This window comes from Lynx rufus, unplaced genomic scaffold (genome assembly GCF_022079265.1).
Source record: "Lynx rufus isolate CCGP_SWC_20201006 ecotype Redwood Valley unplaced genomic scaffold, mLynRuf1.p SCAF_6, whole genome shotgun sequence".
Taxonomy (NCBI): Eukaryota; Metazoa; Chordata; class Mammalia; order Carnivora; family Felidae; genus Lynx; species Lynx rufus.
The window spans coordinates 39,850,436-40,077,024 of record NW_025814878.1 but is presented as its reverse complement, the minus strand read 5'-3'; the positions used below and the strand labels follow the sequence as shown (position 1 = coordinate 40,077,024).

Sequence of the window (226,589 nt, the reverse complement as noted above, 5' to 3'; positions counted from 1 at the left end):
CCCAGCATGATGGTCTCCAAGCAATTGGAGAGCTTACATGGTGACTCAGAGATTTTGTGCAAGTGCTCCAGTGCTAAGCTGCGTTGTCTTTTATGATTCAGCTTTAGAAATCATAGTTACCTTTGCTGCATTTTATTGGTTGCCAGAGAGTCATAAAACTGCCCAGAATCGAGGAGAAGGAAATAGGTCCCACCTCTTGATGTGAAAATAGCGAGATTTGAGAAGAACATATAGAATGGAAGAGATTGTTGCACTACCTTTGGAAAATACAATCGGCCACCAAATGGGCAGTCATCATTTGCATCGTTCTAAAAGGCAGACATTTTATTATTTTTTAAAGTAATCTCTACTCCCAACATGGGTTCAAACTCATGACCCCGAGATCAAGAGTCACATACTCTATCCACTAAGCCAGCAAGATACCCCTGAAAGGCAGAAATTTTAGTTACCACAGTTTAGTTAAATAATACCAGTCCTCACACAATACAATCCAAACTTTAGTTAGGATAATATATTAACTGTGAGGAATTTCATTAGGTACAAACTTCTCTGCTATTTCTTTATTAGAATGAGTTTTACAATTCATTAGCAACAGCATTGATTTGATATGATCAAATATACCTGAGTTCTAAAATTATATTCATTGAAAATATAGAGTGTACATTCTGAAACTCAATTGTACTCCATCAGTATCATATAACTCCAGAGAAATGAAATTTTACAGTCATCAAAAGGAGTTCCAAACAATGACCTGTTAGACTACCAGACTGAAGAGGGGCCACACCAATATTCAAGGTCTTAAGAATTTGCCCTTGAATTCTTATTCATGACCTACCTCTGCCATCATCCCTTACTCCTTATCAGGCCCGCTAGAACCTGGTCATTGTCTACCATGGCACATAAGCTGAAACATGAAAATGGCCCAAAGATATATACTGGTTATCACCAGGGCAATAACTGTTTCTCTGGGGGGATATTTGATGGCATGGTGGGGGGCGTGGGGTGGGGAGAAGGACGTCAGGGTCTGTCTTGTAAGTTCCTTGCACCCAGTGCATCTCATCTTTATGCCTCAGGGAAGGGATGATGCTACAGAATGAAAGAAGGAAAATATTAAACAATTAGCTTTTGAGTTTCAAGAACCAAGGTCCCAGCCTAGAGGAATGGAAACTTTTTAAAAAAGACACAGTTCAGTTTCTAGTCTGCAATTTCATTTTACTACATTATTATGAAATTAAAATTTCATTTTAGCCTGGGACCTCGGTGGTTGAAATGCAAAAGTGAGCTATTTGACATTCTTGTTCTCTGCGTTCCTCCCCTGAGGCTTGAAAATGGAAATGGGATCAATCAGTGCCTGCCTTTTGCTTCCTATAATGAAAGATAAAATCACAATGCAAAGGCTTAATTTGGGGTCTGGGTTGTTTTTGTTGTTTGGGGGGGGTTGTTTGTTTTGTTTTGTTTTTTGTCTCTTTTCAAACTTTTATTCACCTCTAGGTGCTCAAGGGATTTCATTACCATTGCTGTTATTGCTACTATTGTGGTTCAGAGCCTATACCCTGCTGCTGCCATTCTGGAGCTTTTTCAGAAGCCATAAATTCAAAAAGGCTGTTTTTTTAAGTGGTCACTCCTTCTTTGTATGAGTTATTGAACAGTCATTAAAAACCAGCCCAGAATTCTGCAGGTACAGTTAACCCCGGGACAGCATGAGAGTTAGGGGCACCGGGAGCCCTCGACAGTCAAAAAATCTGCACGTAACTTTTACCTCCCCCAAAACGTAGTCCCTAATAGCCTACTGCTGACCAGAAACCTCACTGAGAACATAAATAGTTGATTAGCATGTATTTTGTATGTTATAGCTATCATACACTGTATTTTTACTACAAATTAAGAAAAGAAACTAGAGAAAAGAAAATCTGAAAAATCAGCGTAATAAAGAGTTTTTAATGGTTGAAGGAAACCCGTGCCATAATGTTAGGTAGAAAGAAGTACATAAATCTCTATTATGTATTCTAAGACTGTCTCAGTTATGAAAAACAAAAAGAAAAAATGGGTAGAGATATACCAAAACATGTTTCTCTGGGTGGTGGTGGTGGTGGTGGTGGGTGTGTGTGTGTGTGTGTGTGTGTGTGTGTGTTTTAAGAAAACCTTCTGTTTCTTGATATTTTCTCCATTTCCCGTATTGTCTATGAGCCACACACTACAATAAGCGTGTCATACATCCATTGCAGTCTTCAGACACATTTCACAGCACCCTCCCTCATCTGCTCCCCTGACTCCCTGTGTCCATGGCCCCCACCCCCTCTCAGGTGAACTTCCAAACAGCTGACTCACTTGTGTCGCCAGGTTGGGCTCTCAATCCTATCATCGGCTAGAATTTAAGGCACCCTCCTCATTCCATAGATGAGGGCTGCACAGAATCAATTTTGGCTGGATTTCTCCCTTTAAGCTTGTGATTCACTTGCCATTTATTGAGCTTCTGCTCAGAGTCGGGGGTTCCATAAACTTCGGATAGACATCTGCAGGTTAGTATCTTCACAAATAATGTGCTCCTTGACCCCTGGTTCCTGCCACGCACTAGCTGCTGGCTGGACATCCTCCATCACCTCCACTAGCCTCCACGGCTCACTTTTGTGTTCAGAGTGCTGACACCCCTAAGGTTTGTCCTGACCCTGCTGCCTATAGACGAAGGACATCCCCCCACCACTCCTTCCAGGCACCCAGTGCCTTCTTAACCCTTGTTCGCAAGAAAAGTATTGCTTTTTATTTAATTCCCTCAAATACTTGCATTTTTGAGCCTTTTAATCTGATCGTAGGCTAAAAGACATTAGGTCTTCATGGAAGATATTTTCAGTGGTTCAGACCAGATATTGGATGACAGTTTAAACATTTTACCCAAATCCAACCCTGGAGTGAAATGCTTTGGTAATAAAGAGGTTTTCAAATGCAAAGTCAGGCTCCTAAAATTTTCCTCTGCTCCCAGCCTCCAGAGGTAGAGAAGCCAGAGTCTATGGAGGGTTTTCACAGTTCCCCACCCTCAAGAGTGCTGCAACCTTTGTTCTCAATGAAGTTTCTCCATCCCCTGAGGTGCTGAAGCCCAGGGATCCCTTATCACACAGCATCACCAATGACCCTGCACATGGTCCCCCACACCCCGCACTGCCACCATCCTCTTGGGCTAGAATTGCTGCCGTTTCAAACCCTTACCCCAGGCAGGAAATACAGGACTGAGAAAAGAAAACAACTGCCCAAGGACAGATGGTGGGCGGAGGTCAGGAAAGCACCCACGCAGATCAGATCGCAGATCGCAAATCTCCAAGGCAGGGAACTGACAGGAGATGGAGGTAAGGGAGGGAGGCGGAGACTTTGACCCATGAGAGCCAAGCCCCAGGACTTGCTTCTTCTAATGCAGTCACACATTTTAAGAAACGTCTGATCATAGTTGTAATTATTAAGTGACATGAGAAAAACTCCAACAGTGGCCTTATTCCAGATACTGAGAAAATAATAAAGGGGGAGGAAAAAAAGAAACCCTACTACTAATTAAATCACTTATATTACTGACCATTTATGACTAAGTAGTCAGAGCACAAAACCAAATAGTTTTGAATACCAACTTCAGACTTAAAAATGTCCTCCTTGGGGGCGCCTGGGTGGCTTAGTCGTTTAAGCGTCCAACTTTGGCTCCAGTCATGATCTCGCAGTTTGTGGGTTCGAGCCCCGTGTCAGGCTCTGTGCTGACAGCTCAGAGCCTGGAGCCTGCTTCAGGATTCTGTCTCTCTCTCTCTCTCTCTCTCTCTCTCTGAAAAATAAAATAAAACATTAAAAAAATTGTTTTTAAATGTCCTCCCAAGAGTACATCAAAGTTCACCTAGGAAAGAGAAGAATGGGAATCTTTAAGATTTCCTTGCTTCAAAAATTATTGCAGTGGTAAAGAGAGGCTCTTGGTACAGCAGGAAATGGAGAGTTTATGAGGTGGTAGACACGGTATTAGGTTCCAGTGCACTTTATTTCTCTTTCCCCACCACAGGTCTCTAGAGCCAAAGCCCACACCTTTTCTATCTTCTGGAACTAGTACAGTAGTTAGAACATGGACTCCCATGTATGCCTACATCCAAACCTGGCTCCACCTGTGAGCTCAGTGACCTTGGCAGTTACTTCACTTCTGTCCTCATCCGGAAAGGCAGACAACAGATTCAATCTCAAAGTTTTAGTACCTGCCACGTGGTAAGTTCTTAATAAATTTCTTCCTGTTTAAGAATTTTGTCACCTGATGGGGCGCCTGGGTGGCGCAGTCGGTTGAGCATCCGACTTCAACCAGGTCACGATCTCGCGGGCCGTGAGCTCGAGCCCCACATCAGGCTCTGGGCTGATGGCTCGGAGCCTGGAGCCTGTTTCCGATTCTGTGTCTCCCTCTCTCTCTGCCCCTCCCCCGTTCATGCTCTGTCTCTCTCTGTCCCAAAAATAAATAAACGTTGAAAAAAAATTTTTTTTAAAAATAAAAATTAAAAAAAAAAAAGAATTTTGTCACCTGAGATACTCTGGTTGGTCCAGTTGAAATGGTCATAATGATTTGTTAAATGAATACTCGACAGTTATTGAGTACTTACTATTTGCCAAAGAATCTGCAAGGCACTGTGAAGACAACAGTAAACCAAACAGATCAAAATCCTTGCCCTTATTTGGATAGGGGCCAGAGAAGGACAAAACAGATGTACACAGGTAAAACGTGTGCACAGTTGTTATATGGTAATAAATTCTAAAGAGAAAAAGGACAGGTTTGCAGGAATAGAGGGCTAAGTTTGCAGGTTGCTAGTTTAGATATTATAGCATTATGTAAACTCTCCATAAGTTTGTTTATTATGAAGTGAGATATAAATTTGTTATTTTAATTGGAATGGTGAACTAGCCTTTACTAATATAAAATGGGTTACCTGCTCACAAATTATGAACGTTTGCACATTGTTTTCTTTAGCTATTTATATAACTCAAAAGGTTTCTCAATCTCCTCAACTACTTTCAAAGAGAGTACTTTGACCACTTACAAGTAAAGATTACAGCTGAGAGCCAAGTGCTTTCTTTCAGAAGCTCTCACGGCTACTAAAATGATATAGGCAGTTTAAACTCAGGGAGGATGAAGAAACAGGAAACCATGACTTCAGATTTAGTTCTTCATTAAATCACCTGATCTGCATTTGCAAATATTGCACAAGTCTGTCAGACAAAGTTTCCAATTGTATCCTTTGCTACAAAGAAGTTTTACAATGCAAAATGATTGCAAACCCCTTCTAAAAGGGGGGTTTATAATAACACAACTTACATTTAAAATAATTAATATTTATTGGGGCGCCTGGGTGGCTCAGTCGGTTAAGCATCTGACTTCAGCTCAGGTCACGATCTCACAGTTTGTGAGTTTGAACCCTGCATCGTGCTCTGCACTCAGTGTGGAGCCTGCTTGGGATTCTCTCTCTCTCTCCCTGGCTCTCTGCTCCTCCCCCCACCTGCACTCTTTTTCTCTCTCTCTCAAAATAAATAAATAGACTTTAAAAAAATAAACAAAATAATTCATATTTATATAAATTGCTGTTATCTGTAAATCATTATGTTTATATTCTTAATTCTTATATTTAAATTGTTGAATTTTGGGGCGCCTGGGTGGCGCAGTTGGTTAAGCGTCCGACTTCAGCCAGGTCACGATCTCGCGGTCCGGGAGTTCGAGCCCCGCGTCAGGCTCTGGGCTGACGGCTCAGAGCCTGGAGCATGTTTCCGATTCTGTGTCTCCCTCTCTCTCTGCCCCTCTCCCGTTCATGCTCTGTCTCTCTCTGTCCCAAAAATAAATAAACGTTGATTTCTTTAAAAATAAATAAATAAATAAATAAATTGTTGAATTTTGAGTTGAATTGTTGAATTGTTTAATTATTACTAAAATGTAATTTATGATATATTATTTTTAACTCAATAATATAATACAATATACTCAAATATTATTAAATATATTAAATAGTACAATTTAGTATTACTAAAAATATATTTCACAACATAATTTAGACCACCACGTTCCCAAGATCTCCATGCCCTGTGTTTTTTAATCTTCTCCCTGGGAGAACCCTGATAGCAAAGCAGAATTAATGAGTTAAGTGGGGGATAATGGCCATCACTGGACTTAAGCTTTGAGTTTTGAGCTTCTTATGAGCTCAAATTTTCTTTGTATCTCCAATTTTGGTTTTAAAATTCATGTCAAATTATCATTTTACTCCATAACATGTTTTAATATAAATAGCAGTGAAAATTTGAGGGAACACTGGACCTACTTAGTTGCAGATTTCTTCAAGCGAGATCATATTTGTGTTAAGACATTTTCAGTTTTCAGTTTCTTATTCTGATTCTTAGCCAAGAGCTTCTAAATTGATACAGTGTAATAAAAGTCAGAATGTAAACTGATAACAGATAATATGAAACCCTCGCTCCACTCACATCTTGCAGGTGATACAGAAATGTTTGTGGGTGATGACTATGGGTATCAAACGGGAAAAGTTTTGATGTCAAAAATTCACAGTAAGAACTCAATATTTTCCCTGGTAGTTTGTTCTACCCACATGGGAAGGATGGGTCCTAATTAAGCCTCAGGAGCACAGGGCTGTTATTTACTAGTAAGATTTGTCCCAGATATTAAACATTCTTATCCAACCACAGTGCACCATATTCAGCCAAGATGGCTGTGTGTTCTAATATTACAGGTAGTGTGATTGCACAAAGCAGAAGAGCTCCTGTAGTCATTATTGTGCTTTTCCAGTTGCTTTTATATCTGCCTTGAATTCTCACTGAAATAGTCACTCCAAAACCCTGGCCCAGATGTTTTCAGGGTTCTGCTCAAGAGCCCAGCAATCCACTCCAAGCGATTTATTTCAAGCGTGTCACAAAAGAACTGTGATGTCTTCCTTATGCAACCTCCATTCCGAATCTCTACTTCCATCTGTTCCTCTGGAAACTGAATAGTCAGAGTTGCTCAGAGGAACCAGAAAGCCAGTAAATGAATCTCAAGTGACCCAGCTGGGAGGGCTGTGGTAAGAAAGCTGCCTCCCTGTTCACCAGGACAAGTGCTGCCCTGGTCAGGAGCGGACAGTCTGCCTGGAGGAACAGGTGCACAGCTTCTCTACTCCCGACATGTGGGTCGCCAGATGCCAGTTCAGACTTCAGACACTTCAGTCTGTTCAGATCTTATTGCAGCACTTGGAAATGTGGACAAGACAGTCTGCTGAAAACTAATTCTATACCAATACGCGGTGTAAAACTCTGTTGCTCCCCTGCTTACGCCACTTTGGTGCCTTCCCATTTCCCTTAGGATTGTTAAATTAATTGAATAAGAAAGCCATTAGACTGAAGTGGCTCTAAGGCTTTAGTTGCTTAAATAAGCAAACCAAAACCAAAGCCTGGAAATGCCTCAAGTTTAAGAAACTGAAACCTAGGAGCAACCAGTCACGAACGAATGACCGGCTAGTCTTTTCCCAAATAAGGCAACTGTTTAATCAGATAATTTCCTTGCTTTGCTCCTACACCTTCTCTACATAAGGACTTTCCCTAACTCCTGTTGGCAGAGTGCTCCTACCCGCTTCCAGCTCAGCACGGCCTGATTAGAATCTATATATACTCCAATAAACTCTTAAAATTGTTGATATGCCTCAGTTTACCTTTTGAGAGTTCCAGGTTTAAAGTCCCTAAAATGTACATGTTAGCAAAGATCTCCTCAGTCTACCTGCTCAGCTTTTCTCCCTCTGCTTTCCTTCTCCTACCTCACCCTCCAAGTAGCCAGAACTCCTTCTGGTTTCTTCTCTTTCCCTTGGGCCTTCCCTCATCAGTCTTCACTGCCCAGGAGACCCATACCTGTCTCCATCGGACTTATTCTACCCATCCTTCCATATCACTTTCCCAGGGGCACCTTCACTGACCCCTGAGACTAGGTTTGATTTCTTCATTGAACAGGACTGTGGCTCCTTGTATGTTTTTGGTTTATTTTTGGTTTGGTTTTGTTTTTGTGGGGTTTTCTTCTTCTTCTTCTTTTTTTTTTTTTTTTTTTTTTTTTGCTTAGAGTCGACACACATGTAGTTATTTGTTGACTGATTACTCTTTATTTGTATAAAGGTTGTATTCCATAGTATATTATAAATCCCTTGAGGGTAGGAGAGTTTTGTTTTGTTTTGCTTTGTTTTGTTTTGTTTTTTCACTGCTGATTCCTTGAACAATTTTAACCATAGGTTCAACCATGTGGAATGGCTAATATTTGAATATTTTGACCTTAAAAAAATACCAGTTTCAGATGCTTCAATCTAGTACCTGTTCAATAAATATTTATTTAAAACTGTGTCAAAAAGGCATCCATGTGAGGGGCACCTGGATGACTCAGTCGATTAAGCATCCCACTCTTAATTTTGGCTCAGGTGATGATCTCACAGTTTGTGGGACTGAGCTCCACATCAGGCTCTGTGCTGACAGTGAGAAGCCTGCTTGGGATTCTCTCTCTCCCTCTCTCTCTGCCCCTTCCCCTTCAAAAATAAGTAAATAAACTTAAAAAGACTTTTTAAAGTCATTCATGTGGTTTTTAGGCTGTGTGTGTGTGTGTGTGTGTGTGTGTGTGTGTGACAGAGACAGAGATGAGAGAGAGAGAGAGATCAGCTATTAGTATAACTGTTACTAGAAGAATCTTTTAAGTACCACTATTTTTTAAAAATTTCATTGGGTTTTACAGAGATTTTTCAAAGATAAATATAATAACAAATTCCAAAAATGGGTCCTATTTGAAATACAATTTCAGCAGTTTCCCTCTGCCGCTTTGATCTTAGGTCAATTTTCTATTTACCTAAATTTTCCCCTTCCGTGAGATCGAACTCCCAACAGTCATCACTTGAGCTCCCTGGAGCCTCGTAGGTGAGTTCTGTGTGATTTCCTCCTGACCTGTGGAAGACGACCCAGGACCAGATGGAGATTTTTCACTGCCCTCCCCAACTCCCATGCTGAGCCTCAGGACAGATGGTAGGGCCAGAAGCCCTACTTCATTGTCCCCTCCTGAAATTGAACTGTTTAAATCCGTGACTGGTTCTCCCACACGGGAGCTCCCCTCCAGAAACGCCTTATAAATCCCCGTAACATTTATAACTCTCCAGAATGCCTCTGGTTCAAGCACAACAACAAAAAATTAGTGGCACAGTAACACCAAGTCTAAGGCATCTGAGTTAAAGTCACTCTAAGGCATTTTTTAAAATATTCAGTTTTATTCCCCTCATAAATTCACCACCTCAGAGACTCTGGATAAGGGGAATTTTGAGGGAAGAAATCATTGAGGAGAATGAAAAAAGGCAGTAACAGGGGACATGACAAATACTGCATAGAAGCCTGTCCCCCAGCCCAAAGGCCCATCGTTGTAAATTAAACGGTTTGTTCATCTCAAGTAAGCATTCAAGAGCTTACTCTTGCCAGCTCTGTGATAGTCGGTGCTTTAGAGGCACTGGCTCCCTGCCTTATGAATAAATCTTCCTGAAGGAGCTGCTTCCTTCTGCTTACAATAATTTGTTCTTCCTTCATCTTTGTTTTCTTGTAAACAGCCACTAGTGTTATTTTATGATTCATACCACTATCTTTTGCCTTATATTTAAAATGAGATTGTTTCTCTCAGGAGCTACTCCTCCAGGAACTCTTTCTCACAGAAAGTTTGGGATGAACAGCTGTCTTCAGTGACAATCTACTGATTTGAACTTTTTATTTTTATTTTTGTTTATTTTGAGAGAGAGCACAAGCAGGGAAGGGGCAGAGAGGAAGAGAGAGAATCCCAAGCAGGCTCCGCACTGTTAGCGCAAAGCCCGATGTGGGGCTTGAACTCACGAACTGCAAGATCATGACCTGAGATGAAATCAAGAGTTGGGCCCTTAAATGGGGCGCCTGGGTGGCTCAGTCCGTTAAGCGTCTGACTTCAGCTCAGGTCATGATCTCACGGTTCGTGAGTTCTAGCCCCACATCGGGCTCTGTGCTGACAGCTCGGAGCCTGGAGCCTGCTTCAGATTCTGTCTCCCTCTCTCTCTGCCCCTCCCCTGCTTATGCTCTCTCTGTCTTTCACAGATACATAAACATTAAAAAAAAATTTTTTTTAAGAGTTGGGCACTTAACTGACTGAGCCACCCAGGCGCCCACTGATTTGAATTTCTGATGAATGGCAACTCTGAGGAGCTTATCAACATACTCAGACCACAGCCATCCACCCCCTTAAAGGACAAAAGCCCTGTGTGGCCTGAAAGGGGAGGCTTTCCTGCTTTCCCCAAGACTCAGCACTTGGTTGCACCTGGGGTGACAACAACAGTAGGAAAGGTAGGATGCTCGTAAAAAACAGCCGTGAGAATCCCGCCTCAGGAGGCCAACCACCTCACCCAACACCCACACTTCTTTACTCCTCACAGCTCAACTTGGTGAACATGTTGTATCTGATGCTAAATCTCCAAATTTCCACACAGGTAAAGGTTGCATCTGAAATTGATGGCTTCTTTACTCTCTTAAACCATTTAAAAGTTAATCGATTCCATAGTTTATAGACCTGAAAGGAGTTAATCATGGAAACTTACATATAAATTGGGTTTTCGTGTTTCCAAACCACTCATCATACTTTTTGCCAACAGTCTACTGCAGTAGAGCCCTGACACCAAGGATCTATTTACTTTTTTCAAAAAACAGCTTTACTGAAATATGATTCACCTACCATGCAACTCGCCCATTTAAAGTGTGCTATTGAATGGCTTTTAGTATATTTACAGAACTGTGCTATCATTACCACTATCTAATCTGAGAACATTTTCTTATCCAAAAAAGAAACTCCTATCTTTTTTCCCTTCATTCTCCCTGCCTCCAGCCCCCAGCAACCACTGATCTACCTTCTATTTCTTTTTTAAATTTTTTTTTTCAACGTTTATTTATTTTTGGGACAGAGAGAGACAGAGCATGAACGGGGGAGGGGCAGAGAGAGAGGGAGACACAGGATCAGAAACAGGCTCCAGGCTCTGAGCCATCAGCCCAGAGCCCGACGCGGGGCTCGAACTCACGGACCGCGAGATCGTGACCTGGCTGAAGTCGGACGCTTAACCGACTGCGCCACCCAGGCGCCCCTACCTTCTATTTCTATGGATTTGCCTAGTCTGAATATTTCATATAAATGGAAATAATACATGTGGCTTTTTGTGACCGTTTTTATTGACTTAGAATCCTGTCTTCAAGGTTTATCCATTTTGTAGCATGTATCGGTAGTTCATTACTTTTATTGCTGAGTAATATTCCATTGTATGAATATAACACATTCATTTATCCACTCAGCAGTTGACAGACTTTTGGATTGCTTCCACTTTGGGGCAATTGTGAATAATGCTTCTCAAGACATTGGCCCTATTTACTTTTAATTCATCAGACTCTCCTTTTACCCTAAAGAGGGCACTGTGAACTCCCATAATTCTGTGACAAATTGCTAGAAACAAAGAAGACTGCAATCCTTAGGCAAGACAGCAATCTGTGTGTCATACTTAGTGTGATCCATTCTTCCTGGGTTCTCTAGAACTTTCCCAGTTTTAGTGCTGAATGTACTGTGACCTGGGAAAACTTTTAGTCACAAGCAAACCAGGACAGTTGGTCTTCCTAGACTGGAACTTAGTCAGAAGGCAATTCTAGAAAAGCCCATCTTTGAGTTTTATGGTTTCTGGTGAAGGTATAGTTATATTTTTAAAAACTGGCTCATGCAGTATCTATCTCTTTACAGAGTTTCATTTTAGTGAGAAACAATTATTGTTTTATTGCCTACATAATAAACAATGTCTGAAATTTCACATATATTAATTTTAAGCTTAAAGCATACATATATTATGTATTAAGTTTAAAGCATATATGAAGCACATTTATATACATTATATATAATGCATTATATATAATGCAGGATGTGTGTGTGTGTGTGTGTGTGTGTGTGTGTGTGTGTAGGCATATGATATTTTTAAGACTTTGTGTTTTGGAGCCATTTTAGGTTCACAGCAAAATTAAGAGGAAGGTACAGAGATTTCTCATATACCGTCTGCCCGCACACATGTATTGCCTCCCACATTATCAAAATCCCCCACCAGAGCGGTACATTTGTTACAATGCTTAAGCCCTGCCTATGTTTTAGATGGAGTACTAATTATGAAGACCTCCCTAAAAGCTGAAAAGTCTCATGTCCACAGGGTGGCAGTGTGACACCCATAAACCCAAATAGAATTGGAGTAAAAGCTGTGTTCATAAAACCTAATCTTTGGTTGGAACTATGTAGTTTGATAGGAAAATGAGTAAGTCCAACCAACTACTTGTGAGATCTATGGCTTTAGTTTATACTGGTAAACAGCCTCACATGGTTTAACCATCGATGTCTCCAAACCATAAGTTTAAGATAAAAAAATGCAAATTCAATCAAATAGTTCAAAGGCTATTGATTCCAGCATTCTTTAAAGTTTTTTAATTGCAGCTGAAAGAATTATAGAATATGAGCCTTAGAAATCACAAGATTCAATGTTTTATGCATTTTTCCACTGAAAAATTGAACAGTCACATTTTCAGATATTATGCCTATGGTATTTTTCATGGAATGTAACTTTACCCCTTTTCCTCCTCTTCAGCAAGGTATTTAAAATTCAGGTGAGTGATAGGAATGTAATAAGGATAATATCAAATCTCCTTTTTAAGTCAGTCATTCACTAGCTTCAATACTTGATTTTTAGAAATAAATTACTTTAACATGCTCTACACCCAATCTGGACACATGAGTGTCTTAAAATTCTTAAACTGAGAAAGTGTGATTCTAGTACAACCTTTCACTGAATGCTGAACTTGTCTTCTAGAATGTTCTTAACGGTTACCTATCTGGGAAATAGCCAACTTGCATTGGCTTCATTAGCAAAATCCCACTGTTTACAGGCCTGATATTCATAAATTATATGTGTTTCTGCATTCACATTAAAAAAGGAAAATGAAGAAAAGGTATAATTTTTCCTACACAAAACAACAGACTTGGAATTTGGAAACTGTCTTATTTATTCACATCAGTAAAGGTAAGGGTACAGGGAAGTGTGGGCTAGTTTCTTTTACATGAAAATAAAGGACACTTTCTTCTTCATGAAAATATTGAAATTGCTGAGAAAAACAGCTTTCCTGTTACAGGTTCTAACTGGCACATTAGGCCAGTGTTCACCTTCTTCTGTTAATAAGGAGGCACTATAGACTCAACAGCTGAGTAAAGATAAATTAGCAAAGGAGGAAAAAAGAAAATGCAGTCTCCATATGAATCTAGTGACATATATACATAGTTTCTTCTTTTTTGATGTCAGGTCACAATATCTATGGAACAAAAAACAGTCTGATCTCCAAGTGCTATTCATGCTGGAATCTGTCTTTTTCTAGGAGTCTTTGGTCCTAATCTTAGTTGTTTGTCTTCTGTCTGTCCATGTTGACTCAGCCATTTATCATGGTATTGCTGAAGTTCAAATATGTAGACAGTAAGACTCTAATCTAAGAGAGAATAAGATAGCATATGTTTAAATTCTTATCCTGTTCTATGAACTTTTGTTTTGAGATTCTAAATGCCCACTTCTACGACTTATCTAAACACAACCACTGAATAATTGTAATTAGATTGAACAGTCATTTTTGTTTGTTTGTAATATTATTTTTAGTATTAACAAGTGCCCTCCAGGACTGCAATCCACTTGTTGCAGAGGATCTTTGAGACATAAAATGTATACCTCGGATGTGAAAAGTGCTTTCCTGAAAAAATAAATGTATTGTCTGCACTAAATGGTATATTCTCTACATCGTATTGCCTGATGCATGCGAAGTGATGGATTGCTATTTAGTTGGCCCAATTACTCTCTCTTCTACAAGAGGCCAGGAACTTCCTTCTTACAGAGTTCATTTCCCAATAGATCCTGAAGTTTATATAGTAACTTCCTGTTTGATAGACTAGGAGGTACAAGCACTCTTCTGATATGAATGATGCTTTGGAGAGCTATGTCTTTGAAGTTTCTTACAGGGATGGTTGCCCACCTTCATAACAGATTTCAAAGGCCCATTAAGACACTTTGCCTGCTAAGATAATTTGGTTGCTCTGAAATGCAAAGCCAGCCTTCTGAGCTCATGTGGGTTTGTCCCCAGGAACCCTCCCTGGCATTGCCTGTTCCCACCACTAAGAATCTGTGTTGCATTTAGAGAGACCCTGGATGTCAAACTAGAATTGCCTGAAGGTGTCGGTCATAATAGCTACCACTTATTGAATTCTTTATTAACAAGGCTAACCTTCTAATCCTCCAAGCACTGAAAAGCAGATATTACCCACAGGTGCAGATGAAGAAATTGAGACTTGGAGACTCAGTAACCTACCCAGTGCAGAATGTGGATTGACCCAATCCTAATTCTCCTGTAGCACATGGCTGTCCTGGGACTCCTCACACCAGGGATGATGGCCACTTATATCTCTACCCCAAAAGGCAGCATGCTAGAGTGACATAGGTCCTACCTCCCAAGGTGGAGTAGCCTCAGCCCTGAAATACTAAGACAGAACGCTCGCCCTCCATTAAAATAAAATCATTGGGGATTTTTTGTTGTTGTTTTAAGGTATCTGGGTTTCACTTATTTACCTTTTTATGGTGGTAACATAAAATTTACCATCTTAACTGCTTGTAAATGAACAGTGCAGTAGTGTTATCTGTTGTGCAACAGACCTCTAGCATTTTTTCATCTTGCAGAACTGAAACTCTATACCCATTAAACAACAACTTCCCTTTCCTTTTCTGCCCCAACCCCTGGCAGCCACCATTCCACTTTCTGTTTCTAAGAATTTGACTACTTTAGATACCCCATATAATAGAATCATACAGTATTTGTCTTTTTGTAGCTGGCTTATTTCACTTAGCATAATGTCCTCAAGGTCCATCTATGTTGTGATATATGATAGGATTTTCTTCTTTTTAAAGGCTGAATAATATTCCATTGTATGATTATCCCACATTTTCTTTTTTTTTAATTGAGATATAATTGACATATAACATGGTATTTAATTGACATCACAAGGTGTACACAACATGTTGATTTGATACATTTATGCTTTCCATCATATGTATGGATTTCCATCATAGTGTTAGCTAACATCTCTATCATGTCACATTTTCTTTATCTAGTCATCTGTCGATGGACATTTAGGTTTCTTCCACCTCTTGGCTGTTGGGAATAATGCTGCCACGAACACGGGTGTGCAACTATCTCTTCAAGATCCTGTTTTCAATTCTTTTGGATACGTACTCAGAAGTGGGATTGCTGGATCACACGGTAATTCTGTTTTTTTATTTTCTGAAGAAACTCCATACTGCTTATGGAGCAGTGGCTCCACCATTTTTGCATTTCTATCAACAGGGCACAAGGATTCCAATTTCTCCACATCCTCACCCAAACTTGTTATTCTCTGTTGTTGTTGTTCTTTTTTTTTTTTATTTTTTTTAACGTTTATTTATTTTTGAGACAGAGAGAGACAGAGCATGAACGGGGGAGGGGCAGAGAGAGAGGGAGGCACAGAATCAGAAGCAGGCTCCAGGCTCTGAGCCATCCGCCCAGAGCCCGACGCGGGGCTCGAACCCACGGACCGTGAGACCATGACCTGAACCGAAGTCGGACGCTTAACCGACTGAGCCACCCAGGCGCCCCTGTTGTTGTTCTTTATAGTAGCCACATTATTTTTTCTTATGGATATGCATGACTCATCCTTTTCTAACTCTGCCCTATTTCAAGGCTCTTTCTACTTTATTCATTTCTATGTTGTTGTTCGAATTTTTATAAATCTATTGCTTTTATATTTTTAAGGCAGCAAAGATACTTTTTTAAAAAAACGTGTTGCAAGAAGTTTGGCCAAAACCAACTTAAAGTGGTGTTTGTTAGTTTTAAGTATAATATATGTCACCAAATACTGAGAGAAGTGATGGCGTTGAATTGTGGATTTTCTGAACAGTCTGGACGTAAGGGATCAGAGTGTGGTCCAGATATCCCTCCCACCATCATCCATCTTCTCTATATCCAATCAAGTAAGGTAACCATTGTTAGTAAGGCAGGCATTGGAATGCCAAATGAAAATTAGAGTGGCTTCCTTTGTGAAGCAGACAAATACATTCATTAATTGAAGGTAAATAAAAATATTGTGACGTAAAAAGTGAAATAGTGGAATGTGAGAGAGAGTTCCCACAGAATGAGGGCCATTCTTGGAGAAGCAAGTGTGGTCAACATACTAGTGCTGGTCATGTGTTCTGGCAGTAAGTGCCTAAGCCCTACCCACACCAGCTCCTCACTGATCCTGACACCAGGGTGATTCAGGCATAGGATGAGCCCCAAGCCTGTTGTACAAATTATTTAAAAATAAGAACAGATAGGGGCACCTGGGTGGCTCAGTCGGTTGAGCGGCTGACTTCGGCTCAGGTCATGATCTTGCGGTCCGTGAGTTCGAGCCCCGCGTCGGGCTCTGTGCTGACAGCTCAGAGCCTGGAGCCTGCTTCTGATTCTGTGCCTCCCTCTCTCTCTGCCCCTCCCCCGTTCATGCTCTGTCTCTCTCTGTCTCAAAAATAAATAAACGTTAAAAAAAATTTTTTTTAAATAAATTAAAAAAATAATAAAAATAAGACCAGATAAAAGTTGAGTAACGTAGTTTTTAGAATTCTAAGATGGCCCCATGTCAAATCAACTTATGTCAAACTATCATATGCCCCTGCCACCAACAGGCTCTGTGACTTTGACCAAGTGACTTTAACCTCTCTATACTACTTCCTGTTCCAAAAATGGGGAGGTTGGAATGGATAACTGTGCATTTTCTTCTAGAACTAATGTTCTGGGATTTTAAAGTGTCCTTTCAAAATGTCCATGGGCTCTCAAGATTACTGACAGGATCAGCCTCAAAAGGATCATGAGCACAATACTATCCAGGGTAAGAACACTCCATTCAAGATACCACTCCCCGCCATCTCATAGTATCCACTCCCGGTTTCTCACCCCACATCTCTGCACCACCTCTCTCCTCTGCCCATCCTTCCCCTCACTCCACACTTGAATCAAATAAAAAGGATTGTTACATATGAATTTATCTTGACTCATGAAAATTGACTATTCACCTTAGAACAGAATGCCATTAGCACTTAGCAGTGTTTGCAAAAACTGAGAAAAGCTCTCTATACCTCTGCACATATTTTTACCTCATTGACGTATATTAATAGTCACGAACACCTTATAACTGTATCACACTTTGGAATTGCAGAGGCTCTCATGTGCAGTATCTCACTTAATATTCCTGAATAAGCTTGACAGGTAGGTTTCATTGTATCTCTATTGTCGATGAGAAATACAGCATTGAAAAATAGAGCAGACTGATCAAGAACTCATAGTAATTGGCAGATTCAGACCTATTTAATCAAGATCTTCCAGGGTGGGGTATACATTTCTACCTCTTATTTTAGTTCCTGAGACAATTCTCTTCAGGCCTATATAAATCCATTTTTTTGACCTTTTTTTTTTTTTTTTTTTTTTTTTAGAAACAGTACCCAAAAATCCACTCGAAGAATTTTAACTAGAATGTTGATGTTTAGCTTTATGGGGATGCCATTGATGTTTTATGTGATTTTTTTTTTTGTCTGTTATTTAATTCCCTCACAAGGTCATCTCCAGAGAAGGTGTTCAAAAAGTATGTTTTGAGAAGATGGTAGATGGAAAGATGGATAGATGGATGAATGGTTGGATGCTGTAACAAAACAACAACTGAGTGAGTGAATGAATTAATGAATGAACTTAGAACCATTTGTCTTTTTGATTGTTGATGAGAAAATATAACATCCTTGTTAGAACCATTTATTTATCGGGGCGCCTGGGTGGCTCAGTCGGTTGAGCGGCTGACTTCGGCTCAGGTCATGATCTTGCGGTCAGTGAGTTCGAGCCCCGTGTCGGGGTCTGTGCTGACAGCTCAGAGCCTGGAGCCTGTTTCAGATTCTGTGTCTCCCTCTCTCTGCCCCTCCCCCGTTCATGCTCTGTCTCTCTCTGTCTCAAAAATAAATAAACGTTAAAAAAAATTAAAAAAAAAAGAACCATTTATTTATCGATTCATTTAATGAGCACTTTCATCATTTATTTAGTATTTTCTCACTTCAATTAAGCATTGATAATTAGAAATGGAAAATTGAAAACTACTGTCCTACTTATATGTACCCATCCCCATTTGATATGCCAAGAATTTTGGTTACAAATCAACAGAGATCGATTATCTACCTCGTTAATCCACTGGAAAGTATAATATGTCAAACTGTTGAGGTTTTGTTATCTATCCAGGACAAAAAGAACTAACCATCCCCAAAGCTTTTCTTACTTGGACAAAAGCAGCTATTGCTTTCGTCAAAGTTTAAATAACCAGAACCTATACTAGCTCACGCTTTTCCTACACATTAAAGAAGTCAACAAGTAGCTTATCTTAGAATTATTAAAAGTAAAAGCCTTCAGGTAGCGCAAAAGTAAGTTTTAACTGGGTGTATAACAATTTTGCACAAAGCTGGATTGAGCCAGTGAGAGTGTGGGAACTGAGAAAAACAGGCCTAACCAGCTCTTCTTGTACAAAAAAATGGGATCCAAAATGATTCAAGTCTAACACTATAAAATGATTCCTCAAAGTCTTGTTCATAACTTTACACATGTTACATCAAATTTATCTACATTTAGAAAGTTTACCTATCAGGTGGTCAATAGAGTCATGATATAATAATCATACTTAAATAGCAACGTTCCTGTGGCAAAATGAAGGCTCAATTTTGGAAGTTCTGAAGGAGTCCAAAAATGTCACCATGGTTATCTGGTGAGGAAAAGAAATTAAAAAGACAGAAAACATTCTGTCTTATGCTTCTGAAATGTTTTATCTTTTTATAATAATCGCATATTGCATTTTAAGCAGAAAAAAATAATCTAAAATTTTGTTTATGTTTGGCTTCTGGAGTGACAAATCACTCCCAGAAGATTTCTAGTCTATACTATAAAGATGACTATTCATATTCATATCAATTCCTTCTACTTCAGTGTGCAGAAAGACGTGAGCATCTCAGCTGATATCAGAGCACAGACGCTACAAGATGTATGTTTTTACCACACTAGAAATATTACTGCCAGCCAAAGATTCATAAAGCCACAGTTTCCTCAAACTGGAGCTGTAGAAATTAAAAGTCATTATCATTCTAAGTTGCGAAGAAATTCTGGGAACCTAGCTATATGTGTAATACAAATTTATTACAGATTACTATTTCACTGTGTTTCTGACCAAAGTCTGCAATTACATACTACAAAACACACACACTGCAAATTCCCAACATTCTGTCAGGCAATAGAGTATTCAAAATAATGGCTTGAGTTGAAGACACTTCTTTGTTTGAAGCACTTAACCTGTTTAACTAGTTTTAGAAAAGACCTTGGAACTCATAATAATAACTTGGGTTTATTGCTTAGATAACTGCAGAGAGGAATAAGGTGCACATTTTTAAAGAGTACAAGAAATAGACTTTGTAAATATACTAATTATTTTTAAATAGTAATATCAAATCATAACTCATTTATTGAACAACACTGGAGAATTGGGTGTGGCACATTAGTGATTTTTTTAAACGGCTGCGGTTAACCATTTTAAATGTTTTTTTTATTTTTAATGACAACCTATTAAAATTGCATCAGATATGTTCTCACCTAGTTGAACAGAATATATGGAGCAGATATCACCTTTGTCCCGAGATTCAGGGACATCAGTCATTGCAGTGCATGAGGCACTTCACAATTACTAAGGTATTTATATGCTACCTCCTTTGCGATCTGTTTTTCCCAGCATGCCTGCAGCCCCCTTTCCATTTTTTTCTAAAATACCACACCCTAGGAACTTAGTAATAATTGAAAGTAACCAGTGAGACCTGATAAGCAAGCTTGCTTAATCTGTACCCTTCATTTTACACACAAACCGCAGTCAAAAGGCTCTGATAGGAAACTCTGATAATGACTTCATTCCACTCTGATGGTTTACTTTTACTCCTCAAGTCAGTATGCTACTCTGCTAAAGTCCAGTCTGTACCTTGATCTAGGCAAGTAATATAGAAGGAAAATTGGTTGCCAAATAATAAAAACAACACAGTCCAGGCTATTTGTGCATCTGTGACAGCTGCAGCCACTTAGAGTGACCTCAATAAATTGTACCCCTCTCCCCTACCCGGTTTTAAACAATTTGAGTAATAAAGTAAACATGGAACCATTACCAGTAGACCTTGGTTGGAAGTGTGAGACCTAACTGGGTCTACTAACTAAACGACAGTATTAGGAATATTTTCCCACTTGAACCTTGACAGCCCTGAACCTGAGCAGACCTTTGGGATAAGGGCTCCCTCCTAAGAAAAAAGGAAAGTGCTGAGCTGCGCATTCCTTAATGTGTTTTTGTTTTTTTAATTTACCAGTTCCACTAAGTTGATGCTTACAGCTCTCAATTTCATGTACCACCAGCCTTCTATTACTTCCTCATCTCGGCTTCTTTAGTTACCTCAGGTATTAGAAGATTGAACTCTGTACTACTCATTCCAAGGCATAATCTCATCAATGTCAAGAGTTTATACAAAGCCCCTTTTTGCTTATTTATTTACACACTACCCCTGTTTTCTTTCCCACCCCAGGCAATAACACAAATGTAGTTTATAGTTTTCTTGAGTTTGTATACAACGTTGTAGAAAATATTGTTGTTGGAGTGTATATTTTAAAACTTTATATAAATGTGTATACTCATGGTCCCATTCTATAACTTACTTTTCTTACTCAATATCATGTTTGTAAGATCTGTCTGTGCTATTATATGTAGCATTATAGGTAGTATTATTATATTACTATTATATAATACATATATATTACATATATAATACATTATATACTATTATATGTAGTATTGTATGAACTTGATGTATATCAACTTCATCACTTCCAAATGTTGCACAGTGCTCCAAGATGTGCAACCATCACATTCCACTTCTCATTCCCCCAAGTGATGGACATTCTGATTCCTCTACATCCTCATGCATATCCATTATGGTCCTGGAGGGATCATTGAGCTGTGAGTACCTAATTTGGTTGAGCACAGCCAAATCATTGTCTGGTTGGTTGTACCAATCTACATTCCCTCTAGCAACACAAGAGGGCTCATGTTACCCAAAATTCCCACCAAATTTTATATTATTTTTCTATTTTTGCCGTTATCACGGGTATAAACTGGTATCTCATTGATTTAAAATTCACATTTCTCTCCAATCACTAATAAGTTTGGACAGCTCTTTATATACGTGTTAGCCATTAAGGCTTCTGTAAGTAGTATGTCATATCCTTTGCTCATCTTCTGTACATTCCCTGGAATTTTCTGAATGATTTGTAAACATGAATGTATTCCAAATGTTGGTTCCTTGTCTGTTTAGTTTAGTAAACTAACAGTTTAGTCTGTTTAGTAGTTGCAAATATCTTCCTTTAGTCCTTCATCTACCTCTACATTTTGTTCAGTATGTCCTTTGCAAAATAGAAATCTTTCTCTTTTTTTTCAATCAAATTCTTAAATCATTTTGCCTCATGGTTGTCCTTTTGTTCTCTCTGACATCTAAATGAACCCATACTTCTTCTTATGACAGTTTAGGGGAAGCTGCTCACAGGTATTGTTTCCCACACAATCAAGTTGAAAAGATTCATATGACCTATTTTATCTATATAAAAAGATCACATTTTGCTTCCAATCAAAGTTGTTTTGTTTTAGTACTGGGTGGTGTGGGCCAACAGATTTATTAACAATATAAATTGAACAAAAACATTCCTCTAATCCTACAGTGAATATAAACCAAATTCTCTGGGCAGTAGACTAGTAAATGGGAAGAGAGGAAGTGGGATGTCTAGAACTGTCCAAAAACTCACACATCAAGCCACCCCTAAATCAAGCCTAAGCCCAAATCTTGAATGTGAGGGTCCAAACTGATTTAGTCTATACATTGACATGGAAGTCACAAGGTCTTTTACTGTGGACCTGCTTTATTGTGGACTTTTGGCACAGTTTATATCCTCAATAGCTTTTTTTTTTTTATTTCACTTTTTGAGATAGTTGTGGATTCACATACAGTTGTAAGGAAAAATACAGAGAGATCTGGTATACTCTTTTCCCAGCATTCCCTAATGGTAACAACTTGTACAACTACAGTGTAATATCACAATAAGTATATTAACTTTGATTCTATGTATGTATGTCAGTGTGTTCTCCATTTCTATAATTTTGTCATTTCAAGAATGTTATATTAATGAAATCATACAACATGTGACCTTTTGAGCTTGCATTTTTTCACTTAGAATAATCTGCAATGAATATGGAGATCCATCCCAGTTGTTGTGTATATCAATAGTCTCTTCCCTTTTCTTGCTGAGCAATATTTCATGGTACAGAAGTAGACTGTTTAACCATTCATTCACTGCAAGACACCTTTAGTTTTTGACTATTATAAATCAAGCTAGTATAAGCATTTGTGTATGGGTTTTCGTGTGGTCATAAGTCTTCATTTCTCTGGGAAATGTGATTAGTAAGTTGCATAGTGGTTGTATATTTAGTACATTAAGAAATTTGCAAATGATTTTCCAGAGTGGCCATACCACATCCCACCAGGAATGTATGGGGGATTCAGTTCTTCTATTTCCTCACCTGTGTTTGATGTTGTCACTATTTTTATTTTAGCTATTCTGATAGGCGTGTACTGAAAGCTCATAGTTTTAACTTGCATTTCCCTTATAGCTAATGATGTTGAATATCTTCTCATGTGCTTATTTATTATCCAAATATTGTGCTTGGTGAACGTCTCTTCATGTCTTTCTCATTTTCTAATTGGAGTGTTTGGGTTTTATACTTTTTTTTTTAGTTTATTTATTTATTTTGAGGGGGGAGGGGCAGAGAGAGAGAGGGAGAGAGAATTCCAAGTAGTCTCCGCACTGTCAGATGCGGGGCTTGAACCCCGAACCGTGAGATCATAACCTGAGCTAAAGTCAAGAGTTGGATGCTTTTTTAAAATTTTTTTTTTTGTTTATTTTTGGGAGACAGAGCATGAGTGGGGGAAGAACAGAGAGAAAGGGAGACACAGAATCCAAAGCAGGCTCCAGGCTCGGAGCTGTCAGCCCAGAGCCGGACACAGGGCTCGAATGCAAGAACTGCAAGATCATGACCCGAGCCGAAGTCGGACACTTAACCAACTGAGCCACCCTGGGTTTTATACTGTTAAATATTAAGAGTTCTTTATTCATTCTAGATACTAGTCCTTTGTCAGATGCGTGGTTTGCAAATATGTTCTTCTACTCTGTAACATATGTTTTCATTCTCTTAGCTGTTTTTTTACCCCCAGAACAAAAGGTTTTAATTTTAAAGTAGTTTAACTTATCAGGTTTTCCTTTTATAGATTGTGCTTTTAGTGCCAAGTATAAGAACTTTCTACCTAGCCCTACATTCAATAGGTTTTCTCTTTTATTTTTTCCTAAGGCTTCATAGTTTTTATGTTTGATATTTAAGACCATGATCCATTTTGAGTTAATTTTTAATTTTCGTATAAGATGTAAAACTTGGATTTAGGTTCTCTTTTTTTCCTGTGGATGTTTAGTTGCCCCAGCACATCATCTGTTGGATTCTCCACTTATTTAGATCCCCTTTTTGATTTCGTTTATCAGTGTTTTTGTAATTTTCAGCATACAGGTCATATACATGTTTTAATAGATTTACCCCATGTATTTCATTTTTTAGCAACTGTAAATTGTATTTTACTTTATTTTTAATTTTTTTAACATTTATTTATTTTTGAGAGACAGACAGAGCATGAGCAGGGGAGGGGCGGAGAGAGAGGGAGACAGAACCTGAAGCAGGCTCCAGGCTCTGAGCTGTCAGCACAGAGCCCAATACAGGGCTTGAACTCACAAACCACAAGATCATGACCTGAGCCGAAGTTGGACACTTAACTGATTGAGCTACCCAGGCACCCCAATGGAATTTTATTTTTAATTTTGACATCCACATTCACTGCTAGTATATAGAAACACAACTGATTTTTGTATGTTTATATTGCATTCTGCAATCTCGCTAAGCTTGCTATGTTGTAAAAGTTTTGGTAGATTTCTTGGGACTTTCTATATAGACAGTCATATCATCTGCAAACAAAAACAGTTTTAATTCTTCCTTTCTGATCTGTATGTCCTTTATTTCCTTTTTTTTGAGGGGACGTTTCCTTATTGAATTGACTATAATTTTCAGCATTATGTTGAATAAAAATGGAAGAGCAGGGAGAGCAGACATTCTTACCTGTTTCCAATGTCAGTGGGAGAGCATCAGGGTTTCACATTAACTATGATGTTAGCTGTAGGTTTTTACTAGATGTTCTTTATAAAGTTGAGGAACTTTCTATTTCTATTTTCCAGTTGTTTTCATGAATGACTGCTGAATTTTGCCAAGTGTTTTCTCTGCATCAATTAATGGATAGTATGTAATTCAAAGTCTTACTGTTAATGAGGAAGAGAGTTGAGTATGTTCCAGTTTTCAGGGTATATATACCTCAGGAATAAAGCCAACTGGGTTTACCTTCAAGAAGGGACAGAAAACATTGGCCTGAGAAAGTGGAGGTGATGTTGTTGTTTTTCAATAGCCCCTCTGCTATGGACTGACAAATAGGGACAGGGTAGAAAGGGTAGAAACTGTTTAGCTAATATTTTAACCAAAGTCTGCGAAACCTGTATTCTTCAAGATTTCATTTGGCACGTTTGAGAAGGCAGCAGAGTGGCTAAGAGCAGGAAGGGGGCGAGGAGGGGAAAGACGAGACAGCCTGGTGTCAGACTGCCAGGCTCTCTATGGGAGTTCTGCTAACAAAGTAGCAAGTCTTTTGGATTCCTTTTAACCTGCCTCTCAATCTCCTCATTCTATGTTCTCTATTCAAATAAAAATTCCATTAACTAAGAGAATTGTTGTCTAAATAAAGACTTCAGAATCAAACCCATAAAAGCCTCTCTGTGTACTTAGAAATTTCTGTGCTAAGAAAAGATTACTCAACTTCTTAATTTCAAGATTTTTATCTTTCTTTTTTCCAACCTATGATCATCTCCATGTGGTCTGGAATCATGATTTTTTTTTTAAGTCATATGACATAAACATTCAGATCTTTTGGGGAAAATGGAAAACATCCTCTTTGAAAAGGCAAAGTCTGTCTCTTAAACAAGCTGAAATTCTATCCTTCACTTGTTTAACTAAATGAAGACCTTTTCTTGAGATGAAGCCCATGAAGTAGGAGATAAAAGGCTGTAGAAAAGAAAAGCAGATTCTAGTTTTTAATAGTAGTCTCATTTCCTACTCATCATTAGGACTTTTTATTTTAAATTTCACTGAGTTTCTGCATTCAAGATGTTTATTAGGATACAAATTAGTAGGTTTGTATGGAATTTACAAACCCTGTTTGGAGACAGAGCTGAGGGGATCTTAGGGATGGCCAGCCACCTCGGTCAATGTCTTCCTGCTCCAACACTTATCCTGTTGCTTAAGAGAAATGCATCTCCTGCTTAAATGGACTGGTGACTGCAATGGTCTTTGTTTTCTTCAAAATATAAAGTCAAATGATGTGTAGGGATGTGGGGGAAGGAACAAAGATAAAAATCAGTACCTAATCTCTTAGCAGAAGCTGAGATAAATGGCCCAGGCTTTTGGATGGAGAGCCCTCATTTTTCCCAAGCTTCATGATTTCCCTCACTGTCAGCACAGGTGAGGTGTTTGTGGATGCTCTACTCCATCCACAGCAGATGTCTGTTTTATGAAACCCTCAGCCCTCAGGTATATGAGAATCACATGGGCAGCCCAAGGGATGGGATCAATTCTCCTTTAAAGTTTTTATGTTTTCAGCTTCCAAGAATGCTTTCCAGAGATCCCAAGGGATCACCTCCACTTTCCCAGTGGCTTACATTAACATCAAGACAGTATCCTGGATGTCTAAGCAGGAAGTATCACAGACTGTCTGGTCCTCTGAGCTCCATTTTTCAACTAGGTCTTACCGTTGGGCTCTCTTCTGCCTGCCAAGTCAGTTTAGGGAGAATCCTCCACCATATTGGATCACCTTGGATCTTCCTCACCCTTGAAACTTGATCAAGTTTCTCATCCTCCACCTTTAATGTAGGAGTCCTTGACCTGTCTTAACCCTGTTAAGTGAGTTTAGCAAGAATCCCCCTATTCTTGATGTCTCCTCTTAATAATTTTCCATCTATGCCCCCCTTACTCTGTTCATTGGCTGGAAATCCCAGGATGTCTATTCAGAGTTAAGCCTGATCTCTCTTCCCTCTTGCCATAGTCTTGACCCCTGTTGCATTATTCCCATAGAAAGTCTTCCTTACTGAGTGTCAGAATATATATATTTTTTTACTTTAATAGGGATGAGGAATGGGAATGATCCCGCACTCCTACTTGTTGCCTTCACACATGAGAACCACTAAAATAATCAGCCTTGTTTTTCTTCCATGTTCATCTAATAACCTCTGCTGGTTTCTACCTTCCTAAGTTGTTTTAAAGCTGAAGAAAATATCCCTCACCATTTTATAGTTCTCAGTGTCAATAAATTGACATTGATGCTGTCTTATATAATTCCTGTGATTAATTATAGAGCAGTATCCCAAGTTCAAACAAATTGACAAAAATCAACTTTCTGGAGCTGCAAAAGGGAGGACCAGAATGTGAGATCTGACCACAGTGAGCTACAACATTTAAGAATCCATGCTAGATCTTAGATGACACAGCTACCTACTGAACACCAGCAACCAAAAGTCAATAGGGAGTTAGAGATGAGGAAAGAACGTGTGTGATGCAAACTATCTGGGCTGTTGCGTTCAGAATTTAATCTTCCTTCTCCCTCAATGCCTACACCTAAGACTCACCTTTTCTAATGTCTATCTTTCAGATCTACCAATGGCTTTATCCTGACCTGGAGATCTTACTAAAATGCAGATTCTGCTCAGAGGTCTAGGCAGAGGTGTGGACAGGAGTCTGCATTTCTAAAAAGCTCACGGGTGTTTTGATGCTGCTGGTCCAGTGGTCCCCTGCCCCTTTGAGCACAAAAGGCAGGTGCCATCATCCCTAGGCTTGGAGTATTGCCACAAACTCCTAATTGGTCTCTCTGCCTCTTTCCAATCCATTCCCCGCCCCAGAGCCAGTGTGCTCTTCCAAAAATCAAATCTGAACAAGTTCCTCCACTTTCCTTGCTTCCCATTGCCCTGGGCACCCTCAGATCCACCCCTGCCTCCTGCCACAACTTCAGGCGCCTACTCCTGTCTCACGCTCACTGTTCCAGCCACAATGAATTCGGCTCAGTTCCTATGAGCACCCTATGATCTCTATCTCCGAGCTTTCTCAAAAATTCTTCTCATTTGACAAACAATATTTCCCTTCTAATTCCCATCTTCACTCCTCCCAACTCTTCCAGGCTTTTGAAACCCCAGCTATATACCTTTCCTTCCTTGGTGATTCTCTAACACTCTGGACTTTTCCCATCATTGTACTTATGAGCCCATGTAATTACTTTTCTCAAGTTTCTACCATTGGATTATGAATGGAGAGAGAGAAGCACCTGTATTTGTTTTCATTGTATCTCCATCAGATTGTTTTGCATACAGAAAAGTTCAAAATGTATTTCTAGGGTTGAATTTATTGAATAACTGAAAAAGAGGGAGCATTCAGGAAGTAGAAGCCTACTTGGGTTTCAAATTTATATCCCATTTGGTCTTCTTCATAGATCACAACAGGGTTACCAAATGTTAAGGATACAATTCATGAGGTTGTCAAATTGAAGCACAATCTAAAGCTTTCTAAATACTTTAGAATAATAGGCTTGCAGTTCTGTTTAAGTTCTGTCTTACCTAAGCAATACAGAATACATATTATGTATGCAAAACAAGGCATCTCTGACCAGCTAGCTGCCCCCTATTTTTACAGAAGAGCTAGCAAATGTAAACATAAACTGCAGTAAGATATGCAAAATATGGAAAGACTGGATGGTAAATGAGGAGACAGGTTAAATGTGGAGTTGCTCTGTGAGAAACCCTTCCAGAGAGGTTTCACATGATAAGCAGTTCTTTCATCTTAATATGTGAGATGCTATAAGTGGATCCTAATAATTATAATTTCAATAGAATCTCAAACTTTAAGTTCTGAGATTCCATGATGCATTATTTAAAAAATCATAGTGGGATCTTCTCAAGAGTAAAACAGACACACATGCTGAACATGAAAGTCTATATGATTGAAGTAGATCAATTTGGTAAGGTCTATGTATTTCATTATATACAAAACTATAATTGACTATCTGCTGTATTTTCATAGTTTTCTTTCATTATGCTTTGCTTTTATTTTTTCAAGAAAAGCATGGCATAATGAAAGCCCTAGGATCTAGTTGGCCTTCTTGTTCGGTCATTGTTACCAGATCCTAAACCTGGCCTCTGATCTGGCTCAGGATTCTGTTGTAGAATAGATTAATTCATTCCCATGAAAGTATTACCTGAGATGGAAAAGGTCACCTCTGGGAGCCCACCTGGCTCACCCTGTGAATTCCTCACTTGTAAACAATACTCTCATTGTCTTCATTCATTGCTCACAGATCCTCACCTGTTGGAGGGCAGCAGCAGCTGCCCCAACTCACTTCCTTAGAAGGAATGAAGAGAAAAAAAAAAACAGGGAAAGCTGGAGTTAGGGAGTAATTCAATGTTTTAAAGTATCCTTTATGTTTATTGTGTGAGAATATTCAATATTTTCATGGGTGTGAATTTACTTTTAAATATATATTTTTTAATATTTATTTTGAGAGAGAGAGAGAGAGCACAGGAGCAGGGAAGGGGCACAGAGAGGGAGGGAGAGAATCCCAAGCAGGCTCCCTGCTGTCAGCAAGGAGACCCACGCGGTGGGAGTGGGAGCTGGATCTCACAAATGTGAGATTATAACCTGAGCCAAGATCCAGAGCCCCTTGCTTAACTGACTGAGCCACCAAGGTACCCCTGAATTTACTTTTAATACAAATGTGATAAACCTATTTATTGAGTACTTCTTACATGCTAGAACTGTATATACATACTTTATTTCCTCACTGTGACAGCCAGGACAATTACATATTCTATTCCCCCAAAAAAGTGAGGCCCAGAGAGGATCAATCCTAGTCAGTGGCTGATCCGGGATTCAGGCTTGGATCAGCCTCCTTTCTAAAGTCCAAGCTCTTTCCCGTAGGCTCTGCCGTCTTTGAGAAAGCAAAGCCCAAAGACAAACTCATTGGAAATTTCAACAGGGTTTTTCCCTGGTTAAAAAATAATGACAGACGAAAAAATGAATGCATGTGTAAACAGAGTCTATCCGGGTATCCAAAGAGCATGCGGCTGGCGAATATTGGACCTCAGCGGGGACTAGCAGATGTTAACTATGGCTGCGTGTTACCTAGGAAAACTGCAGGGTGCAGCAGTGGAGGAAGCACGGGAGACCTGCAAGCAGGCTGAAGGTATCACAGTCTTTAAATTATGTATTTAATCTGTCCACGTTCATTTGCACTGCCGCTTCCCCATTCAACTACTCGGTAATAGCCTTGTAAATCTCCACTCTTCATGCTTGCCCTCCCCCAGCCCCGCCCCAGCCCTTCTCCACACCCCCGGAGAATCAGTTCGCGCGTCCGAACCTTCCGTGGCTGCTCTCTAGTCCGAGGGTCAAGTTAAACAGCCTTTACGTGGCCTTCCAGGCCCTCCACGTTCTGGCCCCTGCTGCGTGCGCGGGCTTCCACCTCTTGCCATGTAACCACCTGTGCACCCTGCTCCAGACACCCTGGCCTTTTCCTGCCTCAGTTCCTTCGCACTCTGCGGCTGTCTTCCAGTCCCCCGCCCTCTGCTTTCCCAAATCCCACTCAGTCTCAGTTTAGAAGCCACTTTTTAAGTGAGGCCTCTCCTGGCTGATTGCTCCCCCGCGGTCTCTTCACCCGCCATCTAATTAGATCTTACTGAATGTGCTCCCCAAGTAGTCTTCATGTTACCTATTGCAATTTGCATTATACACTTGCCTGATTATTTTTAACGTCTGCAAGTGTCACAAGGGTTTATTTAGCACTGTGCCTGCCTGCCACACTGCTGGAACTTAATAACTTTTGAATGAATGAATGAATGGAGGGACTTGAATTACATTTTAATTGTCACCATCATCAACCTATCAAACAACATTTCGAGTTCTCCAGTGCTGCTCTCCTGGCTTGCCCGCCCCCGTGGGGTTGGCAAAGCCCTGGTGGAGAGCAGCCTTTCTGACGCACCCACCGCGCGCTCCGGAACTCTGGGGAGGACCTAGGCACAGCGGGGCTCAGGGCAGGTCCTCAGGCCAGGTGTCCCTCTGTCTCCCAGGTTCACGTGCATTGGGGGAAGAGCGGCGGAAGAAAAGGGGAGAGTGAAGCGAGGAGCGCCGGGTACCTACTGGAGACCGCGGGCCGAGTCTGGTGCGCCTCCCGCCTCTCGGCCAGCAGCCGCCAGGGAGCTCGACTTCCTCCTTTGGGGGCCGGCGCGCGGGGCTGGGCTGGGCTGGGCGGGGCGGGCGACGCCCCCGCCGGGCTGGGCTCCCAGCCGCCCCAATGGGATTCAGTGCGGGGCCGCGGCTGCGCCCAGTCCCGGCGGCGCGCTCGGCCGCGGAGGAGGCGGCCCGGCCGGGGCAGCGGAGCCTCTGCGCCCGCCTAGGGGAGGCCGAGCGAGCCAGGCTGGCGCCCGGGGGGGCCATGGTGGCGGGCGCCCGCGGTCTCCTGGCCCTCCTGCTTGTGGTCTCCGCCCCGCTCCGGCTGCAGGCGGGCGAGCTGGGTGAGTGGAGCGCGGCCGGCGGGGGTGGGCCGGGCCGGGCCGGGCCTGGAGGGACCCGGCGCGGGAGGAAGTGGGGTCTCCGCCTGCACCCCGAGGAGTCCTGCCCTTTCTGGCCGACGGCGGCTCGAGTATAAAATAAGTTACGGAATTTCGGATCGTTCCCCCACCCAACTCCTTCCTTCTCCGCTCAACGAGAGAAGCAACTCGACGTCTGCCCGCGTTCGCTCTTCTTGCCCTGAAGCCGGGCTCACTCGGCTCCCAGACTTCCTGACTCCGCCGGCCCCGGGAGAAGTGACATGGCCCCGAGGTGGCGACCCCGGCTGCCACAGGGGAGAGTCGTGTGTGGGGACGCTGCGCCCAAGCCTCCCTTGACAAGGCTGCCGAGTTGCTGGGCGGCCGGGGCCCTCCGTGCGCGGCTGCGATCCTAGCGGGTGCGTTCGCGGCTTGTAGGAACCGGGGGCAGATGTTTCCCCGGGGTTGTGGCCAGGGGGCCGGCGGGCCGCCCTGCCGCTCCTCACTCGTGTGCCGCCTGCGCCCCAAGTTGGAGTCCTGTGGCTCCTTCTTGGGTGTTTGAGCGAGTCGACTCCCGACCAGGCTGCTCTTTCTGTGGACCTGGTCCTTGGTTTCAGGTTGGACGTAATTAATTAATCCACAGCCCAGTTTGCCTCTGCGCATCCACCTGATTAAAGCAGTAAGCCGTTTCACCAGCCCTAGACAAATCCTTGTTAATTAGTTCTTTCCTGATAGGGCAGCTTTCTGCGGCTTTTCAGTTCATGTTTCTTTCCTTCCCTACTTCTGCCCCTATACAACCGAGGTTATTGAATAGCACTAACCATCTAGAATATTTTGACAGCTCTCCCACCCCCACCCGTGTTTTCTAATGAAGCAAGTTTCACTGCTAAACCAAAATGCTGGCTTTTTTTTTTTCCCCCACTGAACCACATATCCATTCCCAGTCTGAAGCATGGCTACTTAAGATGTTACTGGTGGTTCCTAAGTTTGCTTACATACCAATTTATTTGTTTCAAAGCTGAAGTTTAGACAAAATATGCCTTGGCACTAATAGAATGCTATGCATGTCCTAAAAATTTAATAAATATGTACGCTTTGGGGGCACCTGGGTGCCTTAGTCAGCTAAGGGTTGGACTTTGGCTCAGGTCATGATCTCACAGTCGGTGGGTTCCAGACCCAAGTCTGGTTCTGTGCTGACAGCTCTGAGCCTGGAGCCTGCTTCAGATTCTGTGTCTCCCTCTCTCTGCCCCACCCACTCTCACACTCTGTCTCTCAAAAATGAATAAACGTTATAAAAAATTTAAAAAACATGTATGCTTTTATTGAATATGTAGGATTTTGATCACAGGTATTTTAAGCACTTAAAAAATGTTTCTCATCACTGTTTGAAGATGCAGTTTTCTCTTTTTAAGTTTATTTATTTCTGAGAGAGAGAGGGTAAGAGTGGGAGAGGGATAGAGAGAGAGAAAGAGAGAAAGAGAATCCCAAGCAGGCTCCACCCAGCAGGGAGCTGGATCCTGGGCTTGATCTTACCAACCATGAGATCGTGTCCTGAGCCAAAATCAAGAGTCAGGTGCTGAACCAACAGAGCCACCCAGGTGCTTCCCGAAGATGCAACTTTAATACTGCAGGTCTGTGAATCCCTGTGACACTGTGTCCCTGTACTAATCTGGCCAAAACTGCCATCCATCTTTACAAAGAAGTTTCAGATGTGCAAGATCATCCAGGCTGGTGAACAGGTGCTTGGTAGAGCAGTTCTCAGGGAACAAGTGTGATTGCTTAGATTTTTTATTGAGCTTCAAATTTGAGATTTTATAGCAGTTGACTGGTGGAAGATGATGTTATTCGAGTTTCCATGAAACATCCTATATGTTTAGGATGCTAAAAGAACCAGTAAAAGCCATAAGTATTCAATCACACAAAAAAAGCAAAACTTAGATTTGGGATATTTACTGAAAAAAAAAAATCTCCTAGGAACTCTGGTTCTGATACCGCTTGAATGAAGCAATAATCAGTGATTTTTTTTTTTAATATTTCTCACATCTGTGATGTTCCCAATTAGCCCTGGGTCACCTGTTTGGCAAGTGTCCCTAAGTTTAAGCAGGCACACCCATTTGGTCTTGAGATACGCTACTGGCTGTGGTTGGATGGTGGTCATAGGTGTTATTAGCCATCTTCATGTTTACAAGAGGGCAGCCCTGGCATAACGGTCTGTTTTTGATGAGAAGAGGACCGTTTATTCCATTTTACCTTCATTATTCTTGGAGTCAGCCTAGTCTGGTGCTTCTCCGGTCCCAACCTGCCTGATCAGGACTGTCTCAGGAAGCTTTGTAAAGCCCCAGCTCCGGATTGTGAATCAGAATCGCCCATGGGGTGGGGCCTGGGAATAGGCACTTAAAAAAAAATTCCCCCAGGTAATTCTGATTCAAATCAGCTTTGAGATGGCGGAAACATTTTATAATGTAAGGATTATGATAAATGGCTACCATCTGTGTCATGGACAATTTAATATTACACTTTCATTCATTGTGTTCTGTTTCAGGAAATGAATGTGATACTTTAATCTGAATATTTATAAGCCTAGTCAGTGAAATTATTCCAGTTTTTTATGTCAGAGTCTGGAGAAGCTATACTGGTTCCTTTGTAGGGCTGACGCTTGCCTATCTGGTGCTTTTGCTTTATTTATTTATTTGTTTGTTTGTTTATTTATTTATTCATTTATTTATGGCCACCTCTTCTAGTGTTTATAGCCTGCCAGGCCCCAGACAGTAGGACTTGATGAGCAGGATTTGGTCTGACGTCTGCTGCTTCTTCTGCCCTGCTCCTCTGGACCTAGTTAACTAAATTGAGATATTTATACAGATTGTTTCACATGGTTTTTGAACTTCATAACACCACATATAAGTTAATCTTTAGTATTGATTCAATTACTATAAATCTGTAGGCTTGGACTTAAGTCTACCTTTATTATAAGTTTTGAGAATAAAATACCCTAATTCATGTGAGGATTTTGTGCTAACTAAACATCCCTGATTCTCCCTTCCCCAAAATATTTGGAGATGTGTATGAAAGATTTCCTCTTTGTGATTGAAGTGTTAGTGAAGAGTAAAAATAAGCAGTCAGTGTCTAAGGAAACTTGTAAGTATAGAACTGGATACTTAAAAATTGCCTTAAAAGTTCTGCCCAACTCTTATTTGTTACTATTGGAAGGTCTGTTCTTAAGTCATCACTTGTGTATATTTGGTTAGAGATGTGACAGCAGATCTCTGATGTTCTAGGTGAGTGGCTTCTTAAAAGGTAAGCACAAGTTTATTTGGGTAGCTTCTGTATCAGTGTTTGCACCCACCCCAGACTTTCCATCATCTCTAAGGTCTGGGGTTCTGTCTGCCCTTTAGTCTGTAAGTTCTTGAGGGAGTGACTGGGATTGTCGTCATCATCCTGGCACCTGACAGAGGTGCTCAGTAAATGTTTCTTGGGTTGAACTGAACAATCTCTTCATGTTTAGGAGATTATCTTCAAATTGTTTCCTAATTAGTAGAAACTAAGTAATAAAGAATCTACTGAAGTTCTTTATGAAGGTTCATCTGGTGCTTCCATTAATTAATTTGGTTAGCAAGCCCAGCCCCTTGGAATGCTTTATGTCTGTATGTAAGGATGCCTTTTTTTAAAAAAATGTTTATTTATTTATTTTTGAGAGAAAGAGAGCACAAGCACAGGTTGGGGGTGGGGGGCAGAGAGAGAGGGAGACAGAATCTAAAGCAGAGAATCTGAAGCAGGCTCCAGGCTCTGAGCTGTCAGCACAGAGCCTGATGTGGGACTCAAACCCACAAATCATGAGATCATGAGCTGAGCCAAAGTTGGATACTTAACCAACTGAGCCACCCAAATGCCCTGTCAGCTGGGTGGCAAGGATGCCTTTTTTTTTTTTTTTTTAAATTTTTTTTTCAACGTTTTTATTTATTTTTGGGACAGAGAGAGACAGAGCATGAACGGGGGAGGGGCAGAGAGAGAGGGAGACACAGAATCCGAAACAGGCTCCAGGCTCCAGGCTCCGAGCCATCAGCCCAGAGCCTGACGCGGGGCTCAAACTCACGGACCGCGAGATCGTGACCTGGCTGAAGTCGGACGCTTAACCGACTGCGCCACCCAGGCGCCCCAAGGATGCCTTTTAAATGAAAGAACATCAGAAAGAAGAGAACATTCGAGCAGAACATGGACGGTGCCTTTTGGCTACAGTAGATGTAATTTGTACCACTCAGAAACATTAAGTTGCACCATATAGTTCAGAAAGGAAGTTGTGTTAAAGGATTCATTAAACCAAAGGATGCTATTATGATTTGAACTCTGAATAGTGTCCTGAACTGTATTTATTAACTTTTTATTTTATGAGTTGAACTCCTTAAACTTGTGGTACTGAAACAGACTTGAAAATCACATACAAAACATAACTTGGAAATAGGCTAGACATCTGACATTTATAAGGAATTATGTTTTTATTTTTAAGACGCATGGGAAAGTGAAATTAACTGCACCATATATCAAAGGTTTTAGTCATGTTAAGGCAGAAAGAACAAAACAAAACCAAAATAGCTTGTTCAGGGAAATATGGAAATATTTCCTGTAAAGTTTTGGACTTACTGCTATGTGTGTCCTATAGCATAAAGTCTACCCTATACATATTAGAGTAACAAATTTTGTGTTTTTTAAGGAGATAATAACATAACCTCTCCGGAGTTGCACTTAGCACATGGTAAAAGCTCAATGAATGTCAGCTATCTTACTTTTCATTTCTGTTTATTACTACTAATTTGAAAAATATGGGGTCCCTTTGTTCTGCCTCCCCCACTGCTTCTAGGACCTCCTTTTCTTCCATGCTCCCCCATACTCCCAGCCATACTGGATTTCTTGCCATTTTTCAAAGATAGCAGACATTCTTCTGCCTTAGAGCCTTTGCACATGTTGCCTAGAATAGGCCTGCCCCAAATATCTACATCACTCCCTCCCCCTTCAGTCTTTGTTCAGATGTTACTTTCTCAGGGAGAATGTCCCTAATCACCTGTAACCCTCCTGCCATCCCCCAGGACTCCTTCTCCCCACCTTCCCTGCTTTCATTTTTCTAGGGAGCACTACCATCTTCCAACAGAATATATCATTTACCCTTTTATTTAATTTGTCTGACTTCCCCCTAGAAGAATGTCAGGTTTGGGAGGAACTTTGTGCTTTGAACAGTGGCCACCATATGATGGGACTCAGGAGGGGATGTGTGCTCCGTGGGGGGGGGGGGGGGGAACGCAGTAGAAACACAGTTCCTGCCTTGTTGTTAAAGACTCAAAGCTGTGACTCTAGCTGAGACTCAAAACCAGAACAAGACAAAGTAATAAAATTCTATGTCTAGTCCCATTGTTATTTATAGACAAAAAGTCTGAAATATGGGTTTAAAATAGAAGAATTCATTCTGGTATATTTGAAGTTTGGCTTTGAGGATAAACCCATAAATATCACCAGACCTTCAGATTTTTTTTTTCTTTAGTATATGGCGTAATCTTGTCTTTTTGCAACTGAAGAGTCATGTTGATGTCATTTTCCAGATGTTCTCTGCTTTGTATATACATAAAAAAATAGTTGTTTGCCGTGGGGGTAGGGGAGTGGGAGAGACTTAATTGTTGGGAAAAACCCACATGGCGATTTCTAGCCCAATGTAGAAATAAATTTTAACTGTGAGCTCTAGTATGCTGAATCCAGACCAACTGTCAAACTTGCCTTTCAGTTGGATTGAAGAGAGTTTATTTTTGTTTTTTGGTTTTGTTGTTGTTGTTTGTTTTTTGTTTTGGCCAGGGGTAAGGGGGAAGGGAGGATAATAGGGGAGAGTAGAGATGAAAGGAGCTTTTTATAGTCTCCACCAGCACCTGGTACAGTTCCTGGTAGAGAAAGGGTTCCAGATAACTATTTCCTACGTCGGCGCATGAATGGTGTGGCTGAGGTTTGAGAGAATGAAGTGAATGGTGATATTCACTAAGTTGTTGTAAACAGAATTGCATACATGACTATCGTGATGACTTAGGAAACACTCTGAACGTATTCAAGAAAATAATTAAATTCAACTCTGAAAAGGTTTGAGAATATTTGAGACTCCTTTACAGGCAGCACTAGGAAAGCTTCCATGAGTTAGGCAATGGCAGTCTTAAGAATATTGCAGCAGGTGGTATTGGAGTAGGTGAGTCGGAGGTCCCCAAGATCTCCAGATGCTTATACATTGAGGGCATCGGGGGCCTATTTCACCTTGAAAATCACTGGGACAGTGTTTAGACATTTGTGACATTATCACTGTATTAAACCACATTGTCATGTATGCCTTGAGTGTTTACTGCCATTTCAACTTGATCTATTAATCTAGCCTTTGTGAACTCTCTCTCTGGGAGCTTTTATGCTGTGTGAAATTGTACCTAATATGTGCAGAAATGTCTTGTGTCTTATGTGTGGTAATTTTAGCTTAGATGGATTTTTTTTGTAAGAAAAGCTGCAAAGAATAACCTTGAAACAAGGTATTAGCTAAGTGGTTTTATTTTACCCCATTTCTCCCTTTTTATAAAGCTACACTGGAGCTTCACCCCCCCAAAAAAAAACCCACAAAAAACAAAATCAAAAACAAAAAAATTTCTCTTAGGATGGGACTTTCTTTCCTGACTGCTTTCCCAAACATATTCCCCAATGCTTACAAGGCACAACAGTTGTGGAATAAAGCAGGGTGTCGATAAATAATATTGTACCGACATACTGTAATCCTGCAAGGAAACTGTTGCACAGAGAACCAGTAAGGACAGGTTTTTGGCACACACACACACACACACACAAATACAAATATATATCCCCACAACCAATGTACATATGCACACACACATTTATATACTATCTACTTTTTTTTTTTTTTTACTAAATATTGGGTAATAAAATTTCATCTCTAAATATGTGTAAGGTGTAAAGAACAACAATAAAACTAATAAATACCTGGGTACTTATTCTACTACCTAGTCTGTACGTGCTTTTATATTCTGCTTCTTTCTCAACTTCACATTTTATTAAAAGCTTTCACCATACTGTTTGGGGAAAAAATTCTAAGTTTATATTTATATTTAGAATTAGCCTTCAGGGAAACCAAAAACTCATTTTCAAGTCCTTTATTGCTACTGAGGAATATCTAATGGGAAAATGGAATTTTTGTTTTGTCCAATCGGCTATGGGTCTTGTCCAGATTTTTGTCTTTTGTGTGTTTCAAATAACCCTTCCTTGCTTTTGGAGTCAGAAGAAATTTGCCCGTACTATATTTGAGAAAATTATTACTCTGAATGTAGTAAGTATCAGAAAGGTAAGATTTCTTGGTCCTTCCTGGATGAAATTCTTAATTCATACTTAAAGGACTCAACTTTGTCAATGATTAGACTATTTGGAGTTTATCTTTACTGATAACCACATTTGTTTTATATGGTTTTATATTCATTTTCCAACTCAAATTACAACCACTATTATGGCCTTTTAATTCAGTGGCCAACATATTTACATTTTACAGGAAGGGAAAAGAACAGTCTCTCTTTCATCACAAAATTAAAATCCTTGGAAATTAGTACTAATCTAGTTCCATTTCATGATTAAGTCTGTTTAGTGGATATGCCTAAAAGTTATGTATGAATTATTTTTTAAAGAGCACTCTTATTCTTGAAAAAAAGGAAAGAAAACTGTATTTCGCTATTCTGTCAAAGTACAAGGCCAATGGATATTAAAAATTAAGAGGTACAGTAAATTTGAATTACTAGTGCGTAAAACTTCCTACAGGAAATGTAGGTAAAATCTCTGTGAGACTCACTTAATTTTTAAATGGCTGAATGGATTTAATTCAGCCTTCTTATGGCTTTTCACAAAAGTAAGCTTGCCTCATATTGAAATATGGTTGATTTCAGCCCAAAAGAAGAAACTTTTGAGAGTTAATAGTCCATAGGACCACTGAAACATGAGAGCTGTTTATTGAATTGCTCCCATTCTGAGGAGTTTAGAACAGAGGCTGCTTATTTTGAGAATTACATGGACCATGATTTGCCTTTTTTTCCCCCTGAAAAAGCCCTTGCTTTGCCAAGAGACTAAAATTGAAGATAGCCTCCAGATAGAGAAATGCCCCAGTATCTACTGTTGCTCCTAGCTCCCTAGGGTCTAAAAATCTATGAAACCTTGCCTTGTGGGTAGGAAATTCTTTTCTCTTTCTGTTTTTCATCTTCTTACCCCCCCCCCCCGCCCTTTTCATCCTCTTTGCTACAGTTGCTGTGCTGTATTACTAAGATCTTAACAGAAAAACTTCCCCTCCCTGAGGTATTTGACATCTGTTAAAGACCAAATGGCATTTCTCTCCCAAATATTTCATTTGCGTTTCTAAATAGTCTCTTATATTACTACAGTGCACTGAACACCCCTAAAAATATTGATGGTGCTGTCTTAATATCATCTAATAGTCAAGTCCTATTCACATTTACCCAGTTGATCTAAACATGCCTTTTTACTGCTGCTTTATACGAAGAAAGATCCAAATGAGGTCCACACGTTACAGTTAGTTATTCTATCTCTTAAGTCACTTTTTAGGTACCAGTGACCACTACACACATGTGTTTTGTTTTCCTGCAAGGAAATCAGGTTCAGCTATTTTGTGACACAGATCAATCTTAAATTAGACCAACTGGCTTCTGAGTTTTGTGTTTTTTACTTGGTGCGCTAGCCACTGTAATTCTCTATAACCTTGAAATTAGACCTAAAGACTTGATTAGATTAATGCTAAGTGTTTTTGGTGAAAGTACCACAAAGGTGTCATGTGCTGCTGGTTGTGTCTCAAGATGCATACATTATTATTGTTATTATTGTCCCACTTTCTATCATGCTAAAAATGATCAGTGACTTCAGGAAGTGACAGCTTGATCCCTCCATTGTGAAGCTGCCTTTTTACTTTATGACCTGTAAATAGTCTGTGGAATGATAGTTTCTTACTCAGTAAAATTACTCTTCCCCATCAACATTTCATTTGGTGGTGTAAGCATCCATCGATCATTGCTTTTCCATGTAGATTTTTTTATGTCAATAAAAATGTAAAACCCTACCTTCATAGGTATGTTGATTTATCAAGTGGTTTTTGCATCTAATTGAATCCCAACAGTTCTGAGAGCTATGAAAGAAAGGAACTGAGATCAGAAAGATTGAATCATTTACCCCAGGCACACTCACTTTTTTTAAAAAATTTTTTTTAATTTTTATTCAGCTTTTGAGAGACAGAGAGAGACAGAGTGAGAACGGGGGAAGGACAGAGAGAGAGGGAGACACAGAATCCAAAGCAGGCTTCAGGCTCCAAGCTGTTAGAGCCCAACACGGGGCTTGAACTCACAAATGATGAGATCATGACTTGAGCCAAAGTCGGATGCCTGACCGACCGACTGAGCCACCCAGGCTTCCCGAGACACACTCACTTTGAGTGTCCATAATGGGATACAGGTGCATGTCCTACAATCCTAGATACCTTAGGATGGTCTCCTGTCCTTCATCTTCTAGGAAAGCTCTTGTCCTGGGGAGATCAAGTTAAGTCTTAGAGAAACACATTTTCAGGAAGCTATTTATGCAATAAATCTTTAACAGTCTTTGGTTTCTCTTAGAGGTGATCACATTTGCTCCAGAAATATTAAGACTTTTTCAAGTCTCAATTAGTAGTTAACCATGTGTTTTTATTGCATTGTGATAAAGTCTGTGGTACAAGATGTGGAATGTACAAAGGCAGTATACTTTTTGGGGACTGTGCAATGTGATATGAGCTTATAAAGTTTATTTTTTCCTCCATCAACTCTTAATGTTTCATACTTCAGTAGATGCATGATAAGATACCATTTCTTTCCTAACTGAGATTTGCTATTTTCTGGTCAGTAAACATTGATTGCTTTTTACTTCTATATGGTACATATGTGTACGTTCCTAGAAAATTTCTCATCCTATTTCTTTGTGTATTTTCTACCATATGCTCAAATAATTTCTTTAAAAAAAATTTTTTAATGTTTATTTTTGAGAGAGAGACAGACAGAGACAGAGACAGAGAGCAAGCAGGGAAGGTGGCAAAGAGAGAGGGAGACATAGAATCAGAAGCAGGCACCAAGCTCTGAGCTGTCAGCACAGAACCTGACATGGGACTCAAACTCTCAGATTGTGAGGTCATGACCTGAGCTGAAGTTGGTCTCTTAACAGACTGAACCACCCAGTTACCCCTAAATAATTTCTAAATTGACACTTTTTTCCAGGTGTCAGAAATGTCACCCTGGCTTAAATGTAGATCCTGAAATTTCTTATTGCCTGTTCTAGACTTATAAATGAAATCATGAAAATAAGTGTCAAAGAGTTAAGAATATAGACTTGTTCCAATTTTAGGAATAGATATTAAAATAAAACCATATAAAACTGGTATCTCAAGAATTTTTCATTTTTGAAAAGGTTCACTGCAAGATCCCTATCTATTTTTTTAAAATTTTTTAACATTTATTTTTGAGAGATAGAGTGTGAGTGGGGGAGGGGCAGAGAGAGAGGGAGACACAAAATCCGAAGCAGTCTCCAGGCTCCGAGCTGTCAGCACAGAACCAGACGTGGGGCTCAAACCCACCAACTGTGTGATCCTGACCTAAGCCAAAGTCTGATGCTTAACTGACTGAGCCATCCAGGAACCCCTGGTCCCTATCTATTAATAGGAATTAATTAATAAGGGCTCTTTAAGTCTCTTGCTATTCAGAGTATATCTTTCAGGCATCATTACCAAGAACCTTTTGAACACACAGAATTTCCAGGCCCTGCCTATTACCCAGATCCCAAGATGACTGGTGTGCCCACAGAAGGTTAAGAAGCAGCACTTTGATCCACTGAAAACTTCATTTACAGAGCATCTTTTAGGAGCCACCTTCGTGCTAAGAAAAGTGAACAACCTTTGTTAGAGGTAAAATAGTCACCTCTCATTAGACTGTCCCTTAATAGTGTAGTAAAAAGTACTTGCTTAAATAATTAAAGAGAGAGGGTGATAGAGTTTCTCATAAGTTTTACAAGAATCCCTGAATTAAACATGGCTACTTTCCTCACGTTAATTTTGAGACAAGAAGAGTAAGACTATAAAAAAATAATGTGGATTTTAATACTAATGGTGCTGCTCAGCAGTCATGTGAGCATGGGCAAGTCTTAAGTCTGTCTGCCTCAGTTTCCTCACCTCCACATTGGGTGACTTTAGCAGCTGCAGCCTTAAAGCGCAGGGACTGAGGTCCGTGGTTTCTGGAATTCAGGAGAGGTTCAGGTGCCAGCTCAGCCACCTGGGCCAAGTTACCCGGCTTCTCAGAGCCTCATGTTCTTCACACATAGAACAGGGGCCATAACAAGAGGGATGTGGGATGGAAAAGGGGTGTTGGGGTCTTCAGTTGTTCTCTATTGGAAATGGCCTATCTTACAAGCTATGGGGTATATTCTTGGATGTTTGAGATATTACTTTCTATATGTCTGTATGTGTATGTATGAAATGTTTCACAATTTTAAAAAGGGAACTAATATTTATTATTGGTAAAATACGCTTATAAGAAGATTCAGTAACATAAAGTCCCTTAGAATACTCTATCTGCCACCTTTTATAATAAATGTTTAGTAAATGCCAGGTGTTATTAGCATTTTCACAATATTATGGAGATTTTTTTTTAACTATTCCAATAACATTTTGGTTCTTGCTGAGTTTTTGAAAAATGTATCTGAAAAAGTGACAACGTGTGTGTGTGTGTGTGTGTGTGTGTGTGTGTGTGTGTGAGAGAGAGAGAGAGAGAGAGAGAGAGAGATGTTTATAGTTTTAACAAACTGAGATTAACTTTATCCACACTTGGTATACTGGATTTTTTTTTTTTTTTTACTCCAGAGAGAAAAGTCAATGTCCATTTACGCTTTATCTGAATATTGGCGGTGTGTATATTTAACATGGAACCAAGGTTAGAAAATATAGCGCATGGTAGAAACAGGAAAGATTTCCCGCGTTTATCTTCACCCCCAGCAATTGCAACTTGGACATTACATCAACATCCTGACATTATTGGTAAAGGTCAGCAGCTGCTTTTCTCTAACTTCCTTATCCTAAGCATCTATTCAACAGAGATAAAATAGTTGTCTTAGACTTGTTTTGCTGTACAAACAAGTTTTTTCCCCTTTTTATCTCTGAAATTAAGCAACTTCTCTTAAAGAATGCATCCAATTTGTTCCAAATTTCCCCCACAGCACTTGTGAGTTCACAACAGTGGGAAAATTCTTCCTTTTGAATTATCAGATTCACATAGTATAATTTCAGTATCGTTCTTTAAAGTCTCAAGGCCAGAATCCACTTCTGTGCATCTCAGCCTTGATCCCAGAAGCCCCATCATGGAATCCCAGGGTGCATCCCATTTTTGAGAGCCTAGCCCAGGAGTTGGCCGGCCATGTGCCCTATGGAACACTACATCAGGAGACACCCACTGAGGAAGGGGTTCCCTGAGAATATTCCAACCTGTGTCTGCTGTGAGAACGTCACTGTGCATTCTAAGGGCTGTGAGAGGGCCTGTGGCAAAGAAAAAGGTAAAATTCTACTGGTAAAATTTATCTTGCAGATCTTTTTTGGAGATGAAGACTTGACCTCCTTTTAAGTTTCCCAAGGACTCAAAAGCATACAGTGCCCACATTGGGAGATGCTGTCCTAGCAGTCAGTGGGGCCCTGGATACATAATGGGGCAGGGAGCATTCTAATTAAAGCTTCTGACAGACTCTCTAACCCTTAACACAGGCTCATTCATCTTTACCATGCCCAGTTGTGGTCAGGCTCTTTTTTAATGTTTGTTTATTTATTTAAAGAGGAAGAGAAAGAATCCAAAGCAGGCTCCACGCTCAGTGTAGAGCCTGACATGGGGCTTGATCTCATGACTGTGAGATCATAACCTGAGCTGAAATCAAGAGTCGGACACTTAATTGACTAAGCCACCCAGGCACATGTGTGGTTAGGCTTTTTAAAGATGAGGAAAATTGATACACAAAAAAATGGTAATTTCTTAAGATCATGGAGCCAGTGAGTGAGGGAACTTGGACAAAGTCAGTGAACCCAAAGCAATATTCTTGCTACTTTAATATGTGTGGTAGTTTTAAATAAAAATATGGCAGTTAAAATATTTTGAATTCTTACTCTATGCTAGCCTTTATGCTTAATACTTTACTACCATTATCTCACTTAATGCTCATGATAACCCTGTGTGTTGAGGGAGGGGGACGATATCATTGTCTCTGTGATGATGAATTGTAGCTCTTTAAGAGAGGTAAAGGGACTTATCTAAGGTCAAACAGCCAGTACTGGGCAGGAGCCCAGTGTCCTAACCATTGTCATCTGTCACCTCTTAAGTGTATGGAAATACTTTATGAAATTAGAAAAGCAATAGGTGTGCAAGCCCTCTTCCCCCACACCCACACCCACATCCCTTCTGTGATCTTTAACTTTTCCTTGGGAATCACAGAACAGGAGAGTGACCAAGAACTATGCAGTTCTTGCAGTTCTATGTGGTTTTACTTATAGCACATTAATGGATAGCACTAAATTAGGTTTTGAGATTTTTTTTTTTTTTTTTACTGTTAGGTATGCTTCTTATGTGAACATTTAAAATGTTTGATGCCCTTGCACCCTGATGGAAACAGCCTCACATTATGTAAGGAGTCTTGGATAGGACCTCTTGAAATGACTCGTTTCATTTTCATGCATTCAAATTGATTTATTTTAAGTGGTTCTTTCAGCTGATAGGAAACACCGTCTTGGGAGTTTACATGGAGAGACTTTTTGACAATAAGTACCTTGTGTTTCCTTTTATTTTACTGCCAAATGTCTTTCATCTGCTGAGGCAAAAGTATCATCTTCTTTAGATCATTAGTCCTATCATTAGCTTCCATTATTGTACTTGGTGGCAATAAGGTCTAAAGAGATCCTAAAACCGTTTTGCAGAACTCGGTCCTATGCTTCTAATCTATAGCTGTGTCTTCTATCAGCATAGTATTATCCATTTTCCTTTCAAGAAAACGAAAAATTTTGAATAATTGAAGTTACCATCACAACTTCATTCTTACTAGCTTTATTCTCACATAACCACTTAGACCCTTCTGCTCTTATTTTTCCATTCCAGGCAACACACAACATAAAAAAGTTAAACACAGCTGAAAAGAGCAAAATTTATGAGAGAGTATGGCTGACAATGAAATTAGTAATACCTTGGGAAATCTGTTCACATTGCCATCAGACAAAGAACTGTAATAATTGCAAACTCCCCTTTGTGGTTGAAAAGATTGTAGTCATCAAGAACTCACTTGATCTTAGACATGGGAAAAGATGTTCTCACACCCACACACAGGTGATTGTATATGGGTTGAGACCTGTTATAACTTGAATATTAGAAGAGCAATGATACAACAGGAATGAAATCATGTTTCTAGAAATGGTTTCACTCTTGTGATATTTTAGAGCACTATTTCTCAAATTGCAGGTGGTGACCCATTACTAGGCAATAAAATTAATTCAGTTGACACAACCAGCATGCTTTCAATTTAAAAAAATGAAGTGGAATAGGAAAATCATAATGCATTACATACGCTAAAAAGAATTGTAACGTTAGACTTCTGTTTGTTTCTACGTGTGTGTATGTGTGCTTACTTAGATTGTAATGAAAAATCTTTTTTTTTTTTTTAATGTTTATTCATTCTTGAGAGAGAGAGTGACAGAGACAGAGACAGACAGAGCACAAGTGAGGGAGGGGCAGAGAGAGAGGGAGACACAGAATCCAAAGCAGATTCCAGGCTCTGAGCTGTCAGCACAGAGCCTGATGCGGGGCTTCAACTCACAAACTGTGAGATCATGACCTGAGCCGAAGTTGGATGCCCAACCGACTGAGCCCCCTGGGTACCCCAAAAAATCTATGTTCTAACTATGGGTCATAAATTTTTTAAAATGTTTGAGGTCTGTTGTTTTCTTGTATGGATTAGTTAATAATTAATCTTAAAGGAATTATTGCGTTATGTATTTTATGTCATCCAATTTTCCACAAGTGCAATTCAGTTGAAAGTTTTCTTCTGAAGCCTAATTCTTGCTTTGTAGTATTACAGAACTTAGTTCATACTAGGTATGTCTTAATTTCACTTTTCTGTTAGTGGAACGTGATTTCTTATCAAAGGGAAATAGTCTTTTAAGGAAGTTATTGTTTTCCTTTCTTAGTGGGTGGAATTAGAGTAGACTAAATAAACAGTTGACGCGTGTAGACAAGCATCTGGGATTTGTTTTAAGCTTATTTAGAAAATACCCTGTATATCCATATTTCCGGAACAGCTGATATTAAAAGCATAGAGACATATGCATTCATTTCAGGCATTTGGAGAATAGATATTGAGCCCATACCTCTGGGAGCTGTCACTATACTCTTAGGAATTACTTGTTAGCACACCCCTCTCCTCTTGCCTGTGAGCTCCTTCAAGTGAGATCTGCATTATTCTAAATTCCTAGCTGTTGAGTGAGTTTTTAATGACAGTCTGTGCGTATTGGTTTAAAGAGACTTCTTTCAGTCTGTACCTTAAGGCTAATGCTAAAAGTAGCTTATGTTACAGAGAATATTAGGTAAATTTGGTATTTTTCATTATACTATTTTTCTGATATCTACATTATGCTTTCATATTGTAGAGAATTTAGAAAATAAATATATCAATAAAATGAAAATCACTTGTAATCCTACATCGTAACACTTCAAACGTTTTCCCTTTATATCTATTAGTACACTATATCCCGTTTTTAAGTTAAAGAGAATTCTAAACCATGACTTTAACTTTTCCTTATTACCACATGGCTTGGAGATATAGTTTGACCATCCTTTTCTAATTTAGATTGTTTCCAAATGTTCACAAATAAAATACTTAAATTTTGTGTAGAGGTCACTTGGGGATCTATAAACTACTGAGTACTTAGCAGCTTTTTCCAAAATCTCAACTTCATCCAGTTTTGTTTTTTAAGTTGTTTTGAGAAGGGGTTTGATCAGTCTCACAAGTCGGCTATGGCTCCAAGCAAACCCCAGGATTTAGGCCCATCATGGAGTGACCACTCTTCAAATATTCTGCAGAGGAGAGGAGGAAATGACGGATAGTTTAGTCATCATGTGCTTTGGCCATTAAATTACAGTTCAAAGGAAGAAAAAGATAAACACTGGGTGGTAGCCACTTTTGAAGACTAGACAAGTTCCCTGTGGCAAAGCTTCCTCCTTCCCCTTTATTTCCATGCTCCCCCCCGCCTTTGATGTTAGGTAGGTGACACTTGAACCTAGCGGTCTCACCCCACACTCCTGTATCACGGTGGCTCACTACCCATCAGGCCTCCCAACACCATATGGAGCTTAATCCTCAAAACCAAGGTGATATTTTTTCCCCTAAAGACTGACCTTCATTTCTTTTCATTTCAGTTTTTTTTTTTAAACTGAACCCTCCTCCATAGCAGCCATCAACCTTCCCCCATCTCTTTTTTCTTATCTTGCTTCTTCCCTTTTTTTACTCGAGTATTTTAAGGCAAATCCCAGACTTCATGTTATCATGCCATTTCAACCCAAATATGTCAGTAGGCTTCCCTAAAAAAAGACATTTCTAACACAGCCTCAACATCATTATCACACCTAATAAAATGAATAATACTTTCCTGATATCAGTACCCCACTTACCTTCTTGAAACAGTTTTATAAGGTTGGTTTTTCAAATCAGGATCCAAATGAGATTCACTTGGTTGCTGTGGTTCTTCAGTTTCCTTTAGTTTAAAACAAATACATTCTTTTATGCCTCTTTATACAATTCATTGTTGAAGAAACTAGGTCAGTTGCACTAGCATATTCCAGCCTAGATTTGGCTAATGGCTTCCTTACGGTGTCAATAAACTTGTGCATTTCCTGTAGCCTGGAAGTTAGGTGTAAAGGCTTGATGAGATTTGGAGTCAATTATGGATTCACGTTTTGCTTTTTGGCAAGAGTGCTTCATAGGTGTTGGTGCATAGAGCACATTTTATCCAACCTGGAGACACCTAGTATCTGATTGCCTCACTTGTAGTCATGCTGGGATCCATCAGTGAGTTTAGATGGTAACACATCTGGCACTTAAATTTTGAAGTTCTTCCTCAACTTTCTACCCAATGGTTTTCCATCTGTTTATGACTTGCAGGAGTCAGCTTTCTCTCATTAGGGAACTGTTCATTTTAATAGGAGGGTGTCATCAAAGTATCCAAAGGAAGGTCTGATAGGGCAGCAGTTCAGATGTTTTTTAAAGATTAAGCATAAGTATTTGTTACAAAATCAAAGACAAAAATGTTTTTTAAAATCCTAGAGTCATTGCTAAATCACCTGGGAATTGCAGTCTGGGATCCACCATCAGTAAAGTAGCCTTAAGGAAAGTCAGTATGCATTGTGTTTCCTCATCTGTGTTTCCCGCCCCGCCCCAGACATAACACCCCATGCTCCTTAGACAAATATGAGGAAGATGGGTAATGAATTTGTTACAGAAAGATTTTCAAATAAAAGTGGCCTCCTTTATTGGTTGGCATTCCATATATACTTTTTCAATGTAAATTTGTATATTTTATTTAAGCATAGTTTAAATGGGAGAAACATACAGAATAACAAAATCCAAATAGTGTAGAAATGTATAAAGTAGAAAATGAAAGCCCCCTCATTTTTACCCTTGTCAACCAAAATTAACTACACTGACAGATTTTTTTTCAATTTTTTTAATGAAACTTTTTCTGAGATAACTGTAGATTATATACAATTGCAAGAAATAACACAGAGAAATGTCCTGTACCCTTTACCTAGTTACCCTCAATGATAACATCTTGCAAATCACAACCAGGAAATTGACATTGACACACAAGAAATGGAACAAAGACTGATAGATTTTTAAATAATTTTTGTTGTCTTCCCTGTCAGTGATTCTTAACTACAGTCAGGTGATGAGTTAAACTACCAGAGTGTTAGGATGAGGTCATGGGAATATTGCTTCTCTATTGTTGATTATTTGCATGAATCTGCCTTATACAATCCATGATATGGTAGCCATTTTCTCTCCCTACCAGTTCTCTATTCTCCCCTTTGGCATATTTCTAGTGCTTTTTTCCTCCAGCTTTATTGAGATATAATTGATATATGACATTGTGTTAGTTCAAATCTACAATGTGTTGATTTGACACACTTCCATATTGCAAAATTATTACCACGACAATGTTAGCTAACCCCTCCATCCCCTCACAAAATTACCATTTCTTTTTTTGTGGTGAGAACATTTAAGATCTACTCTCTCATCCACTTTCAAGTATGTATTACAGTATTATTCTATCTAGTTTTCTTAATCACACTATGGGAGGACAATAGGGTGAAAATTCCTAATGTAGTTAATACCCTGGGATAAATGTATTATATTAGTGTTTGCCACAGAAAACTCTAGAAATAGTCTCTGTCCATAGGCAGAGGTGAAATTACAACTTCTAATGACAGCTTGCTTTTTAACGAATTAGGACTCAGCAGCTCCTTTCAGGGTTGGGTTTTTTTTTTTTTTTCTTTTTTTTTTTTTGGCAGAACAAAGACTCCTAGAGTTTCATTCTGATAGTTAATGGAAAAGAGAAATTTTTCCAAGGAGGCACAGATCCCCCAGGCAGAATAACGAGGGAGTGTTGGAGACAAACCTGCTCACTTTCTGCCCCGTATCACCCGGTAAAATTAGCTTCCTCTTGGGCTTTAGAGTGAAACTGATTGGTAAGAAGTGTAATTACAGGGTTGGATAAACGTGATACCCTGGGATTTTCCTTTGTCATGACATGTCACTTAAAATCAAGAATACAATAATGATATGAAAGTTGATTCACATATAATTACCCTTCATTTTATATTTTTTAGTTGTGTTTTCCAAAAGAGTTCGCTTTTTCTTTTCTTATTAAAGCAGAGAATTTCATAGTAATAAAAGGCATTGACATGTTTGACCAGGTGAACTCTTGGCGGCATAGAGGGGGTTAGTTATGTGTATATTTGTATGCATGATTTTTTGTACACTAGCTTCCCTAGTGTTGCCCTAGCAGCATGCTCAAAATCATTGCCTCCCAAGGTGGGACGTGTTCTAGAAATGAGCAGTCAGGGTCTGGTGGGGAGCTAGGGCACCTGTCTCCTTTAAAGGGGCAGCCACTGTGTCACTAGCCCCATAAGAATGCCTGCTGGCATGATTGCCATGTCTTTCCAGTTTTCAAGAGAAACTGTAAATTGGATTTTTAAACTGATTTTGTATGTTTATTTTTGAGAGACAGAGCGCCAGTGGGGGAAGCACAGAGAGAGAGAGTGCGGGGGGGGGGGGGGTTGGGGGGGGTGGGGAGAGGGACAGAGAATCCCAAGCAGGCTCTGAGCTGACAGTAGAGAGCCGGACACGGGGCTTGAACTCCCAAACCACAAGATCGTGACCTGAGCTGAACTTGAACGCTTACCCGACTAAGCCCCCCAGGCTCCCCAAAATTGGATTTTTTAAACCAAAGCCTTTACAAGCAGGCAAATAATTCAATTTTAAATCAAAGCCCTGTTCACTATGTGCTTCTGCACCACATGCTTCACTCTAGTATAATTTTCATTTAATTTTTAACTATTTTCTGCTCACTGCCAGAGATGTCAAGAAACAGAGCTGTCACCTCAGCCTTAACCAGACTTACAACGTCTGCCCCCAAACCTGCTCGCTCGCACTCGCGCTCTCTCTCTCTCTCTCTCTCTCTCTCTCTCTCTCTCTCGGCTTCTCTTTCTATTTATATTAGCCTCAGTGTTCCAGTCATTTCTAGACTCAGAATCTCAGTGGTTTGTTGTTGTTTTTTTTCTCCCTCCTCTTGTCTTTCCTACTATAAGTAGCCAAAACCCAAGGCCAGTCGTTTTTTTTTTTTCTTGTGAATATCTGTTTTTCTTTCCCTTCCCTTTCTAGCTGCCCCATTCCTAGCCTTTGTCCTGCTCCTCTGATCCAGATTCTCTTTACATCCTAATTCCTGTAGCATTGCCAAACCAGACTATCTTTTTTCCAAATACTTCTTTCATTATCTCCTTTCTCAAAAACTTGTATGGGTCTCTATCATCTTCCAGATAAATTGCACAGCTTCTCCCTAGGTGCCCAGGTTTCATAGTAGTTTATCTTAGTGTCCACCTGTGTTTCTGCTGGTTTTCTCTGACCCATCGCTTGGTAAGGTTAATTCTTCTCTCCCCATCCATCCGCCTGTCTGGGGCCCTGGGAATTTTGTGGCAGTTTCTGGATTATGGGTGGATCTTCTCCTTAGACTTGTCTGCTGATAATGGAGTAGATTCTGGAGTTCTGTGCCTCCCCCTCCCCCCCCCTTTTTTTTTTTTTAACTAAGCCTCCATTATCATTTAGGCTGGGAGCCTCAGGGTCAGAAGAGAGTGGGATAAAGGAAGGCCCCACCCAGGCCAATCCTCCTCTAGCTCAGGAAGAGGCTAGAGGAGGAAGAAGGCTGCTCAAGTTGGGGCTTCTCTGTGGGAGACTTTGGGATGCAGAGGCCTCTCATTTTATTATTACTCTGAGAATTCCTTCTTCAGTTAATTTCTGCTTTCTCTCCCTCCAGCTAAGGGCAGAAATTCTTGCTTTTATGTGAAGCCAAACTAACCACAGGAATTTTGCAATTTGAATGCAATGTATGCTAATTTACCTTGCAACCCACCCAATTGTGCATGCACTTAGATATCTGAGTGAATGATTTAGTCATTTTCATCTACTGGAGCAACGAGTTGGTCAATTGATGTTTTTTCCTACTCAGAAAAGTCTTAAGAAAATTTATTTTAGTGAAGTGTGATAATTCACTGAAATCGATTCTCTCCTACCTTCCTCAGCACTTTAAGTTCCAGATATGGCACATAGCACCTAGTATTACATTAGTTGAACATGTGACCGTCTCCCGTTTTGCTCTTAGTTCTGCGAAGCTGCCCTTGCTGCTTTTTTTGTGTCTCTGACAATACCAGGTCTAGTTACGTGGCAAGCGCTCAATGCACTAGACCCTCGACAATCTCTAATGACACATCCTGGGTCTATCAGGAACCTTCACATCTGTGACTGCCATTAACTGAGATACGAATGTCAAATGGCTGCTAGCCTCCTACAGGTTCTCACTCTCCTCTCAGCCTGGGTCTCAGATTCTACCAGCAGCATGTGGAGCACATTTTCTTGTGTAGCAGTATGATGACCCTCTAAAGCGAGTCAGATTATTTTCTCCATCACAAACTATTGCGTGGCGTTGCCACAAATGGCAAATGTGTGAGTGTCAAGGGCCTACTGTGCAAGTTTCAGTGGGTAGATAAATAGATGGTTAGAAAAAGTAGTGTGATTAAATGATGTGTTTGCCAAGGGCTTTCCATTCTAGTATCGGAAACATTTTGATCAATATTCAGAAGATTAAACTGGGAAACCAGATGAAATGCCCTGAAATAGTAAATAATTTCTTCTTCTTCCTCTTCTTCTTCTTCTTCTTTTTTTTTTTTTTTAGCTTTTCTCTCTCTGCAAAGAAGGAATAAATACATGACTTGGAGATTGTACTAGACTCTCTCAATGCTCAATAAGAATTAATTTCACTTCTTTCATTCTTTTTTTTCTTTACCAGGTGATGGCTGTGGGCACATAGTGACCTATCAGGACAGCGGCACAATGACGTCTAAGAATTATCCAGGGACTTACCCCAATCACACTGTTTGTGAAAAGACTATCAGAGTACCAAAAGGGAAGAGACTGATTCTGAGGTTAGGAGATTTGGATATTGAATCCCAGACCTGTGCCTCTGACTACCTTCTCTTCACCACCAATTCCGATCAGTATGGTAAGAAAAGATATCTAGGTTTCTGTGAGTATGAAATGATTTGAAACTTGAGAGGGAGGGCAAATTGTGTGTTCATTAGTATTATAGCCTGGGAAGATTAGAAGAGAAGCTTGCTTTTTGTAAATTCTTAGCGTAGCTCATATGGATACACTTGCTTTGTAAGTTGCAACAAAGACATCTAAGGAGATTTAGTGTTAGCCTTACATGTATTCCAGGAGCTTTGTTTGCATTTATATCTTGCTGGGAAGAGAATTGGAGATGTATGGGATTTGGCTAAAACATCTACAAGTCATTCATTCATGTGGCAAATATTTATTGAACAGTAATGGGGTATTCACGAACTCTGTGGGATATAGCAGTGAAAAAACAAAGTTCCTCCTTTCATGGAGCTTGCATTGCCGGGGAGGGGAGGTGGAAAATCAAATGCATCTATAATATGAGAGGTAGGGAGAAAGAAAAATAAGAATAAGAGGGGAGCCTGGGTGGCTCAGTCAATTGAGCATCCAACTCTTGGTTTTGGCTCGGGTCATGATCTCATAGTTCATGAGTTCAAGCCTGGCATCGGGCTTGGTACTTACAACACAGAGCCTGCTTGGGATGCTTGCTCTCCCTCTCTCTCTCTGCCCCTCCCCTGCTCATTCTCCATCTCTCCCTCAAATAAACTTAAAAAAAAATTTTTTTTTAAAGAAAAATAAGAGTAAGAAAAATAAGCCATCCTAAGGTGATACAGGGCCTGTTTTTGAGTGGGTTTCTACTACTTCACAAGGGACGGTCAGGAAGATTTCTCCAGTAAGAGAACATTTGACCAGAGACCCAAGTGACTCGAGGGAATGGACTGTGCATGTCTGAGGTCAGAGTTTTCAAGGTAACGGAACAGCAAAAGCAAAGGACAGTTTTCAAAATAATCTTTTGAACTAAGCTTTTTTTGTGCTTTGTGGTGTGCAGTTAGTACATTGGAGTCTGCAGTCACTGTAACAGTGACCCTGTGATCCTGAGCCCAAGGAAACTGTGGATTTAGACAATTCAAAAACAAAGACAGAATCTTATGTACAGGGTCTATTGAGGTTAGAGGTTTTCTGAAATTCCCTATGCATACAACTCCAAAAATGATGCAAGTTTTGTCTACCTACTAGCTCTACAGGCAACGTCTCAAACACACACAACTTTCAATGTTGTATTTACCTTTGCACACAGATGTGTTTCCTCTCTCCTGGTCCCTCCTCCCAGCGTGGAGGCCCAGACTAGCCTGGAGACCATTCAGATATGTGTGTGTTTATCTAACCCCCATGGGGGGAAGAAAAATCCAAGATTTTTGTATCCCTGGGAATATTATGTCTATTTTAATGATGACTGAATTGCTCTGACCGAGTAAAGATAGTTGATTTCATATGATTGGTTGCAACTTTTTAACTCCACAGTTTGATTCAAATGGGAAAAATGAGAATTCCAGGGTTGCTTAAGGCCCCTGGGAACACTTACTGGTGACCAAATGTGTATTATTTTTTGGAAGCACTCTTCAGGGAAACCCTCATTAGCCAGGAAATTTCATTCACATTCAGAGGAGAGGGTGGAGTGTCAGAGCTCTCCTGTAAAATGTGAGGCAAAGCACTGCAGGGCCAGAATCGGCTTTTCCACCCTGGTGTCTCCAGGGGAACATCTACTTTCTTGAAAGGTGAGCAGTTAATTCCACCTGCTCACAGAGCAGCAGAGTAGTCCTCTGTTGTTTTGGGGCTCTCTCAAATCAGAGGCGAGGTGAGAAGAACTAGAAAGGGGAGCAAATCATTCCGGAGCAGGATTGGAGAGTGGAAGTGGCTTTCCCACACTGTGACTTTACTTCATCATCTCCTATGTGTATTTGCAAATATACAGAAAGGAGGAAAAGCATGGGATTAACTACATATTAGGAGGTAGATTCCCAGGTGCTCATGGTCAGCTTCTGGGCACCGACCTCTACATTTCTAGACTCTTGAATTTTCAAGACTTAGACCCTTCACTAGGAAATGAGTAATGGCTTACAATTCACCTGTAGCAGTAAAGCCAAGTAAATAAAATTTTCTCTTTATATTTTATTATATATGGTTAGGTTTATCTTTTTTTTTAAATTTTTTTTAACGTTTTATTTATTTTTGAGACAGGGAGAGACAGAGCATGAACAGGGGAGGGTCAGAGAGAGGGAGACAAAGAATCTGAAACAGGCTCCAGGCTCTGAGCTGTCAGCACAGAGCCCGACGCAGGGCTTGAACTCACAGACCACGAGATCATGACCTGAGCCGAAGTCGACCGCTTAACTGACTGAGCCACCCAGGCGCCCCTAGGTTTATCTTTTAAAAACAGAATATATGCTCATTGTGGAAATAAGCATATTCAGTGTCTGTTGTGTGCCAGGCACATGCTTGACCCTTACATAGGTTTTCTAGAACGCTTACATCCACCTTGGAGGTAAATGTTATTTTCTTACCTCCTTTCTACAAGTAGGGAAACTGAAGCACAATGAGTTGGGGTTTTTTGTTGGATTTTTGTTTTCTGTTTTTGACTAACATGCCAAAAATCACACAGCTCAGTAAGGGATGAGAGGAGGATTTATATCGATGTCTTTGTGGCTCTAAGACCTCTGTTTCCAGATGTCTGCTTCTCTGTCCCAGGACCACCCCTCAGAGAAAACCACAACAAAGTCTCAGCCCAGTATTACATCATACAGCAGTTTTGTCTAACATGCAGGTGTAGTTAATGTTTTTGGCTAGGGATTTTTTTTTAATCTTTATTTATTTTTGAGAAAGAGAGACAGAATATAAATGGGAGAGGAGCAGAGAGAGAGGGAGACAGAATCCGAAGCAGGCTCCAGGCTCCAAGCTGTCAGCACAGAGCCCGATGCAAGGCTCGAACTCATGAACCACGAGATCATGACCTGAGCCAAAGTTGGAGGCTTAACTGACTGAGCCACCCAGGCGCCCAAATTGGCTAGGGATGTTCTTAAGATGAAACATTTAAAGATGCTCAGTATTTTTCTTCTGTGGCTACTTTAGAGATTTCCTGATCGGTCGTGCTAAGGCAAACCCAGTAGACAAGGATTACAGAAATCAGCAATAAAAGAAATACCTGGAAAGAAAATTAGGATATTTCAGTCCTGTAAGAATATTTTTTTAAAAATTAAATGCTTAGGGCACTCTCAACAATAGCCAAATTATGGAAAGAGCCTAAATGTCCATCAACTGATGAATGGATAAAGAAATTGTGGTTTATATACACAATGGAGTACTACGTGGCAATGAGAAAGAATGAAATATGGCCCTTTGTAGCAACGTGGATGGAACTGGAGAGTGTGATGCTAAGTGAAATAAGCCATACAGAGAAAGACAGATACCATATGGTTTCACTCTTAAGTGGATCCTGAGAAACTTAACAGAAACCCATGGGGGAGGGGAAGGGAAAAAAAAAAGAGGTTAGAGTGGGAGAGAGCCAAAGCATAAGAGACTCTTAAAAACTGAGAACAAACTGAGGGTTGATGGGGGGTGGGAGGGAGAGGAAGGTGGGTGATGGGTATTGAGGAGGGCACCTTTTGGGATGAGCACTGGGTGTTGTATGGAAACCATTTTGAGAATAAATTTCATATATTAAAAAAAAATTAAATGCTTAGGGCCACATATAGAAAGTGTAGACATGCATATGCTGTATGTGTTGTGTGTATGTTTGTATCTTTTGTAGTTTTGAAAAGCATTCCGAGAGGAGCCACTGACTCCTATCTATGTGCTTATAATATTGAATCCAGTGACGTGAATGTAGTAGATCGACTCAGTGAATCAATGATTTTTTTAAAAGTGAATCAACAAGTTCAATGATAAGGAACCAGTTCACTAAGACATTTTACAGTTAGTTGGCATATTAAACACATATTTGTTTAAAAGACTATTAATATGGGAAGATGCTTATGATATACTATTAGGTAAAACATGAATATACACTAATATATCAATTGGGAAAAAAAAAACCTTTGCATCAACTAAGACAACATAACTTCAGGAGAATCTTTTTTTTCTTAAGTTTATTTCTTACGTTTATTATTATGTCTGAGAGAGACAGAGTGTGAGCAGGGTAGGGGCTGAGAGAGTGGGAGACAAAGAATCTGAAGCAGGCTCCAGGCTCCAAGCTGTCAGCACAGAGCCTGACACGGGCCTTGAACTCACGAACCGCAAGATCATGACCTGAGGTGAAGTCAGACACTTAACCGACTGAGCCACCCAGGCACCCCAAAAACTTCTGAAGAATCTTAAAGTGACACTTTAGAAGTTTTAACTATCAGTATTGTTATATCTTCTCTCCACTTTCTGTTTTTTCTTTAACAATCAGATGTTGATATGTTAATAAACAATAGATTTCCTTTGACCAAAAATACTAACTAGACCAATATTTTAACTTAGTTAAAATAGTCCCCTGGCCAGTTTGAACTTCCCTAAGGAGTGCAGGCATCTGCAAAGGAGGAGGAAGGAGGAGGAGGGAGGGACAAGTGCTTTGTCATCCTGTGTCCAGCTGGGGGTGGGCATTCCTGTGGGGCTGTTGCCCAGGTCCCTGGGAGAGCGGGAGGTTACTCTGCAGCCAGTGTAGCTACAGGACCTGGCATGACCATGGAGGGAGAGCCCTAGTAGTGCAGGGTCTCCAGGATCCATAACACTTGTCTGGGCTGGTGGTGATGGCACAAAGTGCCTGCCCAAGGGCAGCAGTGGAGAATGTATGTTCTGGAATACCTCTTTGAAATCCCCATATATGACAGCTCTAACAATTACATGCGTGACTGAAATAGCTGAGTAGTTTTAGTTTATCCAACTCAGTTTTTTTCATTAACCAATGAATTGTTAAAACCCATGCCAAGAGATTTTAAGGCTCAACACTATCAGAATTTTGAATGTGGAGTTAATGTTTTGAAAAAGAATAATGTTTTCTGGCATTAGTGTTAGTAAGCTTTGCCAAGAATGGAAGTACTTGGAATGCCGATTGCATTAACAATTGTGAGTATGCTGAAGTTCTGCACTTTTAATTATGATGCAGTTCATTTTTAATAGTTCATCCCCATGCCAATTTTGTTTTAAATGTTTGGTTCATATACTTTGGGCACTTTTGTAATCCACACTCATGGTAGTAAAATGCATGTAAACAAGTGTAAACCACACCAACTATCACAGTAATCAGGCAAAACATGCACTTGATCTCATTGCTTTTAAAAGGCCTAATAGAGACAAGGTGGGATTATTCTTCTTCTGTTTGTCACATATTATAATTATAGTTGATATTTCAGGTTCAATATCAGTTAGAAGAATTCCATATGTATTTATCACTGAGTTAAGACACTGATTATTCCTTTCAAAATACCCTTGAAACAGCCAGGATGCAGCAAAATTGACAAAGTAAAGGTATATCAACCTTTTTTTGGGAAAACAAATTTTAAGGGCAAAATAAGTTTTTAAAGATATCTTTATTTTTTTATTTTTATTTTTTTAAAAGATATCTTTAAATACAAGTTTTGCTTTTAAACTTACAAAACATTTGGATCTAAAATATATATACACTGACTTTCAAGATCATGTGTGCTAATATCCTGACCACGCCCCCGCCCCCCCCCCCCAAAAGTAACAAGTATAGTTTGCTTAGTAGAGGTTGTTTTCACTCTAACTGTGGAAATTCTGGGTTTCTGTTCAAGAGACCAAAGAAACTGAGACTACCTTCCAAAGAAACACGAACGTCTCATGAACATCTCTTTTCTGTTCCAGGATTCAGCTAGGGTCACAAAGCATTCAGTTATCATGACTCCTCCATCTGCTTTAATCTGGGAAAGTTCCTCAGTCTTACTTTGTCCCTTGTCCAGTTTTGAAGAGTTCCAGCTATTTATTCTGTAGAATGTTGATTTGGGTTGGTTTGTTGTTCCTTCATGATTAAAGTCAGATTATGCATTTTTGGCAAATATAACATTATACCTTTTTAAAGTGATCTTTGAGGGGCACCTGGGTGGCTCATTCGGTATGAGTGCCCAACTTCAGCTCAGGTCAGGATCTCCCAGTTGGAGAATTCGAGCCCCGCATCGCGTGGGGTCTGCTTCAGAATCTGTCTTCCTCTCTCTCTGCCCTTCCCTCACTCGCTCTCTCAAAAATAAATAAACATTTTTAAAAAACTGAAATAAAATGATCTTTGAAAGGCCTGTTTGCAAAAACTTCCAGCATTAGAAATTGTGAGGTCATGTGTTCCCCCCCTCCCCAGGAATGCAAACTAAGACTGCATTGTTTTCTTTGTTTCTTTTCACAGCTCTTTGTCAGGTGGGCTCTTTTTGGCATTCAAGACTACATTCATTTAAGTATTTCTAGTGTCTTCCCAAAACAATTCGATTCCTTGTTGTTCAAAGAGGTCAGTGTACTAGGAGACTTTGAAAAACACAAATCTAAGGTGGCACCTTTTCAGAGGAAACTCATCTTATATTTGGGCACATAAGACCACAGAACCTTCACTGAGGTAGCCAACACTACTCTAGGGTTGAACAGGTTCACTTTTAAGCCTGGATTTGAAGATTAAAACAGAGAGTCTATTTAAATAATATATCTTAAAATTTAGGATTGTTTCATAGTACAGTTCAGAGTGCTGGTTTGGTACTGATTCTCCATCTCTGGCCTTTTATATTCACAATGTAAAAAATTAATAGAGGTTAATTATATAAAACATTAAAATATCTTGAACTTTGGGAAAACGTAGATGCTGCTTCAGATACTGTGTTATACCAAAATACCTACATTTAAAGTATGAAATATCTAACTTTTATTTATGACACTAAAGAGGGAGGGCTGTGAATGCATACTAAAGGTCATTATTCTCAACTTTAAAACTCTTTATGACTCATCCGATGGCTAAGTTCCATTTCCCGTCTTGCTGACCAGAAAGGACCTGGAGATTTGAATTCACTCAAGAGTTTTGTTTCTGCTGCCACTGCCCTCAGGGACCCCAGAGAAATTGTCATTTCTGTTTTCCTGATGTTTCAGGAAGATTGACTGGGTCCCAATTTCCCTTGAAACTTGGCCTTCCCTGGATGTGTGAAGTTTAGGGTTGTTCCTGGACAATGGACTTGCTGGAAGAATCTGGGTGGAAACCAGATAGTGGCTCCTCAGGATCTCAAATGACCTTGCTCTGATGGAATCTCATAGGCTTCCCCACCCGGGTCACTGTGGATCAATAAATCCAGGCTGGCCTTCAGCATTGATTGAGATTAAGGCTGTCATTTCTGCCTAGATTTCTCACTTGTGCTGAAGAGTGTGGACTCTGGAATTAGACTGCCTGCCTTCACATTCCTGCCATACTGCTTATTTTTTAATTGCTTAACCTTGAGCAAGTTATGTAGTCTTTCTCTGTCTCTATCCCCCATGTTTAAAATGGGCAAAACAGTACTATCTAGCTGTATATGGGTAATCGAGGCACATATGTATAACTTAAACGAATGAGGCCTGGCACACAGGAAGCACTCAGCACGTGTGAGCCATCATCCTCATCGCTCCCACTGGTCCACCCTCAGCACCCTGAATACTCCCCTTCCACCCAGTAGAGGCTGAGCTGCCGCACCCTACCCTCCTGGTGCATTCCTGGTCAAATCATTTTGCCCAAAGCATTCCAAGCACGTGACAAGGGTTCCCCAAGCCGGAAACAGCTCCCTCTACAGATTTTCTCCATCCAGCCTTGTGAGATGAACCAAGAACACATATTCTGCAAGCCCACAGTTGGTTGTGTTTCTGTTTGGCTTTTTTATTCTCACTGTCAGGCTACATCTTTGTATCTGTTTCTTGTGGAAAGAGCCTCCCCATGTTTCCCTCTCTCCTTTCACCAGCCTCTCTTCCCTCCAGGCTAGCCAAGGCTATCTTGTTGAATAGAATTATAATTTCTTTCTTTCCATATTTTGAAAGTTATTAATTGTATCCCCTTGGTTACAGAAACTTGTCAGGGTGGCATTCAAGGCTCACTCACTCTCTTCCCCACCTTCATTTCCAGCTCATTTCTGGGTCTCCCCATGTCTGTGTCTTTTCCACATCACATTGTACACATCACATTGTACAACTTTATGCCATTGTACATTTGTTGACGGTGTTTCTACTATGGGTCTCCTTTCCTTCCCTTGTGTTTCCCACCCCTTCTAACACACACATACACACATGCGCATGCATACGAACTAAATCCAATGCGATTTACCCTACAGCCTTCTCTGATGTCCAATAGCCCCGCTTACTCTCTCTCTGAGGCTTGTGTTGATTTTCTAAGCCTTTACTAGAGCACGAATCTCAGATTGAGATCATTATGTTAGCTTCTTTACACAAGGTACAGGGTTCCTTGAGCAAGAAATTGCATTTTATTCTTTTTTTTTTTTTTTCAGTAGCCCTGATACTTAGCATAGTCTTGGAATTGCTGATGCTTATTGAACATTTAATGAATCTGACTGCATGTAGCTTGGTTTTGGCAAACATATATTTAAAAATCTGGATTTTTACAAAAGCTCTGCAAATATCCCCTCTGCATTTTCAAAAAGACTTGATTAACATAAAATTTTAGGACTCTGCTTATTATATAGAAACGACCATAAAGTACTGTAGAAGGTGCTTACACGTGAGCATTCAGTTATATGCTGTACCCTGGGCTTAGTTCTTTAGAGTCACTATCCCCTTTCACTGTCATGATGGCCCTAAGGACAGGGCCTATTATTAATATCCACAGTTAAGAAAACTGAAGCTCAAAGACCTCAAGTAACTCCCTTATCACTCTACTAGATCTGGGTGGGATTCAAGTCTGGGCATCTGATTACAGAGACTCCACTCTTAAACCCTGTAGTGTCCCAATTCTGCATGACAAAAACCATCCGATCCAGTGGTTTGTGTAGAAGAAAACCTGAGCTGTAGTTTTGTCATTTGCTGGAAGAGATGGAAGCTTCTCCGGGCCTCCCCATAGAGGTATCCTGAGGAGAAGTTCTGAGAAATCACTCACATACATAGTACCAGTATAAAGTTAAGGTTTAAACGAAAATGCTTCCTAGTCAGCATGCTTAAGGAGGCATTGTGGTTAGAGGTAGAAAGAAACCAGCTTACCACAGGAGCCTCACGGTAAATTCGTTAAATCAGTTGTGGTCTGCTAAATGATTTGCGATATAGAAAAACTCGGAACCCCAAGAATTGTTCTCTTACATTTCCAGCACTTACACCTCCACTCCCAATATTTTTTTTAACCGTTGTCCGTGATCTAGAAGTACAGTGATGGGAAGCCAACTGGTAAAATTTATATTACACTAGGAACAAGAGAAAAGGGAAAAGTGGGAAATGATACTAAGTGTTTTCATTCCTAACTGCAACACAACTTCTATGATAATTTTTAGAAAGATACACATCTGGCATACTGCATTATACCCTGTCTGTTGATTTTTTAAAAATCCTAAATAGGGAGAAAGCACAAGATTAGTAACTTCTTTTTTATAAATGGTTTATGTCTCCCAGCCATATTATGAAGCATGCAAAACTCTTACAACTTTTAAAAATAAAACAAAAGGCTTCGAAGAAATTTCTAGCTTGTGCGAAGTTGTTTTGGGCCTCAGAAGTCTATTTTGTTCTGATTGGGTCTGCGTTTTGGACATTCTTGAGAAAGACTACTTTTTGTTTATTTGTTTTTTTATTTTGTTTTGTCTTTTATGCCATGATAGAATTCAAAAAGAAACTTATTAAGAAAGGTTATATTGAGGTACCTTCCACACAAGGTACCTCATTGACATAACTGTAAGCCTCAGAGAGAAAAAGCTATGGGCCTCCTCCTCCTTTTCCCCAGATCCTTCTTCCCTGGAGACACTGTGATGAGTTTCTGTAACTGCCATCTTTTGTTGGGAGAGAGGGAATGGCCTAGGTGGGTTGTGAGCCCTGGTGTTCCAGCATCTCTTGACCTGCATCTCATAGCCCCAAGGAAAGCTGCACCTTTGTCTTGGAATCTGCCTGGTTCATTTATCATCTGTCACTGATTTTTGTCTGGGAACCAGAGACCAAAACTCTCCAGGGATACGTATCCACTTACATTCTTACGTGACTATGGTTTTAATAGCATAGTCCAGGAATATCCTTTTTTATGCTAATTTCTCTCCTTTTCAAAGAAAATGGCCCTGAAAATTCTGTAATTTTGTACGATGACCCTACTGCAATTGGCAGGCGAGGACAACCGTGCCATCTGACTGCACTGAAAAAGCAAACGGAAAACAGTCGCAAGTGTGAAGGCGTTTGCAGCTTCAGCATTTCTAGAGATTGCTTTATCAGCACGGCTCCGAGCACAAATCCGGGCGCTCCAGCTACCACCTTCCTGGCAGCCAGCAGCGTGTGATGTGGCTGGCTCCTCCCGTGACACTCCCTTGGAAGGGTCACTTCGACTCATCAGCATGTTCTTATCTGTCATGAGAAATTAAATGTGTGTTTCAGAGGGTGTTCATCAGGTTAATGAAAGTTTTCAGGAGGTTGTTTTGTTGTTGCTTAATTTGATTTATGACAGAGCTCTCAGGAGTTAGGTTTCTCTTTGGTCTCTGTTTTTGTATGGTTATGGGTGGGCAGGCGTCTTTTTTTTTTTTTTTTAATGGCATACCCACCATTTTTAAAACACACCCTTTCACAGAGGAAACAAAAGCTTAGTTTCATCAGTTTCAAAGTGAAATGCATATGCCCACCCAAAATGGCTTGGAGCAGTTATCAACCACACTATTATTGCCTTGTAATGTAGAGTCCCAGACAGTCCTCAGAGAATGTAGCAGTAGCATAAATTGTAGTACAGAACAGATTGTCAGATTGCCAGACAAGCAAGAGGATTCTGGGCTTGGCTCGGGGCAGTTTATTCTTCCTTGTAGGACAGTTTTCTTTTATTCACACGAGGAAAGATAAAGGGTTTCCCTCTCAGCTGCTCATGGAACAGTAGCTCCAGACAAGGGATGTGTTGAGAGGAACTGGCCTACTGTGCTCAATGAAGGCAGCTCCTACGGTTCCTGGCCTTTTATCCTTTTGTCCAAGGAATCAGCCCATTGTCTGCCAGGTCTTGGTCTCCTGTCTGGTGCCAGATGCCACGGTGCTATTCCGTTTGGTGTCACTGATAGCCCTTCCCACCATCCAGGGCTACCAATTCGGTTTCACAAAAGGGAGAGGTGTTTATCTTTCCTGATTTGTCTGCCTACTTGATGAACTAACTGCTTTTCTGCTGTGCCCCAGTCTGGCGGGAACTGGGGATGGCGAAGTAAGAAATCTGCTTCGCCGACAAGGTCAAAGGTGAGGGAGAGTGGGAGCTACCAAGTCCAAGGGCTGCAAAGCACACAGCACCGCCGCTTGTGAAGCAAACGCCCGTGCAGAACTGTGAGTCCTATGTGGAGGTCTGCTCATGTTCTTAAGACCCCCTCAAGAAAGACTAGTTCAGTCTGTGAACTGAGACAGGTTTACCAGTCCAGGAACACTGCCCAGGACAGAGACCATAACCATGGACAGAGTCACCACGCTTTCATTTGGGTTTCCATTGGAATTGTCTTTGTGAATGTCTAAGTATAGGCGTAGACCCTTTTTAAAAGTCGGGATGGACACCACTAACAGTGGCATATATTGTCTGGCCAGCTGAGGGTGGAGACAGGCTTTTTCATAAGAAAAGGTATAATCCTCCACAGAGTTTGGCTGAGAACTGAAAACATTGCTTGGCACAAACTGGTAGGACCCTTCAGTGCTTTCCCATTATTTTTCCCTCTCACAGCCAGTCACATTTTTTCTGTTTTCATCTCTTTCCCCTTTTAACTCTAGGAATGCAGTTGTTAACTTTCATTCTGTGAAAGGGAATCTATCTGTCAGGACTTCAGACAGGAAATAATGTGGATGTTTTGCCATAGGCAGTACCACCGTCAGCATTCTACTTCCAGCCTCCACAGGGGACTGAAGCTGCCTTCTGCTGTTGTGAGGGTTGTGCTGTGATGAACCCATCAAAATAACTTCTAATGCTGCGTTGATAGAGGGAGGGTCCATTCCATCCCCTGTAGGGCTTAGTTGCATTTTTGCAATCCGTTCGTAAGAAGAGGAGAAGGTCTGGAGCCTGGGGGGCACAGGTGATTAAAGGAATGTATCTGTTTACATTTTATCTTTGAACTTCTCCCAACTCACATTCCTATCATGACTTTGGGAGGATACAACCGAATTAGAGTTTTACTGTATTTATGTGGTTTTTTGGTGTAGGAAATGATATACATTGCCCGACAACTTAGCATGATGATATACGCTCTTGTCTCTTCTCTGTAAAATATATGCAGTGTTGCAACCGTTACTTTCAACTGTTCCATAAAAATCTGAAAAAAAAAAATCCAGTTGTTGAGGCAAGAGAAAGGACATCCTGCCATTTGCAACTACATGGATGGACCAGGAGCACATTATGCTAAGTGGGATAAATCAGACAGAGAAAGACAAGTACTATAAGATATTGCTTATCTATGGAATCTAAAAAAGCCAAGCTCATAAAAACAGAGTAAAATGGCATGGGTACCAGAGGATGGGGATGGGGTGGGGTGGATAAGCCAGATGTTATTTATGGGTACAAGCTTGTAACAAGTAGTAAATAAACCCTAATCTAATTCACAGTATAGTGAATATAGGCAACAGTATTGAATTAAAGTTGACCCTTGAGCAATGCAGGTTTGAATTATGCAGATCACTTACATATGAGTTGTTTTTTTAATACGGTACTGTAAATGTGTTTTCATGATTTTCTTAATACTTTCTTTTCTTTAGCTTTATTATAAAATATAGTATGTAATACATATAAAATATGTGTTCATTGGCTCTTTATATTATTGGTAAGGCTTCTGATCAACAGTAGGCTATTAGTATGAAAATTTAAAAAAACAGGCTATTAGTAATCAACTTTTTGGAGACTCAAAAGGTACACACAGGTTTTCAGCTGCACAGGGGTTGGCACCCCTAACCACCACATTGTTCAAGGGTCCACTGTATAATCAAACTTTCTAAGAGACTAATAATTCCAGTTATGTAACATGGAAGTGCTAATTATCTTTCCAGTGACAATCACATTAAAGTACATAAATATATCAAATGAATACATAGTATACTTTAGATTTACAGTGTTATATATCAAATATATTTCAACTAAAAAGAATTCAAACAAATTCTCATTGATGATCAATTTAGACTTGCTTACCTCACTGTTTTTATTAGGACTTATTGGAATGCTATAGAAATTTGAGAGATCAATATCATCACCATTTGGAGAGGAGGATATACGTTCTTATTTTGTATTGGAAAAGATAAGTTTGGTTAGAAAAATATTCTCATTTATGAGTAGCAAGAAGTTACTAGTTATTTCATTTTTATTAGATTTGCAAAGCAAGTCTCTTCACTCATCTGCACAAAAAAGGAATTTCAAGTATATGTGAACTAAGAATGAGTTGCAAAAGTGAAGTACAGTAACCTGACTCACTTTAATTTTGAAAAAATGTTCATCCTTCAACTTTATTATACAAAAATGGATTTAGTGTAAATTGCTTATCTACCATGCTGTGAGCACTATTAAAGTTCATAAACATCTATATATTTATTACACGAATGATTTTCTTTCCTCCCTTGCTTTTCCACATTTCTTTTCCTGACCTTTTCATGATATTTTTTTTTTTCAACGTTTATTTATTTTTGGGACAGAGAGAGACAGAGCATGAATGGGGGAGGGGCAGAGAGCGAGGGAGACACAGAACTGGAAACAGGCTCCAGGCTGTGAGCCATCAGCCCAGAGCCTGACGCGGGGCTCGAACTCCCGGACCGCGAGATTGTGACCTGGCTGAAGTCGGACGCTTAACCGACTGTGCCACCCAGGCGCCCCTTCATGATATTTTAAAATGCCAGGATTAGGGGTGCCTGGGTGGCTCAGACAGTTAAGCCCCAGACTTTGGCTCAGGTCATGATCTCATGGTTCATGGGTTGGAACCCTGTGTCAGACTCTGTGCTGACAGCTCAGAGCCTGGAGCCTGCTTGGGATTCTGTTTCTCCCTCTCTCTCTCTGCCCCTCCCCTGCTCACACTCGCTCTCGTGCATATTCTCTCTCTCTCTCTCTCTCTCTCTCTCTCTCTCTCTCTCTCAAAAATAAACATTAAAAAATATTTTTAATGCCAGGATTAAATCTTTTATGCATCTTTATAATCAGGTGTGGCTTTTAAAAACTGTTGCAAATAAAAGAACATTTAGGGGGCGCCTGGGTGGCTCGGTTGGGCAGCTGATTTCGGCTCAGGTCATGATCTCACAGCTCGTGAGTTCAAGCCCCGCGTCAGGCTCTGTGCTGACAGCTCAGAGCCTGGAGCCTGCTTCAGATTCTGTGTCTCCCTCTCTCTCTACTCCTCCCACGCTCACGCTCTGTCTCTCTTTCTCTCAAAAATAAATAAACATTAAAAAAAATAAAAGAACATTTAGCTTCATTTCAATTCTAACAATATTTGGAAGGCCACCACGTGCCAGGTATTGTACAAGCTGCTGGATAGAAAAAGTGATGGATAGAAAAGTTTCTAACTCCATGGGGTGTAGTCTAAAAGGAAAACAAGCATTGTTTATTTGTTTTAATAGATTTATTTATTTAACTACTCACTACTAACTATGAAGTACTTCTATAGCCCTCATGCGAGGTACTGTTCTAAGCAGTTTGCTAGTATTAACTCATGTAAGTAATTATATATGATGATTGTCTCTAAGTAATCTTTTTCTATTTGGATTTCACTCTCATTCAATAATAGGGAATAACAGAGATTCGAGGCACAAAGGTAAACACATAGCATTTCTCTTTTATTATGTTACATCTTCTGAAGCTGAAACCTGGAAGGACAGTGGAGAAATCTGGTCCCTTATGGCATGAGAGGAGTGCCTAGTTGGGTTCATGATCCTCTCCTGGACCTTTTTCTTTCCTTCTTCCTCCTTCCTTACCTGATGTTGGCACTGCTGTCTCTTGCCTATTACCTGATGTTGCTGTTGACTCTTCCCATCCTGTTTTATTTCGTTAATGAAGAATACCTGTTGTCAAAATTGGCTTTTGCTAATCCCTATTTTCTTAGGATTATTATGTCTTGCATACGTGACTTAAAATTTTTTTATGTTTATTTATTTTTGAGACCGAGAGAGACAGAGCATGGGTGGGGGAGGGGCAGAGAGAGAGGGAGACACAGAATATGAAGCAGGCTCCGGGTATCAGGCTCCGAGCTGTCAGCACAGAGCCCGATGCAGGGCTCGAACCACGAGCTGTGAGATCATGACTTGAGCTGAAGTCGGTCGTTTCACTGACTCTGCCACTCGGGTGCCCCAACATACATGACTTTTAAGATGACCGTTTACAAGCTAAACTTGAACTTGAGTAGCCTTAGGAAGATCTGTTTTTCTTGTTCAGTTCAAAATCTAATTTTGTCCTTTGAGAGTTCATTGAGCTTCCTATTGCTTTTCAAGCAACTCAATCTAGAAAACAGTGTGTTATATTCTAATTGCATAACTTATACTATGGTATTTCAAAAGCCTTTAGAGATTCCTCTGCCTTTTTATAAACTTCATTTTGTAAATCAAAATAAATTATATGGGTTAACCAGAAGGTACTGTAAGAGAGAGATAAATGTATAAATTGCATGAAAACAAGATTGTTACCACGCATTGGCAGTCTTTTAGTTCTGGAACCTCCTTTTAGCTCTGGAACCTCCTTGGAAAAAAATTTGTGAGTTTCTTTGAGCAAATTTAGGAGGTCCCTAGAATATCACTTTTATGATAACATTTTCTTCACTACCTAATGTGTTTAACATTTGTTAGTCGTCTTTTACAAAAACTAGAACCTATCTCTTGGGTTGTTCACAATTGACTGGATCTAGCCTATTGCTTATCTGGAGTTAGCCACTTCCCCCCTTGGCTTGTCAGTACAATCAAGTCCACATTCAGGCACTAATCAGCAGTTCCACTATTAAGCAAAACTTCAGTTGGGTAAAGATTACCATCTTATATATGTGTTGTCTGCTAAATTTCACCTTTAAGGAAAGAAATATGCCCATTCTTTGTGCTGGCCTAAATTTTGAATGTGCCAAAAGTGTGCTTTGTTTTTAGGACCATATTGTGGAAGTATGCCTGTTCCCAAAGAACTCCTACTGAACACAAACGAAGTCACTGTTCGCTTTGAGAGTGGATCCCACATTTCCGGGCGGGGATTTTTGCTGACCTATGCCAGCAGTGACCATCCAGGTATAGCAAAAGAATCAACACAAATCTGTAAACGTGTTTCTGTCTTTGAATTCCTCTTGCTACTTATAACCGTCTCTGGATAGAATTGTGACCTCAGGTACCGAGTATGTGTAGGAAGAGTAGAATGTTATGTCCTTGTAAGCAGTTAGATCTGAACTCAGAATACATGTATCAAGCTTGTTAGATTGATCAGCTGACCTATATGAGAAAGGGTTGATCTCGTTTTCCTAGAAACCTTGGATGGTACATTTTCAGGTCTATTTTAAGGTCTGGCTGCTAAGGTCTGCCTATTCTCTGGAGCCCTCCACCAACCCTTCTTAGCTTAGGGGACAAACCATTTAGCCAGCGTCACCTTTGCCCTCTGCCCCACCCTCATTCACATATACCAGTGCACCAGCATAGAAGAGGCATGTGAGTGTGAGTCACATGTGGAATCACTGTCACAGTGTGCCTTAACCATGGAGCTGATACTTGAGCAGGAGAGAAGGGAGCGTGAATACTGACAAGGGAGGAAAGCATGGCCTCCTGTCCAGGCCTCTCGTGCCCCGGAGTGATGACTGTGCAGTGCACTCCACGTCTGCCCAGGGTCACAGACGTGCCCAGAGTTTCTGCGCTCAGTCCCGTCTGGCCAGAAATGCTCTGGGAAGGGGGTGCACCATTCATTTCCCTCTCAGCCAATCAAATCTGGCCAATCCCAGCATGGCTAGTGTTCACCATATGTTGTTCCCTAAGAACTATTGAAAATATTAAGGAAAGAAAGAACTATTGCAGCAAGTGTGGAATATTGTGGAAACTATACTAGGTTGAACTAAATGCATCAAAATCCACAGTACCTTAACATCTCTGTTGCTGAGTGTCCATTCAATTCTATACTCCAAAAGAAAAGAACATCCTCTTTTTAAGTCCTTGGTCCTGACTGATCAAAGTGAAAAGGTTGTATTCTCAGTAAACATGCGGTTCCATGGTCACTCAGATGCCACTAGCTAAATTGCTAAATTAAAATGTTCCCGAATCTTCTCTGTGAACTAAGTCAGGCTTTTGAAATTGTTTTCCTCCTGCCAAGAGAGGTTATGCACATGATCTTTGTAGGCATTTGGTAGACAGTAATGAGTCAACGTTGGTTTTTCTGTTTGAAATAGTTTCTGTTATCATCCATTGGTCAGTTGCTGAAAAACCATCGTTTGTGGTAGAAAAGAGAAATGGAGGAGACTGATTAAATCCTGAAGATAGTGTTCTCAGTGTTGATTTATTTTTAAATGGAAAAAATTCAGATAATAACTAGATAGTGGATAAACACTTTTTAAAAGTTTTTATTTAAAATTATTAAATTCTTTTATTTAAAATTCTTTCAAGTTCTTTATTATTTTTTTTTTTTAGCATGAGTGTCCTAACTTCCATTCAGGCTTCTAATTGCAATTACCTTTATTTACGACAGATTTAATAACATGTTTGGAACGAGCTAACCATTATTTGAAGCCAGAATACAGGTAAGTACAGTGTCCTAGCTGTGCTGCAGTCATATGTTGCTGAACATTTTGTTTTCCTTCACATTAAACCAGATAAAGTACCTTATTTGTATTTAATTTTTTTACAGCATTTATGTTCTTTTTTTTTTTTTAATTTATTTATTTTGAGAGAGAGAGAGCGAGCACATGCAAGTGAGCAGAGTAGGGGCAGAGAGAGGGGGAGAGAGAGAATACCAAGTAGACTTCACACTGTCAGTGTAGACCGCAGCACGGGGCTCAGTCTCACAAATTGTGAGATCATGACCTGAGCCGAAGTCAGGAATCCCATGCTCAACCTACTGAGGCACCCAAGCACCCATACAGTGTTAATATTCTAACTAATGAGGAATACTTGAAATGATTTCTTATATAGCAGAGTCAGCAGACCTTTTGTCCAGGGCCAGATAGTAAATATTTTCAATTGTGCAGGTCGTCCAGTCTCTTTTGCATCCATTTATAGTTTCTGTTGTTGCTGTAATGCAAAAGCAGTCATAGACAATATGTAAACAAATGTGTAAATAAAACTTTATTTACAAAAAGAAGCAGCAGCACAGATTTGGCCCATGAGCCACAGTTTGCTGACTCCTGAGCTCTACTTTGATACCAATGAGCATAATGGAGCCCAGAGTGTGTATTTTTTTTAACCCAGCCAGCATTTGCAAGTAACTTTTAGAATTTCTTCACTTTCAGAGGGAGCTGATCTTGTCTTTCCCACAGAGGAGAAACCTACTGAGAATAGGAGATGAAATATTTGATCCTAGCTTTACTTTAACTAGAAAATTACTCAATCTCTTTGATGTACCTTTCCTCATCTATATAATAAGAGTCTAGAGCAGGATTTCTCAGCCTTGGCACTATGGTGTTTTGGGTTAGGCGATTCTTTGTTTGGAGAGCTGTTCTGTACATTGTTGGATATTTACCAGTATCCCTGGCCTCTACCCTGTCCGTTCCAGTTGTGATAACAAAAATGTTTCTAGACATTGCCAGAGGTCTTCCAGGGTGGGCAAAATTCACTCCCTGTTGAGAACCAGTGTTCTAGAGAGGATTGTCAACAACACTAACTCCAGCTATAACTCCTTTGAGTGCTTTGTTAATGCCAGTCATAGCTCCCTGGCCTTTGCGTATATAACTCATGTGACTGTTCCAGCATCCCTGCGAGGTAGGTTCTGTGAGATCCTGCAAATAGAGGCACAAACTAGTGAAGTAGCTTGCCCAGGGAGGCCCAAGGGTCTATGGTCCTGACCATCTTAGACATTCTAATAAATAAAATTATTTTATATGCAGAATCAGTTCTAGTGTTACCTATTATTAAGTCTAGTAGAGAAACAAAAATGAAAATGGTCAATAATTTAAATAATTAGAAAACAAAATTGAAAAAAACCAGTAATTAATTACAGCTGCCCTGTAAGGTTGCCATTCATTCAATATAAACACATGCCAACATTCTCTGAGATCTTTCCAGCTGTACCTATAGAGTCCCAGTGGTGAGAGGGCCTGTAGGCATCAATGTTCATTTCCTGTCCTACAGAAAAGAATACATTCAGGCCTACAGAGTGATGTTATGGTGCCAGATCATCTAGGCTGTAACTCAGTTGTTTTGTAGTATTTAAAGATGAGGTACGGTGATATACACATCCACACTCCCTCACCTATAATCGTGAAATGTAGAAAGCTTTGAAAGTCAAAAGGTTTTTGTAACTCATTTGGTGGCAGTACCTGATTAGTGTGACCTTAAATTCATTTGACAGCAAAACTGAACTAAATTAACGAGTCTATTCAGTCTTTGTGTTGGACTTAATATGACTATTCATGTATTTGATACAGAGATATTAATGTTTTTGATTAATGTATGCAGCCATAAGATGAATCTAATGTGTAACCTGACTACGCTGACAACGCTATATTATATAATTAAAATTTGCTGAGAGTAGAACTTAAATGTTCTCACCAAAAATATACATATTACATATATTTTAAATGTTTATATATTTAGATATTACAATATGCGAGGTGATGGATATGCTAATTTACTAGTTGGGGAACATAAATCATCACGATATACACTTGAAATGCCTTACAGTTTCTTAATTATACCACAATGAATTACTTCCAATTGCAAAAGTAATCTGTAACTAATGTAGACCGTCATTGTCCAATACTAGCCATGTGTGAATATTAAGCACTTAGGCTGTGGCTAGTCCAAATTTAGATGTGCTATCAGTATCAAATAAACAGCATAATTCCCTCTTGCATGTTCTATAGAGGAGAAATATGTTTAAGTGTAATTTATACTTTTTAGTTTAATTATGATTCAATAAAATACAAATTCTTTATTTTATTTTTCCAGTAAATTCTGCCCGGCTGGTTGTAGAGACATAGCAGGAGACATTTCTGGGAATCTGGTGGATGGATACAGAGATGTAAGTACCTGACAGTAATTATAGGGCATGGTGGAAATTAAAAAGTACTTATTGCTCTGCCTAAATGCATCCTGAAGTAAAGTCAAATAAGATCTCAAACCCCATAGATAAATGTGCAAGTTTCTATTTTCTGAAAATAAATGAAATAATAAGTATAAAAACCAAGGTTATTCATGCATTCATTCCTGTTTTTCCATGCATTTCCACTTAAGCATGCTGTAAATGAAATGGTAGACAAAGCCCTTTTCAACCCTAAGAGTATAATTCCATCTATTTTCTTTATTTTAATGCTCCAGCTGATTCATATAGCATAGCCAAGGACATGAACATTCACATCACAGGATAACAACATTGTGTCTGGGAGCAATGAAGCCATCTGCCCTGCACTTACATAGTATTCCTTCCTTCCTCACACCCCAGTTTCTTATGCAGAATGAGACTCTCTGGTTACACACATTGTTCCCAGAGAAAAATAAATTCACAAGACATTTTCCCTAAAGTATATGTCCTGTCTCCATATACACAGTCCTTTATTTCTTATTATTTGCAGATCTCTATCCTGGAAATTTGATATCTGATTTTTGAATATTAACATTGCTATTTAAAATAGTTTCATTCAGGAGCACCTGGGTGGTTCAGTCGGTTAAGAATCCAACTCTTGGTTTCGGCTCAGGTCATGATCTCACAGTTTGTGAGATCGAGCTCTGCACCCGGCTCTGTGCTGTCAGCACAGAATAGAAATGCTGACAGCACAGAGCCTGCTTGAGATTCTCTTTCTCTCTCTCTGTCTCTCTGCCCGTCCTTCTCTCTCTCTCTCTCTCTCTCTCCCTCCCTCCCTCCCTCCCTCAAAAATAAATAAATATTAAAAAAATAAAATAGTTGAGTTTACAGCATCTGGGAATTGGCTTGAGTTATGAAATGTGAAAATCTGTGTAGTGTTGGAACTTTCCTGAGAGTTACTGACATGTGTCTTCAAGCATGGAAAAAACCATACATGTTCCAGGTGATTGATAATTTTATCTCTAGCAGGGGAAAAACAAACTTGGCTTTAATTTTTGCTTTTAGTATATCCTGATTCTGGAAGCAGCAGATTATGCTCTTTGTTTTCCTTTATTGTGTAGTGTCTTTATTTACAAGATTGGCATAGGATATTCATTTGGCCTATAAATTGTTTGAATCTTAAAATGTTTTACAATACCTCGATTTAAGATATACTTGGTACAGGCTATTTCTTTTTTTTTTTTTTTCAATATATGAAATTTATTGTCAGATTGGTTTCCATACAACACCCAGTGCTCATCCCAAAAGGTGCCCTCCTCAATACCCATCACCCACCCTCCCCTCCCTCCCATCCCCCACCAACCTTCAGTTTGTTCTCAGTTTTTAACAGTCTCTTATGCTTTGGCTCTCTCCCCCTCTAACCTTTTTTTTTTTTTTCCTTCTCCTCCCCCATGGGTTTCTGTTAAGTTTCTCAAGATCCACATAAGAGTGAAACCATATGGTATCTGTCTTTCTCTGTATGGCTTATTTCACTTAGCATCACACTCTCCAGTTCCATCCACGTTGCTACAAAAGGCCATATTTCATTCTTTCTCCTTGCCATGTAGTATTCCATTGTGTATATAAACCACAATTTCTTTATCCATTCATCAGTTGATGGACATTTAGGCTCTTTCCACAATTTGGCTATTGTTGAGAGTGCTGCTATAAACATTGGGGTACAAGTGCCCCTATGCATCAGTGCTCCTGTATCCCTTGGGTAAATTCCTAGCAGTGCTATTGTTGGGTCATAGGGTAGGTCTATTTTTAATTTTCTGAGGAACCTCCACACTGCTTTCCAGAGCGGCTGCACCAATTTGCATTCCCACCAACAGCACAAGAGGGTTCCCGTTTCTCCACATCCTCTCCAGCATCTATAGTCTCCTGATTTGTTCATTTTGGCCACTCTGACTGGCGTGAGGTGATATCTGAGTGTGGTTTTGATTTGTATTTCCCTGATAAGGAGCGACGCTGAACATCTTTTCATGTGCCTGTTGGCCATCTGGATGTCTTCTTTAGAGAAGTGTCTATTCATGTTTTCTACCCATTTCTTCACTGGGTTATTTGTTTTTCAGGTGTGGAGTTTGGTGAGCTCTTTATAGATTTTGGATACTAGCCCTTTGTCCGATATGTCATTTGCAAATATCTCTTCCCATTCCGTTGGTTGCCTTTTAGTTTTGTTGGTTGTTTCCTTTGCTGTGCAGAAGCTTTTTATCTTCATAAGGTTCCAGTAATTCATTTTTGCTTTTAATTCTCTTGCCTTTGGGGATGTGTCGAGTAAGAGATTGCTACAGCTGAGGTCAGAGAGGTCTTTTCCTGCTTTCTCATCTAGGGTTTTGATGGTTTCCTGTCTCACATTCAGGTCCTTTATCCATTTTGAATTTATTTTTGTGAATGGTGTGAGAAAGTGATCTAGTTTCAACCTTCTGCATGTTGCTGTCCAGCTCTCCCAGCACCATTTGTTAAAGAGACTGTCTTTTTCCCATTGGATGTTCTTTCCTGCTTTGTCAAAGATGAGTTGGCCATACGTTTGTGGGTCTAGTTCTGAGGTTTCTATTCTATTCCATTGGTCTATGTGTCTGTTTTTGTGCCAATACCATGCTGTCTTGATGATGACAGCTTTGTAGTAGAGGCTAAAGTCTGGGATTGTGATGCCTCCTGCTTTGGTCTTCTTCTTCAAAATTCCTTTGGCTATTCGGGGCCTTTTGTGGTTCCACATGAATTTTAGGATTGCTTGTTCTAGTTTCGAGAAGAATGCTGGTGCAATTTTGATTGGGATTGCATTGAATGTGTAGATAGCTTTGGGTAGTATTGACATTTTGACAATATTTATTCTTCCAATCCATGAGCAGGGAATGTCTTTCCATTTCTTTATATCTTCTTCAACTACCTTCATAAGGTTTCTATAGTTTTCAGCATACAGATCTTTTACATCTTTGGTTAGATTTATTCCTAGGTATTTTATGCTTCTTGGTGCAATTGTGAACGGGATCAGTTTCTTTATTTGTCTTTCTGTTGCTTCATTGTTAGTGTATAAGAATGCAACTGATTTCTGTACATTGATTTTGTATCCTGCAACTTTGCTGAATTCATGTATCAGTTCTAGCAGACTTTTGGCGGAGTCTATCGGATTTTCCATGTATAATATCATGTCATCTGCAAAAAGCGAAAGCTTGACTTCATCTTTGTCAATTTTGATGCCTTTGATTTCCTTTTGTTGTCTGATTGCTGATGCTAGAACTTCCAATACTATGTTAAACAACAGCGGTGAGAGTGGACATCCCTGTCGTGTTCCTGATCTCAGGGAAAAAGCTCTCAGTTTTTCCCCATTGAGGATGATGTTAGCTGTGGGCTTTTCATAAATGGCTTTTATGATGTGTAAGTATGTTCCTTCTATCCCGACTTTCTCAAAGGTTTTTATTAAGAAACGGTGCTGGATTTTGTCAAAGGCCTTTTCTGCATCGATTGACAGGATCATATGGTTCTTCTCTTTTTTTTTTTATTAATGTGATGTATCACGTTGATTGATTTGCGAATGTTGAACCAGCCCTGCATCCCAGGAATGAATCCCACTTGATCATGGTGAATAATTCTTTTTATATGCTGTTGAATTCGATTTGCTAGTATCTTATTGAGAATTTTTGCATCCATATTCATCAGGGTTATTGGCCTGTAGTTCTCTTTTTCTACTGGGTCTCTGTCTGGTTTAGGAATCAAAGTAATACTGGCTTCATAGAATGAGTCTGGAAGTTTTCCTTCCCTTTCTATTTCTTGGAATAGCTTGAGAGGGTAGGTATAGGTATTATCTCTGCTTTAAATGTCTGGTAGAACTCCCCTGGGAAGCCATCTGGTCCTGGACTCTTATTTGTTGGTTGGGAGATTTTTGAAAACCGATTCAATTTCTTCGCTGGTTATGGGTCTGTTCAAGCTTTCTCTTTCCTCCTGATTGAGTTTTGGAAGAGTGTGGGTGTTTAGGAATTTGTCCATTTCTTCCAGGTTGTCCAATTTGTTGGCATATAATTTTTCATAGTATTCCCTGATAATTGTTTGTATCTCTGAGGGATTGGTTGTAATAATTCCATTTTCATTCATGATTTTATCTATTTGGGTCATCTCCCTTTTCTTTTTGAGAAGCCTGGCTAGAGGTTTGTCAATTTTGTTTATTTTTTCAAAAAACCAACTCTTGGTTTCGTTGATCTGCTCTACAGTTTTTTTAGATTCTATATTGTTTATTTCTGCTCTGATCGTTCTTATTTCTCCTCTTCTGCTGGGTTTAGGCTGCCTTTGCTGTTCTGCTTCTATTTCCTTTAGGTGTGCTGTTAGATTTTGTATTTGGGATTTTTCTTGTTTCTTGAGATAGGCCTGGATTGCGATGTATTTTCCTCTCAGAACTGCCTTCGCTGCATCCCAAAGTGTCTGGATTGTTGTATTTTCATTTTCGTTTGTTTCCATATATTTTTTAATTTCTTCTCTAATTGCCTGGTTGACCCACTCATTCTTTAGTAGGGTGTTCTTTAACCTCCATGCTTTTGGAGGTTTTCCAGACTTTTTCCTGTGGTTGATTTCAAGCTTCATAGCATTGTGGTCTGAAAGTATGCATGGTATAATTTCAATTCTTGTAAACTTATGAAGGGCTGTTTTGTGACGGCACAGGCTATTTCTAAATGACTTCAGGAGATTGAGAGAAACAAACAGTCGAAGTGTAGTGTTTCCCTCAGGAATAAAGAGTTTATTTGTTATTTTAACATCCCATGCAAGAAACTTCAGAATTATGTGCAGTAAGAGAGATAGCATCACTTACTTTCTTATTTTAGTTATCTTTCTCCTCTTGACAGAGTTCTGTTTTTTAGTATAACAGGTAAATGGTTTCCTATCGATCTGAGTACGCCAACTGTAGGTGCTTGCACACAGGTGGCCTATTTGACTCTGTAGCTAGTTTCATATCATTTGCTTTTAGGATGACTTCATCTGGAGGGAAAATTTATATTTTGAAAACTCTTCAAAGAAGTCTTACCAGTGCCTTTTTGGTATATGTTGATCTCGTGGGTGTATTCCATATCTGTTGCTACATAACAATATTACTACCAATTTAAAAGATTAAAACAACACATGTGTTACCTCTCGTGTTCTCTGGGTTAGGCGTTTGGGCACAACTTAGCAGAGTTCTCTGCTTCAGGATCTCACAGGGGTGCATCCAAGCTGTCAGCTGGGGCTGCATTTCATCTGAGGCTCAACTTGGCTTCAAAGCTCACATGGTGTGGGCCGCATTCAGTTACACATGGATTGTTGAACAGAAGACCTCAGTTTCTTCTTCCTGGATTTTGGCTGGAGGCTCTCCTCAGCTCCTTGCCATTCGGGCCTATCTGACATCACTGCTTTCTTCTTCAAAGCCACCCAGGGAGAATTTCCCAACAAAGGAGTCTCCTAGTAAGACAGGTTACAACCTTGTGTAATGTTATCATGGGAGTAGCATCCTACCACTTTTGCTATTGTTCTCTTAATTAGAAGAAGGCCACAGCTCCCACCTAAACCCAGAGGGATTATGCAGTGGGGGAATGCCAGGAGGCAGAGATCCTGGAGGTTATCATAGAGTCTGTCCTCCGTGGTGCCTTCATCTTAGGGAATGTGTTCAGTTGTAGCAAGTTCTTCCTAGAAGAGTCTTTGCAAAACCGAAGCATATTTTGTAGGCCAGGACAACAGAATCTGTAAAACAAGTTACAAGAGAAACTGTTGAAGAAACAGGTTCTCTGCGTCAGAAAAGAAGTATGTTGTCTTAAAGAACAATTACAGAAAAGGAACTGGTTCATTCTATGTTGTTCCCGAAGGCAGAACTAGGGTCAGAGGGTGAAAGTTATAGAGTACCCAGTTTTAGTTACATGTAAGGAATAATTGAGCAGTGCAAAATGGAGTCGGGTATCTCAAGAAATGGTGAGCCCTAGTCCCAGGAAGTGTCAGGTGTAGGCGTTAAACCATTTGTCAGACATGGCCTATATATGTGTAGGAAGGTGCTGTGGGGCGGAGAAAGTGACAGTCTGTCAGGAAGTATCAGCGGAGAACTTTAAAGGTCTTTTTGAATTCTTAAGGTTCTGTGAATCTGTCTCCTTCACTGATGAATTAAGGCATCTGTATTGGTATATGCTTACCACGCTAGCTAAGTAGGATGAGCTTCTCTTTGAGATCTGCCTTACCCAGAAACCAGAAATAAAAAAGCCCTAGAATAGTTTCTCTCTTGGCACCTTCTCCCAAGTCTGCTGACTGTACCATCTGCTTTTAAGACATCACTTAATAACTTGTTTCAGTAAATTCTCCATACCCCCAGAATATTCAAGAAAGACTGTAGAATAATAGAAGACAGTATATGTAGTGCACCCCTGGTTTAGGAGAAGGGGAGAAACCAGGCCTTTGTACACACCCACAAAAAGCCATTACACAGGGAAATACATTATAAAAGCGTGTGATTGTTTCCAGGTGATAGCAAGCAGTGTGAGTGATTTTTTTCATATTTTCCAACATTTCTAAAATGAATTCAAATAACTTGCAAAGAAAATGTTGCCGGGGTGCATGGGTGGCTCAGTTGGTTAAGCGTCTTACTTGGACTCAGGTCATGATCTCGTGTTTCATGTGTTCAAGCCCCACATTCGGCTCTGTGCTGACAGCTGACAGCCTGGAGCCTGCTTTGAATTCTGTGTCTTCCCCTCTCCCTCTGCCCCTCCCCTGCTCGTGTTCTGTCTCTCTCAAAAATATATAAACGTTAAAAAAAATAATAAGAAAATGTTGCCAATATGGTAATTACGAAGACTGTACCAACATAGGAACAATTCATAGGATAGACTGTGGAACATATATATTTAACATTTTACTATCATTTTAAAACATGAGCTTTATTCATGTTTTATTAAATTCAATATGAAGCGTTTACTTTTTTTAAAGTTTTCTTTATTTTGAGAGAGAGAAAGAGCATGAGCGGGGGGGGACAAAGAGAGAGAAAGAGTGGGGGGAGAGAGAGAGGGAGAGAGGGAGGGAGCAAGAAAGGGAGAGAGAGAGGAAGGGAGAGACAGAGAGAGAGAAAGAATCCCAAGCCCCAAGGCAGGGCTCAAACTCATAAACCATGAAATCATGTCCTGAGTCAAAATCAAGAGTTGGACGCATAACTGACTGAGCCACCAAGCACCCCTGAAGTGTTTACTTTTATATTAAATTTTATTTTAATACTTTGTCAATACTTTCCAGTACAAGATGACTTTTCCTAAAGGAAGACATAAGAAAATACTCCCAATTCTGGCATGATTTGATAATCACTTTGAAAGTTGATGTAGTCTTGACATTGTCTTGAGACTGTACACTCACAAGCTCTCTCTCTCTCTCTCTCAAAATAAATAAACATTTTAAAAAAAGGTTGATGTAGTCTTCATGCTGATCTGTTTAGCCATGTTTTACGGTTTAGTGAACTTTAGAAATGTTCAATACCATCACCTGCAATTTTGTGAGCCATGTAGGTGTTCTCAGATGTCTGAGAAAATGTAAATGAAAAATTAGGTTTAAATTATTCTGTTTGAGTTGAAGCCAGTTCACCATTTAACATAGGCTAGTGATGTGACTTTCCCATATTTACATTTCAGTGAGGCTTAGACCTTGAAAATTGCTGGAAAATCAAAGTATAAATTTCCTCTTCCAAAGGAAATTTATAAAAATCAAGTTCAGTGAAAGTAAAAATTTAAAATCAACACCCAAAAGCCCCAATTTAAGTAAACATTTATTTAAGTTGATTGAGTGAGCGAGGAATTTTGTTTTTCTTAAAGAAAATAATCCTGTGATAATTTTATAAAAATGTAACAGCCAGATTTGGTGGTTATTCTCCTGGAGTTGTATCCTGTGGCCTGCATTGAATATCATGGAAAAATGTGAGCTGTAGTTGAATAAATTCCATAAAATGGGTATATACTGCTGGGGTCCCTCAACGCTGATTACTATGAAAAATGGGAATGTATGTTGGCCAATGATGCTGGTAGGTTCTATTGCTAATTGACCTGTGAACCTGTTCTCTTGTAACCAAGGAGTCCTTGGGACATGCCAAGTCCAGTGAGAGCTCTCCACTAGGCAGGGCTCTGGGGATAAAGACTACCCCATCCACAGAACAAATTCCAAGGAACAAACTCCAAATGATCTCAGGGACAGTGGGATTATCTACCCAGTAGACCACTGAACCAATTGCTTTTCATCTTGGGGCTGAGAGACCCAGGCAGGCCGGCAGGGACGTCATAGTAGGTACATAGGGTGCCTATTAGAATCACAAGGTAATAGACCATTAGAAAAGATACTAGACATCATGCAGTCCAGGTTTTTCATCGTACACAGGAATTGGGGAGCTGGATCCACAGCAGTGACATGACTTATGCACACCCAGTAGAGTTAGACACAAAGCCAAGACAGTGAGCTAAATTGCCAAATTTAAATTCAAGGCTTTTCTGTTATAACTGGCTTGCTCCATTTTGTACTCCAAGAATCTACAACAATGATAACAAACCTTTTTAAAGAAGGAACATTCAGAAAAAATAAAAACACAAGCTACCTATTTAATTTAAAGATCACTATTTTGGGGGCACCTTGTTGACTCAGCTCGTTGAACATCTGACTCTTGATTTGGGCTCAGGTCATGATCCCAGGGTGGTAGGATCAAGCCCTTCATTGGGCTCTGTGCTAAGAGTGGAGCCTGCTTCAGATTCTCTCTGTCCTTCTGCCTGTCCCCAGCTCGCACTCACTCCCTCTCTCTAAAAATTAATAAATAAAATAGGGGCTCCTGGGTGGCTCAGTCAGTTGAGCGTCTGACTCTTGATTTTGGCTCAGGTCATGATCTCACAGTTCCTGAATTTGAGCCCCGCATCAGGCTCTGTGCTGACAGTGTGGAGCCTGCTTAGGATTCTCTCTCCATCTCTGCCCCTCCTGCGCTCGCTCGCTCTCTCTCTCTCTCTCTCTCTCTCTCTCTCAAATAAACTTAAAAAGAATAAAAACAAAATAAAATAAAACACTGTCTTTTTCTCATCTTCTAGTATTTCTGTTTTTCTCCAAAATCAAGGAGGGTAATAACCACATCTGTCTTTCAACATTCTCTTCTTTCTTCTCTGTCAGGAACTGTCCTTCTCTTTTGTTTCTGAGAGCCATTATTGTAAGACTGACTCATTGTCCCAAATCTAACCTAGTTTGGGAAATATGCACTCTCTAAATTAAAGATCACAGAAGTTCTCAATTTTATTGCAACCACAATTATTATAAAATATTGTTGGTCTCCTTGGTCCCCCAGATATTGTAACCAAAATCCAAGAAATTTTTTCCACTGACAATAAAGTAACAATGTTGTCAACACAAAGAGAAATTCCCAAGTCCGGTTATCAAGACATAATTTCATGAGCTGCTCTTCCCATGTTGGCATTAGCCATCATGGAGAAGTGGGGCATTGCTAAAGATGATTTGGAAAATGATGTTTCTCAGCCCCTCAGTCCTGGGCTCACTGCCTAACCACCCTCCCAGGCAGGTCTGTGCCCATGGGGACCTAAGGGCCTGGGCACCCCATGGAAAAGTTTCAGTCCTTCCTCCAGCCCCACTTCTAATGTGCCAGTGCCAATCCCAAGACCACCTGCTAATCAGCCAGTCAGGTGGTCCTGCTCAGTCTGTCACTCCAGGCAGCAGACTTGGAGGCCTGGGCAGGTGCCAGCTGTCTGACCCTCCCAGAGGAGACTCAGGAAATGAGGTGGAGGCTGTGGCCCCTGGGTTGCTCATCGTCATTGCCCTAAGACCTTTATGAAGTCTTTTGTTCCATTTCATATTCTGTTCTGTTTTTAATGCCTTGTTCAGTCTCTAAATCAATTGTAAAACGAAGCTATGGTATGGAAGATTCACCTTCTCAAAGGATCCTTAGTATGTGTATCTGCTAAAGCAGATGTAAAAAACTGATTAGTTATTTCTATTTCTGTTTGAAAAGCCACCCCCAAATTGAGTGGCTTAAAATAACAACCGTTTTATTTGCTGATGAGTTTGAGGGTCAGCATTTGGGCTAGTCAGTTCTTAATCTCCCTTTGCCTAGAATAGCCCCTGTAATCATGTGGGGGGATCATCTGGGGGCAGAGTGTCGAAGGTGGCCACGGTGACATGTGTGGCAGTTGGTTGTGCCGTGTTCTCTGCAGCAGAACAAACAAGCTACCTGGCCCAGTGCAGTCAGTAGGAGGTGCCTACACAAGGGCATGACCATGGGGAGGCGTTTGTTATTCACTGGGGGGTCACCACTACTAAATTACCTACTTCCTCTCTAGTGGATGGGTTCCCAAGTTAGCATAAAATTGGTGACTCTGATGTCATTTTGAGAACATGGCCCAGTCAACTGCTACACATGTCACACGTGTCATAGTAATGCAATAATTTTCCCCTCTTCTTTTTGTTTAATAAGGTACAGTGTAGCAATGTCATGGGTCAACTAGGGATCCTGACCACGTGTTATAACAAAATGGAAAACTCCCACCATGTTTTTAATGTGTTTTTGAGTAGCTGTGAGTGATGATGTTGCTGTATTTCAGACCTCTGTATTGTGCAAAGCCGCCATCCATGCTGGAATAATTGCAGATGAGTTGGGAGGTCAGATCAGCGTGCTTCAGCTCAAAGGGATAAGTCGATATGAAGGAATCCTTGCCAATGGTGTGCTTTCAAAAGAGTAAGTACTTTGTTTTCTGTTTTGAGTGGAACGTAACCCCAAAAGCATAATTTATCAGCTCACAGTTTTGAAAGGACAGTGGGTGTATGATACCAAGGGTTTGTCAGCTGGGAAGAATGTGTGTGAATGCTTAAAGCAGCATTTATGGTGTGTTTGTAGAAGATAAATGCAGCAATATAAGAGCTCACTGGTTATGCTGACAAGTAAATTAAAATTAAAATGGCACACATCTGAAGTTCTAGGGCAGAGGAGTGTTTCTACTCTCAGGTGCTTTAGTAGGAGAGAACAAAGCCTGTTCCTTTTCAGTTTTTCCAGTTGTAAATTACCTGTTATCTCCAATGTTACCAAAGGTACTGAAGGAGACAGAGAACTGAAATAAGCCCCCATAGAACCACCAAGCTCCCCTGAAAGATCCTTGGAGAGAAGCTCTTAGTGATGAGTAATAGTTGGGAAGTGAAGGAAGATTGTTAATTAGCATTAACCTCTCTGTTCGCTGTTATCCTCTGCTTTTAGCTTTATGAGAAAAAAGTATGTCAGTTGTTCAATTGTTTAAACATTCAACCTGGGCTTTTAATGCGTTTGGGTTTCTTCAGCTTCTGGAGTGGAAAACAAGAGCTAAATATAAGCCCCCCTTGTGGTCCAGGTGTCCACGCATTGAAACAGGCAGCTTGGAGTGGGCCAGAGGGAGGCTTTCCTCGGGTGGATGCCTTATGAGAGAAAGTGATCCTCAAGCCACGTGTTTATCTCTTGCTTCCTCCCTCCCTGTCTGCCTCAGAAATGTCTTCCTGCTACCATGACCCTGTGTTTTTGGGACAGGTTGTCACATAGTCTTGGGCTCAAGGATATGGCACAGGACAGAGACTGCAGACATTTCAGGATCCAAAAGTAGGGAAAAGTAGGTTAGGGCCTGTATTGTCTACCCCTCCCTAGTGTGTATGCGGATCCCCCCCGGCCCTGTCCCGCCATTTTGGTGTGGTTCCTGCTTGTGTGAAGAAAGAACATGATCATCATACTTCCCTCTTCTGTTCTCCCAGTGGATGTAGACCATTTCATCTGGTTAAAAACATAAGGGGGTAGATAGCTTCCCTAGTTAGCATAAATATAGTACCTCTGATGTCATGTTGAAAAAGTTATGCAATAATTTTTTCCCTTCCCCTCCTACTTTTTATTTACATGTATTCTAGCTTAGTTTAGCAATCTTGTGCTTCACATAGGGATTCTGACCACAAGTTTTAGTATTATTTTTATAGGAAAAAGTATCTTAAGTTCCAAAGAACCAATCAATGAACTCACAAGTAAACTTAGACTAAAACTCACTTCTGGATTGAAGCGTTGGCCTAAGCTCACAAGGGAGGGGATTTAGAAGCAGTGACTGAAGTTGGTTAGGTCACCTTCATGAAGGAAGCAAACCTTGGGTTTGGTGGAAGGCAGGAACAAAGCATCTGGGGACCTGGGAGCAGAGCCAAGGCCCAGGGAGGGACACCAGAGGAGTTGTGGTGGTCAGCTCACCATGCTCATGTCCAGGGCCCTGGCTGGTGGGTGGCTGAGGAGAAAAGGCAGAGCCCTCACTGGTAATTCCGAGTCGGGGATGCAGGTGGGGGTAACCAGAAAGGGTGTTCGGTCCAAGTCTTTCACAGGCAATGCAAGTGACGCTGTATGCAATCTGTAAAAGGCAGTTATCCTCACACTCTGATGTGCAGGTTCACCGCAGTGTTTGTGCTCTCTGCTTGCTATGGATAAGACTTCCCTCTACTTTCCCTCTGGATAGGACTTGTAACTTTGACAGGCTCCGAAGTGTTCTTTTTATATTGTTTGAACATTCAGAGGCAAATTACCCCCAAATTTGTGCCACAGTTTAAGATCTAAAAGCTTAGTAACAGAGTGCCTTTAGAAACTAAAATCCTGGGGCGCCTGGGTGGCGCAGTCGGTTAAGCGTCCGGCTTCAGCCAGGTCACGATCTCATGGTCCGTGAGTTCGAGCCCCGCGTCAGGCTCTGAGCTGATGGCTCAGAGCCTGGAGCCTGTTTCCGATTCTGTGTCTCCCTCTCTCTCTGCCCCTCGCCCGTTCATGCTCTGTCTCTCTCTGTCCCAAAAATAAATAAACGTTGAAAAAAAAAAAATTAAAGAAAAAAAAAAGAAACTAAAATCCTTAAATAAATAAAATATATATACGTGTGTCATAAATTCATTTTTATGTATGCACACACATGTATTTTATACATGCATATATGTACACACACATGTACTATATGTAAATAAAAGTATATATGCATGTAGTGTGTGTGTGTGTATACACACACACACACACACACACACATCTTTTTTCACTTATGTATTTGCCTCAGACTTTTTGGAACATAAATATTATACCTGATTTATAGTAAAAGTGATGCTTATGCAATTACATGAAGACCTGAGAAATCTCCTGGTGATTCTAGTCCAAGAACATCCCATGGGGTAGCCATGGCATCTCGCCATTGGATCATCACCACCATTTGTCCTACACTTGACTCTCAGAAAGGACACCCTCTCCTACAGTTCCTCAAGCTCCCCCTTCACTATGTTGTACAACTCTTTTTCAAACCCAACCTTCTATTGCTTGCATGTTGACTTTTTCAAGGCCTTCCACAATATGTTGACTCCTCTGGGCTCCAAGTCATTCCCCAAAAGGTTCAGGTTAAACAGGTTTTAATGCTTTTGAGAACAGAGGAGAGATACTGGCAGCAAGCAGGCGTCAGGTTGCGTGTCTCCAACCCGAGTATGTTCAATGCACAATTTGGATGCTTTAGGACCTCACACAGGTGTTTCACTCCATCCTCCTGAACATCATTGCCCCCGATATCCAATATTTCACGTTATGATTGTGCTTGAGGGCATTAGCAAGCTCCTGACAGCCCTCCACTGTGAAAGAACAATCTGGCAAATCCAGGTTCTGGAGGCTGCAGTCTGGACAACCCAGGGCCTTACACAGAAACTTCACTCCCTCATCTCTCAGGTTATTCCTCCTCAGGTTCAGGTGGGTCAATCTCGTGTTCTCAAGGAGCAATCTGACAGGTACTGCAACTGGGTACACCGAGCTGGCAGCACCAGAGCACCAATCTCTCCAAGGCACACAGTAAGCACAGTGATCAAAAACCAGCATGATCTTGACCCTTGAGGATCTGTTTCTGTTGACATTTTTTATGGTTTGATGCTACTTCAGGAAGGTATCAGGCTGTGGCCCACATTTGTTGGGCGCTACATCTCCAAATCGGAGTGAAGAATTAACCTCTGGTGTTAAATCTGCTTTTTGGACTCTCTTGCCTATGTTTGTATACATTGCAGTGCTTCCTTTGTAGAAGAATAGGACTGCAAAAAGTTTCACTGTACTACCAGGGTTTTATTTTACTGTTGAAAAAAAATTATTTAAACTGTTGCACAAAAGTAGACATGTTCTGAGTTACTTCTGGGCTGAATACAGATGAAGTCGCTTTATGGTCATCTGAAATTAAACGTTGATGCAAAGATCAGAGTACGGAAATCAAAACCATTAATGGCTTAGGAAGAGTTTCGTTCCGCATTCCATGTAGTTATTGGAACACATTGTCCGATTTTTGTTTTGGTGCGAATAGATAGAAAGTCCAGAATTATATCAAGGTCCCTTCTTTCTAGCTCTGATTTTGCTTTGACTTTTGGTAGTGAGCAGAGAAGAGTCCACCACATGCGAATACATCTCCTCCACTCATTTCGATTCCCAAATCTTCAGGGAGCAGTTGTTTTCATCTGCGCTGTTTTGCTGTTGGGGAACCACTGTACATGTGGTCATTGAACTTCTGTTCCCACACATGATTGTTTGGTGTTCAGGAAAAAACACAGAAGGAAGCAGTACAGCTGAGGAAGGAGTCCCTAAAGTAAATATCTAAGGTTCTTCTGGGATTCATCCGGGTCAGGTCACTTCCTTGATTTGAGGAGACCAGAATGGAATCAGGAAGAGAAGCTGACCTCATACAGAGGGCGAAGGCTCAGACCATCAGCGGGGAAGGCTTTTCTTTCAGTTTGCATCGGACTGTTCTCGATTGCTTCTCTAGTTCTCTGGGAAGGCTGGCAGTACTTGTAATCTGATGGAATTCGTGCACCCTGATGTGTGACTGCCTCAGAACTCCAGCCTCCTGGGGTGTTTTCATTTTTAAAAGAGGAGGCTCATTTACCAGTAGAATTCTCTAAGTGATTGTGTTTAGTTAGTTTACTAGAGTGAAATGGAAAAGCATAGTCCAGCTGGTAATGGAGAAAAGCCAGGCAGAGGGCTGTTAGGAGCAGCGCCTCCCCTGGCGGCATCTTCCTGGGGTTAACTCCAGTTATCCTTCTTTCCATAACTTCCCTTTTTCGGCAACGGCGAAATAAATATTTTAGTGTCTTATGACAGTGGGAGTGAGTTTAGGTCCTCTGGGTTGCCGCAGCGTTTTGTGCACTTCTTTGGGTAAAATTTCAAGTGTAATACTTAGTGCAGGAACATTATAAAAAAAAAAGGAAAAAATCAAACAGAGGCTCTAAATACATTAATAAAACTTTAAATTGTGAATTGCAACAATGTGCATCTTTTTTTCAAAGTTAGAAGAGCTGGATTTTCACCCAGGCTTGGCCACCCACTGAATTCAGGCAAGTCCTGCGACCCCAGTGGGTCTGCATTTTCATGTCAGAAATGATCGGTGCCTGCATTATATTCAGGATATCGCAGAACCTTTACGTGGAATAGCAGGGCTGTGAAGTCTGCTTGAGAGTGGACAAAGAATGTGAAAGAAAAAGTCCATTCCAGGGAATTTGACTACCTGCTACTTCTAATCAACAACAGCAACCAAGCTTTGATGGAAAGATTCTTATACTCGTGTCCAGTCTGGGTTTTCTGTGGATTTCACAGTTCAGTGGTCTCTCTGTCCATTGTTGCCACATATAATGCAGACTTAAACATTTAAAATTATAAGCAGTACTCTCAGATTGTAAAATAATTGAACACAAAAGTGACATCTATCTCTGTGTTTATCTCTAGTATCTAATATAATACTATGCACATAAGATTAATCTTGAGAACTCTAGATTTTCTATTTATTCTATGTATTTTTACACTGCCAGGTTGGTAAGGGATTTATAGAGGGTAAATATGGTCTCAGGCCTTCGGAATCCCTTCTCCACTGAAGGAGAGAAGTGCGGAGCGAGGTTGATGTGATAAGTTTGCCTGTGTGAATAATACAAGCTGTGAAAGCGCTAGAGTCCACAGGCCCAGGGATGAATGCCAGATCAGCGGTGACGCCCAGGCCAGGGCCAGCTCAGTGAGATGCTATGAGTTTTCTCCAGCTGTACCTTGTCATCCGGACGCAGGAGCTGGTTCACGGCTTGGCCTTAGTTGCTACAGTAGGTAGGAGTGTGACTGGAGAGAGAATGAGCTGAGGCTGTCCCCAGAGCAGCAGTGCTGGGGCAGAAGCCGTGGTCATTTTTCTAAAAGTGGCCAGTCTTCTTCATGTCTCTCAGTGATCCTTGATGATCGACAACAATTGGGATGCTTTAAGGTGACTACTGAAGCAAAGGGAATATTCAGGGCAGTCATTCCTTCTGCTTCCGTTGCTGGGTATCAGTTAGTTGGGATTTCAGGCTGCTCCTAAGACGGTGTATGTGCACTTTCCTTCCCAACACAATGTGGCATGATGGAATCCACACAAGATTTTGATCCAACAGCAGTGACTCAGAGTCCTGGCCACTTGTCACCTGGGTGACTTGAGGAAAGTTGCTCACCTTCAGTGGGCCTGAGTTCTTGATCTAGAAAACACCAGTGACAAAGATAATAACAGCCTTGCTGGGGTGCTGTGAGGATCACATGAAGCGAGGGGAGGCTCTGAACCCTGTGCTTGGTGCTGTGTCCAGTCATTAAGATCCAAGTAAGCAACTCACCTCCTCATGTTTGTGTTTATTATTTCAGTGGTTCCCTGTCAGACAAGCGATTTCTCTTTACCTCCGATGGTAAGGATCACATTTTCCTTAAGAATTTGATATTTTAGGGGCGCCGGGGTGGCTCAGTCGGTGGCTAAGTGTCTGACTTGATTTCCACTCAGGTTGTGATCTCATGGTCATGAGATCAAGCCCTGCCATCAGGCTCCACGCTCAGTGTGGAGCCTGCTTGGGATTCTTTCTCTCTCCCTCTGTCTCTGCCCCTCCCCTGCTCTCAATCTGTCTCTCTCTTTTTCTTTCTCTTTCAAAATAAATAAATACACATTAAAAAAGAGAATTTGTGGGGCACCTGGGTGGCTTAGTCAGTTAGGCATCCAACTCTGTCTCAGGTCATGATCTCTCGGTTTGTAAGTTCGAGCCCCACATCAGGTGAGCTCGAGCCCTGCTTCGGCCTCCCCACTCTCTCTCCCTCTCTCTCTGCCCCTTATGGGATTCTCTCTCTCTCTCTCTCTTTCTCTCTCTCTCTCTCTCTCTGCCCCTTGCTCACTTATGCGCTCTCTCAAAAACTAAAAATAAATAATAAAAAAAAAGAATTTGATATTTTAAAATCTTCAGTCCTAGTTTATTCTTCCATACCCCTCCAGTGATGTAGTTTAAAGGATTTTCTTCTTCTTTTTCCACAGGTCAGGCAGCACCAAGTATGCTGTGACTTAAAAATACCCAATATTAAAAATACAAAATAGTTCAATTATCATTAAGCAGAAAATATTTTTCTTTATAATCTAAGCTATCTCAAACTTTTGCCAGAAAAGAATGAAAATTTGAAATGATACTTATTTTAAGATAAATTCCTTCATGTTAGATTTTAACAGAAAATCCTTTTGAATATTACAGTTTAATTTGTGGGTTTTTTTGAATAAAGTGATTAAACAGAAGTATGTAAAATAAAGGCTTTTTAGTCCCTCTGTCATGAAATATAGTCTACGTAAATATTCTCTCAGCATAAAGGAAAGTATTTCAAGGAGAACAGTCTGCATCTGTCTTCTTTGTCCAGGGAGAGGAGTGTGGCCTTTATTTGCTAATGTCCATGTTGCCTTTACAACACATATCACTTTGCTGAAATGAGGGTGAATTTAGAAGTTTAGAAAGGAAAAGCTGTGGTGGGAACAAGGATGTCATTCGTAGGGGAAGTGACTTCAGTGAAGTCCATTAAAAAAAGAAGCAGCAATCATTTCAAGATACTGCAGTACAAATGAATCAAATGAGAGTCTGAGTCATTAAAATACTAGTAATTAAACAGTCGATTTGATATCAGAATGGTAATAAATCAACTGAATAATTCTAGGCGAGGTCAAGTACTACTTTTTTTTTTTTTTGCTTTCATTTCGTGTTTATATCTAAAGGACTTTTTCTGGCTTTTTTTTTTTTTTTTTTAAGGTTGCAGCAGATCATTGAGTTTGGAGCCTGATACGCAAATCAGAACTACTTGGCAGTGGGTCAGTGAGATGGGAGAACAGCTCCATTGGTCCCCTGGCCAAGCCCAGCTTCAGGACCAAGACCTATCATGGGCTTCGGGGGACAGCAGCAAGAACCGCAAACAGCGAGAATGGCTGGAGACCGATTTGGGAGAGAAAAAGAAAATAACAGGTGATGACACAGTGCAGTTTTACAAATGCAAAATGACTTGCTGTTCAGATTATGTTTTTGAGTTACATAGGTGCCGCTCTCTCTTTCTCAAAGTACTCTGTCTTTTCTAAAAGTAACTACCAAACCTTCTCATTGTCTCAATGGGCAGATTGTAAGTATGGATATGCGGAGTAGAAAGCCCACACAGCAGGGTGCCTGGGTAGCTCAGTCGGTTAAGTGTCTGACTCTTGATTTTGGCTCAGGTCATGATCCCAGGGTCATGGGATCGAGCCCCACTTAGGGCTCTGCACTGATAGCACGTAGTCTGCTTGAGATTCTCCCTCTCTCTCTCTGCCCTTCCCCCACTCATACTCTCTCTCACTCAGAAATAAATAAACTAAAAAAAACCCACACTGCAATGAGGAAACCTTTGTATGGTATATTGTCAGTGTGGAAACACTCATGTGTGATCAGGTTTCTAAATGCAAATAAGGAAATTTGGCTTGTAAAATGATTTGAGATTTCAAGTGAGAAAAGGAAAGGAAACCTAAGATTATAATCCATGCTATATATATTTTAAAAACTAACCTGTCAATAATATTTTCTTACCAGGAATTATGACCACAGGATCCACACAGTCGAATTTCAACTTTTATGTTAAGAGTTTTGTGATGAAGTTCAAAAACAGCAACTCCAAGTGGAGGACCTATAAAGGAATTGCAAATAATAAAGAGAAGGTAAGAGAAACTTTGGAGGAAAGAACTGAGTAGGAGAGCAGGTCTCTAGCTATTCTTATCACTGCGTTTCCAGAAAGCAGATTTGCAGCACCACCTTAGGTAATTCAGCCTTGGTTGGCAAAACCTTGTAAATTCACTCTCAAGTATGTCTACAAAACTACAACAGACATAGAATCCTGGCTTTGGTGTCATATATCCAGGTATGAGTGGGTGGAGAAAGACCTAGGAACTAACTAATAGCATCTTCAGGTGAAAGTTCTTTGTTTCCACAGGTGTTTCAGGGCAACTCTAATTTTCGGGATCCAGTGAGGAATAATTTTATCCCTCCCATCGTGGCCAGATACGTGCGGGTTGTCCCCCAGACATGGCACCAGAGGATCGCCTTGAACGTGGAGCTCTTTGGTTGCCAGATTACACAAGGTAGGACTCAGGGCAAGTCAGCGAGTTATTTGATTCTGATCGTGCCCTTTCACAAATTGTTGTTACTAATGTGGTTTTTCCAATATCTCCTCTACCTCAGATAATGATTCATTGGTGTGGCGCAAAACAAGTCCAAATACTGTTAGTTCAACTAAAAGAGAAGATGAGATCATCACAAGCTCCATCCCCTCAGAAGAAATCCCCACAGGTAGAGCAGTTTGCTGTTTCGTGCTTTCCTAAGGAGTATGACCGGACTCCATGTGATATTACAGTGACTTCAACGAAAACTTTTCTCTGTCATATCAATGTCTGGAGTCAGATGGTTCAGAGGTAGCTGGATATGTGTTAAAGGATGTATATCTGCAACTATTAATCACAATATTGTAAGTAGAAAAAGTAGCACCCTTCAAACACTGGGTGAATGTTTATGGAAAAATAATAGCACATGCATGAATTAGAATACCCTGGGGCGCCTGGGTGGCTCAGTCGGTTAAGCGTCCGGCTTCAGCTCAGGTCACGATCTCACAGTCCGTGAGTTCGAGCCCCGCGTCGGGCTCTGGGCTGATGGCTCAGAGCCTGGAGCCTGCTTCCGATTCTGTGTCTCCCTCTCTCTCTGCCCCTCCCCCGTTCATGCTCTGTCTCTCTCTGTCTCAAAAATAAATAAACGTTAAAAAAAAAATTAAAAAAAAAAAAGAATACCCTGCAGCCATGAAAAAGAAATGTGTTTGTAATATAGGAAGCTCTCGGAGATGTACTGACAAACTTAAAAAAATAAGCAAGGTATAGGACAGTCTGTATAGCCTACCATGTGTGTAAAAAATGAGGAATAAAGAATGAATATATATGTATAATCATTCCGGCATCTCCAGAAGAATGTCGAGAAATATAATTTGGCTTTCTCTAGAGAAGGAACAGAGGTAGGAGGGAGGCTTTTTTATACTTTTCGAAGTTTGAACATGTAAATGTATCGTCAGTTCAAGCAATAAACATTAAAAGTACATTTACTTTTTCAGAATATAAAATAATATACATATTAATTTTATAAAATTCAGTAAGATTAGAGATAAATAAGAAAATAAAAAGCCATAAATCAGCATTTGTAGATAATCACCATATCCCACTATATCCAGTCAACTATATTTATGTAAATCACCTTGAGGAAAACCTGTAATTTGTTCTGTAGCAAGTATTTTTCACTTCACATTGTATTATGATGATCTTCCAAGGTTATTAAATCGTTGCAAAACACAATTGTTAATATCTTTATAGTATTTTCTCATATGGCTATACCATCATTTAGTTAACCATTCCCCTATTGTTGGATGTTTAAATTGTTAGATATTTCCCAAATTTCCACTCTTGTAAATAACGCCAGTGTTAGTCACATAACTTTTGTTCCTTTCGAAGGTCCTTATCTCCCCCTTTCACAAACTGCATATTTCCACTCCCGATCATCCCGTTGTTTTCTTCACAGGGATCAAAGATAAAGAAGGGTGAAGAACAAATCTTTCTCCTTTAGTTTGCCTAGTTTCTACAAACTTGGGGCCTGCTTTAGCGGCCGTTCAAGTGATTTCCTTTTTTAAAGTAGGAAGACACAGTGTTCTGTGCGGCAAAGTGGAAATGCTGTTTGAGGTCATCAGGCTGCATTTCCTCTCAGTCCACAGCTCCAAAGCCCTGGTAACGGGAAGCATGGGGCTTCTCTTCCCTTCCCCCTCCCCAGCTGCTGTTATTGTGCAAGTGCAAACGTGCCCACCATCTGGGGGAGACTGGGTACTTGAGCTCCACCCTGTGCTTAAGTCCTTCACCTCTCTGAGTAGCTCCTGTAAACCTTCCCCCTCAATTCTGATTTGGGAGTCTAATATCGTCCAAAGAACAAGCTTAGAGTAAGTGTTAATCCCTGAGGACCATCAAAAATCGCCTTTTGGAGAAAAAAAAAATTTTATTTTCTTTAACTTTAGCCATGATTTTATTTATTTATTTTTTAAATGTTATCTATTTTGAGAGTGGGAGAGGGAGAGAGAAAAATTCCCAAACAGGCTCTGCGCTTGTCAGCACAGAGCCCGATGCAGGCAGGGCTCCATCTCATGAACCGTGAGATCACAACCTGAGCTGAAATCAAGAGTAGATGCTTAACCGACTGAGCCACCCAGGCACCCCTTTAGCCAGGATTTGGAAATCCTCTCTTTTTGCTGTCTGACATCAGTAAATGCCTAGCACATATTCATTTTCCCCATGTATTAAACTGTGGAAGACTTTTCAAATCAGTGTTCAGTTTTAGATTGAGCAATTTGGTTGCACTTCCTTTCTGTTGTAATGTGTGGCTTTTCCCCCTTCTCAGGAATAAATGTCACAACTGTTGTTATTCCACTGGTGCTCCTGGCTCTGCTGGTTGCTGGAATGGGAATCTTTGCCGCCCTTAGAAAGTATGTGACTTGACATTTTTAAATTTCTCCTCTAATCATGCAACTAATTACAAAACCAAAATGTTTGCTTTTCAGATGCTCATGCATAGAAAAGCAGCATTACTTCGGCCAAGATAAAATGCTAATTTATGTGTTAAAAACAAGTTGTGTAGAGGTAGAAAGTATCAAGTATTATTTTATAAACAGTACTCCTCACTTAGAAACCTTTTCAAGTAGGATTTTTTTGTTTCTGTAGGAGGAAGAAGAAAGGAAATCCATATGGATCAGCTCAGGCCCAGAAAACAGGTTGGTTGACAGAAAACTCCACAGTTTTATTCTGTCTTGAGAAGGGACAGGGTCTGCTGATTAAAATTATGTGGCTCACACTTACGTCGTCAAAAAATGAAGATATGCAGCCTTTAAGTTAGCAAGTCTAAAAGGAATGGAATATTGTGGCCTATCTCTTTATTTTAATGGAGAGTTCTCATGGCCAGTGACCTTTACTTTTGTTCAGTATTATCCCATCACAACATTCTTTTTTTTTTTTTTTTTGGCCACCGGAGTTTAAGCCACCACACTGCTTGTCATCCGGGAGAAGTTATAAAAGCCGCATCTGTGAACTGAACTTTGTCCGGTACTGCTCTGCATCTCCAGGCTTCCACTGTATTTTCCACTCTGGGAGAGCGAAGGAAGAACCGGGCAGGGTTCACGTTCAGGTTTCAGAGAATCCTCAGGACACAGGGTACCCCAAGCAATGAGTCAGCTGTAGTCCAGAGAGGGCAGCAGGGCAGGACCCCTCAGAATCTCAGGGGCAGCTTGGGACCCCACCTGCACAGGGTCTCAGCAGCCAGCTGTGTTGACTCCTCTGAGACATGAATGCTGTATCTGTGTAGATTACGGAAAACCATGCCCAGGTGGTGTAACAGAGGCATAATCTGGGACCTGCCCTGGTGGCAACCCAGATACAAGTGGAAAACACGGATGGAACAGTGTTTGCTGTTGTCCTAACAACCTCAGCATGCTGTTTCCCTACACATAATCTGGGAGCCATGCCACGCACTCATCACGGTCAGCCGGCAAAAGGCGGCCTGAAGTCCAGCCCATCGAGGAACACGTCAGAGACTATGTGCGTTACCCTTCTGAGATACATGTTGGTTTCGTGTTATCTTTATTCCAGACTGTTGGAAGCAGATCAAGTATCCCTTTGCCAGACACCAGTCGGCTGAGTTTACCATCAGCTATGATAATGAAAAGGAGGTGACACAAAAGTTAGATCTCATCACAAGTGATATGGCAGGTACGTGTCAGGCCTCTGTGACGGTGTTATGAGGCAGCAAGTGCTGCCCATGGGAGTGAGGAGACCAGGAGGGAAATATGACTAAAACCTGGTGTGGAGATGGGGCCCAAGGAATCAGCAATGTGTATGGTCCTCTCTTTCCTCTGCAAAGTGTTACAAATGAACACTGAGAGAGCTACAGCATAGCTATAGCAATGGCCCTGAGGGACCACGAAAATCTGGAAGCCCTTAAATAATCTGTTGCTAAGATTTTGGTTAAGGCACTAAGGAAGGGAGACTGGAAAGATGAATTAAGCCCAGTTCCTGCCCTTGAGAAAAGAGGAGACAGGAGATGAAAGAACCTGTCCAGTGTTTGAATGACCTCTGTGTTCCTGATAAGCCATCGCTGAGGGTCAGGCTTCTCAAACTGTGGAGAGGGATCCATTTTTTGCCTTTGAAAAAATTATTATTTCTAATCTGTCAGAAACCACTGCTTTTGTAAAATACAATGCAGTTGACCCTTGAACAACAAGGGGTTAAAGATGCCCACCCCCTGCACAAAAATCCATGTATAACTTGACTCCCCCAAAGCTTAACTACTAACAGCCTATTGCTGACCAAAACAACCTACTGTTGCCTCCACCCTTACCAGTAACATAAACAGTGGGTCGACACACATTTTGCATGTGATTTGCATTATATATTGTATTCTTACAATAAAGTAAGTTAGAGAAAATGTTACTAAGAAAATCCTAAGGAAGAGGGCCACTTGGGTAGCTCAGTCAGTTGAGTGTCTGACTCTTGATTTCAGCTCAGGTCATGATCTCCCGATTCATGGGATCCAGCCATGAGTTGGGCTCTGTGCTGACAGCACGGAGCCTGCTTGGGATTCTCTATCTCCCTCTCTCTCTTTCTGCCCCTCTCCTGCCTGCATGCATACGTGCACATGCTCTCTTTCACTCTCTCTCAACATAAAGAAAAAGAAAATCACAGGAAAGAGAAAAATATGTTTCCAGTACTATATACTATATTGAAAAAAACTCACCTATAAGTGGACACACACCGTTCCACCCCTTTGTTTAAGGGTCAGTTGTATAAAGTAGAAGTAATGAATGACATTTTATTTTTTATTTAAAAAAAATTTTTTTTAACGTTTATTTATTTTTTGAGACAGAGAGAGACAGAGCATGAATGGGGGAGGGGCAGAGAGAGGGAGACACAGAATCGGAAGCAGGCTCCAGGCTCTGAGCCATCAGCCCAGAGCCTGATGCGGGGCTCGAACTCACGGACCGCGAGATCGTGACCTGAGCTGAAGTCGGACGCTTAACTGACTGAGCCACCCAGGCGCCCCAGTAATGACATTTTAAAAAAGACATACAAAATACAAAGCTCTAATTCTTTTATTAGATTTAACAGACATAAGTATACTCTCTCAAGCTGCTGGGAGTTGCTAAACACTTGCTCTCAATTTGTGTGCTTGTCTTTTTGCAGACCTGTCTCGGTTCTCAGATACATAGGCATCTGCAGACCACACTCTGGGTCGCCCCGCTTAGCTTCTCGTGACCCAGAGTGCATTCTGAGGACCAGAAGCATCAGGGAACTTGCTAGAAGTGTGGGCTTTCAGGCCATGCCCCAGGCCTACTGACCCAGAAGTTCATGAATATATCAAAGTCCGAAAGCTACCAGTGGAAAGGTTGCTTGAGCTGCTGCAGAACAAAGAGCATCTCTCCACCCAAAATCCATCCTCTTAATTCCTTTCCTGCTGACAGTCTAGTGCTGCCTTGCAGACAAAACAGGGGAGAAAAGGCCCCCATGTCTATCCTTTTCTTCCTTTCTTTTTTCTTTAGCTTCTGGTGCAGCGTGCCCTCCTTCCCCACTGTGTGGTCCTTCTCCAACACCTTGACTGTGTAAGGCCCCCCTAGGGTCTTGCTCTTGCCCTCACTCAGCCACAGTCTCTCTCCTCAGTAGCTGCACCCACCCTGCTCCAGAGCTCCCAATAGAGAGCCCTTCTTTGCACTTTTGTCAGCTAAGCCCAGACTTCCCTCCCTGTCCGGGAGAAGTAATTCTCACCTGCTAGACACCTCTGCCTGTCAGTGTCACCAGTTCCTCAGTGTGTCCAAAATTGAACCTGTTGTTCCTAACCCTCCCCAAGAACGCTCCATATGTTTCCTCTCCCAAGTGGCTTCCGGACTGTGAATCCCAGGCTTCTGGGCTTAACATCCGGGAAGGGGCCTTGGTTCCTCTCTAGCCTCATGACTGACATCGTTGGTAATAACTTTCTCTGATTCCTGTCTCCAAAGTGTGACCTTTCCAAGGCTGCTGCCAGACCCCTAGTGTGTGACTGCTTGATTTTGTTTGTTTCTCATTTTTCAATCTTTACTTTTTTTTTTTTTTTAAGTTTATTGGGGAGGGGTGGACTGGGGAGGGACAGAGAGAGGTAGAGAGAATCGCAAGCAGGCCCAGGGCTGTCCACACAGAACCCCACTGGAGGGCTCTATCTCTCCAAAGATGAGATCATGACCAGAGCAGAAATCAAGAGTCGAAGCTACACCCACTGAGCCACCCAGGCGCCCCTCTTTCCAGGTTATTTAATCACTGGTGCCTTTTCTCACAGCAACCACCCCCCCCCTCCAAAATTTGGCATTTCAAGGGCCAGTTTAAGAGCTCCAGGAGGTATTTCCCCTCTCATTCCCTAGGTGTGAGGAAGTGTAATCTCTGTCTTCTCCGGGTTCTAGTGACCCACCGAGGCTTCCTAAAGCAGCAGTATGGTTGCGCAAGTCCGTGTGTGTGCCATGTACGCCTTTCCCATTCTCGGGCTTTCTCATCCTGCCTGCTACCGGTTAGGCGCTCAGCCGAGTTGGTTCCGCAGAGCACCTCCCTCTGCAAACAACCGGCTTGCCCTCGCATCCGTGTGACACACACGATGTGTCTCCTGCGCTTTTGATTGCAGATTACCAGCCTCCGCTCATGATTGGCACCGGGACGGTGGCGAGGAAGGGCTCCACCTTCCGTCCGATGGACACCGAGGAGGAGACCCCGCCTAGCGCCGAAGCCTGCGGCCACTACGACCGCCCCCTGCTGGCCGGCCGTCACGAGTATGCCCTGCCCTTGACCAACCCCGAGCCCGAGTACGCCACGCCCATCGTAGAGCGGCACGCGGCGCGCGCGCACACCTTCTCCGGCTACAGGGTGCCCGGGCCCCGGCCGGCGCACACGCAGTCGCTGTCTTCCGGCGGCGCGCCCTACCAGAGGCCGCCTCACCCCGCGCCCGCAGCCGCACGCCCGGGCTACGATCGGCCCACGGCCGGCGGCCAGGCCGCGGACCGCGCCCACCCCGACTACCAGGAGCCGCGGGCAAAGCCAGCCGCCAGCGCCGCCTACGCGGCCCCCAGAGACTGCCTCCGACCCCTCAGCCCCACGGCCATGACCGCTCTTTTGTGAGCACACTGTGAAAGCAACCTGCTGCGGTACCGAGCGGCGGGCTGTGTGCGGCCCTGGAAGAGGGGAGATGTTCAAGTGCGCGTGTGTGAGCGTGTGTGTGTGTGTGTGTGTGTGTGTGTGTGTGTGTGATTTCATAGGATCCTGCGGTGGAGTCCGAGGGACCACCTCTCCTACTGTTTACAAAGTGGTGCATCTGGTGTTGTTCTGACCCTTAGGGCAGGGGTCTGTTGGTTTTTGTTGGGCTAGAAAAATGAAAATTTCCAGATAGCATTTTCATTTCTCTGTGATATTGAGCTGCTTTGGTATAAAATGTGCAATCTGTACAGAGTTGTATTTAACATGAATTAAAGTAACTTAAGTTCGCTTTATCAGAGTTTTAGTTCTGCACAGTGGTTAAGTGGGAGAATGCAGCTGTTGCGAAATCGTATATAATAGTATGTTCACTTTTTAAGTATATTTTATCCGATACTGTGTTAGCAGCAGGTCTGTTTAAACTTAATCTTGTTATTGTGGCTCATTTCCTCTCCTTTGGTAACTAGAACTAAAAGCATTGCTAACATTCTTCCGGAAGGAATGAAATTACTTGAAGCACGAGAAGCGCACCAGGGTGGTGGTTAGCAATTAGGATTGTAGATTAAAACGGAACACAACACAGCCACCTCAGCAGCTGCCTGTTCCTTAGACTCCACTTCAGATGGGACTTGTGGAGGCCAGTAGGGGGCGCTCGGAGCAGGAGGTCTCTGTGGCCCCCAGGGGCCTCCCTGCCCAAGTGGGACAAAGGCCAGGTCCCACTTTGCCTCTTCCTCACCTCAGGCCTAGCAGATACTGTGCAGCTTTCACGTGCAAATCCACCTCTTGAAACTCTGCAAAGCCAAGTGCTGAGACTTAACAGCAACCAAAACTGCTCTCCCCACAAACTGAACGAAGGCAGCACAGCCATTGTAGTCTGAATTACTGTGACAGATGCTTTTGTACCTCAGGTCGAAAATATGGCTGAGGTCAGATGCCCACACTTTTCATGACTTTCTTTAGAAGTAGCACATTGTACTCTGAAGCACAAAGTTATTTAAAGTGTGGTCTTACGAAAGTGACAAAGGCAAAATCCGCGTCGAGCTTTTCTACTGAGATGGTTGGGAAGTGAACTGATTTTGTAAGAAACCATGTTTCCCTTGAGTGTGTGTCTCTAATTCCAGATTAGTCCGGACCTCAGCTGTACCTCATGTTCAGTGCTTTTTGTCTGTTTGCTTTGGGTTCCCTGGGGCAGGGGGGGGAGTTGACCTCTTTTGCCAAAGAGGAAAGTGTGTGCTTAACAAAATGTGGACCAAAAAAATCCTTGACCTAAAAAACGTATTATGATCCTATTTGTATGACTATGACTCTCTGTGAAAGTATAAATATTAAAATAGTGAGGGTGCTGGAAGTTCACGGCAGACTTTTCGGTTATTTTAGGGGATAAACCGTTTACTTTGTGGAGTTTACATGGTTTTATATGCATACTAAGTGTAAAAATAAACTATGCCAAATCACAGAGCCCTGCCCCTTATTGGTGTCCTGCCTGCCAGGCTATTGAAGGCATTTGAGGCTCAGCCTCCACAAAAGAGCAAGTGGTACGGTGGAAAGAGGCTGGGTTTGGAGTCAGGTAGATCTCGGTTCCAGACCCTGATCTGCCACGATAGCGGAGTTATTTTGGAAATAAGTGAAGCCCCACCAAACCAGCAGAGTCTGTTCAAGCTTGCTATAGGAGGGGAGTTGGCCACCATCACTTGCCTTTTTGGCCGAGAGAGACTGAAAGGCAGCAGAGGGGGGTGCAAAGCTTTATCATGGAAAAGAAAGGAGGGCTTTAAGTGATTGGAGGCTGATGACCTAGGGAAGCTGTTGGATGGATTAACTAGATCATTGGTTAGGGATGCGTATTTGGCTTTCTCGGGTTGGCCCTAAGTTGGGAATGGGGACAGAAATTATGGAGGCTGTCAGCTATTAATCAAATCTTAGTGATCCGGGGTTGATGTAGGCATTATTGCTTGGCTTCCTGGATTGTTAACTAGAAATAGCGGTCTGACCTCCTACAAGTCTGACTTAACAGCAAGACTGGCTTTCTGGGCTGGTTACTGTGGATAAAATGGATTGCTTTTCTGCACTTAACGGCTGTGGGTTGTGAATCAGAGTTCAGTTTTTATTTACCCATTTGTATATTCAGTCTGTTCCGTATAACCCTTGGCTTCAGTTTCCCCGTGTGTAAAAATATTAATGCAGGGCACCTGGGTGGCTCAGTCAGTTACGTGTCTGACTTCGGCTCAGGTCATGATTTCACGGTTATGAGTTTGAGCCCTGCATTGGGCTCTTCACCGACAGTGTGGAGCCTGCTTGGGATTCTCTCTCTCTCTCTCTCTCTCTCTCTCTCTCTCTCTCTCTCAAATATATAAAACAAATGTTAATGAAGACTTAACAAGTAAGAATTAATTGGGACAACATTTATCAAAGTGTTTGTTCTACATGTAGGCCATTTTTCTAATCCAGGCTCTCAGCGGGCTGCATATAGCCTTCTAACATTAAAATATTAGTCCATAAGAATAGAAGTCTTTACATTTTCCTCCCTCACACTTCTTCCCTGTACTCGTGATCTAATCACAACAGAAAGAGAACGGGACTTTGTTTTGGGACAGCACTTCCTCCGGGTGGCCTCACTGTGTAGACCGGGTGGGTTGAGTGGAAAGGTCTGATAAAAACCCTACACTGCCCACCTTAAACTAGAGGATAAGAGGAGGAAAATAGTATGCCTTTCTTTTTCAGTGTTTTGCAACATTGGCACATGTGATAAGGTGAGAATGAGATCATTCTAATTGTCTGGTGTCTTCTATGTTATCAAATCCTATTGGGAGGCAAAGATTGCATTCTATCTTGTACAGTTGTGGCTGCAACACATCTCCAACAAACAAGATGACACAGACCACAGAAGCTGCTGAAACTTTCCTCTGGGCTTTATTACGATCGAAACTTTCATTAATATTTATAATCAGCCTAGAAAACCTCTAGACAGAACATGAGAGATTGTTCTGTGTTTATTACATTTGCTCTCAAATCTTAGAAAATGCAATCACAATTAGAGACACAACTGTAGACACCATGAATAGCCTTTCGTAAGTATATCGCTGTAAGGCCTTCTATAAATACATCAGTAGCCCAAGTGTAGGCACCACGTTGGCCTCACTTTTCTCAAAACGCCTCACTTTCATTCATTCATGCACCAAACAGTTCCCAGGATTCACCCTGTACTTACTTGAAAGAGCGTGTACTCGAGACAGCATACCTAAGCTCGCTGCAACCTTGGGACAATGGAGTGCGCTAATGGGAAACTAGGATTGAATACAATCCTGCTAGTGGTCTTCGCCCCAAACAGCCCAGCCCAGCCCCTCACCCAGCGCTCTCCCTGCACCCACACTACTGTGCGCACCGCCAGCCCCAGATCTCTCCTCTCCCACTCTACAGGTCTCTTTCCCAGCTTCCCGGTTCTACAAATAAATTCCCCTAGCGGCTTTAAAGATGTCTGCTCTGTTTCTTGGTATTCTGCGGTCTTAACGACTATGTGTTCAACTGTGAATCCATTTGTATTCACGTTACTTGGGACTCCTGCGTCTTGAATCCTAGGATTCGTCTTTCTCAACCATGACAAATTCTCAGCTATCCTGTTTGCCTCTGCTGTTTTCTTTTCTCACTCCTGGAACTCCTATTGGATTCATTGGACCTTTTCATCCCATCCCCCCAGGTCTCTTAGCCCCTCTTTTCCGTCTCTTTATCTTCTGTGCTGCGTTCTGGGTCAGTTCCTGAGGTACAATATGGCATAGTGGTTGGGTGCACAGACTTGGGATTGCCTGGACAAGGAGCCATAGTCTCTCGGTGCCTGTTTCCATGCTTGTTATGTGGGGAGAAAATACTATTCACCTGCCCATGCCTGCTGTGAAGATTAAACGAAGCTTCTCAAGCATCGCGTGGCCCACATGAAACACTGTGTAAGATTCCACGTTATATTCCAGTTTACTAATTCCTTCTCGTGCTATCTAATCTGCTTCATTTAGCCATTGCGGTTTTAATTTCAATTTTTAAAAAATTTCTATGTTGATTTTTTTTCAAATATGCCTTTTTTTTTTTAAACACTTGCAGTATTTTCTTGGGCTTTGATTCCTTCGTTTAATCATTTGAAACATAGTAATTTCATATCCTTTCTGATTGTCTTGTTTCCTTCATCTCTGAGTAAGAGCCACAGATTTATAAGGCTCGGTCAGTGCCGTGCAGAACTTTCGTAATGAAGGAAACATTCTCTGAGTCGTTCAGCGTGGTTCTCGTTAACTACACATGGCCATCGAGCACTTGAATGTGGCTGGACTGAGTGAGGAAGACATTTTTGGTTTCCTTGAACTTCAGTTTACTTGAATGTAAATAGCCGCATGTGGCTACCGGCTGCTGTATTGGACAGGACACGTCTGTGACGTGCACCCCCCCCCCATCATGTTGCCACCCGTCAGACCTTATCTCCTACTTCTTTGTTCGCCCCACTCCAGCCACACAGGCCTCTTAGCTGTCACTGGAACATACCAGGGACACACCAGTCCTGAAACCTTTGCATGTGCTGCTCTCTCTTCCTGGAAAGCTCTTCCCCCAGATATCTGCATGCACTCATTTCCTGCTAGTCTGCACTCAGACATAATCTTCATGGGGTCCTCTTCCCGCCCCCCCCGCCGTGTAAAAACTAGAGTTCTCCCCCGCACAGTTCCTATCTCCCTTCCTGCTTTACTTTTCTTCCGAACATTTATCGCTGTCTAACACAGTGCACATTTGTGTTTATTGTTCTCAGTCTCCTGTACCAGGTGACATCCCGTGAGGGACGGGAGTTTTGTTTTGTTCCCTGCACGTCCCCAGCACCTAGAACAGTGCTCGATAAATATTTGCTCAATGAACGAATGAGCAGAATTCTTGAGGCTCTGTCCTGTTGTTCCTACCGACTCTTGTTCATGATGGTTTCTGTCTTTGGTTTCACGTTTCTTCTTGTGACCCTTCCCATAGCAGGGCTTTTTTCTCCTTGTGAAAAACCTCATGATACTGTCCTGGCTGGGTGGTTTTGTATCTCTGGCAGGTACACCGGGTGGGGTTGCCAGATAAAATACAGGATATCCAGGTAAATTTGAATTTCAGAGAAACAACAAACAATTTTTCAGTGTATGTTCTGTGTAATATTTGGGGCATATCTATACTAAAAATTATTCATGTCCTGTACTTAAAAAAAATTTTTTTTAACGTTTATTTTTGAGAAAGAAAGAGTGCGGGCAGGAGAGGGGCAGAGAGAGGAGACACAGAATCCGAAGCAGGCTCCAGGCTCCAGCCCCCTATGCGGGGCTCGAACCCAGGAACCGTGAGCTTATAACCTGAGCCAAAGTCGGACGCTTAACCGACTGAGCCACCCAGGTGCCCCACGTGTCCTGTATTCTTATTTGCTAAATCTGCCAACACTAACACCAGGAATATCAACCCTGCACCAGTTTTTAGTTTAACTTTTGGGTTGGTGGTTCCTAGACTGTGCCGAAAACTTAGACCCAAACCTGTGTGAGGCACAGGCCCTGGGTTTTAGTCTCTCAGAGTAGACTTCCTTGTCCTCCAGGGCCATTCATCCTTTGTTGTCTGTTTTATTGGGCAGATTTTTTTAGGTTCACCCTTTTACTGTTCCAACTCCTGTCATGCCTAACCCCAAATCTTGTCTGCTATCCCTTCAAGGAGGTTAAATAGCACCTGACTGACCAAAAACCTCCCACCATCCGGGGATGTCCAGAGCCTCTACTCCAGTGTTTGTCACTCTGTTTTAAAGTTTCTTCTCTGAGTAATTCCCTTCTTTCTTTTCCTTTTCTCCTTTTCCTTTTTTTCCCTTCCTTCCTTCCTTCCTTCCTTCCTTCCTTCCTTCCTTTCTTCCTTCCAGGTTTATTTATTTTGAGAGAGAGAGAAAAAGCATGAGTGGGGGAGGGGCAGAAACAGAGAGAGAGAGAGAGAGAGAGAGAGAGAGAATCCCCAGCAGGCTCTGCACTGTCAGCTCAGAACCCAGTGTGGGGCTCGAACTCAGGCACCGTGAGATCATGACCTGTGCGGAAATCAAGAGTTGGCCGCTTAACCAACCCAGCCATCCAAGGCAGTGTCCCCTTATTTTTAAAAATTAGCTGGGCCTTCTAGAGAATTTTGGTTTTCTTTTCTCTAACATCCCTAGGAACTTACAGACAGGTTTTCATCTCATCTTGCTTGGAAGGATGCCTCCCCAACAGGTAGGGAATACCATGTTTATTTCAAACAGTACAGGATTTAGAACTCAGGTCTAACCTGGGATTTAATCTTTTTAACCACATGATTTCAAGTGCATTTTTGGTGCTCAGTTGAACAAGAAGCCCATTACTGAGGTGGCTGTAATGCTATGGTGGCCTACATATGCAAACCAAAGTCTAAACCTGTAAGTGTCCCAGGGTTTCAAAATCAAATGCTAAGGACAACCGGTGACGAGCAGCCAACTAAGATTTAAGCTACAGCCAATGAAATAATGTCCTTTCTTTGCTCCCACACGTCCTCTTGGTCTTTCCCCTGGTTTCTTTGGTGGAGCGCTCCTAAGCACTCCTGGTTTGGCACCTCCCCGACCAGAAGCTAGAAATGATCAAACTTAAAATTTTTAGTAGGCCCCAGTTCATCTCTTAACATTTGTGATTTCTGAACCCACTTCTTAATCCCAAAGTAGAAATGATGACACAAGGCCTGCCGAGAAGACTAATTTATGTCGGTCTTTTGCGTACAGCAGGTGATCAATACCTATTAACTCCTTTCTCCCCACCCAATTTGAAGCCTAAATGCCCTCCGACACCATTTCCCTTAGAGTCCTTTTCAAGTGGAGGTCACCTTGTCTCCTCAACAGTTGGCTGCACTCGCTGTGGCCAGGGGGCATTACATGCCTTCCTCCGACACCCACTTCCCATCCATTCACCCTCTCTCTCCGGCGTGCAAAATGCTCTCCCTTTGTGACACCCATGCCCCCCAGCTCTGCCACCTTCTTCCCTCCCCCGCCCCCACTGTGGCATCTAATATCTTCCAAACGGGGTGCCGCATATACTGAGGACTTTTGCCTCGCTCACGGTCTTCCCCGCTCCTTCCCTGTAGTCACACTGAGAGGTCAGTGTCCAGCATGGTCACTTGCATGGCTTTCTGACGTCTCCTCTAGGAACCTCCACTCCATTGAAACTACCTCCACACATGTCCACACTCTTGTTGTCGGATCTGAACTCTTACTAATTCTGTCTGCCCCAAACCTCCTATTCTTCGGATTCCTCACCTTTCCTCCTACTTATTCATGGACCTCATGAAGATATTGGATGCCCAGATATCATTTGCCTCTGGTGGTTAAACTTTTTTTTAATATTTATTTTTTTTATTAAATTTTTTTTTTCAACGTTTCTTTATTTTGGGGACAGAGAGAGACAGAGCATGAACGGGGGAGGGGCAGAGAGAGAGGGAGACACAGAATCGGAAACAAGCTCCAGGCTCTGAGCCATCAGCCCAGAGCCTGACGCGGGGCTCGAACTCCCGGACCGCGAGATCGTGACCTGGCTGAAGTCGGACGCTTAACCGACTGTGCCACCCAGGCGCCCCTAATATTTATTTTTGAGAGAGAGAGAGAGAGCATAAGTAGGGGAGGGGCAGAGAGAAAGGGAGACAGAGGATCCAAAGTGGGCTCTGTGCTGACAGCAGAGAGCCCAGCCTGATGAGGGGCTCGAACTCACAAACTTGAGATTGTGACCTGAGCCAAAGTCAGACGCTCAACTGACTGAGCCACCCAGGCGCCCCTGGTTGTTAAACTTGTTAAGTTGCATTTCCTTTCCATCCATCACTTGAACTGTTCTGTCTTAGCATTTTCACTCTGTTGTCTTCCCAGAAACCTTAATCCTTCAGGACCCCTTGACATACCATCCCCACATGTCCACAGCAGCAGGAAAACATTCACACTGACTCTTACCAACTCCTAGTTTCCTCAACCTTATCCAACTGATCTTTGATCTGCTTCTTTTCCCATCCCCCTCAGCAACTGTTCCAAAGCAGCGCCACTCTCCGCACCTTCCCCTTACTGAGGCCTCGCCACGCTCCTTCACCTAGTGGCCATTAAAATCTGATCCTGTAACTGCCTCTCCATCCCTCTTCCCACAGAAAACTGCATCCAATCCAGTCCTTTTCTTCTCCCCTCCGTGTCCACGGGAAAGGCGTTCAAAACCTTCACCGGTGACCTAATCCCCATTGCCTTCTCCCTCACCTCAGACTTTGCTCCAGTTATCTATCCCCCTTTCCCTTGTCTTCATCTCCCTCTCAACCAATGACTTCCTCTTGGCCTATAAACTTGTTCAAATCTCTCTCAAGTGGAAAGCATTCTCCCTTAACATCCCAAGCCCATTTCATTACCTGTCCCCTTTCTTCCCAGAATGATCTCTTTGACTTAGAATTTCCATGTGTCTCAGCTTCATTCATTCTTCATCTGATGTAATCGTTGGTCACACACGGTTATACACTGGTTATATGTCCAAAACGTAGTAATCTTGTCCATTTGTCCAAGGCTTCTTTTGCATCCCTTCGGGGCATTTGAAATGGTTCTCATGTAAGTACTGCACACTTTTTGTTTAAATTATGTTCAGGTCATTTTTGTTGTTGTTACCATCGTGAATGGTAGCACGCCCCTCCTTTTATAGATCGAGGACCAATATGGCTTTAGTGGGGAAAAGTATGAATTCTGGAACTGGACTGTCTGCGTTCAAATTCTGCTGTAGTTATGTGACCAAGAAAGCATTATTTTACCTGTCTCTGACTCCATATCCTTATTTCTAAATGGAGATAGTAATAGAATATACCCCCATGGAGTTGTGAAGATTACACTGGTTCATACACGTAAAACCCTGAAAACAGTGCCTGACCCATAGTAGGCACCATGTTGGTATTAGCTATTGTATATATATGGGTATTTTTTTATTAAAAATATCTTAAATTATTAAATTCTTTTTCTTCCTCTGATATTTTTTAACATTAAAAAAATTTTTTTCATAGTGCGAGCAGGGGAGAGGGGCAGAGAGACAGAGAGAGAGAGAGAGAGAGAGAGAATCTCAAGCAGGCTCCATGCTCAGCACAAAGCCCGACACAGGGCTCCATCCCATGACCCTGGGATCGTGACCTGAGCCGAAATCAAGAGTCAGATGCTCAACCGACTGAGCCACCCAGGTGTCCCATGATTTCTGCTTATATTCTCCTTTACTAAATTTCCTTGTTTCCAGTAGTATTTAGCTGATGCTCTTTGATTTTTTGGGAATGTGATCACATCTGCCAATAGGGTTATTGCAGCCTCCTTTACAACATGACATGTACACTTAGTTCCATTGGCAATACCTCCCCTACCACGATATAATGCTTCTAGTATCTCCCTACTCGGTATGATGCTGGCTTAGGGGTAGTAATAGATGATGTTGAGGTGTATATTAAAAATGCATCCATTCATTCCTTTTTTTCCTCACCAAGAATTCATGTTGGATTTATATCAATGACTTTTCGGCATCTATGGAATTGGATGCAAATGATTTTCTTGCCTAGAATCCCTTTCTAGATGCAGCCATGATTAATTTTATCATTGGATGTCCTACATAGTTATGGCATGTGTGTCTATGCTGAATTCACATCGGTAACATATTATTTAAGATTTTTACATGAATGTTCTTTTGAGAGATGGGTCTTCTCATTTTCTTTGTATCAAGCTTTATCGGGTTTTATTAGCTTGACAAAAACAATTTCATTTTCTTCTTTTAGGTTCTTCTCTTGCTAGGCACTGAAATTATCTACTCTTCAAACATTTGGTAGCATTGCCCCATGAAACCATACATTTGTGGTACTGAGGGGAGGCAAGCACTGACAATTTTTTCCACGGAGATCTGTTTAGATTTTAAAACTTTGGTTTTGGAGAATGATAAATCACACTATCTTAGAAAAATTTTCAAATTTGTTCATGTAGAATTGAACAAAATAGTTTTTTATTATCTTTTCATTTTCCGCTTTTGTTATGGTGATTTCTCCCTTCCTATTTTGCACATTTGCCTTTACTGTCTTTTTTCATTATTTAGCCAGCAGTTCACCTATTTGTCTTTTTCCCTGGAAAATTCGTTTTTGATTTTTTTTTTTAGTTCTATTTTTCTGCTTTCAGAAGCAGACAACTCATTTGTTACAGCCCTAGGCAGATGTAAAAATGCCCTTAACAATGGTGAGAATGACACAAATTGTCACAAATACCCTGTTGCCACCTTGCTCCCTAGAGATGGTGGGAACCCTGTGCAGAAGAGCAAAGAGCGGGGGAGGAAATGCTGGAGTCTGAAGGGTCTGTGGCTCTGCTGTGTAATGTGAGGATTTCCTGCATTCTAACAGCCACTCAACTGCAGAAAAGCTATTTCTAGTGAAATTCAAATCCAGTTCAACCATCACTCTTAAAAATCAAAACTGAATCAACCCTAGGCTCCATCAAACCTTGCACCATTTTTAAAAAATAGAAATAGGGGCCCCTGGGTGGCTCAGTCAGTTAAGCATCTGACTTTGGCTCAGGTCACGATCTCCATGAGTTCAAACCCCACATCCAGCTCTCTGCTGTCTGCACACAGCCTGCTTTGGATCCTTTGTCTCCTCTCTCACTGTCTTCCCCTCTCCTGCTCATGTTCTCTCTCAAAAACAAACATTTTTTAAAAAGAAGAAATAATTATTGGGGGAGAAAGACTGAAAAGCCAACAATTTTACCTGTATTTCCCTTTCTCCCTTTCAACGTGGCCTATTAAATTAGAATCAAGAGAGGGGGTTGCCTCTGACCCTTACTAGCTATATAACCCTGCACAAATAATATAACTTCTCTAGTTCTCACTTTATTCATCCTCCCGAGAGTATTTTATTTGGCAATCTTCATAAAGCCTTCCAGCTCTAATAGGCAGTAGAATATCACATTTGGAATCTGCTGCCCCCTGCTGGCATTTTGACAAATTGCAGCCTTTACCGTTCCAAGGCATAGAATCCCAAGTTTGTGTCTATGTAGTTTACACTTCGTGGATCTAATTTTCTTTCTTACAGTTCCATTCATTCATCTCCCAATTTATAAGCCAGAAGTCTTTTACAATCACATAGTGTCTTAACTTGAACTTTAAAACAATCTTGTTACTTTTGCTGTTCAAATCTTCCTTCCTTCCTGAATTCTTTGGAAGTTTTGTTGCAACCTCCCACTGCTGTGATGGCTTTTTAGAATTTTCTAGTGGTTGTTAATTTTTGTTTTACATATTTTGAGGCATTTTTAAATTTGTATATACAAGTTGGAATTATTTTAACTTTGTACTGAGAGTTGATTCTTTAAGAATTTAAGTAGATTTCTCTATCACTGATAATGCTTTTTGTTCCCTTGAAGCCTATTTTCTCTGATATGAATAATTATCTAAACTGGCCTCTGGAATATATGCCCAGTGTTATCTTCTTGATCATTTCACTTTCAAATGTTCCATATCCTTACGTTTTAGGTGTGGATTCTTTTTTTCAATTTGAATTCTTTTAACAGGAGTTTGGTCTTTGATCAAGCAGTCTCAAAACCCAACCCCAGTAGCACATCCTTGGCACCTGCCAGTATATGCGAGCTAATTCTACACTTTTGATTTCTAGTCTCTTTTCTCCCTTACCAGACCCAGCACATCCACAGCCAGGCTATGCTAGGATTTAAGCCTGTTACTGGCCAAGCAGCCAAGAGAGTAACAGTTATGGTCTGAGGGGGAGGGGGCACTTAGAGGGGCCCACAGCACTAAGCATGGAACTACACTCGCAACTATATTACAAAGAACACCAAGCAAAATCAGCAAAGGGAAAAGGCATATGAACAAAGTCCAGAGGAAAACAGGAACAGGCTCCAAGAATCTCCTTCCAGTTAAGTCACGCAGGATGAGCTTAATTCTCCAGCAGTGACGTGTCCATTAGGGAAGCTTACCTGAACCTGGGCATGGAGTCCAGGGTTTTTATTTGGCTCAGTTACATAGGCACTCTGCCTAGCATGTATCAAAATTCCAGATTCCCAGAAGGAAAGCTGGTGTTCAACCTAAGTCTTATTGTTTGTATAAAGGTTTCGGGCACAGTTCTTACCAGTTACGGAATGGGGGTGAAAGCAGGGGGGGGTACACTCCTGAAATCCAAATTGCTGGACACTTGCCAAAGGTGAACTTTGCAGGTAGGCCTTTCTAAGGATAACAGGTTCAGGCACACCATCTAAGAAATACTTAGTAACTGAGCCATGACCTCATGCCAAGGACTATATGTAGCCCCACTTACCCAGCAGGAGGTCATTCTCTTCACCCTCTGGGTGGGAGATGAGCCAGTTCCTAATCTATTAGCCTATTTCCTCAGATCTCACTCCTGGTCCACTTGTGTTAGCTGGGGTCCTCCAAGAAGCAGACACCAAGACCAAGAAGGGGTCCACGGTGTAACAGATTAGGGGCAACGCTGGTGAGGAAAACTAGAACAGAAGCTGGGTTTAGGGGGAAGCTGGAAGCAACTAGACTCTGATGCAGTTATGAGCTCAACTGAATGAAAGGAAGGAAGGAAGGAAGGTTGGGTGAAAGCAATTCAGGGGCACCTGGGTGGCTCAGTTGGTTAAGCATCCAACTTCGGCTCAGGTCATGGTCTTGCGGTTTGTTGAGTTCGAGTCCCGCATAGGGCTCCGTGCTGACAGCTCAGAGCCTGGAGCCTGCTTCAGATTCTGGGTCTCCCCCCTCTCTGCCCCTACCCTGCTCATGCTCTGTCTCAAAAATAAATAAACATTAAAAAAACTTTTTAAAAAAAAGCATTTCAGATGATCATGTAATTCCACAGGAGTCTGGCAAGACCATCAGGGAGTCCTCAAGCCAAAGTCAAGGGCTCATGATACCCGCGTCATGGCAGCAGCTGGAGAAGCGGGAGTCTCGGTGTTAAGGCAGGACTGGATTTCAGAGCCCAGCAGCTCTGGGCTCCGCGGGGCGGCCTGGAGTCGCTATGCTCCTCTTGCTGGAGATCCAGGAGACACATTCTCCTGGCTGCCACCACGGGGCTACAGCTCTCCAAATACACCTGAAAAAGATTTATCATCAAATATTTAGCACCAACAGCACATGGTAACTAGCAACACTTTCAGTTTAAAAAAAAAAGCTGTAAAACCACCTAGAATAGAACACTGGTTAAGAATGAAAAGGTAAATAATCTTTTACCTTTCATAAACTAAACATGCTATGCAGATGAATTCTGGGGAAAAGACTTCCAAACTGCTTAGTGAACTGGGAGTTTAAGCTGACAGACAGCATATCGTATTAGAACTAAATCAAGGTTAGTCAACGACAAAAAATACGTATTTCCAAATGTTCATAACTCAAGTAATTTTCCGAAATATGATTTGTATTCATTAACACTTAGAGGAAAATATCATTTGTAAGTTTATCTTCCTGATTGACCTCAAAAACCCTTTAGCAAAGAAAAGGTATTTTACCCCCAGTTCTTAGGCTGACTGTAAGCGACCACATGTAAAACTTCTGACACAAGGAAACGGAATAATGTTTCCAGATGTTTCTAAAGGTTATTTTACACATAATTTGGGAACTTCCAAACCTGTAGGCTCAGGTGATAAAATGGAAGGCTGTCCTTTTACATGATGTATCTACCTCTTACATGGTGTATCTAAGAGGATTGGTTTTCTAGTTTGTTTCAATGTTATCCTCTGAGATAACACTGACTATCAAGATTTGCAACACAAAACTAACCCCAGGAGGCTGGAGTATTTGCCATCTGCTAAGTTTCAACAAAACACTGGTCCCACAGTTGCTCTGACAGATCTGACAGATCCTTCCAACCAACATGTTTTTAACTAAGCCAGAGTAAACAGTTCCTAAGATCAAACAGTTAACTACTACAAAAAGAAAAAAGAAAAAAAAACCATTTCAATATAGTAACTGGGTTTCATCCTTTACATGGACTTTAGGACCTCTTGGTGCAAATGACAGAAGCTACTAGAAGTAAAGAAACCAAAATACTGAATGTGAAAGAAACTTAAAACATTTATTTTTTTAAAAATGAGATCAACACATTTTAATGTAGAAGATGCCATCTTTATTTACAGGCTAATAAAAAAATATTAAACTCAACTTAACTAGATATAATACATTTGTCATAAATCCTATAGATCTGAGGCCAACCGTAAGTGGAAGACTGAACAGGTGGAATAGTGGATTACATAATAAAGATGTCAAATAATGTGCGGCTTACACACGAATCAATATATTTTGTTTTTAACAGGAAAACAAAGTAAGTCCACCGTGTGGGGAATAAAACCAGCACCAGGCACAAGCTGTGTTACCTTCTGACAACTATTCAGTTATAATTACCAAGACTCACAACATTTTCACCTCTCTTAAACCTGCTTTAACAAGCCTCAAGACCCAAATGGTTTTGCTCCATCACATTCACAACAGATACCACCGAAGAGAATTTTAGAGGCGAAAGTGTAAATACATATACGCACATACACACAAGCCTCACGTTCTGTCGAACATTTTTTCTCAGCTATTCCGCTTGTGAATTTGTATATTTTTCTTTTTCCTTTTAACTGTAATGGCTTTGCAACAGTTCTTTTCTGTTTGGTTTTGCCCTAGAAACTTGAGTGTTAGAGATTTCTTCCCTATAAATGTGAAAATATAAAAACCGCTTCTCATTAGTTTATAATTCTTAGCTCACCCCCCAGAGACCATATATTCTAAAATGAACTTTTAACTGGGTACTTTCTAAACACCTGCCAGGAAGCACACGGTAGCATCTGAGCAACAGGGCTCTCACGTAGACTTTGCAAACCAAGATGAAGCAGGAATGAAAAGGGACGGACTTGTGCAATTTTAAACTAACGGGGAAAATTTTCATTCTGCTCTTCAATCCTTGAAAGGAGTTTATGTCATAACCACCCCATAGGATTCCTATTAAGCAGCGTCTAAGTAGAAATGCCAATTGAAGGTTCTTAGAAAAACTCTTTGTGGACTTTCTAGATTGTTCTTGAAAATCAAAAGGTTTCAGCTAATATTTCCTAAGGATTCTACCTAGTGGATAAAGGATATTCTCCAAAAAAAATGCCATGGTCATCCCATCCCAGGCTGCATTAAAAAAAAATAAGAATATGGTTTTGAGTCACAACAAAAATGTTTTCAGATACGCTACAATGGAATTTTTTTTGGCTAAATGAATATACCGGCTGAAATCTAGTTTGCAGATCCCATGTCAGTCCCGGGGTATGTGTTTGGTACAGGGGGAAATGCATAAGGGAAAAACTCTTTTCTTCTTTTAAGAGGCCTAGCCTGTCAGGAACAAACAATAACATATAGCTTGCTTATTTGGTTGTACAATTAAATACTAGCTTCCGCTTGGAGGCAACGTTACACTATAAGGTATTTTAATATCAGTAACAATATACACTAGGAAGTGCATTTCTATTATAAACTAACATGGTGATATACAGATGAACAAAACCACCCAAAACAAACCATAAAGGAGCAATAGTTAAAACATCAAATTTATAAATAGCAAAACCACCAAATAAAGTATATACATTGTAAAGATTTACCTATGAACAAATATATAGTGCATCTAGGAAAGAAAAAAAATGTGTTTTACATCACATAACATCTGACTATTAGACATGAAGGTACTGATAATACTCTAAAGCCTGCAGGCTTTCCTCCACTTAATATTCCCTTAAACATACATCCTTTAAAACCGTGATATTGGCAAAACTATCACCTCTTTAAATGCAATGTTTTCACTTTCCCCAGCAAGGTACAGTGTGGCCTCCAAGAGCAGTTAACTAAGAGAACAGGCCCTCCATGCTTAATCCTGGGATAAGAGAAACAAATCTGTAGTTTGCATATGAGAGCACTTCAGTCAAACACTGAGATGAAAAGCCAACCAAAACAATTCCGGTATTGAAATGTCTTCGCCTTATCTTGCCCACCAGTGCCTTGGCTTTTTAGATGACTGGCAAATTAGTTACTCTGAGAGAAAACTGCTGTTTGAATGAAATGCATTTCACTGACAAATAAATTTGAGCTTTTACTGCCAGAAAAATGTATCTGTAAGTGCCAAGACTATCACAACAAGACAAACTTTATGAACAACTCAAAATGTAGAAAACTGTCTTTCGTGGATTCCAGAAAAAAAAAATCTGACTCTAAACATTAATAATGTAATGCTCCAATACCATGCACACAGATCAACATAATTGAGAACAGATATTTTATACTCATCTGCATTTCTTTTAAAAACCAGGAGAAGTACAATGTACGATAACTTTTCAGGAAGTATTTCTAGTGCAGCATTGATTGATAAAGGATTGCTTAAAGAAAACTATTTTGTACTGCATTGAATAAAGCTGAAAGGCAAACTCATTACAATAAATGATCATTAAGAACTGATTTAGATATCAGGATGCACAATAAATTAAATAAAAAAACTAAAACCATTCTTCTAGTTTAAAAAAAAATTAAGTCAAGCCTACATTTCTGCAATTCATTGAGTTAAGTTCTGTCCTCTGAAATACCACACTTAACATTCTGGAATATATAATATGGATCCATTTATTCTTGTACTTAAAGGCTATTTCTTATAAATTCCGGTTAGCATGGTCCTTCTACTAACTAGAAAAGGAGCCAAATAAAACAGTAGTGCTTCATTTGGTACTTAAGAGCCTAGTAATATCCCTTTGGGAAACACATGCTTTGGTGCTTTACAATTTTAGGAAAATCAAAATCGCTTTACATGCAATAGCTAATTATGGTATACCACAGAAAACAGGAGTTTTATGCATTTAGAATTGTTCACATGAAGCCCTGAGGTACCCGCCTTTCATTTAGGCTACAAGCCTCCCTTGATCTTGTATAGTCTCTGTCACCGTCTTCCCTAGTGCCCCAAACTCAGAAGAGTCTGATTAAGAATCTTGTCTGGAGAGACAGTCAATTTAGTAAGATTTTTTGTGATACAGACTGTGCAGATCGTCTAGTTTAGAAGCACTGTCTTCTACAGGAGGTTCACTTGAAGTTCCTAGATCTCCGTTTTCATGTCCATCAGTTACTGCCTTCTTATTAAATCCTGAAAGAAAGAGGAAAAAAAAAAGATAGAAACTTTCTATCTAATCTGAAAGAAGTCTTACAATTTTACTGAGCAAAAACAAAGGAGTACCCACTATAACTAGTAATAGTAATGAGGTAAATAATGGGGCCTAAATTAATCAAGTTAGCAATTTCTGACAGAGGAATTCTTCTTACACCAGATATCAAACACTGTACAGATTTTTCATATTATTTATTGGACCTATCAAAAAATTATATAAAATGTCCTACCAGAATTTCTGTGAAACTTGGAACTGATACAAACAATCGTAAAATTCAGTTAATTCCACTTATACAAATATACATTGAACAGTAAATTATATGTTTCTTTTACATTTTGCTTTCAGATTATTTAACTACAGTGCACTAAGGCACAGGCTAGCCTACTGCTAAAAATCTAGGTTGTTGTCAAGACAATGTCCAGATAACATTTAAAACAAATTTTGGTAAATCTAAAAAATACATACTCGGCTTGCAAATAAATCAGTTGATTATGTCATCTACTTAGTGAGCTATGAAGTCTGGACATGTGCTAAACAGTAACCAATGGATATATTTTGTGGTTTGAGTCCGTTAATAGTAATATATCATAAGAGCATACATTTTAGTTATATGAGTCACACTTTCAGTGGTCTGCAATTCACACAGGTGACAGAGAAGTCTTTTAGCCTCAGCTGCAAAAAAGGGAGGGGCAAAGCCTTCTAATCCCGACAGATAGTAGAAAGGATAAAAGACAATGAAATCATAGGGAAAGCAGACCAACAGTGTAAAGTTTTGACATATTGCCACAATAGTTTTGATCAAGACGCACGGGGAGAACACAACTGCTACTGCTGTGTACACGTAGAGAATTCACAAGATCCAGGCTTATCAGAAGGGCATCCGTTCATCAGTTCACTACAGAACTCTATACCAGACGTTCTCAATTTTTTTTTTGGTGTTAGGATGCCTTTCCACTCTTAATAGGTACTGAGGGCTCCAAAGACTTTTGTTCATGTGGTTTATTAATGTTATGTGGGTTAATGGCGTTTACCATATTAGTAATTAAAACTGAGAAATCTAAAAAAATTATTACTTTGTTAAAAATGAAAATAAGCCCAACAAATGTTAACATGAACAGCATTTGCCTTAGGGAAAATAACTCCATTTTCTAAAAATTCAGTCAGAAGAGGAGCATAATTTTCAATTCTACAAATATCGTTGAAGTGTGGCTTTCTAGAAGCTGGATTTTCTTATTTGCCTCTGTTCCATCTGTAACAAGTATATAAAAAGTTCATCCTCACACAGATATATAGCTGGAAGAGAAGACTAGGTTTGGTTTTTTTTAATGTTTATTTTTGAAAGAGAGAGACAGAGCATGAGTGGGGGAGGGACAGAGAGAGGGGGAGACACAATGCGAAGCAGGTTCCAGGCTCTGAGCCCAACGCAGAACTCAAACCCACAAACTGCGAGATCATGACCTGAGCCGAAGTCGGACGCTTAACCAACTAAGCCACACAGGCACCTGGAGAAGACTAGTTTTAATAGCCCTTTCAGATAACTGTCAATATTCTTTGATATTATACCAAATTTGACACCATAGACTTGAAACCATATCAGTAAAGTGTCCACATTCTGTTACATCAAAATCCATTGGTCTATCTTGCAATTTGAATGGCTTTTACCCATGCAGGATTTTGTAACATCATACACTGGTCATTTGAGAAATATTAGATCACTGAGTCATGTAGCAATTCCAAAGGCTGACGAATTTCATTTCACTATATCAAAAAAAAATCACATTTAGTAACATTACCACCAATCTTACTTTATAAGTTAAGCACTGGAAAGCTATCAAGCTTATGGTGGGGTGATGCATGTTTTACAAAATTCTAATTGTCACTTGAAAGCTGACATTTTATCATTGGCAATAAATACTGTCAGCTGTTTTCCCTGAAGTGATGGACTCGCTTTGTTCCTTTGAAAGAAAATGGCTGCCAAATAGCCTGAACAACCATAATTTATCATTCTTCAAGTAAAAAATCATCTTCCATGAAATAAATGGCTACTTCAGCTAGCTACTTAATCACTAAGTGCTCTTCTTTGAGACCAGCATCCTAGTTCAGCATGCAGACTCGGTGCTTTATGCATCCTTCCCATCTTGTAACACATGGTATTAAAAAAGACACGTACTCAAGGGTCAAGATTTAATAAAATGAACAGCTAATTTTACGATTTCATGAAACTGTCACTGTCTTTTTTTTTTTTCTTACTCAGAGTAGATGGCAAGGAAGAAAACGATTCCTATAGTAGAACCACTGCCTTGATTCGTACTAAGGCAAAAGTAGCTTTACTCCCATTGCTTTTGCACCATCAGTGCAAATATCGACTCAAAAAACCCACAAATAATGTTTTAGCATTATTATTAACAGTTTTTATCTCACGAATCCCCTAGAAGGGTCTCGGGGACCCCCAGAGATCCATGGATCACAGTTTAAGAACCACTGCTCTACGTAAAAGAAAGGTTAGAATTTTTCTTTAAAATATGTGTAAATAATAGCAAAGGAATTAACCCAAAAATCCTCAAGATCACATGTCTGGATTCTAATAACAATCACCACAGTCTAATAACATATTCATATTTAGTCTATAAATCACTGTATTATGAGAGAAGAATCTGCATTAAGACAGCAAGATGACACTAAGATAAATCTATTCTAAAAGGCATATTGGTTTTTACTTCAGTCCCGAAAACTTGAATTTTTTTTATTTTTCCAGGATCTCATGTAGTTCAGTAACTGGTAATATACTTGCCTTAAAGTCCAAAAAGAATCCAGAAGAACTTCTACGTAAATAAAATTTTGGCATAGTGACCAGTGTACAATAAAACTATAAGCAAAGTTTCTGTTTGCTTACAGTTTTCTGTTCATTCTGTTCATTCATTCATTCTGTTAATGATGGCTTCCCCATCATTAAAACAGTGTTACCAAAGAAATCTAAAATCTGTATTTTAAAAGTTTATTAATAATAGGGATGCCTGAGTGGCTCAGTCGGTTAAGTGTCCGACTTTGGCTCAGGTCATGATCTCATGAACCGTAGGTTCAAGCCCCACATCGGGCTCTGTGCTGAAAGCTCGGAGCCTGGAGCCTGCTGCGGATTCTGTGTCTCCTTCTCTCTCTCTCTGCTCCTTTCCCACTTGTGCTCTCTCTCTCTTTCAAAAATAAACATTTAAAAACTTATTTTACTAACAATAAATATATTAAAAATAACTTTTAGAGTAATTTTTACCTTGCAACACTTTGATTTCCCCGCTTGTGTCCTTGCAACTAGCACCAGGATTACTACCTCCCTCTAACTCATCAAGGTACAAACGGTAGCGATGTCCACTCTCATCTTCGTACTCTACATTTTCATCATCAGAATCCACTTCAGGAGCCACATAAACTACTTCAAATTCAATCTCTCCTCTCTAAAATGAGGAAAGAAAATGAGGAAGTTATTTTAATTGTACTCAAAAAGGATTTCCAAATTCCTTGGGGTAATAGGCATGACGAGAGAGTTCAGATGTAGCCCCCTTTCAAGACAACAAATAATGAAATTCTAGACTCTCAAGAGGTGGAAGAGAACACAGAGGTCATCACGTCCAGACCAACCCCGTGAATCCTAAGTAATTTCCTTTTAATATTACAGTAGCTCTTTTTACTGATGACAGTATTTTTGCTAACAGATCTAAACTAAAAAAAGGATGCTGAACTACTCAACTTACAAAATTCTGGAACAAATATTCACTTGAATAGTCATTTTGTCATATTGTACTTTACACAGCAATTTGGCAAATCCATCTAAGTAGGCAGATAGTAAAGTTGCAGTTAAGGGCATCACACAAACTCTTCCTTGACTAATTCAAGAAACCTTTACATGACGATTTCCTGGTTGTTACTGAACAGGTCTTGAACCTTTTCTTAACTTTCACTGAGTACCACAGTGTTAAGGTAATCTGGTCACTAATAATAGTAATTATCATATTTATTATACGAAACTATATCCTTCAATCTTCAGAATAACCCTATTGTAGTGTAGTCTCTTTTACATGAATGAGAAACCTGAGTGAGTCTGGAAAGAGCAGATAATTCTCCCAATATGATGAACAAGTAAAACAAAAAATAGAAATTTGACTCCAAAGTCCTTGCTTTTTCTACTAGACTAAATGTGTAATATCTGTACCCCTATTCTTGAATAAAACCTTGCATATGAGAAAAAGTTACAGATTATTTTATGTTTAAAAAACATTCCAAGTCATTTAGTAAGAGACTATAACCACTATACACAAGTCTGGTATTTGCAACTCTGAAAATTATGTCCTGCCTTTGCTCCAAAGAAAGTATGTCATTTTTTACTGCCACTCACTAAGTCAGTCTCTTTGGTTCTCCTCTTGAGGTTATGCTTCAGAATTTTAAAATGTGCTTGGCATTTCCTTAAAAGTTTATGACTGCCTGTCTGTATTTCCTTTATCACAGCTGCCATTCGTCTCACTCTTACACTACTGGATATAGCCAAGTTTGGTTAAGAAAACACTAACAAAGAGGATAGGGCTGCATTCTTAGATCTCTCTTAGCAGATAAGCTTTAAAAATATCATTTTCGGAGGATAGATGGGTAATTCAGTGGTCTTCAGTAAAGTTCTAGATTAAAGAATTAGGTCTGTGCATAATAGTCATGAAAATGGGTTCTAGGCTTAATATGAGGAAGAGCTTTCTAAAAATCAGCAATATACAGCAACAGAATGGACTACTTTATCATCAATAGGTCCCCCTCTAATGTAAATGTTCGATTAGTGATATCGTAGAAATTTACACCACATGTATGGTTGGACCAAACAAGCTATAAATTCACTTTCAACTTTCAGATTCAATTCCATACTGATGACCCAACAAAAATCTCAATGTACTGTCAACACCTAATTTCTTCAACTCTATTCTTGAAGGAAAAAACAGAACAACAACAACAACAACAACCACCCACCTTAAGTTAACCTGGTAACAAATATGACTTGTGGATATGAATCCAAAGTCTACAATTTATCTGCTCTGCAACCTTAAGCAAATTATTTAAACCCTAAGAACCTTAGTTTACTCATTTTAAATAAGAGGGATAGGCTAAATGATTTCTAAGGACTCTTTCAGTTCTAACATTTATGACTGTGAAACCAATCTATGTCTAGCATATTGTTTTTTCTATAATACCTTCTATTTGTATAGTGTTTTTTAGTCATTAATGATGTTTTGCTTCCTAAGTACCAGGTCCTGTTCCGAGCATCCTAAATGAATCAACATACTTAATCCTGACAGTTCTCAGATAAGGACACTGCAGCAGGGGACTTAACAAACTTGCTAGAAGTTACACAACTGTGGAAAAAGGCAAATAAAATCTTTTTATTCAGTAAATCTGGATGAATGTGTTCTATAAAAGGCCCAAAGCAAAGGAACCTAGTATCCATATATGAACACTTTTATGACTGGAGAAGCCTCCTAGGTAAGTACAAAATATTCAATAGATTCAAAAGGAACCAATCGATAGATCCAATTTTCATTACATAAAGGGAACTTACCTGCTGGGAAAGAATGGTTACAGCTTCTTTATGCTTTGTGTCCCTTAGGTTAACTCCATTAACAGCCAGAATAGCATCTCCAACATGTAGCCCTCCACATCTATCAGCAGGTTGCCCTGGGTGGATCTCAGAAATGAGGATTGGAACACCATGTTCTTTCCCACCCTGACCAAAAAAAAAAAAAAAGTGGGGGGGGGGGAGGTGAAGGGCAGTCAATTAGTTTACTCTTTGTATAGTCACATACCATTCTAACAATAAAATATCTTCTTAAAAATGCATTTCAATAAGTATCTATACTGTATAAATGCTGAGTGAAATATTACTTGCTACTTAGGTAAAGGTAAATATATTATTACAAGTATCAAAAAGTTTTCTCTGAATAAAACAGCAACATGCATGTGGTTTCTTAAACACATTCCAAAGCCAAAATATTGGCTAAACTCTTTTAAACATAAATAAAAATATTCTATGTATTAATATTCCACAAGCACTGTTAGATTTTATCAACTCTACATCACTATGAATGGTAAGACATACCATTATTTTATGTACTACAAAAATCATTCTAAGAGTGTAATCTCAATTTCAGAGATACTAAAATGTGAAAAAATATGCAACAAAGAATTGATGAAATGCAGTTATTTGGTGCCTTTCACTTTCTAGCTTGTATCCTAATTATTTGTGTGTGTATGTATATATATGTATCATATTTGTATATATGTGTATTACTTCTCCTAAAATTTATGCTCTTTGAGGGCAGTGCATTCAAAAAGGTAGGTAGGTAATCAATAAATCCTTAACAGATAAACTTGTTATTATAAAAATAATTTCTACATTAAGCAATACCAAAAAGCAAATGAACTTATATAGTTCTAAGTGTCTAAGTATTATACAGTGTCTAAGTATTACCAAATCAAAGATAGTTGTAAAGCCATCTTATCCATTCATCTGGAACAAAGCACTAAACAACAGCAAATGACTCCAAATATATTACTTTTTCCTAACAGGTTGCTCTCAGAAATGTTGCCCAAGGTAAATGTTTGTAAAGGCATCAGATTTAGAAAGGATATTTGGACCCAAGAGCCAGTGAAATCTGACAGCAAAGAAATGAGACAAGAGAAAGATAACACATACACTCCAGAGAAAAGAACAATACAGTATGGAGCCATTTAACACAGAAGAAAGCAGATCCATTCCCAAAGGCTACCAGAGGCAATAATAGGATATTGTATAGAACTATGACCCAAGGCACAATGAAAATGTTAAATTATACTGAAAAAAGTAATAATTTTACTAAAGTAGTACTTAATGGTCATTAGGAAGATTTACATACAAAAAAAAAAAAAAGTTTACACAAAAGTGTTGGTGCCCAGGGGGATAAACTTATTTACTTAGAGAATATATCCAGAACGGTTTGTTTCCCAAGGATGTCCAACACAGAAGCATGATTAGACTACATAACTATAGAAAAGGAGACTGGAAGCACTACTTCTTACTGTAATTGAAATGCCAAGGCCTTCATGATCTTCCTTAAGGAGGAGAACTTTTCTAATTGGACCAACGCCTTGGCTTTTCTTTAAAGAGTCTTGATCCTTATTAGGGGAAAAAAAGAAGAAAAATTAGTACTACTTAAAAGATATATCAAATAGAATAAACCCATGCTATATAAGTTGCTTTTAGAAATCTTTATTAGTTTCTTGGAATGGATACACAGTAAAGTGTTAAGAAATTAATTACTAGGTAAAATGGAAAAATGAAAACAGTTGTTCTGTTAATATAGTGAAATGTATAGATGATTTTCTCACTCTTAGGGTAATTTTTTTATACTGCTCATCTTTTAAATTGTAGGACATTACAAAGGAAACTATTGCCAGGAATGAACTGATGAGCACATATCTTCAAGAAATAAAAGTTGATAAAATGTTTATTTTCATTAGAAAAATATCATAAAGATCTACAACCATTTTAACTAACTTGTAGAACTGAAAAACAAATTCCTAATTGGTTCACTAATTACTTTTCCATTCTGCTGAGCTCTGGAGTCTACTTCTTAAATAAAGGACTTTACTCCATTAATAATTCTTTCTCTGGTACCTTTATTCTTTCCTTTCTGTTAAGCTCCAGCCCTGTTCTGCATATAAACAAATTCTAAGCCTTTTCCAGCTTTAAAATACTATCCACGTAAAAACATAAAACAAAACAAAATAAAAACATTTCAATCACCTATTATTTTTATTATCTTCCCTCCATCTTTCCTTAACCTTCACACGAAGTCAAACCTAACTATATCTACTTCCTTACTATTCCAGTCACTGTAATTAGGGTTTTGCCCCCACCTGCTCCATTAATTAAAACTGTCTTCTCTACAGTCACTGGCAACCAACATGGCTATATCTAATGCACACTTTTTAGTTACTACCCTTCTTAAACCTTGCACAAAGTTGATACTGTTCATCACCCTACCTCCTTGGAACCCTCTTTTCCTTGGTTTCTATTATAGTACTTTCCCAGATGGCTTATATCTGACAGGTCCATCTCAGAATCCTCCCTTTAAATGATCCATTTCTTTCCCTCACTCCATAAAAGTTTCTTTCCATCCTTGGCCTCCTATTCTTTTTCTTTTCTTGTCTTTTCTTTCTTTTTCCAATATATTTTAAGTTTATTTATTTATTTTGAGAGAGAGTGGGAAGGGCAGAGAGAGAGGGAGAGGGAGAGAATCCCAAGCAGGCTCTGCACTGTCAGTGAGGAACCCTATATGTGGGGCTCGAGCTCATGAACTGTGAGATCATGACCTGAGCCGAAATCAAGAGTCGGGCGCTTAACCGAATGAGCCACCTGAGAACCCCTATTCTTTTTATTTTCCACACATTTCCCTGGGTTAATCAATTCCATTGTTTTGATTATAACAGATAGATGATTTCCCTCATATTTCTTCAACTCAGACTTCTCCTAAATTCCAGAGTCATATATCCAATGGGACACATTTTGTTTGACCCAATGGGACCTCAAACACTACATGCTAAAACAAATCTCATCGTATTTCCCCCCAAATCTTCCTTTCTTCTGTTTGCTTTATAAACGAATGCCATCATCTCACTGAACTGCCCACACCAAATACCTAGACTACTCTTCCTTCTCATTCACCTACTTAACCAAAAGCAGTTAATCACCAAGTCCTCTTGATGCTATTTCTCTTAAACCTGTCCTTCCTCTCAAATACACTTCCTCTTTGTCCATCACTCTCTCCTCAGCTTACTAAAGTATCTTCCTAACGTATCTTCTCGACTCTAATTAGGCCCTCTCCCGGTATATCCTCTTCACTATACCAAAGTAATTTGTCAAAATAATGTTAAATCTTCAGTCTACCATTTTATTAAAAAATCCCATGTTTATCAGATTAAAGTTCATAAGCCTTTATTTAGCATAAAATAATTTTTGTCATTTGGCCACTGCCTAGAAGTTAATGGTCCCCAATGTCTGACATTGTAATTCTCACTCTTTGCCCACTAAGTTCACGTACATATCAATTCTTCTTATGATAATCTTTGCAGAGGCAACAAATACTTTAACTGTTTAAGGCCATGCTTTATCTGGTATGAAGATATGCAAGCCATTGGGTAGGAGTCAGACATGCATAAATTTTATTATGGTAAGGCTTTTATTATCAGGCAGCTGTAGTAATGAAATTTAATAAAGATTTATCCAGATAGAAAAGCTCTTGTACAATGGTAGCTACAGAAACAGACGATTGGACACAGATCTCAAATTCCACCTTAATTCAAGACCAAACAGGTGTAAATGTTAGTTCAAAAACTACAGTTAAATCTAGTTACCAAAAACTATTTTATAAACTACCCCCAAAATACTTGCCAATTTATTAATACGACCACAAGTTCTCTGCTAAGCTTGAAAAACAAACTTAAACATGCCTAATTATGATCCAGGAAAACTCTGAAATATGAGCCAAAGTAAAAGTAATATATATTTGCTAGCAACAGTTAAGTTTTCAGAAACATCACTTTTAGGGCATTTCAGGATAAGTCAGAAAAGAACTACATGTATCTGCTCTAAATAAGTTTAATTCCGCTTTTACTTTTTAAGTAATGGTTTTAAATACTACTAGAATAAAAAAAAAAATGGAAAGGATTTCTGACTAAAGAAAAGAAGAGGCTAAGTAAGAAACAGGAACAGAGCAAACATACGTGGCCTGGAGGAGCTTGCATTGGTCGTTTCAGGTCATTACGTCCTCTACAGGCTCTGATCACAGTTTTGTGACGATGCAAATGTATTTCGGCTTCCAACTGGTTCCAAAGCTTATCATGAGCTGGTCCCTTCATATCTCGTCCTAGTAATTGTATTTGTTGGACCCTTTATATTGGGAAAAGAGTTAATTCAGTTAGTTTTTCATTATTATAATTTTTATTACAGAGAGAATTCACAAGAATTACTGAATGCAAGTAGCTTTTACATATACCTAAGTTAGTATTAAAACTACTATTCAGGAACCTCCTGATGGCTTTCAGATTTGTAAAATATGAAAACTCTGAAAAGAACAGATGTCTTCAAGGGAAAACCAGTTTTAAAAACAAAGAATGAATGAAACCTTTTCTAATCACATACTTCATTCAAATGCATTAAAAAACAACTTTTGAGACTAATGTCAGCGAACATGTTTCATGTCTTGCGTGCAGTCAGGGCAGGGCAATAAAATCAGATACTACTGACTACTAGTCTTCACATGAAACTAACCGTACAAAAACATTTCTTTTAATGATAGCTTCTTTTTACAAAATGATTATTTTAAATATGGTAAAAGTTACTAGAAAATCTTCACTTCAACATGACAGAAATTATTTTTATTTGCTCCACATCAGTTCTTAACATGATATCAAAACAAGGAGTAAAAAATTATTTACCAACAATAATAAATCACCAAAGTTTGTGAGTAGTTATTTGTAAAAAAATTAATGCAAGCAGAACTGTTTTATTATAATAAAATCACTGCCATTCAAACATGTTTTAAAGGGTCAAGAAAGACTGGGTTTCAACGATCACAGAAAAAATTTCTTATGGAAGTCATGCTGTATATGTGAACATCATCTTTTATGGTTTCAAGGCACGAAATGGCTGAAAAGTGCAGATCTGGAGTTATTAGCATTTCATAGTAAGTTTCTATCAAGCGTGTGTGTGCACATGTAAACCAGAAATATTTACGTAGTACAGCGAAATAAATCTGCAATATATAATGCTATGAATATTAAGTTAACAGTAAGCTATAACAAACTGTAAAATAAGTCTTAAGGTAAAGATTAATGTTTCATTTATCACAAGAGGTTAAGAGTCAACCTCATTAAATACCCAATTCGTTACCTAAGAATACAAGGGTACACGTTTTTTACACACCTTCCTGCCAGTTCCTTATCTAAGTACTTGGCAGCCAGTCTTGCCCCATAAACTTCAGCCTGGAGAACAGCTATATGTCTACGAAGGGCTTCATTCTCTTTTCTCAACAACTTCACTTCAGCTTCAAGTTGAGCTTCTTTCATTTTTTCTTTTTTGTTTGCTTCAAGCTCTCTCTCCTAATTAAAAAATAAAAAAACCAGCACAATGTAATGAAAACACATTTAAGGCTTTTTAACAACAGACCAATTTCCTCAGAATACATAAAAGCGCACAATCTACAATACCAACAATGAAAGCATATGAGAGAAGTTACCACTTTGTTTCTGTAAAATGGAACAAAGATTTGGACACAGTTCTTTTTAACTAGTACCAGAAGGTACTGGGACCACTTCCACATAAGATAATTGCATGCCTTGGAGTACTTTGACACTGAGGATACTAAGAGAGTTAGTCTTCTCTAAGCTAATGTCATCATATACTAATAGGAGTGGTTTCAATGAATAATTGAATCTGCTCTCTATTTACTTTCTAAGAATGATGCAAGAACCTAGACTAAAATAAAAATAGTCACACTGGTGGTTGTACCCAAACATTTATTTAACTTTAATGCAACAATTCTATAAACAAGTCAAAATCCTTCAGCGGTGGAATAGATTCCACAGCTAATTTACTACAAGAGGACTACAAGAAAGTTGCACTGCTTAAATTAGAACACATATTCTAATTTTTTAAAGAACATTTGACGGAAAAAAATAATAAATAAAGAACATTTGGTGGTCATGGAAAAATGCTGGTAACAACTGCATTGAAACATACGTTAAAAAATTTCTCTACAGGGGCGCCTGGGTGGCGCAGTCGGTTAAGCGTCCGACTTCAGCCAGGTCACGATCTCACGGTCTGTGAGTTCGAGCCCCGCGTCAGGCTCTGGGCTGATGGCTCGGAGCCTGGAGCCTGTTTCCGATTCTGTGTCTCCCTCTCTCTCTGCCCCTCCCCCGTTCATGCTCTGTCTCTCTCTGTCCCAAAAATAAATAAACGTTGAAAAAAAAAAAAATTAAAAAAAAAAAAAATTTCTCTACATAAGCATATGTATGGTACAGATTATCACTGAATTGGGGGATCTGACTCATCTATTTGTCCATATGTTAAAGTGAATGAAGAACTGTTTGCTGAGGAAAACAGGGCCCCACTTGCTTATTATGAGGTAGGATGGACATCCATTTTTAGCTCTCATAAAAGGATACCATCGTATGCTCCACTTGGTAGACAGCCCATATACATGAATTACAAGTGTTAGCCAGAGTATAAAACCTCAAGATCTTTGCCATCAAATTTTTATCACAAGCTCACATGTGAGAAATAATGTTCAATTTACCTTAAAATGATATAAAGTACAGTATGTCTATTCCTATAAATCAGGAGTTACTAATGTAAATGCCTTCAGGACCCAAACACAAAACAGGCTGATACAAAACAAAGTAGAATGGAAAACAGAAGGTACAAAATCTAAAGGCAGTCAAGTTCAAGTACACACACAAACTCTGTAGCCAAACAAAACTCTTCTGAGAGTTTAATAATGGCCCTGATAGATATTTTAAGTGTTACTTTTGGATCAAGAAAACTATCCAAACACTGTAAACTTCCATTTATTTATCCTAAGTAGAAGTGTTTTTACTGCCTTACAGAACTGTTTTTACCAACTCACTGATTCACAGAATCAGTGACAATGTGGCTATATTTGTTGACGAGCTGTGAAGACACTGTTTACTATGTCTCCTTTGTGAGACTTAAAAATCTAGGGGCATCTGGGCGGTTCAGTCAGTTAAGCATCTGACTCTTGATTTCAGCTCAGGTCACGATCTCACGGTTATGACATCAAGCCTCACGTCGGGCTCTTCGAGGAGTACAGAGCCCCTCCCCATGCACGCGTGCACTCTCACTCTCTCTCTCTCTCTGAAAATAAACTTAAAAAAAATCTTATTAAAAAAAATCTACCTCAGCACCAGAAAGATTTTTATCTTGAGCAAATGGCAAGTGATAGTTCCTACTGTATGGGTACTGATTATTGTAATTATTTCCCTTTTTATTCTGGATATTAAGAAGCTGAGAAATAAATTCTAAAAACTTTTAACAACTCATGGAATATATTTTGGTACTAATTTAACTGTCTGCTTTGGTCAACTGGTCTGACAATAGTATATCAATAAATGATATAAACATCACTATATGATATATTCAAATACAAGGCTGTGAGTACCACAAACTTAAAACACAAAAACATAATATACAAGCTAAAATGAGTAACTACCAAATGTTGGATATACTTATCACGTCTTTGATTAAAAATATTTGTTATTATTATAAACAGAAGAAAATTAATTAGCAGCCTTTTTCAGCTTCTGTAAAAAAAAAATGTAACCATTAAAACCTAACTTCCAGATACTGTTTTTAAAGAATTTGAATAATCTAGAATCTTCCTTTTATAACAACTTTGGAATTACTAAAATTGCAATTTATTTCAGAACCTATTTCCTAAAAGGCAAGTATCAATTCCAAAAAACCCCCCAAAGTTTGGATAACATGAACAAAAATCTTTTTTATGACATTTACTGGGGTTAATGCTGTTTGTGTCAGAAAAAGAGTTCTTAGAAGACCAGGTATTCTTTGGTTTATGGGCTAAATAAACTTTACGTTAAGAATTACCTACTTAACAATTACTTCAATGAGCTATTTACATAATATTTATTGAATCTGAGAAACACATATTAAGCCACCACTTTGTCTTCACAATTCAAACACCTAATGAATCTGGCAAACTCTTAGGCCTAAAAATAACATTTGCAAGCATGAAAAGGACAAAGAAAACTGAAGTTAATCACTTTTAGATTTAAAAAAAAAAAAAATTTTTAGTTAGCCTGTTTATTATTAGGTAACAACCAAGAAACTCATGTTGTATTTAGATAGTCAAACACTGTATTTTGAAAAGAAATAAAACCATAAGATAAATTGGAGGCTGATTAGATTGGAAGAGTGGGAAAAATATTAAGAACTTACATATTGTTATTTTCTAAAATAAATTTTGATAAGGAGTTTCAAAATTCAGTTGTTTCAAAGGCCACACAATTATTCCAAGACTACTAAAAGGTTATGGCACATGCAGTAGATGAGTAAGAAACCAACATGCACATTCTTTTCCTGGGGATAAACTCAAATAGAAGAGGAAAAAGCTATTTCCACTTAATGTATCTTTGAAATATTCAAGTGAGGAAACCAACCGCTCTTTTGAATTAGAGGTTTGAGCAAGTTACAAGGCTCAGGAGTTGTCAAACATTGATGGGCTCTGCAAATAATGGTTATAAAATTACAAACAAAAGAAAAATCTTTAACAACATGTAGCGAAAAAGAACAAAGGGCCACCAACTGAACTCTTCAGGTACTGGCACATGAAAAAATCACCATCATGACCATCGTTTTCAAATACAAAGTGACAACACGCAATATGCAAATAAGACACTAAGAACACTTCAGCATGACATATTAAAGCAAAACAGAAACGGGACACTTACCAGCTCCTCCACAGAGGGGACAGACTTAAGATATAAGAAAAAAGTTTCATAATTAGAAAAATGTCAAACAAATGAATTTATCTAGCGGTATAATCATTATAAGGAAAATTCCCATATGTTGAATATCATTTGGATGAAGTTTCATTAGAACAAATATATTTGCAAATCTATAAGTAATAGTAACTATATAGCATTAAAATTTTTTGTTTTACCAAAATTAGTCAACTCAACTAGTTCAGTGCCTTTTGACTATAGCACCCTGATTAAGATCTAATGTTAACACTTCAATTCTTTTCTACTGAAAATGTACATTGTTGCTCAATGTTAATATCAAACATCCCAAAGAAGCAGTTACAAATCTAAGTCACTTCAGTTAAACAAAACAAGACTACCAACTTAGATCCATAGAATTTCTGAATTGTAAAGGTTTAAGGAGCATGTAAACATTCATTTAAATAAATTCTAACCCATCAGTATTAGAAACTAATCAACCAATCAAATGGAATTAACTGAAAACAGGGAAAACTTAAAAATGTATTACTATCATCATCCCATTTCACCTCTCCCAAGCTGTACCTGTCTTACTGCTGTGTCCCCTGTGGTCAACAAAGTGGCACATAGTGCACACTTAATACATGAGAGATTAAGCCGACATGAGACTTAAAAAATTTTTTCTATTTAAATAACCTATATTATGAAGGCAAAGGTGAATTATGGAAAATTTATGTAATGAGTATTATACAAACATTACAAAATGTTTAGTGACAGGAAAAGTGCTTCTATGAAGAGCAACAGAAAAAATGTGCCACTGGTTGGCACCCAATTCCATTTTCCCCTTCATCCTTATTAACAGAACTCCAGTTTTACTGGAGGTGGTCATGTGACCAAATAAGAGGCCGAAATGCAAGTCCCAATAGCCAACGAGATGGCTAAACTGATTGGCAAAAATCGTTGAGGAGGGTTTCATGAAGAGTTCCTTAAAGAAGGCTAATGCAGCCTGGAAGCATCCTTTTGCCCTTTTCTTAGATTCTTCCTTCTTCCTGCCTGGAATAAAGAAATCCTAAAGATGGAAACTATGAGCTAAAAATGGCAGAACACAAGAATAAAAAGAACCTGGACACCCAGTCTCTGTAGAGCTATTATATCAGCTCTAGACTACCTATCTCGGGGCTTGAGAGAAAACAGTTTGTACTATTCAAGAATAATCCTAGTGTTACTTGGATTTCTGTTATATGCAGCTGAACTTAATCCTAACTGATCCAACAGGGGAAAAAAATGTTTACGTGTTATAATCACAAATATCTTTTAAATGTATGTACACAGAGATTTTCAAAGAAGAAAACAAAATCCTATTCTAAGTATCAGTTGCTTACTGATGTTATCACTTATCACCCCCAGGTGATGAGACAGTGGATGATCACGAAGATCTTTACATCTCCTGTGTTTTCTGAATTTCCCACCATGAGCACATATTACCTTTTATAGTCAAAAGCCTCATTAAAAACTGTGCTCTTTGCCCTCTAAAATATATGTAAGTATATGTTACCTTCTAAACTACTTACCAGTTTTGCCTTAATGGTACCAGAGTCAACACTCTGGCCAGTTTGAGCATGAAGCTGCAGCTGAATAGAGTGCAACTGTAAAAGCTGATCGTGGACTTCTTTCTCCAGCACGACTTTTTCTGCCTGGGTCTCTGTCAGTTCAGATTTCAGATCTACCAACTGTGCCTTATGAAACAACAACAAAAAACATCAAGTAAGCTTAATTTTATTTTGACTCGAATAATAGTTATTCAAAAAGGATACAGGCTACCTGTAAAATGAACAGAGGAACACCAGAATGAAGAGATGAAGTGACTGAGCTCTAAGACATCCATCTAAATAGTCATAAATGCAATAGCACAGGTAAGATACTGGAGTGGTAAGAGAACTAACTCTACCATCAACAGCATCTTCTTTTATTTTATTTATTTTTTTCAGTAATCTCGACACCCAACGTGGGACTCAAACTCACAACTCCAAGATCAAGAGTTACATGTTCTTCTGACGGAGCCAGCCAGGTGCTCCCATAAACAGTATCTTCCAATACAGAATGCTACTTCCATTTTACTTTGCTTACTTTAAGAGGGCTTTTCACTGTTTCACCTTTACCTACAAAGTTTATGAAAATATAAAGGTATGGGATGGCTCATCATCCTTAGCGATAACATGTTTTACAGTGGTTCACTAACATTAATGGTGTATTAGAGGAGACACCAGGAAGTAGCCACCCCAGAGAATACTAGCTCATATGAGCCCATCCACTATCTATCTAGTAATTATTTTAGGTGCTAAGGTGTGAACCACTGAGGTCACAATGGGCCTAAATATCAGAGTTAACTATAAGCTACAGTTAACTGTTACAACATAGCAGAACAACCCCTCAAAACCACTTATTCATTCAAGTTGGAAGTTTTTCATTTTTTACACTTAAATGTTTTATAGTTGTGCACGGGATGTCTTGTGTGTCTGGTCTTCCCAATCACCAGTAGATCAAAGATTAAGAAAAAGGCCTTAGTTTTCTATTTAATTCAACGTAACTGTACTAAGCATCAAGGGGCTCAGAACTATATTAGCTCAAGGAGAAGAAAATTGTGGAAAATACTTTTAGAATTATAGATTACAATTATTTATGTCTTGGAGAAGCTTTCTTATTTATTAACTGAGGTAATATATATGCAAACCAACTAAAGAAAAATGTGGCAAGTTACAGGTGTATTTAGAATCGGTCATCCCAAGGAATTCAAAGCAAAGGAAGATTTAAAGAGGGTTAGTGAAGGAAAAAGAGTCTAGAGGTGCTTTGAAGTTAAGTGACAAGGACAAAATTGTAGTAGTAAAACAGTCTAGAGATGGAAAGACCAGAAGAGGCAGAAAGAGACCAGAAGCAACTGAGGGAAATTCTCTGGGTATGAGCGACCAAAGGACTAATATACATCTCTACACCCCAACTGCACCAATCAGTGCCTAGGACATAAAAGATGCTCAATAAATATCTTTAAGTTGAGATGAATTCTAATACTGTAGAAGTGCTCTTGCATGCACACTCTCTCTCTCTCCCCCTCCCTCCAAACATACACATATACACACAGGCGCACTTCTTATCGTGAGTAGGAGAATGGACACAAAGGGGTAAAGGGGACTGGAAGCTACAGGATTTTAGTTACAGAATTTAAGTAAGTCATGGGATGGAAGGTACAGAATAGGGAACATAATCAATTGGTATTACCATAGCAATGTATGGTGAGAGATGATAGCTACACTTGTGATGAGCATAGCACATAGAGTTGTTCAATCACTACACCTGATACTAATGTAATATAGTGTGACAACTATACTTTCATCAAAAAAAAAAATTAAATGCGGGGCACCTGGGTGGCTCAGTCGGTTAAGCGTCCAACTTCAGCTCAGGTCATGATCTTGCAGTCTGTGAGTTCAAGCCCAGCATCGGACTCTGTGCGGACAGCTCAGAGCTTGGAGCCTGTTTCAGATTTTGTGTCTCCCTCTCTCTCTGCCCCTCCCCCCTTCGTGCTCTGTCTCTCTTGCTCTCAAAAATAAATAAAACATTAAAAAAAAATTTTTTAATGTAAATGCTAAAAGAAATAATTACATTAGTAGTTGACTCTGTTCTTTAAATGTAATGAACATATACAAGAGATTACAGAAGAACTTCATTTCCATTGCCTTCTAAAAGAGTGTGTAATACTTTCACAAATACTCCTAATTGAAAAACGTAGAAAAAAAAACCTTACATGTATGATAAATATGTCTTACAGATCTTCTTCCCTTTAACAAAAAAAAAATGCCCACCAAAGAAAATTATAAACATTTATAATCACCTCTTACCAGACAATGTTCAGTACATTTTGAAGACTGCTCCTTTAAAGTACAAGTAAGTCTTGCCTAAAAAGTTCTTCTTAGTCAAAACAAAACAAACAACCTACAGGTTTTTACAGTGTTTGAAACAAGATAACCATAAAAGGAAAACAAAGATTTGAATAATATGCACTCTTTTTAAGCAATATGAAACTTATGCTAGAGTGAACCTATATGCAGAAAAGGTTTAACATAAGTCATTTACTCTATAACAACCCTCACCTATTTTTTCATTACATTCACTTTCAGTCTGCATTTACCTGATTATAATATACTCCTCTATTCCTAACATTTCCTATAAACTGGAAGTTAGATCTAAAGGTTTAATTAGAGGCACCTGGCTGGCTCAGTCAGTAACACATGGGACTCTCGATCTTGGAGTTAGAAATTCAAGCCCCACGTTGGGTATAGAGAATACTTAAAAATTAAAAAAAAAAAAATCTTTAAAGGTTTAATTATATTTACTTACTAATTAAATCTTTGTGGCAAGGGATATACTGTATGTTTCAAAAGGCATACACTGCCTGGTAGTCCCACAATGATTTACCTTTCAAATCAAATATCTCATGAATCATTAACAATGGAGTAAAACTTCTGGAGTTAAGAGATTGAAGAGGCATAAGTGGTATTCATTAATTAATTCGGCAGATTAATATTCAAGTCAGAAATGATTTTAGGGGTGCCTGAGTGGCTCAGTCGGTTGAGCCTCCGACTTCAGCTCAGGTCATGATCTCACGGTTCATGAGTTCAAGCCCCACATCAGGCTCTGTGCTGACAGCTCAGAGCCTAGAGGCTGCTTCAGATTCTGTGTCTCCCTCTCTCTGCCCCTTCCTCGCTCATGCTCTGTCTTTGTCTCTCAAAGATGAATAAACGTTAAAAAAAATATTTTTTAATGATTTTATTCTAAAAGGGAAAAAAAAACAAAAACAGGGTAGTACACAGGTTTTTTGAATATGGCCCATTACAAATATGGACTCTTCATTAAGTCAGTTAATTTCTCAAGAGGTTGCTCAACTTAAAAAGTAAGAAAAAATTCTTTATAAGGAGAACATGCAGATATTAAAATTCGAAGCCCAGTTTCTCTGTTCCTCCTTGTTCAACCGACAGTCACATCTCCTTGTGCAGTGCCAGCCAGATCCCTGAGAAAGGATGGTTAAGGTCAGAGAAAATGGATTTGGCCACATAGGACACCTGGTCACCAGGGCGGCTTTTAACTCTGGCAAAGTTAATATTGTTGACATCAATGACCCCTTCACTGACCTCAAATACATGGTCTACATGTTCCAGTATGATTCCACCCATGGCAAATTCAATGGCACAGTCAAGGCTGGAAACAGAAAACCTGTCATCAGTGGAAAGCCTATCTCCATCTTCCTGGAAGGAGATCCTTCCAGCATCAAACAAGGTGATGCTGGTGCTGAATATGTTGTAGAATCCACTGGTTTCTTCCCTACCATGGAGAAGACTAGGGCTCACTGGAGGGTGGGGCCAAGAGGATCATCATCTCTACCCCTTTTGCTGATACCCCCATGTCTGTGATGGGCATGAACCATGAGAAGTATGACAACTCCTTCAAGATTGTCAGCAATGCCTCCTGTACCACCAACTGTTCAGCTCCTTCGGCCAAGATTATCCATGAAAACTTTGGAATCATGAAAATACTAATGACACAGTCCAGGCCATCAATGACACCCAGAAGACTGTAGGTGGCCCCAATGGGAAGCTGTGGCATGATGGTTAAGGGGCTGCCCAGGTCATCATCTCTGCTTCTACAGCCAAGGATGTGGGCAAAGTCATCCAAGAGCTGAACAGGAAACTCACTAGTTTGGCCTTCCATGACCCTACCGTCAATGTGTCAGCCATGGACACCAGACCTGCTGCCTAAAGAAAGCTGCCAAACATGATGACATCAAGAAGATGGTGAAGCAGGCATTAGAGGTCCCCCTCAAGAGCATTCTGGGCTCCACTGGGGACCAGGCTGTCTCCTGCAACTTTAACAGTGATACCCACTCTTCCACCTTTGATACCTGCGCTGGCACCGCCCTCAATGACCACTGTATCAAGCTCATTTCCTGGTACGACAATGAATTTGGCTATAGCAACCAGGCAATAGATTTTATGTTCCATATGGCCTCCAAGAAATAAGAGTCCCCTGGACCAGCCCCATTGAAAGCATAAGAGAGAGAGGGAAGCCCTCAGCTGCTAGAGAGTCCTTGCCACAAATCATCCCCTAACACAACGAGACCCCTCTTGACCTTGACAGTTTCCATCCTAGACCCTCTGAAGAAGAGGGGCTTAGGGAACCCCACTTTGTCATCCACATCAATAAAGTACACTGTATCCTCCCAACAAAACAAATAAATACAGTAAAATTAAATTAAATTAAATGCCAATCTTATTTTTAAAACAAGTGTTTCAAATTTACTTTAAATTTTTTTTTTTTCAACGTTTATTTATTTTTGGGACAGAGAGAGACAGAGCATGAACGGGGGAGGGGCAGAGAGAGAGGGAGACACAGAATCGGAAACAGGCTCCAGGCTCCGAGCCATCAGCCCAGAGCCCGACGCGGGGCTCGAACTCACGGACCGCGAGATCGTGACCTGGCTGAAGTCGGACGCTTAACCGACTGCGCCACCCAGGCGCCCCTCAAATTTACTTTAAATTTTGTAATAGTTAAGTAACTCTTTTCTAGTCCATGATATAAGCATTTTAGCTAAGAAAACTTAGTCACTGATAAATTTTATGTCAAAATTAGAAATGTGCGTATTTTATATAATGGTTATCTTTCTAATACCACCAAATTTTAGAATTCAAAGAGAACATAAAGACTACAATTATGACAGTTACTATTTACATAATGAAACCAAGGCCAATCAAAGTTGCTTTTATATCCAGGGCTACCCCACTGGTCAGCAGCAAAACAGCACTTTGAACCCAATTACTCCCAGAACAAGGTAGTGGAAGTGTTATCAAGCAGCTGGTCATAAGGAAAAAAAAAAACTGTTTCTATAGCGACAATACATATGTTTAACTTACTAACAATATTCACAGCTACCACAAAGCAAGCATCTATATACCATATGGCAGATATATACACACCACACATGATCTGCAATTCTTACCACACTCTCCAACTTTTTCTTAATAGTTAAGGAAACTGGAACTCATAGTTTAAGCAATTTACCAGAATCACACAGCTAGTAAGTAATAGACTCCAAATTGTTCTGACCATAGAAAAAGCCTAAGCATCTTTTACCTCACTGTCTTACCCTGGCCACACTGTAACTCGTAAAGAGCCAAAGTTTAAAGGAAACAGGTGATTTCAACCTTCAACTCTTACTTAAATTTTCAAGTGATATCCCAAAAATGTTTTATTTTTTTAAAATATTTTTATCTTAGAGAGATAGCATGAGTGCACAAGCTGGGAGAGGGGCAGAAGGAGAGACAGAGAGAATATTAAGCAGGTTGCACATGCAGCCCAGAGCCCCACACGAGGCTAGATCCCACGACCCTGGGATCACAACCTGAGTGGATTCAAAAGTTGATGCGCAATTGACTGAGCCACCCAGGCACCCCCAAAAGTATTTTTAAAAGCAAAACCAAAATAGTTAAAAACTATGTTACATACAGACTTAATTTGGGATACGATCTTTTCCCCTTCCTGCACTTGATCTTGGGAGATTCATTTAGAGAAAAAATAAAACAAAAGCTGATCATCAAGACACTCTACCCCTACACAGTAAGGAAAAAATGATCTCATTCTAGGAGGGTCTCTGGGTCTTAAGACCATAGCCTTGGGGCACCTGGGTGGCTCAGTCAGTTAAGCATCCAACTCTTAATTCAGCTCAGGTCATGATCTCATGGTGAGATTGAGCCCTTTGTGGGGCTCTGTGCTGTTTGCAGGGAGCCTGCTTGGGATTCTCTTTCTCTCTCTCTGTCCCTCCCCAGCTCATTCCCTCTCTCTCTCTCTCTCAAAATAAATACATAAACATTAAAACAAACAAACATGGGGGCACCTGGGTGGCTCAGTCAGTTGAACGGGCGACTCTCGATTTTGGCTCCAGTCACAATCTCACAGTTTGTGAGTATGGCCTTCACTTCACGTGAACCAAGCCATTTAAATCAACCACTGGTGAGATTTTCTAAAGCAGTGATTCTTAGCATGTGGTCCAGCTGGAATGGAGTCTGGAGATAGATGAAAATTTGAGGCATATTTTGCAAAGTAGGAATGAAGTGTTCCCCAAAATGAAAAAGACAGGCAGTCTATCTAAATAACACTGGAGTATTATCATCACCACTTATTTGTATTTAATGCAGCCATTACTATTCTATTCTCATCTCATACTCTTCCGAAACATCCAAACTTTTCCAACAAGGTAATTCCTTTCTAAAATAATCCTTTATTACTAGATTCCACTGTGCAGCACCAAAACCAAAGGAATTTTTTGTTCAGAGTTTCCATTTTGTCCAGGCCTTAATCCTCTATGTTATCTGCTAAAAATACACAACACTTGCATTTTTCTTTCGAAACATAAGCTAATTTTTATTTAACAGTCTTATGGAGAAAAATGACAATTACTTTAACTTAAGCACCCTTCAAAAACCTCTTTGGGAGAGGATCAGACTAAGACAAGAAATTAGCAAACATCAAGTTGTATGGCAGGGAACTTGGATGTAGCTCAGTCATTTGTTTCAGCACATCATTCAGCTCTTTTAGTAACATTTTAAAAGGGCCAATCTAGGAACCTAAAAAACTGGTAAAATATCTTTATTTCGCACATGAGGAAACTGAGGCTCAAAGATATTGAGTGGCCCCAAAATACAAATTGCATGGCATTAAAACTCAGACCTCCTGACATCTTTTGTAATCCGGCAGTAATAGGGACATGGTGACCAAGCAGTCCAGGGCCCCCAAATAAGATCACATCCCCAGACCTCAGACAGGGCTTTAAGCAAGAGACTCAGAACATTCCTCATCTAGCTAGCAACTCCTTCCCCGCGCCCAACAGTGGAACTCATGTGTGTGCACAGATAGACACACATGCAGGAACAGACATGCATACACACAAAAACATACATTCCCCAAATTGTTTAAGAATTACAAAAAAAAATAGCTGACTCCAAATAGCAGTCGACCTGTAATGAACTGTAGCACAGAAAGCTGCTGATAAAGTAAATATAATCTCACCTACAAATTTACCTACAAATGTTTCTATACCTTCTGTTTTAAAGTATGTGCACAAAAGGTAATCACTTCACTAAAAAGAAACAAGTATGCTTTTAAAAGTCTGTATGTTTTTTTATGTTTGAAAATGCAGTTTAGGGGGCGCCTGGGTGGCGCAGTCGGTTAAGCGTCCGACTTCAGCCAGGTCACGATCTCGCGGTCCGTGAGTTCGAGCCCCACGTCAGGCTCTGGGCTGATGGCTCAGAGCCTGGAGCCTGTTTCCGATTCTGTGTCTCCCTCTCTCTCTGCCCCTCCCCCGTTCATGCTCTGTCTCTCTCTGTCCCAAAAATAAACAAACGTTGAAAAAAAAAAAAAAAAAAAGAAAATGCAGTTTAGGATGAAAGTACAGATTAGAATTTAAATCTCTAGCAATTATACCATTTAATGTCAATATCTAAGACTTATCATCTATACCCACCTATTTCCCGAAAGGCTGTAAAGCTCACAAGACAAATAAAAGAAATGTAAAAAATAAAAAATAAAAATGTAAAAAAAAAAAAAACTGCGCCTGGGTGGCTCAGTTGGTTAAGTGTCCGACTTCGGCTCAGGTCATAATCTCACGGTTCATGAGTTCAAGCTCCACATCCGGCTTGCTGCTGTTAGCATGGAGCCTGCTTCGGATCCTCTGTTCCTCCTCTCTCTGCTCTTCCCCCATGCTCTCTCTTTCTCTCTCTGTTTCTCTCTCTCAAAAATAAAGAGTCAAAAAATAAAAATAAAAACATATAGAGATGGCAAGATTTCACTAAAAAAATCCACCTTAATACAGTTTATTGTGTATTAAATTTAATACTGAGTTTCCTATCAATAGGAAAACCTTTATATATTATATAATTCTCCTTGACTCATTAAAAGAAGCAATGCCATTTTATCTGGTGAGACTCCTTCTTTCCTGGAACTAAACTTTTAAAAAAAAAGTATCATAGGAATTGTTATATACATATGGGATCCTGAGCGACAGCAAAAGCAGAACAGAGCCATTCTTCACAGGGACTTTTCTCCTGTGAAAAAAAGTCACAGGGAAAATGCAACTCATGAAAGCATTTTGATCCATTCCGTTTTTTCCTTCTACTCCTTCAACAGAGCAGAACAACGTCTCAGCCCTAATCTGAGTTAACCCATACCTCTTATAAAGAATCTCCCTCTGCCTTCCTGTTCCCCGCTGTGCCTGAAGTACTTAGCATTGCTCCAACCACCCAAGAGTACAGAAAGACAACAGATCCGATTCTAAAACAAAGATTGTGACCAAACAGAGAATATATTCAGAGGTCAAGTATAAAAACCTCTGCCACCCCTCAAGATAGGAAATAATATTCCTCTTTATTACAATTCAGCTCCTGAAAGAGCCTGCACATCTGGCTTACAAAAGTTCTGTGAGAAAACTGCCTATTCGCTCCAATTCCCTCTATACAAGCATAAAAGACCACTAACTTCATCTGTCATCATTCTTCTCCAAACTGCTCTGCAGTTTAAGACCAGCAAACTTGTTTTTGTTTCTAAACTACATTCATTCAGCAAGTATTTATCAACTACCAACCACATGCCAGGCACAGGCTGGGCTCTAGGGAGACACTGGTAGGTGAAACAAATGGGGATCCCGGCCTGCAAAGCATGCAGTGGCCTTGTGCAGGAGGCGGCTTGTGAAGAAAATGAGTGGCATATGTAACAACAGCACTAATGGCATTATATGCCAGGTACTTTTTGGAACATATTCATATTTTAATTGTCTTAATCCTCATGATAATCCTCTGAGAGACACATTTTTTGTACAGAGAAGGAAACTGAGGTGCAGAGAAGTCAGGTAACTTGTCCAAGGTCATTACAAAGCAAGTAATATAATATATACTTACCAAGTGTAAGCTGTATGAAAGAAACTAAAAGAAGGGGATTCGTGGGGTGGGAGAGTACACTTACTCTTCTGAGAAGTGTTCCAGTTGCTGTCAGAGCAGCAATTCTCACAGGCCTGTGGGACCTTTCAGGGCATCCACAAGGTCAAAACTATTTTAATACTAATAAAGCATTATTTGCCTTTTTCACCATGATGACATTTGTACTGAAAGTGCAAAAGCAATGATGAGTAAAATGTGTTTGCAGTTAAAGAACAAAAAGTTCATTTAAGAATGCCCGTGATGAAGCAATAAAAATTATAAATTTTGGGGGGACGCCTGGGTGGCTCAGTCAGTTAAGTGTCCGACTTCGGCCCAGGTCATGATCTCACAGTTCGTGAGTTCCAGCCCCGCGTCAGGCTCTGTGCTGACAGCTTGGAGCCTGGAGCCTGCTTGGGATTCTGTGTCTCCCTCTCTCTGCCCCTCCCCAGCTCATGCTCGCACTCTGTCTCTGTCAAAAGTAAGTAAACTTTAAAAAAAAAATTATAAATTTTTAAAAATCTCAACCCTTGAGTACTTCCTTTTAATATTCTGTGTGATGAAATGGGAAGTGTGCATAAAGCATATATGCTGCATATCAAATCATGTTGTCCCAAGAAAAAGCACTTACGCAATTGCTTGAGTTGCAAAACCAAACTGTTTGCATGGAACACCAGTTTTACTTGAAAGAACAGGGATCCCTGGGTGGCTCAGTTGGTTAAGTGTCCAACTTGAGCTCAGGTCATGAGCTCGCCTTTCGTGAGTCTGAGCCCTGCATGGGGCTCTGTGCTGACAGCTTGGAGCCTGGAGCCTGTTTCAAATTCTGTGTCTCCCTCTCTCTCTGCTCCTCACCTGCTCGTGTTTTGTCTCTCTCTCTCAAAAATAAATAAACTTTAAAAATTTTTAAAAAAGAAAGAAGAACAAATACATTACTATTGGTAGACATATTCTTGACAATGATTAAGTGAATCTGTTACTTCAAGGCAAACAACTGAGAGTATTATTGCCAATGGTAAGAATTTGTGTTTTCAAATGAAAATTAGAATTCTGGAAAAATTGAAGCTTGACAGCTTCCAAACGCTTAAAGGATTTTCTGATGAGGCTGGTGATATTAACAAATATGACTTAAAAAAAATTTTTTTTTAATGTTTATTTATTTTTGAGACAGAGAGCAAGCAGGGGAGAGGCAGAGAGAGAGGGAGACACAGAATCCAAAGTAGTTCCAGATTCTGAGCGGTGAGCACAGAGCCTGACACAGGGCTCAACCCCAGGAACCATGAGATCATGACCTGAGTCAAAGTTGGACCCTTAACTGACTGAGTCACCCAGGCACCCCAACAAATGTGTTTTTTTTTAATATTGTACAATGAGGTGTACCCACATTTAGAAAATCTGCATAACTCAGCAAACCAGTATTTTCAAACGACCAATCCATAATGTTAACATCAGGACTCAGTAAGAGATCCATTCAATGACTACATACATAGACCAATGTATTTTACTTTAACAGTGGATGAAAACTTCATTGATTAGAGTTTCAGACTCCACATTGTAACTAACCTTTAAGAAATTACCTTTTTTAAAAAAAAAAAAAAGTTTATTTATTTTGAGAGAGAGTGAGGGCACAAGCAAGGGGAGGGGCAGAGAGAAAAAGAGAGAGAATCCCAAGCAGGCTCCACACTGTCAGTGTGGAGCCCGAAGTAGGGCTCAAACTCATGAGCTGTGAGATCATGATCTGAGTTGAAACCAAGAGCCAGACACTTAACTGACTGAGCCACCCAGGCGCCCCAAGAAATTACCTTTTAATATCAAAGAAAAATATCCACAACTATCTGAAAAGGTTATTAAGATACTCCTCCCTTATCTAACTGTGAGGTCAAACTTTCTAGGCTACAACCCACGCCTCATATCACAAATGTTTGAATGCAGAAGCAGATGTAAGAATCCAGCTGTCTTCTAGTAAGCCAGATATTTAAAGATTATTCTTAAATGTAAAACAGTGCTGTTTTTTGGAAAGTTATTTTCTCATTAAAAATGATATCTATATGAACATATAATAGACTTACTGTTACTATTTTCAGCTGATACAGGAAATATTTAAAGTTTTCTCAGTTTTAATTTCTAATACAGTAAATGCCTATAGACCTAATCCACATTTTGGGGACTTCATAATTTGTAGAGTGGAAAGGGGTCCTGAGACCAAAAGTTTGTTGTCTTGAAGTGTGAAGGGAGGCCCATGTGGCTGCACCATATAGAAAAGAGAAAAGAATGGTAAGATATGTCATTGAAGAGATATCCAGAGGTCAGATCATACAGCTTGACAGCCATAAGAAGTTTGAATTTTACTCATAGTATAATTGAGGCATTTTAAGCAAAATGACATGATCAAATTTATGTTTTAAAAAAGGGCAGCTGTGTATAATACAGGAAACAAAGTGAATGAATTATGGCTGGAGGATTTTCAAAAAGAAACAGATAAATCTGTGATGTATTTTTGAAAGTTAAATTACTTTGATGTTAAGCTCAAAATGAAGTTCCAAGCAACATAAAATGTTTCCTGTTTCCATTTGCATGTTAACGCAGTTGGTTCTATGATCAAACTGGAGGTAGGGTGAAGAGAATCAAGCTACCCTATATTCTAGAAATGTCACAAGTACACTAAGTCCATACACAATACGAATGTTTAATGTTACTTTTAGTCACAGTTTCAAATTTTTCTTAAAATGGAATACCATGAAATATTAACTTACAAATCCTATCCTTGTGGATCACATACCAGGGGAAAAAATGAACCTGCAGATTTAGTCATTCAACAATGTAGTGGACACTGTGTTAGATACCACGGACATAGACAGAAACCATCCCAGCCCTCGTGAAACTTGCATTATAGAATGATTACTGGTAATCTTTGAGGATTCATGGTAGAACACTAAAAGTGTTTCAAATAATTTATTCATTTAAATAAATATTTATTGAGTACACACTGTGTGCCAGGATCTGGAGACAAAAAAGATGAGTAAGACATGGATTCTGCCCTTCAGAATTTCACCGTCTGGTAAAAAGAGACAAAATTACACTTCCAATTATGACAGGGAGTGTCATAAGCACTGTTATAGAGGCCATGTGTGATGTACCAATTCAAAATGGAGTGGAAAAAAAAAAAAAGGAAGCGAAAGTCTGGGTGATGTATGGAAGTGCTGAATCACTATCATCTACACCTGAAGCCAGTATTCCACTGTATGTTAACTCCCTGGAATTTATATAAAAACTTAAAAAAAAAAGCAGTGAAAAAGTCAGTCAGAAAGGAGAAATTTACCTGAGTACTAAAGAGATCAGCTAATATATAGAGTAGAGAAAGGTCTGAGAAATGAAAATCCCTTGCAAGTGAGACAGGGATGTAAATAGGGCAGAAAGGTTGGTATTTAATGTGTGAGTTTCAAATTTCCAATTTTAAAAAGGGGCCAAACAACAATTCTATAATCCACATATCCGTCAACTGGATATCCATACTCAAAGGAATTGCTCACTACTCGATAAAGTTTGAAAGCACTATAGAGAAAAAAATTACCAACCCATTCCTAGAGACCAAAATGAGTTCACAAAGAGATAATATTCCCCCCACCTAAAGTCAGCTTTCCACAAAGCACTTGATATTATTTCACCTAAGACATAGTCTTGACCCTCCAAGAGATTACCTTCCAGAGGGAGAGAGATGTGGCAGCCACTAATGACAGAACAACGCAACAAATTTAACAGTCCAAGTGAGTTAAAGGTGTTATGACCGGCTCTGCCTATATAGAACAGAGAGAAATGGGGTGAGGAAAGCCTTCACAGAGATGGTGAGGTAAGTGGTATCTTGAAAGATGAGTGGGTGTTTGACACTGTAGACAAAGGGGACAGAGAAGGCACTATACACAAAAGCCTATGTTAAAGCAGTGATGCCATGCAAGGCCTATTTAGAGAGCTGCAAATAGACCAGTTTTATTGAGAGGCAAAAGGAGCTAAGAAGGGGTGACAAGAGATAAGGACAGACACACTGGGCATTGATCACTATGCTAGAGTTTGAATTTTACCCAGTTAGTAAAAGAAAAGTATAAGTAAAAGAAGAGTGACCAGAATCAGAGTTGCCCTTTTTTGATATGAACAATTAAACTGAAATATTTTAGAATGACTCTGACAGTGAGGGGCACCTGGGTGGCTCAGTCGTTTGAGCGTCCACTCTTGATTTCAGTTCAGGTGGTGAGTTCACAGTTTGTGAGATTGAGTCCCACGATTGGCTCTGCGCTGACAGCACAGAGCTGCTTGGGATGCTGTCTCCCTCTCACTGCCCCTCCCCCCACTCACACGCGTGCTCTCTCTCTCAAAAATAAATGAACATTTTTAAAAATACTTAAAAAAAAAAAAGAATGATTTTGAAAATGAAAAGATGGTTTGGAGGGGGTAAGAAGCAATTAGGAGACTATGTTAGGAATATACAAGAAAGGATAAGAAACTTAACTACATACAATCTCCTAAACTCAACTCATCTTTCCTGCCAAACCTGCTCCTTCTCCTGGATTCTTTACTTCAGTAAATGGTGTAAGTCTCCTAGGGCTGTCATAACAAATCACTACAAACTTGGTGGCTTAAAAGAACAAAAATTTATTCTCTCACAGTTCAGGATGCCAAGAGCTCAAAACCAAGCTATTGGCAGGCCTGTTTCCTTCTGGATACCCTGAAGGAGAAACTGTTCCATGCATGTCTCCTAGCTTCTGACAGCAATCAGGATTGACAGCAATCCTGGGCATTTCTCAAGACTGTTGACATGTCACCCCAATCTCTGATTCTTCCTCCACATAGCCTTCTTCTCCGTGTCTCTGTGTGTCCTAAGTGTCTCTTATCAGGACAATCTCATTGGATTTAGGGTCCACTCTAATCTGCTATGATCTTATTTCCACCCTTGAATTATTACATCTGCAAAGACCTTATCTCCAAATAAAGTCACATTCTGAGGTTCTGGGTGTATATGAATTTGGGGGAGACTACTATACTCAAACAGCTACCACCTAATCCATTTCTCAAACAGAAATGTGGTGGCATCCTTAACCCCTCCTTGTCCTCATCCTCTGCACATACATAATTATTAAATCCTGTTTCTACTTCTTAATTGAAGGTTATTCCTTTTCTTCATCCCCATTACCATTTTCATTTCAATAACGCTCTTGTCAACATAGCAAACTCCTTGCTACAACACTGGATTATTACTCACATTACTGTGCTTGTTACTAAACAAGTATTGTTGGAGAAAGTCACACAACAAGGCAGACTGGCTGTATCATGAATTTATGATAACTAACTCCAAATAAGTCTCCAACGTTGCCTGGCGGTCCCTCTGTTTCTCTGGCCAACTGGCTCTTCCACTCTTCCATAACTATTTCAAATCTCTTCATTCTCTCCAAGCTCTTACTCTCACCCACTTTCAGCAGTTGTCCCCAGCTCCAATTTCACAGAGAACAAAGAAGCCATCAGACAAACACTCTCAACCTCCCACCTCCTGCTCTCACAGTCTCCCTCTCCCTCCAAGTGTAACAGCTGGCCTTTCAATGTGAGGCCATTCTCTCTACATGTATCTTAGATCTCCTCTTCATTCAGAAATCTTACTACTACTACTTACCCTTCTCTTTTGCTAGAATATTCAGCTTCTCTCTCAACTAGATGCTTCTCATTGGCTTATACACATTTATTGGCTTATACATGCAATACCCCCCTGGAAATCTACACTCCTCCTTCCTGCTACCTATCCAGCCACACTCACTCTTTCTGCCTGCTTTTCTCTCTACCTCCTCCTTTCCCCACCAGGCATAAATATGTGCTTTGGAAGAAACTGGTTTCTCTAGTTCTAGAGCTTTGGTCCCCTTACTTAATCCTGGTAAAATGGGAATAATAATAGTAAACCTATCACACAGGACTGTTGTGAGAATTACATGACTGAATATATGCAAAACACTAAAAGCAGAGCCTGACCAATATTAACTGATCAGTAAGGTTAGCAACATAACTATTGTTAATAATAACTCATGTCCATCTATCTATTCAGCCAACTGACATCTTGGAGTCATCCTAAATTCCCTCATCTCTCCATTCCAATCCATTTCTAGACTTTATTTTTACCTCCCAAGTCTCTCTTGTTCTGTCACCTCCACCTCACTATCCTACCCTGCACGATCATCCTCTCATATGGATCAAAATAAGAATCTTCTAAAGGATTTCCTGCATTCATTCTTGTCATTATCCCAAACTCTCTCCTTAACCCTAGTCTCAGTGAGCTATGCTAATCTCCTATCTGAGGTCACCATCCAGTTTTAAACATCTCCCACTGGTATGATAGAGCCCCCAAATCTACTGCATGGCCTATAAAATCATGTAGATATCGTCCCTAACTACCCGTTCAAACTTATCTTGCATCTCACTCCTTGGGCCATCTGCTCTTATAACACATACCAACTCTCTGTCAGTTCTTCAAGTGCATTATGCACTTGACCATCACAGTGTGTTCCACTTTCTGTTCTCTCAACTGGAATGTTGAATGATATTCCTGTTTCTCTTGGCCTAATTAATTCCTACTTATGCTTTATGTCTTAACTCAATGGCCACTTCCAGAAGGAAGCCTTCCTTGATCCCCCAGAACAAGCTTGATCCCCCATTACACTATGTACCTTTCATAATACTCATCAAAGTTGGAATTTCACACTTACGTGATAATTATTCCAATTAACTCCCCAACAGAATTCAAACCTTGTAACAGCAATAACTATGTCCATTTTGGTCTCCATTGTATCCCAAGTACCCAATACAGCATCTGGCACAGAATTAGTCCTCAATAAATACAGAGTGAATCAATATTAACCTTCAAGTTCAACGGTGCAAAATGGCCTTACCACTTGTTTAAAAACAGAACAGTGTTAAAGCAGTAAAAGGACAGTACATCATCAGTTCATCGTAAACATGGCTCTAAACCAAAAGTTTCTCTTCTGATGGTTGTGAACAGTAAATCACTTTAAAAAGATATACTGATTCAGGGGGGCCTGGGTGGCTCAGTCGGTTGAGTGTCCGACTTCGGCTCGGGTCATGATCTCACAGTTCTTGAGTTCAAGCCCTGTGCTGACAGCTTGGAGCCTGGAGACTGCTTCCGATTCTGTGTCTCCCTCTCTCTCTGCCCCTCCCCCGCTCATGCTCGTGCTCTCTCTCTCTCTCTCTCTCTCTCTCTCTCTCTCAAAAATAAGTAAACATTAAAAAAAATTTTTTTTAAATAAAAAAAAGATATACTGATTCAGCAATTGTTGGGGGAGGGAAAGGAAGATGTGACAGAAGATATATTGTTTTGCTGTTATTTTATTTTTATTATTATTATTTTTTTAAGTAGGCTCTATACCCAGCACGGAGCTCAATGTGGGACTCAAACTCACAACCCTGAGATCAAGACCTGAGCTGAGATCCAGTCAGATGCTTAACCAACTGAGCCACCCAGGTGCCTCATGTTTTGCTGTTATTTTAGAGAAGGGGTAAATAGGCAGAAAATTGCATTTCCAGATAGACAGGTGGGTTTTTCTAAAGTATTGGTTCTCAATCTTTGTACTACTCTAACACACTACTATAACTATTACTATTACTACTGCTCTTACTACTGTCCCAATCAATACCTGTGACTCCAGCACAGCTGTCACCAAGTGCTCACTAGAGCAGGAATTCTCATGCATGTGGAAAGTATAAGAGAGAGGTGAGTAACCTGAAATATCTCAATATATTCTGATATTCTTTGTCCTCCCCTTCCCCTTATATATAGCCCTCTCCCTACGGCAAGCAGCAGTCACACAGGCGTCATTTATATTTACTTTTTATTTTATTTTACTTTTTTAAATTCTATTTGAGAAAGAGACACACACACACACAGGGAGAGGGACCATGCACATGTGTGTGAGTGGGGGAGAAGGACAGGGAGAGAATCTCAAGCAGACTGGGGGGACTTGATCCCACGGCCCTGGGATCATGACTTGAGCTGAAATCAAGAGGCTCAACCAACTGAGTCATCCAGGCACACCATTTAGTATTTAATTTTAAATATAACCTCTGGCTTTTTTTTGCAGCAAAATTGTTTTAACTACTATATTGATATTAAATATAGTATTACCTAAAGGCACAATAAGTAAGGCAGAAGAAAGAGCAATCTGGAAAGATACTCAAGACCAATTAAATATATGTTACCTACACTGGAAGTATCTGTGTCTTGATTATAAAAATGTTTTATAATGGTAATATAGTTTAAGGTATTAATCTCTAAAAACACTGAACTTTGGTGCACACCTGTTATATCACACTATAAATGGCCTCAAATGTTGAATCTTAATGCCCATATCCTTAAAACAATAGAAGTAATTCAATCCACTTACTAAGAAATAAAACAGGGCAAGAAAGTATGGAAATCTTTTCTAAAGATTTCAAGATCTCAGATTAATAACAGTATATGAACCTCTGAAATTCTGTAAATAATCCACCAGCAGGTCTGCTTTGAAAGGCACTGCTGACAACGAACCTCTCTCCTCAAAAACACACAACCGGTTCCATGAAAACCGTAAAAACTGCTAAATGTAGAAAGATTAACCCACAAATAGATAAGTTGACTGCAACAGAAAAACACACAAACAGGGGCGCCTGGGTGGCGCAGTCGGTTAAGCGTCCGACTTCAGCCAGGTCACGATCTCGCGGTCCGTGAGTTTGAGCCCCGCGTCAGGCTCTGGGCTGATGGCTCGGAGCCTGGAGCCTGTTTCCGATTCTGTGTCTCCCTCTCTCTCTCTGCCCCTCCCCCGTTCATGCTCTGTCTCTCTCTGTCCCAAAAATAAATAAAAACGTTGAAAAAAAATTAAAAAAAAAAAAGAAAAACACACAAACAAAATGTCCCTTCCCCATTTTCTAAGATCTTTAAGTCAAGGGTTTCAAAGTATGTTGAAGAAACATGCTCACATCACGATAGGCTAGCATTTCTTATTTTGAGAAATAACGCCACCTCCTAAGCCAGGATGTGGAGTCAGAATATGTAATTACAATTTCTGAGAAAAAGGATATACATAATTTATTATAGCTGTGAATACTCATCTAAAATATTTAAAGATGAAAAAGACTGAGTACCACATCCTACTCACAGAATCATCCTTTCTCCAAAATTAGATTTTATATCTGACATCAAAATATCACTGTTCAAAGAGTCCTCTGGTCATTTAAAAAATTAGATACTGGTTCACTTTTTAAAAGCTGTTTATCCTCAGTAGGCACTTGCAGTTGGAAATGATATGAAAGTTCTCATGAGGCAAAAGCTACTCTTGCTCTGTTATTTAAAGCTAAAGCACTATTTCTAAAATCCATTAAATGCATTTTTACTACCCGAAAAATTAACTACCTTCTAGAAGTAAGCAGCAATCAAGAAATAAAAAATCATTTTCATATACCTAGAACAAGACGTGATTAGCTTCACATCAGCACTTCCATTGGAAACTCTTCAAAAAGGTTGGAAGAGATGAACAGTCCTTTCAGTGGAGAAGAAACAAAATCTCTGATTTGCATCTGTGCTAATCACAGATGAATTAGACCACCTTTTCTGTGGCTGCCAGGAAAGAGGAAGACTGCTAACCACTAATCAAGGAGAGGATACATAACTGATATTCATATTGATTTGGATCTAAGGGGCACTCTCAATCATTGTAACTGACAGCAATGATGCTTTCCGGGGTAACTTCATGTTCAAAGAGCTTTGCACATCTCTGATTATCCTATTTTTATGTACTTTAAAATGAAAGACCCATTCTGTTAAATTATCTAGTTAGAAAAAGCTCTTTATGTAATAATGTCAACGTGCCATGTTTCTAAATATTGTAATAATGCATTAATTTAACTTTCTGCACAACGTGGTAGGTTTTTGGTTTTTTTGGAACCACCACTACTCCACTCCACCCACACCCACACCCACACACAAGATTAGAGACTAAAGCAAATGATCATTCTTCACATACTCTCACAAATAAATCCAGACTTTGGGAAATATAGTAAAGGACAAACAAAACTTCACTCAATGTTATAAGTCTTTTGAAAAATTGTAGACAACTCTTGCGGTATCTGCCTGTAATTTAAAGACCAACTATAAACCAAGAAGGACACTGATACTATCCTGTTTATCCCACGAAATTTTCCTAAGAGCTTTGATAGAATTCCCCTAAATAGTTCATGCATTCAGGGAATAGTATGTCTGTGTGAAACAAGACACGATGGTCTGAAATAGTTAAAAAAAACCATCAACACTGTATCAGTCTGATGATATACAAACCTAGTTTGTCAATGTCAAAATCGATATAAGAGAACTCAAATGTTGAAAGGTGGGCTAAAGTATTCTGACAATCTTTGAGCTTAAATCTTAGGTTTAATAATGATGCATGTACAAGTAGGCTGGAGTAACTAGTTCCTGTTTCCTCCGCATAGAAATACTAGGAAGGTGGGTGACAGGACTCCAGGACACCCACACGTCGATCTACACCCCCTTTTTCTACTCCAACCTCACCTCACTCCTTTGCTTTACACATATACACACGCACTCTCCTGTCGCATCTGAGCCCAGGTGCCCTGGTAGGTAGTTTTCTAGGGTCGTTTCACCAGTGCGTTAAATGGGATCTGATGCCTAGGGCTGAATGCCACCTCCTCCAGGGCCCACAGCTCACCTCCAGCTTGTGGTTAATTTGGGACACAGTCTGGGCTTTATGGCAAAGCTGCGCAAAGCAGGAACTCAGGCTGGTCATCTTCTGTCGCCCCTCATAAGTGATGTCCGCCTGGTCCGGATCGATCTCACCCAGGAGCAGATCCACATCCACGAAGGCCTTGTCGAACTCCTTCTCCAGCACCTCCAGCCATCGGAACATGGATACCCCGCCGGGGGAGACCCCCACGGCGCAGGAGGCGCCCCCGGGGCCCCCTCCGGCTCCTGCCGGGCACGGGCCGCCCGCCGACATGGCGCCGTCTAGGGCCTCCCCCGACTGCTGCTGACCCCCACCGCCCACCCCGCGCGAGAGGAACTGCTGGGACTGCGGGGACCCCCGCGCACGCACGCTCCGTCGGTCCCCTCCCTTCCCCTCGCGCGGCTAACGCCGGCAATGCACCCCTGAGTGGCAAGAGCAGTGAAGCTGAGGCGGCGGCGGTGGCACACGGAAGAATCCGGCTGTCCCACCTCCCGGCCCGCCCCCGCTGCGCATGCGTAGCGAAGACTTAGGCCGACGCAGCCTGGAGGGACGAAGTGGGCGGGGCTAGGACGAGACCTTGGCCTATGAAAACCCTCTACTTGGGACCTGCCCGTCAGCGGCCATATTGACAACTGGCAAACTCTAGCTTGAATCCCCGAGAAACAGGCACGCATCGTGTCGGCTTCCAAGTTGGAAAGGCCGGACGAAGAGAACGGTGTCCACGTCGCAGAGACAAACAGTTTCCGCCCGCTTGACTTCACGGTGGGCGGGAGCCGTTCTAAAGACCTCCGGGACAGTTGCTGCGGCGACGTCCAGGGCGGGGAAGGGAATGTGAGGACGGGCGGTGTAAGCATGCGCAAGGGCCACGTTTTACCTTTCGTTACGGTTCCTGTTAGAGGGTGAGGTGGGTGGACATACGGGCTCTTCTTGCTAAACCAGGCCCTCAACTCCGAGTGAAAACTGCTTGGAGCGGCGACTTGAAGGACAGCGGCCGCCCGGGTTTTGCTGAATTCGCACGGGACCTTTTGTCTTGCCTTTAATAGGCAGCCCTGAGTTCGAATCTTGCACCCTGTCATATTAGCTGTCCTGTTTAGTTGTGTCCTTTAACCTTGAAGCCTTAGTGTCTAAAGTTTACTTCGCTCAGTACTGAGGTAAGATGCTTAACTTCAGTGCCTTCATCCTGATTATTAGCCTCCAGGTCATACGTTTCCAAAGAAACTATTTTTAAAAATACTTATCTCAACAACTACGGTGTTCCCACAGTGACCTTTCATAAAAACAAAATTATGAAGATACATATATTCATAAATATATTGAATGCAGAGCCCTGTTGAGGCACTGGGGACACAAAAACGAGACGAGCGTCACGCAAGCCGAGCTCGTAGGCTAGTGAGTCTAATCCTAATAGCTACTACTTCGATTTGAATTTTGTAGTACCTTTGGGAGTGTTGACAAACTGCCCTTTACCATTAGCCCTATTTGCGCTCAACTCCTTTCCACTTCTAGACTAGCCCAGTCTTTAACAAAGGAGAAATCAGATATTGGGTTAGGCTGGTGAGAACTCTTTTGCCTTGCGTAAGGGAATACTTTACTAGCCCACCCCAGACTCCTGTGACCTGGAACAGACTCTTCCAATTGATCACCACCAAAGCCTGCCCCGTGTACCTCTCGCCAACGCAATGCCATTGAGGAGTAAGAAAGCTTAGCTCTAGTTTGCTGTCTGGATAGTGCAGGGCAGGCTAGCTGCCATCGATAAGTCCTTTGGCTTCAGCGAACTTAGTTAAGCAAAACTATGAGACCTTTGCCTTGAACTTAAATAGGCACCTTCACATAGGTTTTAATACACAATAAATAACATAAACCTAAAATATTCGTCTTTCCTCATTCCCTTCCAAATTAACTTTATTTTCATATGCAGTATTTGCAAGAACATCATTACTACAGTTACCAAGGCCCCAGCCCCTTTCTTTGTATGTATTATAGTTAGCAATGCATTTTAAGGAATTTGAAGTAAATAATTTAGAATTGGAAGGGTGAACATACATGGAATCACATTAAGAACAGCTTTCAATTGTTGAAAACATACCATGTGTAAAGCACTGTGCTATTTAATTTTTTGACCCTCACAAAATCATAAGAGGTAGCTATTACCACTTTTTTTTTATTTTTTTTTTAACGTTTATTTATTTTTGAGACAGAGACAGAGCATGAACGGGGGAGGGGCAGACAGAGAGGGAGACACAGAATTGGAAGCAGGCTCCAGGCTCTGAGCCATCAGCCCAGAGCCCGATGCGGGGCTCGAACTCACGGGACCGTTAGATGGTGACCTGAGCTGGTCGGAGGCTTAACAGACTGAGCCACCCAGGTGCCCCTATTACCACTTTTTAATAGATAATTCACAAAGAGCTAAAGTATCTTGGTAAAGTCATACAGCTAAAAATCAAATGAGGTGAGATTTCAATCTAGGTATCTTTTTCTCCAAAGTCTTAACCTATTAACCAGGAAATATAGAGGGATGAAGAAATCCATTTCTTTTTGTATAAGTTACCGGCATAATAAATTGGCAAATCAGTCCAAAAGTTTTTCTTTTTAAAAAAATGTTTTTAATTATTTTACATTTGTTTTTGAGAGACAGAGACAGAGCACAAGAGAGGGAGGGGCAGGGAGAGAATGAGACAGAATCCAAAGCAGGCCTCAGGCTCTGAGCTATCAGCACAAAACCCCCTGATGTGGGGCTTGAACTCATGAACCATGAGATCATGACCTGAGCCAAAGTCTGAGGCTTAACCAACTGAGCCACCAAGGCACCCCAATCCAAAAGCTTTTCTAAAAAAATAATTTATTCCCAGTTTTAAGCCATAAACAAATCCATTGATATGTAATAAATATTACCAAAAAAGTCATTTCCTTTTTTTAAAGATTTAAAAAAAATTTTAATGTTTATTTATTTTTGAGAGAGAGAGAGAGAGCAGAGTGTGAGTGGGGGAGGGGCAGAGATAGAGGGAGACATAGAATCCAAAGCAGGCTCCAGGCTCTGAGCTATCAGCACAGAGCCTGATGTGGGGCTTACACTCACTGACTGACCTCGAGATCATGACCTGAGCTGAAGTCGGACGCTTAATTGACTGAGCCACCCCGGCACCCCTACAATACTCACATTCTGTTATTACTCTCTTTAGTTTGGATGGACGACACTCGAAATAAAATTAATTTATTTAAAAAAGGAACATCCTTCAACTTCCTACTATACTGTGAGGGCACAGCTGAAATGCATTTTGAGTGTTTTTAGTTTCCAATGCTCTGATTCTTGGTGAATACCATTTTCAGGATTGTAGAACCCAGCTCCATTTCTGTTTACAACCTTTACAACTCCCAACAAATCACACTCTCAGAAGACTTACTATCTCATGTTGTCCCTTCTTGTAATCACACTTGTAGCAGTCGCCCGTATCTCTGTGTGCTTGCTATCTTAGTACTATGTGACGCTTTCAAATGTTCATGAGGTGCCCTTTGTGTAGAAATTATCTTCTGCCCATTTAGACCAGGGATTTGCATTTCTGCAAATCACAACTTAACCTACAGTATAAAGCAGGGTTGCAGGGTTTGATATTCAAGTGCTGCCATCTGTTGCCAGTGTGCTTTGTCTACATTTATTGCCTCCCCCTCCCCCCATGGACTTTATCAGTTAATTAATTTTGAATTGCCTCATCTTGACCTACTCTAGAATTTGGAATTGTATGTAATCTCAATTCTTGTGGGATTTATTTTCCTAAAGATAATAAAATCTTGATACTTCTATTCGCAATTGCATTGGCAGAAACTTCTGATAACTGTTTCATGAATCATGCTTATGTGATTAAAAAATTTCTAATATAACTTAAATGTGATAGTTTTGTTTTAGGAACTCATCCCTATAGAGTTTTACCACAAGGTATTGCTAAGAATAAACAGGATGGGGACTGAGGAAACAGGGGAAAAACAGAAGGTGCTAAGTATTTCTTTGGTGAGTACTGGTACTTAAGCAGACATTTATCAAAGTATCTTTTAATTGCAAAGGCACTGTATTGAATGGACATAGATGATGCACTTTGGATTGGAGAGAGAGACTGCCATTTATTGAACTCTACTATGTGCCAGGCCCTGTACTATGCTTCACATGTTTCATTTACTTTCTAGTAACCCCATCAGGAAAAAAGAAAAGGCAAATTAAGTGATGTTGGGTCACTATAAACAGTTGTATGATAAATAAAGCCAAGGAACATCCACTACCATTTTACTTGAGCAATGCAGATCAAGTCTTGGAATATCAGGTCCATATGTATTATTTAAATTATATTTATTTGTGGGGCGCCTGGGTGGCTCAGTCGGTTAAGCGTCCAACTTCAGCTCAGGTCACGATCTCGCGGTCCGTGAGTTCGAGTCCCGCGTCGGGCTCTGGCCTGATGGCTCAGAGCCTGGAGCCTGCTTCTGATTCTGCGTCTCCCTCTCTCTCTGCCCCTGCCCCTTTCATGCTCTGTCTCTCTCTGTCTCAAAAATAAATAAAACGTTAAAAAAAATTTTTTTTTTAAATTATATTTATTTGTATTTACTACCAATTTGAAAATTTGAGATATTCATATTGAAGAAGTAAATCTGGGCATCCCAAAGTGATTTCTTAGCCTTATTCTCCTTCTGATCATTTCTTTTATATACTCATACGAAAAAACCGTTTGCCTTCTTCTTAAAACCGGGAATTTTAATGCAGTGATTAAAGATTAGCTCAGACACCTCTTTCAGGAAAACTTCCTTTTTTCTTCTCATGTGGAGCTATGGCTACCATCACCATTTAGTTTCCTGCAAATACCTGCTACAGTGCTGACCATATTTTTTGGAGCCCCTCAGACCGTGAGCTCCTTGCAGCAATAACCATATATTACTTAATCTTTGAATGCTAGGTCAACACAGAACATAGAACATGGTAGAAATGATGTAAGTATTTGTGGAATCAGTTTAATATTTAAAATATTACAACAGTCTACTTAGAAATCTAAAAACTGTCACTTTTCAAAACATACCTTTGATACCTGCTGGAGAGCATAGCTAAACATTTTTTATAATGTTTAATGTTTCATAGCTCAAGAGTTAGGAATATCTACAAAATACATGTCAACCTTTAAAATCTAAGGAATATTTTTTCCCAACCTAAAGGAAATGTTTATTTAACAATAATCTGGTTGACTTGACTAATAATAAATCCAGTATAACTTAAGCTTTGAGAGTTATTTTACCTATTCCATAGTTAAAATTTAAGACCTATTACATTTTTGTGTGGTGTACCCAAACCTAAAGACAAAACATAATGGGGCACCTGGGTGGCTTAGTTGGTTAAGCATACGACTCTTGGTTCCAGCTCAGGTCATGATCTCACGTTTTCATGGGTTCGAGCCCTGCATTGTGCTCTGAGCTGGCAGCTCAGAGTCTGCCTCTCATTCTCTGTCTCCCTCTCCCTCTCTCTGCCCTTCTCCCACTTGCACCGTCTCTGGTGCTCTCAGTATAAATAAGCTTAAAAAAAAAAAAAGACAAAACATAACAAAAAGCAATTTTCAAAATCTCTATCACTGTGTCTTTTCCTTACACACTCAACGACCAACTACAACTGCTTTTCCACTGTTACCTGATTTACATTCTTTATTTACCCTTTCCCACAACTCCAGGTTTGATTCAGCATTATCTAAAACCATCATTTAGCAACAATGGTAACAGAGTTTACTAATCATTGATTCTTCCTCTTTCATCACTGTCAAGTCACTGTTTATTTCTCAGATTGTCAGACTTTACAGATCAAACACAGACTTCCCCCTCATCAGCCCCTGTCATTTATGTTTCTTGTAGATTAATTCCACAAGGGGCCCCAAACAATTGCATTCTGAACACTGTTAAACATTAGTTATCTTTTTTTTTTTTTTTGCACTTAGATTAAAACTATAAGAATACCTTTAAGTATCTTTTTTAGAATTTTCACAGTCTTTCAAAGAAACAAGTCAGAAAAGTGTGGGGAAACAATTACACAAAAGCCAAGTCACAAGCATTGTTGGACAAAGAATTTGGCCCCATTTGACTGTAACTCACTCAAAGTTCATTTGGCTTTTGTGGCCATGGTAAGCAGAGGGAGTGGGGATGAAAAGATTTTTATAGTGGATATTTGTCACTATAAATGCAGGACTGCCCATATTTAAGCCTCCCCTCCTCTATTTAGGGAATTCCCTACCTTACGTAACTTGAATATGATAAACCGAGTCTTCTTCCCATAATGGACTGAAAACGTCAGACAAGCCCACTCCCCAACTCTTGACAGCGGGAGCACAGGCATATGATCTGGGGTCAGCTAACCAAAATAATCCACCTGGAATTTTTACCTTGGAGACAGTAAGGCAAGCTTGGGATAATTCTTCCTAGTAGGGAGGAGAGATGGGAGTGGGGGTAGCAACATCCTTTTTGAATAGTAGCGGGGCCAGCAAGTGGCACACAATTTCTGGTTCAGTGGTGCAGGCCAGGGTATCCGTGTTCTGTGGTGACACCAGACTGAAGTGTGATTTTGCCTGTGATTCTGGCTACAAAGGCTTGCTTTTATTCTTGCCATTTCCAAATCTGGTTCTGTAGGTTTTCACAATTCTGTATGCTACCCAATTTTCAATAATTCCTCTTCTGCTTAAATTAGCCAGGTTTTTTTTTCATTGCTTGTAACTAATAATCCAAACCAATACAACTATCATGTATTGAGACTCCCTTTTCACCCATGGACTTGACATGCGTTCATGTCATCTATTCCTTTCTATAGAGTGGACATTATTTCCTCACATTTTGTCTTCACATATAGAAGAAAACATTAAGATTTAGAGAGGTTAAGCAGTAGAGAAAGTATTTTTTTTGTCTTACTTCAAAGTTACACTTTTTCTGCAACATCTTCAAGAAGAAAATAAAAGTTAAAAAGAATCATATTCATAATTTTTTGAGTCTTTAAAATTTCTTTTACCTCATAAATTAAAGCTTCTGTCTCACTTTTGGCTGATCAGTTTTATAATAGGAATCACAAGCCAGTGCTTACAGACCCAAGTCAGGAAGATCTTGGGTTAGTCAGCTTCTTCTCTGGAATTCAGTTTCCTGTCTACAATGGGAACTAGACCTTTGCTTTTAATAAACCAAGGAAGGCCAATATCCATTGCATTGAGACACATGTTTGTATTTATTGTGGGGTTTCCTGACAAGGCACTATTGACATTTTGGACTAGAGACTTCTTTCTTGTGGGGCAGTCCTTTACGTTGTAGAGTGTTTAGTAGTATCCCTCACCATTACTCTCTAGATGCTCATAACACTGCCTATCCTCTCCTGACCATTATCACCATTTATTGTCATAAAAAATGTCTTCAGACATTGCCAAACTGCCCCTGGTTGAGAACCCCTGGGTTATAGAAAGGAAGAAAGGAAGGGAGGCGAGGAGGGGGCATAAAGATAAAGAAGATAAGAAAGCAAGTCAAGGAGGATCCTGGCTTGAGAATCTAAACAAAGACATAAATCTAATTCAATCCAAATTCAAATGCAAAGCATATTCCTTGAGATTGCAATCCTCCTTGTGCTGAAAGATTAAACCTAGATTCTGGGGTATATTTTGAACAGTTGCTGGGTGAGTCATTTGAGTTTCCATTCTTGAGAAAGGCACCCATGCTTCTTTATTAGGTTTCTTCTCACCCAAAGAAGCCAAGCAATAATGATGAGATAAGGTGTTAAATCTTTTCAGAGAAAAGAACAGTCTGTCTCACACTTAGCCTTAGGAACCCATAAACTCAAGACCTAAAAACTCAATCTAGGGAATTTTACACTCAGGGCCCTTAGTCAACATGTGAAAATTCCAAAAGTCAGCAGAAAGTATGCCAGAAGCTGACCAGTGATGGCCGTTTTGTGGCTGCGGCTTAGCACAGCATGACTGCAGAGGGGACTGTCGCCTCCAGAGCAGGTACAAGAAGACATGCATGTCCTTCAAGCACCCAGGCTGTACCTTTGTACTATACTTTCTCTGCAGTTTATGGTATCAATAAGACTTTGCCTTCTACCTGGAAAAAAAAAGACTTCTCAGCTTAACTCTAACTAAATAGGTGTGGTCTAGGGGAACAAATGGAGCTTTTATTCTTCAAAACATTTTCAACTTTGTATGATCAAAACTATTTATATTTGTAATATTAAAACCAGGAAACAACTTAAAACTCCAACACTTAGTAGTTAATCAAATCTGGACCATACTCTTGAAAGTCTATTAGACATTAAAATTTATGTTTATGGAAACTATAAAATAATATGAAAAATATAATAGTAAAAGGTACAGAATATAAAGTATATAAGTAGGTTTACAATTGATAAAATAAAAAAATAAAATAATAAAATAAAACTATTTACTATTATAAAATAGTAACATTTTAGAGATAATGTCGGCATTACAGGAAAGCTATAGAAATACCATGGGAAAAAAAAATACAGTGTAATTTCAGGGCTCAAAGAAAAGGGTATACTGCAGTGACCAACAGAGGGTAGAAAATAAAATCCATCACTATGCTGCTTAACAGAAAAATTAGCTGCCTCTAATGGCAGATGACACCAAAGGATTTTGTAGACATTTCATTTTAATTAACTATGAATTTACTCTCTCCATTTTAATTAACTATGAATTAACACAGAAGGAAAAAAAAGTGTTCCATGAGTATTTCTCTTGGCTTTTTCAAAGCCTAGACAGAGAAAAGAAACCAGAAACGTGTTTGATTTGGGGACAAGACTAACACTGATTTTTTTCCCCCTCCTTGCTCTTTTTTTTCCAAATTTTCTTTTCTTGAACATCACTTTCCTATCTGAAAATTCTAAAAATTAAAAAAAAAATAATTCTCTTGTTGAGAAATTAGTAATAAAGTTTGTTGAAAATCAGAATATTGATAGAAAAGAAATCCCTTATCATTCCTTATCTCAGTAAAAGAAAAGAGGACTTAAAAAAAATCAAAAGAGAGGAGTAGAAAAGTCTTTTGGAAAAAGCATAGAGAAATCCTTACTTACTCTGGAAATAGATTATCAGAGCAAAGGAACTTTTGGCTTCAAAATGAAAACTGCAGCAGAGAGGTAGGTTGAAGGGGACATCAGAAAAGCTTTTCAATATTAGAAAGGGTTTCTTTGGAGCGATGGGCTCAGGCCAACCAGCATAGGGAAATTCAGGTCTTCCATTGGGGAGGAGAGAACTTCTCTATATAATCTTTTGCTTAAAATGCTTTTAAATTCCTCAGCAGGGATGAGCACAGCAAGTAAAAGAGCCTCAACAAAAGCGTGCCTGGGACAAATGAAGCCTTCCCTCTGCAGTCAGTTTTCAGAACACACAAGTTCCTCTGAAGACACTCAAGGCCTTTTCTTCCATTATTACAAATAGATGAAGGTAACTGACCCATTTTGATGTTTTGTTCTCATCCAAGTCAACAATATTTTTGAATGACAAAAATATTGTCCAAATTTGATATTTGAGTGGACCAAGTGATAGATGAGTTGAACAATTTATCTCTGGCTCTAAACCCCTCTTCTTGGTAGCCCATTGTTTCCCTAGCCATAAAATGTTACTGAAACAACAATAATAAAGAGAAAACCTGCTTATTTTCCCATACTAGTTAATGGGAGAAGAAAACACCTGCCTGTTGCAGTCCTACAAAAATCGTTGTAATATAGGGTCACAGAAAATCCAAAGGTTTATAGCCCACTATAAAACAGCTCTTTGTCTTTCCCCACTAATTCCCTAGTGTCACATTTAACAAAACAAGGAAACTACAGATAATAGACATGTTTGCAGATTAGCCTTCCAAGCCATAAATAACAGAGGGGTTTGCTCACCTACAAATATTAAGGCAGCTTATCAATGTTTAAGCCCTTTGTAATGGTTGCTAACATTTTAACCCAGACAAAATTGGAATTTTTTCTTCCCTGTCTCCTTACATTGACAGAGCACACATTCATAAGATTCTATGATCAGATTTCATGGTATAAAGAGTGAGACATCATCTAAACACTTGGCTGCCTGAGAGGCTCTGTTTTGGAAGATGCATCTGCTTTATGCCTTCCTTGCTTTGCTCTCTCTTACCTCTGGTTTCCATCCTAACTGTCCTGGGAGATGTAGCTGTGATTCAGTGCACTCGGTACAATGCTACAGGCTAACAGAGGTACCGTCAGGCCTTCCTTCCACCACCAAGAAGCTCTACATTAGCCACAGCAAAATTCAACACCTCCAGGTAACCATTCTACAGTCAAGTTGCTGCAATTGTATTTTTTGAGGCAGGGTGAGGGGCAAGTGTGGGGCTGTTGACGTTTAATTTAAATAATCCAAACTCAGAACTAGTGGTTATCAAGTTTGCGTAGCGGCACTATCATTTTGCCTTCTACTGCAGAGATGGGTGTATGCCTCTGGATATTTCTTTGGTCAAAAAAAAATCTGAATCTATAATTAATGATATTTTATTTCAGTTTTTATTTTTAACAAATGTAATTATACTATTGCAAAGTAAAAGAAGTGGCTCTCTCTCTCTCTCTCTCTCTTTTTAATGTTTATTTTTGAGAGAGAGAGAGAGAGAGAGAGAGAGAGAGCAGGCAGAGGAGGAGCAGAGAGAGGAGGACAGAGGCTCCAGAGGCAGTGAGCCTGATGTGGCACAAATCATGAGATCATGACCTGAGCCAAAGTCTGACGCTCAACCCACTGAGCCACCCAGGTGCCCCAGGAAGTGGCTCTCTCTTAACAAAAAGAGTTTGAGAGCAAATGGCTACTTCCTGTTCCCAGCATTAAGAATAAGTGCTTTCAGGGCCACCTGAGTGGCTCAGTCAGTTGAGCATCTGACTTCGGCCCAGGTCATGGTCTCACGGCTTATGAGTTTGAGTTGCTCGTTGGGCTCTGTGCTCAGAGCCTGGAACCTGCTTCAGATTCTCTGTCTCTGTCTCTGTTTCTGTCTCTCTGTCTCTCTCTCTGCCCTTCCCCTGCTCGTGCTCTCTCCCTCTCTGTCTCTCTCAAGTATAAATAAACATTAAAAAAAAGAAGTGCTTTCAGGGGAAAGGGGAAAAAGTAGTTTTGTTTGTGCCATAAAAAAACAGATGACAGAGCATCATAAGACCATCAAGATGAACCCAAGCATCTGAGAATTATTTATATAAATCCTACAAAACTGCCAGGCCTCAGTGTCTTTGTGGACACCTCTACAGAGGAAATACATGTTTATGTTTGGGCACATTACTGCCGTTCTCGTTCTATGCACTTTTAATTCTAACATTTTTATTTATGCCTACCTATTCAGAGTGCCGTAAAGAATGCTATAGATTTGCCTGACTTTTGTAATATGAAGGAACTTTTTGGCCTTTGGTATTTTGAAAAGTATCAAGAGATAAGGGTTCTCATCTTCATTTTCTCCCTAGCTAGAGATATAATCATCTTAAACAAGCAGTTAAAAAAATCTCCGGGCCTCACTTTTTACCTTTGTGAAGTAAGAAGCCTGGGTGTGATTGTGATCCCAGGCTCCTTTTCCGTGGCAGATTCCATGGCTCTCTGGTTTTATTTTTACTAGTCACTGCTTCTCCCTCATAGGCCAAATCCTGAGATAAGGAAATACCTCTCTGTGATCCAGGCACAGACAGTCAGCAGGTGAATGTACTTTCCCTTCAAAAGTCACCATCCCCTTTCATTTGGTTAAGACATTTTAACGTACGTGTGCCTAAGCAGGGAGACTTTCAAATATGTGGCATGGTATTTATTTCAAGGCTCAATAAGCAAAATTGCCTAGTCGTCATGTTTACTTTGCTCTTGTAATCCAGTAGTGCCTAATGCCAGAGAGCAAGTCTGACCTTGTCAGGTCTCAGCATTTAAGTAGGACAGCTGGTTAAAGGGCGAGATGCTTAAATATTTGTTCTGGGGGCCTGAGACGCCAAGAGCTGAAGTGTCAGCTAAGCCGGGTAATGATCCCACACTGTTGCCTTGCAGCCGATAAGATGAAATTATCCCTTTCATCAAATTCAGTTATTGAATGAGTGCATTTGTCGTGGGTTTAGGTTCACTGAACAGCAATATTGCCTCTTCCCCGAATTTAACCCAGTTAACCGCCTCTTGGAAGGACGGTTCCCAGCAGAAACGTTGATGAAAGACAGGATTGTTTTGCAAAAGTAATAAACAGCTCTAAGCAATAATACTTCTATTTTAAAAACCCGTAGGTTTTAAATTGACCGTATTTCACGAATGTGAGTTGTATCTTGTGAATATGCTGTATGTTCTGTCCATTTGGTTGGAACTACAGATTCGGGTGCCTGTATTTCAAGAAAAAAATACCTTGAAAATACCTTCAGATTAATAACAATAGAAATTACATATGCACACACATATGTGTATCTACACATATATACAACATATGTGTATATATCTCTGTACACACACCGCATATGCATGGATGTGTACGCACATACATATATCCATGCATAAAAGTAAAAATGTTTCTATTACTTATCCATATGTTTTGTGTTTGGGATTGTAAATGCTGTGTTTGAGACCAGGGATAAAATATGAAAAATTCACAGTTCTTGCCCTCACAGGATGAAGGCCTTTATTTATGTGTGCATCTGTAAAAATTCCTACTTATTTGAGGCACATCCATCAGACTGTAACACTCCCCATTTGTTCTTTGCTTGCCTCGTACTGTGCCTTGGCCCCTTCCCTCCTGGCTCCTGGTCGTCCTCTCCATCCTGAGTCCCGCATCTCCTTGGTGCCTTCAGTGTCCGATGTGTAAGCCTCACAATTCCTTGAGCTCACAAGAAAGTGTCTATCTACATTCCTACTTCACCACAGCTGTCTGCCCTCTTGGTTATATCATAATCATTATACCCAAAATGCCTCCACTCAGAAATGTCGAATTCCTCCACTCCCTGGTCATTATCTTCTTTCGTCTCACCTGCCACCCTCTCTACTCTTCCATCCACCCCATGGAGATTTCGAACCCTAGATCTGACCATGTTTTCTCGGATAATTAGTTCATTTCTTATCCACCTTCTTTCCCTATCCCTGCCTTTTTTGCATCCCAAAATTAATGATCTCAACACCTATCCAGCAAAGCCTCAGTCTTAGATTAGGGTGATCATTTTCCTTTGTTTCTCCTATGCCTGGATACCCAGATGCTGCTGGAGACGGTCACACAACCTCTCTGCACACATGTGCATATGTATGTGTGGTTTGCAATAACCACAAATCCATAGAACCACCACAAGTTTAAGGTCTCCGGCCTCATCTGGGTCTTCAGCGTCACCCATCTGCCCTTTCAGTTCTTCTTCCTGTGTTCCCTTGAAATCTTCCAAAACTTCAGTGCAGCATTGGGCTGCTTTCACGATCCCCGCCATCCTTGCTCTCCTATCACCAACAATTGGTCTTCCCTTTTATTGACTATTCTTGACAAAACTGAGGCCATTAGTCTTGATCTCCCTCAACTCCTGCTCACTGTGTACTAACTTGTCTCCATTCAATTCTGCAAACTCTTTCCTCCAGACAGAGAGGATGAGATCTCCCTCTGTCTGCTCAAGGCAACCTCACACCCATGCCCTGGAGTCCACCTTCCTCACCTCTCCCTGGAGCTTGCTCCATCATCTTCCCCATACCCATATCTCCAGTGGCTCTTTCTTTATGAGGGCCCTGTTCTAGCTTAGAAATAGGCTCCTTTCATTACAATAAAAATAACATTATTTTAAGTCTGTGTGTAAAAAAAAAAGGTAATCTGTACTTACTGTTTCTACTTCTTTGCCTCTTTTTTTTCTTTTTTGAGAGAGAGAGAGAGTGAAAGCTGCAGAGAGGGGCAGAGAGAGAGAGAGAGAGAGCCAGAGAGAGAATATTAAGCAGGCTCCACACTCAACACTGAGCCCAATTCAGGGCTTGATCCCAAAACTTGGGGATCATGACCTGAGCCAAAATCAAGACAGATGCTCAACTGACTGAGCCACCCAGGCACCCCATCTTTATCTACCATTTATTCTTTAATTCACTACTGTCTGCTTTCTACCCACTTCATACAGTTAAACACTGTTCTCTCCAGGACGTTGGCTCACTCCTGTTTCTTGAAATTCTCCCTTTTGCCTTCCGTGGCACCATACTTTTGTGTCCTCATTACTCCTCTCTGATAGTTCTTTTCTGCCATTTTTGTAGGTTTCTTTTCCTCCACTGCCCCTTCTTTTTTTTGTCATCTCCAGGGAGTCTCAATCTTTGGTCATTCCATTTCTTACTATGTACACTCTCCTTAGGAGAGTGTACTTTAAGGAAATGATGATGGCTTCATAACTGAGTTTCAGATTCATGCCTTACCCCCGTGTTTCAGACTTATCCAGCTGCCTCCTAGACTTCTTCATTTTGGTCTATGATCTCAAAATAACATGCCCAAACTGTAGTCAATCTTTCTCCCTAAACCTGTGGTCTTTTGTCATTGGCTTCTCTTACTTAAAATAATGTCCTTAAGGTTCATCTATGTTATAACATATGTCAGAATTTCCTTCCTTTTAAAGACTGAATATTTCATTGTATGCATATACCATTTTGTTTATCCATTCATCAGTTGATGAACACTTGGATGGCTTCCTTTTTTTGGCTGTTATGCTCCAAAGAACATTCATGTACAAGTTTTTGTGTGCACATATATTTTCATCTGTCTTGGGAATATACCTAAGAGTGGGATTTCTGGGTAATATGGAAACTATGTTTAACATTTTGAGGAACTGCTGGACTGTTTTCCAAAGTGGCTCCATTGTTTTACATCCCTATATGTATGACAGTTCCAGTTTCTCCACATTCTTGCTAACATTTCTAATCTTTTGTTGGATCATAACCATCCTAGTGAGTGTCAGTTAGTATCTCATTATGGTTTGACTTTTTTTTTTAATTTTTTTAATGTTTATTTATTTTTGAGAGAGAGAGAGAGACAGAGCACAAGCAGGGACGGAGCAGAGAGAGAGGGAGACACAGAATCTGAAGCAGGCTCCAGGCTCTGAACTGTCAGCACAGAGCCTGATGCTGGACTCGAACCCATGAACCATGAGATCATGACCTGCACTGAAGTTGGACACTTAACCGACTGAGCCACCCAGGCACCCCATCATTATGGTTTGACTTTCATGTCACTAGTGGTTATTGATGTTGAGCATCTTTTTGTGTGCTGATTGAACATTTGCATATCTTTTTTTGGAGAAATGTCTATATGAATCCTTTGCCCATTTTTTTTAATTGGGTTATTTGTCTTTTAATTATTGAGTTGTAAGAGTCCTTTATATATTCTAAATATAAATCTCCTGTCAGATATATGATTTGAGAAAATTTTCTCCCATTCTATGGTTGTTTTTGTTGTCATTGTTATTGTTGTTGTTCATTGTCTTACTGACGTCCTTTGAAGCACAGAAGTTCCTAATTTTGAGTAAGTCCAATTTCCCTGTTTTGTGGATGTGTTGTCACTTTTGCTTTTGGTGTCATATCTAAGATAGCTTTTACCAAACCCAAGGTGATGAAAAGTTATGCCTGTATTTTCTTCTAAGAGTTTTATACTTTTAGCTCTTACATTTAGAGAATAGGAGTGTCTTTATGACAGTAGCCAATTAAAATGATTGTGCAGGGACGTCTGGGTGGCTCGGTTGGTTAAGCATCTGACTTCGGCTCAGGTCATGATCTCATGGCTCATGGGTATGAACCCCACATTGGGCTCTCTGCTCTCAGCACATAGCCTGCTTTGGATCCTCTGTCCTCTTCTCTGTCCGCCCCTCCCCAGCTCGCTTTCTTTCTCTCTCTCTTTCTCTCTCTCTCTCTCAAAATAAATAAATAAACTTAAAAAAAATAGATAAAATGATTGCTCTTTACATATTTTGTGGAAGGGAAGAAGCTATGTCAAATTCCTCCTGGGTGAGAAATATATAAACAGAGTTTATCACCAAGTAGGGGGATTATGGATTATTTTTATATTCGTTCCATACTTTCCAGAAGTTTAAAATTGTTTACAGAGAACAAGTGTTGCTTTGATGATCAGAAAAATAATTCCAACATTGTTTTACAAAACTTTTACTGGCTTAGTTCACCCATGTCTGAGGCTGTAACTAATATTTCAATTTCATGTGTACCTTGGACCTATAAGGAACCCAAGAAAGGTCTGTGGCCCTCCAATGCTTGGAGCAAGGCCTGCCCAGAGGAAACCAGAAACAAAGCCTCTTATTGGGAAGCCAGCAGAAGTTGTTTCTTTGCTCTACTTCATTTTACTTGCTTTGCTTTTTTAAAAAATTGTCATATTTTATTGTAACTTTTATCTACATATATATTAGGTTCACTAAACTGTAAGACTGTATGGCAGGAATTATATTTAGCTAAACTTCCCATGCCTAATTGTTAACACCAAGCCATACTTGCCTTGTTTTTTAAGCAACATTGAAAAACCAGCAGCCTCAAAACATTAAAAAACAACAACAACAACAACAACAAAACCAAAAGGGTGAGGGGGACACCTGTGTGGCTCAGTGAGTTAAGCATCCAAATTTGGCTCAGATCATGATCTTATGGTTTGTGAGTTTGAACCCCACGTCAGGCTCTGTACTGGTGATGTGGAGCCTGCTTGGGATTCTCTCTCTCTCACTTCTCTCTCTGCCCCTTCCCCACTTGCATGCTTTCTCTCTCAAAATACATACATAAATAAAAACTTAAAAAAGGAAAGAAAGAAAAAGCAGTAGCATCAAGTTAGCTCAAGGGCAAAAGCGTCTCTTTTTACATCTCTGGAGCACACCTCCCCTTAGTCCAGGAAAATGGAAAAACTAGCCTCGCAGAATTATTTTCCTTTGTCAGCTCTGTAAATCAACGGAAAAGTTGAAAATCAGTGGGCATCTTCTTCACTGTTTGTGGTACCAGAATTCTATATTCTTCTGCTAAATTCATGTTATAGCAGTAAAGTTAAAATAAAAATATGTGTGTTGGGATAAGATAAACCTGGGTGGGAAGCTCAACTTTTACAGTTGCTACCAAGATATACTTGGACTGGTTATTTTACCTTCTTGAGCCTTAGTTTCCCTTTCTGAAAAGGTAGTAATCATGCTTGCACACAAGGCTTTATAAACATAGTAAATACTTAGACAATGCTAACCATTTTTTAAAAAGATTTTATTTTTAAGTAATCTCTATACTCAACGTGGGGCTCAAACTCACAACCCCAAGATCAAGAGTCACATGCTCCACTGACTGAATCAGCCAGGCACCCCTAGAAAATGGTAGCCATTTTAATTAATAATAATCAAGAGTAATCGGCATTGACTGACAAAAAGGAGAAAGAAAGGTCTCTGTGCTTCAGCTACCCACTGGATTTGCTTAGGAACATGAACAGTCTACTTAGGCCAGTCTGTACACTTCATGAATAGAAATAAAGACAAATTGAGGCTCTGATACCACACTTTGCCTAGTCCCCAGATAAATTGCCCATTCAGAGCCGTGTCATCTCTGAGCCTTGCTACATAAACAGTAATCTTTTAGGGTTTATGGTCAGTCAGATAAATGTGGAAGTACTAATAACACCAAGTTCTTTTGGGAGATCAACAATCTAAGAAATGAAGATCTATGTCTAGAATCACACGTGACTTTATATGAAGGAAAGTCTAGAAAGGACACTTCAGGATGAAAAGTATTTCAAGAACAGTCTTGAGCAGGTCATTAAAAAATTTTTTTTTTTTTTTGCCTGAAATTCTAATGGGAGATTTGAACTAGGTAACCTCTAAAGTTTCTGCTTATCTTTTTTTAAAATTTTTCTTTTAATGTTTATTTTTATTTTTGAGAGAGACAAGAAGAGCGTGAGCAGGGGAGGGGCAGAGAGAGAGGGAAACAGAATCCGAAGCAGGCTCCAGGCTCTGAGCTGTCACCACAGAGCCCAACTCGGGGCTCAAACTCACAGGCTGTAAGATCATGACCTGAGCCAAAGTCAGATGCTTAACTGACTGAGCCACCCAGGTACCCCTAAAATTTCTGCTTTTCTAAAACTCTCTGATTTGTGTCTAGATCTTATCTTTTTTGAAAACCATTAACTGTAGACTAAATGCAATAGAGAATGGCAAGTTGAAGAAGAAAGGGCTGTAGAGTCCAATAGACCTTGTTGAAATTCTCAACTCTCAAAAGTTTGATAATAGCAAATTTGCTAGTTATTAGAAGAACTCATGATAATATGTTGTTAAAACACAAAATGCAACTGAGTACATTTGAAGATCTAATAATAAGTGATGCATGAATCAGGCAACATCTCATCTAGCAAGCAGAGATGCTCTGAGAAGTTGTACCAAATGGGAGAATTTATAGGCAGGAGGGTAGAGCAAAGGAGTTATTAACAAAACAAAAGTAAGGATGGTTTCAGACAGGTCAAGTTTCTTGGGGGAAGAAGGGACGCAAAGCGTTTTTATCATGGTGATTGCCTCACTAATGCTGATGAAGAAATTTCAGATTGACTCTTAAAAAGTCACATTTTAAAAAAATTTTTTTGATGTTTCTTAATTTATTTTTGAGTGAGAGACAGAGAAAGAACGAGCTGGGGAAGGGCAGAGAAAGAGGGAGAGAGAGAACCCCAAGCAGGCTCCGCACTGTCAGCACAGAGCCCGACGTGGGGCTCTATCTCATGAACTGTGAGATCATGACCTTAGCTGAAATCAAGAGTCTGAGGCTTAACTGACTGAGCCACCCAGGTGCCCCTAAAAGGTCACATTTTTAGGAGAGGTCAAAACTATAATTAAGTCTTGATTTGCCATCGCGGGTGGGGAGCAAATGACTCCATTTGGGGCTTATGTTTTTTTTTTTAACAATATAAAAAAGCACTTGGCACTTATAGATGTTCAATAAATGCAAGAAAAAATTATGATTATTACTGGGACTAGGACTAATTAATACATCTGATTAATCATTAAGAAAATATCACATGTTAGCAGCCGCCAAAACTATTATGATTAGAAACATCTGTTATGGAAATTTTAACATGACGTTTTTCTAACAGAGTATCATATTAGGAGAAGCTTTGAAATATACCATGATTCGGTGCCTGGGTGGCTCAGTCAATTAAGCGTCTGACTCTTGATTTTGGCTCAGGTAAAGATCTCTCGGTCATGAAATCAAGCCCCGCGTCGGGCTCCACACTGGGCATGGAGTCTGCTTGGGTTTCTCTCTCCCTCTCCCCGACTCCTTAAGAAAATAAAAATAAAATAAAATCTACCATAATTCACATCACATGTCTTCCCGGGGTAAATAAATATATGGTACAAAATTAACCCATTTTGAAAGTGTTAATCATGCAATTGTTATTACAGAAGGGCTCAACTGCATAATTAAATCAAACATTTAAAACCTGTAGCTAGTAAGGCATAAAATTGTGCCCTGAAAATTTTAGCAGTTGAATTCTAAAGCAGATTGAAAATTTTTGTGAAGTTTTACCAAGCTGAAGGAAATCTGGAACAATTCCTCTTTCTGCCTAGAGATGATCTTACTCTAAGAACCAAATACCAAGAACTACATCATTCAGAAGAAGACCTAGATGGCAAGCTAGGAGGTTGACAGATATGCGGAGAGGAGAGGGGTACTTGAACTTGCAACCTATGGAGAAAGCATATCAGATTTGATCATTTCTAAAATCTAGGACAAGAGTAGCATTAGATCTGGGGTATATGCGTGAATGGAATCTTTGTTCTACAGAGATGGAGACACGTGTATCCTGTTTGTTCCTTCATGGATCTTTTGCATCAATGAAGTACAGTTTGAACAATAGGGAATATGGAGGCTAGTTTTTCAAATTATAACATAGTTGAAATGTTTCTCTAATAGGCCCATCTTAGTGATAGCAGTGTCTAGGACATTTAAAATGTTTATGTTTAATGCTTAAAATTTTTTAATGTAATTTATAACTTAAAAATATATAAACAATGCAAAATGAAGATAATGAAAACCTCTAGTAATCTTGCACTGTAGAGTTAGCAGCTGCTAATAGTTTGGTGAAAGATTTCCAGATTGTTCCCATTTGGGGCTATTATAAGATGATGCCACAAAGAACATCCTGCTTCATAAATCATTGTGCCACTAGTAAGTACTTCTGGCTAGAAATAAGCTTGCTGGTCAGAGAATATACAGCAAAAGTTGACCAATATAAAAAAAAATTTTTTTAATGTTTATTTTTGAAGGAGAGAGAGAGACAGAGCATGAGTGGAAGAGGGGCAGAGAGAGAGAGAGAGAGGGAGACACAGAATCCAAAGCAGGCTCCAAGCTCCAAGCTGTTAGCACAGAGCCTGATGCAGGGCTCAAACCCACGAGCTGTGAGATCATGACCTGAACTGAGGTCAAGACACCGAATCAACTGAGCCACCGAAGCACTCCAAAAAGTTGGCTAGTATTATGTCTACCAATAGTGTGTAAAAGTGCTTAACGTATTTTTAATATCCTTCATGTTAGCAATCATGAATAAAACTAGTCAGGACCTGGGGTGCATGGCTGGCTCAGGAGGAGGAGCATGTGACTCTTGATCTTGGGGTTGTAAGTTTGTGCCCCACGTTGGGAGCAGAAATTACTTAAAAATAAAATCTTCAAAAAAAAGTAGTCAGAACCTGAGTTTCCATCCTTTTCTAAAAAATAATTTTAAAGAGGTCCTGAAGGGAAATATGAAGTATCATTAGTATTGAATGACAACTGCATTTCATTGTGTACGGTATTTTTTTTTTCTCAGTAGTCTTAATTTTCTATTTTTCTCTCCATACCTGCTTTTTTTTTTTTTTTTTTTTTTTTTTTGTAGCTGTCTAGCTTCACCCGAATGTTGGCTCTAGAAGATTTTATTCTGCTGGCCAGTGGAACAGAGTCAGTAGAAAATGACACTTTCAAAACTCTGAGTACCTTGAAGACCTTGGAACTCTGGAAAAATAAGTTAAGACGAGTCCCCAGGGTTCTGCCAGCCAGTCTTGAAGTGTTAAAACTAAATGAGAATTCAATAAATGTCCTACATGGATCTGATTTTGAAGGACTGAAGAAATTAAAAATCCTTGAACTTAAAAACAATCTGATCTCTTCTCTCTCTCCCAGCACACTCTCTTCTTTGATCAGTTTGCAGAGTTTGATGTTGGATGGCAACATTATCGAATCTGTAGCTGGACCACTGGTACTTCCCCACCTGAAAAGTATGAGCCTGGAGAATAATAAACTGCATCTTATACCAGCTAGCTTCTTTGCTTCTCTTCAGGCTTTGCAATTTCTCAGTGTCAGTGGTAATTTTCTGACTAAAATTCCTATTAATCTGCCCAAATCCCTGCTCTCTTTAAAAATGGAGAGAAACCAGCTCAAAGTGGTAAGGTTTCGAGACATGAGACACTTGGAGAATCTTTCCCACCTTTATCTGTCAGAAAACTCACTCTCCTCCATTGATGGGGCACAGATCCTTGCCAATTTAACTACTCTTGAGTTGTCCCAAAACCAGGTTCAAACGTTGCCCCTTAAACTACCAGCAAGGCTACAAAAACTAGATATTAGCAATAATCTGATTCAGAGAGTTACAGCCCAAGACTTCCAGGACCTCCGAGACTTGAAACACTTGTTTCTGGACAACAACATTGTCAGCTTGTTTGAAGCTGGAGCCCTGCAGATGTGTTCCCAGCTCTCCAACCTGGCCCTGGAACAGAACCTGCTGTTGTCTATACCTCTAAGGTAAGGGAGAGTTCTCACTTATGTTGACTCCTTTTAACGTTTTCTGAAGATTGGGGCAATTAAGCACATCATACAAGCAAGAAAAACAGAGCAAACATAAATGATCTGATCAAGGCTATCCAAGGGTTCCAGGGTAGAGGTTTTAGACGGGCTTTTGGAATCCCCAGCCCTCTCACTGAATCTGCACTAACTTAATTGCTCTCACCTGTCAGACAAGACACCAACAGGGGCGATCTGTATTTGAAAATATACAACGCCACTTTGGCGGAGTATGCTAACAAACATAATATGGGGTAATATTTGTAAAAATGTATTTTGGTTTTTAAGCATGTGGCCTGAGATCCAGCAACAGGTACACAGCCACTAGTGAAGCAAGGATATGTAAAAGAAATGAGAGGGAAGTGTAGTAAAATATTTATATTTTTTAAAAACATTGAAATAGTAGCTATGAAAAAAATCAGAAGTGTATAATCTCATCTTGTATTTACTTGGAATTCTGTTTTTGGGAGACTCGTTTTCTTCTCAGGGCTGTGATCTTTAAAGGACTTAATCCTGGTTCTGCTTCTATCTGTGTCTGCCTGTGGGTGTGTGAGTCCATTTGGGGTGTCTTACCTTGTGTTCTCGGTTGTCTCCTCAGTTCTCTCTCTCACAAACACGCATACACACACACGCCTGCACATATGGACACACACACATACGTATCCTCATACTCTGACACTTAATTTCTCTTTCCAAATATCCCTCCCTCTGTGCCCAACCCACCATCCTGTTCCCCCACCCAGTCATAACTATGACTAATGTACATGTTGACATTAATTGATGCTTTTTATGTAAACTTTATTACATGTTCTACATTTGTAAAGTAGATAATAAAGTAGAAGAATAAAGCCCTATTATTCTCTTAAAAAGATGTTATGTTATTTATTATATGTGCCTATCAGTGGACTCGTTTTCCTTTTGGAGCTTTATAGGAAAAAAAGGCATCTTGCTCTGTTGATTATCATTATCAAATTGCTTGTAATTAATATACCAACTTCTGGCTTCTGTAAGACCCTATGGCACTCAATTTACTTATCTGCATTGCTAGTTACAATAAACAACTTTTTTTATGAATGAAAAAGGGAAAAATTATCTTTGATATGTACAGATGTTCATTTTTTCTTTAAAAAGATTTTTTTAATGTTCATTTTTGAGAGAGAGAAAGACAGACAGAGTGAGCACGAGTGGGAGAGGGGCAGAGAGAGAGGAAGTCACAGAATCCGAAGCAGGCTCTAGGCTCTGAGCTGTCAGCACAGAGTCCGACACGGGGCTTGAACTCACAGACTGTGAGATCATGACCTGAGCCGAAGTCAGACACTTAACCGACTAGCCACCCAGGCTCCCCCAGATGTTCATTTTTTCTAGTTGAAAAAAAGAAGTTTGTTATATAGTATGGTAACTGTACCCAATGCAAAACATGAAAAAATGATTTATCCAATGGAAATCAAGATTTTAAAATACATATTCAGGGTTATTTGAAATTAAGCCATTTCTTTTAATGTATAAGCATATGCATACAATTAATTTACTTCAACAAATAAGTTTTGAGTGTTTTCCTTGTGCCAGGTACTTTACCAGGCACTTGAGATACACCAGTGCAACAAAAATAAAACTTCTTGTTCTACACAGCTTAAATTCTAGCAGGGAAAGAGTAACCATAAACACAAGGTGTACGTATATAACATTTACATGGTGTTAGGTCTTATAGTTAGCAACAACAAAAAAGGGTGGCTGGTTGCCATTTGAAATAGGGTAAGCGTGGTAACCCTCACGAAAATGTAAGCTTTGAGCAAAGACTGGAAGGAGGTGAGGGATTTAGCTGTGAAGCTGTTTGGGGGGGTGGGGGAGGAAAGTGTTCTAGACAGAAGAGCCGATACAAAAGCCATAAAGAACATGCCTGCAGTGTGTCAAGACTCTAATACTTTTAATTTCAGTCATTTCTCTACTGTATTTCAAGCCTTATTTTCTATCACTATATGCCCCTTTTCCAAGAAAAAACAAATCACATATAGACTAAAAACTCATGAAAGAGATTGGGGAATGACTGTCTTGTCAAGGATTCTCAGTGGGCTGTAACAGCCATGGCAAAACTGTGAATCCAGTGGACTTCTCTATTCACGTAGCTTTTAGAAAGCATTTGGCTAAGTAATCCTGCTAAGTTTAATGAGTGAAAAGTAGCTTAATTATTTACTCCCGCCAGGGCATTTGTGTGTTTAATAAGTGACTACAGAAAGCACAACGCTTTTACCCAATGGAGTGTATAATAGAATTGCAAGCCTGAGCTAGCCATAATTCTTGAATCTGACTCCACATTACAATTATCTGGAGAACTTTAAAAAAGCATACTTATGCCCAGACCTCACTTCAAGCCAATTAAAGCAGACACCCAAGAGTTTTTGCCCAGGCATCAGCATTTTTAAAAAGCTCCCAAGATCAATTTAATGTGCAGCCAGGGTTGAGAAGTAATGGGCAAGAACAATGGGGCAAAGGACATGAGATGAGATTGGGCTTTTCCTATGAGGATTAACTTAAGCATCACAGCTATCTACTTTGTCAAAGAACTTGGCCAGCTGTGAGAGCAATCTGCTTCTTGTGGAAAGTGATTTTTAAATTCTCCATCACCCCCCACCTCCCCAGCTTTTCTTTGAATTGGAAAGTGTGAATGACCCAGAAAAGGTTCTCTGTGGTTTTCCTCCCATAAAGCATTAAAACACAGTATGATCTGGTTTTTTTTTTTTTTTTTTTTAATTTCTGAATGTTAAGACTTTTATCCACAAGCTTAAAACAGGACACTTTTTATTTTCATGGGTTTTATTCATACACAAAATTGTACTTTAAAATTCAGTTTTGTATTAATAAATTATAAACACAGGCAACCTGTTACTAGTTGCTAACCTAACCTAATTTGTTGCTTAGTTGCTAGCTATGTATCCTACCACAAATCACAAACCCCTTCTTTTGCCGACCATCCTCCATTCTACATTGTACCAAGGAAATAACAGTGGATGTTTTCAGGTGCACATATATTCAAATATCTACTACTTTTGCCTCAATACATTATTCGAAATAGAAAATAATACCTAGGGGCTTCTGGGTGACTCATTCAAACCTCCATCTTCTGCTCAGATCATGATCCCACGATTCGTGAGTTCAAGCTCCACGATGGGCTCCGAGCTGACAGCTTAGAGCCTGGAGCCTGCTTCAGATTATGTCTCCCTCTCTCTGCCCCTCCCCCACTTGTGCGCGCTCGCTCTCTTTCAAAAACAAATTAATAACCATTAAAAAAAAAGAAAAAATATGGGGGCCCCTGGGTGGCGCAGTCGGTTAAGCGTCCGACTTCAGCCAGGTCACGATCTCGCGGTCCGTGAGTTCGAGCCCCGCGTCGGGCTCTGGGCTGATGGCTCAGAGCCTGGAGCCTGTTTCCGATTCTGTGTCTCCCTCTCTCTCTGCCCCTCCCCCGTTCATGCTCTGTCTCTCTCTGTCCCAAAAATAAATAAAACATTGAAAAAAAAAATTAAAAAAAAAAAAGAAAAAATAATACCTAACATAACATTAAGTCCTGACTAAACCAGCAGTGAGTTCATATATGCATGTTATTTCCCATTACTCTTTACAACAAACCTGCGAATGTACGTACATTTTTTAAACTATTATTTTACAGGTTAGAACATTAAGGTTAGGAGGTATCAAGAAACTTGCTCAAAATCACATTGTCAGTAAGTGGTGGAGTCAAGATCAAACACAGTAGTCTAACTCTAGAGTCAGTGAATTTTAGCCACCACGTGAGAGTTACCCACCTCTGAGATTTACTCTGCTATAAACAATATATTATACTACTTAAAACTTAGAATGCCCAAGACCTGGGTCTCACTTTTGCTGCTTTTCATTTCACCAATCTGTAGCTCAGTGAACAAATATAAGTCACATCACCTTTTCTTTATCCACAATTTGGATAATTCAAATCCAGAATAGCTTTCTACAACCTAACACAGGCATAGCATTTTACCTTACTTACACTCAGGTGCCATCTACTGGTAAAATGGGGTGTACCCCTTTTTACTTTAAAAAGCCACAGATCCAAAGAACAAACAGCATTTTTAGAAACATGTTTGTCTTAAAATCAGGGAAACTTTTTGAGCATAAATCAGACTTATAAAGACAAAGTATATCAAAGCAATAAATGCCGTAAGTTCACAAAATCAGGACATTAGTGATTTCTCTTACAGTGTCATTTTGGTTATAATGTCCATAGAAACACAGAAGAAAAAAAAAAGGAAGAGCAGGTATAAGTTTTAGATACCCACCCTAGAACTGTTCATTATATTTGTTTAAAAGAAAACTTGGCTTTCTCATTTTCATTAGCTAACATTTATTATGAGACTTCTGTGTACTAGGCACTTTCATCTATAGGGTGGAAAATCAGAAACTTTAAGCCAAATAACTTACCTGAAGTTGCGTACTGGTAAAAAGAATGGCCAAAGTTAGAACTCAAGTCTTAATTAGTGGACTGGACTCTTTGGTTTACTTTATCATATCTTTCCTCAATTTCTCTCCCTTGTACTCTGAAGGGTAATAGTGTCTTGCTTACTGCTACACCATCTGCTAATAGTCCATATTTCCTTGGGGAAAAAAGCTATACATAAGATTTTCTGTATAACTTTTAGGGATGTACCTTATGTCAGTTGGTATGTACATAAAATACATTGTCTTGGGGACTGACTTCAAATTAAATTTAACTATCAAACTGTTGGTGCTTCTGGGTGGTGCAGCCGGTTAAGCGTCCAACTCTTGATCTCAACTCAGGTTCCTGAGTTCAAGCCCCGAAATGGGCTCTGCACTGATGGCCCAGAGCCTACTTGGGATTCTGTCTCTCCTTCTCTCTGCCCCTCCCCCACTTGTTCTCTCTCTCTCTCTCTCTCTCTTTGTCTCTCTCAAAATACATAAAATTTAAATAAAATAAAAAATAAATGTTATATAAATTTAACTATCAACTGTTAAAATGAAAGAAGTGATTTTTCCCTGGTAAGTTCATCTACTTTTTAAGGTAAACTTTATTCCAACTAAGGCGACAACACTTTAAATAAATAATCAAAATCACAAATACTTATATATGTATATTCACTGTACAGTTTAGGATATTAACATAAAATATACAATCATCATATAACCGGGACCACCACAATAAATGTCACTGAATACTAAAAGACATGAGTGCACATTCAGGGAGTTCACACTCTATGGAAATAGCATCTGGAAATAGGAGAATATGAAGCTGTTGAGTAGCAGAAAAATTTTCAGGTTCACAATTGTGCTTCTTTTTTTTTTTTTTTTTTTTTTTACTTTTTATCAATAAGCATTAGCATGACATTTTTCACATTGGTATCCACAGTGAAAAACTTTTTTTTCCTGATTATAAAGCAGTACCTGTTCAAGACTGAAAACTTCATCTGTTGAAAAATGAAATATCATCCAAGAATTGCTCAACAAGAGCCTATGTCTAGACATAATTTGTTTTTATGTATTTGAGATCATTTAATTTTGTTTTTTTTCTATTTTTTCCATTGAACATTATAGAGTATTTTTCTCTCCCTTTACCCTTTCTACTTTTTCTGAGTATCACTATGGACCTAAGGAATCTTAATTTTTTCAGTGTGTTACGATCATTTCCAGTTGCTAGTCTCTTTTGATTCTCAAATTGCTCCAAATTTGTCTAGTGGGTGCCCCTCCAAGGTGGTCCCTGTGTTCATGAGACCCGATTCCATTATTTCTCTTAAAAATGTTTTTAATGTTTATTTATTTTTGAGAGAGAGAGCTGGTGAGCGAGTGAGTACATGTGTGCCTGAGAGCTGGGGAAGGGCAGAGAGAGAGGGAGAGAGAGAATCCCAAGTAGGCTATGCACTGTCAGGGCAGAGCCCAATGCAGAGCTTGATCCCACAAACCGTGAGATCATGACCTGAGATGAAATCAAGTGTCTGGTGGTGCTCCTCCATTATTTCTCTTTTTTAAAAATTGAGGTCAAATACACATACAATTTACTTAACCATTTTTAACTGTCCAGTTCAGTAAAATACCTTCTTATTGTTGTGTAATGGGTCTCCAGAACTTTTTCATTTTGCAAAACTGAAACTCCACACTCATTAAGCAACTCCCTGTTTCCCCCTCCCCCAGCCTCTGACAACCACCATTATACTTTCTGTTTCTATGAATTTGACTACTCTAGAAATCTCATATAAGTGGAACTATAGTAGTTGTCTTTTTTGTGCTAGGCTTTTTTCGCTTAGCATAATGTCCTCAAGGTTTATCCATGTTGTAGAATGTATCAGAATTGCCTTTGGTTTTTTGTTTTGTTTTGTTTGTTTTTTGTTTTGGGTTTTTTTTCATTTTTTAGTTTGTTTTTTAATGTTTTTTAATGTTTATTTATTTTTGAGAGAGAGAGACAGAGTGTGAGCGGGGGAAGGACAGAGAGAGGGCGACAGAATCCAAAGCAGGCTCCTGGCTCTGAGCTGTCAGCACAGAGCCTGACACAGGGCTTGAATTCATGAACTGAGCTCAAGTCAGGGCACTTAACCTACGGAGCCACCCAGGTGCCCCGGAATTTCCTTCCTTTGTAAGGCTGACTATTCCATTGTATGTACATCTTGTATTTTGCCTATCAATTCATGGTCAATGTACATTTGGATTGCTTCCACATTTTAGCTATTGTGAATTTAATATGGGTGAATAACATGTAAATAATGTACAAGATTATTTAATATGTAAATATCTCTTTGAGACCAATCATGCTTTCAATTCTTTTGAGTATGTACCCAGAAATGGAATTGCTGGATCATGGGGTAATTCTATTTTTAATTTTTGGGGGAAGCACCATACTGTTTTCCATAGGGACTACACCATTTTACATTGCCTCCTACAGTGCACAAAGGTTCTAATTTCTCCATATCCTCATCAACACTTGTTATTTTCTGGATTTTTGATAGCAGCCATGCTGATGGATATTGCTTATCTTTGAATATGTCATTGCATTCTGGCTCAGATGTTCTAGCTTACCTTGCTCCAGACATAGAATAAGCCATTTCTCTAAGAAGCCTTGCTTCTTTTAAGTGGAAACTGGAATTCTGAAATTAAGATCTGGGTGCTCAGTGTGCTATGCTATTGGAATAGCATTGCCATTAGAGTGTAACTTTATTTCTAGATCCTTCCAGTATGCAGAATTAGGAAATATGTATTTTTAAGCTATGAATTCATATTAAAATCTCCAATTCACATTTAACATTAGAGGGTTTTTCTTATTTTATATTTGCATATCTTCTTTTACAATGAAATCTTGGTTCCTAATGATATGAATACATTTACTTATTTGTTTTGTATTAGAGCATTCATTTAAAAAGTTTCAAAATTTCATTACTAGGTGGTGTTAATAATAAGCATGCTAAGAGAAGTTTCCTTGCAGATCCTTTTGTCCCTAGTGTCTAAGGCTTAGATATATCCACCAAGGATATTTAGTCAGAGTACTTTTTCTTTCCTTTATTGGTTATACACCAACATAAACATTGATTAATTAGATATGTTTGTTTCTGTTTGTATTCAGTTTTAGGGCTTGTTTTTGCTTTACCATTTTTGTTTTGTGAACATGTAAAACATTACCATGATTCAAAAGTTAAAACCATATGCAAACACTTCCTATAAGTAACCAGTTTTATTCACTTCTGGTTTATCATTCTTTTTTCCCCCAAACATAAGCAAATATATGGACATATATTTTTATTTCCCTCTTACACATACTGTACATACTATTCTACTTCTTGCTTTTTCCCCTTAACCATACTTTCTGGAAATCATTTTGTAGTAATTCATAGGAATGAGTCCCTTCCTTTTTTAAGGCTGCATAGTAGTTTTTTACTGTTGTACTGGGTTGTTTCCAATTATTTTGTATTATAAGTAATACCATAATAAACACATATATGCTGTTTTATATTTGTGAACCATATATGTAGAAGTGAGATTTCTGGATTGAAGGGTGAATACACAGGTTATTTTTTAGGCTTTGCTGAATTCTCCTCCATAGGGGCTATGCTACTTTAGTCTCTGTGTATGAGAATGTCTGTTCCTTCACAGCTTTGCCCACAGAATGTGTTGCTAGAGATTAAGATTTTTACCAATCTGGTAGGTGAGAAATGGCATCTCCGTGTGGTTTTATTTTTCATTTCTCTATTTTGAGTATGGTTGAAGACTTCAGGGCTTTGCTTTTCTGTGTTATGGTTTTCCTTTTAATTTATTTTGAGAGAGAGAGAGAGCTCATATGGGCTAGAGGTAGAGAGAGAGAGGGAGACACAGAATCTGAAGCAGGCTCCAGGCTCTGAGCTGTCAGCACAGAAACCGATACAGGATTTGAATTCACTAGCTGTGAGATCATGACCTGAGCTGAAGTTGGACACTTAACCGACTGAGCCACCAGGTGCCGCACTTTGTCTGGGTTTTAAGGTGCAGATATTTTCCCCCAGTTTATAATTTATCTTCTGACTTTGCATATGTCTTTTGCTATACACAATATTTTTTTTAATTACGTTTAATGTCATTGATTCATTGATCTTTTATAGCTTCTGGATTTTCAAGCCATAGTTAGAAAAGCTTTCTCATAGAATTAGTACTTCAAAAATGATTTAAGTATATGATTTTTATTGTCACATAACAGTTTATTATCTCTTAATTTACATATTAGGAGACATTAGTCTATCCTTTTTTTGCTGTTATAAGTATAATTAAATATGTGACAAACATGTTTGCAAATAAATCTGTTTGCTTCTGTTATCTCCTAGGTTGAAAGGTATGACATTATTTAAATTTGATACGTAGTACCAAATTATTTCCAAAATGGTACCAATTTAAACTCCCACCAATAGAGTTTAAGTTCTATTTTTTATTTTTTATTTTTTTCAACGTTTTTTATTTATTTTTGGGACAGAGAGAGACAGAGCATGAATGGGGGAGGGGCAGAGAGAGAGGGAGACACAGAATCGGAAACAGGCTCCAGGCTCTGAGCACTCCCACCAATAGAGTTTAAGTTCTTACCTTACAACCTCTTCAGCAGCAATAAATATAAAAATTTAAAACCAGGGTGCCTGGGTGACTCTGTTGGTTAAGCATCTGGGTCTTGATGATCTTTTGATTTTGGCTCAGGTCATGATCTTATGGTTCGTGAGTTTGAGCCCCACATCGGGCTCCTCACTGTGGGTGCCCACCCTCTCTCTCAAAATAAATACACATTAAAAAAAAAATTAACCAAAGCCATGTTCTAATTTCATACATAAAACATTGCATCACTTTTTCATTGCCTTTTATATTCATGAAGAACAACACTTTTTCATGTTTTTATTCAATACTTTTTCTCTCTTATAAATTATGGATTCGTGGCCTTTGCCAACTAAAAAATTGGGAACTTTTTTTCTTATCAATTTGTTTCTGTGATTCTATTTGACAACAAAAGAAATTAAAGAGTTTTATGGCTAGGAACCAGAAAACTCAGAGGGTTAGAAAACAAGACCTATGAGAAGGGGTTAAAGACCTATACATAAGACTTAATTTTTCAAAACAAGTCTTGTTTTCTAGCTTCAAACAGGACATGGTGGTACAGAAAATGCTGGTGTTGCTCAGTCCGGGTTGCCTAGGTAGTTATGGAATGGTGATCATGGCTTCCTCTCACATCCTGTTTCCATACTTTTGCAGGCTTCCAGGGACCTTAGCCAGGCTGGACCTCAAAGGCAATGCCATCCAGGATATTACTGAGAGGGACCTCAAGGATCTGAAGCAGCTTCAGGTTCTAAACCTTAGGAATAACAAGATTTCTGCCTTAGACCTCAAAGCCTTGGAGGGGTTGCCTCGCCTCAGACACCTGTATCTGGATGGAAATCCATGGAATTGTACCTGTAGTCTCATAAGAGCAAGGGAGATCCTGAAGGCCAAGGGCACAGATGTGAAGGGGGGACAATGTGCTGCACCAGCTGAACGACAAGGGGAAAGCTGGATGTCCTCCAAGAAGATCATGAGACAATGTGAGCATCAACTACATCTAACCGAGAAAAACAAAGAAACCAAAAAGAAATCAAAACCAGAAGAGCACTCCAGCATCAGAATCAACATGGATGATGATTATTATGATTATGAAATAGATTAAGTATGAGCTTTGCCTACAGTTTAGAAAAAAATTTTTTTCTAATAGACTTCATTTTAGAGCAATTTTAAGTTCATAGCATAGTTGAGACCAAGGTATAGAGAGTTCCCCTATACCCCCTATCTCCACACATGTATAGACTCCCCCATTGCAACATCCCCCTTCAAAGTGGAACATTTATTACAATTGATGAACCTACATTGACACATCATCATCAACTGAAGTCCATAGTTTACGTGAGGGTTCACTCTTGGAGGCATACATTCTGGGGACCTGGACAAATGTATGACAACATGTGTCCATCATAATAGTAGCAGAGTAGTTTCACTGCCTTAAAAATGTTCTGTGCTCCAGATGAAGTTTTATAGCGTTTAATCTCCTAAGCAGAAATATACAATAAATTTAGACACGCAAGAGTCTTTTTTGTAAGTTTTTTTTTTTTTTTTTTTTTTTTTAAAGAATGAAATCAGAGGGGCACCTGGGTGGCTCAGTCAGTTAAGCGTCTGACTTAGCTCAGGTCATGATCTCACGGTCCGTGAGTTCGAGCCCCGTGTGGGGCTCTGTGCTGAGGCTCAGAGCCTGTGCTCAGAGCCTGGAGCCTGCTTTGGATTCTGTGTCTCCCTCTCTCTCTGACCTTCCCCCGTTCATGCTCTGTCTCTCTCTGCCTCAAAAATAAATAAACATTAAAAAAAAATTTAAAAAAAAAGAATGAAATCAGAGTTGAAGTAAATTGAGGTGGGGGGAGGGAAGGAGAAAGGGACAATGGTAAGAAGATATAAGATTCCTTCCACTTAAAAGGTAATTAGTGTTTTATACTGAAATCTACACAAATAATAATGCCAAATAAATTGCCATCTCACTAACTTCCTGCAAATAGAGTAGCTCATTTTTTCACATAAGATGATGACTTTTGTATATGAAGCTGATGCCTGCAGGTCTACACTACTGGCTCTTGACTGTAAGCAATAGAGACATACTCCAACTTAGGCAAGCAAGCAAGTATTAGAAAGATTGGGAATAGCCCACAGAATCAAAGGAAAACTGAAGAATCTGGGAAGAACAGGGATCAGAACTGCTCCAGGCTCCCAGACAGAATGATGTAATGGAGAGGCCCTCAGCTTCTTCGAGGTTCTCTGTGCAGAATGAAGAGCTCTTGCTATTACCAGTGTTTGCTTCCCTCTTCTCAAGAGTCATATCCTCAGAAGGAGAGGCTAATTGGCTTAACTTGGGTTACATGTTCATCCCTGCTAAGGGACAGTAGGTCTTGTGGGACAGTCTGATCAAGACCAAAGGGAAACCAAAAAAAGGGAAAGATAAACTGGCACCTTAAATATTACAGATGTCCCTATAATGGCCTCCCTGAAAAGAGTTGTGTTTTGAGTTACAGTCCATTTTCCCTGAGTTGACCACAATCCCACACTGCCTTCCTTTTGATGAACTGCATACTTTTGAGAATTGCCTGTCTGGTCATAGAGGTGTGACTGTAGAATAATTTTTTTCAATCAGTATTTTTTCTATCAATCTACTAGCAATCTTTTTCTATCAATCTACTTGTAAATAAAATCTACAGGCATATAAATCTGAAACCCCATCTAAATTGGCTCCTTTCCTGATTAGTAAGATTTACCTATTGCAGCATTTTACAAAGACTTCCATCAAAATGCTTCTAAAGGCAGAGAAAGGAAATAGTAGAGATTGAGTGGATGAGTAATATGCCCACCAGAAGCTTGAACTTTCACCAAAGTGTCATGTTTTAAAATTTTGTGCAGAGTTTGTATTACTTGCTTTATGTCCACATTTTCTTCTCCCAAAATCTTTATGAAATTGACATTCCTTGGAAAAGAGCCCTATTTTTATTGTGGCTTCTAGAACTCCTTGGCATAGTGACAGGTTTCCCAATAACATAAAGCATAGAAGTACAGAAATAAAGGAACTCTTACGTGATTTTCCTTGTTATGGTGTGGGTTTCAACTCTTGTGATGTGTCTGACCTATAATTCTAAGAAAAACCAGTGATTTGTGATATGTAATAATATATACCCACTACCATTGCCTGGGTATTAATAATCAGAATTTCCAAGCTATGAGGGCCTTGAGAAAGAATCTTAGTCTTTTACAGATGTGAGAGCCAGTCTCATAGGGGTGAAGTCACTGTCAGGTTCACGAACATAGAAACTGGCAGAACTAGGGGTGCCTGGGTGGCTCAGTCAGTTAAGCTTCCGAGATTTCGGTTCAGGTCATCATCTCATGGTTCTTGGGATTGAGCCCCGCATTGGGCTCTGAACTGACAGAGAGGAGCCTGCTTGGGATTCTCTCTCTCTCCCTCTCTCTCTGCCCCTCCCCCACTCTCTCCATCAAAATAAATAAATAAACTTAGAAAAAAGAAAGTGGGAGAAATGGAACTTGATTGCACCTGGGTTTTTTGTTTTTGTTTGTTTTGTTTTGTTTTGTTTTTTTACTTCCATTCAATACTCCTACTACAGAATTTGCTGTAAGATTCACTTAGGACACACTTTACTCACAATGTCCAGAATAGTAAAATGTTCCATAAGGTATGTGTATTTATTTGCTCTGGTGGCCATAACAAAATACTATGGCTAGGTGGCTTAAACAACAGAAATTCATTTTCTCACAATTCTGGAGGTTTAGAAAGCCCAAGATTAAGATGTCATCAGGGTTGATTTCTAGTGAGGCCTCTCTTCCTACGTTGTAGACCACTGTCTTCTTCTGTGTCCTTACATGGACTTTCCTCTGTGTGTGCGTCGGTGTGCACACACATGGAAAAAGAGAGATCTTTCCTGTCTCTTCTTCTTGTAAGGATACCGGTCCTATTGGATTAGGGCCCCACCCTTAAGACCTCATTTAATGTTAATTATCTCCCTAAAAGTCCTATCTCCAAATCTAATCATATTGGGGGTTAGGGCTTAACATAAGGATCTTGGGGGACACAATTTAGTCCATAACAGTGTGTGTGTGTATATATATATATATATATATATATATATATATATATATATATAAGTTCTTATCTATCGATCTACTTACCTATTTACCTATACTATCTATCTCAGTTTGGGGCTCTCGATTAAGTTTATTGATATCTTTACAGAAAAAAGAAAAAGAAATAAGAAAAAGGAAAGAGTGGGGAGAACAAAGTAGAAAAGGATCAGGAAATTTTAAGGCCCAATTATCGCACATTTATACTTATGTAGAGATTTTTAAAAATCAGATATTTAGCTGCTAATCTGAGAAGACAGCTAGCAGGCAAGGTTGAGATATAAGGCAGGTGAAACTTAGAAAGAAGAGTGAAATATAGATTGTGAGATAATGCTTCATGATCCTGGAAGACAGGTGTAGGTTGAGTGTCATTGGAGTTGGAGAAGGGGCAGTCATCCTGGGCACAAGGGTACATTTAATATCTGAAAAAAGGGATTACTTTGTGGTAGATAAGGAAAAGGGGAGATTAATGTCCAGAGACTAGTTTTTCCTTTTACCTTTTAGTGCCACTGTTTCCTCATCTGTAAAATGGGGATTGTAGTATACCTCCTAGCGTTCTTTTGAATTAAACCTATATGGAAGAAAAACATTTCCTTAATTGCCCCCTAAATTTGCAAATCCGCTTGTCTCTCCAAATGGAGACATTGTTCTATACCTCAGAGGCCAATCACACAGTAGCATATGCAAATGCCTCCCCCCCAAAAGGTTATGCAGTGGATAGCATGTGTCCATACTGAAGGCATTTTTCTTCTCTCACTGCTTTCCTTCTCCCTTTTCAAATCATGCCTGCTTAGACCTTCCAAGAGTCAGAACCAAGCCACTGCCTGGTCAATACTCTCCTACTGTGACTGTTCTCTTGGTAATACAAATCCTGGTTGAAGCCTTTAAATTGCCCCCTGCAGGGCTTGATTGTTCTTTGATGACAGACTAGTCTTCTACTCACCCTTGGAAAAGGGAGTGAGAAAAAACGGAAATGAATAAATAGCTGAAATGAATGATCTGAAAAGAAAGCACTGAAGCTCCTTTCTAGAACATGCACATGGTCACATGCAAATGTACTACTTTTATCAGAGCTGATATTCTCATTCAGGAGCATACTTAGTTTCTACTTAGAAATACTCAGAATTTACCAACTTTGAAGAGTTTTTCTCACAGACTTTATAACTTTGTTACACAATATGTGCAATAGCAAGAACTTTGGACTTGCCTTCTTGTGATGTGTAGGCTTTCTGTTAATGCCTTTGCAAAGGGGCTCACAAATTTCAAATTTTCTGCTTTGTTGCACCTCTGAATCTCTTCCCTTACTTCATGGTTCATGGATGTTCTGGTTTTAGATGACAAAGATATCTCTAAGGCCAATGCTCAGAAAACTCTCCTTTCTCTAAAGAAGTTCTTTTTTTTTAATAGTTGTTCACTATGTCCCCTTATCAAATAATGCTCTGATATTGAGGCTGTAGCCAAAAATTCTGGTAAAACAACCATGTGGGGGTGGGGGTGGGGAAGGGTGGAAGAGGGTTGGTTGACGTTTAATGCTTTCATCCCTTTTATTTAATTTTTTCATTCCTTTTAAATACAGGTTATACAGATTTCACCAGCCCTGAGAAACAGAATAATCAGTATGTTTTTAAAGCTCTACTTTGCCAGAGGTCACGGTTCAGTTATATCACCCATCATTTAGTTAATTAGACATTTTGCTCTTAGCTGAATTTGCTTAAACAAATATGCACACAAATGAAAAACTACTATCTTTGCAAATCAACCAAAAACTCAATGTTTCTCCATCATATAATTGTGTAGTGAATGTTAAGACTTGGATTCTTGCCAGCTTATTAGTCTGAAACCTCAGGGAATGTGTAAAAGTGCCCCCAAAGTGCAATTTTGTAAGAATGAACTTCGTGGAACTTCCTGGTATCATTCCAGCAATAATAATGGATTATCTTAACAGTTTGATTTTGTAACATTACTAGCATTGTCTCTGAGCTCAAGGATTACCTTTATTCCAGATGGTATCTGTTTTTGACAGGAAAGAGCTCGAATGATGGATTTCTTTATGTTTTTCCTCTAAGGTAGAATACTGTTCCAATATTCTCTATAGGCTGTCACAAAACACTGTTTTTAGGAACCCAATACAGAGGATTTTATTTAATAGCCATTATTCAACTTTTAAAACTGTCACTGACCATTGCCTCTCGAGTATTTGCATCCCAGTCTATCTTGGTTTCATAAAATACCTAGTGTATCGTCATTCCTTCCCACCTGCTCTCTCCCCACAACACAAACTCCCCACAGGCTGCCCCACCCAGTGTTGGATCATTGTTATTCAGACTTACAGTACTCATTTCTGCTTTAGGATTAATTTATCAACCACTTTTTTAAAAGAATCACAAATGCCAGGGCGCCTGGGTGGCTCAAGTCAGTTAAGTGTCTGACTTCAGCTTAGGTCATGACCTCACGGCTTGTGGGTTCAAGCCCCGCATCAGGCTCTGTGCTGACAGCTCAGAGCCTGGAGCCTGCTTTGGATTGTGTGTCTCCCTCTCTCTCTGTCCCTCTCCCACTCGTGCTCTGTCTCTCTCTCTCTCTCTCTCAAAAGTAAACAAACATTTAAAAAAATAAAAAAAAAAGAATCACAAATGCCACTGAAAATAAAACTGTCTGACAGACTATAAAGGTCCATGTATTATATGAAAAGTAATCCATGATAATTCTTCCCTTGGAAATGTGATGGAATTTCAAAATGGGATTCCTGTGTTAAAGGTTATGTGTATTTTTAATTATAATCGATTCTATCAGATCATTTTACAAATATTACCTCCTCCAAATGTATCAACTCATCAGCAATGTTTTTAGATACCTGTTTCTGCCTGGTCATCAGCTTTTACCCTCAGTCTTTACTTTTTGCCCATCTGATGAATGAAAAAACAGTACCTCATTGTTTTGATTTTCACTTTACTGACTACTTGTGAGGTTGAGCATGTTTTTATATGTTTGTTAGCCTTTGCATTTCCTCTTCTGTTGGTGATCTGTTCACTGTGCCCATTTTATTTTTTAATATTTATTTATTTTCAAGAGAGAGGGAGAGAGCAAGCAGGGGAGGGGCAGAGAGAGAAGGAGACACACAACGTGAAGCAAGCTCCAGGCTCTGAGCTATCAGCACAGAGCCCAATGTGGGGCTTGAACCCATGAACCGCAAGATCATGACCTGAGCCAAAGTCGGATGCTGAACCCACCGAGCCACCCGGGCACTCCAGGTTGGTCAACTTTTAAGGTAAATGCCCTAAGAGTACACATTTGTACAATTCATACATAAATGAATGTGGCCGTGTTCTAATAACTTTTTAAAAACTCATAGTTGACTTATAGTTTATGATTCACCATGTAAGGAGCTTGGAAGTTGTCAATCTGTTGCAGCCACAAATAAAAAAGCTGAATGAACTGAAAATCAACAACTCTTTTTTGATCCATAAGAGAAAGTGAGATCCCAATTAGAGAGCCAGGTGAATGCAGAGAATCACAGGAGCAGAAAGCCCTGAGCAGAGGCCTCTGCAGGAACCTGTGCTATGGCAGAAAAATCTGACCTGTGATGGGTAATTGCTAGAGGCTCAGAGTGGACAAGTCTGAGAATTAAAAGCTCTGGAGGGGCTGGCAGACACAGGAGGTCCCCCACACTTAGGTAAGCTTCACCTTCAGGAACTCAACCAGGTTCTCCAGTGAATATTAGGGGGAAAAATATCATGCTTCTGACAGCAGGAGGAGAAAAAGAGCCATTTTGAAAGATGCCAGAGCATTCTGTTCTTCTTAACAGGGGGTACTCTCAAGAGAAACTATTTTACCACAGTCTAAATTACTGGGGTTTTATCCAATCTAGGGGGAAGGGAAATACCCAATGCCAGCCCTGTCTAGTCATCCTGGCCCACATAAGACGGGGGGTGGATTAGGGAACTGAAAAATACTTGTGAGTTCACAAACCAGAGGCACAAGGTTCACTAAAAGACTGAGACCTGATCATAGGATTGCAGAACGCTTCCCACCCTCTGCACCTTGACACCACATTACTAAAGGACTGTTCCTTCCACCCAGTACATCATGTCCAATCACCAGATAAAAATTACAAGGCATTCTAAATGGCAAACAAAAACAAAAACCCAAAAAACAGTTTGAAGAGAGAGAGCAAGCATCAGAACCTGACTGAGATAGAACGAGGATGTCGAGGTGACATATCAAAATGTCATACACTTGGAATCACAGCATGCTTGTCCCCATAATGTTTGAGACTTACCATATTCCTGAGGCTGTAGAATTCTTTCTGCATTTATCTGTCCCTGGTAGAACTTGGGTGATGGGAATTATGCTTAAGAAGTTCAAAATTTCTATTATACTTTATTTATATGAACACTTACCATTCCTAAAAGTGCCACATTCATTGCTTTTTCTCTTTTTTTCGCAAGTGACAAAATTAGAAATTCTTTAGAAAAGAGATAAGTCCTTAAGCTTTGGATTGAATGGATATACACAATAAGATAATATGTTTTCCTATTGTTCCAGAATTGTGGCAGAAAACAACAGGCATCAAATCTACCTCCTACTTTTTTATTTCATTTTTTTCAGTTTATTTATTTTAAGAGAGACTGAGACAGTGCGTGCAGGGGAGGGGCAGAGAAAGAGGGAGAGAGAGAATCCCAAGCAGATGCTGCACCGCAGTGCAGAGCCAGACGCAGAGCTCGCACTCACAAAAATGAGATCACGACCTGAGCCGAAACCAAGAGTCGGACGCTCAACCAACCGAGCCACCCAGGTGCCCCCAAATCCAGCTCCTTCTAAGGGCAGAGAAGTAGCTGGAATTTGACACTTCCATTCTCAGCCTACTGAAAGATGGCAAAGAAGAAAAGGGGGGAGCCCTTGCCTATCTCCTTTCAGGAGGCTGAACATTTTGAAGTCAAGAGACCTGTTACCCTACCTACGGTTACTCTTGGAGGAAAAAAACAAACAATTGAGGACAGGAGGCAGGATCCGCATGTTGGGGGGGGGTGGTGGGATACTGTCAGACAGAAATGGAGCTAGAACCCCTTTGCTTAAGTTTGCAATTCAAGGAAGTACAAAAGTTGCAGTCTGCATGTGCCTGCAGACCTGAGAGCTGACCATGGAGAGATGAGACTGATGCCTCTAGTCTTGTCAGAAGTGGCAAACTTTGGGGCATAGAGGTGAGTAGAACAGAGAAATGTAGCCGTGTGTGTGTGTGTGTGTGTGTGTGTGTGTGTGTGTGTGTGTAGGGGGCTGTCCTTTGGAATACACAGCCAAATTTCAGAAGGATGCTGGTGCCTGAAGAGCTTCCTTAGCAGAGCATCCTGTAGTCACATAAACAGCAATGGCGAGTGAGGAAGAAGACTGCAGACTTTCCTGGTTACTGCCTTTCCTCTCTCCCTCCTCTTTGTCCATCACCAGACAGAGGGTCCGGAAAGATGTAGAAGGGAGTGAAGGGTGTGCCTGGTGCTTAGCCCTTACTTCCTCTGGCTGAACTGCCAAAGGGAGAAAAACTTTGACATGGACATGAGATTCCAGTTTCTTTTTTTAACGTTTATTTTTGAGAGACAGAGAGAGAGACAGAGCATGAGCAGGGGAGGGGCAGACAGAGAGGAAGACATAGAATCTGAAGCTGGCTACAGGCTCTGAGCTGTCAGCACGGAGTCCGATATGGGGCTTGAACCCATGAACAGGCTCAAATTCACGAATCATGAGATCATGACCTGAGCCGAAGTCGGACGCTTAACCGACTGAGCCACCCAGGTGCCCCTCCAGTTTCAAAATAAAGTGAAGTGATGGGAGCCTGGATGGTTCAGTCGGTTGTGTCCCACTTCATCTCAGGTCATGATCTCACGGCTTGTGAGTTTGAGCCCCGTGTCGGGCTCTGTACTGACAGCTCAGAGCCTGGAGCCTGCTTTGGATTCTGTCTCTCTCTCTCTCTCTCAAAAATAAATGAACATTAAAACTCTCAAGCATCTCTTAAAAATAAATAAATAAAATGAAGTGAGTCTTGGACAATGAGACTAGTCCAAAAAGTGACAATGACTGAAACACTAAGGTATGTGGCCAAGAAGTTAACAGATGTTTCCCGTGGGAAAAAGGGCTTGAGAGAACAAAGACTAGGTAGGCATTACAAAAATGCAATTATTTTATACATGCTATATGTAACATGCAATATTATATATATATAAATATCTATCTATATTTTTATATATATTTATATATATATTCACATTGAACAACCCAGGTTTAACTGTGCAGGTTCACTCCTACTGGATTTTTTTTTGATACATTTTTTTGATAAATGTATTTTCTCTTTATGATTTTCTTAATAACATTTTCTTTTTCTCTAGCTTTATTATGAGAATAAGGGATATGATACATATAACATAGAAAATATGTGTTAATCCAGTGTTTGTACTACTGGTAGGGCTTCTGGTCAACAGTATGCTGTTAATAGTTAGGTTTTGGGGGAGTCAAAAGTTATATGAGGATTTTTGACTGAGGGGAGGGGAGTTTTGGCAGCCTAACCCACCATATTCCTCAAGGGTAAACTGAATATGAAAATGGAAAGTGTAATAAGTAGAGCCATGAAATTTGCAAACAGTGGTGAGATTTACAAGGAAGAAATGACTTCAGGCTAGGAGATCAAGAGAATTTTCACCGAGGACTTGGCCTGTACGATGATGCTTGGGAAATGGGTTGGGGCTCGGGCAACACGTACTTGGGAAACAGGGATTAAGGAGAAGGCAAGAGAGCAAAGGGGGCAAAAAAGGTACAGAACTCCTGCAGGTACAGAATTGGCCTGGAGGAATACTTTGTGGTCCAGGTGGGCTGGAACATGAGCCTGTGTGAAGGGGATGATGTCACTGCATGGGCAATTTCCACCAGAGAGAGGTGGTTACTCAGGTCGCTCATGCTGGTAGTCAGCGATCGCGTGCTGAACGAACAAAACAATAAACTGGCTGGATTGCCAGGCCGCGGAACCCCCTTTTCTGTATTAAGCAATGGACAGCCAGTAAAGATTCCACTTAGAGGGGGAGGACATAGGCAGAATTATGTTTCAAGAGCACTCCTAAAGATCCTCATTCACATTTTGGGAAGAATTAGCCTCAGGTACAAGGTTTGACTAAAGAACAGGAGCAGGACCTCCGTAAGGCGCACGCTTCTGTCTCCGCACCCCTCCTTTCCAGGACCCTCGTTGACCCCCAACATCAGCACTTGCTGAGGGCTACCTTCTGTTCCTAGGTTCTTTCTGGCGTTTGCAATGTAATGTAATCCAGTTGGGCCACTTTTATCCCTTAGCAACCGTTTCTGGCGGGGCCGTGCGAGGAGACAGGCAGTAGAAGACGCCCAAGGCCTCCAGGGACGCGGAGTGCCTGAGGTGGCCCATTCCAACCTTGAAGACAAACAAGTGCCTTTCTGTCGAGTCCTGCGGGCAAGGGTTGGCGGCGTCTGTTCCTCGTTCTCCACACGACTAGGGGGCGCCCTCGGTCCCCAACCCGCTTAGTTCCCAGGAGCGCGCTCTCCTTCGCGGCGTCTGGTTAGGCCACATCCTCGGACTCAGAAGTCGCGTCAGAGTTCCGCATCGACCAATCAGAATTGTCCATGTACTAGTGGGGGCGGGGCTGCCAAGGCAGGAGGAAGATGGCGGCGGGGGCGAGGTGAGGTGTTGGCAGTGGAAAGGGGTTCAGGCGTGGGGGGCGGGGGAACGTGGAGTGATGGCCCGCGCCGGCCGCAGGGCTGGATAAGAAGCCGTCGCACCGCGGGTGTGGGAGGGCGGGAGGAGAGGGCGCCTGGACGCCACGGGAGTATGACGGGGCTGTACGAGTTGGTGTGGCGGGTGCTGCACGCTCTGCTCTGCCTGCACCGCACGCTCACCTCCTGGCTCCGCGTTCGGTTCGGCACCTGGAACTGGATCTGGCGGCGCTGCTGCCGCGCCGCCTCTGCCGCGGTCCTAGCGCCGCTCGGCTTCACGCTCCGCAAGCCCCCGGCTGTCGGCAGGAACCGCCGTCACCACCGGCATCCGCGAGGGAGGCCGGGCCCGGCCGCCGCCCACCCCCGGCTGCGCTGGCGCGCGGACGGCCGTTCCCTGGAGAAGCTGCCAGTGCACATGGGTTTGGTGGTCACCGAAGAGGAGCAGGAGCCCAGCTTCACGGACATCGCGAGCCTCGTGGTGTGGTGTATGGCTGTGGGCATCTCCTACATTAGCGTCTACGACCACCAAGGTGAGGTCCGGCGCGGGTAGGGGGACCCGGGCGTCTCCGTCGGGGGGACCGCACATCCGGCAGGTGTATCCGCGGCGCGCCGCGCACCGCAGCGCTCCCTGCTCTTCCAGTTGCCCCATTCCACGGCCCTTCAGGGCAAATTACGGTGCTAGCGCTTTCGAGGAAGGGAGATAAGCTTTATTGAACACAAACACCAACATCTGCGCTTCTCCACGTTATTTGCCCTCCGCCCCAACCTTTTTTGTTGTTTGTGTTTTTTACTACACTGTTTCTTCAGAGAGATTCAAGGCACTGCTCTTAAATCATTGCTAGTCTGTGAAGGCGCATAAGCTGAGTGGTTGGGGGCGGGTAGCGTTTGAACTGGGCTTACAAAAAGTATGTGAGAGACTGGATAGGCAAAATGAAAACAGTCCCAGAGGTCTGGGATAGTGTGCAATCCTTGATCCTTAGTGGCTAACACAGTACTTGATATAGTAATTGCCGTTTTTTAAGGTTTGATTGAGGGAATGCATTTAACCATGGGGAATTTTTTAAGTACGAGAATTCACCATTTATTGGGTGGCTACAAACCTTAAGCACTGTGCTAATAAACACATTCCGTGTAATCTTACTTTTAACTCCATGGATTCTCAGGTTTAGGGGAGTAGATACATAAGTAACTTGTTGGTGAATAGCAAGAAGTGTTGGGAGTAAGTAACCACTATGAGAATGGGGGAGAGAAATTCTGAATTGGAGGAATTTGAGAAGTTCATGCAGAGGAAATGGGCTTTCCTTTGGACTGAAATGATGACTAGGAGGTCAGGTTGAGGAAGGTTCTAAATGGCAGGTTTGGATTTCAGTCAGATCCTGAAAGTAGTGTCATTTCCTTTCCTTAGATATAAAGATGTGACGATAACAATGATTTAGGTGTATGGGTATGAAGGAAAGAAAACTAATGTTTTCTTCTCTGCTCAGTAACGTAAATTACTGGTATGCTCCACAGACGCTATGGCTTGATTTTTTTTTTTTTCCTTTAAATCTTTGTCACATAGGCAGGTGTAAGTGCAGGGTTTTGTCCGAAAGGGTACGTCAAGGTCAGACAGGAACTCTTGCAGGGTATTAGAGTAATCTTTGACTGACCTGTCACCTTCCGTGCAGTCAGCAAGGAATATAGTGACTCAGTAGTCTGTCATTATCAACTGATGATATAACCTGTAGGGTAAAGTTTAATAGGGGCTGACATTTTATGGAACTTGCCAAAGAACTGAGCAGACCAATAGAAATACAGGACTGTTAGGAAGCAACCCAGTCTTTGCTTAAACCAATGCAACAGAAACACTGTGTGGGGAAAGAAACAAGTGAAGCAGAAATGGAAATCAGTTAAAGCCATTAAACAATAGGGTGAATTAACTTATAAGTGAATCCCTTATATATGGGTGATTCTTTTAAAGCAAGTACCTTTACGTTCTAGTAGGAAATGCAGATGTATATAGCTAAATAGTTTAACTTGGTGACTGTGCCTACAGATTGTAATACTGCAACACTTTCATCTTCTGATAATTCCTGTTCTTGAATTGCTGATATGGTCCAGAAATATCTTGTGCCATATTTGCTAAAAGAAAAGTGATTGTTGATGAACAGGGAGAAGTCAAGCTAACCAGGTATTGACTGAAAACCTGAAGGAGTTTTAAGGTTATTTCCAGGGAATTGACGTAGGGCACTTTGTGCCCAACTGTAAAAGCAGTTTTCATTATTTTTAAGGGGATAATTTCATTGTTTGAAATAAGAGACTTTTGACGTACCCATTCTTGGTGTTCATTCATTCATTCAACAGTGACAGTTGGCTGTCTATTAACTATCAGGTATTCGTTTGGGCATGGGGTACACCAGTGCACAAAACAGACAAAAATCCCTGTGCTCATGGAACTTACACTTTAGTGGAAGCCTGACAAATATTATATAAGAGTAAAAGAGTGGTAAATTAGATCATAAGTGAAATGAGGAAAAATGAAACAGGGAATGGGAATGTTGAAAGGCAATGGTGGGGTGCAGCGTTAAGTAGGGTGGGCAAGGAAAGCCTCGTTGACTTTTGAGTATTGACCTGAAAGAGGTGAGGAAACGACCTGTGGGTATGTGAGAAAAGTTGTCCTTTTCAGGGGAGGTATAGCTACTTACGCTTTATTTAGTTTTCCCAAACAAACTTTTATTTAAACCCATTTCTTTATAAGTTAAAAAAAGTCCTATTGACATATTCACAAATGCCACATCTATTGAGTACCTTATGGTGTAAAGCACTGAGATACAAAGGGATATAAGAACTTGTGTTTCTTAAGAAAGTTAAAGTATCTCAAGGATATCTACTAAAAATTAATATATAATATATATAGATGCTAAGGGAGTGGCAGAGACTTTATTTAAGGAAAGAAAAATCCCTGCAAAGCAGGGTCACCCCCATATGCCCCTGATAAGGAAGGAGGTGACACTTGAGCTAGGCTTTGCCAAAGTAGGTAGAATTTGGATTAGCATGAACAGCAGTGTTCTCTCTCCCTCCCTGCTCTGTATGTGACTAGGGAATTCCCTTTGGGTGGCATTCCTATCAGACAAGCCTTAACAACGGTGCTGAGGACTGTGGGGAGCAGTAAATATAAGCAAGTTCTTATAAAGAAAACTTGAGAAATGCGGTAGGGTGAAGGTTTCCGTGACTGTTCCAGTTATTTACCCCGGGGCATAGTGTTTTAAAACAACAGCTTATATGTTATATGACTCAGTTCAGTTGGTCATTTCTTTTTGGGGGTTGGTCTCTCATAAGGTTGTGGTCAGATAGTGGCCAGGACGTAAAAATTTCTTGTCATGAGTCTGATACCTGGTTTGTAATGGCTGGAATAGATGAGGGCGGGTTGGTCATCTGTCTCACACAGTCTTTCTACCTGACAGGCTTAGGCTTCCTCATTAATAGTGGCCTCAGGGTAGTCAGATGGTAGAGCTGGCTTCTCCCAGAAAAAGTTCTCAAAGACCTAGCCAAAGGCCAAAGCTTACACGGTTTCTTTGACTTAGCTTAGGAAACCATGCAGTGTTACTTTTGCTGTACTCTCTTGGTTTGAGACATCACAGGTCTGGCCCAAATCAAGAAAATGGTGAAATAGACTTTACCTCTCATTGAGAAAATAGCTTATCCAGAAAGGTGCAAGGGAGACAAGTGTGGGAAGGATGGGGGTTAGGCAGGGGGATTGATGGCAGGGATCTCGGAGACGAGCTACTGTACCTTCTTACATCTTTCCCTGTCCTGTACCCTGTCACTTAAAAATTTGAGTTTAAGTAAGTATTCATTCTAATTAATTATAATTGAATCTAGATTATATTTTATTCTTGGACTTAAAAAACCCCTTGATATTTACTTTGGTTTGACTGCCAGCAAACTGAACTTTTTATTTTCATTTACCTGCCATATTTCTTGATTGTAATAATTTCTGCCAGTAATTCTTTCACATATTAGAAATTGGAGTTGTTTTCTCAGGATTTCTTAAGCCCAGAATTCTAGTAAAGAGGTTCGCCTAATTTGTCTACATGATTATAATTGAAGAAATGACCATAATTGGGATGGCACAAAACCTGGAGTTCAGGGACTTTACCACCTTAGGGGCGTTGTGCTGGCCTGGATCTCACTTGAAGTATGCTGGGCTCCACATTATCTGGGTATGTATTATTCATCTTCAATGATGAAGCCTGTTCTTCGGCCCAGTTATATTGGTGCCATGTTGGGGACCTTGCTGTAGGGCAGTATTTTTCAAAATGTGGCCTGTGGACCATCTGAGAATGAGTTTTTGGGAATACTTGTAAAAACTACAGATTCAACACAATTACTGATCAGACTGAATTAGGGGAGTGGGACCTGAGCATCTCTTTTTACCCAACTGCCTATATACTGCCTTTGTGCCTTGAAGTTTGACCCTAACACAAATTGAGGGATACTCTGCTGCTTGCCTTGCCTCAAAGTATTCATTCTTCATGTTCCTTGTCATGAATGAGGAAATCTGGGTAGGGTTTTAGTATTGCTCGTTATAAATTGGAGTGATCTAGGATAAGGCATTGCCTTCCGTGTGAGGATCCAGCAACAAGCAAACAGAAATCTTTCACGATGCTCTTTCTAGTGTTACTTCCGTAGTTGTAAATGTGTACTAGGTGTCTTCTGAAATTGGTTTTGGGTACAGATTTCTCACACTGGCATTAAAAATGTCTGTCCAGTGTACTCACGGCTTCCCTAACCTACTTCTCACATTTTATATACCTTTTGCCTCATCCACATTTAGGTTACTTGATGTTCCCCTCCCCGGAATGGCTCTTCTCCTTTTCCTGACAAATGGCTGTCTACCTGTCGGAAGGCTGTCATTGATCCTTGTAAGTCTATCCTGTCACCTCTTATGTAGTCTGTCTTGACTATTCCATTCCTAATCTTGCTTTTTCTTGAATCTCCTGAGAACTTTGCATCTTGAAAGGTGTTTAGATTTTCTAAAATAGTAATCATGTATATGTGCCTCAATTTTCTTACTAGAGTTAGGCTCCACAGATACTGTCCATCCTTCTCATCTTTGCTTCTCCTACAGCGTGTAGGTAGCTTGGTGTTCTCCGTGTAATTTGTTTCTGAGCACAAGTACCCAGGAACCTTAGAATAATGGAAGGAAACGAACATAGTTTCCCCTAGTTACATATTTGGCACACTGACGGAGATGCTGTTGGGAAGCATGGTCTTACTAAATACTTCTTGTTCTCCTTATGTTGAAATACAGAGTTGGAAGGAGGGTTGAAAATCCACTTGTACTGTGATTACATGTTGACACAATGAGCAGTACAAACTAGGCTACTTGTCTTCCCTCATGTGGAAACTCATGGAAGGCAACATCTGTTCCTAATCTTCACCTTTGTGTAGTTCACATCTTGTACATAATTTCATATATATCCTAGCATCCTGGAACGTCGTCTTCATTTTGTGCCAGAGAGTTAGCTACCTGTCAGAAGGCTATCATCAATTCTTATAACGTCCGTTCTGTTACTTCCTAGGTAACCTCTTGACTTATTATTCCATCCCCAGTTTTGCTGACTTTGAAAAGCTTTATTCTGCTTTTGGCAACTTTTGAAATGACCTTCTCTTGAGTACCCTTCTGGTTAACCATAGTACTGGATCTATTTATGAAAATAAACCTTTACTTAATAGGAATAATTAGTCTTTGTTGAATTCTTTCTGTGCAAAGAAGTCCATTAAACCCTTAGCAGTTTTACAAATCAAGAAACTGAGACTGAGAAAGCTAAGAACCTATATCTGGTAAGGAACAGGTCTAGAATTTGAACTAAATCTTATTCCAAAGCTTTTATACTTAACCATTTTGCTATACTGACTTACACTCCCAAGAGAATGGGACTACAATAGTCACTTTTAGTACTGTTCCTAATTATGTTAGGTCATCTGAAAGCCTCGGTAAAGTGGTACTTATCTACAGGTGATAGAAATGATTTGTAACATAATATGAAGGCAAATAGAATTTTCTTCCTACCACTAAACGTTCATCCTGTGACTGATAGGACGCTTTTTTTATTATTTTTTTTTAATTTTTAAAAAATTTTTTCATTTTTTGAGAGAGAGAGAAAGAGACAGAGCACAAATAGGGGAGGGGCAGAAAGGGAGGGAAATAGAATCAGAAGCAGGCTCCAGTCTCCGAGCTGTCAGCACAGAGCCTGACGCGGGGCTTGAACCCACAAACCGCGAGATCATGACCTGAGCCAAAGTTGGACGCCCAACCGACTGAGCCACCCAGGCGCCCCATAGGACACTTTTTTAATCAACTAAACGTAATATCATGGTACTCCTGCTCTGTACTGAACTGTTTCTTTGTCAGGTGAGCAGAGTCTGTGAAGATACTCTCATTTTTAAAATGTGTACCCAGGGGCTGAGAGAGGCCACATGGCTTGTTAATTTTACACACCTATCCTGCTGAAGAGCTGGGACTTGAAACACAACACTCGTTCCATTATGCTGTGCCGCCATCACACACATACCTTCCCTGCTACGACACGCTGATTCCTAATGCTGGGGCTCTCTCTTGAAATAAAACTGTTTAATGGTGTATAAGATTTGTTTTTTTTAGGACTGCTTTAGTCATATAAAATTTTAATGGTAGTTTTTTTTTTTAATTTTAAATAATTGCTCCATAAGTATTATATTTTCTTCTCTGAAGATTGCCTCTGATAGTTTTGTAAATGGATTGTTAGAGAAATTAAATGAAGGTAGCCACTAGGTAACTTACTTAAGTGTCTAGTTTAAAAGGAAAAAAGGTAGGCCATTTTGAAGGACAGGCACTTATTTTTAAAGAAGTATTACATTAATTCCATAGCTGATGAGATGCTTTATAACTAGGAGAGATTGTTTTAGTGTTTATCTCACTTTTCTGTCTTCCCTTCCTGTATCCTTATAAATACTTGATGTTAGTTATATCTTAAAGTCTGTTTCTGTAGAAAGGAGGGAATAACCTTGGTAAAAATTCTAATTTCAGTTAATTTTTTTTAATGTTTGTGTATTTTGGGGGGGGGGAGAGGCAGAGAGAGAAGGAGACACAGAATCTGGAGCAGGCTCCAGGCTGTCAGCTGTCAGCACAAAGCCTGATATGGGGCTCGAACTCACGAACCACAAGATCATGACCCGAGCTGAAGTCGGATGCTCAACTGACTGAGCCACCTAATGCCCTGTAATTTCATATTTAAAAGAAAATATGTTAAATATGTGCTTTAAAAGTCTCATTTTATGGAATTGATTATTCATTTCACATAAATTTTAGAAGAAGCAGGATTTAAGGAATAGAGATAAGATTTGCTGACTGAATATTTGTCTAATTAAACTCCTTACTTGGTTTCCTGAATTTGAAAAAAGTATGTATGTCATGGGTGTATTAGCCAGTTAACGTGTGCATGAGTTGAGTGAAAGAGTAGACTATATTGAAACCTATAATTCTAAAATGTCATTTCGATTGGTATAGTAAAGATTTCAAAGGACTCCAGTAAGGTACCTGAATATAGCATATAATCGAATGGGTGGATAGAGCATGCTTAATTCGACTCTCTTTGAAACGTACGTATGCTTGGATTTCTTCCTGTCTTGCTATGTGTTCCTTCTGAGCCTCTGGCTTCTCATTTTTTTCACTTCTAAATGTTGGGGTGTCCTAGAGTATTGTGCTGCATATATGCCTTTGTCCTTCTGTTGTTCTTGCTATCTCCTAGGTCAAGGGTCAACAACTTTTTCTTAAAGGGCCCGCTAGTAAATATTTTAGGTTAGTGGGTTATGGGTTCCTGTGAAAACTACTCAACTCTGCCAATGAGGCCAAAAAGCAGCCATAAAAGAATGGGTGTGGCTGTGTTCCCATACCAGTAGTTTGCTGACCGCTGTCCCAGATGATTTCTCTAACCTTATCATTTTAAAAGTCCTTTAAATGCTCATACCCAGATTTGTATCTCCAGTCCTTATCTCTCCCATAATTCCAGATTCCTATATCTAATTCACTGCCTAACAGGTTTACTTTTATTAGGCATCTCAGGTACTTAACATGTCCAAACCATGTCTCAAATTTCACTCCCCTCAGACCTCTCTCACAGTTTTTCCCATCTTAAAACATACTAGTAAGTGCTCAAGCTAAAAACGTAGATGTCTTCTGTGAGTCTCTTACATTACATTCCACCTATAATCTACCAACAGGCCTCCCTGGCCCTACTTCTAGAATATGTTCCAAATTGGATACTTGTTTTGGTTTTTCGTTGTAGCCACCTCAGTTTGAGTTATCATTATCTTTCACTTGGATTCTTGCTGTAGCCACCTGATTGGTCTTCGTTTATATTCTGGCCCCTGTATAATCCATTCTTTACTCACCAACAAAGTGATCTTTCTTGATAACGTCATTTAAGCTCTGAGTAAAACCTTCCAATGGCTTCCCGTTGTACTTGGAATGTTTTCTCAGCTCATTACCAAGGCCCACAGACCCCTTTGTATTACCCCTTTGCCTGGCCTCATATGATGCCCTTCATTCCACTTAATTTCTATGTTCACCAATTATATTGGCAATATATTTTATTTTCCTTGAATATGATGAAAACCTAAATGCTGAGAGAATATGCAATAGCTCTAGTAGTAATCTTAGTCCTGGAAGTATTGATTTTTATATTTTGAGAGCTGGAACAAATCAGCAAAGGCTTTTCTGTTAAATAATGCAATTGTTATAATAATCATGAGGTTAGCACCAAGGAAGAATACATGTTATATAAATGAAAAAAGCAGGATATAAAATTGCATAATCATATAGGCCAGTATTATACATGGGTGGGAACAAAGACTAGGAAACACTAAAAACTGGAAGTGTTATGGTGATGAGGTTAGGGAATATTCAGTTTAGGATGAATGGTTACCTTATTGTCTAAATGTTGAGCGTCTTAAGTAGTTTTTAATACTAGAATTCAAAATAGGTATTTCTTAGAATATGAGAAGTTTACATTTGGCCCCAAAAGTGTGTAGCTAACGTTTGTCAAGAAATACTAAAAACATTGTAGTCTTTCTGAGGTCCAATTTTTCTGGCATAATATTTTATTTATTTTTTTATGGAAATTGTAGATGTTTGTGTGTGTGTGCATGTGCGTGTTTTAAAAGGTAGTTCTCTTATATATATTATGTATACACATACACACACACACACACACACACATACAGTTTACAGTTAGGAAATTGAGAATACATGAGGTATAGTTGTAGAGCAACAAAATATAAAATTCTTGAAATCATTATTGCAAAATCTTATGTTTTCTTTTTTCTTTTAATAAAACTTTTTTTAATGTTTATTTGTTTTTGAGAGAGAGAGAGAGAGAGAGAGAGAGAGCATGAGCAGGGGAGGGGCAGAGAGAGAGGGAGACACAGAATCCTAAGCAAGATCCAGGCTCTGAGCTGTCAGCACAGAGCCAGACACGGGGCTCAAATTCACAAATGTGAGATCATGACCTGAGCTGAAGTTGGACACTTAACTGACTGAGCCACCCAGGCACCCCAAACTTATTTTTTCTTAATTCAAATAACTGTCAGCCCTGTGAAACCTCCTTAAGAATCTTTTAAAAAAGAGCTCTAGTTCTAGTTTTTTCCAAAGATACTGCTTATTTGTAAAAAGGCCAGTTTTATATATTTAATAGAGTTCAACTTTTAGGGAGGGGAATTCAGAATTTAATGGGTGTATTAGTAAAGTGGGTTTAGCATCATTGGTTTATCAATGTTAGAAATAGTTACTGAACTGAATAATTAGAATCCAGGAGACCTGGATTCCAGGCCAAAATCTTAGACTCTTGGCCAAGGACAGTTGCTTGACCTTTTTGGGTCTCTTTCCTCATCTGTGAAAGGATGGTTTAAAATAATTATTTCAGCTTATTACTGTATAATTCTGTAAATTACGATTTTCTGAAAAATATATTTACAAATGTTTTTCCCTTAGGTCAGTTATTTCTGAGCAAATGTAGTCTCAACTTCCTTTTACATAAAATGACTTTTGTCATAGTTTCTTTTATTACACCATTTTGGCGTTAGTTTAGATTCTGTGAAGGCAAACAAGATGAAGTGTGATATGAGAAAAAGAGCTCTGCAAGTATGAATACTTGCCTAATACCATACTATGATATTAGTGGAGGAATTGCCTATCATAGACAAAGGCACTCATATCTTTCCGCATTTCTTGTGTATCATGAGAAGTATGTATGTGTAGACTTTGAATCCTGAAGAAAATTTTAAGATGATAGTATTGCCTATGGGTAAGTGAGATAGGCAGCATAGCATATAATCAGATTTCTGGAAGGGGCAAGCTGTGAGTGATCAGGAATCATCTTACCGATACTCTGTTTTATCTATACACTTCTCAGAAACTATACTTGTGCATTTAATTTCTCCATCCAAATTAGCTGAGACAAAGGTTGTGTTTAAAATAACTTTATGAACTTCTTTATGGAAGATACTTGGTAACTGTGGCTCTGTGTATTCTTCCTTTTTAACAGAATTTCTGCCTGTATGCAATGAGGAAGTGCCTGTTTTTATTGTGAGAGGTTCCTGGAAACTTCTTAAAAATTCCACTTAGTGACCTATCCATTTAGGTTTTGTTGTTAGGTGGCACTTTGTGCACGATTAATTCAGTTTATTAAATAAACATTGAACTCCTGCTATGTGGAAGGCACCTTAGGGGAAAAGAAATGAGTAAGCCAGAAGTTCACAAGGAAGACTACAGTTCAGTAGGGGGATTAAGCTGTAATTATGGTACAAAGTAGAATCTCGTTTATTATGGAGTTTGAACAAAATGTGTGTATTTGGAGGAGGTAAGGGTGAGTCAGAGGAGGAATGGAGCATATCTGGCTGGGGGATTGGGAAGAGTCTGTTAAGAGTAAGTGACATTTTAGCTGGCCTGTGAAGAGTTTGTAGGTGTGGGGCTGGGGAGGTAACATAAAGGATGGAGGTTGGGCTCATGTCATATGTTTTGAGGGGAATATACGACAGTTCTAATTTGCTGGGGACAGAGTACTACAGAGAAATAAATTCATTTGTTTCATAAACATTATTTCCACCCACCAAGTGTGGAAGCGTAGGCTGGAATCTTAATGCTGATCTGAGCAGTTTGTTCTTAGTATATTAAGCATTTTGGGAGCCATTGAAGATCCTAAATTGGAATATGTCAGGATTAAAGATGAACCCAAAGATTAATCTGGTTGTCAATCTAGTGATACATGCTAGAAGGGGCAAGAAGACCCATTGGAAGATCATGTGATTGTAATATTTTAATGAAAAAGAAAAACTTGAAACAGTTGGGGACAATGGACAAATGGAAATGGATAGGGGAAATATTGCTGTAGATGAGTATATGGGTTTAGCATGTTAATAGGGCATTGGAAGTGGTAGTGAAAATACTAGAGTAGAGAAGATGTTTGGGTGCCTGGGCAGGTAGTGATGCCTTTATTAGAAATAGAACAACACGGGGCAACTGGGTGGCTCAATTGGTTAAGTGTCTGACTTCGGCTCAGGTCATGATTTCATGGTTCCTGGATTTGAGCCCTGCATTGGGCTCTCTGCTGTTAGCACAGAGCCTGTTCAGATCCCTTGTCCCCTTCTCCCTCTGCTCCTTCCCCACTTGCATGCACACATAAACACTCTCTCTCTCTCTCTCTCAAAAATAAACTTAAAAAAAAAGGAACTAAAACAACAAAAAAGGCTGGTGTTTTTTTTCTTTTTAATTATATAGTTTTACCCCAATTACCATCTTAAATCCCCTGTTGTCCTATCACCCTTGTACATTCACTGTTGTCATATAGCCTATTCCCTTCCAAGCTTGGTTCCTAAGTGCATATAAATTTTACAGTTATGGTACTGCTCCATTTTTTTTTTAAACTTGATATAGGGGTACCTGGGTGGCTCAGTCGGTTAAACATCTGAGTTTGGTTCAGGTCTTGATCTCACAGTTCATGGGTTTGAGCCCTGCGTCAGGCTCTGTGCTGATAGCTCAGAGCCTGGAGCCTGTTTCTGATTCTGTGTCTCCCTCTCTTTCTGCCCTTCCCCTGCTCGCGCTCTGTGTCTCTCTCAAAATAAACATTTAAGAAAATTAAAAAAAAAAAAACTTGATATAAGTGTTTGAGAGCTAGTTTTATTTAAAAAAATTTTTTAAGTTTATTTGTTATTTTGAGAGAGGGAGAGAGACAGTATGAGCAGGGGAGGGGCAGAGAGAGAGGGGGAGAGAGAGAATCGCAGGCAAGCTCTGCATTGTCAGCGCGAGACCAGAGCTGGGGTTTGAATTCACGAACTGTGAGATCATGATCTGAGCCGAAGTCGGACACTTAATCGACTGAGCCACCCAGGCTCCCTGAGAACTAGCTTTAAGAGATCAGCTGCTATGTTTTAGGTATGTTTCAGATGCTTACAGAACTTCTGGGTACAATGAACTGGAATTTTCTTTTTTTTTTTTTAATGTTTATTTATTTTTGAGAGAGGAAGAGACAGAGCATGAGCAGTGGAGGGGCAGAGAGAGAGGAAGACAGAATCCGAAGCAGGCTCCAGCTGTCAGCACAGAAGTGGGGCTGGAACTCACGAACCGTGAGATCATGACCTGAACTGAAGTAGAAGGCTTAACCAACTGAGCCACCCAGGCGCCCCTGAACTGGAATTATTAAATGCTGATCCTTGATTTTACTTAAAATTTTAATGTTTTGTTCATCATGGGATGTTTTTGCATTAAGTTGTTGAAGATAATGCGTTATTCTTTATCTTAGAGTTTTTTGATGCCAACTTAAGTTTTGCTTCACTTATCTCACCCTTGTCCTGGCCCTGAGTGGTTTTAAAGTCCCATGAGTGACTAGACTCAGAGAAAGAGGAGCACATGGACAGAAGGAGAAGGCTGAGATAGCAACTCTAGGAGTAATCTTCCAGTTAGAAGTGGGAAGAGGAAAAGGATTCAGTGCAAAGGGAGAAGGGGCCATTCAAGGCGCAGGCTGGGAGTAGAACCAAGAAAGGGAGTTTAGACAAGTTGTGGGGTAAGGATGGAATTTTGAGAATGGAGCAGCTTGGTCATTAATGGTAACACTTCAGAAAGATTGAGAAGGAAAGGATACAGATTGAAAAGAGGTAGTGACCATTTTGGTGACAAAGAATGTTATCCATTGATTTGGAGAGAGCAAGAGTTCCTGAAATGTGTTTCTGTTTTAATCTGGAAGCTAAGGCAGAGATGAGTGAATTAGTGAGCACTGAAGTATAGGTCTTTGGAGTATTGAAGGAAGGGATCAGTGTCCTGTAAATAGACAAAAGCAAGGGTTCCTAGTGGTGGGTTACTATTAAAATGAATAAATCTACATTCTAGTAAGTTCATATGTTCTAGCAGTGTTGTGGAGATTTTACATTGTTTTTGAAATTCATATGCCTTCCATAATTTATTTATTATTTTATTTTATTTTATTTTATTTTTTGAATTTACATCCAAATTAGTTAACATATAGTACAACAATGATTTCAGGAGTAGATTCCTTAATGCCCCTTACCCATTTAGCCCATCCCCCCTCCCACACCCCTTCCAGTAACTCTCTGTTTGTTCTCCATATTTATGAGTCTCTTATGTTTTGTCCCCCTCCCTGTTTTTATATTATTTTTGTTTCCCTTATGTTCATCTGTTTTGTCACTTAATGTCCTCATATGAGTGAAGTCATATGATATTTGTCTTTCTTTGACTGACTGATTTCGCTTAGCATAATACCCTCCAGTTCCATCCACGTAGTTGCAAATGGCAAGATTTCATTCTTTCTGATTGCCGAGTAATACTCCAGTGTATGTGTGTATACACACACACACACACACACACACACACCCCATATCTTCCTTATCCATTCATCCATCCATGGACATTTGAGCTTTTGCCATACTTTGGCTATTGTTGATAGTGCTGCTGTAAACATTAGGGTGCATGTGTCCCTTCAAAACAGCACACCTGTATCCCTTGGATAAATGCCTAGTAGTGCAATTGCTGGGTTGTAGGTTAGTTCTAGTTCTATCTAGTTTTTTGAGGAACCTCCATCCTGTTTTCCAGAGTGGCTGCACCAGCTTGCATTTGCATGCCTTCCATGATTTATATCTATGATATAGACCAAAGTGTGGTCTAAATCATTTTTTATTTTTTACTTGCATAAACAACTGGAAGTCTTGTAACATTAATAAGCCTGTATCATGTAGCTGTCTTATAGTACATGCTTTTGTGTCATACATGTGAATTTTATGACTGACTTGAACATAATGTTAATATCCTACACATCTGTATTGTTGCACAAGTATTGCTGTTCTCAACATTGTTATTCCAATAGCTTCTGATATTAATCACCTTCCTTTAAAATTTTTGTTTGTCTTTGGGACTATGCATTTTTTGTTGCTTTGCATATGGGTAACTACACAGTGTTCACTTTTATACTTCCTAGCTTTTGGTCTTATGACTGTGGGCTTTCATAAGGTGCCACAGCCTTAGCCCCCTGCTCTTCTTCACGTATGCTTCTTTACCTTTGCAGATCTTATTTTTCACTTCTTGTGTGTCTGTCTGGCTTCACCTTAAGGAAGGTGACTCCCAAATGTGTGTCTGTATCCTCATCTTTTGTTATGTTACCTTCCCAGCCTTACCCCTGTAGAATTCTCCTAATTCTCCATGGGCTAGATGAAATGTCACTTACCCTAAAGAGGTCTTTTTAAGTCCCCTAGTCAGTCTCTGACTGTTGCCTTCTTTCGGCAGACATTTATTTGCTGAGTGTCTGTTCTGTGCCAGGCACTGTGCTAGCCCCTGGTAAGCAAACACAGTTAAGATCTCTACCCACATAGTGCTTATATCACCTCTTTTGGTTTTTTGTTTTTTTGTTTAAGTACGCTCCACACCCAGTGTGGGGCTTGGACTCATGACCATGAGATCAAGAGTTTGATGCTCTATGGACTGAGCCACCCCGGCGTCCCTATATGACCTTTTTTGAATGTCCTTGCTTCCTGTGTCTTAATCACTTTTTCAGTACCCCTGCCCAAATATTCTATCATCAGGTGTCTAAAACTTAAGCTTATGTTTTCCTTCAAACCAGTTCTCTGCTAGAAATTCCACACTTTAAACAAAAGTTATTATTTTCTTTTAGCTAGGATTAATGCCATGGAATTTTCTCTGTTCACCTCTCATTAAGTCACGCTTTTCATTCTCTCAGTTCTTTTGTAATGAACTCCTTCCATTGTTTCATCAAATTACGAATGGACTATTGCAGTATTCTGCTGCCTGACCTTCTCTATACCGTTGCCAGGTTAGTTTTCCTAAAGTTATAAATTTCCACCTTCCCACATGGCTTAGAAATTGTTGGTTACCCACTTGGTAGGCAACATGAAATGAAAATTAGGTCTGTCCCCTTTTCTCAAATCCTTTGCACCAGCAACATTTGTCTGTCTTTTGAGTATTCAGTGTTTTTTTCTTAAACATTTTCCAAACTAAATATCCTCTCCATCATCTTTAACTTTCTAAGGTTGAAGCTCAGTTTTCTAACTTTCGAAAGCTCAGCTCAAGTCTTGCTTATTTTACAAAGCTTTCCCTACCAAAGGAGAATTTTTTTTTAACCTTTGAACTGCTATTACACATGGACTAGCAACATAATGTGTATACAGCATATTCACCAGATTGTGTTATTTTATATATTTTTAACTATATTCTCTTTCCCAGTTAATCTTTGAAGTACTTTAAAGTCAGATCTGACTGAGAGTACAGAGTAGGAACACTTGGTAAAGATCGAAAAGGCAATGACCAGTAAAAAAGCTGCCCCTCTGAAAATAGCTAAATAGTTGTCACTTGTTTTTAGTTAGAACTCTCTTCATTAGTTTCATGTTAAATTTATGCCACATAGTTACTTCATCTTTTTCAATGACATAATAGTCATTAAAAGTTTTAGCTTTTTTTGTGCATGGTTGAAGGATCAAAAACAGTTTTAGGTAGTGTATTTCCATGGTTTGCTGGGATTTACTAAATTTTGATTTTGTTACTTTTGTGTATTCTCTTTATTTTCTACATAATTCTCTTTTTAAAAAAATTTTTTAATGTTTATTTTTGAGAGAGAGAGAGAGCATGAGCGGGGGAGGGGCAGAGAGAGAGAGGGGGGACACAGAATCCAAACCAGGCTCCAGGCTCTGAACTGTCAGCACAGAGCCCGACGCGGGGCTTGAACTCAAGAACCATGAGATCATGACCTGAATCGAAGTCAGATGCTCAACCAACTGAGCCACCCAGGCGTCCCTACATAATTCTTAATAGTTCCTCTTACCATTAAAACAACGAATCGGGGCGCCTGGGTGGCTCAGTCAGTTGAGTGTCCGATTTCGGCTCAGGTCATGATCTTACGGCTCATGAGTTTGAGCCCCAGTCAGGCTCTTTGCTGACAGCTCATGCTGTCTCTCTCTGTCTCTCAAAAATAAATAAACATTAAAAAAATAAAAAATAAATAAAACAACGAATCAAATAGAAGTAATAATATTGAATGCACGTAATGGGTCTGCAAGGAAAGTGCATCAGACTGGGAGTCCACAAGATAAGGGCTCTGGGCCACTGCCACAGTTACAGATTCTTGAACAAGTCTCTTAAGGACTCTGGGTCCCAGTTTCTTAATCTGTAAATGAAAATTTCAAGTAAAAGATAGCTTAAAATTTCCTTCTAGGTGTAAATTTTTCATCATACTCATATTGGCTCCAAGTAGTCACCTCTATCCTTTTTTTTTTTTTTTTTTTTTATGTTAGCCTGACTCCAGACTCTTATGTTAACAGAGTTTTGTTTTGTTTTTCTTTTAGACTCCGGTTGAGGCATAGTCAGCAATGCTTCATGTGGAGTTTGTTCAGTTCTGGGTGCAGTGATGTTTTCACAGCAAACATCCATTAATTGTTGAAGAGGATAAATTAACCTAGTTGGGATTTACTTGCTTTTTTTCTTTTTAAGGTATTTTCAAAAGAAATAATTCCAGATTAATGGATGAAATTTTAAAACAACAGCAGGAACTTCTGGGTTTAGATTGTTCCAAATATTCACCAGAGTTTGCGAATAGTAATGACAAAGATGATCAAGGTAAGCGTGAGTATCAAATTGAATATCTAACTTACACAGATGTATTTTGTGTTTCAAGGCAGGTCCTGTCACTCATTCATTCATTTTGCACTGTTAGTCTTTATTGTCACGCTTCTTTTATCATCAGATTTAGACTTTTCTTTCTTCATCTTCTTCAAAGAATTTTCAGAAAAAGATAAAATCGTGACTTTCATAGATATTAAAAAATACACACATGTTAAAGATTTTATTTAACTAATGAATAACCAGGAAACAGGCAGATTTTGTAACCAGTTCAAAGAGAGTCCAAAGGATGGACATACTTACAGGTAAGTAATATTGCAATGAATGTGTAAATGGAGGCAAAACTGGTTTTTCTTTTGGGTTAGAGGGAAGATAGTTGAACCTCTACCAGACAAGAAAGAATTTGCATTCTTGTCTATAGACAAGAATTTGGCATTCCTGTCAGGTACCTAGAATCCTGTCAATTATAAAATAGCTCCCACAGAATCAGATTCTGATAAGGTAGACAGTACCTGTTTCATTGAAACACATTTTTTCCCCTATATTCTTCATTTTTATCTTTTGTGTTACTGCTAACTGTACTATGATTGTAGATGGCATTTTAGGTGAGTGAAATTGTAAACTAGCGTATGATTCCTATTTTCTAGAGGATTTATTCAGAGATACAAGGTCTTTGAGTACTTTGAGAGGAAGGTACTATATATATATACACACAAATGTGATGTGTGGGTCCTTTCAGAGGAGAGTAGATAAGTATGTTTTGATGTTCAATTTGAAGGACTTAAATGATCCATGTTTACTATAAGAACTATACTTTTATTTTAGTCTGAACTTAATATTTCTTGAAACAGATTTTGAAATATGTCTGGAACAGGATATTTTTTTTAATAACTTGTTTGTTTTTTCTTTCAGTTTTAAATTGCCAATCGGCAGTGAAGGTGCTCTCCCCAGAAGATGGAAAAGCAGATATTGTGAGAGCTGCTCAGGACTTTTGCCAGTTAGTAGCCCAGCAGCAAAAGAGATCCACAGATTTGGATGTAGATATGTTTGGCAGTTTACTTAGTAAGTCATATATAGACAAATATATATGTTTTCAGTTGTGTCCTACAACTGTATGTGGTTTACGAGGGTACACTATGAAGGAGAGCATCTGGGTTCCTTTTGCACTATAAAGCCTGATTTATGTTGTTGTTGTTGTTACACTTGTAATGTTTCTGAAATTTTGAAGCCCCACATGTTGAAAATGATTTTGAGATAATGAGATTTGTAGTCAGCTCACTTGCAAGAGAACTTACTGGTAAAGGAGAGGATGTAAGAGGATTTTGCAGGGGGCTGATGAATGTTCTTGAATATCGGGACTTCTGCTTGTCAGCCTTCCTGTGGGATGTTTTCCTACACCGTGAGTTTTCCAATTCTCCAGACACCACATGGGTGTACAGCAGTTCAATTCATTTCTGACACTAACCACCCAGAGATAGTGTTTGACTCTGTAGGTTGAAGGGCTCAGTCACACAAAACGGCCCCCACTTCAGATGCCAGTTGCAGTTTTCATGCCACCTGTACAGGCCACCTGATCAACTACCTATAACCAGGGGGTTCCTATGACTCTCTCCTAAGGTTTGCTAATTTGCTAGAATGGCTCCCAGAACTCAGGAAGGAACTTGACTAAACTTTATGTTTACCAGTTGATAATAAAGGACACAACTCAGGAGCCGTCCAGCGTAAGAGGCATACGGGGCCAGGTATCGCCAGGGGATGCAGTCATCTTCCGTGACCTCTCTGGGCTCATCACCCTCTCAGCACCTCAGTGCATTCACCAACCTGGAAGCTTTTGGAACCCTGTCATTTAGGGGATTTTGTGGAAGTTCCTTTATGTTAGCATGATTGATGAAATCATTGACTATTAGGGATTGAACTCAGTCTCCAGCTCTTCTCCCCTACCTGCAGGTTGAAAGGTAGGGCCGGAAGTTGCAGCCCTCTAATCACATGACTGGTTTCCCCAGCAACTAGCTCCCATCCTAAAGCTATCCAGAAGCCTGCCCAGAGTCACCATTAACAGAAACTCAGCTGTGGTGGAAGGGGGCTTATTACGAATAACACAAGATACTCCTCTCACTCCTATCATTCAGGAAATTCCAAGGATTTTAGGAGCTCTGTGCTTGGAACCTGGACAGAGACCAAACACATATTTTTTTTATAATAATATCGCACTCCTCTTACTGTTTCTTTTTAGTTTGAACTATCTGTTAAGTTTGAATTTAACAGCTATTTAGGAGGCAGTCCCAAGAATATAATCTTATTAGCATTCGTCACTTTATTTTTAGTGTTCTTTCTGTTATGTGATATGAAATATACTCACTGTATTTGTCATGTTATACCAAATATAACATTATAGGGTTTTTTTTCCTTCAACTATTTATAAAAGCCTTTAATTTGTTTATTCTCTGTAGAACCTCCTAGGAACCTTTTGCTTCAACTTTATGGTCCTTCTGCTTACTGGCATTATCCTTGATCCTTTTGTTTTTTTGTTTTTTGGGTTATTTTCTTTTGTTTGGGAGTGGGCAGAAGGGTAGGAGAGATGGGTTGGGGGGAGGCTCGTAAGTAGGCTGCGTGCCCAGCACAGAGCCTGATGCAGGGTTCGACTTCAGGACTCGGACGTCATGACCTGAGCCAAAATCAAGAGTCAGATGCTTAACCAACTGAGCCACCCAGGCACCCCATCCTTGATCTTTTGAAGAAAGGCAGTGCTTCTAACAAGTTTATGTCCATTAATAGCTTCTATAGCTATGCAATTTCAGACATACATTTTTTGTTCATTCAAATAGGGTCTCCATTTACCTTACTTATTAATCATGCATTTTTTTTTTTTTTTTTTTGTCTAATTCAGTCATTTACTTGACTCTCCATTCTTGTTTCTTCCACATTGACACATGTTCATCATACAGCACATTTGCTCTCTGGCCTCCGGTCTCACCAACTCCTGTCTTTCACTGACTACTCATTTCTTCCCCTACTCTGGTATTCTCTCTCATTGCCTGGCTGCATTTAGGCTGAATGAATAGACTTAAAGTAGACCATTGTAGGGACTTACTGTAGGTTACTGGATGTTGACTGTTTCCCGGATTCTGTAAGGCCCCAACCATAGAGTAATTTATGAGGGTGTCCTAAAAGTGATAGAGGGACCAAAGGTGGTCCTTCAGGGAGCCTATGGAGAAGTGCCAAAGTTTTGAGCCCAGGTGTTGCCTTCAGGGGTGGCAAACTCACGATAAGTGAAAAAGTACACAGTCCATAAGTTAATTTACCAATCTGACAGAAGCAGACCCCCTGAATACTGTTACCCCCAAAAGTTCGCTTATGATTGTGAACTTCACCATTCCTACTTGCATACAAGGCAACTACATATCTGCTTTTTTTCTTTTACTATACTTTTATCTTTTCTAGAAATGTTATATAAATGAAATCATATAAAATAATCTTTAATGTCTTGTTTTCTTTCCTCAGCATATTATTGAGGTTCATCCATGTTGCATGTATTAGTAGTTCATTGCTTTCTGTTGGTGAATAGTATTCAGTTCTGTGGATGTACATTTCGTTTATCCATTCACCAGTTGATGTGCATTAGGTTTGTTTGAATAATGCTGCTGTGACTATTCACATACGAGTCTTTGTGCAGACATGTTTTCCTTTCTTTGGTAGATGACTAATAATGGAATTGCTAGGTTGTGTTGATTGAGTGAATGTTTAACTTTTAAGAAACTGCCAAACTTTTCCAAAGAGGCTATAGTATTGTTATATTCTACCAGTAATGTAGAGGAGTCTAGATTCTTCATGTCCTTGCCAAGGCATAGTATTGTCAGTTTTTTGTTTTTGTTTCTTAATTTTAGCCATTCTAGTGGGGATGTAATAGTATCTTATTGTGGTTTTAATTAACATCTTCCTAATGACTAATGTCATTGAGCTTTTTTCATGTGCTAATTTGTCATCTGTATCTTCTTTGGTGAAATATCCATTCAAGACATTCTGCCTACTTTTAATGGGTTGTTTGTCTTACTTAGTTTTAAGAGGTCTTTATGTATTTGGGGTACAGATCTTTTTTTCAGTAGTAAGATATGACTTATGAATATTTCCTCACAATCTATGGCTTACTTTTTTTTCCTTAAAGTATTTCATCTTTGGGTGACTGGGTGGCTCAGTTGGTTAAGTGTCTGACTCCGGATTTCAGCTCACATCATGATCTCACAGTTCAAGATTGAGCCCTGCCTTGATCTCTGCACTGACAGCGCAAAGCCTGCTTGGGACTCTCTCTCTCTCCCTGCCTCTCCCTCTCTTCCCCGCAAAATAAATAAATAAAAACTTAAAAAAAAAAAGTATTTAATCTTTATGAAATCCAGTTTATCATTTTTTTTCTTTTGTGAATCATGCATTTGGTGTCATAGCTAAGAAATCTTTGCCTAACCCAAAGTCCCCATTATTTCCTTCTAGAACTTTTATCACTTAACCTGTTCCGTTTAAATCTGTAAGCTATGTTGACTTACTTTTTGTGAATGGTGTGAGGCAGACAAACTGAGTTGTTCTTCTGCCATTTTTTTCTCCCTTGAATTACTGTGACTCCTGTGTTGAAATCTAATTTACTATAAATCTTTGAATTTATTTCTGGACTTCTTATTCTCTGCCATTGGTCTGTACTGCCTGTCCCTTCAAATGCCCCAAGGTCTTGATTACCGTAGTGCCTACTAATGATAAACTTTGAAATCATGTCCTTAAAGTCCTTCAACTTTGATTTTCTTTTTTTTTATTATTTTTTTTTAACGTTTATTTATTTTTGAGACAGAGAGAGACAGAGCATGAACAGGGGAGGGTCAGAGAGAGAGAGACACAGAATCTGAAACAGGCTCCAGGCTCTGAGCTGCCAGCACAGAGCCCGACGCGGGGCTCAAACTCACGGACCATGAGATCATGATCTGAGCCGAAGTCGGCCGCTTAACCGACTGAGCCACCCAGGCGCCCCTTGATTTTCTTTTTTGAAGTGAAACAACTTTGGCTAGTCAGGAACATTTCATTTTCATGTAAATTTTAGAATCAGCTTCACCAACCCCAAAGCACCTGGTTTTGGTAGGGACTGAATTGAATCTGTAGCTCAGTTTGGGGAGTTTGACCATCTTAACAATACTTAGTCTTCTAATCCATGAACATAGCATGTCTCCATATTTGGGTCCTAATTGTTCTTTTAACAGAGTTTTTAAAAGGATTTGGGATTTCTGCTTCTTTTGTTAGATTTATTCCCAAGTATTTTATTCTTTTGGATGCTGTTATTAATTAGATTGTTTGCTTAGTTTTGCTTTTAGATTGTTTGTTGATAATAAATGGAAATATAGTTTTGTTTTTTTTTTAATATTGATTTTGTATTTTGCCACCTTGCTAAAATTCACTTACTAGTTCTGATAGTTTATTTGCAGAGTCTTAAGATTTTTTTTTAATGTTTATTTATTGTGAGAGAGACTGGGGGAGGGGCAGAGAGAGGGAGAGAGAGTCTCAAGCAGGCTCCGCACTGTCAGATGTCACAAACCGTGAGATCATGACCCGAGCCGAAACCAAGAGTTGGACACTCAACCGACTGAGCCACCCAGGTGCCCCTTAAGATTTTTTTTTTTAATGTTCATTTATTTTTGAGAGATAGAGACAGAGTGTGAGCGGTTGAGGGGCAGAGAGAGAAGGAGACACAGAATCGGAAGCAGGCTCCAGGCTCCAAGCTGTCAGCACAGAGTCCAATGCGGGGCTCGAACTCACAAACTGTGAGATCATGACCTGAACGAAGTCAGACGCTTAACCAGCTGAGCCACCCAGGCACCCTGCCCCTTAAGATTTTTTAAATATACAGTTGTGTTGCCTGTATATAAAGATGACACCCATTGCCTCTTCTCAAATTTTCTATTTTTAATTTTATGTTTTAGTCTCACTTCTTGTGTCTGTCTAGTTTTATGTGTCAGACTGTCATTTGCACACTGGTTGTGCTCTAACAGCTTGAGTTTGGAAGGCTCCCCTGATCTGTATTATGTTGGCTGCTGGGTTCAGAGTTCCCACCAGTTCTCAAGTCTTCTTGGTTACTTTTCCTTGGTTACTTTCCTCCTTTGCATGTATGCAGTTTCCTCATCAGCTATGGGTACGTGGAGGGCTTAGCTGAGCCCTTATTTTCAGGATCTGCCTGGTAAATTTCTGACCATTAGATTGCCTGCCCTAACTGGGGCCACAACATCAAGCCAACAAGCTGTGCGTTTTCCTCATTTGTTTCCTTTTGAGTTTGCCACTTGGTGCTTTTAGCTGGCAAAACCCTGGGCTTTCATCATTGCCCCCTCCTGCCCACAATCTCCAGTTCCAAATTGAGTTCATATCTTTTAGCCACAGGCAGCAAATCTACCAGTTTTGCCATCAGCCCCATGCTGGTAAACCTATAATTTTTTCCATTTGATTGGGGGTAGAGGCATGGGAGTTAGGACCATTCCCAGGCAGGAAAGACAAAGACCCTTACCGTTCTTACCTGAAGCTCTAGCTGGTATTTCATTTTTTTGTTATTAAAAGAATAATTGTCTGCTTCTGGCCAGTATCCGGTGCCCTTAAATGTTTGGTTTTGTCAGTTTAATACATATTTTTGGGGGGAGGATTCATCACCTTCTTCACACTACCCTTAGCCAGAAATTCCTTCTTGCCATTTTTTATTTAATTTTTTTTTTTTTTTTGATCTAAAGAGAATTTGCTCTTTAGCAGTCAGAGGAATATATATTCTTAGTCCACGCACCTTTACCAGTATGGACTTTAAAGAGACTTTTTTATGGAAATAATTCTTAATTACTGCTGGATGAGCCTGTCTAATCTAGTATCCTTATTTAACAAATGAAACAACTAAGCCCCGGAGAGGTTGTGCAACCGAAAGTTAGTGGCAGAATTGAGGTTATTAGAAACTGTTGCAGCCTGGGTTTCTTGGATAATAGCATCTTTTCTGTTCTACCAGTGACTATTTTAATATTTATTTTACTTTATTTTTTAAGCAGTTGAACTATCCTTATCCCCTTTTTTTCTCAAACCAGGTCTTGTATGGAAACCAGTTTGTGAGACTGAATGGCCATGCCTTTGTTGAGGCAGGTGTCTGGTCTTTTCCCTCCCTGGGCTGGAGCTCTGGAGAAAACATTTATACTAGATAGCTAGGGGTTGGGTTTTTTTGTTATCAGCTATAAAATAAGGGGTATTGGGGAAGGAAGGGTTCTAGTTACTTTTATGGTTCCTTTTCATCTCTGAAGTTCTGTGCTTCTATGGCCAGAATAAGCATTTGTGCCCCTAAAGCATTATGGTTCTCAGGGTGCCAGGAGAACTTTGGAGTCTTGAAAGATGGATGGGATTTGGGGGCTGTCTGTATGGTTTAGGATGGGAGTGGGGTTACCTCTTCTTATGAGGTAATCCATTCAGTCAAATGGTCTTTAGAGAAAGCGTTCACATTTGGAAATAACCTAGATACTAAAGTATATGTTGGGCAGTGGGATGGTGGTATGGAAACATATGAGTGAAGCTTGTGAAGAAAACAGATAAAGCATAAAAAGCCAATTTGATGAACAGATTTTGCCCTTGGTCGTTTTATTTGTGAGCAATGCACGTTAAATTCCTGTGTATTTCTTTCTTTATAAGGTTCAGATGGTTTCCCCGATCCCGATTTAGTACTGAAGTTTGGTCCTGTGGACAGCACATTAGGCTTTCTTCCCTGGCACATCAGATTGACTGAGATTGTGTAAGTAATTAAAAGTGTACTGACTTTGATTCAATTCAGCAAGTGTTTCTTGAGCCTAGCACTGTACTAGGTATGGTGAGAATTCCCAAAGACTTACAATACTGGTCCTTTGCCTCAGATATTTCACAGTATCAGTGGTAAGATAAAGACTCAGACACAAGAGAGAGTGCTTGTGCAAATATCTGGCATTAATACAAATTTCATAGGAGACGAGTGAGAGAGATATGTCTGTGGGTCAGGGTTGCTGATTTTGTGTTGTATTGTTTGGTTTTTTTTTTTTTAATGTTTATTTTTAAGAGATGGAGAGACAGGGGCGCCTGGGTGGCGCAGTCGGTTAAGCGTCCGACTTCAGCCAGGTCACGATCTCGCGGTCTGGGAGTTCGAGCCCCGCGTCAGGCTCTGGGCTGATGGCTCGGAGCCTGGAGCCTGTTTCCGATTCTGTGTCTCCCTCTCTCTCTGCCCCTCCCCCGTTCATGCTCTGTCTCTCTCTGTCCCAAAAATAAATAAACGTTGAAAAAAAAAAAAATTAAAAGAGATGGAGAGACAGAGTGTGAGTGGGAAAGGGGCAGAGAGAGAGAGAGAGAGAGAGAGAGAATGAGAGAGAGATACAGAATCTGAAGCAGGCTCCAGGCTCTGAACTGTCAGCACAGAGCCCAATGTGGGGCTTGAACCCATCAGCTGTGAGATCATGACCTGAGCCGAAGTCGGATGCTTCACCAGCTGAGCCACCCAGGTGCCCCCATAGTTACTGATTTTAAAGAAAAGGTCTGACATACTCCAGGGCATGTAAAATGGATAGAATTTTTGTAATTACAGAAAGGGTGAGAAGTATAGGGGATGATGGACAAGGAAAAAAGAAAAGCTGGGAAGTGAGGAGTGAACATCTCATTTTAGAGAAATCGTGAGGGAACCGGCCCTACGAGAGCACAGAGATTTGGCATTATGACATTAGATGGTAGTACACTTGACCCTGGAACAATGTGGGCATTAGGGGTGTGGACCCCCTGTGCAGTCCAAAATCTGTATATAACTTTTGACTCCTCAAAAACTTAATAGCCTACTTTTGACTGGAAGCCTAACTTAATACATATTTTATGTGTTATATGTATTATATTCTGTATTCTTACAATAAAGTAAGCTAGAGAAAAGAATGTTATTAAGAAAATTATAGGGAACAGAAAATACACTTATAGTACTGTACTGTACCAAAAAAACCAAATCTGCGTACAGATGGACTCATGCAGTTCAGACCCATGTTGTTGAAGGGTCAGCTCTGTAAGATGAAAACAAATAATTTGGGTGTATTGATGCTGGGAAGGTTTTAAGTACCAGCACTAAGAATATGCATAACGGTTTAGACAGGAAGTAGGAAACCACTGAGCCTGTAGATAGTGTGGAAATGGTGATTTTAGAAGATTTGTTTGGCACCTGTGTACTAGAGTAGATCGGATTTGGGAAAGAAACTGGTAAAGAGACAAGTGAAGAATCCTTGGCTATGATTTAGGGCATAATACAGCGTGGAGAATGAAATTGCTTATCTAGAGCAGAGTTGGGTAAACTTTTTATATAAAGGTAAGATGGTAAGTATTTTTGGCGAATGTGTGATCCATACAGTCTCTTTGCAGCTACCCCTCAGCATTGGCAGTATAGCTGAGCAGCCACAGACAGCGCAGAACAAATGTGTGTGACTGTGTTGTAATAAAACGTCATAAAAAAAAAAAAAACAGGTGGCAGTCTCATGGGCTGTATTTGCTGACCCCTGATTTTAAAGAGACTTAGTAGCCTTAAAATATATTTAAATTCTGAGTCTTAGGAGGAACATTCTATAAATTCTGTCTCTAATGAGAATTATTTATCAAGCATAATTACAACTGTGCTAAAAGTCCGAGAAGAAATGAAATGACTCCTAAGCTGTTAAGCCTAATTATGACGTTACTGAGAGAAACTACAAAGTCAAGGGAGCATTGATTTTGAAAAAAAAAAAAAGGTTGATTTCAGGGATAAGATGATTTCAAAGCCATAGTCTATTTCGTGGAAACACTTACAAGGGCAGATGAAGATGCAGAATTGGTCCATGGATGAGAAGTCAAGGGGCTAAAAAATGTATATTTAGAGTTTGACAGTACTTAGAAGTAGTAGTAGTTGAGTCTGTGAGAATAGAGGAACTTTCTCAAGTGTATATAGAAGAGCACAGTATCAAGGGATCTTTTGGCCTTTTAATAAATGCTCCAAGTTCAGGGGCAAGACAGGGTAAAGGTGTCAAATAAAAAGGCAGAAAAGAACCCGTAGCATTGTAGAGTCAGAAAGGGCTGTAGATCATATGGTCCTGCCTCCTCATTTTGTAGGCGTGAGGAAAATGGGGAGGAGACGTAGCTCTTACTATTGCTTGTAGTAAAGTGGAATTAGAACCCAAATCTCCAAACTCTGGTTTTCCGTATGATGGGTGTATGTTTCTCTTGTTTCTTTTTCTCCAGGGGATTTCTGAGTTAATTTCAGGTGCCTTGTGCATTGGGCTCCAAGAAAGGTAGCAGTGCTGCTTTGTGAGGTTGAGAGTAGTTTGAAGGGAAGAGTGTGTTTTAGAACAGATACATCTCAGTTTGAATCTTGGTGATGCTTTTCAGTAACGTGACTTTGGATAGCTTTTAAACTTCTCTGTATTTGTAAAATGGGTATTTTAATAAGAAGTTGAGGATTTAAGTCAGATAACGGACATCAGATACCGAGCACATAATAAGCTTTCCTGTGGATCTTTGTACATGTGTCTGTCATGGCCCTATCACGTTATATTAAGGTTTGCTTTGGATTTGTCTACTGCCCACCAGACCGTAAGCACCTGATGTCTTAACGTCTTAATCATAACATGGAGAGGTAGAAGGGTGGAGCCCTAACAGAACAGACAGGAATGGCAAGACCACTTTGGGGGCAGTGAGGAGGTAGTGGCGCTAAGTGCTTCTTGAGTGATAGGAGACGAAGCTATTGATGAAGAGGATAAAATGGGAAAGACTTAGTCAAGTGGGTTGTTTGAGGAGGACATCTGAATGAAGCAAGCTTCAGCAAGAAGAGTGTCATTGACTTGTTGTTTGAGGGTATCTTGTGAGGTTATCGCTGCAGTGGAGTGAGTAAGAGAAAAGGTTGATGGCAGGATTAATAAGAGAAGGAAGTGGAGGAAAAGGAGACTTGTTTCAGAATTTTTGGCAGTTGAAGGAAAAAGCTTATAAGTCAATTATATTTCAGTAAAGCTAGGGAGGGGAAAAGGAAGGACAAAGAAAGCCTAGCTACAAGAACCAGCACATGGTCAGACAGGAGTCTGTTCGTGGTAAGTTTGTTCAGTCTTTTTTTTGTGATGTATGTGCCTGGAGCTCCCAGTGCGACTTGTACTCTGACCAGGTGTTTGGCTCTGGTACAGTTTGGAATTCCCAAAGCCTCACAAGAAAGCTGTGTACGTTAGAGAATTGTTTATGTCAATTATTGAAAATTATTCTAAGTATTCAAAATACCTAACAGGGAACCTTCTGGCTGTACATTCATTCTGCCCTTAAAGTGTCTTCACATCGCACTGTGATTGCCGCCTTGAGTGAATGGAAATGGTAGAGATGAACGTTCATTTGTTGGTTCCTCACCGCGTGGCTTCGACATGCAGTCGCGTGAGGGTGCTATGCTGCTCTGCCAGTGCTAAGCCTGGCTTTCATAGACCGCTTCACATAGTGCGGGCTTCGCTCTGGCAGAGAGGACTTCCTAACGTGAACGTGAATGAGATCCTTACAAATAGGTCTCCAGTTCTGCATTGATTTAGACTTCGGCTGATACAGGTTCTGAATCTCTGTCTTGCTACAAGTTGCTTTTCTCTCCTTAGGGAAAGAAGGAGAGATTATTTTGTACTTGCACTGTTTCACAGTGAGTTTAGCTGTCATTTGGTAGAAATGGTTTGACATACTCTGTGTTTATCATTTACTTTCTTCTGTCCTTAACGTCTTTTGGGGTATTTTCCTTCTGGTTCCCCCCTCCACATTACAGTGTATCATCTAATTGCTTTTTCTCCCCCTGTGCTTTCTTTTCAGCTCTTTGCCTTCCCACCTAAACATCAGTTATGAGGACTTTTTCTCTGCCCTTCGTCAATATGCAGCCTGTGAACAGCGTCTGGGAAAGTAGTGATCCCTGGTTGTGTAATTTGATTTCAGGCTTTTGGAGAAAAGGACCCAAGTGACTCTGATGTTTACAAAGCACCTATGAAACCCTGTACACACCTAGTTCATAATCCTCATAATTTATCAACAAACACAAAAAAGTGTCTTACTTGAGAGTAAGGGTATGTGTGAATATGTGTGTGTGTGTGTGTGTGTGTGTGTGCGCGTGCGCGTGTGTGCGTGTGTGTGTGTGTGTGTGTGTAAATAAATTTATAAATGGGGGAAGTATTGGAGAAGGAAATACATAGATCTGCAACTTTGAGCAAATAGCAGCAGTGTTTTAGGAGCTGAAATTTCAGATTTAAAGACTTCAGCCTCAACTACTTCCCTATTTTTGTGGGGAGAGGAGGGGGTAACTAGAGCTATTTGGTTGTTTTGAGCGGAGGGGAATCGTTTTTGTTCAGTCTTTCCTAGTGACCAAACTTAATTTTTAAGAATAATGTATTGACTTATTAAATGGAACCGTTTTGAGTCTGAGGGATCTCCGGAGGGATGGAGTTCTGTGTTGGTCACATGTTAAAAGTTTGCTCACCTTTGGAGTAGAGGGAATACCTATTTTCAGATATCCGTCCATTTTCATCTCATTATAGTTAAACAATGTGACTTGTGAGTGTTGCTCTGATGTCTGTGTTCTGGGTTGTGAAAATTATTTGAAAAGGAACTCTTACTACATTGAAATGTAGAATTTAAAAAATTTAAATATCAGTCAAAAAAAGGTGAAAAAGTTATAATCTTAAAGGATTATAAGTTGGAAAATTTCCTAAAATAGGAAATAAAGTTTGATTCCCTTTTTTATTTGGTGGGCAGTATGTACCCAAAGTTGGTTTAAAAAAAGATTCCCATTAACTTTCTATTTAAAAGAGCATTTGAAAAGTTATCAAGGCAGCTTTTTTCCCCTAAAGTAGTAACCTATTACTCTTTGGAATAGCACATTTAGGTCTGTGTTAGTTCCCAGGATTTTTACTCAGTAAATCCTGATGGTGGGGGACTTTGCCTAAAAGATCTTTAAGTAAGATTGAGGCCTGTGTAGGTAATAAAATATTACCAAAGTCTACAAAAGTAATTTAAGTTAACCTTACATGTTCTCTTTCGTGACAGAGAACAGCACTGGTTCTGTTATTTTTTAAATGAATAAATGATTTTTTGATGTTTAGTATTTCTTCCCTCACTACTGATCCTTGGACAGAAACCATTCTTTATACTTGACGGACTGTTTTCAGAAAAATCTTAAGTGTACAATAGTTGTCTAAAATTGTACATTTAGAATGGAGTAGCTTAAATACTAGGTCTCAGAAGTCTAAAAAATAGCAAGGAAGACTGGGCTTGGAAAGCAAGGTCTAAAGTTGCTTGTCATATTCTAAAGCTCTGAGGAGGAATAAATGTTTGGACTTTGGACTATAAGACCCCATTTATGATTTTAAAAACTACACTTGAAATAAAATGATTAAACTAAATTTTGGTTCAGTGACATTACTTTGCACTTCATAGTCCTTTGTACATTGTAAGACTTTTTTTTAAGTCTTAATTTATTGCTACAAGTTTTGTGTGAAACTATAGCATATCCCTGAACTTTACCAATTTCTGATTTCTGTTCCCCTGTACTGTGATCCATGTTCTGTTGAGGGTTTTTTGCCTTAGTTTGAGACTGAATTTATGTCTTTTATAAACATGGTATGTGTCTTT

At 40.0% G+C, this 226,589-nt stretch overlaps 4 protein-coding genes and 1 pseudogene across 5 annotated transcripts; 4 read left to right on the top strand and 1 right to left on the bottom strand.

The window, feature by feature from the left end:
- The first annotated feature begins 30,725 nt into the window (after nucleotides 1–30,725).
- Nucleotides 30,726–101,152, top strand: DCBLD1 (discoidin, CUB and LCCL domain containing 1). Its single transcript, XM_047102549.1, has 15 exons — nucleotides 30,726–30,945; nucleotides 52,676–52,888; nucleotides 69,010–69,144; nucleotides 70,580–70,631; nucleotides 72,997–73,069; nucleotides 83,674–83,807; nucleotides 89,754–89,794; nucleotides 91,160–91,369; nucleotides 91,961–92,085; nucleotides 92,358–92,505; nucleotides 92,606–92,713; nucleotides 94,844–94,928; nucleotides 95,164–95,213; nucleotides 96,085–96,204; nucleotides 99,134–101,152. The coding sequence occupies exons 1-15, from the start codon at nucleotides 30,726–30,728 to the stop codon at nucleotides 99,622–99,624; spliced, it is 2,205 nt and encodes a 734-aa protein (XP_046958505.1). The 3' UTR covers nucleotides 99,625–101,152.
- A 12,633-nt stretch (nucleotides 101,153–113,785) lies between these two features.
- Nucleotides 113,786–153,594, bottom strand: GOPC (golgi associated PDZ and coiled-coil motif containing). Of its 2 annotated transcripts, XM_047101792.1 has the most exons (9): nucleotides 153,135–153,594; nucleotides 132,961–133,125; nucleotides 131,399–131,422; nucleotides 127,836–128,011; nucleotides 126,635–126,800; nucleotides 123,929–124,024; nucleotides 122,433–122,597; nucleotides 120,114–120,294; nucleotides 113,786–116,826 (listed from the first exon to the last, which is right to left on the bottom strand). In XM_047101792.1, the coding sequence occupies exons 1-9, from the start codon at nucleotides 153,420–153,422 to the stop codon at nucleotides 116,696–116,698; spliced, it is 1,392 nt and encodes a 463-aa protein (XP_046957748.1). In that variant the 5' UTR covers nucleotides 153,423–153,594; the 3' UTR covers nucleotides 113,786–116,695. The 2 variants fall into 2 exon arrangements, with proteins under 2 accessions (XP_046957748.1, XP_046957749.1); XM_047101793.1 differs by lacking the exon at nucleotides 131,399–131,422.
- Nucleotides 136,459–137,454, top strand: LOC124528285 (glyceraldehyde-3-phosphate dehydrogenase-like; annotated as a pseudogene).
- A 9,650-nt stretch (nucleotides 153,595–163,244) lies between the features above and the next one.
- LOC124528203 (nephrocan-like) lies at nucleotides 163,245–185,087 on the top strand. The gene is made up of 3 exons (XM_047101660.1): nucleotides 163,245–163,433; nucleotides 173,976–174,877; nucleotides 184,640–185,087. Exons 1-3 carry the CDS (start codon nucleotides 163,245–163,247, stop codon nucleotides 185,085–185,087), a joined length of 1,539 nt encoding a protein of 512 aa, XP_046957616.1.
- A 10,731-nt stretch (nucleotides 185,088–195,818) lies between these two features.
- On the top strand, nucleotides 195,819–224,945 carry NUS1 (NUS1 dehydrodolichyl diphosphate synthase subunit). The gene is made up of 5 exons (XM_047102526.1): nucleotides 195,819–196,326; nucleotides 212,820–212,945; nucleotides 213,861–214,010; nucleotides 220,623–220,722; nucleotides 224,781–224,945. Exons 1-5 carry the CDS (start codon nucleotides 195,912–195,914, stop codon nucleotides 224,869–224,871), a joined length of 882 nt encoding a protein of 293 aa, XP_046958482.1. The 5' UTR covers nucleotides 195,819–195,911; the 3' UTR covers nucleotides 224,872–224,945.
- The last annotated feature ends 1,644 nt before the right edge of the window (nucleotides 224,946–226,589 follow it).

Bases quoted from the DNA above. Each gene is read 5' to 3' on its own strand.
- DCBLD1 (XM_047102549.1), top strand. From the start codon at position 30,726: ATGGGATTCAGTGCGGGGCCGCGGCTGCGCCCAGTCCCGGCGGCGCGC. The intron at 52,889-69,009 runs GTAAGAAAAGAT...CTTTGTTTTTAG, and splicing joins CACCAATTCCGATCAGTATG to GACCATATTGTGGAAGTATG. The intron at 96,205-99,133 runs GTACGTGTCAGG...TTTTGATTGCAG, and splicing joins CATCACAAGTGATATGGCAG to ATTACCAGCCTCCGCTCATG.
- GOPC (XM_047101792.1), bottom strand. From the start codon at position 153,422: ATGTCGGCGGGCGGCCCGTGCCCGGCAGGAGCCGGAGGGGGCCCCGGG. The intron at 124,025-126,634 runs GTATGTTTGCTC...TCCCCTAATAAG, and splicing joins TGCAAGCTCCTCCAGGCCAC to GATCAAGACTCTTTAAAGAA. The intron at 122,598-123,928 runs GTAAGAAGTAGT...TTTTTTGGTCAG, and splicing joins GCCTTGGCATTTCAATTACA to GGTGGGAAAGAACATGGTGT.
- LOC124528203 (XM_047101660.1), top strand. From the start codon at position 163,245: ATGCATCTGCTTTATGCCTTCCTTGCTTTGCTCTCTCTTACCTCTGGT. The intron at 163,434-173,975 runs GTAACCATTCTA...TTTTTTTTGTAG, and splicing joins GCAAAATTCAACACCTCCAG to CTGTCTAGCTTCACCCGAAT. The intron at 174,878-184,639 runs GTAAGGGAGAGT...ATACTTTTGCAG, and splicing joins CTGTTGTCTATACCTCTAAG to GCTTCCAGGGACCTTAGCCA.
- NUS1 (XM_047102526.1), top strand. From the start codon at position 195,912: ATGACGGGGCTGTACGAGTTGGTGTGGCGGGTGCTGCACGCTCTGCTC. The intron at 196,327-212,819 runs GTGAGGTCCGGC...TTTCTTTTTAAG, and splicing joins TAGCGTCTACGACCACCAAG to GTATTTTCAAAAGAAATAAT. The intron at 214,011-220,622 runs GTAAGTCATATA...TTTCTTTATAAG, and splicing joins TATGTTTGGCAGTTTACTTA to GTTCAGATGGTTTCCCCGAT.